The sequence below is a fragment of the Ceratotherium simum genome, chromosome 30, assembly GCF_057802395.1.
Source record: "Ceratotherium simum simum isolate JZ-2026a chromosome 30, ASM5780239v1, whole genome shotgun sequence".
NCBI classification, from domain to species: domain Eukaryota; kingdom Metazoa; phylum Chordata; class Mammalia; order Perissodactyla; family Rhinocerotidae; genus Ceratotherium; species Ceratotherium simum.
This window is the reverse complement of record NC_141929.1, coordinates 25,407,461-25,695,818: the sequence shown is the minus strand read 5'-3', so window position 1 is coordinate 25,695,818 and position 288,358 is coordinate 25,407,461. Positions and strand designations below refer to the sequence as shown.

At 36.8% G+C, this 288,358-nt stretch overlaps 1 long non-coding RNA gene and 1 pseudogene across 1 annotated transcript; both read right to left on the bottom strand.

Moving 5' to 3' along the window:
• Positions 1-63,241: 63,241 nt before the first annotated feature.
• Positions 63,242-65,317, bottom strand: LOC101400881 (AP-3 complex subunit beta-2 pseudogene; annotated as a pseudogene).
• A 97,660-nt stretch (positions 65,318-162,977) lies between these two features.
• On the bottom strand, positions 162,978-278,776 carry LOC147913123 (uncharacterized). The gene is made up of 3 exons (XR_015549161.1): positions 278,538-278,776; positions 167,418-167,629; positions 162,978-163,542 (listed from the first exon to the last, which is right to left on the bottom strand). It is a non-coding gene; the product is annotated as an uncharacterized LOC147913123 (long non-coding RNA).
• Between the last annotated feature and the right edge of the window lie 9,582 nt (positions 278,777-288,358).

The following is a 288,358-nucleotide window of genomic DNA, read 5'->3' as shown; positions in this document are numbered from 1 at the left end:
TAATGAAATTATACGAGAGGCACTTTAGTCTCCTCAGAAGGATATTAAAAGGAAAATACATATTATTAACTGATTTAGAAACAGCTAAAATGGAACTTCTTAAATAGTAATTGCTGTTTTAAAATGCTTAAAGGGCTCCAGGCATATAAAGTAAGAAAGGATGATTCTTAGTGTGTACATCTCTTCCTTACATATAGTTAGTGGCAAGGAGTCCTATTCACTGTTTCCAGTGACAATCATTGTGGACATTATTTTCAGAGACCACATGACCCAGATGGTTCCCCAGTCTACTGCCTTGCAAGCTGGCATATGGCTATTACTTCAGGGTATGTGGTGGTGTGCCAGGCAGAATGAGCAGCCATACAGTAACTATGGATGCGATTTCCTCTAGCATAAATTTTACTAGCAGATTTGAGAGAAAACTAATGTTTTTTTATATTTAAACTAACATGGCTGTATTATGAGTAGAATATAAAATTTACATGAATTTTTCAAATAAATCCAGAGACTTAAAAGAAACTTCACTCTTCTAGTTGGTTGAAGCCTCTGGAGGTTCTCATTCATTCTCCTTTGCTATTAGAATAATTCAGTGGGAAAGTTTGTGAAACACTGCAACACCAATGCTTTGACATTCTACATTAAACAAACATGAATTTCTGTCAAGATGGCAACTATGCATATTCTATAGAAACCTGTTTATTCTTCTTTCCTTGGGGCCAGCGCAAGCCCAAATTTTGGTTGAAAGAGCTTGGTATTCAGGGAACTCGTTCCATTTTCTTCCCTGCCTCAGTCCCTCCTTATTTCTTACTTCTTGTTATTTCTCCTACTCTCCCCTGACTGTCTCTTTCTCTTCTCTTGCTCTTTTTTCTTCTTTACTTCCTTCAAATATTTACTGGAGACCTCATATCTCAGGCACTGTGTTAGCCCTGTGGTTCTAAAGACGGAAGACGAGCATCACAACATTGAAGAATTCTGTCTTAAGCTCCAGGACAGAATGATCTGTATTTATTTATTCATAACTATGTCACTAGTGCCTTTATAATGTCTAGCATATATAAGATGCTTAATAAATATTTATGAATAAACAAATAGAGGAATGCATAAGTGGGTGTAATGAAGTAATAACAAATAGAGAAGTTATTAGAATACATGCGTTTTGTTTGATCCTGTCAACTGAGGCTTGAACTCACTGATAAGTGAAGAAAGAGGAAGTGCTGCTGTTGGGACTCAAGTGACAGGCTGCTGCTTCCCAGAAAATATATATAGCTTTGAATCTTTGTCTTCGTCTTGAAAGATGATTGCCAAGAGTAAAAGAAAGGAAAGGATATGTCACGCAGGGGGAAAAACACATTCAAAGGCAATAGGGCAGGAAATGGCATGGTATGTTCGACAAATGATTCAACTTAATTTCAATGCGGCTAATTGTGCAAAGGAGATGGGTGTTTGAGAGTAAACACAAGTTGGTTGGTAGAAAAAAGGGAAAATATCTCGGCAAACAGAACAAAATGACCTTGTATACCATCTCAAACACTTTTGCACGCTCCTTAAACATCTCTTGCCTGATGCTCATTTAATTCTTCCAAACGTGTTTTCACAGGGTTGTAAATGACCCAATTATCCTATTCACACACGTAAGTGTTTAATAATAGCCTAATGGGATTCTGACTCAAGTTCCACAGGGACTCTGCAGGCTACATTAATGTGTGGGTCTGCTGGGAATAATTTTTTTGAAGACGGTGGCTGATAATTTTAGTGCTCATGCGCCTGCCTAACAGGACTCAACTCCATCTGATTGTTTCCATGCAGGGGTCTGGGTAGAGTGTTGTCAGAAATTTTCATTTTTCCAAAGACACAAGATATCCATGCCTAAACATAAAATATACAGTGTTTAAATGTTGGCCAATTGTATTGGTTTTCTACTGTTGCTGTAACAAATTATCACAAATTCGGTGGCTTAAAACATATTCTTTTTTTTTTATAGTTTTCCTCATCTCAAGTTCTTAAGTTAAATCACATCTGCAAAGTCCTTTTGCAATGACAAGTAACATAGTCATAGGTTCCTGAGATTAGGACTCCAACATCTTGAAGGGTGGGGCGGGGAATTAGTCTGTCTACCACACAAATTTATGAGTTTGCATATATGCTTTTGTCATTGTACAAATCAATACCAAGGCCAAGGGAAACAAACAAACAAGCAACAACAAAATTACTCTCAGATATATAGTGTTTTTATTGCCATCCTTTATTCATCCCTACTGTAATATATCAATCATTTCGACATTTTTTTTTTTTTTTTTAAGAAAGTCCAACCCCTTGATTAAAGTTGAAGAATTCTTAAATGGAGAAATGTCTGTTATCCTCAACAGGTTGACTGGAAATTTTACTGCTTCGTATTCTGGCAGCCACATAGTTTATTTATTCATTTGTTCAGTGGATATTTATTAAGTGTCTATTGTTTTTGCTACTTTGTATTTCAGTAATTAATGAATTTAAAAAAACCTATGGATATAACTTTCTGTTTAGGGTTAACAATTCATCATTCTTGCCCTCTTTTTGTTTTCCCTACAAAAGTTTAAAATTTTCTTCCATTAAAGTACTCATTGCTCCCTGAAATTCTTTTTCCTTGTTTTCTTTCTCCTATTTCACCCTAATTAGTGCGTCCTTGACAAGTTTCACTTAGAGATCATGGTGAGCATTCTAAAGAGCAAAGAATGCACTGGTGAGGTGATGTTCTCCGTTCACCTCCCAAAGATTTCTCTGAGGAGACAGTTTGCCAACTTGTCAAATTTGTCACTTAACTTTAATTCACTGTTTGCATTTTTTTGCACATCCTGACAATATCGAGTATTGGTGCCAAATATATGTGGTTTAAAATTTTGTTTAGAAACTGACATGGCTCTCTCTGGATTACTTTAACTAAATCTATTGCATTGCTGTGTTAAAAGCAAAATTTTTAATTTTTTCTCACTTTTTAAATTTTCTGCCATTGTTTTCTTTGTGTTTGGGGATGGGAGAATAAGAAATGTCCAAAAGCATCAAACTCTTAAACACAATCTACTTCACAGGATTGTATTCTCTCATTCTCTCAATAAGCTATGTAAAGAGTATGCAAGATATCTCTATATTTTTTCAAATTTTGCATTAGTTTAAAATTATTCCAAAATAAACTGTCTTTCTCAGTTTACTGTAAGCTCCTTGCTTATAGGTCCCATGTCTCATTGACCTCTTTATGCCTAGCGTGTAACATCAGGCTTGGCATATATGGGTTTTCAGTAAATGTTGCTCATATGAATTGTTGCAGACTCAAAGAAGAAGAAGGAAGTTTGGATTTATCTGACACTTCTTTCCAACTCAACTATAAATAATCTTGTTTTCCATTTTCCTGAGACTTCTCTGACACCTTCATGAGGGAACAAGGGACAATGAAATATTATTTTATTGGTGGACAAAGGTGGTACCTGGTTCCTAAAGAAAGCCTAAACTCAAATGTGGACACTTACTAGAATTATTGGCACATATACCACATGTTAGGAAATAATGACAAATTGAAATATTTCTTTCTGTTATACCAATAAGTCAGTTTTTAAAGAAAGCTTCAGGGAATGTTTCCTTGCAACTCTCAGATACTTTCCAATCCTTCAAAGCATCCCAGCCATATTATATCTGCCCACGTTTCCCAACTGATGTTTTAGCCAACTTGTCGCTAAATTCCAGGAAATGAGTAGAGTTATCCCAGCAGCTTTTATAAATTTTTGCAATGATAGGAATGTTGTATATCTTTGCTCTCCAACATGCTAGGCATTAACCCCATGTGGCTATTGAGTACTTGAAGTGTGGCTAGGCGTGAGTGAGGAACTAATTTTTAATTTTATTTAATTTTAATTAATTAAAATTAAAATTTAAGTAGTCACATATGGCAAATGTCTACCATATTAATCAGAGCAGTGGAAATTTCTTGATTAAATATAAAGTACGTGATCATGTCAGGGCGGGTTACAATAATAATCCATTCATTATAACATCCTGTCATTAAAAATGCTATTATGAAGATATTAGTGAGAAACCATCCTCTTTTGTTTTTATTTTTGCAAGCCCTGATGTAGTAGAAAGAGTTTTGAATAATGAATTAGAAGAACTAAATTCTAGTTCTGTGTGTTCTTTACCTTAGCAAGTTTATTTTTCATTTGTATACAAGAGATGGTACTATACCTGAATCCCTCACAGGGCCCTTACAATGATAACATTTACATTTGAAAAATTATTAAGCACCTGCTAATTGTTAGATATGAGGCAAGTTATTGGGTTGCAAAGATAAATAAAATATAGTCTCTGGCCTCAAGCTTGCAGTCCAGCTTTAGATTGCCTATGAAAATTGATTTAATATTTATAACATACTATGGAAAGTAAAATATTATTATTTTTCCATTATTTAGCTATTGTAATGATTCCTGTATATACAGGTCAGACTTCCAATAATACAAGATATTGGAAAGGCTCAAAATTAGAAAATAAAAGACCAAATTGAAAAAACCAAATGTTCTAAGACCCCAAATATCTCTCACAGATTGGTGTTAGGTAGGTGACAAGAAAGCAAGGGACTTTCTCATTGATTGAAAGCAATAATAAAAATCAATATCTGACCAGTGCTTTCGATTTATGAAGTACAGTCACAATATCTAGGCCCACATTTAAGGTACCAATCTAAACTCCAGTATTGTGGAAAACAAGAAAAGATGGACAAGGAAGAAGAAAAGGAATTTGTCTGAAGAGAACTAAGCGTAGAGAAGAGATCAGGCCGTGAACAGGGAAGAAATTAATGCAAGTCAGAAGCTCGCTAAAAGCATCTTTGTTCTTTCCATAAAACAAGCAGAGTAGAGACAAAAAATCAAACACTCCACAGTGTGAGACCAACGCCCTCCTCATTTTAGCAGCCACCGATTGCAACCTTGAGACAAGTCAGAAGAACATTAGTGCCATTGTAGTTACTGCAACCATTTTAATAGATCTGAAAGCATCTCAACAACCGATTTCTCGTTGTGTTGTTGTTTTTTTAAGTATTTACTCTAGGCCAAAAAATGTTTTATGACTTTTAAATATAATAACTACTTTATACTTACCACCTTATGAATTGATAACCATTATCATGTCTGGCTTACGTATGAGGACACTGGGTCACTGAGAGATTAAGTAAACTATCCAAGGTTAAGTGACTATTAAATGATGTTAAGTCGACATCATTTTAGATGATATGTGTACTATTTTTTTAAAAAAAGATTTTCATTAAAAACAAATTCAATGACCAAACAGCTATTTACAAGCTTCAAGTTTTAGGTTTCATTTGTTGGACTACTCAGTGATCTGGTACAATTTCTTTTTTTAACTTTAGGTGTTCAATAATTGTTTGATGAAAAATACATGGCTTTCTCAGGGAACACACTTAGTTTAAGTACTGAGTTATCAGAGAGGCATAAAATGGGACCTCTGCTTTTGATGAGCTTTTAAAAATCTCTCCTTTGATACCTTCCACTGATGCCCAAAATTAAATATACCCAATCAATCCAACTGAAACTCTATTCCTCAAATTGAGATTTTTTTCCCACTACTAATTTTGAAGAGAACACCAAGGTCCTGAAACCTTCCACCTTAAAACTCAATGTTACTTGGGATCTCTTAGCTATTTATTACTACCCACCTACAACAGCTTCTACAACACTAGCCTCAGGAAGTCAACACCCTTCCCTTAATCCTCCTCCACTGAGCCCAACTGGGGTAGGCTAGTATGAAAAAAATAGGACCTTATAAACTTGCAAGGGTCAGCAAACATTTTCTGTAAAGAACCAGTTAATTTGGGGCTTTGCTTTGTGGTATCTGTCTCAACCACACAACTTTGTCTTTACCGTGAACGTAGTCATGGACAATACTTAAACGAACGGCCGTCACTGTGTTACAATAAAACTTTATTCACAAAAACTGGCTGCCTGCAGATTTCGCCTGTGGGTTGTGATAGCTGACCCCTGAATGCAACTGCAGCATAGAGAGAACTCACCTTCACCTACAATCAAAGTAATTGAATTTGGGTTCTACGTCTCTAATCCATTTTTTGGCTAGTTTTCCAAGGTATCTGAAAGTGCACTCATGCCGTGACCTGGAGGTCAATGAGATGTAGACACCCACTTTTATGGGAAATCTATAAAGACTAGGCACGTTTCGGGAGCAGAACTTGCAATGATAACATCTACTTCCTCTTCTACTGCTCAGTTTATTCTTTCTCTAAAAACTTTGAAAGATTGTGTAATTTTATTTAAATAATTGGTGGATTTTTTCATATAATTCAGCTTATTGGCCTTTAGGCACTAGTCAAAATTTCTCAGAAAAAGATAGATCTAAGAGGGTAGGAAAAATGAGGATTCAGTTCATTATACTTGCAGGAGCAAAAAAAGAAAAAAGAAAAGAGTTATGGAAAGATGCTGATACCTGGTGGCAGATAATGATATGTTACTGTATTCTGGATCAGTAAATTTCCCTGAATACTCTTTCAACTATTTATATTCTCAAGCTCTAGAGAAAATGGAGGTATAGATATGCTACCTACTGTGTTAAATGGTACTTACTTTTATTTCTTATAATCTGACCTTTATCTCGATTGACAAATGAGTATTTATGTTGCTTCAACAAGTCTCGGAATGCCGAATCTGTGTTCACTCTCTTGAATCCTCTTGTGATGTGCTAGGCTAATCATCCATCCTCTGGTCCATCATCATTCATCTGTCCATCAACAGAAGTTAAAGGTTTAATCCTCTTATGATGAATCCCAGACTTCAGGGACTCTCAAGAAATTTTCCATCTAATTTGAGAATGGAGAGAAATTGCTCTAGAATGAAAAGACATGACAACTTAGGGTACTACGAAATCAACATTCTTTTAGGGATTTTGCTGCAGGATCTAAGATCAGTCAATTACTCCATCATTACGGGGGAAAATACATTTATCAAGGCACTAGACATAATACTAAGCTCTAGGATAAAGTGTTGAATAAAATAAACATTAATACACTCTCTCAGAACTTGAGGGGGAGTGGGGAACTAAAAATAATGTAACATATGTACTTTGCTATGGACATATCTCAACCATGCCTGCTGCCTTACCTGTTTCTTTCTTTAGTTATTGCAATGAGTGATGCAGCATGTCAGAAAGACTTCCACGAGGAACAATGTTTCAGCTGAGACCTGAAGGATAAGTAGGAATCATCAGGCAAGGAAAAGGCGAAGGCATTCTAGTCAAATGTAATAGCACAGTTCATGCTTTTGAGATGTGAGAGACAGAAATAGATGGAGAGAGAGAGACTGGGGGTGGGGGAGAGGTATTATCAGAAATTAGAGGTACAGTGAGACTGGCTGAGATAGAGTCATATGGAAGATCTTAAAGATGAAAAGATGAGACCACAGAGATAAGAAGGTGGTGAAGTTCCTCCAGGATTTTGTAGCCTCTTATTATAAAGGCTAAAAAATAAATGCCATTGAAGAGTTTTGAGCAAGAGAAGGACATAAACAGAATTGTCTTTTTGAGTGATTACTCTGACTGGTGTTTAAAATAGTGGAAGAATAAAGACTGAAAGCAAGAAAAGCATCTTGAGGGCTACTGCAGTATTCCTGGTAAAAAAAGGAGATGAGCCTAGTCTATACTAAGTTTTTGGAAGTGGTGAGAGAAAGCATATGTATATTTTAGAGTTTTAGCCATGGGTTGTTGCTGGCAAAGCTGGATATTGATAACATTTTTACTCCTCTACCAGGGTGATTCTCATCCACGGAAGCATTATTTTCTAATCCTTCCTAGGGCTAGAGGAATAAGAGGAAACGTGGGATGAGAGATTTTGATGTCCCTCTCACACTACCTCCCAATTAAGAATTATTGAATATAGCAGGATCCATCAAGGATGAAAATGTATTCACCAGTAAATGGTTTGGAATTAGAACAGAGTTTTTCAAACTTGGTTGTGTAATGGATCACTTGGGTCCTAAGATAATCTGATGCCTGGGATCCACCCTCAGAGGTTCTGATTTAATTGCTTTGTGGATATAGCCTGGAGAACAAGCTTTTTTTCAAATCTCCCAGGTAATTCTCATGTTCATCCAAAGGTGGAGAATCCTAGAGCGAAGGGCAGGTGGAGAACCACTGTTCTGTCATCCCGTTTCTTTCTGTCCTCTTTCCTATTTTTCATGCTCAATTCGCTCAATCAACAAGGCTATGACAAATTCCTATTCTAAATCAACTCCCAAATGATCACTTTTTGGCTGTTTTTCTCCATGCTTAAGGCTTGAGCTCTTCCAGGTTTATTAGCATTTTTTTTATTCTAGTACACACAAAAAATGTACCATTTTAACTGTTTTTAAACTGTACAATTCAGAGGCATTGAGTACATTCAAAATATTGTGCATTCATCACCGGTACTGTTTTTAAAGGGCCTTTTGAAGCAGGGCAGCAGGAGACAGATTTTGGGAATAGCAGACCCACCCCAACATCAATGAGCATATGCAGACCATTACGTTTAGACTGCCCCTGGCCTCTGCCAGTTTGAACAAAATGAGCTAAAATATGCATGTCTGCTCTGCCATTGTTTTAGGGATGAAGACTACCACAAATATGTTTGTTATAAATATGAAATGTCTTTGTAGCACATGTAGAAATATACTCAGAAAATATCATTCTGTACCAAATGAATGCTGTATCCTCCCATACTTATATGGCACTGTCACAGATTGTTTCCTACAGAAGCAGATGCTGAGATGGAGATCAGTGTGGAAGATGTGTACTAGGAACCAAAATCTGTAAAAGAAAGAAGAAAGAGGCAAGATTGAACAAAGGGAGAAATCCAAATGTGATTTAAGCTTGGCAAAGTCTTGGCCTACTCTTATGGGGAGCTCTGGAACAAATGTTGAGTATTGCCTATCATAGCTGACCAGGGCCAAAATGACTGGGCATTTTCAAGATGTTCCTCCAAGAAGCATCGCCTTATCCTATGAGAAACTTATTCCTTCTTCTTACTGAGGTGCTATGAGGTTTTGAAGGTGTGTGACTATAAGGCATCTTAATTTTCCTCATGGTATCAACCATAGGCAAACTCATGAGACGATTCTTCCACTCCTTCATCCTGTATCCCTGTCGAAGATCATGACTGTGATCCTTTTGAGCTGTCTCATGGTTTAGTGCAGGATTCCAAACAAACAACTCTAAGTTATCTCAAGTGCAAGCAGATTAAGACACACGATTGCCTTCTCTTGCAAATACAAGTGCCCCAAAGTTGTTTATTAAAAGAATGAAAACATTGTCTTCATTATCTGTCTGCCTACTTAAGCATATGTTTTATCCTAAAATAATGTTACTCTAAGCTCTTCTAAACCTAAATAGTGAGCTCCTTCAGGGAAGACACCATGGGTTTTCTGTCTTTGTATCCCTGACACCTATCAGTGGTGGAAACTGGTCAGGTTTTAAGAACACGTGTTGAATGAAAACAGCAATAATAGTAATAAGTCTATATTTCCAGACACTATTTTTATGCACTATCTTATTTATTCTTCACAACAATTCCACAAGGTATATAGAACCATTTACAGATTAGACAGTTACAGAGAAAAATGCACTTTTATAAGATTCAGTCATAAACAAAAAAACTACAGTCAGAAAACAAAACTATTGGCTCCACAGTTCACACTTCCCGTCACTCTTGAATAGAATCCACTGCGTATGGGGTGGTTAGGAGGAAAAGAGGAAGGGAGGGCAGAAATGAGAGACAGAGATGAACAGAATAGAGAAAATATGCTCATCTTGGTAGATATGTCAGAATGAAATCTACAAGAAAAACATAACAGTTGGATGATTAATTTGGGGCAGCTTTTAAAATGATGTAAAATATGTGTTACTGCAAAAGAAAGCAAAGGTGCCCTGTAATGTCAGCACAGAGGACAGCCAATTGGAGTTTTGATTGAAACCAAAAAGTAAAAAGTAGATAAACAAAGCAGAGATCTGAGAATCGGAATGGAATGGGTCTAGGGTTTGAAATAAGGCACTGTTGTTTGAACTTGATCCATTCTAGGAAGGTAGTGAGGGCACCTCATAAGGAAGGCAGCACTCTGGTCAATGGGATGAGAGAGGATTCAGCATTTGATAACGCAAATTCTGAAATTGCTCTACTCATGTTATCATTCACTGCTGAGGACTTTGGTCTTATCTCTTCTAAAACATAAAAGAAGTCTAATTCATTTTAAAAGCAGCATTCTATTTGTCCCTCTGCAGTCCACTCGAGGAGCTAATGTACTTAGAGAGCTTTTATCATGGAGCCAGCTTGATTTCCCCCTTCCTCATACTAAGTAAATTTCAGTGAATTAAATGACAAAAAGCCATCTGCTTTCTATAAATAAGATTTTTTTAATACCTGGCAAATCTTAAAAGTCAAGCTGACAACAAATCTCTGTATGATCAATGATCCAAATTGTATAATTTGTCTTCTGTTGAACAATACTGCGCTTGTTGTGGTCAAAAAGGAAGAGGACGTGTCCATGTTTCTGACTTGAAGGTCAGCGTTTTATAGGAAATTCAATTTTTCTCTAATAATCATTACACATGCTGTTCCAACTGTCAGGGTTAGCTATCTTCTGCTACAATGTTGAAACGGCACCTACTCATCCTTAAACAGTTATCTCAAATGCATCTTCCTTATGACAGCTGCTCTAATTCATTAGTAAACCACTTATTATTTTCAAGGAAAAATAATAAACATTAGTAATATGAATTATCATTTAATTATTAAGAAATTATGTGCTAGCCACTTACATGCATTTATGTTTATTTCTCTTGAAAACTCATGGAGATGATAAATACAAATATCACCTCATTAACTATATGAGAAAAATGACACACAGAACAGTTCAATAGTTTCCCAAGGCTATATAGCTATGTAATGATGGGACAAAGTTTGTGATCAGAGCAACCTGAAATCAAAAGTATTTGTGTTAATCATGCTATCAACATGCAAGTACAGCACTTTCCTAATTGTATATTTATGTATGTATCTGTCTGCCCCAATAAAATAGGAATGCCTTGCAGGGAGAGACCAAATATCATTCATTTTCGTTTTAGCATCCCTTAAGATAATGACTGGCTCATAGTAGATAATCAATTAAACTTTTCTGAGCCTCCTTCCCATTTTACAGGTGAGAGACTGCTAATACAATTTGTTAGAGGATTCTATGAATTATCACGTTAAGATTTTTCGAATTGTTCCTGGCACATAGGAAGTTCATGATAAATATTAACTACATGAAGCAGGTTGAGACCAAGAATTAGAAGTATGTGAGATCTTTCAGATAAGATGATGACTTTGGGGTAGTTAAAAGAGAAGATTAAATGTGCTACTGCTCCTAAGAATATTTGCCCGGAAATGGGAGTGAGAACTGACAGAACCTAAGGTTTAGATGAAGTTATGTGTTGGTTAGTGGTTCAGTGAAAGAAAATTCCTAGAAAGTGGATTCCTAGAAAATCCATGTTCCATATGATAATATACACTGTAGATATCAGGAGGCAAAATAGGAGGAGTCTGGAGCTTTGCTGCCTGCGTCCTCAGAAATCATGTGTATCTATTCTGCTCTCCTCCACAGGCTTCAGTAAGTTTGTGATTGCATCTGTGGCTATGACCTGTCCCCTCTTCCCTTCTCTTCAACAAAAATTTATTGAGTTCCCATTCTGTGCAAGGAGCTACACTAGGCACTAGATATACTATGGTAGGAAACAGGAATATGCCAGCCCTCAGGAAGATTACAATCTGCTGTACCTCTCATGGACTATTTCTTTTTCTTTAATATGTTGCTTTGTTTTTGCCCTTAGTAAGGATGTAATATAAAAACAGTACATTCTAGGTGAATTTAATATAGCAACCATAAATCTAAAATTTTCTGGGAAATGCCTTGATTTCCTAACTTTAAACATTGATCATATTGATCGTAAGAATGTTCTAGAAATTCCAATGCCCTTATATTCTTTTACACATGGAAAAAGAAAAATTTGTTAGTCTATTGATTTGCAATTTGGAAAATGTGGTCTTTGTTGGGATGGGTCAGTTGCAGCGTCTATAAGATGAATGAAACTTGAAGAAGAGTAAGTGGGGCAGTTAGGTGTTGTTCTCGGATCAAGGCCTAATTCTAGGGGTCAAGAGTTGGGAATATTCAGGAAGCCAAAATAATGTCTGATGAGAGATACTGGGAGAGCATTTATAGACATGAAACTCGAGGCAGTGTGCTCAACCCTTACCATGTGCCCAAGGAGGACTCAACGTATCTGTCACTCAGTGCAAAATGTGCCACTGATATATTGTTTCTGGTCTTTCATGTATAATTCACCTCCATACTGCATGGTAAATTGCTATATATTAAGAATGTCAATCAATCAAGAAAAAAAAAAAAGAAACAAAGACAACCTGGGTTGACAGTAGGAGTAGAGAAAACCAATGAAAAAGAAGCTGTGGTTCAAACACGTAGGAAAAAAACGCCTGTTAATTTCATTGCATTTTACTCAAAAAATATTATGAATTTAGATCAACAGAATTCATTGAGTTGGCTCCTCACTATGTACCACACCAAATATGCGTGGTGTGTGTGTGTGTGTGTGTGTGTGTGTAAATACTATCTGCAGGACATGGTCCAGGACTTTGATTACTATAAACGGAATGGATGAAAAAATGAAATTCTTTTCCCAAGGAAAGAAAGAAATCTTACTGAACTCACACATTTTGTTTTCCCTTAGAATTTTTAAGAGATCTTTAGGAACCTGGAACTCTACGACATCATGGTGGGGAGTCAGAAAGGAAATTCAATTTGAGCTAAAAAAATATTCTCAGTGGAACAATTCTAACAAAGGGATAAAAGAGGACTCAGGAGATAGTATAATGAGAAATAGTAATAACGCTTCCAGCAATCATGGCTCGATGGGTGAACATAATCTGAGATTAGAAGACCCACCAGGGAGCTGCAAAGTTACAGGACTGCTTGATGAAATAATTTAATACCTACTGGCTCCAATAAACAGCATGTACAAAAAATGCTCAGTGACCTGGCAGTCTTGCTAACCCAGAGCATGCGGGAATCTACTTGAGGCAGTGATAGGTCTCATATTTCCCAAAGACTTTCCACAAGCCCCTCTTTATTCCTCTAACTTTTTGCTTAAGCTTTACGCTGTGCCCAGAGTGTTAATCACTCCCTGATGCCATTGTCTGAAACCTCAGGAATAAGATGTATTTGAGAAATAACACATGGCGATACACAAAAATAAAAACAAACTGGATACTATTATAATTCTGAACACTTTGAATTTGCAGGGCATTTCATAGATTTCACATTTCTTTATGTCTGTTGATCCTCATAACAAGCCTAGGAGGTAGTTTTTTCAAGACAAGACTTGAAAATAACAATAACAACAACAACAATAATAGTAATAATAACAACTACTAATTTGTTATAAGAGAAATGTTATAACCCTTGTTATTACGTATTTACTTTGTGCCAGACTGGTTACATATGTTCATTAACTCTTTTAATCTCACAAGAGTCATATAAGAATGAGGAACTGAAGCTTAGAAAAGAGAAGCGACATGCCCAATGTTGTACAGTTATTTCATAGTGGAACCAGTATTTGAATCCAGGCTGTCTGTCTTAGGGCCAATGCTCTTATATTTTCACTGTCTTACTTTGAGGATGGTATAATGGTTAGTGTGTGCCTCTAATTCACACATCTGTTTAACTCCAATTCCTCCCCCTACTATACCGATCTTAAATGCTAAGAGTCAGTTTTGTGAAAACTGGGCAATAGGACAGTAGGCAGCCATATCGACCTTCCCTGAATGCCTCTTGCCTAGAGCAAGTCCTTAATCCAGGAGCACAGAGCCCTCTAACATCGCCATTTCATTTGCACAGGCTTCCTTCCAGGCAAACAGGGGGCAAGACACATTATCCCCAACTTAATAAGCCAGATCTCCAGGACCCTGTGGAATGAAAGCATGAGCTGCCAGAACTAATCTTTGATTTATTTACATCAAAGCCCAAGATAGGCTCAGATAAAATTCACACCTGTCTTTCCCATCATAGGAAAGCAACCGAGTACAGTGCAGGAATGTGATTCCATTTTCAATTGTTGGATGCCTCCTTGAAATACCAGCAATTGGGCCAATTAGCTCTGGTTGTTCGGATGGTGTTAGATCCATATCTGGTAACCATCAGAGTGAAACCAATAATTCATTTCACATCGGTGCTGCAGTGCCATCAGATAGTAATGCCTTTTAGTTACTGCCAACTCGGGGCATTTTTGAAATAGTGACCTCAAGATTTAAGCTGCAAAATTCCATTATCTATCCTCAAGCCAGCCAGAGCTGAATTTTTGAAATATCCTATTAAGTTTTCTGCTCTAATAAAAATTCAGAGGCCCTTTTCATATTAATCCCCCCATGGCAAATGAAATTTGCTGACTGGTAGATTTAATTTGCTTCTATTTATGTATTACTGTATTTTGGAAAAAAAATTATAATTGCTCTCAATATCACTTTTTTGGCATTACTAGAAAAACATCATAAAAATTTAAGTCCTTTACCTCATTTATTTCATTGTTTAGACTCCACAGTAAATATCTTATTCTTCACCTTCTGATCACTTGGGCATTTTAATTAAAATATAATTACCATTCAAAGGATATTAATGCGCAAGTTTTGGTAATTGTCTATGCAGGTCATTAAGTATATGTCTTAAGAGAAGCTAAAGTAATCTAAAATATTCAGTAAAAATATACCTAAATATACATATTACCTAAGACAGTTATATCCTGGCATATTTTATTATTTCCCCAAGGCAACTTCCCCATGTTAATTATGTAATGAAATTGAGAAGGAGTATAAAAGAGAGAGAGAGAATTCTCTGTGGAAATTTTAATAATGAAATATAAATGTTTTCATTGTGGTAGATTTGTAGAAAATCTGTAAGATCTTGAAATAAAAGAAAATTGATGGCTCATATTTCTATCAAAAATGAACAACGAAAAATAAATGCCTTTTACTAATAGAAGAGAGACCAATGTTTCAAGCTCACATCCCCTGCTCCCTGTATCCTTCCCATGTACAACTTTTTTGGTGGATGATTTTGGAGCTTATGAGGATTTTATTTTTCTGTTTTGTTTTTCTGGTGGAAGTCAGTCAAGATTCTTACAGAGGGGAAGAGACGTCTGGGTCATGTTAACACAACATACAGCGCTCCACTATTAGCAGCGTCTAACAACAAAAGTTTATTTCTTCTCATTTTACAGTCCATGGTGAATTGGCTTGGAATCAGCTTCATAGCATCTCACTCTGGAAATCAGGCTGACTAAACTGCTCCCCTTCAAACATTACAGGTTGCCTTAGTGGGGACTAACACATCAACAATGAAAACCTTCAGTCCAGCAGTAAGATACGTCATTTCTTTCCACAATGCCTTGGCCAAAACAGTTCACATGGCTCCATCCACTCCTTGAGGGATCAGGAAGTGCCATCCTACTACAGGCCCCAAAGCAGAGAGCTGGACATATTTGATGAACATCACTAATGAGTACCCCAAATAGCAGTTACCACGTATTACTGTAACAATGCAGCAATTAGCAGCATTATGGTTATATTGCTTTCCACAAGACATGAGATCAGGACCTTTCTTTATTCAGTGACCAAGATGGTCTTAAAAGTCCCCTGAGCCTGACTAAACTTTAGCCAGGTTTCTTCCTGTCTATATGCCCCTGACCTCCCTTTTCTTAGATCATTTATTTATGAATTACTTTGAATTTCTATCTTAAATTCTTTCTCTGTCCCTGTGAGATATAAATCTCCTCCCAGCCTCTTGCTAGTCTTATAACCCAGGAATGTCTTCCTTTGAAATGTAGTTATCAAGGAAGGTAGTGCCCTTATCTCCCAGTCTCTGTGGGAGGGCAGGAGCCTAACATCCCCATGTGCCAATTAGCAAACACAGATGGCCTAATCACCTTGACCAACCTTTCCCCTAACGTCCCTCAGTACTTTTCTACTAGCTCCCTTCAGCGCTCACACATCCTCCTGCTTTTTGTATCAGGGGAGCTGAGTTGAGTCTCTCTCCTCTTTTGTAATAGTCTTGAATAGTGTCTTCTTTGCCTGTTTAACTCTGCCTGGTGCAATTTTCCTTTGACATCAGCAAACCTTTATTGGTATCTATGGTATGCAAGCCCCTGGCTAAGTTGGGAAATACTTAATAATAATAATAGCTAATATTATTAATCCTGGCCTAGATGCAGTGGGTACTTTACTGTATTTCTCAGTTAATCCTCAGAACAATCTGATGAGGTGTTTACAATTATACTCTCTGTGTTACAAATGTGGAAACTGAGGCACACAGGGATTTTAGTTAAGGAATTGTCTGCAGTCATCCAGTTAGAAGGTGACAAGGCCAAAACTCCCATTTATATACAATGAAAAAGAGATTACTCTTTCCCATTACAGGCTTATAGTTTATTGAGGCAGACAACACAAAACAAAACAAAAAGAAATCACTTTCATATCATGTAAACAGGGCTTTAAAGAAGACATGTATGTTCAAGATGCTGTAGAAATACCTAATCTAATGGAATCTCACTTAGGGTGTGGAGAAGGAAAAGAAAGTCCAGGAAAAGATATTCAGGAGAGGAGATACTTCATCTGGATCTTGAACACAGCTTACAATGCCCTTCCATAGTTTGAGCTGAAGGAACAGCTTAGTCAAAGACAAGGAGACATGAAAAGTCACAGTGCCTTTGGAAAACAAGAAGTAGTTCCATACAGCCAGGGTGAAGGAGTTGGAGAAGAAGCTACAAATTATTCTCTGTTGCTTTTTTGGTTACTATATTATTACTATATTATCTATTGAGTGCCTTTTCTGTGCCTGACACTTTCATGTCTTATATTCAACATTATTTAAAATGCCTAATATGCATTGCTAGAGCATATATAGATTCTGAAGATATAGAAGAAACCAAACAGACATTGCTTTTGCATTCTTGAGCTTAGAATGAGAGAAAGAGAAGACACGTATATTTAAAGAATAGAAATTTAGATAATTGCAATGGTAAGTGTAATAAAAAATTTAATAGGGTAGAAGAATAGAATGTAACAGATGGAAGATGTTTTGTTTTCTATAGAGTGGTCTGTGGGAAGCCCCTCTATGAATGGGCGTGTGAAAAGAGACATGATGACAGGAAGGATCAAATCAAAGAGAGTGGCACATGTGGAGATGCTCTGGTGGAAATAAGCACTTTTTGGCCCATCAGGAGAAGAGCAAGAAACATTGGGTATCTGGAAATAAGGGCGGTATGGTAAAGATAAAGTCAGAGAAGTGGGCAGGGGGCAGATCGTATTAGAAATGTAGGTTAGCATAAATAAGATGGATTATATTTTAACTAGAATATGAAAGAATTGGAAGGTTTTGAGTAGGATGATGACACAACTGAATTTAATGAAATGATTACTCTGGTTGTTGAGTGAGGGAGAAATTATATCTAGTATCAAGAGCTGAAATAGGAACATCAATTGGGAAGGTGTATCAGTGGACCAGGTGGGAGATAATGGTGTCTTGGATGGAGCACAGCACCAGGGAAAGTGGTCAGATTTGAAATACATTTTAAAGACAGAACTAACAGGATTTGCAGAGGGACTGGATGTAGTGTGAGATCAAAACAGAGGAATCAAGATTAAATTTTATTTTGCCTGAATTATGGTCCTATTTACTGAGATGCTAATAATTCAGGGATGAGCAAGTGATAGAAATCAAGTCTGGGTTTGGATATATTAATTTGGGAGGATATGTTAGTTTTAAGATAACTATTGAGCACCCGTGATGAGATTTCAAATGGGAAGTAGAATATTTAATCTAAAGCTCAAGGGATTCACTAGGACAGTAATGTTATTTAAGACCATGAGATTAAATGAGGCAATTTAAAAGGTTAATGTAGAGAGAGAAGAAAATAGGGTTTATTCTTGGCCCTGTTTTATATTTTATTTCCAAGTGCTATTCTAAGTACTTTGAAGTAATGATTAAATGAGATAATAAATGTGTACTTATTCAGTCATTACAAAACTGTAGATGATAAATAATGTTATTATCCATATTAGAGAAGAAAATAGTGACTCAGAGAGATTAAGTAAATTGAAGAAGGTTGCATGACCATTAGAGGCTGGAATGCAAAACCAGATCTCACAGTCCTCAAAGCCTGCTTTTTACTGTGCTACCTCAAAAAATCTTATATGACCAGGAACAGTATCACTATTCTGAGGTCAGGGCTTACATGAACGGCAATGGAGGGTCCGTCTTCACCAGATGGCACAGCACAGCTTCTGGGGAATTCCACAGTGGATAGACCCAAGATGATGCATTGCTGTTCTGTCTGTCATCATCCTGCATCTCTCAGATCCCAAGACCCACTTCTGTACCCTTTATTACAGCTCTCCTCTCAGTGTACAGATACTTACTCATTTGTGTTATTCCTTTGATTGCAATTCCCATGAAATCCCTATTGTAAGCCAAACATCTAGCACAATCTCTGCCTAGAATCGGTACTTGCTGAGTGAAAAAATGAATGTTTCCTTTTAATATGCAACTTGTCTCTTGGTTTAGTAAGTTAGAAAACTCTGCTTCCCTGTTTCTTTTTTCTATTTTAAGGTGTTTGTAGAAAATTAACCTTGATTGCTCTTAGTAGGCCAGCTCGCCACATGGAATTTGACTTTCATTGAGCACATTTGGCTCAAACAATGGAGGGAAACTATAATTCTCTCTCTAAGGCTTGGTTTCTCAAAGATAAGACGTCAAATTACCTTGCTGACTTGTTAAAATGCATATTCCTGGAGTCTACCCCCAAAAGATTTAGAATTAGGAAGTCACACTCCAGGCAACCATTAAGCACTTTAAGGTTGAAAACGTGTGCCCTATCCTAGGGGATTTGCTTTAAGGTGCCTGATAATCCCCCCTTTGTATCGACTGGGACAGCTTTGCCCTTAGCCGCTTCTCTAAAGCACAGACTTGGAGTTGACAGTGTTGGATCTCAAATTCAGCTGCTGTTCTTACTAGGGGTACAGCCTTCTGTGAATTTCTTAACCTTTCTAGGCTTATTTCTATTCCTTGGAAATGAATTACCTCTTATTCTTTCAATACTTAAAGATAGTTATTATTTTGTCCTTTAAAAAGACCCAGCAATGTGCTTAACATGTAGGGCACTCAGTAAATAGAAATTGTCTTAGATTTTTGTTTATTATCAGTAGTAATAGCTTATACGGTGTCTAAGGATCTGATCAATTAGACAGGAATGTGATATTTGAAGAGAGGCCCAGAACAATCCATCTTGTAAACAAGACTCTCTCCCTTAGGTCATTAGAATGCCTCCTGTAGGCTTTAAGTTCTAAGCAAGATTATATAACATTGCTAAAGAATAAATGAAATATAAGTTCAAATAGTATACTAAAGTGTAAGAAAGGGCCTGGCCTTAGTGATGTGATTTAAAGAATTACTTGGCTGCATGTGAATGGGGCAGACACAGCTACTAAGGCAAACACATGAAAAGATGTTCAATAATTAGGGAATTGCAAATCAAAACCATAATGAGATTTCACCTCACACACTTCAAGATGGCTATTATTAAAAAGACAGGAATAACAACTGTTGGAGAGGATGTGCAGAAAAGAGAACGCTCATACACTGCTGGTAGTAATGTAAACTGGTGCAGCCACTATGGAAAACAGTATGGAGATTCCTCAAAATATTAAAAATAGAACTACCATATCATCCAGCTATTCTACTTTAGGATGTTTATCCAAAGAACACGAAAACATTAATTCAAAAAGATATATGCACCCCCCACTATGTTCATTGCAGCATTATTCGCAATAGCCAAGACTTGAAAACACATCTAGGTGCCCATCAATGGATGAATGGATAAAGAAGATGTGGTGTGTGTGTGTGTGTATATATATATATATATATATATATATATATATATATGCAATGGAATACTACTCAGCCGTAAAAAAGACAAAATCTTGCCATTTGTGACAATATGGATGGACCTTGAGAGTATTATGCTAAGCAAAATAAGTCAGACCGAGAAAGCCAAATACCATGTGATTTCACTAATATGTGTACGATAAAAACAACAACAACAAACAAACACATAGACACAAAGATTAGATTAGTGGTTACCAGAGAGGAAGGGAGGAGGGCAAATGGGGTAGAAGAGCACACTTAGATGGTAATAGGTGACAACCAGACTTTCAGTGGTGAACATGATGTAGTCTATACAGAATCCTGAAATTTATATACTGTTAAAACCAATGTTACCTCAATTAAAAAAATTAATAAAAATTTTTTTGACTAATTAAGAATAACAACAAAGAAAAAGTCTGTACTGTTTCTATAACAACCATGGCTATATCCAAGTAGACTATAAAATAGTGGTTCTTAAGGTTTTCTCTCTAGTACAACCTGGGGAACTGGAAATGACTCTAGGTCAAATAATTATAATGACGTCTTTTGGAATCCTATGTGGAGTTAGGGTATCCATGCCAAAAAGCAAAGTGGCCAGTGATCATGGACTTACGAAACGATGAAGAAACTCTCTCTCCTCTCTGCACCCTGCAAGTGGTGCAAGTGGTAAATCCTGTCATTCTTACTCCCACCCGGGCTAATCCCCATGGCTCACTTCTCACTGGATTCTGGGAGCGGTGGAAGCTTTTGATTTACTTTTAACTAACAGTCTTTCTTCTCTAAGAGTGAATGTTTTTTGAAGAACAAGAATCTGCTAGATGTTTTGTCCTTGGAACTGGGAATTAAAACTTTAACAAGAAAAAACTTGATGTTTACCTAAAGCATTCTGAGACAGCTTAGCCAGAAAGAATTTTAAGTTATTTTCACCAATGGAGGTAAAAATGGTAGCCAGAAGTTAGGCCAAAGATCAGATGTAAGGAAAAGGATGAAAGATAAGATGACGATAGGAGAAGACGGGGCATGATATGATAAGACACTACAGATTAGTATACGTCACTTGAGATGGAAGCTATTGGAAGAACCTTATAGAAACCTGCTGCTTGCACTTAGAGATATAAATAATAGCTAACCATTTTTGAGCATCAATTGTCAACGAGGCACTCCCTTAAGTATTTTACGTATAATATATCATTTAATATAAACAGTATCTATTTGAGATATTTGGGAAACAGAGACACAGAGAGGCAAAGTCAATTGTCTGTATTCCCAAGTCTGCCTTAAAGCAGCACTGTTTAATAAAAGTATCCATAATGATGGAAATGTTTATAATTTGTTCTGTCCAATATGGTAGCTACAAGACCCATGTAGCTATTAAGCACGTGAATGTGGCTACTGTAAGTAAAGAAATAGTCACGTGTGGCTAGTGGCTCTGGTATTGGACAGCACAGCTTTAGAGACCGAGAACTTTACCATGGTGGCATACAACCAACTTTTGGCAGATAGGCCTGTGGTAGCAGGTGGTGCAACCTCCACATTTGTAATGACACCTGAAAGCTAAAAAAAGGAGCTAGCCATTAAAAGATGCCAGGGAAGAACATTCTAGCCCTACAAAACAGAAAATATACAGGGAAGGATTAGATGTATATTTTTTAGAATTCCCCTTGAGTTTAGTGGTCCTGAGAAGACTAAAATGAGATGAAGCTGGAGAAGTTAGCAGAAAACTATAAAAGCAAAAGTTTAGTGAGCTGGGAGGTAGAAGGAATGACTGCTTTCCCGAGAGTATTCTTTAACAATGGCAACTTACAACTACTTATTTATTTTAGTTTATGTATTATTTAGGATAACATTGGCTATTGTATTAAATGCCTCAAAATATATATCTGTTCAACCATGAGAAAAGTTTTTCGTTATTCACCTAAAATCAAAATGAGCAGGTAATTCATCAAGTGGTAAATTGAGCGAGATAGGCCCCTTCTTTCTTGTGGCTTTGCCACTTTCAACAAGACCAGTGTATTATCTCACATCATACTCAGGAAAGAATAAAGAACATCGAGGATCCATGGAGGTTTCTGTGAACCATGCCTGGTTGCAGTGAGCACCAGTTCCACTTATACAAGGTGGGCTTGTCGCATGACGACCAGACTAGCTGGTAAATGTAGGTTAGCAGCAGATCCAAGAAAAAGATAAGATGGGCTTGGTGCACAGCTATACTCTCAGCCACATGACAGTCGTGAACTAAACCTATGATGAAATAATATTAAGAGAGGAAGTTTGACATACACAATAGAAATATCATTTTTGGACCAAAACACAACAAAAGATAATCAATAGACTATACCTATTTTATGTCATCATTCCATCCTTCCAGAATTCCCAGGCCTCCAATTTACTCTTTTTGATATTAGAATATGAAATTTTGGAACTTGTAGGCCAAGGTCCTGAAGGCAGAAACGTAGGACAAAAAGCATGTATTTGGCATTCAATAAGCTGAACCAGACTGGGGCCTGTGAGTCATGCAGACAATGATGGGAGATGTGTGGGAAGTAACCTTGGAGCACATGAACTAGCCATACTTCTGCATACTTGCTTGACTCACCATCCTGCACTCGGAGACGTTCTTAAAAAAATAATTCCCAGTGCTTGGATAGTGCTTTCCATTTGACAAAAGTTGCTTCTTTTAACAAGAGCTTAGAGGACAAATTGCCTTATAACGCTCCTGGGACATTCAGCAGAGACTCAGCCACAGCCAAGAAGAAATGACAGATTAAAATAGAGAGTCTTAGATGCTCAGAGCAGGGGGAGAGTGGGAATCTTCTATTTAAATACATACGTACTTATATACATACATATGTACAGTAGTAGAGTACAGTTGTTAGGAGAGGAGGTTTTGCAACCAGAATTTGGTGTCACACTTTAGTACAACTGTTATTGACTAACCTTGGAAATGTTACTTAGTGTCACCGTGTCTCAGTTTTCTCATCTGTAAAGGAGCAGTACAATCTCCCACATTTTGTTACCTTGAGGATTAAATATGTTAATTTGTGTACGGCATTAAGAAGCAGATGATTATCTGCATTATACACATGTTAGTCATTATCTTTAATATCTTCAGATTACAAATGAGGGACATCATATCCCAAGAGTTTGATTGAATTATTAAGCTCAAACAGCAGGATCGTTCCAACTTTCTTTGTTGTGAAGCCTAGCACCTCCTGGGATAAAAAAGTTCAAGAATCTTGTCTATGGCATTAGACTTCTTTAGTTTGAATCCTGGCTCTTATCGGTTAACTGTGCTAGAAAAGCTTGTTTTTTTAACATCTCTAAAACATATCTCAGTTTTCTCATGTGTGAAGTGGGAAGTATAACAGCTCATTCCTAAAATTGTTTTGAGGTTGGAATGAAATTTTTTAGAGCACTGTTCTCAATGCCTGGCACAAAGCCAGCACTCAAAATAGTATTGATGATGATGAAGATGATGGTGATGATAACGACATGATAATTAGATGACGATCATTCTGCTACTTTATTCTCACCATGTAAACATTACTTCCATTAAGAGAATGATTTAAAATCACTTGAATAAGCAATTTCGTTTCATAGTAGAAAGAAGAAATGTAGTATGATAACTTTTTTACTCTATTGCGATGTTTTAGACTATCTCTAACTGTTAACAGATGATATTTTTACCAATTCAATTATATACCACTAAAAGGAAAAGTTAAAATTAAATCAGTATCAATACATGCTTTAAACAATGAAACATCCAGAAAGTCATTTCAGAACATGCTGAATTTCAATAATTAATAACTCATCGATAGAAATAGTGGCTCCTATATTATGATTAAGTCCTCACCCATATTTCAGAGACACAACTAATATTTAAATATAATATATTATACTCCTGACATTTGCGCAGACAACTCATGAACTAGAGCCTATGATTTATTCACATCTGTTATAACACATTCTGATAATTTATTTGGAAGAAAGCAATCTGCATTAATCATTTATTAATTATTAATAAAATATAAGCACTGCATTAAAGAACTGCTGTTCAAAAATAACCTTTTCTTCTGGAAGCCAAGGACCTATTTATTTTCACCTTGCATTTTGTAAAGATTAATCACCTCTTCAGATGTTGTCCTCTGATTTGACCCTGTAAAGCTTTGGGGGAACATTTTTTACATCCAGATACGCGTGTATCTGTTAAGGGTTGAATCAATCGTGTCCCCTAAGAAAGATATGTTGACGTCCTAGCTCCCAGTGTCTCAGAATGTGATCTTATTTGTAAATAGGATTAGTGCAGATATAATTATGTAAGCTAAGATGACATCATACTGGAGTAGGATGGGCCCCTATTCCAATATGACCATTGCTTTTACAAGAATTCAGCGCACGTGAGAACACAGAGACAGAGGGAGAACGCCATGTGAAGATAGAGGCAGAGGGCGGAGTGATGCATTCACAAGCCAAGGAATGCCAAGGATTGCTGGCTGTCACCACAAGTCAGGAGGTAATCACGGAAGAGATTCTACCTCAGAGCCCTCAGAAAAAAATAAACCCTGCTAACACCTTGATTTTAAACTTTTAGCCTTCAGAACTGTGAGAGAATAAATTTCTGTTGTTTTAAGCTGCTCCGTTTGTGGTATTTTATTGTAGCAGCCACAGGAAACTAATACAGTGTGATTTTCTGTCCTTGCTGCTGTGCCTGTAAAGGTTTCCAGAAGCTTCATTGGAAAAACTTTGCATGCTGTGGTTAGAGAGTAAAAATCCCCAATTCCTGACATTCACTAGCTCTGTGTTGCAGTTTGGTAAATTTATCTGAACATCTGCATCTTCATCTGTGAATTAGAGATAACACTACTACCCCTGCAGAATTATTATATAACCTTGATAGCTTACACAGATTGCTTCATTCAATTCTATGTCTGCTTTTTATAAATATTTTCTGGTGGTAAGGTTAGTGGAATGGTACCAATAGTACTAAGTCGTACTTAGTGGAATAAAGTACTAATAAGTTACTGAGGTACTAATGTTTATATTTCTAATGGCACTCACAAAGAGAGAGCAACGATGGTCATGAGAAATGTCTTTCTAACACAAGGTAGGGTTTACTCATCTTATGAATTTCATCTATGTTGCTAATCAATTTGAAGACTTTAGGTCAACGTTCCCGGTTTGTTTTGGCTTTTCCCATCTAATCAAGACATTTCCAAACTTTGAGTAATTAGAATAACTGTTCAAGCCCTTGAAGTGAATGTCAGAATCAGAAACAAGTTGAAAGGCGGGAGGGTGCTGTTGGCTTGTATGATATGAGACTTCAGGCACAGATTTGACGAAGATCACTAGACAGTGGTGAAATCATCTCATACTCACATCTAACATTAATTTCATCTTATACCTGGAAAAGGAGAGGGAGAGAGGGAAGTAAGGAGAAATCTAGGTAAAGAAAGTGGAAATGGAAGAAGAAAACGAGCAAAGAGCAATTCGAATTGTGCAGGTGTGTTCGCTCACCATTGTACTACTTAAGCTAATGTACCAGAAAGAACTTGAGATAGAAGATTCTGGATCTGTTTTCCTCTCAGGATTCCAGAGCCCTCGTAATATTTACACTTTATTCTGATGACAATGATTCAAGTGTGTAAAGATACAGTACAGCAGTCCCCCCTTATCCGCGGTTTCGCCTTCCGTGGTTTCAGTTACCTGCAGTCAACTGAGGCCCAAAAATATTAAATGGAAAATTTCAGAAATAAAAATTCCTAGGTTTTAAATCTCACTTCCGTTGTGAGTAGCGTGATGAAATAGCTTGCCAACCTGTTCTGTCCAGGCTAGGACGTGAATCATCCCTTTGCCCAGCTCGTGCACACTGTATATGCTACCCCAGCCCCGTTAGTCACTTAGTAGTCATCTTGGTTATCAGATCAACTGTCCGATGTTGCAATGCTTCTATTCAAGTAACCTTTATTTTACTTAATAATGGCCCCAAAGTGCAAGAGTAGTGACGCTGGTAATTCAAATATGCTAAAGAGAAGCTGTAAACTGCTTCCTTTAAGTGGAAAGGTGACAGTTCTCGACTTAAAAGAAAAGAAAGAAAATAGTATGCCTAGGTTTCTAAGATCTAGGATAAGAACAAATCTTCTATTTGTGAAATTGTGAAGAAGGAAAAAGAAATTCATGCTAGTTTTGCTGTCGCAACTCAGATACATTTGTATAGGAAAAAACATAGTATCTATAGGGTTCGGTGCTACCCATGGTTTCAGGCATCCCCTGGAGATCTTAGAACATATCCTCCATAAAGATAAGGAGGGACTACTGTATGTATTTTTAATGAAACCCAACACCTAAAGCCATCTTTTAGAAAAGGAGCGATTTCATTGCAGTGCTGGAGAAAAGTAACTTTGTAGGTCTTGTTGAGTAAAGTGTATCCAAATCTAATTATGGGGAAACTTAAGGAATTTTCATAGGTAGATGAAGTAGGCAGAATAATAGCTCTCAAAGATGTCCATTCCCTAAATCCTAAAACCTGTATATATATGTAAAATCTTGGTGAAAGGGACGTCTAAAATAAGATTAAGGTTATGGACTTTGTGATGGGGAGATTATTCTTGACCATCATGATGGGTCAAATTCAATCAAATGAGTAATTTAAAGTTAAGATACTTTTCTGGCTGTGATCAGAGAAATATTTGACAGGAGAAAAAGGGTCAGAGGGAAATGTGACTTGAGAAGAACTTGACCCAGTATTCTTGGCTTTGAAGATGGAGGAAAGTAGCTATGAGTCAAGAGACGCGATGGCTTCTACAAGTTGAGAACAGTCCTTAACTAAAAGCCAGGAAGAAAATATGGCCCTCAGTTACACAACTGCCAGAAATTGAAATCTGCCGATAGCCTGAATGAGCAGGAAACACATCCTCTCCTAAAACCTCCAGAAAGAACACAACCTTGGTTTTAGTCAGTGAGACCCATACTGGACTCCTACCTAACAGAACTGTAAGAAAATACATTTGTATTGCTTTAAGCCACTAATGTGTAGTAATTTGTTATAGCTACAAGTAATAAGTATTAAGTATTAAGTAATAAGTATAATTGATTATAAATGATTATCATGTTATGTGTTAATACTAGGTCTTTACTGCTGTATGATATAATCTACTTCTGTTTATTTATCAATCAATTAATTAATTCAATAAATTTTTATTGAACATATAGTATGTGCAAGGAAATGTACCAGGCACTGGAATTCAGCAGCCAGAAGAGCACATGTCCCTATAGATTAACTAAATTTTCAGAGAAAAAGTTTACTGAACTAGATGTGTATGCAGTTTTTTATCCCTATAAATAGTCAAGGAGCTAAATCTAGCCATATAAGAAGAAATTCCCATACCTCAGAAAACTAAGAACCAGATGTAATCTAAACAATGACATGTTTGGGTGTATCAGGTTTGGAGGAGTAGATTAGGTAATACCATAGAGTGAATTCCAATATGGATTCTTCAGAGAGCTCAGGGTCTCTGTATATTTAGTCATGATAAAAATCACAGGGGCTAAATGAAGTCAGCCATCTTTGTTTTTCAAGCACTTCTCAACCTCAGGGAAATGTTCCTTTTTTTAAAAGTGTTTACACTTGTTTACTATTCACCTACAAATTTTTCACTGAATTCGAGGGACTCTTTTTATTAAATATCTCTTAAAAGAGCTAACATATTCTCCATCCAAAGTGCCACTGCCCTGGTCCAAGTCTCCATGATCTCTTACATGGATTACTGCATTACCCTTATGGTGGGGCTTCCTACCAAAAATGTTGTCCCTTCCAACTTGCCCCCTTTAATATATTGTCTATATTTATAGTTACTAAAGTAGATCTATTTCTGCCACTCTCCTGCTAAAAGCCTTTGTATGTTTTTATATTTTCCTGAGGATAAACCATACATCTCCTAATACAGCTTTGAAGACTCCTATAGACTTGGCTACTGTCTATCTCTCCACTAAAATCCCATGTCACTCTCTCATTTACACTCTATATATTCTATCATTTCCTTGAAGATGCCACATATTACATTTCATGTCTTTGCACTCATTGTTACGTCTGCCAGGAATGCTCTTTCCCCATTTATTTTGTCTGCTTTTTTCATACTCATCATTTGTCAGTCAAAGTAAAGATATTTTCCTTAGCAGCCATTCCCTCATCAAACAGACTAAAATTTAATCTCCTTTGCAGTGTGTTTTCATAACTTCCCCTTTTATGTCAATCTTCACACTACATTGCACTTAATTTTCCAAATTTATAGAAGATTCTCTCTTAAATGACAAATTCAGTTGTAGGATAATCTAAAACAGCTCTATTCCACAAATATGGGCCTATGGAGATCCACATACGTGTCTTTCTTATTTTTTGGCCATTGTTTGGTCTTGCACATATTTACATGGTAAAATATTCCAGTCACCTGTCTTAATGTTGAAACTTCTCAAATTACTTATTGACTGAATTTTCTCAAATTACTTTTTGTAATCTAATCAAATTATTAGATCCATTGAGAAGGGTCCATAGAAAGAATATTCTTTGAATGTTTCTGTGTTTATGACAGTTTTCCTGTGGTTTTTATTCTTGGAGATCAGTTTGTCTGGGTATAAAATTCTTGCTTTACACTTTCATTCATTCAGTACCTTAAGTATATTATCTGATTTCTCCTGAAAAAAAAGTTTTTAAAAAAATTAGTCTGCTATAAATCTGACTCTCTCTCTTCTTGAAGTGATTTCGACTTTTTGCTTGGATAAACAGAGGGTATCCTATTCCTTCAGAGTGTAATAATTCTACTATGATGTGTCTTACAATTGACCATCTTGTGTCAATCTTTCCCAGTTTGCCCTTTCAATATGAAAGTTTACATGTTAATTTGGCAAAGTTTTCTTGGACCCTATTTAGTAACAGCATGCTTGTATGCGTGTGTGTGTCTGTGTGTTGCTATTATAACATACCTGGTTATCTTTGCTTTTCTTCTGTGTCTATTCCTTTTTTCAAATTCTTTTTATCATTTTGTTCATTTCCATTGATAATTTTCATTTTTATCCTTTCTATCCTCTATTTTTTTTATGAGAGTCTCTGCTATCCAAATATTCCTGGTCCTTCTGATTTAGATCTTATTTCTAGTTTTTTTTTTTCCTTTTATTTCTAATCTTTCCTGAGCTTTGTCAGTTCTCTCGTCATGGTCTACTATTGCCTTTTTTCTCATTTCATAATTTTTCTAATTGCAATTTATATTTATTTAGCTCATTATGAGATATAAGGCATTGCAAGAAGCCATTTTTTTTCTGATATTTCTTCAACTTGTACTGTTTTTTTTAAATTTAGATTGTTATATATTTTTTCAAGCAATATCTTGGTGTTGGGTTGAAGCACAATCCTTTCTCTGTTGTTTCTGTGAAAACTATATGTACTTCCCTTCTGAACAAGATGGAGTAATAGGAATCCAATTTACCAACTCCCCCTTAAGAAAACAGTCAAATTATACAAACCCTAAATCAAACACTAAGATAGAACAAAACAGAAATATATCTAATAAGCCAACAAAAGAGATAAAATGGAATCATATCATCATCTCAACTTGTGGAGAAAAAGCACTCGACAAACTCGAACATCTATTCCTGACAGAATACTTCAATAAACTAGGAATAATAAGGAATCGCCTGTACCAGATAAAGTACACCCTGAAAACTACCTACAGATAACATCACACTTTAATAGTGAAGGACTGAGTGATTTGCTCCTAAGATCAGCAACAAAACAAGATTGAACACTCTCACCACTTCTATTAACATTGTATTCAGATTCTAGTCAGTGTAATAAGATAAGAAAAAGAAATAAAAGTCTTTGTCAAGACTAGAAAGTAAGAAATGTAACTGTTCTTATTAACAGAGGGCATAATCTTATAAGGAAAAAATCGTAAGATATCTAAAGAAGCAAATTCTAGGACTAAGTGAATTTATCAACATTATAGTATACAAGATAAATGTACAAAAATCAATTGTACTTTCTTATACTGGTAAAGAAATGTCAGAAATTTAAGATAAAAATAACTTTTGCAATCACATCAAATATATGAAATATTCAGTGATAAAACTGACAAACCACACACAATTCCAGTACATTGAAAAAGTATAAAACATTTTTTAGAGGGAAAAATAACTCAATTAATGCAGAAGTATACTGTATTCACACATTAAAATACTCAGTGTTGATAACATGTCAATTGTCCTTAAATTCATTAGACAACACAATCTCAATCAAAATCCCAACAGTGTTTTTGAAGAAAATGAAAAGCTGATTTTAATATCCACATGGAAATGCGAAGACTCTAGAATATCCAAACCAACTTTGAATAAGAACAGCAAATTTGGGAAACTTACACTCCCTCAATTGATAACATAATATAAAGTGACAGTAGTCAGTAAAAGGTGGTATTAGCATCAAGATAGACAAAGAAGGGGCCAGGCAGATGGCGTAGTGGTTGAGTTCTCACGCTCCGCTTTAGCGGCCCAGGGTTCACAGGTTTAGATCCTGGGCACGGACCTACGCTGCTCACCAGCCATGCTGTGGCAGTGGCCCACATGCAAAATAGAGGAAGATTGGCACAGATGTTAGCTCGGGGACAATCTTTCTCACCGAAAAAAAGAAAAAAAGATAGGGTGATCAATAGCACATACTAGGGTCCACATACAGAGTCATACGTATTTGGTCAGTTAATTTTGCACAAAGGTGCAAAGGTAATTTAACAGAGAAAAAAAATTTTGTGTTCCTTCCACCATTATCCCACCCTCTAAGTATCCATTCCTACACATGTTCCCCCAATTTCTGTTTGTATAAATTAGAAAACTCAAGTAGTGTTTTTTTGAAATGTAGCATACCTATTTGTATATATATTTGGCACGTCTATCTATCTATCTATCTATCTATCTATCTATCTATCTATCTATCTATCTATCCATCTGTCTGTCTATCCATCTGTCTATCTATCATCTATCTCTATCTATCTATCATCTATCTCTATGTGTCTGTCTATCTATCTATCTATCTATCTATCTATCTGTCTATCTATCTACCTACCTATCTATTCATCTGCCTTATTTATCATGTCTAAACTTAGCAGTGCTTTCACAAATGTAGTTCAAAATATATGCTTGTCCTTCACTTCAAAAGAATCCCATTGTTCCCTTTTTGATGTGTAGTTTGCTGGCCAGGTGGAGCAGTTTGTAGTTTTAAAAAGACTATCTGTGGAAACCTACAAGTTTGTAAGCCTTTCTTTCCTCTAAAAAGTAATGAACAATTTCTGGGGGGCAAGTGAATAAGCTGTCTGTGGTGTATTGATATAAAACCGTGTTTCTCCCCCACAGTAACAGTGAGAATCCTGTAGATAACAAATTATCGCCGTCAGGAACAACAAGGAACTCAAGAATGTGGTAGACAAGATGACTTCAATAAATCCTGCGATGCCTGTTCTCAGTGAAAGTTTAGAAACATCAAACTTGTTACCGAAGCAATTCCCTGTCTCACTTGTACTGAAGGGAAAGAACAGTTAAATGTTTTTCCTAAAATAATATCAATGTGTCAGGTCAAATATATAGAAAGTTATTCTTTGCACCTATGGTCAAATTCCTATAAAAGTGCACAGGGAACTCTGGATTCAAACTTGTATATCAAACTTTAAGAGGGATAGAGGTCAAAAAAACAGAATCAGAAACAATTATAAGCAGGAGAGAACTAAACTTTCACCACCTGCTGCATACCAATCAGTGTGATGGTATATTTATTACTCCTTATTAACAAAAGGTGAAATAGCTATTATTATACTTATTTTACAGAAGACAAAACTGGGGTTAAATTTTCCAAGAACATATTGTATGCAAATGGAGCAGCTGTATTTTTCCATCCCACATCTGCCTGATTAAAAGCTAGAGACTACTAGACTAGAGGCTGGCACAAATCTACAGAAATGCTTGATGAAAAGGAGGCTACTTGAACTAGAGAATGAAATACTAGATCTAGAAATTAATTTGGAGAGCTAGAACATCAAAGAAGGATTTGACTTTCTTTATGTGGCTCCAGAGGATTGTGCTAAAAGTAATTTGAGGAAACTGTAAGACATATTTTGGCTTTCAAAGATCACTACAGATGTCCAGCAATGGAGTGGGTGGTTCCTCTGTGGTGACCTCCCTGTCTCCAAAGGAGTTCACACTAAGGCTAGAGACTAAACCTACACTCTCCAATGTGGCAGCACCAGCCACATGGGGATATTTTAATTTAATTAAAATTAAATAAAATTAAAAATTTAGTCCCTCAGTTGAACTAGCTGAATTCCAAGTGCTCAATAGGCATGTACCACCACCAAATGTAAAATATTTATTTAAAAAATATTATCAGTTAGATCCACACATTTAGTTTCATGCTTCCTTTGCAATTTCTTTTTCTTTCTTTTTTTTTTTGGTGAGGAAGATTAGCCCTGAGCTAACATCTGTTGCCAATCCTCCTCTTTTTGTTGAGGAAGATTGGCCCTAGGCTAACACCCGTGCCCATCTTCTTCTATTTTGTATGTGGGACACCGGCAAAGCATGGCTTGATAAGCAGCACATGGGTCTGCATCTGGGATCCGAAACTGTGAACCCCAGGCTGCCGAAGTGGAGCACGTGACCTTAACCACTACGCCACCAGGCTGGCCCCTGCAATTTCTTTTTTTTTAATCTGAGCAATATTTTTGTGTCTTCAGAATATTGAAGTTCTCACAGCAGTGACTGGGTGAATGAAATTCTCTGAGGGCATTGATCACAGGCACTTCCCAGCTGTCTTCTCTGTACTTTTCCTACTTAATACAAATTTCAAGGCAAAGTCATCATTAACATAAAGGGTTTCTCAGCCTTTTTTCTGAAGCATCAATGATAAAGTATCTGGGAAAGGGAGGTTTCGTCATTGACTTGCATCTGTCGTTACTCAACTACAGTTATATACAATAAATACTAATAAAAACTTTTTTTCAAGGAAATGGTGGAGAATGTTGCTATTTGACTTCAGTTACAAGTCTCATAAAAGTGTAAACATAGAGGAGGAAACTGAGATGCAGAAAGCGAAAATAACCAGCAAGCATTTGTCAGATTTCAAACTAGAATCTATATCTCCAAATACTACTATGTACACCACATTCTTTTCAAAAGCTACTCCTACTTTCTCCAGTCTCTTTAACAAAGACATTTATATTATAAAGTCACTGCCTTTTTCTTCTGCCCTGAGAATTATCCTGAAACAATAAGCACGTTATAATTTCTAGGGTTTAATATCCAATGAAATATTTTTCAAAATTCCATGAAAAATTACCATCAAATATTTATTGAACACCCATTATGTTTAAGAGATAAAGTTCCTTCATTATTATTTTAAGAAATATTATAGATTTATGCAAAATTTTTATTGTATTCAAAATTTATTTAATTAAATTCCAAGAGGATATCAAACTATACATTTAATTGCTGTGGTTATATATCTATACTTCTATTTGTATCTCTATCTTTCTATCTCTCTGCTTTCAAGGAACTTACCTTCTAGAAGCAGAGTCCAGTATTTCATTTTCCCTTCTATTATAGATGACTAGTTCTGTAAGAGCTATAATAAAGATATGCACAGAGTATATTGAATAGCAAAGGCTATTTCAAATGAGAAGGCTTCGCAATACAGTTGTCAATTCTTTTGGGACTTGAAAGCAGAATAGAATTACAAAAGGGAAATATATTTTTTGGAAAGGTGAGTGCATGCATTTTTGGAAGATAATCCTGCATCACTATATGGAGTACCCTAGAACAGTGGTTCTCATCCTTGGCTCCCATTGAAGTCACCCAGGGAGCTTTCAAAATAGATATGACTGTGTTTCTGCCCCTGAGATTACAATTTGATTGATCTCAGGAGAGGGCCGGTCATAGAGAGCGTAAGAGTTCTCCAGGTGATTTTCATAAGCAGCCAAGGTTGAGAACCATTGCCCTAAACGATAGTCAAGGGATTGTAGGTGGTACGAAATGGCTGATTTACAAGGCTGTTGTAAAAAGCTCCTACTTATAAAATAATGTTACTCATGATACTTGATAATAATTTGATATAATCCATTCTTATGTGGATAAAGGAGAAATAAAATAAATTTTATTGCTTTATATAAGATAAAGTGTCTAATCCACTGCCTGGCACATAACAGATACAGGAAATAAACTAATATTTAGTGAATAACATATAAATTCAGGACAGGGCTCGGTAATTACATATGTAATCTTAATTTATCTTCGCATCAACCCCTTTAGGCTGACATGTCTATTCCCCACATAATAATTTTACGTATATACGTGCATGCATGTATAGATATCAAAGTACAAGATTCTTAAATGTAAACCTTACCTTAATAAACATTTTTTTCCTAAGAAAATATTATGAAAATACTTTGTTTTTCAAGTGGAAAGAGCTCTGATGATGCCATAGCTACAATGTTCTGACATATCCTGGGTCAACACGAAGGATAGATCTTCAAGCATCACACAAGATTACTACCTGTCAGAACATCCTTATCACCAAATCACAGTGTTCACAACGGTAGAATGCTCGTTAGACTCCATTCACAGACACCAGTTAATCTGAGAGTAATAATAGTTAAACAGCAAAGGGCAGAATATAAAGAGGGAAAACTAAGGATCCTGAGGAAATTCTTTTAAGTTTTATCTGAATAAACCATGGTTGACCTCTACAAGACCATTTTTGATCTGGTCCCTGTTCCCTCTTCAACTTACCTTCCCTGTCACTGGCCTCCTCACTCTCTGCTTCAGAACACACCAGGCTCATCCCACTCTTTGAAAACACACCCCCCAGGCACTTGCACACTCTGTGCTCTCTCTCACATGTGACCAGCTTGGAGAAGTCATAGCCGACTGCTTTAATCTCAACAGGCCACTCCTATTTTCTTTTCATGCTCCCATTTTTTTTCTGTGAATTTATTCCAAGTTGGAATTATGTTTTTATGTCTCCCAACTATAAGCCTCATGAGGGTAGGAAGTGAATTTGTTTTGTTCGCTACAGAGTACCAAGCACCTAACACCAATTGATTCATAGTGGTCACACATAGTTGTTAAATGAATCAAATAAATGAATGAAAAAAACCCCACAATTCTGATATATGTATAATATTATAGAAAACCAATCTGGCAATTGAAATAAAGCTTTGATGAGTAGAGCTTTGGCCAGCTGTTTATAAATTATAGGAATTTGTAGAGAAAGGCAAAGTTCAGTGGCTCTTTCAGCTGTGACCAAAACATTCAATTAAAAGATAAATTATTAAAAGAACAGAAGGCAATTGAAAGATCTTGGCCAAAAATAGTTAATATTGAATGATTTTTCAAACATGAAAAATTACAGGTTCTGCTATTAGAAGATAATAGAATTCTTGTAAATCATTCAAAAGGAACAAGACAGCAACATGTGAAATTAGAGATGAAATTGGGAAATGACTAGTTTTCTATAATGGTGATATTGTTTGTTTTAAAGTGACTATCAAGCATGATGAGTAAATTAAACTGGTTTCTGGCCATAACAGCATTCTTGGGTCTTAAATAAAAATGTGATAGGATGGATTTACAACCTCCATGGTAGAATGTCATAAATAGCTGTTTCGATAACTCTGTCTCATGCCTCTGCATTTGTGATACGCGTAATTTGAACTGTAAAAGTGCGATAACAGAAGAGAGTTGTGAGGACAATGTTACATCTGTTATAAAAGAAGGATATCACACATTGTGAGGGCAGATCAAGAGGCATGATCCTCATGCTAGGTGAAAAGACATTAACTGCGGAAATGATGTTAATTACTTTCTAAATGTCATTTATTCAGTGTGTTCATGCTATATTAACAAAAGAAATACCTATTATCTCTTAACGGTTACTGGGACAAATAAATACCATGTTGCTGAAATAATTAAATCCTTTTAATAGGAACGTGTTTGGTTCTGTTGAATTTACTCTTACATATTAAAGTTTTCAATGGGTTAAAGATACAGCGGCCTGAGTAATAGGGGCAACACTAATCTGTGCTTATTAGTGCATGTCTCAGTTCAGTTATGTAAACAGTATAAAGGATAGGTCTATAAGGAAAGGAAGCCAGAGTGAATAGGCGTTACAAGTCAACACAAAAGCTGCATTTATAGGATAGCACTTTAACACACCCTTGTTTTTCATGGATTACCATTCACAATTCTGATTTGTGAGGCAAATATTTCACGACATATCAAGCATATTTTCTGATATACACCTTTAAGTCTTAGGACTTATTTAAATCATACATTTATTTAAATTATGTACATATTTAAATCTATTGTGAGGTTACTGTATAGTATTAGCAATGCCAGGAGAAGACTCTCATCTGATTTGTCATTGTAATGGTTTGGTGGCCCCACTTCTACTAATCATCAGGTATGTAAGAAACTACGTTAAGAGTTGGAAGGGGTGGCACATTTCTTAAGAATGTTATGTCTCCTGAATCATTTTATTTAATTTCTTCACTTTTTAACAGTAACTTTGTCTGAACACAGGTCTTCTGCTTTCAGAGTAATAAACGCGTATAGGTTAATTCTGATATCTGAATTCCCACACATATTCTCAAGTCTTCCTTGTATTACATTTCCCAGTAAAGAATTACATCTAAGCAATATTTTTATATTTGAACATACTTAAAGTATGGGAGGGCTTAAGACAACAAATGCCAATTCTTTACAACAGAATTTTGTGTGGAAATCTAGCTCACAAATGAGGCTTGCTAGATATCTTTTTTAACGGGGTGTTTTTTTTTTCTTTTTATCTTTTGACCCCATTTTATTACTATTATTTATTTTTTTATGTATTTATTTTGGTGAGGAAGATTAGCCCTGAGCTAACATCTGTTGCCAATCCTCCTCTTTTTGCTGAGGAAGATTGGCCCTGAGCTAACATCTGTGCCCCTCTTCCTTTACTTTACATGTGGGACACCAGCCACAGCATGGCTTGATAAGCAGTGCGTAGGTCCGTGCCTGGGATCTGAACCTGCAAACCCCGGGACCCTGAAGCGGAGCTTGTGAACTTAACCACTATGCCATGAGGCCAGCCCCATCCCATTTTATTATTTTTTAACGCTGATTTTACAATGAAAAATCAGACATGATTAGCAATTAGAACTTGGTCAACCCAAGGATAAGAATATTTATGGAGCTCTTACTATATGCAAGAATCTTTGCTGGATCCTGGGGATGGGGGAAAGTGCTATGAGAATAAGGGTGTAGCTGTTAAGGTGATGTTTAAGTTCATATCTTTAGATGAAAAAGTAAATTTTATTATCGTAAGTATAACATACTTATAGGGTATAAAAAAAATTCGGCATTTATGAAATGTTACTTTACTATTGTTTTCTAAGGTATGTTCCATGGAATACTAATTCTAGGAAATGACTTGACACATATCAAATAATTAACACGTGTTTTTTATTAAACTTTGGACTGAACGTTTTAGGAACATATTCCATTACCAACGTATATCAAATCCCCTTTTTAATGATCCAAGATGCATATATTTTTAGGACTCTCAACAACCTTTGACAGACTAACACTTATTCATTCAATGATGTTTGTCACATTTCCTCAACTTTTTAGGTGTTATGTATATTTTTCATTGTTTTAGATTAAATAACAAGCCATAAATATATATTTCATACAACTCATTTTGAAAAATACTGCTATAATTATTTAACTTCTGTTATGTTAGCACTTTTGCAATAAAATGCCAGATATACATAATATGTGCTCCACAAGCTGGTGTGAGCAGGGGAAGAGTACAAAGATTGTGTCTACTGGCCTCCGTTCCCTGAGAGCAGTTCCATTGGCCCCTTGAAGTGTGCCAAACCAGAAGCCTGCCCATCAGGCCAAAGCTTCTGAACAAGCAAATAGGCCTCTTTCTCAGAAAGACTGGGGTTGTTTCAGTCAGGTATCTACAGTGTCCTGGGAGTGGTAGTCTACCAAGAACTCTCTCTCCAATTGTTACAGGCCCACGGGACCCAGGTACACAAGCCTCCTGGCATCCAGAACCAGGTGATCAAGGTGCATCCTCTGGGCTGCAGCCACAAAAACTGAGGCACCAGACATAAAAACAGCTTCACCAGATGTGTGCAGAAGCTCACCTCCAAGAGATACTGGTGCTCGGGGGCAAGGCAGAGGAAAAGCTTGAAGATGGGATCCACCAGCTGGAATGAGGGAGAGGGGGAGTTCAAAGATGGCACCTGCTGAAAAAGGAAAGAAAAAGAAAGATGGGACCCTCTGGCTTTAGCAAGGCAGAGGGAAAACATGAAGATGGCGCCCACCAGCCTCTGTCCCAGGAGAGTATCTCAGCAGGCTCCTGCCCCTCAGTCTGATGCTTTAAAATTAGCAAATGAGCCTCTTTTACATAAAGTCTGGGTGCTTTTCAAAGGCTCCTTCTGTGGGAGGAGGTGAGTTCAGGATCTCTCTATGTCGCAGTCTTGAACTGGCTCTTAAATATTCTTACATTGGGGCTGGCCCGGCGGCATAGCAGTTATGTTCGCACGCTCTGCTGTGGTGGCCTGGGGTTCAGGATGCCGGGCGCAGACTGATGCACTGCTTGTCAAGCCGTGCTGTGGTGGTATCCCATATAAAGTAGAGGAAGATGGGCACAGATGTTAGCCCAGGGCCAATCTTCCTCAGCAAAAAGAGAATTGGCATCAGATGTTGGCTCAGGGCTAATCTTCCTCACAAAAAATATAAAATAAAATATTCTTATATGTACTAGTTTATGTTCCTGAGAAATAGACAAGACAGGAATAGACACGCAAGAGATTTATTGGGGGAGGAAGTAGGAAAAGGTGGGAAGAATCTTTAGAATAAAATGCAGATCTGACTCCTGTGAAAGGAGAGACAGAAGGAAGATTAATTGTGTCAGGAAAAATTTCAGACTGCAGCACAGTTCTAAGAAAGTGTCAGCCAGATCACAGGGGAATCCTCAAGCTAAAATCAGTCATTGAAGGAATTCATCTTTCCGGTTAATTGCTTATTAATCCCTCCATGCTCTACCATTGGCTTAGTCTTGGTGCAGACTTGGTGGAGAATACAGAAGGGTAACAGCCTGGAGTCTTCATATCCACAATAGGAGATATGAGCAGCACATTGTCATGACTGTCATATTATAAACAGGTCTTTGTTTCTTCTATTTTTGCTCTTATATGTCCAGATATCTAATGTTATTTTTTAATTACTATACAAAGGATATAGACATTTTTAAGGCCCTTCATGAATATTTCCAAATGGTACAATGTCCACGGGGCAAAGTTTGATATGTTCATAGATATGTGAATTGAATGCATCTTATTATACACTTGTCATCATCAGATGGCATCATTATTATTATTAGTTTCAATCTTTATGAGTTTGAGAATCATAAACTCTTACTCAGAGTTGATAGCAAAGCTGAGTTTTCTGACTACTTTTGACATTGCTTGGGGCATAATGGAGACAGAAACTCAGCCCTTAGGGTAGTAGGATTTGGGCCAAGGTTTCCATTCTTTATGATATAGTACTTACCTTTCCCTGTTGCCTGGCTAGGCTCAACGCCGGCTCTGTTCTTCAGTTCTGCTGGCTCCTGCCCCTCCCATTTATTTGTTCATTCCTTCGATACTGTTCTGGGACAGTGGTAGGTGAGCATATGGAGGATCTTGCCTTTGGAGGATTGGAAACAACAGCAACAGCAGGCCTGCTGGTGGGGAAGCACTGTCTTGTTTGTTAACGTCAACCCTCTTCCCACTGAATCAGCCCCAGGCGGAGGGCCCAGACAGCTGAGAATGTCAGAAAACACGGAGTGTCTCAGACCCTCACCAAGATTGACATTTCAGGCAGAAAGGCAGCCTTTGCCTACGGGATGTCACTGCCGAGTTTCATGGTTCTTAGTAATTAATCAACTGCTTCAGTGAAGGCAGCAGGCTGGATCAGATAGAGTGAATAAGAAGAGAATGTCACATGAGTATAGAGGAAACTAGAATTATTCCCAGCAAAGATGATACCACACTGCTGTATCTTCTCCAGAGGAATAGGTCCCTGCATATACAAAAAAAATCAGAGTGCCACAGCTCTGTCACTAGCTTTAGCTATAATGTTGGGCAAACCTGGGTCTAAGTTTCTTTCACTGTGAAATGAAGCAGCTAAAAATGAGATCCCTAAGAATCCTTCCAGATTTAATATTCTATGGACTCTATCAACATCTCCCATCTCCTTCAGCCTGATGCCTCTTTCTTTCTGACTCACCTGAACTTAGGGTCATTTGAATGATTTCTCCTGTATCTCTTCACCAAGTACAGTTTTGATAGGTGTATTAGTCAGCTGAAGCTGCCGTAACAAAATACTGGAGTTTGGGCAGCTTAAATAACAGAAATGTATTTCTCACAGTTCTGGAGGCTGGGAAGTCCAAGTGTCAGGTGTTGGCAATTCAGGTGTTAGTCTTAGGCCTCTTCTCTTGGCTTATGGATGGCCGCCTACTTGCAGTATCCTCACGTTGTGGAGAGAGAGGGGAGTTCTGATCTCTTTTCTTCTTCTTACGAAGACACTAATCCTGCCAGATTAGAGCCCCACTCTTATGATCTCATTTAACCTTAATTGCCTCTTAAAGACCCTATCTCCAAATACAGTCACATTAGGAGTTAGGGCTTCAATGCTTGAATCTTGAAGACACAATTCAATCCATAGCCATAGAATTGTGATAATTAAGGAGCTATCAGAAGCAACATTTAAGGTAAGTGTGTTTCACTCACTCCTCAAACACCACACTTTTTCATGCCTTTTATCTTCAGTTTGTTCCATTTCTCTATTTAAAATGCTTTCTCTAAAGTTTTCTTTTGCCTAACTTGTAAATGCCTACTTGTCTAAGTAAATCAAACAAAACTCCTCTCTGAAACTGTTCCTTAAATTCACTTTCCTTTAGCGTCCCTCACATTCTTCCTCTTATTTTCCTACATTAGTTTGCATGCATTTTACAGCAGCACTTACTCTCTTCTCTTGGGCATAATGCTATCCCCTTCTTTTCTCTTCTCTTAGATTATTTATTTTAATGTAGTTACTATGATGGTTGAGATAATGCTTCACTCGACTTTTTATGGAGCAGAGGAATTTGTGATTTTTGTTGTTTTGGGATGAATAAGCCTGGCTTTCATGACAGAGAGAGTGTCAACTCAACCACTTAATATAAATGAATTAAGCTGAACACTTTTTTGTGTATGCAAATCAACCTCCCAAAATAATTCACTATGACTAATGCTTGCATTTCTATATCTGGGTTTTCCACTGTTGCTGACAATAGTAATCCGATCAAAATAGGATAGTAGAAATTTCATATTATTTTGCTAGGATTTATTGTCTATCAAACAATTCAGGTTTAGTGTTGTTTGTTATTATTTTTCTGAGAATATTATTTTTGTCTATTACTTTTCTTTTATAATTATGGGTCTACTCAGATTTAAAAAAATGCTTGAGTCTATTCATGAAAGAAAATGAATAAAACATTTCTAGAAAAAATATACATTTTTTAAATGATTAGCAAAAGGTTGTGTTAAAAATCTTTCACGAGCAACAAAGATCCTCCATAGATTTAGAGTCCCTTTTCATTAGTAATGTTCAAGTCTGCTCTTGCTGTCTTTTATCTTTGATAAATTTAGCAGAGCCTTTTCTAATTTTTCAGTCTTATTAAAGAATCGGTTTTGGGTTTAGTTGATCATCTCTGTTGTTTGCTTTATATTTCAGTTTTACTATTTCTTTCCATTCTATAGTGTCTGGATTCACTCTGTGGTTATTTATTTTTTAATAGAATTTTCAGTCTGTGTCTTACGTCTGCTCTGGCTTTTCCACTCTCCTCCAACCGCACCACACCCCATATGTGATATAGTAGAATCTGGGGTGGGCGTGGGCATTAACTAAGAGGAAACAGGGATTTTTTAAGGCAGTGTTCTTACAGCATTCCATGAAGCCAGTAGAGAAGGAGGGCAAACTATTCAAATTTACTATTCATTTATCACCTCAGATTTCCTATGTGTTTATATCAAATTTTTGTGGGGGAGTAATTTGCACAACATCAATTTTTTTTTTTTTTCCTGAAGAAGATTATCCCTGAGCTAACATCTGTGCCAATCTTCCTCTATTTTGTATGAGGGTCACTGCCATAGCATGGCTGATGAGTAGTGTAAGTCCACTCCCGTGATCCGAACCTGTGAACCCGGGCCGCCGAAGTGGAGCATGCTGAACTTAACCACTGCGCCACAGGGCTGGCCCCAACAACATCAATTTTACAGATAGAAAAATTGAGGTTTAGACGGCTTAAGAGATATTTGTAAGTTCACACAACTAGGAAATGATGGTACTATGGTTCAAACAATGTAAAAAAGAATGTGCTGAAGATAAAAAACTGGAAGCTAGATGTGACACAATGTTTCAGGGTAAGGTGTGATAAGAATAAGAGACGAGCCATAATTCCAAGATGGAGAAATTAGCAACAGAGTGTCAGGAAACAGGTTGAGCTTGAGGGGTAATTGCCTTAAGCAAGGTTATAACGTGCAAAGCTCCATGAGGTAAGTATATGGGTCAGTATGAAGTTAGGCTTGGAGTGTTGCCTAGTCACTGTGACACTGAATCACTAAATTGTTTGTGTTTACCAAAATTGACAGTTCACTGAATTGTCTTTGTAAGCTGACTTTGACTTCAATTTTGAAATGCCCAGAGAATAATAATTGGAAAACAAACAAGGACAAATATATGTCTGTCAGATTGTACTGCTCAGATTTATTTGCCTAAATGTGAGGTTAGGGATGGTTCTTTACTTTGTGATCCTAAAATAGGCTCTTTGGAGTGGCATCACTTCTAAAATACCAGGAACACCTTCCTCAGAACTTTTTGTGGTCCTAAACATATCTAGCATATATAGAACAGAGAATAGATAGATTTCTAGACTCCACACATTGCATGCATACACACACACACACACACACACACACACACGCAAACATACACACACACTTCTGTTTCCTGGCCTGGTTCAAGAATTTATTTCCTATATGCTCTATTCTCTGGCTTTCTAATGGTTCATTTTATGATATGATATTGTTTCACACATGAATGAATTGAAAGACACAGGAAGCAATCTGCCTGCTGGGAATTTACTCCTAAATCCCTCTCCTTTCTTAATGTCCATGCATTTGAGCCTCCATAATCAAGAACTAAGATTCTTTCGCTGCTTGGCATTTACACTCTGCATTTCCTCTCTACCCCACCCTCAAAGAAAACATTTGGACTTAGTTCAGTGTTCTGAAAGAATATTTGCATTGTAGATTCCCTTTTAACATTTGCAGTGAAAATAATGAGAGACAATTCATTCCCTAATGCTTCCATTACAGAGTATTTGCGTAAAATTAATTAGAAAAGAATTAATATTGTATATGCTCCACTTATAGATCCAAATATTTTCTTGGAATTGATGTGATGTCATGTAAATGTACAAAAAGTCATGTTTTTTCAGAATATAGTCTGCACGATGCATTTATTTCATTTTCATTTATTTGTATTAAAAAATAGGCTCTTTTGTTTTGTGCATATAAATCTCTGTGCTTATCCCTATCGGAAAATCTAGGCATGATATTTCTTTATGAAGAAAAAAAAAACACATGCTCTTTATACATAAGAATCCTTGGATAGAGAAATCAGATGTGGTCCCTGGCCTCATAGAGCTTATATTCTAATATGAAGATTATTGAATAGGTAATTGTAGGTAAGAATACGCTATTCAGTTATATAACCTGCAATTTTAACTTAGTCTGTGGCAGCATTGAGAACTTCTAGAGAAAATGGCCTTAAAATTAAGACTTTACAGATGAATAGGTTCTATCTTCCCCCAAAGAAAGGATGAGCTATGCATATCAGGCAACTGTCATTGTCAGCCTTGCAGGTAAGCACACTACTTACAGGCCACTTCCCCTAAACAGCATCACTTGGGGCTGGCCCCTGGGCTAGTGGTGAAGTTTGGCATACTCCACTTTGGCGGCCTGGGTTCAGATCCCAGGCATGGACCTACACCACTCCTTGGTGGCCGTGCTGTGGTGACAATCCACATACAAAATAGAGGAAGATTGGCACAGATGTTAGCTCAGGGCAAATCTTCCTTAGCAAAAAAAAAAAAAAGAGTCATTGGTAAAAGAAGGGATCATGTGTTTCCTGGTTTCCTTAACCCAGTACAATGAGAAGACTTAAACATGCTGACTTGAGGTGGCAAGTCTACAGTGTAGATTTTCCTTTTTGCATTAGACGTAATGTTAAGAGCAAGTTACAATATTTCTTCATTCCTCAGAATGATGAAATTAATTTATCGTGAGAATGTAAGGTAAGTTAGCAGGAACTTTATTGCTTCCTTGCTACATGTACTAGTCAATAGTTTCAATTCAATTAAACAAACAGTTGCCAAACATTTTATTCAAGTAAAAAAGTGCAATAAAGTTGCATATTCCAGAATTTGGGGCAGATCCAAAGGATAATAAAAATGTCTGTGGCAGGATGGCAGGAGTGAGGGATAGAACAAGCCAGGAGAAGAGAACAGCAGGAATTGCCTTACATGTGTTTGAGAAATTTCACTGGCTGGACTGTTTTCTAACAAGCTTCCTTAACTTCTCTTCACCAAATTCCATTATCATCACTCTGCTTTGGACACAAGGTTTGTTTAGACATCTAGATACTGCTACAAATATCTAAGTGGCCTTGGAGAATGGACAAGGTATAATAAACTTGGTGAGGAAGGATTATTTAAATATTTAAAAATGAGAGGAAAGTTCATTTCACAAAGAATAAACTAGAGAGATTACTATGATTTTGTATAATTTGTATCAATATTTATTAACAGGGCATTTAAAAGATGAATGGCAAAAATTAGTACCCTTTGATTGCAGGTAACTAATATCCAACTTGACCAAACTTAAGCCAGAAGAAAATTTATAGACTACTACATCTGAGAAGAAACTGGGGAAATTCACAGACTCAAAGCATGAGCTAAAGAAAGAAGACCCCCAGGACTAAAGGGAAGTGAACATCTCAGACATTTTTATCTCCATCTATCTCTCATCACTATTTGTCTCTTTTTAGCTCCATTCTGTAGACAAGCTCTCTCCTTATGCCAAAAATAACGGCTACTGTCAGCTCTAGAGTCCCATCCTCCCAGTTTAATAATCCCAGTGAAAAAGAAAAACATATTTTCTCTCCAATAATATAAAAACCAGGAAGCACTCAGATTCCATACTTACTTGGGTCACATACCCACTTGTTGGCCCCATCACAGGTTCCAAGGAAATAGGATACAGCCAATGGGTCAGGTAGTTTTCAAAGGTTCAAAGATTGAGCTCAAAAGCATTCAAAGGGAATGCTTTTCAGGGCAAAAAAAAGCTACCATAGTGCAGTGCAGTGCATTAGGCAGTATGATGTACTTGCTGTTACTGATTTATTTTTCCTTTAAGATAACCATGTCATAGTGCTCTTTAAGGATGGACGTGCAATTCATCCTGTAGGGGGCGCTCAAGTTATCCTCTGACTCCACCTCTAATATGTGTTGAGACAATACATTAGACTTTTTACTCTACAGAGAATCCAAATGGAACTATTAGATGGAAATTATATCTAAGAAGGGCAATAGATAGGAGGAAACTAAAAATTAATGCAAAAAAAAGAACAAAATATATAAAAATTAAAAACAAAATTTTAATAGATTGTCTAAGAAATACTTCCTGTAAAACAAACTCTAGGCTTGAAATATTTGTGAAAGTTTCAAACACTCAAGTTATTATCACGTTATATAAGTTATATAAATGATTATATCTATCTATCTATAATTTACTTTGTGATATGAATATAAACAGTAGGAAAATAAAACAAAATACTCTTAGAACAATTTTAATTATAGAGCTGTAAATATTAAACACCAGAAAATTTAACACAATTATATTGTCAAAATATTAGCCTTACTTAATTAAGGGTGATAAACCCAGGAGATAAACCCACTATTTTAATATTAGGTAATTTATTAATCTACTAAAGCAAGTCAATAGTGCATTGGTTAATTAAATGAGATGATATAACTGAATAATATGAAATAATCTATAAAGTCAATGGCCATTCTTCACAAATATTAATTTTCCCCTAGATTTATTTTATAAAAGTATAAATAAGGTTAATCTTAAACCAACAGCCAAAATAATACTTGAATTAATAAAATACATCCTGGCATTTCATTGTTTGGGTGAAAATAGGTTTCCTTTGATAAACAGATTTTTTTTCAAATCCCTTCTTTTTATGAAGGGGATAAAGCAAATGCGCTCAATATATAACAACCAGGGTATTTCAGGAGGCTTATAAATCCCAGGAATTGAATGCAATATTTGAGGCACACCTGCACTAAAGAGGCATTCCTTTAAAAATAGAGAACAAGAGAAATGATGATTAGGATATCGGACATCCTTAATATTTTGGAAATTTTGTTCCTTTCAATAAGATGTAAAATTCATTCATGCATTCAATTGTTTGCTTGTTGAGTTGTTTATTTAATAATTTTGAACTTTGTCTTTTTTTTGGTGAGGAAGATTCGCCCTGAGCTAACATCTGTTGCCAATCTTCCTCTTTTTGCTTGAGGAAGACTATCCCTGAACTAACATCCATGCCTATTTCCCTCTATTTTTGTATGTGGGACGCCACTACAGCATGACTTGGTGAGCATTGAGTAGGTCTGCGCCCAGGATCCAAACCTGTGAACCCCAGGCTGCTGAAGCGGAGTGCAGGATCTTACCCACTATGCCAGCAGGCTGGCCCTGAACTTTGTCTTTGTGTAGGAATTAGGTTATGTACTGGGAAATGGGTGTGATAGATACTCAAAAAAATACTTAGATGTAACATTCTTCAAAGGAATCTTCTGTTGTTTTCCAATAAATTTTGCTTCAGTAAATTAATCAGAGATAAGTTCAACTTAAAAACTTTGTTCCTATTTTTCCCTAATAATTAGTTTATAATATAGTGAAAAATATTCAGAATATCAATGACATATAAATTATCTAAGAATAATCCTGACAAAAACTGCTCAGCAGAATATGTGCGAAAGCGTTTCAGAACTTACCAAGGAAGGTAAAAGAATACATGAATAAAGGGAAAGAACTTGGATCTGTTTGGAGGCGAAGACTCAGCATCAACATTTTATATATATATGTATTAACTTGTGGAAACTCTTCAAAATCTCAATGGCATCTTTGGAAATTAATAAAAATATTACAAAAAATAGAGTCTTTTGCACATATTAAGCGTATTGTGAGTAAAAAGACTAAAGATTCTTTTCCTATCAGCTATAAGAACTTACTATAAAGTGAAAATGATTTTAAAAATTTGAACATAACACATGAAACCAAACTGATCAATGGAACAAAACAAATATGACTTCAGCCTATTTGGAAGATACAGAAATATTTATTTTTTAAAAAAGGAAGGGGAGAACTGTCACTATCAATGAGAATATTGATAGATAATCCAGCAAATGATATTAAAAAATTCTGCAACCTAGGGGAAACATAGAGATCAAGTTATTTTTTCATATTATGTATCAACAATGCTTTACCTTATAAAAAATTTATATGTGAAAAAGATAACATCTATGAAAATATAAATACAGACAAGCACACACACATTTGGGAACAAGAACAATAATTGATAATGTTATGATGAAATTCCTAAGAAACATTATATTTGCATAGAAGGTTAAATGCTAAAAAACACTGGACTGGCCCCATGGTGTAGTGATTAAGTCCAGTGTGCTCCACGTTGGTGGCCCAGGTTGGTGCGTTCACCTCCCTGGCATGTACTTAACACCACTCATTAAGCCATGCTGTGGCAGCAACTCAAATATAAACTGGAGGAAGATTGGCACAGATGTTAGCTCAGGGCTAATCTTCCTCACACACACACACACACACACACACACACACACACACAAAAAGTCATATTAACAAGAAATCACAAAAATGCAAAAATAATGACAAAGAAATAAGTCGCTAATTTGAAGCACTATAAAATTTAGTAAAAATTTTGCCAATAGTAAAATAGGCAAAAGTTATTAATGGAAGAGTTTCTAAACGAGTAATGCAAATAGTCAATAAACTTGTGAAATACGTGACAAACTTCATACCAATGCAAATAAAAACAATATGCCATTTCTTACTTATTTAACTAGCATGTGATAAATTGCTAGAAATTTTATAGAGAAACAGCTTCACTTTTATCTTACTGGTAGACGTGTGAATTGATTCCACCTTCTTAGAAATCCCTTTGGCAATGTAAATAAGAAGACTTAAAATATTCTGATATTTGACCCAGTACATCTATGTCTGGTAATCTATCAGAGAAGTGATCATATATGTAGATAAATGCTTGACTTTAATAACAGACAGTGTTTAAAAATTGAAATAACATAAATATCTAAGAGGAAAATTGGCAAATAAATTATAATAAGCCTAATGATGGAGTATTTTAAAAAATGAGATATTAAAAATATCTCATTTCAAAGCATATAAAGTGGCAGATAGGTCAAAACAAAAGTTACATGTGCGTATATATACACAAAGGATTACAGATATATAAAACATTCTATATGTGATTTTTTGTAGTACATATTTACCAGAATGTTATCAATGGCTGTATCTGGGCTTTTTGAATATAGAGGTTTCTTCTCTACTTTTAATTTTTCTTTTTGTTATAAATTTTGTACTTTGCCCATTGGTGTTAAATTTGAGGCCCATTACTTTCTGAGTGTCTAGCACGTCCATGTATGATCTTCACTGTCTCCATTGGATCCCTTGACACCAAAATTGCATAGAAATATTTGCTCAACATATACTCTTTCCTGACACAATAGCACATTGTCTACCAGGAGAAAAGAAACTTAAAAAAAAATTTTGCCAGTCATGTTTCTCCCTTCTCTACCCATTTAAATGAGTTCTATCTTTGAGTATGATTTTGAGTGACATAGTACAGAATTTATAACATAGATGGATAATGGGCAAGAGAGGGAGAGACAAGAATAGAGAAATATGAAGAAATAGAAAGAGGTAGAAAAAGATAAGATCTCTGTAGGCTGGAAAAGTGTTTTATGGTGAATGACTGTTTAAGCCAGTGAGTGGCTTGTGCACTGCTGGGTTGAGAGATAATTTGAGTGTAAATAAAAGAGTTTATGATGAAGTGTTGCTTTGAGACATTGATTAGATTCCCCTTAATATTCTCTAAGAGGTGAAAGTAATATTTGGAGTCTTTCTACTATTACTTGTATTTGATGTGTTCTATTTTTTTAACACAATACCGTGTTGTATATGTATTAGAACACATGTGAAACTGGGATTTATTGAGGTTACAAATATTTATTTGAAGGAAAGGTCTATAGAGGTTTAATTAGACTTTCAAAAAAATCCCTGTTATTAGTTGAGAGCAACAATGCTATGTACCTCCATTGCATTTAGGATTAGAGGGAAAACACTATATAGAATAATTTTCCAGAGGCATTCCCTCAGTGATGGTCACCTCTTCCATCTTTTTTGTTTTTTAGGGTTTTATTAGCAAAGTCATAGAGTCTCAGAGTTTTCTCTTCAACTTCATCTAAGGTCTTCTATATTAATTGAATCAGGGTCTCAGCATAAAAAGGATCATACATTTGAAAGGAATAATTAAAGAGAGTTTCATGAAAGGACTATTTATAAAAGTGTCATTAAAAATTATAGGAAATGAATAAAGTGTGGTGAATCACCCTGGGATTAGAAATAACAGGAGGCACTGCCATTCCTAGGCCTGAGGTGTAAGGAGGAGAAGATACTGGAACCTAGGATGAGCTGCAATTACAGTGGAGGGAACCCAAACAAAGGTGTAGCCTTTGGAAAAGGATCATATACACTCTCCCAAACCTAGGGCCAGTGGGGTGGGGGGATGGAGAGAAAATAAATACCTTTAACTCTATCTCTTCCCACCCTCCAATCCCCAGCCATTTCCTCCCATTGGATGCACCCAGTGGGACTCCAAAGGCCAAAGAGGCCTCATAGATACAATCCATGTCTGTCTGGCCTGTGAGGCACCAGGAAGAATTATGAAGGGTAGAGAGCTCATCTGGAAGAACAAACAATGGGTATCTAGAACATTTGAAATTATTATCTATCAGGTAATTCAGTATCTCTATATACGGAGTTGACTCATAATATGCACCCCCCCAAATACATAAAGTATAAAAATATCCTGATTACAAACATAGTGATGGAGCCTTGTGTCTGCACATAATTATTAGTTTCTTCTTTTGGAGTCTGAAACTTTCAGAAGGATTGCCACCTACTCTGAATAGGAGCATTTGAGCTCTGGGGATTTAAAGGATAATCTTTGTCTTTTCATTCTTTTTCTGTTAATTTATTTTGTGTTATGTTTACTGTCCTCTCAGTTTGCTGTATTAAATGGAAAGATGTGTTTTTGGAATAATCTAGCAATATATTCAATGTCCAGGTCCACTATTACCCAAGATCTAATGACTATTTAACCAATTTAGCTTCTACAAAAAATATCTCCTCATTGTAAAGAAAGAATATTGATACCAACTTCAAAAATAATTTTTGAAGGTTAGATAAGACAATTTATAAAGGGTACATATCACTATACCTGCCACATGATACCAATAAAATGTTAATTTGTGGTTCAACAGATTCCTCTAGCAAACTTCTCCTTTTTCCAAAGTCGTGGGTTTATCTTCCATTTGAGAGAGACTAAGAATATTCTCTGGCTGTCACAGCGCAAGAGATTTAATCAAAAAAAGCTTTCGTGCACGAAAATTTTTCGTTTAAATGGAGAATGTTTACAGACGGGCACGTAGAGGTGTATTATGTAAGTCTGTATGATGAGGGGTGTGGCTGGTATGGAGGAAAGGAGACAAAGCAGCAGGATTATAAGGCTCTATTCAATGAATAGAGCAAAGATTGACGTCTAAGTGGATGAAGCTCTGACCTTTCACCACTGGGACTGTAATTCAAGTTCAAAGTGATGCCTGATTGCCATGACTGGGACTCTGGTTGAGGCAGTATCTAAGCCACCCACGAAGAATGCTTGAATTGACTGCCCATGGATAAACAGGACACATTTATTTTCTTAGCTGAGGGCCAGAAATTTGAAATTTTGTGAAACCAAACAACAAAAATCAGAAATTCTCAGGGATTCAGTCTCTGAATTAGGAGCATATTTCTGATAGAGGCCATCGTCACCAACCAGTGCATGGTTGACTTTACATCTGCCTTGACAAGTTTTCTGTCAGTTAAATTAGAGAAATTTAGGGTGCGTGCAAATATGGTTGCTTTCAATTCACTAGAAGCACTCTTGGTTGCCTAGAGGGACCTTCCAAAATGTCTGTTTATGATACACGACTCCAAGTGTAAAAAGTTTTCAAATTTTATGATAATTTTATGGTAATCATGATTATCACAAAATGCAACATAATGCCATATGATGATAATTATCTGATAAATTTTCTATACATAAAAAGAAAAACCAGTAAATTCCATTAAATTAAAAGCAAATCTCTGTGTGCAGAGTCAGAGACATTAAGTGACAGGTCTCTTATGAAGTAACTGGCTTATAACAGAGAAACAATAAATAATAGTTCCCTCTGAAATAGCCTTTCCACTGCTCATCACATCCACGTGTCCTGGAGTGATAGTACCCTTTGCTATCCTTCATTTTCTCTAACACAAAAGAAGGACAATCGTTTCTGTTCCACACTGATACCGAAGAATTTGATTAAAAAGATGTCAGGTACCTCATATAGTGTCTTGTCTGTTGTAGTATTCAATAGATTTTTTAAAAAATCTTCAATATGACATAAAGCTGACTCGTTAAATAAAATATGAGTAAGTTAATGAGCTATTGGTATAAATACATACAGAACTTGCTCCAAGTTACAATCACCTATCTGAGAATACTTGATTCTGAAAGTGTTGCTTGTCAACAATTTATTTAAGGAGCCATTAATTTCTATTAATACTAATCTAAAAGTGACAATGTTTCTATTCCTGGAAAAATAAGCCCAGCATCCTTGTGGTGATACCAACAGCATGCATTCATATTTACGTACTAGAGATAACCGAAAACTTTGCTGCTGCATTAACATTTAAAAAAATTTCTGGGGGCCGGCCCGGTGGCCCAAGCGGTTAAGTGCGCGCACTCTGCCGGAGTTCGCCGCTTAGGATCCTGGGGCACACAGACGTACTGCTTGTCAAGCCATGCTGTGGCGGCGTCCCATATAAAGTAGAGGAAAATGGGCACGGATGTTAGCCCAGGGCCAATCTTCCTCAGCAAAAAAAGAGGAGGATTGGCATCAGATGTTAGCTTAGGGCTGGTCCTCCTCACAAAAAAAAAAAAAAAGATTTCTGAAGCAGTCAGGCCCTTAGTAGCAACTGAAACATCAGCCGCTTCCAAGTGTTCTGAAAGCAGCGTTAATTAGAACTGTTCGGATCATCCACAGATCGTGTCAAACACCATCTCCTACTCACCGGCTCCTGGGATGGGTACTGATTTTGTGTAAAACAGTAATTTCTACATAAAGAACGTATTTAATGCAAAATATTGGTCACAGTATCATACAAATCACTGTTCTACACTAAAAATAGAACAATGAAAGCATGTCTTCCAATAGATTGTAGTAGGTTCTGACATTGTATTAAGTGTCCTTACAAAAATAAGTTTGCATGCATATCAAAAATGGGTATATAACGTCTTGTATTTTATAAGAAAAATCTTCTTTAAAAAAGAGAAAGGATTATAAAATAAGTCATGAAGATGTAATGTACAGCATAGCGACTATAGTTAATAATACTGTATTGCATATTTGAAAGTTGCGAAGAGAATAGATCTTAAAAGTTCTCATCAAAAGAAAAAAAAATTTTTTTTTGTAACTATGTAAGGTGACGGATGTTAACTAGACTTGTAGTGATCATTTCACAATGTATTCAAATATCGAATCTTTATGTTGTACACCTGAAACTAATATAATGTGTATTAATTATACCTCAATTTAAAAATTTAAAAAAAGAGAGAGAGAGGAGTGTGGTCCTGTGCCTGAAAATCATCTGGACAAAAATACAATATAATATAGTACAATATGATATGATGATATGATATATATAATGCTAGGTAATATAGTATATTTGTATCTCCTTGATATCTGAAATGGATCAATGTGAAAAATCAGTGGTTTCCAAACTAAATATATTTTTTAAGGAGATAAACCATCTTTAATTATGAGATTGCACATGAAATGCCATTTCTCTACCATCTTCTTCCCCACCCCACTTCTGAGGAGACTTCACAGTGCAACTAGACCTTGGTGGAGGAGTGGAATTTGAATCAAAAATGAAACCACACTGAACAAAACTAAACTAACACAAAGCGTTAGATTAGGAGATGAAAGGCATCTAAATGTAATCTTCTAAATAACGTGCTAATAAATAATAGCTCTATTGCTTTGATAATAATACCACAGACTTATCAGATCAGAACTTTTTTTAATCCTTTTGAACAGGAGGAATATCTGATAGATTTTTCACCTGTGAAAGGCTAAGGGACAAAGTTTTGCAGAGAGCTGTTTCCTTCACCACAGGTAAATCTCAGGTCTTCCACCTCGAAGGCCCAGAAACTCCATTTTTAATTTTTCTGGGATACAATATAGATCATTCTCAGGAGAGCTGATTTCAGTAGAAGAGCTCAAGAAAACCTATGTGTAAATGAAAAGGGTAAAGCAAATGACTTTAAGTATCAAGAGAAGTAACTTTCACATTTGCCCTAAGAGAAATATAATCAAGTTAGGCAGATGCCAGATTCTCAGAACTTGGCTTAAAGAGGTTTGTGACATGAGCCGAATATGTAACAGTGTCAGGGACCTTTCATATGATGCTTCTATCCCACAATGGATATTTAACTCTTAGGCCAGGCAAACTTGTCCCTCAATCTCTCCCCAGGACAGCATTTGAATGGACAGTGCCCACCTGCCCCTCTATGTTGGTTATTTTTTTCAAGGCTTACAAGAATCCTATTTGACTGATACATTGGTTGATTGCACATTGGAGACCGGTTTGGGAGTGGTCTTTTATTTAGGTATTTATGTTCTCTGTGATGTAAGCACTAAGGTCTCTGCAAAAGAGAAGGGAAAATGGTGAACTGGCGGCAAATTAGACCAAATCTCTTTCTTTAAGGAAAAGCAGTGTAGTGGAAAACTATGGACTTATGAGTCAAGCTTACCTAGATACTAACCCTTAGTCCTCATGTGTTAGCTCTGCGACCTTGAGTAATTTGTCAAACATCTCTGAGTCTCAATTCTCTCAAGTGTATTTCCCTCGCATAATAATCATGTATAGAAAGTGCCTAGAACCAAGCAGGTGTTCCCTCTACATTTATGTTTCTCATATTCTTTCCTTCTTGCCCTTAAGACACTTAAAATAAAACTGAGAAGATAAACTGACATATGTATTTTGAGAATTATCGTGCTTCTTTTGCAAAAAAAGTCCATTAAACAACACAAATATCATTGCCTCTCAAAAGTCTAAGGACACTCAAGTGATTATTTTCTCCCTCCTTAACCCTTTGCCAAATCACAACACTGGTGGACTTCCAGGTCACCAATATTTTTGGTACAGGTATCTTCCTTTTCATCACATATCCTTTTCCTCCTATATGGTTATTTTTGTCTCTTCTCTCAATTGTTTTTTTTTTTAAAGGTCTTTTAGCTTCTTTTTTTTTTTACTTTTCCCCAAAGCCCCAGTAGATAGTTGTATGTCATAGTTGCACATCCTTCTAGTTGCTGTATGTGGGACACGGCCTCAGCATGGCCGGAGAAGCAGTGCGTTGGTGTGCGCCTGGGATCTGAAGCCGGGTCGCCAGTAGTGGAGCGCGTGCACTTAACCACTAAGCCACGGAGCCGGCCCTCTTCTCTCAATTGTTATTATTCTTTCCCTGAGATAAATACGTCCAAAATTCGTTCTTCTCCAATGAAGTTTTAAAAGCTACTCCTTACATTCTGCTTGCCATAAAATTAAAGTTAAATATTACCAGAGTGCCTCATTCATTCGTTAAACTTAGAATCAGTGCCTTCATGGCTGAGCTGGTCTTTAATTTCAATTATAACTTCCATTATCTACAATCACTGCTGATGTGTGTTTTGTTTAGTCTATACCTAGTGTTTCTTATAGTTCACAGCTGACACAGCGAGGAGAGACTGCAGAAACTTCCTCGGCATTATCATAATGCTAATAAGAGGAAAAGGGGAGGAATCAAGAGGGCTTCAACCTGGGCCTGGAAATCAAATGTGTGACAACTAAAGTAGTAATACAAGTAAAGTTAGAGTAACATACACTCTAACTATTAATGATCTATTAACTGTTATCTGTTAATTTGGAGGAGACTTAGGAGGGCTGTGAGTTTTGAATATCCATTATCTACTAGGCATAGTAGCAGGCATTTTACCTAAGGAAAAGGAACTAACGTTTGCTAGGTGTCTGCTAGATACTAGAAACCAGGCTACTTTTTATATATACATTTTATTTAATCCACTAATCCTCGGAATAGAAAACCTTCTTTTTATAAATGAAGAAATAGTTTTAGAAGGTTTACAGACAAAGCAAATAAGTAGAAGAGGCAGGGATTAAACAGGTGTGAATAACTCCCCAAATTTTACCCTTTCAAAAATACCAAGTCAGTACAATCAGGAAAGCAAAAGTCCTGTTAACAACTAGGGAATCATTGAAACTATACTTCTTAGAGTTATTAAATAATTAACTTTTTTTTCCCCAAATGTAGATTCTATATTGAAGGGAATGTAATAGGCAAATTATTTTAAAGGTTTTTCCAAGTAGTTAGAAATATCAAACACATTAAGAACCATCCCAATTATTTTTGCTTTCATTCCAAAATTTCTCAGTGAACCATTTTTTTTTATATTAAGCCTAAGGCAAATTTCAGAACAATCACTATCAACATTATTTAAATCCATTAATAGGTGGAGACCAAAGTATTAAATTTTGTTGTATCATTATGGGCCAAATTAAGAGCATCATTCTTCTAGAATGTCAGTTCTCTGACATTGATTTCATAATCGCTAATACAGATCTTCTTACCTAATCCCACTACTTTACAGAGTGGCCAGAGTCTTATCCATTTCTTATCCTGCTCTTTCGAATCCCTCCCATCCCACCTCATCTCGTAGTTTTCTGTTGTTCTTATCTGATGACCATTATCATTATATACATTAGACTCTAGACATTTTTAATATCAAATTTCACTCTCCTCATAAGCTCTAAGCATATCAAGGCAAAGAACCAAATTTTATTATTATTATTATTATTTTATTTATCTATTTTTTGGTGAGGAAGATTCGCACTGGGCTAACATCCATTGCCAATCTTCTTCTTTGTTTGTTTGGGGAAGATGTAGCCTGGAGCCAACATCCACGCCAATCTTCCTCTATTTTGTATGTGGGTCACTGCCACAACATGGCTTGATGAATGGTGTAAATCTGCACCCAGCATCCAAACCCACATACCTGGGCCACTGAAGTGGAGTGCGATGGCCTTAACCACTATGCCACGGGGCTGGCCCCCAAATTTTATTATTTTTATATCACTTACTATACCCATTAACAGACAAGTACCAATAGAGATACATTATAAAGTCAAGAACTACGGAATAGATTTAAGATCTAATTTGTAGATTTGTGATCAAAGCCATTTATGTCACTTACCTAACTACATGAACTTAGGCAAGTTAATTACTTCTCTGAGTTTTAGTGTCCTCATCTATAAAATGGAAACCCAAGAACCTTACAGGTTGTTTCATGAACCTTTCCAAAGCTGTCTCACCACCACTGTGTTCAAAGAATAGCCAAGGTTTATTGGAAACATACCAGTTGTGTACATTGAATAAGTTACTTAACCTTGATAAGGCTCAGTTTCTTCATCTCCAAACTGGATATGAAAATAACTGCTATCTTGTAGGATTATAGTGCATATTAAATAAGGTAATATAACTAAATTTCTTAGCAAAGTGTTTCAATAAATGTTCAACTATTTCAACAATTTCACCATATACCCCAAAATGACAAATGACATTCCATCCTGTTCACCTCCTTTCTACTTTCTCAATACCTGTGTGTTTTACTTATCCTGGAAGAAGTCTAGAACTCCAAGTAAAAGAAAAGTGACAGATGTAGCCTGCTAGAATGAGAACATAGAGCTAAAACACAGTGGAGGATGGAGAATCAGAGAGTTGCATAAAAGCCCTTATGTTGTTAAATGGTAAGAAATAGTCATGTGAAATCACCTTTTCAAACACAGGAAACAAATAATAAAAGGAACCTTATAACTCCTTTGAAGTGCAGCAAAAGAAGCCGTGGTTAAAATTTTCACAAGTTAGAGTCATTAGCTAAACAAATCCTGACAGCTTCGCAGTTACATAGACACCTAACAAAGGCTAGATTTGTGAGACACCTTTAAGAGGTCCCTCTGCATTTTCCTCAAACATTCCATTTTGTTCTTTTACTGTGGATCCTAAAATGTCATTCCCTATTCTCTCTGCTAGCCGCATGTGTTTAAAAAGTACAGCTAACACTTCCCTTCATCAATGATCAGAAAAGAGATTCTTTTCTGCACCTCACTGTATTGATCCTCTCAAAAAAGAGGGACACTGTTGGGGAAAACAAATCAATTCATCCCTTTAAGCTTCCAAAATGGAAACTGTCTTTCTTAGGTTCTTAGGTTTCACCTTCTCTCAAATGCTAGAACAGCATATGGTTCTTACTGCCCCAACTCTAAGTAAGACTGAAAAATTATGGATTATGCTATACATAATTTATAATACTTAAGAGAAAGCCAACCTGACAGAAATACATTTTAATGAACATCTACCAAATGCGAGGCATTATGCTATTTAATTTACATATAATTCTCTTGTAATCCTCACAAAGATGCAATGAGATAGGAAATATTAACCTTATTTTTCACTCAAGGAATCTAAGGTCAGAAGGATGAAAATAAAAATTCCTTGTGGAAAAAATACCTGTAGGATAGGAGCTTGAGAGAGAAATGGAATGAGAAATGCATTCATATATTCACTTTCTAGAAGGGAAAAACATTATTATTATTAATAGTTCATGTTATATTCATAGTTCAAATTTATTTTGAGTCTTATATTTTTATTTTATTTCATTTTAGTAGGAACTGAAAAATAGAACTTTTAAGTGTAATTTTCTTGTTGAATTACTTCAATTCCTCCACCCCTCCAGAAGCACATCTCAAATTTTACATAGCAATTGGCTAAGAAAATCATATTTTTTTGATAGAGAAATGCACTTTATATAGAACTGGCCAAGAGTAAATCCCCCTTTACGTTTGCTGGGTATGAATATGTGCATTAATTCATAACCGAATATCTCTTATTTTAGATATTTTTATTAATGGGCAGTCATCTTAGTCAGTAGCAGAAACAGTAAAACTAATATCTTTGAAATCACTGTAGAAAATTATCACAATAAAGAGTTGATGCAGAAAGAGAGGAAGAGTGTGCAAAACTGATTTCATTGAATTTTCAGTGTTCTGCCTTATAAAGAAAATAAATATATTTGGTTTATTCATTTACATATATATTTTTTTTTTCTCAGATGAGCTCACTGTGAAGCTCAAATATTTCGCTAACCAGAGGTTACATATGTGAGCTGTTTTTATCACCCCTTAAGCTGTTTTTCTCCTCCCAGAGAATCAAACCAACTTCTCTAATCTCAGCACCTTTCTAAAGGAAATCTGAATCTCTGGATAGTGCCAATATATTATTCTCTTGCCACTGGTGTGTTTAGTGATGCAGAGAGAAGAATGAGGATGGGGAGCCCACAAGATATTTCCTCTCTGTTCAATGCCTCAAAGTCAACCTGCACACTCATGGAAGGGGGTCCAGGGTCCACCCTTCTTAATGCTGCGTGAAACAGGCTGTGTAGGTTTCTTAAGGGGGAAAGAAGTATGAGAGGAGAGATGGGAGGGTGAGTGTGTGTGTGTGTGTGTGTGTGTGTGTGTGTGTGTTAGGGTGAGTTCCTACTATTGCTTAATTTGAGATAATTTTACTGAATTTTTGTGGGTGGCATAACTACAGAAGAGTGAGTTTTCATGCACATTTTTATTAAAAATCTATCCACAATCCAATCATATCCACTAAAAATAAGGGATTGACAACATGGTTTTCATGTGTTAAAAAAATTTTGAATAGACAATTTACAAGAGAAGAAATACTAATTGAAAAGTACATATGGAAATATTCTACCCCTCAGCAATGAAATAAATATAAATCCAGCTTCAGTTTTAGAGGTAAATAAGCAAACATAAAAATTAGAACATTTAATATGAGAAGGTTTATAGTCAATGCAGTTTTACTCTAGTGGTGAGGTGAAAATTGGGATAACCTTATCAGAAAATGTCACAAAATATATCAAACTCTTAAATATTTTCATAACCCTTAATACTTAATCTTACTTCTGGAAATAAATCTTGAGAGGTCAACAAACAAAAAAATCAAAAACAATAAAAAGTTGAAATATCCACATTAATATACATATTGTTTAGCCTTATTCAGAATACTCTACACTTGGAAATGGCACTTATGATTGACAGGAGAGGAATGGACAGATAATTATGGCATGCTTTATATGAAGAAAGACCACACAAGGATTAAATTCATCTTTGCAAAATATTGTAATGTCATGGAAACACGTTTGCTTCATATTACGTGAAAATATATATACTTTATATATACATTATTTAGTATGATCTCAAAATTATGTACAGGTTAAAACATAAATCGTGAGAGAAGTATACTGAAAATGTTAATTTTTATCAGTGACTATATCTGATATTATGGGTACTCTTTTTTTCCTGTTTTTCTATTTTCTATATCCTGAATATTTTCTCATGAGTATATATTAATTTTTAAAAGGAATAAAAATAAATCTCATTAAAATTATTTTTAAGATGAGCCTTAGAGTTTGGAAGGCTTTCTGAGTGGGATTTATCATTTTATTAAAACCTAAAATAATCCAATCACTACCATCCCCCAAAACGTTAAAAGATGTCATCTGAGTAGCATGGACTACCCCTCCACAAAACCAGATCACATTCCTGCTTCATTATTATTTTAGAAAACTCACCTTTCAACCGTCTAAACATGGGCCATCATTCATATCAAACTTAATTAGAAAACAGTTTGGAAGTGGAAGGAATTCCTAATTTAAATCAATTAAAGGGAAAGTTGTCAGGTTCGCTTTTGGTTTGCTTATCTCTACTCTCACGGCAGGACTGAAGGGATCTGTCTTCTCCAATCTCCTTGTCTTCCTCCAGGATTATGTCATAGCCTTCAGTGTGTAAATCTAGAAACTCATGGTGGCAATTAGCATCTGAGGCTCCCGCCAGAGCTGGGAGAAGGAGCCTGGGTGACAAATGAAGGTATCCCAGGATTCCTCGCTGAAAATTCTTTGATGGGTGCTTTCGTTCACAAATGACATCTCTCTCAGTGGTGGGGCAAGGCAACCTTGTACTCTAGCCCTATTTGCCTTCTGTGTTGAGAGCTCTTCCTTCTCTAACATCATGCCCTCAATCCTATTGTGTCACAGTTAATCTAGTAATCAAATGGAAAAAGCGTGTCAGATAGTGACTATTTAAGGAGCACGTCTCTTTCCCTGAGTAGATCATTACAGGTCCGTTACTTCTCCATTGCTAAAATAAGATTCCTTGCCTTATCTGTCACCTACTCATATCTCTGCTGATTCAAAATGTGTGCTCCATCTCCACGCAACTTATATAGAACTACTTTCTGTGTAGTAATTTTATCTTTTCATGCATTCTAAAATCATCATTATCTGCCAAGCAAAGGGGACAAGATATATTCTACATAGTGATTGTAGATATATATTTTTCCCCAAAATTGGGGCACATGATCATTTATATATCTGCCTTATCCCTTAGGCTGTGGTCTGTGAGAACAGGGATCAAGTTTTAACCATCTTTAGCATCCCAGGATACAGATTACTCTCAGTCTATGACTTTGAATGAATGAATGAATGAATGAATGAAAAAATAACAGTTGTCTTGTAATACTTTTGAGTACTAAAGCAGTAGAAGATTTCAAAGTGATGGAATTGCTGAAATCTTTTTTTTCATTTATTATAAATTTTAATTGATGTTACATTGGTTTATGTCATTATACAATTTTAAGGTGTACATCATTATATTTCAACTTCTGTATAAATTGTATCCTGTTCACCACCAAAAGTCTAGTTGCCATCCATCACCATACACATGTGCCCCTTTACCCCTTTTGTCCTCCCCACGCCCCCTTCCCCTCTGATAACCACCAATCTGTTCTCCATATCTGTGTGTTTGTTTATCTTCCACATATGAGTGAAGTTGTCAAGTAATTGTCTTTCTCCGTGGGACTTATTTTGCTTAGCATAATACCGTCAAAGTCCATCTAGGTTGTCACAAATGGCACTATTTTGTCTTTTTTTAAATGGCTGAGTGGTATTGCATCATATATTTTATATATATATATATATGTGTGTGTATATACACCATATCTGCTTTATCCATTCATCCTTTGATGGGCACTTAGGTTGTTTTCAAGTTTTGACTATTGTGAATAATGCTACAATGAACATAGGGGTGCATATATGTTTCTGAATTAGTGTTTTTGTGTTCTTTAGGTAAACACCCAGAAGTGGAATAGCTGGATCATATGGTATTTCTATTTTTAATTTTTTGAGAAATCTCCATACTGTTTTCAATAGTGGCTGCAAATATTTTAATAATTTGAGAAAATAATCCAGGATATTTGAAACTAGGCATACCTCGAAATTCAAGAATAGAGTATGTTTATACATAGAGTAAATCAAAAGAAATTTCTAGATGACAGACTAGAAAATCTAGACTATATTATGGTTATGCATTTAGGTTATTTAATGGAAAATCCTAGATGAGAGGTTAGAAGATTCTATTCAGAGTTTCTATCTCTATAGTCAAAGCAGATGTAAAAGTCAAGACAATTACACAAGTAATTAGAGTGATTAGGTTTTCTTTTCTCCTCACATAACTTCCATTTGTGACTCTGTCTCCTATTAGATTGTAAAGCCCTTAAGGTCAGAAATTCCTCTCTTCTTTGAGTTTCCAGAATTGTCTCTCCCCGACTGTACTGTGTCTTAGTAGGTACTCGTTTGGACGATTGTTGTCAACTAGCCTCTGCAGAATGAGCAGGCTCTGGAGATCTCAGTTCTTTTGCTTTTGGTCCTTTCTTCTGGCACCTCAGCCCCAGTTTACCAAGGTCCTTCCTGAAGGACTGGTCCAATGAGGAAGAGCCCAGGCGAAGAGGGGGCACTGCTGAAAGAACAGATGTCTAAAGCATACCTTAACTGTTTTTAACTTTACTATGCTTTAAAATCATCACTTCTGATGATTTTTTTGATGATTTGAACACTTTTTAAATGAAGATTTCTAGGCTTACCCCCGGGAATTCTGATTCAATGTTCCTGGACTGGAGTCCAGAAATACACATTTTAATCAATTAATTAATTAATTTAATTGAGTTATAATTGACATACAACATTATTTTAGTTTCAGGTGTACAATGTAATGATCCGATATTTGTATATATTGCAAAATGATCACCACCATAACTCTAGTTAACATCTGTCATATGTAAAATATATATGTATATGTAATATTTATTATAATACATATGTGAAGGAGAAGGCATTTTATTGAGATTTTGCTACATAGTTACAGAAACCTGGGAGGACTGAAGGGAGCAGCTGGCGTCTCCCTCTGCACGGGTCGCTAAGGAACATTTGGGGAGCGGAATTGCGGGGGAGCCTGGTAATGACCTGAGGGAGACAGGACCCCCAGGATGCTATCTGGCATGAGGAGTCTGATACGATAGAGAGAGAGAAAGAAAGAAGAGAAAGGGGCTAACTGTCCAAATGTCATAAGGGAGGGGCAGGTGGGGGCCAAAGATGTCACAGTGCTTGGGAGTCACTGGGTCAGACCCAGAACTGTGTCCTTCACCAGCATGGTGGTGATGACCATCTTCTCACTGCTGACTGTCAGCTGGGAAGCCCCAGAGGGCAGGGCGTCCAGGGTCAGCAGGACCAGGCTCCTGCTGGTCAGCATGCTTTCTGTAAATCTGTACTCATTAGATGTCCTGCAAGGGACATGACCGAGGCTGGCAGCGGCAGTCACTTTCTGAACCACAATGTGGTCACTCTGACAGGTGTCTAGCAACTTGAGCTTCTCTGTGATCTCATTCATGCCTGTCAACTTTCCCTGTTCCTTCTTGAACTCATTCTCACTCATGAACACAAAGACCATCAGCTCCCCAGTGGGTGGCTGAATGGAGCCATAGAACTGTCAGGGTTGGGTGCACAGCTGGAAGTTAGCCACCTAGGCTAAGTCCCAGAAATTAATGTCCATTACAGCAGTGGCAGATTCTCCAGGTGCCAGGGACTCAATTTCAGGATGCTGATGCCAGTGGGCAGTTTAAGGGTGCCCACATGCAGGCCCTTATTAGGGGTGTCAGAGCTGTTGGAGAAGCGGTTGTGCACAGTGGGGGTCCCAGGAGAAAGGCTGGCAGCTGGAGGTGTAGTCCACAAACAGCCCCTCGCCAGGTATGAGGTGCAGCAGCTCCTGCCTTCCAACACCTGACACTGGACTCAGCAGTGAGGGCACCAGGGGGCAGTCTGTGAGGGTCAGGCCCTCCAGGTCAGCAGCCAGACTGGTGGACACAACCATGAGGGAAGACACAGGCTGGACTCTTGATTGTCTAGATCAAGGAGTGAGATCTCCTTGGTTGCAGGGGCACTTTTGCCACCGGAAGGTCTTTTTTTCCCACCTTCTCCTCCTCGGACTCTTATGTCACTTTGGACTCGGATGAGCTACTGCTGGAATTGCCGCCCTCATCTGAGGCTGAGCCTTCTCCTTGTTCCTCCGGCACCTTCTTCCTCTTCTCACCTTCATCTTCACTCTGTTCACTCTCACTGCTCCTCCCTTTCTCCTCATCCTCATCCCAGACTTCATTACCAGACTCACAGCTGGACTCCCCAGAGCTGCTCTCACTGTTGCTCCTACTGTCCATTCCCTCTTGTCCTTGGGGTCACTGCAGACTCTGTGGGGCCTAACTCCCCCTCAGAGTCCAAGTAGAAGGGTTTCTCCTTCTTCCTCTTGTCCTGATTTGAGCACTTGGTCGGTTCAGATACCTCCATCTGCATGCAGATGGGTCTGAGTCTTCCTCTGGCCAGTCTGGGCGCTCCTGGTAGTCTATGGAGCAGGTGGAACAGCGAGCCCAGATCCCATTGTGGTCCCATTCTTTAAAAGATGACTCCAAGTTAGGGCTGCTTTGAGCGCCAGGAAGAGCTTCTTGGCATGGCAGCTGAGGGCCCTACCCTGCTCCTAAGGGGTGATAAGCCGCTGGATGAAGTGCACCGAGTCAGGGATTGACCAGACCCAGCACATAGTAGGTCACTAGCTTGGTCTGCTTGGAGTTGGTCAGGTAGAGCCTGGCCGCCAGGTTGGTGACCTGCAGCATGACGATATCGTCCTCTGCTGTGAAGGACTTGGCCGTTTTTCTCAGGACTTCAGGTGCAATACTGGAGACACACTCACAGTGCTCGCTGAGGAGCCATAGGATGCTGGCTTGGGCCACGGGCACCTGGATGTTGTCTGTGAGCTTTTGCCAAGTGTTTGATGATCTCCTCGTGCTGTGCTGGCTGCGTCTGCTACAGCTTCTTGATGACAACCACTGACTCTGCAACCACGAGCTCATCACGGTGGGACAGTAGCTGCATCAGGCTGCTGGAGCAGGTGTCGAAGACTCAGCCTATATTAGTTGCACAGCGTCCAACGGCCTGGATCGTGGCTGCCACAAAGTCCTGTCCATGCTGCGAATGTAGGTCTGGAATTCCCGTAGGATAGTAAGGATGTTAGTTTCATTCACCAGGTTGATCAGCATTTCCAGCTTCAGGATCTTGATCTGGATGGAGTTGGTGGACCCGATGTAGAAGCTCTTCAGGTGGGGCTCAAACATACCCCAATGCTTGTGGACATAGTGGCCATGTTCTACACCTCACGGTGGAGAAGACAGTTCAGAGGTACCTGGGCCCCTCGCCTGGGGAAAGGGGCAGCAGGTGGAGGAGAGGGAGGTGGGCCAACTAGGAGAGAGAAGAGGACGAGTGGGAGGACAGCACCAGCAGGAGGAGGGCATCAGTGGGAGGAGGGCAGGACTGATGTCAATGCAAGAACAGGTGGGCTGGGGTGGGGACAGTGGAGGGGCTGTGACGTGCCCAGGGTCCCAGATAAGGCTTTTTTATCTTATTTTTTGAGAGCCCAAAATATTTTATTTAACAATTTGCAGTGTAACAATTTGCATTTAGGAAAAATAGCAGCTCCCTCCTTGGAGGAAGCTTCTTGAATCAAAATTCCCTGGCAGTGGACACAGAGAATAATGGGCAGGGCTGGACTGGAGGAAGGCAAAAGAGCCAGGAAGGTCTCAGGTCCCAGGAATCACACCCAGCGCAGACCAAGGAACAGAACAGACCGCCCCGTTAACAAGGCCCCACCTTTCTCAAAGTAACGAGAACAAATGGATCCAGTCATACAAGTCTGTGAAATATTCTGGACAACATTCTGTGGGTCTTTCCTACATGATCAAGTGAATCAGGAAAATGGGAAGGACCCAGGCTAATTCCACATTTACACAATTTCTACACTTAGATTTAAAATACCAAGTAAACTATGTTCCCCCAGCAGAACCTACAGAAATTGTTTCCTAATGATTTTTATAAATTTTTAAATCTTTTCTTCAATCTCTTGAGACTTAACAAGAATATGAATAGTTTTAAGAACAGTCGATGAAGCCTTAAAGCTTCGAGTCCAATAAGAGGAAGTCTTCCCTTGCAGTTTAATTTGGCTGATAGTCAACATATTGGCTACTGAAGATCTTGATGGGGAAAAAAATCCACACATATACATGATGGATGCTGGCTGTGCAAGGGGCAGGGGGAGCCTGGAGTTAAAAAATAAAAAAGATCTTGCTCATGGGCTGGAGCCAGGCAGACAGAGAGCTCGAAGATGGTGCCTACCAGCGAGCAGGCCCCTAGATCTATGTTAAATTAGATGCCTGCCTCTCGGGAGGCGCTTTAAGATTAGCAAACGAAGCTCATTCACATAAAGTCTGGGCCTCTCCATTGGCTGCCTCTGCGCTGAGCCCTGGGGCAGGTGAGTCTGGCGTGAGCCCTTTAAGAGTCTTCTCTGGGTTCTTATATAGCCTGTGGGTCTCCTGGATTGAGCCTCCCTCGTTTTCAAAGCCAGATGTTTTGGGAGCAGCGTCTCTCACGTGCAGGTCTTAAAAGTTGTGGTGCTCAACGTGGGGTTCAAACTCTTCCCTCCTTGGGGAGAAGCTCCGGGCTTTGAATTCCCTCCTGACTGTGGGTTGCTGCACCAGGATCTTATGGTGAGATTATATCCCAGCCTCTCCTACCCAGCTTCCTTATGGACCTTCTCTCCTTCGTGGGAGGTGTAGGAGTTGCTCAGTTATTAGGTTTTTTTCCAGAGGCAGTTGTTCTATATGTAGATGCAGATTTGGTGTGTCCACGGGAGGAGGTGAGTTCAGCATTCTCCTTTGTAGCCATTGTGAACCCAGGACAGTTCTGGAGGCTGGAAGTGTGAGATCAGGGTGCCGGCATGGAGGGGTGAGGGCCCTACACATTTTACACAAGCATCAACCGTTTTTTATGTATAAGTGGTTCATGGACCACAGAGCTAGAAATTGGCACTCATTTGTGTTGCTGCGGTGAGGAATATCACTCCTTTCACCCCTCTTGCCCCCACTTAACAGCTCAGGTCTTCATCCTTCCCCTCTAGAGTAATATAGAGAGGGCAGAGTGTAATCTGGCTCAGGCAATCACGGAAAACAACAAAATGGGACTATCAACGTGATGTTTTAGTTCTAGCTTCAAAGAACTTTCGCTGAAGTTCTTTCCCCATCTCCTCACAAGTGACCTGCCCTCCCATCACCCCAACAATCTATATCCCATTAAAAATATCCCAGCATTACCCAAAAAAGTAAAGTGGTGACAAAATTTACTGTTTCTCTTTGGTGTCCCAGGTCAAGCTATGCTCCTCTTTGTGGGCTCTTGGCATGTTTTAATGCTCCAACAATGAGCTCTGTAAGGGTCCATGGGCAGAGGGCCTCTTAGCATCTTGGCTAGAGTGATAGAAATCACATGTAGCAAATGAGGAAGAGTTAAAAATAAAAAACAAAAAACCATGTTCCAAATACTCACAGCAACTATATGTTTGTATGTATTTGTAAATGCATAGTAAGATTTTTTTGAAAAACATACCCTGAACTTTCCTAGGCAATCCCCAGGGAAGGGGCATGGGATTGTGGGTAGTCAAGAGGCTTTTATTATGATGATAGTATTCTGTTAGTGTCATTATTTCAAAATTTCTTTTAAATTGCTTTTGTTTTGTTTTACAATTGCCACATTTTCAAGTGCATCTTGAGTATATATTTTTGAAGTTGGCAATAATATTAATACATTTTAAAATATTTTACCTACATATATGAATATATCCTAATAATAACAGAAGATTATAACAAGAAATGTCCTCATCATAAAAACTTTTTTTAATAGAAAAACTGAGAGGATACAGGAAGACAGCTGATTTCAATGAAAGCTTATCTGCACATTAAGGTGGTATTAGGCAGAATTCCTCCAGTTATAACGAGGCATCCACATTTAAGCCTCTGGCAAGAATTTGTCTACAGAAATTTCCTGGGAGCATTTTGGGAAGAGGCCTTTGTTTTTCATATCTCATCTGAAAGGAGCTGGAGCAACTCTTGTCTGAAGTACAGCATCTCTGAGTTACCCAGAGTTAGGTACAAATATATGGATAGATGGATGTATGGGGTCAATGGATGTATTAGTAAATTGTTAGAGAATGAAACACCTTGACAGAGATAATGCCACATACATACATACAAACATGTCATATCACGGTATCTATGATTCTTCACAGTAGGGCACTCTTTATTGGCTGGGATTTACCTAGGAAATGGCAATTGGCACCAGAGAAGTAGAATATAAACATTATGATCACTGTAGCACGACAGACAGAAAGGAAATGCTGAGCATGGCATTCAGGTTAAAGCAGTAGGTCTGAACCTTGGCTGCACATTATAATTGCTCAGGGAGCTTTTAAACAGACATAGTGGAGCCCCACCTTCATAGATTCTGATTTAATGGTCTGAGGTGGGGCTCAGGCAATATTAGTTTTAAAAGCTCCCCAGTTGATTCTAATGTGCAAGTACGGGTGAAAATCACTAGGTAAGAAAAAAAGAATCCATAGTAGTGGGTGGCAAAGTATATTGGTAGAGTAAACTTGGGTAGCAATCAATTGATAAACATTTCCAACTTGAAGAATATTTTGATCAACTGTAAGATCAGACAGAAGAAATGCTAGCAAGGATTCTGAAACATGAAAGAAACCAGTTGTAGGGTAGACCAGGGCAGCACAAAACTTTGGGACACATTAAAAAGAAGAAGAAAGGCCAGAAATAGAGACAATTTATTCATTCTAGGATCTAGACACTACTTTCTCAACTACATTGGCTAACGGTTCTTCTCAGTTTCTTATTGAGAAAAAACTAGACAATCATTGTGGAACCTGCTATATACCACATGAGGTGTATTATCTATATTTATAGTTAGGTTAACATAGAGAAAAACACTCATCGTTCTCATTACACGTTTGGGCATATTTGATCTCAACAAATCTTTTCAGTTATATTTGGGAAAGGTTCCTTTGTAATAAAACCTGTCCTAAATTCTAGGTGATATCATTCAATAAACATTTAATGGTGACCTAATAGGAGTTGAGTATAGAGCATCTATTCAATAAAATCATAAAAATCTCTGCTCTCAAAGATATCACATTCTAGGTTCAGCAGAGTCATGCAGAAGAGCTCTTGGACTGGGAGTGGTGCTGGGGTCTCTAGACAGGGTGGTGAGAGAACATGTGTGAAATGAGGCCTGACTGACTCCCATAGAAATCTTTGAGAAAGTATATTTCAGAGCATATAGCAAATATAAAAGCTCTGGACAGAACAGGAGTTGCTAACATCAGCCAGGTCAAACAATTCACCTGAGAAATAGTTCAGTGGCCAAATAAATGCTCACCCCTAATAATCTTTGGTATACTACACAGATGCAGTGCTGTTCTTGGGAACTTTCTGTTTTGTTTGATGAAGAACTACCCAAATTTAGATGTCCTACCTAACTCCTCACCCTAGACCGGGTACATACGTACATGTATACATGCATGAATGCCTGCAAGCATGCATACATACAAAAAGTTCCATGTTCAAATATTTATTCCACAAGCCTAACAATACTCGGTGGGATGCTAATTTGGTAATCACGCCTACGAATAGTTGATCTGGCCGAGTCCATCTTCATTATGGAAAGCACAGTCTTAGGACTATATTAAGCAAATATTGCCTTTCTACAATTCTGTGTTTAACGTACATTTCCCACCTGTTCTGCCCTGGCCTTCCTGGGTCCATCTGTCTCCTCCCTTCCCCCTTGCACTGTTTTGTTAGCTGAGAAGGTTAGAGTGGGGCTTCACTCTCTTCGTATATCAAATTTTATGCATGCATATCATAATCATAATGGTCATCTTGTTGATTGAGTTCTCTAAATGCATGAAGCTTTTAGAAATTTATGCTACTATTAACAAAATAAACAAATAAATAAAGGATTTGCTAGGCCCAGAAGCTAGCATACTATTCACAATTTGGATGATTTTCTATATTATTAAGTAAGGGGCAAGTACATTTTAAAATTTTTATTTTTCATCTTTTTAATATATCTTCATTTATTCTCTGGAGTTTGGTGTTTAAATATTTATTATTATTATTATTTAGCTTTAATCCTTTTTGAAATCATCCTGGAGTCCAGCACGAAGCTTTTGGATTAGTTGTTTTTTGATTGTCGTTATCTTTAATTTTATAATTAAAAGTTAAAATATTGATAACATATTTACTAGATAATAACCAAATAAATCAAATAATACTTTCGACTTAGAAAGGCTTATATTTTTAGGAGCAAAGTGAGTTTTATCCGAAGGTCAATGATGATTTTATCTGGAAAAATTCAATATTTTTCTTCTAGGATTTTATTGACTATTGTGACTAAGTTAACTGTCTTCTTCATTCAGTCTGTTAAAAAAAAAACTTTAAAACATTGAGAGTGTAGATATATGTGTGTGTTTGTTGGGGGAGGAGGAATTAAATGATTTTATAGTCAAAAAACGAACTAAAGAAAATATAAATGTTCGTCTTTTTATCTGTTATATAGTTACAGAGTTGTTTTGTGACAGCCACCTATAATAAATTTTAAACTTGAAAATTCTCAGCCTCTTCGTTCAGACCACAGTATGTCTTTATCCTCTGCAGTTCCATTTTAAAATATACCTAGGGAGAAAACCGGGTAATTTCTTTTCCTAAGGGAATAAAGATTACTACAAATCTTTTCTAAGGATCTCATTGAGTTTTCCTATTATCTGAAGATAATTTTCAAAGTTATGTCTAATAGCTGTCTGTAAATAAAATCCAGAACCTATACTTATTAAAACCTCTATCAGATGTCATTCCAAATTATTTTAGTAATACTATTATTAAGTATTAGTCTCAATACCTACATTATACTTGAGCAATTTTTTATAGAGAGAAGAAAAATATTCCATATTTAATTCAGGCAATAAAATGGCACAGTACTCTATCTGATTTCCTGTGAATTATGAGCTTTTTCTTTTTCTGGTTTCATGATACTTTCCCCGCCCTCGAGTAGTTTCTCTCACACTTGTGTTTATCAGCAATGAGACAAAGACCTGAGGAAGATCTGCAGATCTCCATTGCTTTCTTTCTGTGCAGGTCACTACTTTCCAGTACTTTGGCCAGAAAACCTTTCCCGTCGTGGCCTACCTCTTTGAATCACTTCCTATTCACCCTGTTGATGAGGAAGGGATTGCCACCCTAGAGTTATGGGGATAACCAAACACGTGTTACCCAACACTGGACAAATGAGATTGACTGTAATCACATATATTGTTAGTCATGTATATTCGCAGTCTAGGGGACGAGGACACAGCACACCACACAGGGTCTCATGGAGATGGCACTTGGGCACAGAGTGGATAACTGGAGGCTATGGGAGGCAAACTTTGTAGTATTAAGAGATTGTGGTGACTCTGTTTCCTGCAGGAGGCTGTGATTGGCTTGTTTAATAATTCCATGGACTCTCAGGGAACCAAAAACCACTACTCAAAAATAAGCAGGAACTGTGCCTGGTCTCCTTGATAAGGAAGGCTCTTTGGCTAGGTTGTAACCAATTCATCCACAAGAACAGAATTGGGAGAGGACCTTGTGGTTGTATCATTTGAGGTCCTCTTGGATTCACCAGATATAAAGGCGGCACATAATATTGGATTTTAATTTTAGATCTTACACCACACTCTCCAGACTCCCGGCGCCATCCCTTCAGCTCAGTGGGGTTGCTGGGCTCCGATGGGGCCTCCATCTCAGTGCTGCAGTCTGGAAACCCTCACTAGGCCATAACCTGGGGCAATCACAGAGTTCACCTATCTCAGGTATCAGTGTCCTGTGCTACCAAATGTTATTTCATAGATTTTGTCTGTTAGTTGTTATTTTTAGTGAAATGATAAATCTGGCACCTTTATTCCATCTTGGCCTTAGGTTACAGTTTTGAGAACTTTGGCAGAATACACATGATAAATTGAGATTTAATGGAAAGTTTGTCATTATTAAGCAAATGGTAAGCTAGAGGAGGATTTCACCACAATTACCTTTAAAAGGCTTCCTATTCCTCAGAATCCTAAAAACAGTATGATTGTAGTATAATTAGGGGAGGAGGTGCATTAGGAAAAAAAAATCTACTGAGTACTTGAAAAAAGGAAGGAAAGAGTAAATCACATCCTAGTAAACAATTATCTTGATAACAATTCTTATTTTTAGCAATGTTCTTACCTGACTTATTCCTATATGTGAATCTGGAGACTCATGATTTTCAAAACGAAGAGACATTAGGCATTTGATTTTTGAATAAGTATTTAAATTTCTTCAACATCAATGCCTCTATCTAAAAGAAGAAAAGAAAAGAAAAATTTAAAAATGTGCGGATAACATCCATATCAATGATTTGTTGCAAAGACATGGTATGCAACTTATATAGGCCCTTTATACAAGGTTTGGCATACAATAGGTGCTCAATAAATATCATTTCCTTAAGCCACTTTGATGAATTCTTAAGTAGTTTCCTTTCTCAAATTTTCCCTATCTCCTTTTGTACAAACTAAAGTTATTTTACCAACTAGCTGGTTTAGATTTTGTTTTTGCCATTTTCCTTTTCCATTTCCTCACTCTGGGAGGCTATAAACCATGCTGTGTCCATAGCTAAATAAAAGAAGTCCTCAGCTCCCCAACAAAGAATATTTTCTGGCAAACACACAGCACTTACACGAAGTGTCAGAATTTCAAAGCCTCCCCGAGGAGTCCAGCACACATATCTAAGGAGAGGTAATGCAGTGATTATGAGTCCTTTTCAAGGCAGCAAGACCATTCTTCAGAGTGTCAGGCTGTGTAAAGAGTCACTTGCTTATCCTACAAGACCTTTAGCAGCAGAAAAAAAACACGTGCAAAGAGTAAGTTATTGTTATCTTAAAAAAGGGGAGTTCACTTGAGAGCTGTGAATTATTTTTAAAACTTTGTTGTAAGAATATAGGAAAACTGTAATCCTTCTGATTATGTTTAATCCATGTCATAGTCAATTGTGTTAACAAGTACGTATTGAGAAAATTAAATCATTTTCAACATATTGTACTTTAATGTTTGGAGGTAAAGGTGCTGTAAACTATATGGATAAGGACTTGTTAGCATTAACATTCCGATTTTTCAATTACTAGATCTGTAACCTTGAGCCAATTATCTAATATCTCTGAATCTCAGTTTCCATCTCTGTTAATTATGGACATTTCATAGGGTTTTTCTGAGGGTTAAATAAACCAGCACAAATAAACATTCAATCATGGTCCATAATTCATAAAAGACCCCTAATGAATGATTGCGGCTACTACTACCACTATCAGTAAACCATTAAGTATTACTACATTTATCATTAAATGTTTGTTTTCAAACAAAGGACATTTTTAGATGCTTCCAGTGCTTGCCAAAATCAGAGCTCCTAAAATCAAAACAAGGAAACAGGGAAAAATGAAATGTTATAGGCATGATGATGGAAACTCAAAAATAAAAACTATCATGTAAGAAAACATGACATTTATAATATAAACAATTATTGCTCATATAAAAGAGAGGAAAAGAGGGAGAATACAATAGCATTCTACCATTGAGAATACAATAGCATTCTACCATTGTAACCATCTTTTCCTTGTTTGTTCATTCGTTCCTTCAACAAATACTTATTAAACACATATAATGTTTCAGCCATTATTCTAAGCATTGTGAATAGAGAAGTTAACAAAATAGATACAAATTCAGCCTTAATGGAGATTAAATTTTAGTAAGGAGAGATAGAGAATAAATATCATATTATGTCCTATGCTATCCTATCCTATTCCTCAGAGGTATATTATATACAAATGTAAACGTATATATATATATATAATGGAGACAAGTAAAACCAAGAAGAGGAATAAAGTACATGTGTATGGGTAGAAAGAATTGCAATTTTAAATAAAGTGCCAAGGGAGAGGCTCAGTGAGAAAGTGTGAACAAAAACTTAAAGGTATAATTTGGACTTTACTGAATAAGTGAGGAGAGGGATTTCAAGACAGAGCAAACAACCAGTGCATAGGCTCTGAAGTAGGAGAGTGCTTGGATTGTTGATGGAACATGGAGGAGTGTAGTTAGAGTGGAGAGAGCAAGGGATTAGTCTTATGATTTGAGGCTAGAGAGTTTATGAGCGAGAGGCTTCCGATGATGGAGGGCCTTATAGATTATTCTAAGGGCTTTGGCTTTTTCTTTCAAAGTGATGAGAGATTCATTCTGGCTCTGTGTTGAGAATAGATTAAAGAGAAAGACTATAGAGATAAGTGAGGAAGTGGGGAGTGATGGGATTCTTCATATATTTTAATGGTAGCGTTGACCAAATTTTCTGAGTAATTAGATGTGGGGTGTAAGAAAAAGAGAGAAGTCGAAGGTAACTCCAAGGTTTTGGCCTGAGCAACTGGTGAGATGGAGTTTCCAGGTAGACAGATAGAAAGAGACGATGCAAGAGTAGATGGTAAGGGTTGGAAGACGGTGAGATCAGGAGTTCAATTTTAAAAATATTAATTTTGAGATGATTATCAGACATTCAAGCTTAGGTGTCATGGAAACACTAGCATACAAGTCTGGATTTCAGGGTAGAGATTCAGGCTAGAGATATAAATTGGAATCATCAGCATATAGATATTTTTCCATATTCCTGTCACTCCTTATCCGTAGACATATAGAATTTATATATCATCTTTTCAGCATTACATTAAAATGTCTATTATTGCCACATAGCAACATTTAGTATTATTTTAAGGGCAATGGAAGATATCTGGCAGATCAGGGTATAAATGGCCAATTTTACTAGGTAATATTTTGACACTTTCAAGCTTTGACATGCTATTTTATCCTGTGACTCTCAGGTTCCTGATCTGCAAGTAAGAGATAATAATCCCTACCTTATAAGATTTTGGGAAGGATCACATATTGTAATACCATTCTTCATAATTTTAGTTTCTAATTATTAAGTGATATGACATATGCAATGTATTAAATGCTTCATATCCATATTCTAGTTTAATTCTAAGAAAATAGAGGTAGGTGGAATTATCCTAATAGGAATACCAAGCCTCAGCAAGATTGAATAATGTGCTCATGTTAACCTAGCTAGCAAGTAGCAAAATCAGACATATCTACTAACTCATTGCTTTTGTTTTGCTTTGTTTTTTTTTTGCTTCTGCATGTATTCATATGTAAAATAAGCCTAAAGTCCCAGGAATAGAGTAGGCACAGAATAATTCCTCACTATTTTCATTTTTACACAAGTGTGAAGGCTGAGCATCAACATTTAAGCAGTATCTAAATAATTTTCTCTGAGGATCAAACAAAATTATCGCTTGAGTGAATAATGTATGCATGTTTGTTCTAGTAGCGAATATTTTCAAATGTGATATCTTAGTTAAGTTAAGCAACACTTACAAATGTATATCTGTAGGTGCATTTCAATCGCTCAATCTATGAGATAGTACAAGATGCCCAGCCGCTTACTCAATGAATTTCTCTAAGATCAATGCAAAGTGGATCCATGGAGCCTCTCTTATTCACGCAAAGTATCCACTTCTCCAGTGTTCTATGAAAGACACTCTGGTACTCTTTATTACTCGTTTCCAGTGCCTTCCATTAAGGAGGATCTATCCCAGACATCTAAATGTAACCTCAAGTTCATTTGCTGGATGTGACTAGCCCGTTAACTGGCAAATACAGCCGAATAGATACAAATGGTGAAATCTTCACTCAGCTATCTCTATTACAGCCAAGCCAAACTGAAATAACTCTCATTTCTGGAAATTAACTTGAATAGTGTCTGTTTCTAGTTTGCTTTTTTCTCTTATTATTTATCATACATGTTTCACTTTACTGACATAATAAAGAATTTTTCTTATTATATAAATTTTATCATAACATACATTATTACATTTATTATATAAATGCCAAAAGATCTGTGCCAGGGTAGTCAAGCATGTGACAGGAGCACAAATGTTGGGCACGGATTGTTCTTTTGACATCCCACTTATGTGAATCTGACTTATGTGGGTTATTTCTCATAGAATTAAGTGTTCTCGCTTATAAATTGGAAAGGGAGATCCTGGTCTTTCAGAGTTTATATTGTAACTAAATCACATGCTTCGCGAGGTATAAATAGCTTATCATTAGTAATAATATCTATGACAATAACATCAAAACCCAATATTTGTTGAGTACATATAGACTAATCAGGTGCTCAAAATATTTACATGAACTAGCTAAAATAATCCTTACAATGACCCTTAAGGGTAATATTATAATTATAATCATTTTACAGATAGAGAAATTAGAAACTGAGGTATAGAGAGGTTAAGTATCCTGCCCAATGAGGCATAGCTGGAGTTTGCATCTCTGATTTAACTACTCTTAAACGTAGTTCTTTAGAGCAAGACTGTCCAGTAAAACTTTCCGCAATGCAGAAAATATTCTTTATCTGCCCTGTCCAATATGGGAACCAGTAGCCCATGTGGCTATTGAGCATTTGAAATGTGGTGAGAGAGAGAGAGGAACTGAATTTTTAGTTTTATTTAATTTTAATTACAATTTAAATTAAGTAGCCGTAGCTAGTGGCTGGCATATTGTACAGTGCAGCTCTAGAGTAAAATCTGTTAGACTGCGAGACCCTACGGGGCTTGTGCTGTGTCTCACTTGGCTTTGTGTCAGGGGCTAGTACAGAGCTTGGAGCATAGGTGTGTAGCCAATGTTTGCAGCAGCCAGTAGAGAAGAGATTTATTGATGGGTTCTACCTTCAATTTGTAGGTCTAGTTTCTGGCCTGTGGATGTCCCATCACAGCTGTCCTATTCCACACCTTCATTGTATTTTAAGGCCTTGCCTTGGCTTCTTTCCATGTTCTTCTGCTGGATTTAGACACCAAAAGTGTCATCATTTCCCAGGGAGGGAGTATATATAATGGTTGAGAGTGTGGGCTGTAGAATAAGGCTGCTTTGCTTCACATCCAGTCCCACATCTTCTGAGCTGACTGTGTCTTCTTAGGCAACTTCTTTAACCTCTATGCATCTCAGTTTCCTGATCTATAAGATGTGTATAATAAAAGTTCTCATCACATGAGGTTTTTGGGAGGGTAATGGAGTAGTTCTTGAAAAAGACTTTGAAGAATATCTGGCAGGTAAATTACAGTCAACAAATATTATCTATTTTTATTATTTTTCTTTAATATTTCTCACCCCTGCTTTTCTTTCAAACCTCCGACACATAACAAATGTACATTTAAGGAGAACGTTTTACAGAAAATATTTCGAGACATTTATTAAGACTGTGTCTATAGGATGCTGATTTCTACCCTTAATTTAGACAATGGTTTTTTTGAGCTGCAGTAACTTGCCAGGCTCTTAAGGTGATACGAGAAATTTAAGGACAAGTAAGACACATCTACTGCCTCGAAGAAGTTCACAGTCTGGTAGGAAAGATAGCTAACAGATTACAAAGCAGTGTGACCAGTATAGAGGACAGAGGTCTGAGGCAATGATCATTATTACTGGACAGGTAGAAACTGTCAGGGAGATCTTCATGGGAGAGGTCAGGTCTGACTGGGTTGTAAAGAGCTTTTGCTGGGTGCATATGAAATGGAATCCTTGTTCATCAGTCTATCTTTTGCTATCAGGAATTTAATGAATAAATCATGAAAAGTAGTTCCTTTGTTTTTTTGTTTTTTCTCTTTGTGCAGGTTGAGTTAAAAAAAAATATCTGGAAAGTAAAAGTTGATCTTGTATTCAGATCATGCTCCCTCTACAAAAAATATCTTTTCTCTTCAAAGTGTTAAAATGGATAGTAGGAAGAAAGAAACAACAATAATTTGTATGTGATTGTGCTTGAGATCTCAAACTAGAGCAGAAGCCATATTAAAGCCTTTCAAAAATATCCAGACAAAAGGAGTATCACAAAAACTACAATTCTTTAAAGTATTAAAAAAAGTATGTCAGATAATCGCCACAGCTGGTAAGTGATTACTGGCATATCTGGAGGAGAGAGCATGGAAGCTCTGAAGAGCAGTTTAAGCCTCACATCTCTGTAATTATGTATCAGTCCCAGACAATCTCCACAGCCTTGTCCTGCCAAGACCCCTCATATAACTATGCGCAACCCATGCCACAGACAAGACACATTGCACAAGAAATTACACATTTTAAATTAGATGCTTGAAAGAAGCTCTCTAGCTGCAAAGTGGAGGCAGCTGCAGGAAGATGTGTGGCCATCTCTATTTTCCATGGTTTAGCTCAGTGTATTGAGAAGGAGCAGCATGTTTTAGGTCTCTGTCACCAAAGCACTAGGGCATGGTGATTGAGAGTTCTGGAGATGGCTTTTATTCAAATATTCAAATCCTATCTCTGTTCAGTCCTGTCTGTGTGACCTTGGGTAAGCTATTTAGTCTATCTATTTAATCCGCAGTTTTTGCAGCTGTAAATTAGGACTAATAATACTATCTCCCTTATAGCATTGTTCTAATAATTAACTCAGGAGACAGATGAAGTGTTTAGCCAGTGGCTACCGTAATTAATGGCCAATAAAAGTTAGGTGTTGCCTCTCCTATTCTTCTGTCAGTTTAGACTGCATCTTCTTCATGCATCGTGGTCTTCCAACTCATTTAGCCTTCAATAAACAGTTGCTCAGTTAAGGAATAAGTAAATGAGAGCCTTATGTCTACAGAGGCTTTTGTAATCATTCCAATAAACAATTTTTTGTGATTCCAACATTGCAATATTAGTATATTTTATTCCATAATTTGAAGAAGTGATGCTTTTAATAGTAAAATTATACTGTTAAATGTCTGTAATTCTCCACTCTTGGGGGCAAAGGATGGTGTGTTGGTTATTTTTAGGAATTATTTCAATGTTCCCATTGATAGTCGCTCATTGCTTGTTTATTCATCTTGTCATTGGTTAGTGATCATTTGCAAAAAAATGTTTGCCAATTCATATACATATGTACATATATATATATAAACTTTACAGATTACCATTAAGTAATGTTAAAGATGGAAGACTTAAGAAAATCATGGAAAGCCACTTTTTCACAGGGACAGTCATTGAGAACTACCGCACAGTTACCCTGACAGCAAGGGCATAGAACTTTCTTCCTGTATTTATTCCACAACAGACAGTATAGTCTCAGGGTGGAGTTAGGAATCAGAAACCACTAGAATGTGGTATTCAGATTGTGAAAGACACTCTTCCCCTATTAACTATAACCAGGCACATATAGTGAAGGTATAATCTCCAGAGAAGTTCTATAAAATGTAAAGAAAAAGAAACAGCATTTCTTTTAATTAATATATTGGGCAGCATAATAAAGGAAGTGCATTATTTCATATGCCTTAAGTGTTAACTAAATCAATCATTCTGTTGTAACCGGTCAGGAATGTTTCACAATACTTGAATTGTTCTTTTGTTATAACCCAACACATATTTCCAGCAGCTGTGTCAAAATGATGAGTTGTGCTAAAATTCATGGGGCAGTGCATTTTCACTTTCATTTCACTGGGAGGAGACATTTTTCCCAAACTCACCTGTTCTCTTGCTCCATGCTTGCATCTCACCCTTTATGGAAGTATAAGAATTCTCCTTGTTAAGTTTATCATTTGAATGGGCCTATTTTCCTACACTTTTTTTTTTTTTTTGGTGAGGAAGATTGGCCCTGAGCTAACATCTCTGCCAATCTTCCTCTATTTTGTATGTGAGACACCACCAAATCATGGCTTGATGAGTGGTGTGTAGGTCTGCGCCTGGGATCCAGGCCTGTGAACCCCAGGCTGCTGAAGCAGAGTGCACAAACGTAACTGCTACGCCACTAGGCCGGCCCCCTTTGCTACACTTTTTCCTTCAGTACTTCCTAGCACGGTTAAGCGGGAGCCTGTGGACCTGTAGCTTTTGTCTTTTTTGCAGATTTCCCTCAGGTGAGGCAGAGGGTGAACAGGCCTGTTTGTAACTTTTATTGTAGCATATTAAATATCAGCTTTATTTTATTTTATTTTTTTAAATATGTTCTTTTTTTTTTTTTTATGAGGAAGATCAGCCCTGAGCTAACATCCATGCTAATCCTCCTCTTTTTGCTGAGGAAGACGGGCTCTGCGCTAACGTCTATTGCCAATCCTCCTCCTTTTTTTCCCCCAAAGCCCTAGTATATAGCTGTATGTCATAGCTGCACATCCTTCTAGTTGCTGTATGTGGGACGCGGCCTCAGCATGGCCAGAGAAGTGGTGCGTCCGTGCGCGCCCGGGATCCGAACCCGGGCCGCCAGTAGCGGAGTGGGCGCACTTAACCACTAAGCCACGGGGTCGGCCCCATATCAGCTTTATTATTCACTGAACACATCCTTATTTCCTGAGGCTCTCTCTCACTTTTTTTCTAATTTGGGAGGGTTTGTTTCGACTCACCCCCTTCCACCCCCAACTCGCCAGCCAACCCCTGTTGTTTTCTCAGAGAACAGAAGTGTCCGTGAGACTTCTTTTCTCCCCCAGATTAACAGCTGCATCCTTCACATTGTTCCTAAGTAGAGAGTGGTCATACAAGGATGTTTCTGAAGGTCTTATGTTAAAATGTAAGATGTAGTGGAGGGAAAAAAAAAAAGAGAGAGAGTTGTCAGTAACAATGTTTTATCTTAATGTCGTCAAGTGACTTCTGGAGTTATCGCCAGCACGTTTGTGAGTATTTGCCTCAACAACGGGGTCTGCTTTACAAAATCATTTTGTGCCAGAAGAGACTATTTAAAATTGTGCTCATGGTGCTGCCTTCAGGCGGGAATCTGCTATTAGCGGTGGTGATAAGGAGGGCTGCAGATGTGTCATGACATTTGTTACCCCCAGCATAAGAGTAGATCAAGGCTTTCTGAGGAAAGGGCAGAAGGGGAGAATTATTCCTCGTCACTGCCAGACTGTGTGGCTACCAGCAAAGGATCATTTTAAGCTGCTTCCGACTCAGGAAACTGGCAAAATTGCAGTTCCTACACCAAAGATTGCTCCCCTCTGTCTGCCCTCTTCAGGGCTGTTGTTTGCTGGGACTTCACTCAGGTTCATGGTCATGGCAGAATTTTTCCTGAAAATAACTGAAGAACTATTTCATCTGTGAGTACAGAGGCCTCAGGGTCAGATGTAGTGAGTTGAAGTATTAGTAACACTGTTTCTACACTTCCCTACACACACACATACCCAAAATCACACATGTTTGACAATATTGGCTATGAAATGGATGTTTAAGTGACTATTATGTGTCCAAGAGGGGGAAAAAGTTATTTTCCATTAATCAGAAAAGCTTTTTAAAACCCCCTAAAATAGAGTTGACTTGAAATGAAAAGACTTATGTACTCATAAATTTGAAACAAATAAATATTTATTAATCAATTTCTCCCATCCCTGAAATGAAGCACATGAAATGACTGAGAAATTTTGTGTCACATCAGTACAATTATGTCATTCACTCATATTTAGGGCTATTATGAAACAAAACAAATAGCAATAAAAAAACCAGGAAAGAGTGAATGAACTCTAGGAATATGCTTATTTTAGCCTGAAGACTAAGCATTATTGGATATGAAACTTGCAAATCTTTCATTATATTCCCTTCTAGTCAAAGATCAAAATGTTTTTTATACACTAGAGAAGAAAATGCTGGGTACATTTGCATTCAGTAGATATCACCAACTCCTTTTTCAAGTGTTCTGACTTTGGCAGAAGCCAAGAAGCCGTTTGCAAAGCACTTTTCCTTAATATTTAAATTCCCTTTGAGGTTTAAGAGAAATTTAATCCACATGTTTCTAATTCATTTGCACTCAACTCATAAAAAGATGTTCTTCAATTTGATCTCATTGTGGTCCAGGGGCATTAAAAAGCTTTCAAATGAGCCTTCCTCCTTGAATTGAAATCCAGATGTTGTGTTTTGTCAGCTCTAAGCAAATTTGAAACTCAAAAAAGTCTTGGTCATAAATGAGAAGGCACAGATGGTTTTGGAACTTAGGGAGGAAAAAAATCCATAGATAATAAAAACTCTCTTAAAATATGAGGAACTATGATTTGTAAGGATTTTATTCAACCGGCGAGTAACATTATACTCATCTAAAGATGGCAGTCTCCACAGCTAAGAGAAATTGAATGATCAGGGCCAAACTGTGAGCGAGAATATAGCCAGGAATAGACTCTTAGAGCCCTTCTTTTTACTAATCATGAGTAGTGATTAAAATAAATAAATAGTAGGAGGGTGAAAAGGATGGAACCAAATGCTAAAGCCATATGGTAACACCATCAGCGATAGAAAAAAAACGTTATTTTTCACATTTCAAATATTCCCTTACATTAGCCACAAAAAAGACGGGGTGGGGAGGAGGGACTGAGCACTGTGTGATATGAGGCAACAACAGTCAAATTCGGAATAATATGCATTTCTCAGAGTTGAGCTTCTAAATGTTCAAATCTTCAATCTCAATTGACTGCATTTTGAAGCGAAGTGTGATTCCATGCCCCTTAAATATGACTTTTGTTTGAAAGATGCTTAAATTTTTTCAACATCTTTAAACCAATATGTCGATTTGCACAAACATAAACACATCAGTAACCGCTAACTAGCAATCTTTTTCACCTTACCATATAGATTATTAACTTTTCTGCCTTACTTATAAATTTCTTCTTAAGCAGGGCGAATTTATCAAAATCATATGCATTTTTTTTACAGGTGAATTCCACCTGAGAACTTTCCTATGGTTTTGGAAACCATATATCTGAAAGATGCTTTAATATAAACGCCTTAGCTAAACATTATTTCTATACTTAGTTTAGTAGGAGATGGATATTAGTGGGATTTTCCCTTAGAAATTGCTTTAGAGCCAACCACATCTAGGTTCACATTCTAGCTCCACACTTACTAGCTGGGTTGTTTCGGGTCTTTATACTTCTCTGATCATCTGTTTTCTCACCTCCAAAATGATGACAAAAAAGATAACATCTGGCAAGTTTCTTGTGAGGGCTGAGAGTGTGATGTGCAATACCCATTTCTTCGTTTTCCCTCCACCTTTCCCTCCCCAGTACAAGTTATATATGGGGGTAGCTCATCTAGACCTCATGACAACCTCATGAAAGCAAACAGAACTTCGCAGAAGATTTTTCTTTAATTCTTTAAGCCCTCTAACTCTTGTTTTAACCCTGTACTTTATAAGACAGGGCTATGCAGTTTCTCTTGCATGTAGGTGCTCCATAAACCTTGATTCTTGGTCTAGATTAAGTATCCTTCAATTCTAACTCCAAAATTCCTCTTTCTCTAGAGGATATCTGTGTCTCCCCAGCAATCATTTACCCAAAGTCTCATAGGGGCATTTCAATTTCCATGTTGAACCCCCTTTTCCTCCTCATTCCAAATGGGGTTGATACCAGGCCAAGCTCATGAAGGCACTGGCTTAGTGTTAGGTAGGCAAATTACCCACAGAATCACAATCAGGACCGTTGGAACTCAATTGCAGCACTTTTGGTTAAAAGAATTAGAGAAAGATGCTCCCTTTGGGGCTCTCTGAGAAGATTGGTTTGATATCTGGAACTGCTTGCAGTTTCTGCCAGCATGAGGGGAAAAGCTTGTATGTGGATGGAGCCCCTGTGAAATTTAAGAGAGCAAAAACATCTGAGTTCTGATGGCATTGGCTGTGTGCCTGGAATCAGCCATACCTGAAGCCTTTCAATTACAGAAAAACCCCACATTCTTTCTTTAGTACAAGCCACTTTGAGTGGAAGTGTTTTATTTAGTACTGATATGAAAAGAACGCATAGATAAATGCATTTTTCAATGCATAAAAAGATGGCTTTCATAAAACTAGTGACTAATGGCAATTATCTTCCTTCTTTTTCTTACTGTTGTTGTTATTACTAGGATTATTACTTGTGGCTGAAAATAGCAATAAAAGGTAGTTTCCTTTTCTCATCTTGAACAGGCTTTAAATGGTTTTTTTTTTTTTTTTCCCTTCATTCCCAGCCCCCAGCCCCTATGGTGCTTGCAGACATAGGCAACTACTTTGTTCAAAGAAAAAAATCATTCCTCTTCTTAGATATGCCCAGCATATCTAAGTTTAATAGACCAGCAGGTCTGTTAAACTACTGTGATTTCTCAGCCATTCACAGTTACTGCATGTTGCTTACAACTGTATTTCAACAGATCCTTCACACTTTTTATTTCTTTTTTTATTCCCTCTCTGCAGACTGGCTCACTATTTAATACCTCTTTGGGTACCTTGATACTATTGATTCTAAATGAGTCCCACTGCCTCTGGTTGTTGACTAACTGATATTGACATTTTCTTTTGAGAATGAATTCTAATTTATATCCTAATTTATATTAGTAAAGTTGATCAAGGAGCCGGAGAAAGGTCTATGGATGATGATTTTGCTAAGAAGTAGGAAAAAGAAGGAAATGGTTGTTATAGAAAAATAGCAAATAGATGGTGGGGATAAATGTCAGGAAACACTTTTCTTCCTTGTGGATGAAGGCCAAGGAAAGTAAGCACCCTGGGAGAAGGAGCCCTTTTTGAATGCTTTCTTTTGTACCCGAGCTGCTAGCGTGGAAGAGGCATTGTCACAGGTTCTCATCTCCATTTGTTTAAGGGCTGGAGTACTACTGGTGGCCAGGACCTCAGCAAAACAGATGGTGGAAATGGGTTTTAATGTTTAGCCTTGTTCTGATGAGTTTCCACGTGCAATTATTAGAGATTACATACAGTGTCTCTAATCCTGTTTTAGGGAGGCTTTTGGAAAAGTTTATTTGGGTGAAGGCAGAGTTTCCCTTCAGCTATGGTGTCCTAGGTAGATAAATAAGGTTGTCTAAATTCTTCCCTATTACAAATATCTAAACATCTTTCCTGGGAAACGAAGAGATCAGGAAGGAAAACTCAGTTACGTTATTTTAGGACTTGGTTCAGTGGCTGGGGAGAAAGTCAGACGGCAGCTCTGCAGACTCTTGGTTAGGTGTAGAGGATAGTAGTGAACAAGCACAGTCCGGCTTCTTTGAGTTGAAGGCCCTTTTGTGATGACCAGTGCATCCCTGAAACATTCTGTTGGTGAGAATGGCATGCACAAATAGCATCCAGGTCTGTATTTTGGACCACTTCCTCCTCCAAGTCCACTAATGCTCTGATATAGGTTTTATTGCTACACATTGCCATGTGATTCTTACATTGCTCAAGAAGATCATTAGTTCTTAGCACAACATAACATTTACCTGCTGTTTTTCAGGAATGGTGATAAATGATCTCTAGCTGACCTTGCCTGCCCATTCTATCAGTGTCTTTTCAAGGGCAGAGATATCAGCTGCATGGTGTGCTACAAAGGGAATTCGTCTTGGAGTCAGTATATATGATATATAGTGTGAAAAATTATACGTGTGTGTGTGTGTGAATGCACACATATGCATTTTTTTTTAACCTCAGCTTACCTATGTTACTAGGTCAAATCACTTACCTTCTCAGAGATATTCTGCCACCCCTGCCATTGGTAAAACCGGAAGGCTTAATTGAATAATCAGTGGTGCTCTAAAGAGATGAGACTTGGTGGCTCAAGCAGAGAATAAAGGGATCATACCAACAGTTGTGCTGGAAGGGAATATACCACACTCAGCCCCTGCAAGGTTCTGATGTTTTCAGCTTTCCACTGAATTGTTCGTTTCAAACTACCTGCTCTTTCCATTGAAACCACTATACAACCCTTTCTTATTTAGGGAGCTACAGATATTTGCACACCAGCTTATTCAGCTTAAATTCTTTAATGTTTCCATTTTTGTCTAAAAATAGTGCTTGAAAAATTACCTAAATATTTAGGGTGATATGCTTTTTTTAACCTTATAATATGAAGGAAAAAAATTAAAATTTAAAAAATCTTATAACAGAGAAGGAAACTATTTTATGTGCTGAAAGCAGCGACCCCCTTTAGATTAAGTCATTTAACTTTGTGTTTATTCTGTGAAGCCAAATAATAAAATTAAATAACAAGACTTACACGCTTCAAAAAAAATCTTTAGAAATTATAGTTAAAATGTGTGTTTTAATTAAGGAATTTAAAAGCACATTTTAGCTATCTAGGAATGGAATTGCTCTTAAAACATGAGACTTTTACCATGGATCTAGGATGGCATTGTGTTGTGAAATAAAAGACTATATAGGTTTCTTCCTTAGAAATAACAGTGACAAACTTTTATCTAAAGTTCACTGCTATTATCTCTTTATCTTTTGAGTACTTTCTGAGTCTTAATCACTTTTATAACTGAAGGGAGTTGATGGCAATCCTAGAATGCATCACTCCAAACAAATGGCAAAGAACATTCTACCAATCGTTAAGAAAGAAAATATTTTATTTCTACAGAATATCAAATTTAACTGTATAACTAACTGTATTTCCATCATCTGGTTTGTTTTACCCTTAAAATTCTAAACAACCACTTCGCTGAATTTTTTAACAATGACGGTCCATTTTGAGCCTTACAAACATCTCTGTCATCTTCTGTCAAGTTTCCATGTAATCGCCATAGCCATATCTGTTTTGTAGCTATGCTTGGGATCCTCTTGTGGAATAACACATTTATCCAAATTTAGGATGATTGCAGAGATGAGTGAGTTCTTATCTCATATGACTTAGTGGAACTGTTCCATAACAACTATGTTAAATTACATTCATTCCGGTTATTTGACATAGAGACTATCATTCATTTATCCCATCCGTTCACACATATCAAACATCTGCTGCTTGAACGGTACTATGTAAGGAGCTGGGTAGCGAGCCAGGAGGAGAGTCGGCATGAATAAGGGGCCGTTGTGGCGGTGGAAAACAGGAACGCACATCATTACTCTCCATTGTGGTTATAGAGTGGGACTCGGAAGTATGTGCTAAGGAGGAGAGAGAAGTTAGTCTGTCTACGTGAGATTATGATGTCTTTGCAGAGATTATAACACTAATTTTATCTCTTATTTATTATCATTCATCTTGGAGGGTTTCTTTAATGTTTTGGATGTCAGTATGTCTTTTAGGCTTCTGAGATTGCTCAAAGGATATTCACATACTTATCCATTTGGAAAAATGAATGCACACATGTCCCAAACAATCCATTCCTCTCCATCTCCACTGCCACCATACACTTCCAATAAACCTCTGTAGTGATTCCTCTCCTTCATCCTTCCCAACTTCAGTGCATTCTCTATCCACAGAAGAAGTGTAAGTCAATCTGTCATTCTCTTGTGATTGTCTCTCCAAAGTTTCAATTTAATGGCCCACAAGATTTAGGAAGGTCTGGCCTTATCTTGATTAGCACCACACCCTCTTGCTAAGTACCTTCAAGTCTTCAAAGTCTTCTGACAAAAGCTGTCTTCCTTCTACTCTTTACTTGGCTGATTCCCCATTCTTTAGAGTCTCAAATTAAATATTACTTCCTCAGAGAAGCCTTTCCTCATACTCAGTTATATGATTTCATGGCATCCTGCACTTACCCATTGTAATCTGCTTCATCCTTTGTAATTTGCATGTTAATTATCTATTTTCCACACTAGATTATAAACCTGATAAGGGAAGAGACAGTTGTAGACATTATCCCTATGACAGTGTCTACCAGGTATGGAAAATTCAAGAAAACTATTTTTTGAATGAATTAATGTCATAACAGTTGCATCTAAGCTAAATATTCCATCAATATGTTTATAATGTATATTGACCTTTGTGTACTGTGAATTTAACTTCCTAAAGATTGAGAGTAAAAAAAAAAAAACAGCAACAAGGGTCTTAGGCATAGAATTAATTGGAAAACATATTGCATATTGGAATATTCTTCCTTTTCTATTCTGTGCAACTTGAGCCTAAATTCAGTATGTTCATACTGTATGCTAGGTTTACTAAAATCAAAATACATTCCGCTATGGATAACCTGTCTTTGAACATTACTGTAGGCTGCACTGTATCAGAGGAGCAGGCAACGAGCTGTGAGACTAAACTTTTGTCATCATATCTATAAATCAAAATGAAAGCTACAGACTTCCTCCTGTGGACCTCACCCTGTCTTTTGAAAAAAAGAAAGGTCAAATATTTCGATTGAAAAAAAGGAAATATGAAAACAATTGTTTGTCATTAATAGAATACCATTAACTATCTCATTTCCTTAAAAAATCTGGATGGCAGAGAAATCCCAAAATATTACAAAACATAATTGCAGATACCTGGAAGGGCATGACCAATATTTTTTTTTTTTATATAATTTTTTATTTATTTATTTATTTTCCCCCAAAGCCCCAGTAGATAGTTGTATGTCATAGCTGCACATCCTTCTAGTTGCTGTATGTGGGACACGGCCTCAACATGGCCGGACAAGCGGTGCGTCGGTGCGCGCCTGGGATCCAAACCCGGGCCGCCAGCAGCAGAGCGTGCGCACTTAACCGCTAAGCCACGGGGCCGGCCCTGGCATGACCAATATTTAATATCTAAGTTTATGATGCCATCTCCAATAAATTCCCTCAAAATATTTTTTAATTGAAGTATAAGTGACATCAACATTATATTAGTCTCAGGTGTACAACATAATGATTCGATATGTGTGTATATTGTGAAATGATCACCACAATAAGTCTAGTTAACATCCGTCCCCATACCTAGTTACAAACATTTTTTTTCTTGTGATGAGGACTTTTAACATCAACTTCCTTAGCAACTTTCAAATATGCAGTACAGTATTATTAATATATACAAAAAACTTTATTATAGGTTTAGATATATTCACTTTTTCTTGAACACAAATAGAAACTAACTCTAAGCCATTTAAAAAGCTATAGTTTCCACTTTGCTTGCCTTTTTTTTTTTTTTAAGTATATTATCAACAAAAGCCCTGGCAGAATAAAGTAGTCTTTAATTTGGACTTGGAAAAATGAAAATAAATTAAATGCAATACAAACTGACACATGTATCAGGCTCCATATCAAACACAGAACACATATATCCTGATATCTAAGGCACACTAAGAAGCCTAGATATCCTTTTTACATTAGGCCATTAAAGAATAGCTTAATATTAACTTGCCTATAAGTAGTAGATAAATCAAATGTACACATTTTGTACTGTTTATTACATTTAATAAGTACGCATTAAAAATAAAGGTACAGTTTTCTAATAATTATCCTTTATAAGAACAAGTGGTTATTTTTAGTAGCAGAGGGAATGTTTTTTATTGAACTTAATAACATATTGATAGCAGGCTGCAGTTATTTCAACTCTAAAATGAAAATTAGAGCTACATTTCATACTACCCACCTTTGTGCACACTACTCTAAATGCTATTTAAGTGTAGCTCACATGCTCTTCATTTTAGTATTAGAATGACGGAAAACAGACTTAATTGTGACAAATGTATTCAGCTTCTACATAATAACAACGTTCTCAGTGTTACTGCCTTGCTTCTGAAGGTTTCCAAATACTTCCACATATTCCGCCTTATTTCCTCCTCTCTTTATCTTGTGAAGTCAAATGGAAAAATCAAGTTTTGCTAGAAACCGGGGAATTGACTTTTAATTTTATTTTCATCCTGCCTTCTGATGGACTGACTGGGTTTTTGCAGTAAATCATTCACTCGTAATTGGTCAGTGCCTCGATTTCTCCAACTAGCAGATGGAGAGTTATTCTTTGCTTTTCTTCCCTTTTGCACTATCAAATGAAACATGAAATTAAATATCTGTGTCTTTACAGCACATGGTGCCACATAAACTCAAATAATACTGATTTATATTTTCTAGTTGACAAACTAATTTACTTCCTGAATCAGTTACTGAAAGTGATTCAACCTTGATACCCTGAACTTTCTGGAACCTTTGATAGTGGGAGGCAGAAATTCCTTAGTTAGCCCTGACCAGAGAGAACATTCGATGCTTTGCTAATATGTGACTTCAAAGGAAACAGCATTGAATGTTGACTTATTTTGATAGTTGAAAAATGAATCCTTGTGTGAAGCTTGAAACTAAAATGTAGAAGGTAGAGAGGAATGTAAATTCTATCGTGCAACAAATCTGCATCCAGCATTGTGTTAGTAGGTGCTCTATTTACTTCTCTAGTACGGTTGCCAGATAAAATACAGGACCTCAGTTAAATTTGAACTTCAGATAGACAACAAATAATTTTTAATATAAGCATGTCCCATGCAATATTTGGAACATATTTATACTAAAAAAAAATTTGTGGTTTATCTGAAATTCAAATTTAACTAGGAGCTTTGTAATTTTATTTGCTAAATCTGGCAACCCTATTCTCATGATAACTCTGCAAGGTAGGCTAATAGTGCCCCGTATTACAATTGGGAAAACTAAGGTTCTCAGTACTTTCATTACATATCTTAAATCACACAGCTAGCAAGTGGCAGAGAAGGAGAATACACCCAGGCCGGTCTGCCCCCAATTCCAGTGCTCATTCCAATATGCCCTCCTGCCTACATAACACACCAACACATTTGGTTACAAAACCAACAACGATGCTTTCCACCAACACATACATTTCTCCCTAGCTAAACAGATCAAGAGAAAGGGAAATATTTTCCTTCATTCCACCTCCTCCTTAGGCAAAACCTCCCCACTCCACAAGTTCTGTCAGAGGAGAAAAGAGCACTCTCATTTACTGCAAGCACATAATGCCACTGCAACCACATTCTCTCAAGGTGAGAAACCCACTGCACATTCAGAGAACTGAGGGATGTATTTACAGTCTTCTAAGATCCTCTCCATGCTCCTTTACCACTATTTATCATTTTTGTGGTGAGACATATTTTGGCAAGCACTGTGGTAATTCCTTCAAAGCAACGTTCCAGAACTCCATACAGCCCTAGGAGGCCATCCGTGGTCTGTAGATTCTGAAGGATGAAAGAAAAACTGAGTTTATTCGCAGTTAAAGTGATGAAAGTGACAGCTATTACAGCTATTAGTTACTATTTTCTGTTCTGAAAGCAAAGGAGAGAGGATATTAACACTAGGGGCAAAGGAAGATGTATTACTGAGCTTCAAGCTTCAGAAGCCTTGCCCTGCAATCTGTGTCTCTGCTCCCATACAGTTTGGCAGGGGACACATAGCGAATAGTCTTCTATTTTTAATTTTAAACTTCTAAGCAGAAGGCCATCAAGAATAATCTGCTCAATAAACATTTGTTCTCGAGTCTTAGCATTTCTCTTCGTTCGGCAAACAGTATCACAAACGTTAAATGTTAGAGAAGAACCAATGGCGTGTGTGTTTTATCAAATGAATCCTTTGCCAAGAATATCTCTGGATTTCTTTTTTCTGATGCATTTTGGGTAAGAAGTGATAAACATAGCTGGAAGTCAGTGGATGTAGGTATGAAACCTTTTAGCCAGGCAGGCAAGCCTTCAAGTGCCACCTTCAAAGCTTACCTGCTGTGTGACCTTACACATGTTACTTACATTTCCTATACCCGTTTCCTCTGAGAGTGGGATTGATAGCAATACCTACTTAATAGTAACATTGCAAAGATGAAAAAAGATTTTATACATGAAATGCAAAACAGTACCATGGACATAATAGACACCTCAAAACACTTATCAATTCCCTTTACTTCTATGTAGTCTTTAAATTTTGGATATACAATTTATTGACCGAGAAGAGAACTGTATTAAGCAAAATAAAATGGTAGACTTAAAGGCATCATATTCTTTTATTTGAAATTGTATCATATATTATTAATTCTCTAGTCATATAAACATGCTATACATCCAAAGGCAATAGTATTGGCTTATATAATCTTTTTAATACTTCTTTAATTCCTATAGTCGATCTTGAATGGGTTCAGTGGGTGGAAGCCACAAGGACCGTTATCGTTCTTTAGTATAAGAAATTCTCAGATATGTGTCATTGTAAGTCGTTGGAATTAAGTCATCCACATAGCAATGAATTTTCTTTCCAGAGAGATTCAACTAGCATCACAATAACTACACATGAAGAACAGAGCAGCGAAGATTCATTTTCAGGGAAAATAGCTAGATCAGAAGGCTTTTAAGCCAAGATTATTTTCCAACTTCCACATTTCCAAGCACAAATTCTATAACTGATTTATTGAATGATTTAATTAATCTGTTCATTTAATCATTCATTAAATATACATTTATTGTGCTCCTACTATGTGTTTGATACTGCTGTAAACCCTTAATTAACTAACATGGTGCAGAAATCATAGAGAAACTATATTGAAATGTAGTGAAGAGAGAAAAAATTTGTCAACCAATAGTTTCTTGTTACTGTACATTGAGCAATCTATTTTATCCCATTGTGTTTTATTTGTGTCACTTTCATTCTGCTCTCAGTAGGAACAGACGAGGCTAATATTGTTTCTGGTGAAGTCTTGACAGCTATTCTCTTGATTTGTTTGGCATTACATTTGAGCTGCACTCACGCGGCCCAGACTGCTGAAGGATGGCTTAGCTGAAAAGAACAGGCAGTATGCCCTAGAAAGAAGGGGCAGTGTTTCAGAAAAGAGAGAAATTTAGAACTAATACTTATGCATATATGCACTGCTAAAGGCTCTGAAAATTCCTGCATAGGGTTTAGGTAGCTAAAAGAGAAATGACCTTTACCTTCTATAACAGAGCAGGAGCCACATAGGTGGATTTTAGATTGGTGGTTACTAGAGGGGAAGGGGGTAGGGGGAGGGCGAAATGGGTGAAGGAGCACATATGTATGGTGAAGAATGGAAACTAGATTTTTGGTCGTGAACACAATGCAGCCTATACACAAACTGAAATATAGTGATGTGCACCTGAAATTTTACATAATGTTATAAACTAATACGACCTCAATAAAATAAAAAAAAGAATATGAGTTTATGAGCTTTGATGTCACATGATCCAATCCCTGCTTCTTGGTTATAATGAGCCCTGTAGGTTGCCTTCTCAGCAACCTTTTCCACAAAAAGTACCCTGATTTGAGAAAATCTATTCTCCCCCAATTTATGTTAGCCAAATGATTTGGATAGGATTGGCCCTGCCCTCTGCCAGAGGTGTAGGCCATTTTGTACATTTGCAAATATGGGCAGCTATCCTGATTTGGGTAAGCAGAGATATTTTCTAGGGCCTTCTAGACAATTTTCTTCCTTGTTATACCGTAAATAATAAGAAGCTGTTCTAACAGTTAATCCATTTAGCTCTGGACGATGTGGGATGCAGATGTGAGGTCTGAACATCTGCAACTCTTTGCTCTCATGAGGCAGCCATCGTGATGAGGAAGGCTTCACATAGAGAAAGACACAGTGAAGATGTTTGCAGAGAGATGATCCCCAGCCCATATCATGAAATTTTGTATCAAATTGTCCCCCAAGACTGACCTCTGAACTTTTAGTCATGTGAGACAATAAATTTCTTTTACCAGGTAAGATAATTTAAATTGGATTATCTGATAACCTCAAAGAGAAGTATTCAAAATGACAAATTCATCTCCTAGATGTGTGACCATGGGTAAACTGCTGCTCCTCACTGAGGTTTTTGAATGTGATTCTTAGCTTTCTTGCTACTAAGTTACGTGACTTTATTTTCTTTTCTGTAAAATGAAAATCATAATGGTTTTGGATATATCTTTTGAGTAATTCACAGCACAAGATATTTAAGCACCTAGCACATTTTAGTTCTTCAATACAATCTAGTTATCATCATCAAGTTAGTCTGTGCATATGCATTCATGTTTTTACAAATATATGCTGATCTTCTAATAGTGCACAATTCAGTGCTATGTGTGGTAGAGCTTAAACATGATGATCAAGAGGTTACTCTAATTTTCTCTCTCACAGGGAATGAAAGAAAAATATGTCAAAAATGATTATAATACACAGGAGTATGTGATAAATTACATTTAAAGAAAAGGGCATGAGTAAAGTGCAGTGGGTGTCAGACTGGAGAAAAACTTCTTCTGAGTAGAAGGATCAGGGAACACCTCATGGAGGAGAAGACAGAATAATTGGTTGCACCTAAACAGGTAGACTTTGGTAATTGAAGGAGTCCTCTCATATCTCGCCCAGCTCTTTGTTCAAAGTAGAGATGACTATAGGAGGAAAGGGTGAATGGGGAGGGAAGCAAGGAGTGAGAGAATTGACAAAATGTTGAGATTTCCCCTAGAGTTTGAGGCTCTTCTCTAAGCTTCTTGTGCTCAAGGATTATAGCATCTTTTGTTATAAGTCTTGTGTGTAAGATGATGTCTATTAAATAAAGGTGCCAGCATGTGTGTGCTGATTGGAGGCTTTTCAAAAAATTACTTAACTTGTCAAATCTAATGTATATTTTTATTGTTTACTTCTCGTTTTCTCCTCCAGCCCCTCACCAAGCTCAAAGGAATCAAAAGTGAAAAGTGTATGTGTGAGTATACAACAAAGGTAATAACGAACTAAGAATATTGTCAAGTGCCTACGATGTGCCAGTCAATCTAAATGCTCACTCTCTCTCCATCTCTGTCTGGTTTCATTCATCCTTGGATTAATCCTTTGATATAGGCATCACTATCCATATTTTACAAAGAGAAAGAGATTCAGAGAGTTTAAATCGTCTGTGTCTATTGCAACTAACTAGTGAAGTCAAAGAAAATGTACATAATCGCTGTACTTATAGTTTCATATAATAGAGGGCAATGGCATAGGCAAAGCATCATCCTGCTTCATAATGCCCTTTCAAAAAATGTGTAGCTTTAGAACCTCTATTTTTGTTGTATCGTTGTTTATTTTCCTTTTGTTTTTGCCCTCTTATACCATGATCAACCTGTTACTGGTAATGCCAATAGTTGCCTTGATCCGCTACCATGAGCTAACTTTTCTCTATTTCCTACTCCCAGGGTCATTGGGATAGGGATACTTCATCTGTATTGAGAAACTATTTTACACCTAGGATTATGACAAATGATACAATTAACTTTTTTCTTGATCTGAATTTCAAATAGTATGAGGTAGGTCCAATTATACCAATTTTCTTTTTTTTTTTTTTTTTTTTTGGTGAGGAGGATTGGCCTTGAGCTAACATCTACGCCACTATTCCTCTATTTTGTATGTGGGATGCTGCCACAGCATGGTTTGATGAGCAGTGTATAGGTCTGCACCTGGGATCCGAACCCGTGAACCCTGGGCCGCTGAAGCGGAGCACGCGAACCTACCACTACGCCACCAGGCCGGCCCCTATCCCCATTTTATATCTAAGAAAGCCAAAATTAGGCAGTTTATTTAATCTCTGAGCCTCAAACATATAGTAATGGGGAGACATATTTAAAATATGGGCCAATTAGACTAAAAAAATGTAGCAGAAAGAAGTGTGCTACAGTGGAGAGAACTAAGAGAATATATACAGAGCCATTAAGATGCTCTTGGCTGCAAGTAAAAGAATAACAATGACTTAAGGAATAAAGACAATTGGTGATCTCACTTAATTAGCCTGGAGGAAGGTAATGGAGCCTGCAATGACTGAACACAGACCATGTCAGTGAGCTAACATTTCATGCTCGAGCTTGCCACTGCATGGTCACAAGATGGCTCTGCTATATAACTCCCAGCACTATATATCACCTAACAGCCTCCACACAGGAAGAGAGGGTAGAGGCTCGCTTCCCTGCTCATCTGTTGGTCGAAAAGGAAAGTCCTCTCTCAGAAGCTCCCAACAGATATTCTTTCACATCTCACTGCCCAATATTGGGTCAGATGGCCACCTCAACCTAAGGAAGTCTGCAAAAATAAAACAAGTGTCTGACTTTAGGTTTCTAACGTTGCTCACTCTATAGAAAGAAAAAGAAAAGGAAAGACTGTCAAGTAGCAACCAATGATTTAAACCATAATGGTTTTTCTTCCTTTTCTTACAAAGAGTATCAAAATAAAAAAAGAATGGGGAGGACTGGTAAAACATCATGTAGAACGTATTCAGAGGACCATTATATTTTAAAGATGGAAGGTGTATAATAGATGCCTATGTTTATATCCATCATTTTACAGGAGGAAAGCAAGACCCAAGGAGGTAAGATTTCCTGTCCACAGTCCCATATGTAATAGGGCACATGCCAGCACAGCTCATCATCTCTGGGTTCCATGCTGTCTGCTACTTGGCTACCAGTCTTTGCATCTGCTGCGTCCTTCCCTTGGGCTGGTCCTAATAAATTTATGGTCACTTACTTTTCACTGAGATACTTCCAACTAGTGTAATATTTTGTTTCCAAAATCAGTTTTACAGCCTAGGAAATTGAATATACATTAGAAGAAACTGAAGTTTCTCTAAAAACATTTACATTTGTAATTAAAATAAAATTTATAATTAAATATAGAGAAAGAATATAACAAACATCTATGCTTGTCAGAATCTTAATATTTGGTAACGTTAGCTTCAGAACATTTAAAAATTAATGCACAAAAATTGGATGGAAAAAAGTTAGTTTCCTTTTAAATATTCCTCAATCACATTTCCACATAGGCAAATGCTAGTTTAAATATGGTCTATATCTTGCCCATCCATTTTCAATAGATATTTTACAACATATATTCATACATAGGCAAAATACATTGATTGTTAATTTATATAAATTATGTCATTGTGTACATAACATTTTACAACTTGAATTTTCACTTAACATTGTTTTTGAGATCTATTCATGTTGATGCATACAGACTTTATTTATCTATCTAACTATCTATCTATCTACTTATCTATCTATCTATCTACTTATCTATCTATCTATCGATCTACATTTACCTGTGTATAGCATTCCATCATATGAATATATTGGTGGTTATTTATATTATTTCCTGTATTTTAAAATTAATGTATATGATTACTTGTGGGCGTATATGAGAGTTTCTAAAGAGTGATTACCTAGAAGTGACCTCTGTGTCAGACAAAAACATACACATTCTCAGTTGTACCAGATATTGCTGAATTTATCTTCATTTTCCCACTCCCCCAAATTATAACATATCTATAGCTATATGAATTAAACTAACGATAATGATAGGGCTTTGTTTATTGAATTGGATCCATTTAAGAAGGTCAAAATGATTCCACTTCTAACTTCATATTCTCCCATGAGAGTCGATTACTGACTAGCTGGAACTGATCAATAAATGCTTCAACCTTCCTTTATCCTGATCCTTGGTAAAGGCTCAGGTTAAAGGGAATGGATTTTTTTGTGAATGATATAGCCAGAGTCTAACTCCCAGGTACTCCAACTATTAAGAAACCAGAGAATGAGGTAGGAACAAAGAATCAGATATTTTTAAAAATATCTGATAGATGAGTCAAATGTTTTCTTCTTTCTGAAAAACCACCAGTTGTTAGTCTTCTGCTTTTGAAAGCAGGGAATCTTACTGCATGTTTGAGATAATGTCTTAGACAACTAGCCATGGAGACCACTTTAGCTGAATCCAATAATGACATCCACTCAAAATCATTTATCGAGTGCTTCTTTTGTGCCTGGAAACACACGTGGCTGGTGATACAGATATGCTTCTCTTCTGAAAGACTACAGTCATCTATAAGGGAGGCAAAAGTGTGAGCAAATAATTGTGATCGGTTATCACAAGTGTTGTCACAGAATTATTTGTAGAATTGGAAGAGCATTTCAAGGAAGGACAGACCAGTACTACTGATGGGAGTGTGCTTTAGAAAGGATTTGCCTTAAATTTTATCTTAAAAAATATTCGTAAGGCCGCAATAAGAAAACAAATTACCCGGTATAAAAATGGGCCAAGATCTGAACAGACACTTGAGGAAAGAAAATATACAGATGGCAAATAGGCATATGAAAGAAGCTCAAGATTGTATGTCATTAGGGAATTGACAATTAAAACAATAATGAGAGACCACTACACACTTATTAGAATGGCTAAAATCAAAAACTGACATCAAATGCTGATGAGTACGTGGAGAATAGAAATTCCTAGTGATTGCTAATGGGAATAAAAAGTGGTAAACTACTTTGGAAGACAATTTGGCAGTTTTTTGCAAAGTTAAACATAGTCTTAACGTACTAGCAATCACACTCCTAGATATTTATCCAAGTGAGTTGAAAACTTACGTTCGCACAAAAACCTTCACACGAATGTTTATAGTGGCATCATTCATAATTGCCAAAACTCAGAAGCAACCAAGATGCTCTTCAATAGATGAATACATAACCCAGGTACATTAATACAATGGAATATTATTCAGTGGGGAAAAAAATGCTATCAAGCCATGAAAAGACAAGGAAGAAACTTAATACATATTACTAAGTGAAAGCTGGCAATTGAAAAGAGTATATACTATGTGATTCAAACTATGTGACAGTCTGGAAAAGGCAAAAGTGTAGAGATAGCAAAAAGCTCAATGGTTGCCAAAGTTTTGGGGGGACAGAAGGAGGGATGACTAGGTGGAGAACAGGAAATTTTTAGGGCACTGAAACTATTCTGGTTTATATTATAATGATGAAGATGTGATATTATACATTTATCAAACCTATAGAACTGTGCCACCCAAGGTGCAAATCCTATTATGAACAATGGACTTTAGTTAATAATAATGTATCAATATTGGTCCATCAATTGTAAACAATGTACCTCACTAATGCAAGATGTTAATAATAGGGGAAACTGTGTGCCAGTGTTGGGGAGAGTATACGAGAACTTTCTGTACTTTCTGCTCAGTTTTTCTGTAAACCTAAAAGTCTATTAATTTTCAAAAAATGATTGTACGTCTCTACTAGGAAAAACAGGAGGGACCAAGGATTAGAAAAAATGATGGCATTTCCCACCAAACTGGGAGCAAGGAATGGGTGGGTATTACAAAGCCTGGAGTAGAGTCTCAAAAGAGACTGGTTAGGAAGTTGTTGACTCTGTTTGGGAGACCTGTGGTGTGGGTTTTAGCTCAAGTTGAATTGTGGAGATGAATAAGATCCGGCAAAGTGTAGAGAAAGTGGAGGGAAGAGGTGGAATGTAAAATATATTAATTCTGAAACAGACCAATGCAAATGCAAAGTCAAAGAGAATTTGCGCTTCTGCTTTTTTCTCCCCTGCTCTGTGGATTAAAACAGCAACACACAAAAATCCTGGGTTTCTATATATTTTAAAACCCAATTTGTTATTAATTGAAATTTAAGCATTTATAAATTATGGAGAATATAGTAATTACACAAAATGTAATTAGTCAATAATTGAAATATTAAATCCTTTTATTGGAATAATTAAAACAATTTTAGAAAGAAAAAAGTAATGATTAGTGTGTTTCTATAAAATACACATCTCCTTTCTGACATACTCGTGTAAAAGTAAAAAACAAATTTGATAATGTCTGTATTTTCAGTGGTTTATGAAAGGAGTTATGGTGTAAATGGGATAGAAAAAGGCATTAAAATTTTCAGATTATATACATATTTTAAAATCAGACATTTACCTTACTATCCTGAAGTTTGGAAATCGCAGAGTATATTTTTGGATGGAAAGTGAGAGATGTTTCAGAAGAGGTGTTGTGGTTTTAGAAATACCATAAATGTTGACGAGCTTGGCTACAAAGTAGTTGGAATGAGAAGTTTTCCAGAGGTGGATGATAAGTGATTGGAAGACTGGGAAGGATAATGATTATAATTTAGATTCTGATAAAATCAGGATCCAAAAATATCTTGGCAGTGTGCTAAAAGAATGACTCAGAAATTAGCAATAAAATTTGATAGGGTAAAACATAGGTCTGCTAAAATCATCTGGTAGTTTCAAGGTGGGAGAGATGAATGCATATCAAAAGGAAATAATGAAAAGTGGTAAGATTCCAGTTGATGGCAATTTTATCAAAACCCAACATTGATGGACTACTGGACTGCCCTAAAATAGATCTGGAACTTTGGTACCCAGAGAATATTTGGCACAACTTTTCCATGTTGGAGAGGCCACACTACTGCCAGGTTTGGGTAAGGGTCATTAACAAAGACACAGAAAGACTGAATTTGTTCAAAGATTACCATTTAGACAATTCAAGATTAAAGTTTATAAAACATAGTTGAAAGAAATAAAATTTTTTCTATGATATACTCTCCGGGAGTAAGCAAGAGCTACCTTCGAATAGTTGAAAGCGTCTATTCAGGAATCAAACAGGCTTGCCTTTCTTGGACCCAAAAGATAGGATTAGAACTATAGGAAGGAACCTTCTTGAAGTAGAAAACAACTGAACAGAGGAAAACTTTATAAGGACTAATAACGAAAAGGATACCTTAGGAGGTAGCAAATTTCCTACCACTTGGCTTTATGAGAAGGGCAGCCATTTTGGGAGAGTAATTCATATATTGAATAAGGAATCCTTTCTAACTCTGGTTGTTCATTGGAAAGCTAAAATAAATTACATGGACGAGAAGGAGAAAGGCAAAATCCAAGGCTGACGTAGGACTTAAAATTATAAACTGTGAGTTGTTACAACTGGAAAGTTGGGCCAAATTCAGTGATAGGTTTAGTTCCACTTAAGTGGCTGTCATGTGGTGATTACATGTTAGAATATATTGAATTGATCTTAAGGGTATCATTACGTGTCCTATCCAGGCCATAAGATATGATCTCAGGAACAATGATATCAGCAGAGCAGGGTCACCAGACAGAGAATCCCAAGAAAGAGGCAGTAACAATGCCATGAAGATGCAAAGTTTCAGTACGATTAAGGAAAGAAATACAGAACGGTGCGGTGGACTTTATTATTTAGTTGAATTGTATACAATTAAAATAAAATCATCTATTGAGCTTCTATTCTAAATCAGCTCAATCATATTTAGTAAAGCTGAGGAAAACAAAGCCAAAACAGAATTATCCTCCCTGTTCTCAAGAAACCCATGGTTTCTTGGCAGAGACAGTTGGGCAAAAATATAAACGTGATACTCCTGCTTTTGAGAATATACCATTTGACAGACACTATGTGTGGTAAATGTTTAATTCATCCGATCATGGCTAATCCTCTCAATTTTGAGTTATGTATCTTTATTAGCTCCATTTCTCAAAATTGGAAACTGAGGCCCAGAGAGATTATGTAAGATGTTTCAGGCTCATGGCTGGAAAATGGCAAAGCTGGAGTTACACCTACAGCTGACAAATTCCAAATCCCATATACTGATAAATACTACGCTGAAAAGATAACTCTAGTGCCAAAATAATAGATGGGGTAGTCAGGAAGATTCTAGATGCAGGAGACATATTTCAACATCTAGCCAAGAGAAAATGCATGGAAAGCTCTAGATCCTGGGAAAAGCAATGGTAATAGACGAGAGGGTCTGTGTGGAAATTCAAGCAATGTAACCATCCCTGTAGTTAAGAATGCAGTGAGATTACAGCTACTGAAAGATCTTAAACCATGAATAAATCAAATCTCAGAAACACTCACAGATTATATGACTATTTCAAAAATTATTAGATTATTCTATTACTACCTTTCATAAAAAGAAGAGAAGTAACAGGACCTTATATAGGGAGCAAGACAGTTATGCATGAATTTATTTACCTACAAGCTTAAAGGTAGAAAAATCATGAAAAAGAGCTGTGAGCCAAGTTTTATAGACCATTTGATCATGTGATATAGATTTAAAGCTGAAAAAGAAACTGATTAAAAACAAAAGTTGCTCAGTGTTGAGGTTTAATTTCCAAACCAACCACTAAAGTCAAAATTAAACTTTAGAGAAATTCTATTAAATTCTCTGTGCTTAATGTTTTTAAGAGAAATAGTCTCATAATTTTGAAGATATGAATCCATGTAATATACCTTGATATGTAAAAAAGACTTGTAGACAGATGTTTAAAAATGAGTCCACTATTTTACAACATAAAAGAAAGGTTACCTTCATTAGTTTAAGGAAAAAAATTCTCAATAACCATAATGATGGATCATTTTTCTCTGAGAGATAGAAAATAATTTTTTTAAAGTAGCTGCTATAATTTTACAGGAAAATAAGAGATCTTTTTAAATGATAATTCCAGCTTATTACCATTTGAACAGTCTTTCTGTGAGGCAAAGGAAAATGTATCTTATCTTTTATTTCATAAATCTGCGGTTGCCAACACCATGCCCATACATTTTGATGGAATGCAATTTTATAAATCTTAATTTGTCTTGAATAACGAAAGCCTGTGACTTCAGCACAAAATATCTCCAGAAACTGAAAATAGATTGTTGCTCGTCTTTTTAATCTGTCCCTCAAATTGTCATCTCCATGTTTTGTTTACTGACATGGAAAACCAATTTGAGAATAAATGTTAGAGAATACTGTGGGATGTGAATAAGAGATAAAAGGCTTCTTGAAGCCTGGATTCACACAGGGGTAGAAATCTATAAAATGGCACAATTCCAGCAAAGGAAATTAAAGGCCAAGTAGTTGGGTACCATAAAAAAGCCGTAAAATCTGTAGTGCAGGAAAAAAGTAGAGAGAAGTTCAATAGTAGAATTTTACATGTTGGTGATGAATAAAACTGAAAAACAACCACGGAAGTTAGTAAAAGAGACTAACTCTAAATCAGCAAATATGGTTGAAGCTACAATGCATGAAGACTGGTAAAATCCACTACAGGGAAAAGTGTTGAGGGAAAGAACATGCAGGTCTTGTTTACGTATCAGTTTGCAAAGTCCAATATTTAATGTTTTCAACTAAGCTATTCTGTCTTCATGAAACCTGAAGGAAAATATAACCTTTTTAATGTCCTCCAGTGAATCCTCCTTGTTCTTAAAATAGAATGCAAATACATTGCTATGACCAACAAGGGCGCTACAAACTAGTGAAAAACCTTGAAATTTTAGGTATTCGGATTTGAATGGAGACTGTAGTTTGGATTTGTGATATAAAGATGACCTTGGGTTTATAATATTATAAGAGAGAAGCCCACCATATAATTCCGTGATTCTCTGTTACCCCTTTCAGAGATGTGGGTGTTCTCTGGGAAAAACTAATTATTCAGATTACATGGTCATACATGACCTTAGGTGATGCAAACCATTGACTCTTCTTCTACTGTTCTCTAGATGTTTTCTGGGACATTACATCTTTAGCTATGCTCCATGCTTTATCCAATTCAGGATTCTCATAAATTCACACCAGTGTCCACAAATTTGAATTTGTTCTACTTGGTTTTGGCTGCTTGACCACTATAACCTCCACCCAATATCCATCTAATCCTTTTAATAAAAACTTGCATTAGCATTTCTCAGTTCTAGTAACTCACACTCCATCCGTAAAAGGTATATGACAAACTCAGAGGAAATATTTAAAGATAACTGAATAGAAAATGGAAAAAACCATACACCCACAAGAAGACTAAAATTAAAATTGCTGACAATAACCAGAGTTGGTGAGGACGTGGACCAATGAGAACTCTAAAACCGTGCGGGTAGGAGTTGAGATTGGTATAACCACATTGGACAACTGTTTGGCAATCTCTAGTAAAGCTGCACTTATGTATATACTCTGGACTGTATATATTTGCATACTTTTAAAAGCAGCTGCCTCGTGGCCAGTGGGGCTTCCAATCATGGCTCCCACAGGACTGTAACCAACAGAGAAAGAGCTGCAAAAGTCAGGGCACCAGGTGTGTGTAAAGGCTCCCTTCCAAGAGACACTGGTGCCTTGGAGCACAGCAAAGGGAGAGCACAGAGATGGCACCCCTCAATCTCCATCCCCAGCGAGTGCTGCAGCAGGCTCCTAGATGTGTGTGTTGAATTAGACACCTGCCCCCGAGGCAGACGCTTTAATATAAGCAGGTTAGCTTGCTTTACATTAAGTCTGGGTGTGATCAGCTGCCTCTAAGCTGGGCCCTAGGGCAGGCGAGTCCAAGCCCAGTTGCCCTTTAAGCGGTGTTTGTCACATTGCTACCATCTTGTGGGTCTCAGGACACAAGCCCCATTGACTTTCAAAATTAGATGTTTTGGGGGATCATCTCTCAAGTACATGTCTTAAAAGCTAGGGTGCCCAGTGTGGAGTTTGAGTCCTTCGCTCCTCAGGGAGAAGCTCTGAGTTTTGAGTTGCCTCCTGGTTGCCGGTCGCTGAGTCAAGGGTGGGGTTTATGGTAAGATTGTCTCCTAGCCTCTCCTACTGGTTTCGATGTAGTTTTCTTCTGTTTTTCTGAGGTGTAGTCAGCCACACAGCCAGGCTTTAGGTTTTTTAAGAGGAAATTGCTCCATATACAGCTGTAGACTCAGTGTGTCCATGGGAGGAGGTGAGTTGAGGATTCTCCTACATCAGCATCTTGAACTGGAACTTGAGCAACATTTCTGTTACTAGGTATAAACCCAAGAAAACCACACCAATGTGCACTAGAAGATATCCGCAGAAAATGCTATGGTAGCACTGATTTTTAAGATCCACAAACATGAACCAACCCCCATGTCAATCCAAATCCAATGGATATATTTTTTTAAAAAGTGGTTAATTTGTACCACAAAATACTATACAGCAATGAAAGTGAGTAAACTACTGCTGCATGCCACAACTGGTAAGAATTTCACAAATGTAATATCAAGCAAAATAAACCAGATTTAAAATAAAAAGGGAAGACTATGTAATTCATGGTTCCATTTATAGAAATTTCAAAAACAGAAAATTTATCTATGATGATAGAGTCAGATTAATGATCATCTTTGAGAAAGAGGAGGACTAGTGATGGGGGAGGGGCATGAGGGAGGCTTCTTGAGTTCTATTTAATAATATGGATTGTGGCTACCTGGAAGTTACTGCTGTGTGAAAATTCCCCCAAGCTGTATGTGTATGTTTTCTCTATCTATAGCTAGCTATCTATCTTTCTTTCTATAACTTATATAATATATGTTGTGTTTTATACATACATAATATATATTAATTAAAAACATACATTAATATATATTAATTAAAAGACTGACACTTTTTAAAAAGAGAGACTTAAATATTCAGGATGCCAGGCAAAAGGATGACAATGTGGATAATAGTGGTAGTGCTGTTGATGATGGTGGTGATGGTGATAATGTGAAAACTCTCTGTTCTACAAGAATATATCATACACATATGATGAGCAGTTTGGATGTAAGAGGCACCCTACACATAACAGTTATGAACTTGAAACTCTGGTTTTAGGTAGGCGTGGATTTAAGTATAACTTCCACCACTTATCAGTTACGTGATATTAAATTCCTAAAAATAATATGTAATGTTAGCTCTTTCCTCATTTGTAAAATTGAGCTATGAGCATTATTTGCCTAATAGTATTATGGTGAGGATTAAATTGGATAATCCACCTAAATCTCCTTTATTGATATTAGCATTTATTGCTATCATTGTCATCATTGTCTTGTCATCTTGGTTACCAACACTACTACTTCTGTAGCAGCAGGCTAAATGTTAGGTGAATGATAGCCTTGGTAAATCTCACCCTTAGGAATAAGAACTGACTCATGGTAAATGGGGTTTCAAGTATCTATATAACGAGATAAATAAAATTTGAAATTAGTTTTTTAATCCTTTTATTGACAGTACAGTTTAAAACTATGTCATGAAAAATGTACATAAGAGTTGAAATTGCAAAAGTTGGGCAGTAAACATGTTGTACCATCTCAGAGAACTAAAATAATTATAAAAATCCTAATTAAGTCTTTTCATTTTGACACTTTGTCTCTTTAAGGTAAATGAATATACGATGGGCATTGAATTCGCCATCATCTTAGGCATGCTTTAAGTTTTTATCATTTTTACATCAACTGCTGCGATGTCCATAAGATCTAACACATTTTTTTATTTCTGGTGTCATAATTGGTCCTATTTCTCGCTCTATTTTCTAAAGCAGTGAGGTTAAGATGTAGTAAACTGTTTATTTATTACACAATGAAATTCTGTTGAACTGGTAAAAATACGGTAGGCTAAACCAAACTGTTTAGCAGCACTCTCAGGTGATAAACTAAAATGCTCGTTCACCTGTTGCTCTGCAAAAGTTTTAATGTGATATATTCAGAGCAGTTTACTGTATTAAACACAAAGTACAAAAGACATCTGAAGTGTGTCACTATAATAAATAGAATGTAGCAAACACTCAAGTCAAACTGAAAAAAATTTAGGACCACCTGAATGAATTTCAAGTCTGCCATTTCTCTGTTTTTTGGTTACTTCCTGTCTCAATGTCTATAGTGAATTATATTAAAACCTAGAATGGGGCCAATACAAGTGTGGTAGGTTGCTTTCTGGTATAGCAAGTCAGCAGAGTGTGTATAGGAAGGAAAGGAAATTTTGTCCCAGTCCACAACAGATTTTGGGCAAAGAAAGTTAGAGGATAAAGCTATCAAGTATGAAAATAGAAGAGAAAATTCTGTGAAGATGCCATGCAAGGAAAGAAGAGATAAAGATTTAATCTGAGCTATGGAAGGAGGTCTGTTCTCTTATAATTATAAGGCTTAAAGATATTTTTCTGACAATTTTACTAGGTAATTAGCATATTTCTGACTTAATTGCATTTTTTTTCCATGTGTTCTCTGTATTAATAATGTAAACTGCTACATTGGTATGTCTCCATACTTTGTATACAGCAAATATTTATGGAAGCCCACCTCAAATTTAAGACTGCAAATTGAAAATGACACTTGGATTTGCTGTAAAACATGCTTGGTTTTTTCATTTGTTTGTTTTGAGAGGAGACAAGAGTGGGAAGACTGTGGTCAATATTGTTAACATCCTTTAAAATTAAACTTTGGGGTGTAATTTTCCTTACAAATCAGGGGTGAAAGTTCAAAATTTTCTAAAAATAAAAATTGAAATTTCATTTTCAGCACATGAAATTGTTTATTGTGTTAAACAATTACTTACTTTCCTAATGCACAGTTTTTACTGTTTGTCTAACACTGGCAAGCCTCTTAGCTCCCTTGAGCCTCACTATGCTTATCTCAAAAATGTGTACAATAATAGGCACATGACAAGTGCCTGAGAATAGACATTTCTCCAAAGAAAACATACACTTGGCCAACACATATATGAAAAGATGCTCAACATTACTAATCATCAGGGAAATGCAAATCAAAACCACAATAAGATATCAACTCATACTTTTTAGGATGGCTATTATCAACAAAAAACACAAGATAACAAGTAATTAGTAAGGTTGTAGAGAAACTGGAATCCTTTTACACTCTTGGTGGGGATGTAAAATGGTGTGGTCACTATGGGAAACAGTATGGAAGTTCCTCCAAAAATTAAAAATAGAACTACCATATGATCTGACAATCCCACATCTGCATATAAATCCAAAGGAATTGAAATCAGGATTGTGAAGAAATATTTGCACTGCCATATTCATTGAACCATTATCACAATAGCCAAGATGTGGAAACAATAAAAATGTCCATCAACAGATGAGTGGATAAGGAAAATGTGGTGTATACATACAATGGAATATTATCCAGCCTTGAAAAATAAGGAAATCCTACCACGTGTGACAACATGAATGAACCTGGAAGACATTATGAGAAGTCAAATAAGTCAGTGACAGAGGGACGAATGATTCTGCATGATTCCTTTTTTATGAGGCATCTAAAATAGTCAAATGTATAGAAGTTGACAATAGAGTGGGGACTATTAGGGGATGGGGGAGAAAGATATGGATGTAAACTTGACAGTTGTACAAGATGAATAAGGTCCAGAGATCTGCTTACAACGTAGTGTTTCTAGTGATTGTTAGGTATTTTCACTTAAAAATTTGTTAAGAGGGTAAATCTCATGTTAGGTGGCGTAGCGGTTAAGTTGCACGCTGCGCTTCAGTGGCCCAGGGTTTGCAGGTTCTGATCCCGGGCGTGGACCGACACACTGCTTGTCAAGCCATGCTGTGGTGGTGTCCCATATAAAGTAGTGGAAGATGGGCACGGATGTTAGCTAAGTGCTAAAAAAAAAAAAAAGGACACAGGGAAACTTGGAGATGATGACCATGTTTGTTACCTTGGTTGTGGTGATGGTAACATGAGTGTATATATATGTCCAAGCTACATTAGTGTACATTAATTAGGTGCAGTTTTTTGTATATCAATACCTCAATAAAGCTGAGGGAAAAAAAGGAAGAGAACTAAGAAAAAAAACTAAGTTGCTAAGGAGGTAAAAAAGGAAAACATATATTAAATCATTTAGCATAGTGCTTATCAAATATATAATAGAATTCATTTATATTTTATGTCCTCCTCTTTTTTTCTTCTTTATTCCCTTCCATTCTTCCTATGTCCCTTCTACTTCTCTTCTTTCTGCCCACATTGGGAAAGAGGAAAAAAATACATCATAATTTTCAACATCAACTGTTTACAGCATTTGATAGCTTAAAAAGAAAATCCAAAAAAGATCTTTTGGAAAGTTTGCAGATAACGGAAAGGTAGTATTTAAGTGACAAAGTTCACTTATGGTCTGTCAAATATAGTCCTTATAATATATTCAGTGCAAGAAAATAAATGACATGTGACATAAGGAATAGAGACACACTTACCCCTGGAACACAGGGAAGAAGCAGATTTGTGAGGAGGCTGCTAATGACTGCAGTCAGTTGCCTGCAAATCATAATGGCCGAGGTCAGCAGTGAAATAACGATCAAAGTACTAACCTGGAGAGACTTCAAGTATGAAAGAGCAAGGTTGAAGTACACTTATCACCGTGGTGGTGCCCATCAAAAGGGAATGTTCTCAGCATGTGACCTGAGCACCCCCACTGGCCAAAACCAGATTTTTACTAGTATGAAACAATAATAATCAAAGATCATTTTGTATTTCACCCTAATGTTCTCTCATTCTCAAAAGTATATTAGTTATTCACAACGTTATGATTAAAGAAATTTTTTGTTAAATTTCCCTCTACCCCAAACCCTCTCCTGCAAAGGCAGTGAGCACATGATGAATTTAAATTAGCCTTTATTAAAGCATTATGTCTGGACTCTGGGGGCTTTCATTTTGCATAAAAGGCCAAAAATGACATATATTCCTTCTTAAAAGAATAAGCTCTAAAGTCTGTTAACCTTAACTTCAATTTTAGTGCAGTATTTTACAACATAAAACACGACTCGAAGAAAATGTCATGCTGTTGCGAAACATACACCCCGAAAATAAAATGACCCTTCCAGACTTTGGATGGCATTTTTAGGAAATGTTTAATTTGGTTTATAAGTCAGCTTTCTGAGTTGAAGTGAAGCTTCAAGGTTTCTAGAGTTGCCTCTCAATTCTCAAAAATAGTATATTAATGATGGTGTATGTGAAGCCAAACTTAATATTGGCTCAAGCTGAAGCAACTAACATTTTATCTTAGTGAGAATTATTCTAATCTAAATTAATGTTATCTTTTATGCCATAGTGGTAGACTCTTACTATCTAAAAAGTATATAAACAAAGGTATTTTACTGTTCTAGAATGAAGAATTCCAACCATTCTACCCAATGTTTGAATATTCTCTGTTATAGCACTAAATTGTGGTTGCCCACTCTCTGTTTGAATATCTCCAATGGCAGGGGAGGCTAAGACATTCTCTACTTTGGTGGTATAAATTTACTGTTAAAAAAAAATTCTTTCTCACCTTGGGATCTCTGTAATTCCCATGTAAGATGGTAGTTAAGGGCACAATCTTTGGATTAGTGGTGGCCCAATAAATAATGAACAACCCTAACTGACTCTTGGAGAAGGGCTGATTTGCAGCATTTGTGGTGTAAATACTTCCCTCATGGATAATTTTAGGCTACAGGCATGATGTTGCTGAGTGCAGAATTGGGAAGATGCGGATACAATCAGTTCTTGGGAGCCATTAGGAGTTGTCTCCAGCACATCACTGGTTAAATCTCAACTCTACTATCCAGAAACTGTTATTTGCATTAATTAGTTTAATATTTTTGTGCTTTACTTTTCTCAAACATAAAGTGATATAAAAGAACACCTATATCACATGTTGAGAATTAAATGCTCTGAATCACCCAGCACAGAGTAGATGATATATACATACTCATCATCATCATTAATATTTTACTCGTCTGCTGATGCTTAAAACAGAATACTTCAGATCCTCCTTCTACTTCATGGTCATGCAAATATTTGAACCCAGATATTATCCTCCCTGTAGGTCATTCCGTCTGAAACATACATCTTATTTAGTTATTTTTAGTTTTCCTAATGTATATTTCTATGTACGCTTCACATTCCTTAAATTGGCCACTCAACGATTCTACGTTACAGCCTTCCCCGACTCCCCTTAGATGACAAATTTTAATGATAATACAATCTCTTGCTTCTCCTGATGAAATTGGAGATTGCTCTTTTATTTTTATTTTTTTGATGAAGAAGATTAGCCCTGAGCTAACATCTGTTGCCAATTCTCCTTTTTTGCCAAGGAAGATTGACCTTGGCTTAACATTCATGCCCATCTTCCTCTACTTTATATGTGGGACACCAGCCACAGCATGGCTTTATAAACAGTGCGTAGGTCCATGCCTGGGATCCCAACCTATGAACCCCGGGCTGCCAAAGCAGAGTGTGCGAATTTAACCACTACACCACCAGGCTGGCCCCTGGAGGTTGCTCTTTTAACATAGGGTATGAACACAATCTCCACCACTCTCTGTTTCATCTACAATGTTGGCCATGTCACTGATTGCCTTTTTCTGCTTCGCTTTCACAAATAGATTTGAATTTGCATGATCTGAATTTAGTCCATGTTTGTCTTAATATGAGGCACCTGGAAACAAATATAGCATTCCAGGTGTGATATAAGGAGGTCAAAGTAAATCAAGACCATCATTGCCTTTGTACTGGACACTGAATTTGTGATGGCAGAACCTAAATTTGCTCATGTTTTACTTTTGAATGAGGACTTCTGAAAAAAGAAATTTCTCTCCCAGAAGTAATTCTCCTTTTTACCTGAACAATTATTTTTCATATGGATTTTTTTCAATATTCTCCAAGTTTAGTATAAGATGCTTGAAAATAGAGAATGTTTTTTCTTAACCCAAATTCCTTAAAACACACAAATATCAAAACTAACACAAGAAGAAAAGCTGTGTATGTATTAAAGAAATTCTATTTGCAACCAAAAACCATCCCAGGAAGACAGAATTAAAACTTGGATGACTTCATAGGTGAATTCTCTCAGATATTTAAGGAAGAAACAAAAGCAGTCCTGCCCAATTCTACTTTAAAAAATAGAGGAGAAGCAAACTGTTCCCAACTTTTTTTTATAAGCACAGCACAACAACCCAGATAGTAAAATTTGAAAAGGACATTATAAGAAAAATAAGATGATAGACTAAAATCGCTCAGGAACATAGATGCAATAATCCTCAATAAATTATCAGTAAATAAATCTAGGAATGTATTAAAAATGAGTTTATTTCAGGAATTTAAGACTGGTTCCAGATTAGAAAAATCAAATAATCTGTCACAAAATCAACAGAATAAAGAAAAATTGTATGATCATCTCAATACAGAAAAAACATTTGACAAAATTCAACATCTCCATTCATGATAACAACTCTCGGCAACTCCGTACAGAAGGAAAATTCCTCAGTTTGAAAGGGCGTGAGGAAAAACCTACAATTAACATCACACTTAATGATGAAATACAATCTCTGAACTATTGGGAAAAAATGCTGGTACAAATAATTCAAAGTATCTTTCTGAGGCTGGACAAAAAATAAACATGCAGATTTAAAGAAATTAAACAATTAGTTTAAAAGAATTAATGCGTACCTAGACAAATGCTTTCAATATTTATTATAAGGAAAAAGACAATGTCCTACACTTATTTTGGCAAAATAAGAAAACTACAGCCAGCCTCACACTTCTCCTCTGAAACAGTTAAATCCATAAGATAGTAAAGCTACTACCTAAAGAATTTTGTCAGATCAGTTGTATTGGTTTTTTTTTTTCAATTTTTTTTTTTATTTTTTATTTTTTGTGAGGAAGATCAGCCCTGTGCTAACATCTGCGAATCCTCCCCTTGTTTTGCTGAGGAAGACTGGCCCTGGGCTAACATCTGTGCCCATCTTCCTTCACATTATATGGGACACCGCCACAGCATGGCTTGCCAAGCTGTGCATTGGTGCACGCCTGGGATCCGAACCGGCAAACCATGGGCCGCTGCAGCGGAGCGTGCGCACTTAACCGCTTGCACCACCGGGCTGGTCCCTGTACTGGCTTTAAATAAGGCATTCTTTCTGTTAAAGTTAAGAGAAAAGAGAAGGTTCTTTGAAATATACAGAATTGCTTTAGAAAAGGACGATAGAGCAATTTAATATAGAAAGGATATCTTGCTTTGATTTTTGGCTTGAGTTTTCATTAGAAAATATTTACTTATAACCAAATCTGGATAGGAGTGTCATTTATATAGAATTACCATATTTGCAAGCATAAAGGTCAATTTTGCATAATAACTACACTTAAGCTTTAGAATCAGACGCTTGTCATTTAGATACGGCTCCTATGTGGATTTGCTGACTTATTTCCATCTTTTGACTTGGGCATTGAAAATAAGCATATCAGCCAGGAGTGGTTTTGATGAGGAGCTGTATTCTCAGCAAGCATACGTATGCATTTCTCCCAAAAAATGATTCATTCATTGTTTTGTATCAATAATAATTTGTTTACTTGATGAGACTCAAGGTTCTTCTTCTAATTATTTAAGCTCACAACACTATATCTAACTAGTTTCTCCCTACTGGTCTCCTTTTCTCTAACATCCCTCACATACATCACCTTCAGAAGCCCTCTATGACTCTTTATCTGTCATTTGGGTAATATATATTTTTTATATTATACACAAAATACAAATTCTTTGAAGAAAATTTATATAATATCAAAAATGTAGAAAGAAGAACAAAGTAAATATATATATCCTGGCATCCAGAAATGTACAAAATAAATCAAAATAAAACTTTAAAATTTATAGCGTGTTCATGCCATATATTTTTTTCTCATTGATTATGGAATTACATGAAACTACTATTCTTTTTTTTTTTTTTTTTTTGGCTAAGGAAGATTCGCCCTGAGCTAACATCTGCGCCAATCTTCCTCTATTTGGTATGTGGGTCGCTGCCACAACGTGGCTGCCAATGAGTGGTGTAGGTCTGCGTCCGGGAACCAAACCCTGGCCACAAAAGCAGAGCACACTGAACTTAACCACTAGGCCATGGGGCCAACCCCTGAAACTACTATTCTTAACACATATAGCAATATTTCCAAATATTTCTCCAGCTTAATACTTCTTGTTCCACCTAGCTCTTCCCTACACTCCACCTACACATTTCCCTAAATATGTAAGTTATTTCTTATCACCAAATCTTTGCATATGATATTACCCCTATGTACTCTATTCCTCATTTGCCCACTGAGCACGGCATAAATTTCATTAGGATCACCTTGCCTATCTTATTAAACTTTTGTGTAATCATTTTCAGTTAACTTATCTTGTTTCTCCAACTGTAATTCAAGCATCTGAAGAATAGAGGCTATCAACCTTCCTAAACAATACCCAAGACAGAGGCTTGGCACATGGAAGATACGCTAATCAACTTGCATTAAAAGATAAGTGAAGAGGATTTGACTCAAATATAGGAAATAAAACCTATCACACTAAGTCTGACAAAAATAAATAAAACCTATACACAAGTTTAAATCTGTCCACCAAAGCCCTATTCCCATTACATTTTATATCCTGGCTTATGAGAAGCTTTTGCATATTTCTGTGAGAGCTGGCATCACATCACGGACTGTGATCCCCATGAGATGGAAGATTGAGAATAATTCATTTTTTTTTCAAATAGGGTGCTGTCAGAGAATGCCCATCTGAGCATCAGACGATTGAGATGAGTTTCTTATTTAGTATTTGTCTTACGTATCTCTTCCTCCCTCTCATCTATATTGGATATCCAATTTTGAAGAAGGTGTAGAATCCTACAGCCCCTTCTACCACGAATAGGTATCACAAATTCTGTAAGAAACTTCATCTAGAGAATAGAGCTCTAAGAGGCCAAAAACAGTAAAGAAGATTCTATTTGAAATTACATAGACACGGTCTTTCACGCCTCTGGGCCTTGCTGAGGGTGACTCTGTTATGCTATTTTTTACTGGGTATACAGTTTTGCATTAGACCTTTGCTAATTGCCTCCTTCTATCACCCAACCCTCAACTCACATGAATAGGTGAATCCTCTTCCCTATGTTCCCAAAGCATCACTTGTGGGCTTTTGCCAAACCACTCGTCACATGGTACTGCAGTTGTCATTTCTGTTTCCTTGTCGGTCTGCCTCTGTGAATTCTTTATGAAGATGGATGTGCCTTGCTCAGCTCTCTATCTCTAGCATCTCACGCTGTGTCTGGAGCATAGTGGACACTCCAGTCCCCATATCTCCTTTTTTACTTATTCCCTCAGCAAACATTTTCTGACTGGACTTCTTCCAGGGAAGAGTGAAATCTAATCACAGTTCATTTAAGTCAAAGTTACCAGACCTACCGCTGTGGCGGGAAGGCCCTGACACAGCTGAGTAAGTTGACAGAAAGACCTTGTGACTTCGTCAGCTCACCCTTCTGCCTGCCATTTCCCATTTCAAGAGGAGTTAGATGGTTGATATTCTATCTTGATGCTGGGATTTAAAGAAAACCCATCCATATGATGAAGGATTTTTCTCCTGGAAGGAAAATCAGTATTACAAAAACCCTCATTAAATCAAGCTAACCAATTCTGTTACTAACCAACTATATGCTTTGAGCTAGGCCACTTTCCACTGGGTCTCAGTTTTCTCATTTGCGAAAGAAAGGTTTGAACTAAGCATCTTCTCATCCCCTTTCAGCACTAATTTCCTATGACACAGGGCAAGTAAATTGCTTACACAGTATATACATGATTACTTCTTTCAAAGTTAGAGATACATATTGTAATAAATAATATCTTGACTTAGTGTTATAGTTTCTCCCCACCCTCTTTTTAAAATTCTCTTGAGTTTTCAAATATAATTAGAGCTACATTTTCTCTTTACCATCACAAAATCACTACAAAGTAGAAAAGAGACTTTTTCATTCATGCGTGTTTTCATTTTCATTTACTCAGCAATTACTCATTGATCACCTACTATGTACCAGGAACTGTGTTAGACACCAAAAATATAAAAACAATGGAAAGTCAAGTCAGTGAGCTCCATTTAATAAATGCTGAAATCAAATGATTAGCCAGGACTAGAGCCTCGGAGTACCAAACCTGATCTCCTTCTGTAAGTCAACCAACAAGTGCAACCATTATTATTCCATAAAACTTTGAAGTTCCTCTCATCTCTGGGTTCTGCTTTGGAAGTCAAAATTAAAGAAAAAAAAAATCTAGGTATTTTTAAAGATGATGCTTAGCCAGAAATATATGTACTCATCTGAAAATTTGGCCTGAGAACAGATTCCACTTGGAAAATGGTTCTGCTCCCCCATTGCCAAAAGAGCCTCATAGCAGGAACGTGACCCCAGCAAGAGAGATACTGAGTATGTGTGAGTGAAATCACTAGGGGGTTGGTGTGAAACAGCTGTGTGATTAAGGAGCCAAACTTTTAAGTAAAAAATAGAATTAATGGGAGAGTTAGCCTAGTTGAAAAGAAATTGAAAATGAAATATGTAACAGTCTTGATTTTCTTTTGTAAATGCTGGAAAGTGAACATATTCCACCTGGTGTGAGGGCAAAATACCAGTGTTGTTAGCAGTGGCATGGATTCTGCTTGTGTTTTGCTCCAGGGAGAAACAGAAGATAGAATTTTGCCTTATCCTTTCTTTCTTACCTCTTCTTATTCTTTCCTGCCTTTTCATCTCCTTCCATCCTGTTGCATCTCTTCTCTTCTATTCATGTTTCATTTCAAGAAATGAGCATTGAGAACCTGTTATTTCCAGACCTCATGTTAGGCATATAGAATAGATGTATAATAGTGAATCAGAAGAAGACCCTGTTCTGAAGAATATTATGATCCTTAGGGGAGATAAGACATTCATATACGTGTGACCTGGATATAACTACGGTTCCTCACGGCCCAGTTTTTGTTGACTATATGCAGTTGACCCTTGGAATTCGTAGGGGATTGGTTCCAGGAACCCCCGCAGATAGCAAAATCACAGATGCTCAAGTCCCTTATGCAAAATGGTGTAGCACGATAAATACAGTTGGTCCTTCGTACCTACAGATGCAAAACTTGTGGATATGGAGGGCTGGCTGTATGCAAAAAAAAAAAAAATCTTGAGATCTAAAAACTGCAAGTCAGTACAAATATTTTAAATAATTTTAATATCCAAAAAGTTATTAGAATTAGTACAAAGATTTACTATGGACAGTCTTAAAAACTAGTGTGAGTATATGCATTGGGATGGAGTGAGATCTATGCTCAGAACCCACAAAAAGTCTTTTGTATAATTTTCTAGTAAATCTAGCTCTCTCTTTCTCCAATCCTTTCTGCTCCCTTCCTTAGTGCTATGCTCATCAATTTCTTCCTTTCTCCTTCCATTCTGGTTGTGGCCACTAGGAATTCTTTCCCCACTCACTAGCCATATCAAATTGTTTTAGGATCATCAAACATCTTAACACTCCAGATTCTCAAGGAGAAAATGATCTTAGACAATCCATTATTTTCTCTCTCATTGCTTTTTCTGTGAGAATTTGCATTAATTTCCATTGACTAAAATTCTCCATTTGATCAGCACACATTTGGTCCTGTCCAAAACGTCCATAAGATATTTGGTCTGTGCCAAAAGGTCCTTGTTATATGATTCTGTCTAAAACATGTATTAAACATTTGGTCCATAAGACATGTGGTCCTGTTCAAAACGTCCATCAGATATTGGGTCCACACCAAAATGTCCTTGATATTTGGTCCTGCCCAAAATCATTCAACATGGACCAAATATTCCCATGGATGTTTTGAACAGGACCAAATGTCAAGGACCTTTTGGCATGGAGCAAATGTCTTATGGATGTTTTGGATAGGATCAAATGTCCTGCAAGTCTCCACTTTCTTATTTCTTGATATCTTTTATTATATTTATATTTCAATGTGTTAGAGAAGGAAGAGATCATGAATGGCAGTGGTCGCTAATGGTTTGCACGTGTAGATGACCTTGGAGATTGGAGGAGACCCTGAAAAGGGCAAGGAGAAGACAGCAAAGGAGAATTTGTCAATGCTTAACTTTTTATTTTATGGAAACCTTATTGAATTCTATAGTGAACTACTATTGGATAATATGACCTTGAGTGTTATTTTCTGGCAATAACCTTCACCACTTCAGAGAATCAGACATGTGAAGTACATATGGAGAGAGAGAGATAAAAAGAGAATCTTGACGGTACCTAAGCCCTCATTACACATACCTCAAAGGCCCAGCCATTCATGCTGTGGAACAAATTCATTTCACCACAAAAATGTTCCCCTTTTTGTTTAAGAGGATACAATATAAATTTCTGTTACTTTCAGTTCAAAAGCTTTGAACTATTTGAAAATCTTATAGAAAGCCTGATAGGATGGCATTTTCATCCTAATTTTACGGGTGGTGAAATTGAGGCTGAGAGAAATCGAAAATTAAAAATACTTTGGGGGGCTGGCCCAGTGGCATAGTGGTTAAGTTCACACACTCTGCTTTGGCGGCCTGGGGTTAGGGGGTTTGGATTCCGGGCACAGACCTACACACCGCTCATCAAGCCATGCTGTGGCAGTGTCCCACATACCAAAGAGAGGAAGATTGGCACAGATGTTAGCTCAGGGACAATCTTCCTCAGCAAAAAAAAAATGGTTTGGAAATATGCATTCTGAGGATGTTGTTGTATGCATAAATGATAGGTGCAGAATTTGTTCAAGGAAAATACATCTTCCTGCAGTCTAGAGTGTGTCTCTGTGTCTGTGTGTGTGTAAGTGTGTATGTGTTTGTGCATTTCTATGTGATTGCATCTCTATGCCCCTTTGTGTGTGTGTGCGCATGTGTGATGAAAAGATGAGAACGAAAAATGAGAAGGGGAGGGGATGATGGACAATTTGGAGCAGAGGAAATAAAAGCTTCGTGTGAATAATGCAAATCTTGGGCTTGACAAAAAGAAAAAAACAAAAGAAATCTGTAAGTCATTGTAAAGGTGTTAGTGATGTCCTTATTTTCCAAATCACTTGATCTTCGTGTTACTTCTTTTTACCCATCTTTCAAGTACCCCGTAACCTGAAAAAATAGACGATAGACTCACTTCTCTCTGTCCCTTCTGACAAATGAAGACAGCTCTCAACAAGATAGTAATGGCAGCTCCTCCAAATTATTCTAAAAATACTGCCAGTGTATCAGCCTTTCCCTGAACTGCCTTGTTATCCTAATGCAATTATGTAACTTTCTAATCTTTCTGTCAGTGCAGTAGTCAGGAGGCAGGAGAAAAAAAATACTGCGAACCAGAAGGACTGAACATCTAAAGTGGAGGTGACTGATTAACTGCTGTTTCCGCTTTAATATCCATTTATTAGCTGCTGGCATCTGGACCAATAACTTCTTAAGGTTCCCAAGCTGGTCAACAATTTTATATTCAACAAATTCGCTTTAATGCCCACAAATGTTATAGCCATCCTAAGCCAGTTTTCTCCCCGCTTATTCCCTGCTCTAATCATCCTAAGTGTAGCCAGGGGCAGGCGATGCAGCCACATGTTCAGTGGACACTAAAATGAAGTCTGTCCAGGAAATGAGGAACGGATAGGATGTCATGGGACCTGCATAGAGTCACTTTGCCGGCTTAGTGTCATCCCTGGGCAGGAGGAACCGGACTGTTCATGGAAATCTGCCTATCTTTCTGTGTGGCTACCTTTTTTTTTTTTCCATTAAGGGAACTAAAAATTGTAAGCAAAATCACTTGAGGTATAAAATCATAGGATTTTAAAGCTGTAAGGCCCCGAAGAAATGCTATTGCTTTTGCTTCAGTTTTTGAGATAGAAGAAATGAGGATTTCAGTAGTTAAGTGAGGGAGAGTGGTGTACTGAAAATAACCTGGAGGATACAGACCCAGGAGGCTATCTCTAAGGGGTGGATTCAAAATCAACTTGACTTTACTTTTTATCTGCATTTCTTAAATGAGCATGTATCATTCTCTAAATAAGTGTTATTATTTAAATAACATAAAGTTTGGGGACAGCCAGATCTGAATGTGAGTCTTAACTCTGCCATTAGATGCTGGGTGACATTGGCAGGTTATTTAACCTCTCTGATGCTTGGTATTATCTCCATTTTATAAATAAAAACGCTTGTATCCATTTGCAAAAGCTGTATGAGGATTTGACAGAATAAAATACCAAGATAAATAGCCCATGATTAACCCCCGCTTCCCTAACTACCTTCAACAAGACACACTCTTAAACGCCCCCAGTGCTCGCTCTCCCTCTCTAAAGACAGTGCAAGTGTCTATTTAGGTTAAATGACACACAGTACAGTTTTCATTTCCTGTTTGGACTTCCAATCCCCTCTTACAACCAGGGGGCATGTTCCAAGTTCCCTGGATGACACAAGTTCAGGCAGTGCCTGTGAATGATGCTGTTTCTATCATGACGACAGAAATCCTCGAGTAAATTGGGCTTGGTAATGGCAGCCCATTGAAGGCCAACAGATTCCTTTTGCTATTAAGAACTGTATCTTCTCCTGCACAGATGTGGCTCTTGGGGCCCAATGCATAGGTCCTCTGAGACAGTCAGTGTGACATAAGTAATAATAAGGATGATAATAAAACTAGGTAATGCTTACTGAGCACTTCTATGTGTTAGGCCCTGTGCTAAGTACTTTAATAATATCAGTGCGTTTAATCCTCCCAATAAGTCTCAAAGCAGTTATTATAATCTTTGATAAACTAAGGCTTAGGGAGATAAAGTGAACAAATCAAGGCCACATGACTATTAAGTGGCAGATCTGGGAATGGGCCCTGAGATGTCAGACTTCAGGTACTGTGCTCTTAACCATGCTGTGCAACCTTAACCTTGTTCACTATGATTGGAAGGTTTGGGGGCAGAAATAGAGACTTGATTCCCATAACATGACAAAAGAGAAAAAAGAATTTGGCTAATTAAAGAGTGCAATGTTAATATTTAGGAAACTATCAGCAGAGGAATTCAGTTCTCATCATTCATTCATTTATTCATTTTTCTCACTTTGTAGCTATTTATTGAGTGCCTACTAATCACCAGTTCAACATTTAAGAATTGGAGCTATTATGGTAAATAAGATATGGCCTATAACAAGAGCTTACCCAGTATCAAGGCCTTAATATTTACTTGGAGGTTTCAGAAGAGAAATGCCTAATATATTTTAACTAAATACAAATACTGTTTTATTTAATTCTCACAAGGACCAAATTAAGTAGAGGATGTTGTCCTCATCTTATAGATGAAACTCTAAGGTGTTAAAAAACTTGCCGGTTGACTAGGCTGCAACTTTAAGAGCTGTGTTCTCAACTCCTCATCTGTGCTGCCTCCTGGACAATGTTAGAATGAGAACACCTAGGTCTATCCACCGGTTCCATTACTGTCTGTCTAGCAATGCTGGGGCTGCACTCTCTCTCACTCTGTCCTATCCTATATAGTGGAGAATTAATGCCCTACACCACACACTTACACAGCGGGCATCTCATTGTATCCTCACAATAGCCCTCCTAAATTAACACTTGTACATTTCACCGTCTTGAGAACACTTGAGGTGTGTTTATCTTCATTGTCTCCTAGATGAGAAAACTGAAGCTCAGAGAGCTTAAATGGGCTGCCGGCCCATTTGACAAGGTCACAAAGTCAGTGAGCAGCAGAGCCTGAATTCAAACTCACCCTCTGCTTTGCATCTGCTGTCTCCAACATTTTCTAACCCTTTTGACCAATGCAAGAGCCCTGACATTTTTAACTAAAAAGAAACAAAGTGTGATTACTGGGTTGTTGTTCCTATACCAAAGCCATATGTAAATAAGGAAAAAGTGTGTCTGTGTGCTCACAGAGCCAAAATGTAGAGGCCAACTTGGATGGAAATGCATTTTAAAATTAAGGATTAGTTAGATCATGTAATGGGCTGTGTATAGGTTAGTGAGCAAGTATACTCTGGGCTCCCTGCTCAAGAACCGTGTATCTTTTCCTTTACATCTACCTCCCTAGCACAATGTGCCTCACTCCTTGGTAACTCTTAGACAAGTCACAGCAATGTGCTTGAAAAACGCTCCTTGGTAACTCATTTTTCTCAATATAGATTCACTGAAAGATACTCACCATAAATAATGCAAACCAAAAAAATTAGAGAGCATAAAGAAATAAATAAAGGTTATCCTAAACTCCAGCACCAGAGCCACCACCCATGAGTGTGTTAGTGGCCATCCCTGGGTATTTTTCTCTGCCAGGATGCATGTGTAGATAGGATGATGTACAGGTAGCTTTACAGAAACAAGATGCATATAGCTTAAGGACATTCTGGGGTTTGACTTGAGCATCAGTAGATCTGGATTCCAGTCCTAGTTCTGGTTCTGATATTAATTGGCTGTTAATTGTAAGAAAATCAATTAGTTTCTGGTCATGAGTTTCATGGGGTGTTAAAGGAGAGGCTCATGCTTTTGTCCAGAAACTATAGTTTCTCATGTAATCTGGAGGGAGGGATGGGGAGTGTGGGGAGGGCTTGTATAATATCAGATCCTGAAATGGAGGAGAAATAATTGACTAACAACTTCCAGCTCTAAAGTTCTGTGCATCTGTGCCTTCATATTAATAAATTTATTGTCAAATAATTTATTATTTTCATTATGTATCCTTTCCATTGCGATGTGTTGATACCCCAAATGAGGTAGTAATTTCAGAGGTAAGAATAGAAAGAATAATTCAGGGGCAAAAAAGAAAGGCAAATTGCAACATAATTTTGCATTGCTGTGACTTTGGGTTCATCTAAGTCTATGTATATAGTATCTGAACTTATAGAAATGTGAAGGATAATGATCTAGAAAAAAGGTTGCCAAACTCTTCCGTAAAGGGCTGGAGAGTAAATTGGAAGACACCATGTAGGCATTTATTTAACCTTTTAAAATCCAAACATTTGAAAATGTAAAACATTCTTAGTCCCCAGGCTATACAAAAACAGGCAAGGGAGGGATTTTGCCTTGGGTCATAGTTTGCAGACCCTTGATCCCAAAGATTAAGATTTAGTCCAGGAAACTTTGCAGAAAGGTTTTTGGCAGAAAAAGTAAATAATATGTAGGGAGAATTTAAAAGTAGTTCAAATAACAATAAAATATTTTTAGAAATTCATAGCAAAAGGATTGGGAAAATATGTTTATAAAAAAATAATTTCAAATATATGTTTTCTTCAATCCTTTTTGTCAATTCATGTGGTCAAATGAGGTTGTTCAGCCTTCCCTGTGTAGAAGTTGTTCCTGCTGACTGAGAATGGAGAAAGTATGTGTGCAGCACTATATCCCTAGCCCTAACCCTAACCCTAACCCAAGTGAAGCTAGACAGCTGAAGCCTGAGACTAGAGGTGATAAACTCCTTTCTTGACATGGCATTTCGTAGAGCACCCCCTCTCCACACTCCATGCCATATGCATCCATTCCACATGTAGTTTCCTCTTTAACTTTCAAGTTTTGTTATTAGAAGTCTCATGAATACATTATTTAAAAGTCCTTAGATTTTTAGCAGCCTCCTGATAATCTATCACCTGGGGAAAAAGAAAAAAAAAAATGGATGACAGTTTATTCTGTGAAAACTCCAAGGACAGATGAGAGATTTGCCTTTTATTTTTCCCTTTCCACAAATTGAATTGCTGCATTTAGGATACAGCGATTTCTTCCTTGAAAACCTTTTGGGAAAGTGTATGTGATTTGAAAGTCCTATGAATAAGAAAACAGAAGCTTCACTTAACTATTGCAATTTTTTTTTCCTATGAGATGCAGAGTTAATGGATTAAGATTGATGTTGAAAAACACATAGATCTCATTGCTCAAGATTCTGTAGTCAACTAGAGAGTTCTCTGTATTGACTCAACTGGACTTATCTATATCACCTCAACTGAACTACTGTAAAATACAGCCTCGTGTCTGAAAATAATACAAATGTCATCTTTTGCTGATTCTATTCATATATACTTGTTGCCATCTTCAAAGATTTGCTGATCCTCAGTTGGCTCTGACATTACTCTTTCAAAACCATCAGCAGTCTCCTAAGCCCAATGACCCACTCAGTCAATCCACACCGTGTTAGAACTGTCCATCAAACAAGCTGCTAGAATTCTCTTTCCCCATTCAGTCAAGGTGGCCACTTCCATTCCAACACTGAGAAACACAGACCAGCTCAACCTAACCAATATGCTCCATTGGGTAAGGGATTTGACAGGGGTAAAGTTACCAGCAAATAGGATCCAATTTTGCTTATTCTTTTCATAAGATTTTTTTTTTCTCTCTTTGTGTCTAAGACTATAAGCTAAGTCAAATTTCAATAATTGTTGAGCCGAAGACCCAGAATCTTGGTATGGACAATATTGTTAAGATGATAAGGAATGAAAGTCTTTGTCTCTTCAGTGATGACCTTACAACTAGCTGCCAGGTAGGGAATCTCTGTACATTCTGTGGTGTGAGGTGTGGGTGTACCTGGTACATATAACATTATTATTATCTCTTATAAAACCCAGAAAATACCAAATGCCTTTCTACTTGCTATATTCTGAGTTTCACTGCTTAGCATGAGTTATGGTACCAAACAATTCTCTCTTTCTCTCTCAACACACACACACACACACACCCTAGTAGGAATATCATCCTGCTTTGATCTCTAGGACATTTTGCTCCTTTTCTCGCTCATTCTTGCAATCTCTTACTCCATTCAAAGATTTACTCAGTGCCTTCTATGTCCTAGGGAAACCATGGTGAAAGAAAGATGCCCACCTACCTTCCTGGAATGAGAAGTTCTTCTTCTTCCTGTATCCTCTTTGAGCACCTACTAGATAGCCCTCTTTCCCTGGCCTCTCTTATATCATTTCTCTCCACCTCTTCATCTTGTGAAATTTCCTGCCCCGAGCAGGCTGCCGTGCCTAAGTATCATACATCTCTGAACGTTCCTGTTGATAAGTTTTTCTTTTTTTAAGCATAGTGTTTTCATCTGCTCTGGTTATATTCTGTGAAATGCACATACATTTTTGAAGGAATGGAGATAATTGGAAGAAAAAGTGAAGGGCAATTGAAGGCTCTGCCATTCAAAAATGGGAACATTCTGTTCAAAACTATTATTATTGTTTGAAAACATGAGGTCAAATAACTAAAATTCCTGACTCCTCCCCCGACTCTCACCTCTAGTCCTGAGGGGTGAAAATGGCATAATGTAACATGTTCCTAGACTTCTAACAACATATACTCCAAATGGATTTAAATGTACAAATAAAAAGTAGATACCATGAAAAATGTTGCATTCTTGGTACTAAATAAAGTCATGGGTCAGAATCAAAGACTTCCTAGAAGTAAATTTTGTAGATCATCTTGTAGTTAAATTGGATTTTAACAAAAAAGCAACTGGTCACTGTATGAAAGACAGTAATAAAAGGTACAAGGCTAGAAACAAAGTTGACAAAAGAGTTTAACAGACCAAAAATATAAGAAATTCCTAAACCTCTCTGTCCCTGAAGCCTTGTTCTTTGATGTGTATCTAAGTCATTTTTTTAGGAACAACTAAATCACTCTTTGGTCACAGACCAGAAAACCAGCCCTGGGAAGTATTCATCAGGGAGACACAAAATAATGTGGTTTGGGAACAGCATTTTTCCTTATTTTTGAAAAAAAGAACTCTCTGAAACTATCCATCTGGGGCACAAAAAAATCTGTCAAGCATTATCAAAATGATTTACTTAAGAGCCATTTAATGAGATTCATTAATTTAAAGAGATTAAAAACAGTCTGTATTAAAGGACATTTCGACAGAAAAAAATAGGTTATAATAAAAGCTGAAAATCAGCAGTGTCTCTTTTTATCAAGACGATGCAGAACTCTCAGCAAAGTCTTCTTCATTCAAAGTGAAATTCAAGATCTGATTCAATTAATAGCAGACTTTAAACAGAAAATAAAGAAAGTTTGCAGTAGGTCAGAGTACTAAATGTACTACTGACAAGAGCACAGAATGTTCAGTATTTTCCTAGGGAGACATCTAGAATGAGATGGAAAGGACAAAAATGGAGGGGTAAAGCCACACACATTTAACAATGGAAGACACACCGTGGCCTAGAAACAAAGCTAACTTTTTTTTTTTTTTTTTTTGGTGAGGGAGATTGGCCCCGAGCTAACATCTGTGTCAGTATTCCTCTGTTTTGTATGTGAGATGCCACCACAGCATGGTTTGATGAGTGGTGCCTATGTCCATGCCCGGGATCTGAACCCACGAACCCTGGGCCACCAAAGCAAAGCACGTGAACCCAACTACTAGGCCACCAGGCCAATCCCAACAAAGCTAACTTTCAACAAACTGAAACCAATTTTCCTCTTCCTAGTTAACTTTAGGCAGCATTTATTTACAAAATTAGTGAGAGCATCATTTTCTTTCTGAGACATGTATCTTGAGAGTGTATTAATGAAATGCATTCACCTCCTTAAAACAATAACATTTACTCTTTCTCTTACAGTACATTACAAGCGTATGTACTAAGTATACCAGAATGATTGCCTTTGTGGGGGACAGTGATTTTGGAATAGGTATGCACAGGAATAAATACACGAAATTTAAAAAGGAAATATGTGGAAATATGTTGCTGTGTACTCACCCAAAATGCATGCATATATATGAACGTGCAAGCATGCATTTGTACATACAACTGGAGAGTTGAGGTGTGTGGATCCCTAGGAATCCAGGTGAATAAATTTGACCACAGAAGAAATGAAGTTAGAAGGTACTGGGTTAGCTACGTCCTCTGGGAAGCAGGTGCTGAGTTGGAGCGATGAACGCAAAAAGTTTTTTGAAGGATAATGCTTTCAAAAGATAAAAGAGGGTGGAAGTGAGATTGAGCAGGGACAGCTCCAAACCCTAATTCAGATCCTTTCTTGTGAGAAGGAAGAGGAAGGGAAGCAGGTTTGGACAGGGAGAACCTCAGACTGCAGTGTAGATTTGGAAATTTCTTGGGGAACCCAAAGGGGAGATCCAAAGCAAAGTCTTCCCGCTAGATGAACCCAAGGTTGGACAGAAATAGCGAAGTCCCAGCACCTCTGCTGGGTTCGATCATTGTGGGGGCTGCCTAGGAAGAGCAGGGCCTTGACACGAAAGCTGAGGTGGATCCTAAAGACAGCAGCAGTTGGGGGAACAAAAGGGTCTTGACGGGAGCTCTGAGCAGAGCTTTTCCATAGCTGCCACTGCAAACTTTCTCCCCTCAATGTCCATGGTACTTTACTCATTTGACTTTGAAGAACATTTTAGAGGGGGAAGGTACTCTAACCCTGTGCTCTGTTTTCTTGTTAAAAAATTGACTCTCAGACGAAATGACTTTCACAGGATCTCACATCATTCATTACAAAACTCAGGACTGGATTCTTTAAGCCATTTTAAGGTCATTTTCCGCTTAATCACACTTCCTTCTTTCTCAGAAAAACACAATGTCTGTGATGCTGAGACTATTCCTTTATGTACTGAGTTTTAACTATGCCTACTGTCCTAATTCTCTTAGCTTTTCCTTTATTTATTGTATCTTTACACCAAACAACTTGCTAGGAACTTTACTAGTATTAACATTTTTTCGATGTTAAAATTGCTGTTATAATATTAAATATCTGCAAGGGGAAATTAATATTCAAACAGTGAAGAAAGAATTAAATGAGAATGCTCCTTGACTGACATCAACTCCATTCTTTTCCCCAGAGATTACTAATTTTGACCATTTCTGCTTTTAATTCTTCTGGTGAATTCTAAAATAATGGTCTTTTCCTTTATTTCTTATTGTTATATTTGACTATAAACTATGAAAGATGTTGGATTTATCTTTGTTTAAAATATATATCACCCTCATTTTCGTTTGAAATTTACAAACAATATTTAAGTGATAAAATGTTACTATTTCCTTATCTCTCGACTATAGACAATACATCTTGTCTCCCTACTATGTAATCTTCAAACCCCCTCTTCATTTCACCTTTTTTCTCCCTAATTCTGTCAGTTACACCATCATTCTTTAATATTATGTTTTATGACATTTACATTCTCTGTGGTAATCTAGAACAGTTGTCACCTTTTCTCTGATTTTTGAAAACCAACATACCAAGCAAGAAGGTTATACAAGCTTATGTTTCTAAATCTGTGATGCTCAAATGAGAAGGTTTAGAATGTCAAGGTTAAATAATTCTCTTCTTTTATTACTCACCAGGTGAAAAATTGTGCAACATTTTACTTCGATTTATATAAGCATTTTACTTTGATTTATATAAACATTTTATACATAATCACAGATTACTTATATAGATTTTTCTTTTCCACAGTTCTATTTTCCCCCCTGTGGACAGAAATATATAAATATAGATGTAGAAACATTTATTCAAGTAATACATAATAATATGTACTACCATCTTCAAAAAGATCACTCAGTTTATGTATGTATGTGTGTCTTTAATAAAATAATTTGGTTTATTCATTATTACTGTTTCATAAATACTTTTAAATATGGTCTGATTTATTTCAAGGGCTGTTTTAAGTCTCAGATCACTTTTTATTGTGCTTCCATTTTTTATTTACCTTTTGTGAAGATTTGTTTACCTTTTTTCCAGGCGTACTTACTGAAATAATATTTTAAAAAGTTGTAAGTAGAAGGTAAATTTTCTGTGGCAATTTCTGTCTGAAAACATATAATTTGGCTGTGGACAGTGTTCTAATTTGAAAACCATTTTACTTTTTGTTTTTCTAAACAATACTAAACAATAGCCCTTTTCTAAAATTAAACTTTTTAAAAATTTTGAGATAATTGTAGATTCACGTGCATAGCACTAAGAAGTAATTCACAGAGCTCCTGTATACCTTTTACCAAATTTCCCCAATGGTAGCATCTTGCAAAACTATGTCATATCACAACCAGGATATTGACATTGCTACACACATTCAAGATGCAACATTGTCCATCAGCAAGGATAGCTTGTCTTGTCCTTTTATAGCCACGCTCACCTCTCTTCCATGCCCACTGTTGCCAAATCACGACAACAACAAATCTCTTCTCTATTTCTACAATTTTACCATTTTAAGAAAGTTTTGTTAATGGAATAATATCCCATGTAACAATTTGAGGTTACTGTTTTCACTAAGTATAATTTCTTTGAGATTCATCCAAGTTTTTACATTTATCAATTTTTTTCCTGAGTAGTATTCCATGGTGTGAGTGTACCATAGTTTGCTTAACCATTCATCCACTGAAGGGCATCTGGGTTGTTTCTAGTTATTGGTTATTACAAATAAAGCTACTATGACGATTATTGCACAGAAGTGTTAAGTTTTCATTTCTCTAGAATAAATGTGCAAGAGTGCAGTTGCTGCTTTGTATGATATTTGCATATTTAGATATACAAGAAACTGCCAAAATATTTTACAGGTAGCTGTAGCATTTTACATTCTCACCATCAGTGTATAAGTGATCTATTTTCTCCATGTTCTTGTATCTTGTTTTCTCATTTTTTTTCCTGAGGAAGATTGGCCCTGCACTAACATCTGTTGCCAAGCTTCTCCTTTTTCTTTTTTCTCCCCAAAGCCCCAGTACATAGTTGTGTATCATAGTTGTAGAGTTGTAGCTCTTCTATATGGGACTCCACCCTAGCATGGCTTGATGAGCAGTGAGTAGGTCCGTGCCCAGGATCCGAACTGGGGTACCCCAGGCAGCCAAAGCAGAATGCACGAACTTAACCGCTATGCCATGGAGCTGGCCCTCTCTCTCTCTCTCTCTCTTTTTTTTTTGGTGAGCAAGATTAGCCCTGAGCTAACATCTGCCACCAATCCTCCTCTTTTTACTGAGGAAAACTGGCTCTGGGCTAACACCCAGGCCCATCTTCCTCCACTTTATATGGGATGCCGCCACAGCATGGCTTGACAAGTGGTGCGTCTATCTGCGCTGGTGATGCAAGCCCGAGAACCCTGGGCTGCCAAAGCAGAGCAGATGAACCTGACCACTATGCCACCGAGCCAATGCCCCCTCGCATTTTTTATTTAGCTATTCTGATAGATGTGTAGTGGATCTCATTGTGGTTTTAATTTGCATTTCTCTGGTGGCTAATGAAGTTGAACATCACTTTTGTTTGTTTATTTGCCAGCCATGTACCCTCCTTAGTGAATATTTGTCCATGTGTTTTCTCCATGTTCTAATTCGAGTGTGTGTGTGTTGGGGGGGGTGATTAACGTTGAGTTTTAAGAGTTATTTATATATACTAGAACTAATCTTTTGTTAGATAATGTGGTTTGTAAATATCTTCTCTCCAACTGTAGCTTGCCTTTTCATCCTCTTAACAAGGTCTTTTGCAAAGCAAACTTTTTAATACTGATGAGATCCAGTTTATTGTTTTTCCTTTTTTCTATGGTGCTTTTGCCTGGGCTTAGATTTTGAGAGTTTTTCCTCCTAAGTTTTTTACTTCCTGGGAGAGTTACAATTTTACATTTACAATTTTTCAGTTAAGCCCATGATCCATTTCAAGTTCACTTTTGTCGAAGATGTGAGGTTAGGTTGAAGTTCATTTTCTTTACCTTTGGATGTCCAGTTACCCCAGGACCATTTTTTGAACTGTTTTGCACCTTTGTCAAAAATCAAATGAGCGTATATGTGAGGATCAAGCCACTTTTAAAGAAGGCAGGAGCATCTACGTTTTAAATGTTAGAAAAAAGTGTGGGAGATGTTCATGTTCCTGTAGCTAATCACTGCAACATCACTTTCAAACCCAGCTCATCTAAGCCAAAGGACTTTTCTTTCTCAGCTTTTATGAGCTACATCTAATGCTTCTTTCAAGTTACTACAGTGATTTGCATACAATAGATATTCAAAAATGGGGAAAAACATGTGCCTCAATTTGTGGTTAGTTAAAAGACTACTTAGAGTACATTGGATATTTTAACTGGTGGGAAGTTCTAGAGGAGATTTGACGTCTATATCTGGGTCTATGCATTACAACTTAACTATCTGCAAAGGGTGTCTCATTTCAGAAATTTTCCTTCCCCTTACTTGTATGATTTGGGTTACTTTACAGTGTAGCAGTTTTTTAGAAATGTGACAGCACTTCTCCATCTTGAAGACAGACTATTAGAATAAAGATGAAACCTGCCAATTCCGCAAAAGTGAGATTTCTACAATCACTAATTTAATGAATAAATTATCTCATATTGTGAGACCAGACTTGAATCATATTTTCTTTTGATTATCGATCCATACAGACCTCTATTTTCAGGTAAATATTGAGATTGGAGGAGTATTTTGTACCTATGAATTTCACTAGACCATTTACCTAAGAATTCCTGGATTGTTGATAAAAATGAAGATTCAGTGGTTCTATCAAGACTATGTAATCTAAATATTTTGGTGTCAGGCCCTGAAATCTTCATGAATATATTACTCAGGCGATTTTTTGCATGACAGCATTTGAGAAACATAATCACACAGAAATGTTCCAGGAAAAACAATTCTTTAAGATTAAGGCATCGGGGCCAGCCTGGTGGTGTGGGTAAGTTTGCGCACTCTGCTTCAGTGTCCAGGGTTTGCAGATTTGAATCCCAGGAGTGGATCTACACACCGCTCATCAAACTATGCTGTGGCGGCGTCCCACATACAAAATAGAGGAAGACTGGCACAGATGTTAGCTCAGTGACAATCTTCCTCACTAAAAGAAAAAAAAAAGATTAAGGCATCTAGATTAGTTGCTGATGTAAATTCCTTAAATAACTGGATAAAGATAGGAAACTGCATATCATGTGGTATCCATTGTTCCAGAACCATCAGCTATGTGATATACATTTAGTGTTGAGGGCAATGCTGCATATGTAAAGAGCAAAGAAGATAAATTAAAAAGATCACATAAATTATCATTTTTCTGTAGTAACTGAGCCTATTTAATCAGATAGGCAGGCTGAGTGGCATTTTCCACAGAAATACAAAAAAAAAATTCCTAAAATTTGTATGGAACTGCAAAAGACCCTGAATCGCTAAAGCAATCTTGAGCAAAAACAACAAAGATGGCAGCATCACACTTCCTGACTTTGAAATATATTACAAAGCTATAGTAATCAAAACAGTATCGTTCTGGCATAAAAACAGACAAATAAACCAATGGAACAGAATAGAGAGTCCAGAATCAAATCCATGCACATACAATCAACTAATTTTCAACAGAGGTGACAAATTATATACTGGAGAAAGGATGGTCTCTTCAATAGACATTGCTGAGAAAACTGGATATTCACATGCAAAAGAATAAAACTGGATCCTTATCTTATACCATATGCAAAAATCATCTCAAATGGACTAAATTACACATAAGATCTGAAACTATAAAACTCCTAGAAGAAAACATAGAGGAAAAATTCCTTGACATGCGTCTCAGCAATGGTTTTTTGGATTCCATACCAAAAGCACAGGCAACAAAAGGAAAAATAAACAAATGGGACTACATCAGAATAAAAAGCTTCTACACAGCAAAGGAAACCATCAACAAAATGAAAAGGCAACCTACAGAATGGGAGAAAATATTTGCAAATCATGTATCAGGTAGGAGATTAAGACACAAAATATATAAGGAATTCATACAACCCAATAGCAAAAAAACCAACAATCTGATTTAAAAATGGGCGGATGAACTAAATAAACATTTTTTTCCAATGTCAATATGGTGAATACTCTGACCTCTAAGTAGACTAAGTAGTCTGAATCAACACCCTTCCTTAAGTTGAATCTCTTTCTATAGCTTCCTCTTGAATAGTAAGATAAGAGGATGAACGTATAGTAAGTGTCAATTATGTTCCAACATTTTGTCTCTATTATCATACTAATCTTCAAAATAATTTTCAAGTGGGTATTATCTCTGTTTATAAATAAAGATGCTGAGACTTAGCAAGGTTAAATAATTCATCAAAGGTCACAGAGCTTGTAAAAGAGGAAGATGGGTATTCAATCTTGTCTGACTCTGATTCATGTTTCTTTCTACTGCATAATTCTGCTTCTCAGTCATTCTGTGAAGTGGTCTTCTAAGAAAATCACCTTTGACAAAATCACCCCCTCTGTTTATTCAGAGCAGTCTCCTGCGAGTTATAGTTTAATAGAGAAAGTCCACACTTGTGCCACTTTGCCTGAATCAAGTTTATTAAAGTTCTTGAACTGAAGCTTGGGGGATGCCCTACTACTTTATACTGTCAAAGGGTCAGGAGCATTTAGAAACAAAATAAACAAAGGTTATGTACAAAATCAACCATTTAATATTTCTAAGCAGATATCTTATAAGAGAAAAAGACCTCTGATCTATGAAGGTGACTCAGCTTGTCCCCAGGTTAGAGACCTGCATTTCATAATTTCATACTTTTTTTTCTTTCTTGGGTCTTTTTATTTTTGGTTATCTTTGACAAAATAATCCCACCATTTTATTTTTAATGAAAATCTGTTGATAAAATAAGTAAGCTTTTAAAAGTGATTAAGAGGTTTGGCAGTGTTACCTTAGCAAAATTTATAGAAAGTGTGCCAAATTTTTACTACTACTAACATAATAATAATAATAATAATAATAAATGATATAATGTTAATCATGAGTGAAAGACAGAAATAAGAACTTCCAAAAAATCTTCAGTGATTCTATGAGAGAAATAAATCCACAAAGTGGTATATCTGACAAATTAACATTATACAGTGAAGATTAGTAAATTTAAGTACGAATGTTTCTACATTGTCATAACCACATTAGTAGCAATTCTGAATTCTGCAGGCCTAGGTCAAGGAAAGGTAAATATATTAATAACAAATGTATACATTTTACATGACAGAAACAGGGGTTATATTCAAAATAGTGAACTATCAGTATCACGTGCACACTGACCACTCAGAAATGCTATAGACCATAAGCATCAAGATTCTGGTTGAATATCAGAGGCATTTTCTTACATGAATTTATGAATTCCTGTATGAGTTCCTCTATGAATTTTTTTTATCAGCATTTAAAGTGTCTACTATGTATCAGACTCTACCAATTTTGAGAAATACAGTAATGCATACGAGTCTGTCCCTCAAATTGACATGGTCATAATCACCGATGAATATGAATTGCAGCACTTACAGATATAAGTGTATATTCCAGTTAGGCCTGAAAAGGCAGGAAAACCTCTATAGGAAAGATGACTATTAAGCTGACTTTTGAAAGATTACGAGTTTACCAAGCGGGACATGATGGAGGCAGGACCATCCTGTGGCAGAGGGATGCAGTGGTAACACCACTCCAGTGAGAGAGCTCTGTTGTCCCTGGATGACCCTGGACGGAAGCTGGTGCCATTCACTATTGGGGCCCAGGAATTAACTCTGAGGTTTCATTAGTTGGATATTAGCTTGGTTGATCCTTCACTCTTACAACTTAGAAACATAAGAGGCAGGATATCACAGATATAAAGCTCAGGGCAGGGGTATTAGACTTGATGATCTCTTGGTTCTGCCTTCAGAGATTCTGATATGTGTGTCTGGACTGGGGCGGGTGACTCATTTTTAAAAAGCTCCTAAGGTCATAATGATGGATTTTATCAAGGGACCGTATTTTGAAAAACTCTGCAAACACCATGGGATAAGAGCTTATAAATTATTTTGAGTTTTTTTTAAAGTACTCCACACACACCTTAACACAATCAGCCACACTAAGTAGATAAAAGCACAGTATTTCCGCTAGAGTATTTCAACACCACTTACCCCAGGTGGTTAAAAAGCTGATTTATTTATTTATTTATTTTTTTTGGTGAGGAAGATCAGCCCTGAGCTAACATGCATGCTAATCCTCCTCTTTTTGCTGAGGAAGACCAGCTCTGAGCTAACATCTATTGTCAATCCTCCTCCTTTTTTTTTCTTCCCCAAAGCCCCAGTAGATAGTTGTATGTCATAGCTGCACATCCCTCTAGTTGCTGTATGTGGGACGCCGCCTCAGCATGGCCGGAGAAGCGGTGTGTTCCTGCATGCTCGGGATCGAACCCAGGCCGCCGGTAGCGGAGCGCGCGCTCTTAATTGCTAAGCCACCGGGCAGCGCAAACAGCTGATTTTTATTTGTTTACTTTTACTCGATGTCTATGCATCTTGGAGCAAAGAGTGTGTTTTATTTCTCTCTGCTTTCTCCACAGCCCCAAAGGCTTAACATATCACCATGTGTAATACATATGTAATGAAGGAATGTTATGTTTTACGTCTGGCCTGTTGCTCCATCAAAACGGACAGAGAGCTAAGCTGGTAGCCTGAACCAATCAGCATGCGCTGCAAGTGGGTAGCAGTCATCCATTGGCTGTGGTACAGATCAGTCAAGTCTTCTCAGCTGATGTGCTGAGACAAAGGCAAGCCCAAGAACGGGGCGGGGGGAGGTGGGGAGCTGGCTCCGTGGCAGAGATGTTACAAGGAAGTCTCAGCATTTACTTCCCGTTTGTCAGGACTAAAGATTGCAGATCATCAGAAGGTAGGTAGGATCAGGGGACCTGAAAAGCAACTGGAAATAATAGGTTTAAATGGTAGCTAAGAGCAGAAGGGTGTCAGATTTGCTGTGGGCAAATACTTGGGAGGGAAGATAGTCACGGAAATGACGCAGAAGAGAGCCATTTGAAGGCAAGAAAGGATATCTTTATATAGAGGGAACCGGCCTTTCTCCAGGGCCCAGGGATTGGGATTAGTATCCAAGGAGGAGCATAGGATGTGGTGGAGTGCAACCATAAAGCTAGAAGCCTGCAGTAAGAGTCTGTGGCTCGATTTGGTCTCCTAGTCAGACGTGGTCTAAACTACACTCAGGGCCGGCCCCGTGGCTTGGTGGTTAAGTGAGCGCGCTCCACTGCTGGCGACCTGGGTTCGGATCCCGGGCTCGCACCGACGCGCTGCTTCTCTGGCCATGCTGAGGCCGCGTCCCACATACAGCAACTAGAAGGATGTGCAGCTGTGACACACAACTATCTACTGGGGCTTTGGGGGGAAAAAATAAATAAATAAAATCTTTAAACTACACTCAGAGCTGGAATAGTATTGACAAGTCTGAGAGTAGGCCGCGCTGAAGATGAGGTCATTCAAAATCTACTCTCTAAGTCTTCTCCCACTAAGTCTCTCCTACTCCCTCCCTGCGTGTAGTAACACTACATACTTTAAAATTTTTCTTTTTTTACTTAGGATTTTCTAGTAAAGGCATCTCTTGCTCTAAAGTAATTCATCCCTCTGGAGAGATTGGAAGGAAAAGGGAGAAGATTCGTAGCACAGGTCTTAACTCAAACAATCTTGTGTAAATGCAGTGAGTCAGAAGTCTGTGGCTCCCAATGATTTCTGGAAATTCACTGTATTTTTTGCGGGGAGTAGGGGGGCTATTTATTTCAGCATTACTGTTTAAACAATCTTTTTTCACACAAAATAAATCATCATGAGGAATTGCTAATTAGTTAATGAAGGATATTCATCATTAAATTTTTCAACTTGAAATTAATCAGAAAGTGATCCACACTGGAAAACAGGTCCCTGCAATCTGCTGTTTCAGATTTGGGGACATAGACAATGGGGTGTAGGGGGAAGACACCGTGGTTAAGTTTGCAGGACTAGGTTTGAATCCAGGCTTCAACCACTTACGAGCTGTGTGAATGAGCTAGTTGCCCAACTTTGTGTACCTGTACTTAATGTGAATGTTATTTATTAATTAGGATAATAACTCCTAGCTTGTGAGACCTAAAGTAGTTAATCTGCATAGAGCATTTGGATTGATGCCTAGCACAGAGTAAGTGTACACAATGAATTCCCAGTAAGGGTAGCTCTAATTATTACTTTAAGAAATTAATGGCTTAGTTCTTTCCAGGCACTGGTCTTTTTCAAGCATGGCTATGACTGCATTCTACTTCTGCCTAGTCACCAGTCAGTACGGTCAAAAATGTTACATGGTGCTAGAAGTTCCAAGCACCAGGAATAGAGAAAACAGAGGCAATATAATTTAGCTGAATAAATTAGCTTCTCTGGCCTGCTAAAGGGCAAGTCCCTCCTCTACCATTTGCTTTATTCTCCACATCATAAAATGAGGATCATAATAGCCCTTCTTCATTACGGATTTGTAGGGATGATTAAATGAGATAATGAATGTTGGTGCTTACTGCTGGATTACGTACTTTGCATTCATTCTGTCATTTAATCACCAACTACCTGAGCTAGGCATTGCTTGTATCCCCATTTTAAAGATGTAAATGCTGTGGCTCAAAGTGATTTTGCAAGTTCCTCAGTGCCACACATCTAATAAACAGCAGGATTCCAACAAAAGCCTGCCTTAGTCCAAATAAATCCCGTGCTCGTAACAATGACCTTGAATTACATCCAAATGTTAGGGCACTCAAAGCCTCTGGGGGGAGAATCAGCTGGTCTAATCCCCTTTTGTTACAGATCTGGAAACAGGTTCAGACTGACACTAGGTCATGCAATAAAGTGGGTAGCTGTCTCATCATAGCAGATCAAGTGCTAGGTCTAGGTTGGCTTGTCCTTTGATCTGAAAAGGTGGATGATAACCTTATTGAGAGGATGGATCCATCTTTCCCAGTAGGGCCATCCAAGAGAAGTTCAGGATCCTCAGTCCTTAAAAACACAGCTCGCCATGAAGTTCTGAGAGAATCATTCACATGGCAGGTGCTCCAGGCCACTCATTTCATGAGTGCTTATTAGAACTGTGCATTTTTAAACACTTGATTCAAGTATCAGCATCTTAACATAGGCACTCTAAAAGGAGAGGTGCTTATTTTTGTAATAGTCAACACTAGAGGACTATTGCTAGGTGCAAGTACAACTAGACAGTCCTTAAAGAAAGGAGGAGTGATTTTTTTTTTACATGGACAGGGGTTGTGTAATTCTCCTGTTTGATATCCCTAACAGTTTAGCCACATAGAGACCCAGAAACTCTTGCTTGCTCTATCATATTTGGGTCTTGGTTATTTAGCAAAGTTTAATGATTATTAATGTCGGATGTAGAACCATGTTGTTAGCCTTAAGTCTCAGATTCCTCAGTTTAGAACTGTGTCAACTTGGGCAAGATGTTGAACTTTTTGGTGCCTCCACATCCTCATCTGGTAAATGGACCAGTTATTGGTACCAACACCATAGGACTATGTGAGGATCACATGAATGATTATCCACAAAATGCTCACAACAGCGCCTGACATGTAGCAAGTACTCAATTAATGTTCACTTTTATTATTAAGTCTCAGCAACCCTAGAATGTCTTAATTTCATATAATGCTGATGTACAAACATTAAGATGTAAATATAAAAATATACAAACACTTTTGTTTTTAGATGCTAGGCATATTGAAAAAAAGAGATTGCCTTCCAATCGTTTACATTTGAGCAAGAAAGGCAGATAAATAAACAAATAATTACATCACCACATACATCCCCTGAGAGAGATTCAACAGAATGTTATTTGGAATGAAGGAGCAAAAGCGGTCTCTTTGAGGGAGTTTGGAAAGGATTCCTGGAGGGTGTAACATATGAGCTATGTGTGCTGGAAAAGTGGAACAAATAGAAAGGCAGTTTAAGAAAATCAAAGGCAAAAAGACATCAAAAAATGTCTGGTGTGTTTGTTGAATGTATATTTGATATAATTAGAGGGTGGGAGGAGGGCTTGAGAGTGTGAACATGGGCTGCAGAAGTAGCCTGGGACCAGTGAGGAGACCTGGGCCTCACCATAGATATACACTGTCTCTCATGAAGTTTCTCTGAGGTACATAGTAGGAGTTCTCGTGACAGCACTCTATTGCTTCTCCATTGAGCTAGATAAGCTTGTTCTTGAATTCTTGTTCTGTCACTTCCCAACTATGGGCAAATTACACACTCTTTCTGCCTCAACACTCATCTGCAAAATGAGGATGGTGAAAAATAGTACCTAATTCAAAGGGTTTTGTGAGAATTTAATGAAATAAAAATTCATGTAAATCCAGGGGACATAGTGCTCTTATGTATTAGTGATTTTGAATATAACTCCAGTTTTCCCAGTGACAAAACCAAGGACATGTAACTCAGAAGTGTTAAAGTCAAGATGGAACCAAGAACCAACGCCCAAATCCATGATATTATTTTGCCACAAGCTGCCCTTTTAAAAAAAAAAAAAATGTGCTCTGTGTGTGTGTGTGTGTGTATGTGTTTTTCAAATGAAGAGACATTAACCTTTCCCCAGAGTCTGGCTAGGAATCTGATTATTTTTCCTCTGGAGCAATTTCTAGTGTTATCATGACCCATTCAGTGAATAGCATTTGGCCACTTCAGAAGCATTTTCCCACTTCCATGTAAATGATATGATTAGATGTGAAAGGTAATCTTGAGTGCTGCCATGTTATGACATTAAAATAGTAATTCAATTGTTAGCAACCCCTCACAAATAACTATTCAATTCACTTGTGTTTAATACCTGGGTGTCCTTCTAGGCCTTTCCTTTTTGAAACACAAAGCAGTATTGATTTCTCTTCATAACTAACTAAAAAGTGCTTTGAGCACTTTTATCATTTCATTATCCAGCAGTAAATAAGGTAAATAACCTGCAAAAATGAAAAAGAAGTCGATGGCTTACTTTTATCCTTTTCCCCGCAAAACTCAAATGCAGACATGAGTGACTTTTTGATGGATTTGATTGTCTTTATATTTGAAGACTTCTTGGCAATCTTCATGAAAGGCAGCTTGGTGTGGTGAAAAGCTGTGAGCATAGAAATGTAAGCCCCAGTATACTAGTCAGCTTGGACTGCCTTAACAGATTACCACAGACTGGGTGGCTTAAACAATAGAAATTTATTTTCTCATAGTTCTGGAGACTGGAAGTCCGAAATCAATGCACAAACAGGCTTGGTTTCTGGGGAGGTACTTCTTGCTGGCTTCAGATGGCCGCCTTCTCATGGTGTCCTCATATGGTCTTTTCTTTGTGTGCAAGATTCCTGGTTGTCTCCCTCTTCTTGTAAGGACACCAGTCCTATTGGATTAGGACTTCCCCCTTATGACCACGTTTGACTTTCTTTTAAGGCCCTGTCTTCAAATACAGTCACCTTAGGGGTTAGGGCTTCCATATGTTGATTTTGGGGTGGGAGGGAACAAACTTCAGTCTATAACACCCAGTTTGAGAACCAACTCTGCCACTTACTGGCCGTGTAACCTTCAGGAAGGTATTGGTCTCCCTCTTTGCACCTCTGATTTCTCAAATATAAAGGAGCCAGCCTACAGCTGTAAACAGAGAAGCATTTCCTCCTGAAATGAGTTTGGAAGAGGTCTGGAAACTAGCTTCTTACCCTCCTTTTCCCTCCAGGGAGCCAGGATTCTGTGAAACAGAGTTGACAACTTTTGGATATGATCTGAGAAGCTTCTGCCGTTCTTGCCTTCATGGATTGCGGGAAGAACTTCATTTGTCCATTATGACATAAATGAAAAACTCAGCTTTTTGGTTTCATCTTAGCCTTGTGCGCTTGCCTTAACCTGCTTTCTCTGACTGGAGTTCCCTCATACACCTGACTGTCAAAGACCTGCATGATTTTCTGATGCCCAGAACAGTCTTCCTCACAATACACTTGCCAGAGACCTCCACTCAGAATCCTTCTCTCTCCCTCTGTGCCACTGCACTAGCACTTTTCGTCACCTGCTTTGTGATAAAGATATACAAATGGAATGTTCTTGTGCACTGATTTGAAGCTAGTGGAGGGCAAAGAGTCCACATTCAGCTCTGAATCCAAAATGCATACCTCAGCTTGCTGACACACAGTGTGCCTGGGAGTATGAGTTGGAGTGGGGTGTGGAAAGGGGACTCCAGCCACCCAGAAGCCCTTTCCTTCTCCTGTTGTACGAGAAAGAAGTCACACTGACTGTTACTAGCTCTTTCTCAAAAAATGTCCCGTTAGTGTTTGGCGATATCTTGGACTATGCTTTTTTATTTTTTGGTGAGGAAGATGGTCCCTGAGCTAATATCTGTGCCAATCTTCCTCTACTTTGTGTATGGGATGCCGCCACAGCATGGCTTGATGAGCAGTGCTTAGGTCCGTGCCCGGGATCCCAACCTGTGAACACCAGGGCCACAAGCAGAGTGTGTGAACTTAACCACTACATCACCAGGCCAGCCCCTTGGACTATGCTTTTAAGACCACAGGAAATACTCTGGCATGCTGCTTCCGTGATTTTCCCCTTCTTGCATACTAAGAAGTGAACCTGCCACAGTTGCGTAAATGCTAGCAGAAGACACAAGGCTCCTGGATCAGAGTCCAAGATCTTTATTACAGTAGTCCCCCCTTACCTCATTCGGAGCCCCTCCAGTGGATGCCTGAAACCACAGGTAGTCCCGAACCCTATATTTACCATGTCTTTTCCTATACATACATACTTATGATAAAGTTTAATTTATAAATTAGGCACAGCAAGAGATTAATAACAGTAACTAATAATAAAATAGAACAACTATAACAATATACTGTAATAAAAGTGACCGTAGATCTTAGCAACTGCAGCAGACAATGTTTTTCTTTCCTTATTAGATCAAGAACTTTCACGTTTTCCTTTAAAGGAAGCACTTTACAACTTCGCTTTGGCATGTTCCAGTGGCCAGCATCACTACTCTTCTACTCTGGGGCCATTATTAAGTAAAATAAGGGTTACTTGAACACAAGCCCTGAGATACTGCAACAGTTGATCTGATAACTGAGAGGGCTAGTAAGTGACTAACCAGTGGGTAGCATATACAACTTGAGTATGAAGGACAAAGGGATGATTCACATCCCACAGAGCGGGACAATTTGCGATTTCATAACGCCACTCAGAATGGCATGCAATTTAAAACTTATGAATTGTTTATTTCTAGAATTTTCCATTTAATATTTTTGGACTGCAGTTCACCGCAGAACTGAAACCGTGGATGCAGGGGACTACTGCACTCACAGCACAGCAGGCTGCGTGAGCTTCATGTTTGCATCACTTCCCCTTGTCCCACAAGTCTTGTGGGGGTTACATTGAGGGGCGTAGGTGGATGTTGCACATACAGTGGGCTTATGTCCCACCTGAGGAAACCCAAGCTTAAGAAACTCCCAGTCTCATAAGGGGGCTACTGGTAAACCTGCCCAACTTTTGCCCTAGAGGGAGACATTATCTTTATTATCCCGGTCAGGAAACAAGTCTTCTCTCTGCTCTGGTATTACCTTCATTTTTCAAGATTGTTTGCTCTACAAATATCATGGAAAAGATAGTTGAAGACAAAAACTGTCCCAGCATATGTAGAAACATCACTTAGGATCATCCTTTGCCTCCCAACTGTTTCTCCAATCTACTCTTGCTCAATTTTTCAGACAAACCCTATGTTACTGTTCCTTTCTGATGTCTTACTAGTGTCCCTTTGTGTCTGCAGAGCAATGATCAGTTGGAATCAACTGTGTGGCTGTTTCTTTTCTTTCTTCTCTTTTAAATGTTTTCCTTCTCCCTCAGATAATCTCAGATGGCACATTGTCCTATATCCCAGTGCTGGTCTGACCTAGGTTCCTGAGACATTTCCCCAAGCGAGAGTTGTTCTAAGAATCTACTTTTTTAGAAAAGTAGAAATCAGACAGATCACTAAACATTTGCCTGCAACCACTCTGAAGGGAAGAAAAGTCTTTGGCCAAACCCAGTCAATCAGATTAATTTATTAAAATAAATATGCGTAGCAACCAGAGAAGCCTCATGTGTTTCCTTATACTTACGAAATATATGAGGAGTTAATGAGACATATTCTACTCCTTGTATAGAATAAGACTAAGGAGACTCATTATCCTTTTGACTTCTGTAAACCTCTGCTTCCTAAACATGGAAAATGGAGCTATTTCCTAATCCTTACTGATTACTAGATTGTTGTGGATACAAAACGAACAGACTTAAACCAAAAACCCTCTTTAAATGTAAATTTTAGTACTAGCTAAGCATCCCCTGTAGGCTAAGCATTTAATTATGTCATTGTTCAGTATATCTGCATTTATATCCTAGGGCAATTGCCTATATTCTTGCCTTAAATTTTTAGGTGAAGTAAACGAAGGAGGGTCATACACCCCATTTCAGAGGTCCAAACTTTAATACCATAAGTGACTAGGTAGAAAATGTAAACGAGTAAGTTGGCTGGCAGTGGCAGAGAATCTGGAAAACTTGAAAATGGAAGCCTCCTTGAAAAGGGCAGAACCTACTCATCTCCAACTGAGAACTGCAGGTAGGAATGTTGGCTCAGTGTTGACTGATCTTCTGACCTCTCACATAACTGGATATCGGGATTTTTAAGTGAAATACAAATTTGTTTGGCAGCTAATTAAATTTCTGAAAACCTTGGAACACCAAAGAATGTGTCTGTCCTAGTTATTATGCCTTCGTAGCAAACCAACCCCAAATTTAGTAGTTTCAACGATGTTACTTTTGCTCATGAAACAGTAATTCAGGTAAGGATCAGTGAGGTCAGCTCCTTTTATTCTACTTTAGCTTTAACTGAGGTGGCCAGAAAGCTGGGGATTAGAATCATTTGAAGATGTGTCTGCTCACATCTAGTGTGTGAGCTGGGAAGATTCAAACAGCCAGAGGCTCTCACAACATGGACTTCCTGAGGCGTCTCTGTCTATCTCTATGTGGTCTCTTGACATGGTCTCACAAGCAAGTTGGCTCCCAAGCAACCAGCCTTCTTATGTATCAGCCTAGGACAACTCAAGGCAGATATCTCAACAGAGCTAGCAGAAGCCATATCATCTTTTATGAACTAGCCTTGGAAATCATTCAGCATCTCTTCTGCCACATTCTATTGATTAAGGCAGTTACAACAGTCTAGGCAGTTTAAGGACAAAGAATATTACTACCATCTCTCAATGGAGGAATCTCAATATTACACTGTAAGAAGAGTATATAGAATGTGACATGTATTGATATGTACATTTTTGGAAAATATAATTTGCTACAACATATGTACACTACATTCTGTTAATTGGCCACTAGTTGGCACCAGCTCGTGCTCAAGAAGTCTTGGTGTGATCCAGGATTTGAGGAAGTAGTGCGGAGACTCCTCCAGTGGTATCTGAAAATTTCCTTTCCCTTCTACAGCCTATTTTTCAGAAAAGCCTGGTTCAACCTGAGTGTATTCAGCAACGTGACTCCTTCCTTGAAGAGGTGTGGACAGTTGTAGTAGTGACCTAAAAGTCTAGACAGATGCTGTAATTGGTCTTGATGGCTGAGCTGGAGAAGATCAGGAAGTTGTTTCAGACAGTTAGAAGTAGATGGATAACTAGGACAGTTACTAAAATATTCCTCAAAGTGAAATAGGTCAAACTGGAAAAGGTAATTATATTCTTAGCTCCAAATGAATGAGGCAGGTTCTGGGATAGGAGTAGGAGATGAAGCCAAAATATCTAGAGACAAGTTGGCCATGACAACAGTTACATAATGGAATACTTAATGCACCGGGCATTGTGTAGAAGCAAATAGAGAGCAAAAGGGCAAGATGAGGTCTCTCGTGGGAACTTTACAAGAAAGTTGAGAATTCTCCTTGAGCTCAACCCTGGGGTATCCAACTCTACATCTACTGTAGCCTAGCTATATGCTGTGTGTGGTTGAATCAGTCTGAGCAAACAACACTACAGGTATTCTTGCTCGTGAAAGCAGACAGCATTCAGGTGGATTTTTTGAGGCGCCTGAAATACAAAAGCTGCAAATCAGAGTCAAATGTTAATGCAGCTCATGTGCCCACATTACAAAAGAACTACAATAGGTTCCTGATGCAATAGATGCACCCTACAGAAGTACGATTCTGATTCTGAATATCTGTTGCTCTCCCTGCACAATATCTCTATATAGATATACATAGACAGTCTTTCTTCATAAATATTTATCTAGATCTCAAAGGCAATGTAACTAGTCACTACACTTTCCTTTAAATTAAAAAAAAAATCAAGGCTTAGAAGAGAGAGAGATCATATAAGAATCTCAGAGGAAAATCTTTATGAAATACTCATGTAAATTGCCTTATCTTGTTGTAGTGTTATTACTTTTCTGTGGGTATGTTTGATGTTAACATTTTTATTCACGATCCATTTCTTTGTTGTGCTTTGCTATGGAAGGAGAGCTTGCTTTATTATATCTTGTTCTGGCTCAGAAGAAATCCCCCAAATAGTGTCATTAACAAAAAGATATAGCAGAAATAGTTCACTTTGAACTTGCATCTTATTGAAAACCAAAAGGGATGCTTATTTTTACACCCAGCCTTTGTCTATAGGATGACAAAGCCAAGTTAAGATTTTTTCTTGATTGCCTCTACCTTTGTTTATGAAATGTATCAATATGGGGTAAAGTAAGCAATAATCCAGGAACCAGAAATCTTTGCTTCTGAGCTCTCTCTATGCTGCTTACTAGCGGCATAAAATTAGAAGAGTTTTAAAGCTTTTTAGTCTCAATTTCCTAAATTGTAAAGTGAAATAGATGGACTGGGATGGTCTCTAAAATCTATTATTTTCTAATAGGCCATATTATATAATATATCATCAAACGAGAAGGTGCTAGAGTTTCTTACCATCATAAAAATTATTGACTTTCTGGACATTCTCATTTAATCCTCTGAATTTAGTTCCCAGGAAAGGTCGAGTGAAAAGCAAGATTTGATATGAGCGGAAGGGGGAAAAAAAGACCAAAGATGATACTAGATGGTGCCAAGGTGAGTTAGCTCCCTTAATTGCAAGCAGGAGCACACAAACTCCCTTGTCTTTGCCACTATGAAGCAGCTTTCTCCTCAGGGTTGGGCCACTTCTGTCTGTTTAACTCCAGAAAAACGTCTCTTCAGAGCTCTACACTGACAAACACTATTTGTGCCAAATGCCCTCAAGATTTGTGACAAATCTGTTTCTGCAATGAAATTCAAGGATTAATTAGGACCCTCTGAACCAAAAGAAGCATCACTGTGAGGACCCCCTCCCTTCTACCCACTTTTCTGACAAAATATCAATGCACAGTGATAAGGTGTGAGCATTTACACTTGCATGATTACACAGAAAATTCCACAGTATCAAAAGACATCTTTTAGAATGCCAAACCCAGAGCTGCTACATTACTTTAATTTTGAGCCTCCACATTGAAGAAGTCCTGGAATGACAAGATGACAACTGGGAATACGGAAGGAGCAGGAGAGTCTTACCAGAAAGGGGAGTGATGGGGAGGAGGGGGAGCAGGCAATCAGGGATGACTGTTTTTGCTCTTGAAGTGACAAGAAAGAGGAACTTAACGAAATAAAGGGGAAAAGCATTTTGAAATACGTTAAGATATCAACTCTCTCAGAGTATCGGTGGTGTTTCAGTGGGTTGACTAGGGTGGAAATGTTCCAGAAGTGATGCGACCCATTTTCAGACACTCAGAGACTCTCTTTAAGAAAAACAATAGAAACCAGAAGAACCAGAGTAGAGTAGTCCCCCCTTCTCCATGAGGGATATGTTCTAAGACCCCCAGTGGATGCCTGAAACTGTGGCTAGTACTGAACCCTATATATATTATGTTTTTTCCCATACATACATACCTATGACAAAGTTTAATTTATAAATTGGCACAGTAAGAGATGAATAACAATGACTAATAATAATATAGAACAATTATAACAATATACTATAATAAAAGTTATGTGAATGGGATCTTTCTCTCTCTCACAATATCTTATTGTACTGCACTCACCTTTCTTCTTGTGATGATGTGAGATGATAAAATGCATATGTGATGAGATGAAGTGAGGGGAATGATGTACTGTTGGGCTGCTATTGACCTTCTGACAATATGACAGAAGGAGGATCATTTGCTCCCAGACCACTATCCAGCGAGGGTAACTGAAACTACAGAAAAGCGAAATTGCAAATGAGGGAGGATTACTGTCAATGTAATTTCAGTAAAGCGAAAAATAGAAGCAAAGAAAGGAAAGGGAGGACGCCTCTCCCTCACTCCCACATTGGGCTCTTTCTCCTGTCACTCTCCAAATTAATTTCAAAAGTGAATGACTTTTTCACCTTACGTATTTTGCATATTGAAGATCTCCCAGTGCCAGTTATAACATACTTTATGCTATTACATTGACTTTTCCTGATAAATTAAATTCTTAAGTTATACCTTTATTTTATTCAACAGTAGGTGTCAACATATTGGTGGCTAGTTTCACAGAGATGCCAAGAATCTGGAAGGTAAGGAAATGTTTGCAAATTAATCTAAAGGGCTTAACTACATTGCGGATGTCTCAGTGGGCAATTAGGTTCAGGATGTGGAGTAAACAATCAAAACAAATTACCGAAGGCTCAACACTAAAATCCAAATCTTGATATAGCAAGACTGAGTAATGCACCAGAGTTGGACGTACCCCAAAAAGGTCATTAGGAGAATGAGTTCTTTTTTTTTCTCATGTGCACAACTTACTCGTGGGGAAGTTTGCATTTCCTAAGGATAACCAGAGGATTTAGATAACATTTAGCTGGTTCTTAATCATAATTTGGAACAAAAGCCAAAGTTAGATGCTTAAACATATGATTCTTAATACTGGAAGAGATCTTAGAGATAAACTGGGAAGAACCTTTTTTTAGGAAATGAGCCTGTTCAATGAGAAGAAGAGAATACTTTGTGGTTACATAGCTGTGGTCTTCAGATATTTTGAAAAGCTGTCAGTGGAAAAAGCAATACATCTATTTCTCTGCCTTAACAAGACAAGAGAAATCATTAATCAGAAATCTCAGAAGAGAAGATTCTGGGGACAGGAGCTTACCACCTTTGAAGGTGGGGCGTTAAAAAACAAACAACAAATTAAAAATTGAGCAGCTTTAACAGTTAGGAAAGTGGGTTTATGGGAGAGACAGAGAGAGTAGGCTTCGTTACCAGTTACAGGAATCTGAGACCCTGAGTGGAAGCTGAAATCTTGTAGGCCCGTCTGAAGGTGCTGGAGCCAAAAGCAGACATGTCTACATCCAGAAATGCTATGTGTGTCATCTCTTTCCTTTGCCTTCCAATCCTGTCGGGACCCTCCATTACCCAAACCCATTGGGAAGCCAGCTGACCTGGGTGTTGGGAAAACGAGCCATCAAAACTATACCTCCCCGTGACACATAGCAGGGCAGGGCAAGGACAGGACAGGCTTCTCATGGCAAACATGCCAAGAATTGGCATGGTGACCCAGAGAATTTATATTTTCCTTCAGTTTGGGTTGCATTCCTGAAACTTAGAGGTGACATTTGAGCTGAGATACTAAAGATAACAAACTAGACTTGTGAAGACGTTTCACAGAGCAGTCGAGGTTGAAGAAACAGCCAGCACAAACTCCTGGTTAAAGAAAAAGGCTAGATGCATGTGAGGAGTAGAGCGGCATCCAGGGTGGCTGGAGCAGCTTGTAGGGGTGTAAGGGTATGTGTTTAGGGAGAGGCTGTAGACAGACTGGAACCAGATTATTATGGCCATGATGGGGTGTCCAGACTTGCCCTAAGAGAAACATGTCTTCATTGAAAAGGATTTACCAAGAGAATAACAAATTCTGATAATTGTTTTGAAAATATCACCCCAGATGCATGGTAAAAAAAGACCGAAGACACACAAAATAGGAATAATTGTAGGTCATATGCAATTTTTCATTACTATTTATTAACATACTTTATGTCAAGTTAATTTATTCAAAAATATAATTGAGGTAGTAATGTAGTTATATTTATAAGTTAAAATGTGAATGAAAAAGTATAACATTTCTTGGGGCCAGCCCAGTGGCATAATGGTTGAGTTCACAAACTCTACTTCGGTGGCCTGGGGTTCGCAGGTTCGGATCCCCAGTGCGGACATACGCACTGCTTATGGAGCCATGCTGTGCAGGCGTCCCATGTATAAAGTAGAGGAAGATGGGCACGCGTGTTAGCCCAGGGCCAATATTCTTCAGCAAAAACAGAAGGATTGGCAAGAGATGTTAGCTCAGGGCTAATCTTCCTCACCAAATAAAAAGTATAACATTTTTGTGATTTGGAAGCATTTTACAATTTTTATTTATGTGTAATGTAGTCGTGTTTCCTTTTTTCTTCTATAGTTAATAATTTGGTGCAACATACAATTGTTATTATGATTTATTTTTAAATCAGATTATATTTTGCACATGCCATAATATGAGGTAACATCAGTCCATGATTTCAGCAGATCAATAGAATCTATTTGATCCCAAGATCGAATGGATAATTGATATATTTTAAGAATCACATTTGAAAATACATACATATATTTTTTGATCTGTAATTCTTATTACAGAAAAGATAAAAACAAAGGCTTATTTGGATGCGTATTTGGTGGTAACTTCTTAATTTTTGAGTTTTTTTCTACCACATTTCTCTTTAACATGCAGTATTTTTATGCTAGAAAACTTCATTTTGACCATGTTAAAAAGGTATGCAGAGCTGAACATATGGAAATGTAGAAATCTGTGGGTAGAGCTTTGGATTTAATTTTCAAATCAGCATTTTACAGTTTTAGGGCAAAGGATGTCATGTTTTTCTTAGAGGTGTCTGTTTAAATATTGATCAGCATATATTCACCAGAAGGAAGCAGATATCAAGATCTTCTTATCTTCCTGCTCAACTATAAACCAATATTTATTGAGATTCTTTTAGATCTTATTAGTCATTCTGATGCAGGTGAGCTACCTCTAAGTCTTATCTTAAATAAACACAGCAACTGTGAAAAGAGCTTATTTCCCTATTTACTTTCTGTATGGGGGGTGGTTAGAACGTCAAGAGATAAAATTTTTGTTTAACTCTTGACATCTACTAGATTTGTGGCTTAGGGTAAGACACTATTCTCCGAGGCTCAGTTTCTCCATCTGGAGACAGAAGAGATTATCTCAATTAATAACCCAGAATTATATGAAAAAACTAAGAAAAAAGATATATGGGGAATGGCTGTATAAACTACAAAGTATACACCAAATGTAATATCTCCCTCCCCCCAGTGGATTGGAATCCTTACTTTGCAAATTTGATCTTCATTCCACAGTTGAGCATGTTTTGATGGTTTTCCCTTGCCCTAAGATGAAGTAAAAATCCTTTAATGTGGTCTCCTGCTAGATGAATCCTCAATCTCTTCTCTTGTGGTGTTTCCCTCTTTCCTTCTGTACCCAGCCACACTAACCCACATTTGACCCTCAAATTTGAATAGAGTTTTTGAGCTCACATTATGTTCCTGTTTCTCTAATGGAGACACAGTGGTGAAAAGATTACTAAATATCCCACTTGCATGGCAGTCATACTAGAGCAGTAGTTACCAATGCACTTGCCCAGGCAAGTTCATAAAATGAATGTACAATGGAGTGTATGGATTGTGGCAAGAGGGAGAGAGAATAACCCATCTAAAAAGACTGATACTGTTCAGCTAATCTGGGCCACGCAGGGATGTGGCTCTAGTATTGCTCCTTCATCTTATTTTCCTACTGAAGGCAGATATGCAGAGTTTTCTGTGTTGTCTCCTAGCATTTAATATTGGCTGATAGCTAACAGAGAAAAAGCAACAAAATACAGTGCTGTAAAAACAAAATGTGTTTGCCTGCTGGATGTGGTCTTCAGTATCTGGTCTACTATCTCCCTTTTCTAGAGGCATCTAGTGTCTGTCACAGGACCTTTGCTCATGATGTTTCTCTCACTAAACACATCATTTGTGCCAACAACAGCATTTTCCACTTCACTTAGGTAATGTCCTCTCATCTTCTAGACCAGCTATTGTTGCATGTCATAATTTTTTGTTTTACCTTTATAAGGATAATATATATATATATATTGTGTGTGTGTGAGGAAGATCAGCCCTGAGCTAACATCTGCTAATCCTCCTGTTTTGTTGAGGAAGACTGGCCCTGGACTAACATCCATGTCCATCTTCCTCCACTTTATATGGGACACCACCACAGCATGGCTTGACAAGCGGTGCGTTGGTGCGCGCCCCAGATCTGAACCAGCGAACCCGGCGCCGCAGCAGCGGAGTGCACGCACTTAACCGCTTGCGCCGCTGGGCTGGGCCCCAGGATAATATTTTCTTGTTGGTAATTATTGTCAGTCTTTGTGCCTAGTTCTGTAAGTCCTTCGAGAATGGATTTATGTCTGTCCTGATCACCAACTCTAATGTCTTCCTCTAAGCAAGATTTCAATAAAAATTTGGGTGCTTGGCATTAAGGAACATCTGTTCCCAAGGAGAAAACATTCTCCTTTCTAGAATTTATCAAATGAGTCCATGATCAAGCTAGGGATATAATTTTTGATCCCAAATTAGGCCACTGAGGGGGTCAGTTCACTGCTGTGTGACTCAAAAAGTGAGTTGAGTAAAAAGTTAAAAGGACTGCTTTACTGTGAAGATGATTGTCAGTGAAACCTTTCGCTTTTATGCAACATCAAGGCATTGGTAATAGAGCATTTATTCAGGGGCCCACCAAAATCCAACTTGTCTTTGTCAATTTCTGGAAAGTTTCCATGTATTTGTAACAACTTGGACTTCAACAGCCAGGCATAAGGCTTATAACATCTCAAACCTTACTCAAAAGAATAAGGGTTATTTTTGCGTAAGGGTGGTGTGGTCTGTAGTTTTCAAACCGGGTTACGACACCTCTATAGTGATATTTTGTTGCATGCCAGGGGTATGAGAGCCACAAGGGGAGCCTGGAAAACGGGCTCACCTTCTTGGAGAATCAGTTTTAACCTAAGATATGAGAAGAATGGACTTTTATATTGATTAGATGAGAAAACTGTTGTTCTGAGATATAGAAATATTTAGGTAAAGTGTTTGGTTAAAAGATTTTCAGAGGAAAATATATAATCATGCAGTTCTGTGTGTTTGGAAATACTTTGCATTACATTAGTGCAAGTGAAATGTACTAAATCAGTAGAATTAGGCGAACATGACTCAGTCAGCAAGCTGTGCATGTCTAGGTCAGCAAGAAATTTAGAAATATAAGGATGATAGGGGAAGACTATGATTTTGATTTTCTTGGCACCACGTGAAAGTTAGAGGAACTGAGTTGGATTTTGGCAGGAGCTTGTACTGAGAACATAACTGAGGTTTAATAAGAAAGTTTGAAGGGTAGATCTACAGGATAAACTGGAGCGTGAGTTCAGAAACTTCTGGGGCACCATTTCTGCCTGTTAGTCCTCCCACTGGCATGGGCACTGCAAGTCAGGGGAAACCAAACATTGTGAAAGGATTGTGTCTCATCTGCCTTGCCTGGCTGGCATTGGTATTTGGAAGAAACTTTAGATTGGTCAACTGTGGGCTTAATTCCCTCAGTGACTTTTATAAGTTGGCTGGATTAATTAACAATTGTAACAACAGACCTGCTATCTATCTATCTACCTATCTATCTATCTACCTATCTATCTATCATCTATCAATTGACATATCTGTATCATCTATCAATCTCTATCTATCAAAATAGGAACATTTATTAGCAATCAAATAGTAATTAAGGGCTTACAATGCAAAGCAGTTACCTTATCTTACTTCTCATCCTCAGAGGATAAACCATTTTAATACTTGTTTGTTGATTTCTTATCTACAAATATGTCTTAATTTAGACTTCCACCAGAAGCAGATGCTGAGACAAAGAGTGAAATACAAGTAGTTTATTTGAAAAGTGCAGGGTATGAGGAAGAGACACAGGGAAGGAAAGTCAGCTAACACAGAGTGTACTGTTAAATCAGTTCACCATGATGAATGAGTGGGGATTAATCCTATAGGAAAAATCTAGGAAAAAGTATACAACAGATACCACGGAAATATATCACTTGCTGGGGAAAGAGCTGGGATGTTTGTCCACCTTCCATCAGGCCGTGGTTGAGTTCTGCTCCAGGTGATTGTTAATTCCTTCGCACTTCTGACCTGCCCCAGCAGTGGGCACAGCGGTCTTTTAGTCAAAGTCCTGAGGCACAATGATGCAGGTGGCAGTTATCTGGAGAACATGGAAATAGTCGAGTCCAAAGAGATATAGGCAAGGTGCTGACAAGGTCCCCTCCAATATACTTATACTAAATATCTTGATATTCAATTTTTTTCATAGTTGATTGATTATTCTGCCCTCAAAGTAAGGATTGAACTCACACCATAGCCTCCAAATATTTTTTTGCCCACTAAAATTCACTATAATTTTTGTTCCAGTGTCACTTAGCCTTGTATCATTGAAATAATATTTATCCTATTCATCTTCTCTAGCCAGTATTTTTTTTTGTGGTGAGGAAGATTGGCCCCGAGCTAACATCTGTTGCCAGTCTTCCTCTTTTTGCTTGAGGAAGATTGGCCCTGAGCTAACATTTGTGCCAATCTTCCTCTATTTAGTATGTGGGACACCACCACAGCATGGCTTGATCAGCAGTGCATAGGTCCACGCCTGGTATCCGAACCTGCAAATCCTGGGCCACTGAAGCAGAGTGCACGAACTTATCCACTAAGCAACTGGGCCGGCCCGATATAGCCAGTATGTTTTGATATCTCTCTTTATAAGTTGAAGATATTAGGACCCGCCTACCATCTCCCATCATTCTTCTCTGTTCACATTCCAGCTCCTGTCTTTGGTAGTCTACTTTTATCATTTAATTTACTTCCTATACGTAACATTACATGTTATATTTATACACTCTTCTGTAGCATATTTAAGCCCTGAACAGTTTGCCTGTAAGTTAAGTCTGTAGCTGAAAATTAACAAGTAATACCACCAAATGTGCACAATCTCATTCCAAATACCATCCAATATAGATTGTTCTTGAATCTCTACAACCTTCTGTTTTGTGCTGGCTTGGTAACTCTCTATGCCTGCCCTACAGCCTTCATCATGGGAGTTTCTTTCATGACTTTTTGTGGTTAGAACTATAATTTCCTAGATGTCATATATTCTTTTTCTCTTCTTTATTTTATTAGAGCATATTCTCAAATTATTTCCTAAGGAATGATTTATTAGTGGAGGTGTCTAAGTGCATAAGTCCTCATATATAAGGAAATTAATTTTTTTCTTAACTTATATGTTTCATAGTTTAAATAAGTATACAATTCTAAGTCGAGCATCATTTAATCCTTAAAATATTCAACACCCTTTCCAACTCTGTTCTAACATTCTAGTTTATTTTTAAGTGGCCTATGACTGTTCCGCTCCCCACTGACCTACACCTTAGAATAACTTAGAATATTCACTTTATTCCCTATGATTCAGAAATTATGCAATGATATCTAGGCATGAACCATTTCAATTACTAGGCAGGCCTTTTAATTGTGATGACTGATCTTCTGGGAAAATCACCATCTCTTTTTTTTTTTTAATTCTTGAATCCAATTTTTTTTCCCTTGTTCTCTCCTTTTCGGATGGTTATTTGTAAGATATTGTATATCCTAGATTGTCCCTCTGTTTTCTATTCTCAAAAATTTTATCTTCATGATGAAATCACAAAGATTTTCTTGGCTTTGTCTTCCAACTTTAATTAATTAATGTCTTTTTATCTTAATTTTAGCAGCTTTAATTTTCAACAATTCTTTCTTGTTTTGTTACTTTTCATAACATTTTATTCTTGCTTTATGGATGCATTATATTAAAGACTCTTGCACAGATAATACAGAAACCAAAATAGGGAGAAAAAAACATTTTGAAGCTACTCCATAGAGATTCAGTTGTTTATAGATCTTGTCTTTTTTTTTTTTTTTTTTTTTTAATATTGTTAGTCTTCTTTTAAATGTCTGGCAAACCATGGAAGTCTTTTCACGTTTATGGGTGTGGACATAGCACATGTTGTTTGAGACAAGTTAGTCAACAGAGAGATATTCCATTAGGCTAAGGATGCAAAAAACCATCCAGTATGTCTTTAGGACCTACTCTACCTTGTTCTTTTTATTTTAATAATTAGGCCATTATACACTATTCTTTTATCATTATTCTATTAGTATTTCAGGTAAGTTAAATCTGTGTCCTCAATCTACTCTTTGGTCTAGCAGTACATATTTAAAGGGTAATCTTTAATTTTATACCTGAGCAGGGCATTCAGAGTTCACTCTTCATAACTTCTTGGGACGTGTTTCTCACCTCTTTCTGGTAGGGATCCTTAACAGAAATAAATATCAAGAAGCACTATAGAGGAAAGTAGGCTGGGAGTTGACTGATATGATTTCAAGTCCTCTTTTTAAGATTTACTCACTTTAGAATCTTGGATTCATCAGTTTTCTTTTCTGAGATCGAATTTCTTAATTTGACAAAAGAAAATAACAATGTTTGCCTACCTTATAGAGATTTTCTCTAAGTATCAAATAAAAAAGTACATGAAATTATTTGGAAAACTTTTAATATTGTGCACTATACTAGGGATATAAAGGTAAATAAGATGTAGTCCCTGTGAGAAAGCATGTCCCAGCCAATCTTAGAAGACCATCAATGGTGTCAGAATAGAGAGCAATAAATGCTATTAGAAAGAAATATTATTTCAAGCAATTATCACTGATAAAAAGTTTATAGTTTGCAGCTACTAAATGAAGAGCAACTTATCTGTTTTTTTAATAACTTTCCTTTGGGTAGACATCACATTTTACCTATAAGAAGGTAAGTATAGTCTCCGAAAAGTAAAAAGATTTGCTCAAAAGAGAACACCACCAAATAAGAGATAGATCTGGTACTTAAAAATAATTCTCACTAAATCCCTCATTCCTGTTCCCTCACCAAAGATTTACAAAAGTATATTATATTTCAAAAGAAAATGTACAAGATTTAGAAAAAGTGTTATAAAGTAGACAGGAAAGAATAGGCTTTAAAGGGGCCGGCCCTGTGGCATAGTGGTTGAGTGCACGCGCTCCGCTTCAATGGCCTGAAGGTTCAGAGGTTCGGATCCCGGGAGTGCATCGATGCACCACTTGTCAAGCCATGCTGTGGCGGCGTCCCATATAAAGTAGAGGAAGGTGGGCAGAGATGTTATCCCAGGGCCAATCTTCCTCAGCAAAAAGAGGAGGATTGGCTTTGGATGTTAGCTCAGGGCTGATCTTCCTCACCAAAAAAAAAAGAACAGGCTTTAAAGAGCAAATGCTTGTCCTAAAATGAAATGAAATTAATAGTAAAAAATAGCAGTTGATTAGCAAGCTTCTTTAAGATAATGTCAAATAGAGATCTCAGGTGAATTTCTTCAGTGATGACCATAACTTTTCAAGCTAGCAAAGTAAACTTTGAAACTCAGGCTTTTCAACTAGGACAATGCAAAAATTCAGACTACAAGAAAAATAGTGAGAATAGCATTAGCTAAAAGCAGAAAGCCACTGTCCATCTGGTTCTTAAATATGAATCCTGTCATTAGTGACTAGATAGGATCATGTGTATGGATATCAAAATGGTAATAATTTACTAAGACAGGTGCTTTGTCCCAAAGATTCGACTTGTATTCTCCAGAAGTGGTATCTGAGAAATCATCATGAGCAAAAGTCCCAGAAAATAAGAATTATAGCAATCCAGGCTTGAAAAATCAGAAGCATTTACCTGCATAACACAAGTCTTCATGCTGATATGTACCCACAGCCTGGCTAGGTTTATTTTAGCATAGACAATATAAAGAAATAGTAGTTTCAACCGATACAAATAATCCTGGAGAAGATTAAAAATGAGATGTTTAGTTGAATGTGGTCTCACTAATGTTTTGCTAACTGCACTGAAAGTGGACTATTATAAAAGCAAGGGTTTAGATTACTAGATTCTAATTGCTAGTGGGAGATAACTCATTATTTAGTAGTTTAATAGCAGTGACTCCTCCAATCACTGGCACATTATGGTATGGTTTGAGATAGAATGAGTTTCTAATTATTAGACTGCTAACTCATTTCTGTATTGAAATCCTCCAGGCAAAAGGAAGAGGGATCAGGTATTTTGGAGTTGTACTCTGCAACCCAGAGTGACATGAAGTGACCTTCTCCCTTGTACAATTCTTTGAATGGTTTGAGGTTGACAATCAAGCAATGTGCATTGTAGGGCAAAGAGAATATGTCTGGATTAAGGAGAATCTGAATTTTAATGTCAACTCTGTTCTTTACTTAGGTCATTGGTTTTGGTCTGATCATAACTGTTTCCTTATTTCTATGATGAGGCGATTGAACTACTTCTCCCCTAAGGTTCCTTTAGGCGATGGCATTCTATGACCACCTCTACTAATCTAATTGTCAGTATGATTGGTTGTAGATCCTTCCAGCAGTTACTGCCTATAAATCATGACATCAGGTCACTAAAATCTTGTATATTCCCCCTCACATTCACTCTGGGCTTGGCCACGTTACTGTCTTTGGCCAATGGAATGCCAGCAAACATGTTGCAAGCAGAGGGTTAAACGATACTTTGCACTGTGTCTTTCCTTCTTGGGAAACTGGCTTGGAGCTGCCACATTAGAAATCCAGTCCAGCTTACTGGAGGACAAGAGATTTATGTGGAAGGAACCAAGGCACCCCAACTGATAGCCAGGACAAACTGCCAGACGTTTGACTGGGGCCATCTTGGACCTTCCAGCCACATGAGTGCAGCTACAGAAGCAAGCCCAGGCCAAACCAGCAGAAGAACCACCAAGCCAACTGAGAATATCATGAGCAATAATCAATAACTGTTGTTTGAAGACACTAAGTTTTAGGATGGTTTGTTACAGGGCCATAGATAACTGACACACAATTTGAAAAGGGCTTCACGTAAATAGAATACTGAGCTGTAGTTAAAATTAGATGAGACAATTTTTGCTTGATTATTGGAATGTAAGCACTAAAAGAAAAGAGATCTTATCTATCTTGCTTATCACTATGTTGCTAGCACTTAATACAATGTCAACACTGTATTAGTTATGTATTATTGAATGACATATTACCCCCAAACTTGGTGGTTTTTATACAACTGACATTTATTATCTTACAGTTGTTTTAGGAATTCTAGCATAGCTTATCTGGGTCCTCTGTTTCAGAGTCTCACAAAGCTGCAATCAACGTATTAAGGAGAGTTGTGGTTTTGTCTGAAGGCTCAACTCAGGAAGATCTAGATCCAAGCACACTCACGTGGTTATGGGCAGGCTTCAGTTCCTTACAGACTGCTGGCCATGTGGCCAACCGTTCTTTGCCATATGGGTCTATCCAACACCGCACCTTGCTTCATCAAAGCCAGAAAGAAAGAGAGGGTGCCAACAAGGTGGAAGTCTCTGTATTGTGTAACCTAATCATGGAAGAGACATCTCATTACTTGTGCTGTATTCTATTTGTTACTATCTAGGTATAGTTCTCACTCATAGGCAAGGAATAACACAAAGGCATACATTCCAAGAGGTGGGGATTATTGGGGGTCATTTTAGAAGTCTTCCTGTTAAGGTCCGTAATAAATGTTGAATATATTTTTGAAAAGATAAATAAGTGAACAAGCAAGTATGTATTGATCAACAAATATGTGTCAGGCATGGTGCTATGTGCTAGGGATGTTTAGGAGGTAATGACACAGTCCCTGCTTTTTAGAGCATTTAGTAAAGTAAAGGATACAGAGTTGTAAAAATTAAAGCCATACAATAAAAAGTACTAACCTGTGGTTCTTGTGGAATGCATAAGGCACAGATGGAATTCAGATAGAACATGATTAATTTTGTTGGATAAGTCAGGATGAAATTTCTTATGAGTATGGTAACTGAGCTAGGGTTTTAAGGATGATTCATCATTTTCCATCTCTGGAGTTGGGAATAATGAAGAGAAAGACATTTCACATATAGGGAATAACATATTCTAAGGTATGTGTGTGTGTGTGTGTATGAAGCAGACAGTGAAGGACAGAGAGATATTTGCACTGGCAGGGATTTTTCTCCCAAACAAAATGTCCTTTCTTATAAAGTTTGTTGGAGAGCCATCTGTCCCATAGTCTTTAGGTGACCCAATGAAGGTCTATAAGGGAAGGCAGATAGCCTAGTAGGTGGAAAGACAAGAGTACAGATGCAAAGAGGATCCCAGGTGTAATTGATTGCACAGTGGCCCCTATCTCCAGAATTGTTCAAGTTAATTGCACATTGAAGAAAATTGACTAAGTTAGTAGTTTTGAATGAAACTGTTCTAAAACCGATCATTTCAGATGGGAAAGAGGAGGTCCTTTGACACCAGGGCATTTCTGAGGATGTCTTGTGGAGGAGAATCTAATGATCTGTAAACTTTCACATCTGTTGACAGTTGCTTTCCGCTGTTATGATAGCAAAATGAGAGGAAAGTATGATTTTTAAAATAACTGTACTGAAAGATTTATTAAAATTGCACATAGAAGTGAAATACATAAAACTATGGAAGTATCACCTGGGAAGGACTCTCTTACCATGTTTTACATTGGATAAATGAGGTTGGTAAAAGTGGATTTAAAATATTCAAGAGCATGATTCAGATTGATAACTAAATTCAAATCCTGGCTCTATTACTTACTAGCTATGGGTCCTTGGGTAAGTCCCTTAACATCTATGAGCTTAAGAATCCCCATCTATAAAATTGGAATATAACTACTCACTGATTTGTGTTGAGAAGTCAATGAGAATGACTATAAAAATGCCCTAACTTAATAAATATTTGTTTCTTTCTTTTTTTGTTATGTGCCCCAAGGTTTGGGGAAACATACCTTAGAATGCCTCCTATTTTGACCTCCACTACCCCCTCCTCACATACTTCATAATTAGACAGCGTTGTCTTTGACAGTGTTGCCACTTGACCAAAAATCTGTTGTTGAGAACATTCCCCAAAAGGTAAGTTGGCTCCAAGTCAAGTCAGCAAAGGTGATTGTCTCCCAAGATCCTTAATACTAGTTAAGTCTTGAACTGTATCATTGAGAGGGTGAGGCAAAGAGAAGACCAATTTAATCCAAAGAGAGACCTGTTGAGCATCCAATTATGAGTGGCCATAATTGCAATTTTCCAAGGCCAGATACACATTAAGGGCTTATTTGTCTAGATCAAAGACTCTGAAATCCTTATGGGAGATGGCTTTGCTTCTGGTGCTTATTAGGAAAGGTTATCTGTTCATTCTCTGAGTTCCAGAACTGTGCTTCATGCCATCTCAAATGGCATATATTCTAGCTAAGAGCAAAATGCAGCATAAACAGATAGAATGTGCCCAGGTTCAGTATTTGGGGTAGGGCAAGCATAGAATTGGACATGTTAGATACACCTGGAAATTTTTGACCAGAACCTAATATTACATCTGATTTCTGAAGGCAAAGGTAAGAGACAAGTGGCAAGAATTAAATCAATCAAGCAGTGTTAGAAAATGTGTATGTGTGATGGCTATAGTTTAAAATGAATGAACGAGATGTACTAGTGGATTGCAAACTAGAGGGAAGAAGAAATTTTCTTCTAATCCCTCCAAATGATTGTCCAGTCTCATACTCAACATTTTTAGGCAGAAAAATTGGCAATTAAAACAAAATGAAAGAAAATCCATAAATGTTAATAAGAAGCTCTTACTGGTAGATAGAAACTACCTTCATGGACCATGAGCCCAGCATTCCTGGTTCTTTCTTCCTCTTCCATTTGACAGCTTTTTAGAGACCCTACTGCATTCCCTCCCCCATCACCACCATCACTACCACCCTACACTCATAATCCTCTCTCACCCAGGCTTCTTACCTCAAATTCGCTTAACCACTACACATATTATGACTTTAAGGTGTTTCCTCATTCTGGTCATATGCCTGTCTTTCTCCAGAAAAAGGATAGGCATGAAGTACTTGACTCTGCTACTTCTGGATATGGTTTCCTTAATTTTGCTGATTTTCAGTTCCATAAGAATAAACAATGCAGCAATTGCCTAACTTGGATATGAAAGTTGTTGGAGGGGATGATATGAGAGCCTGTGTATAAGGAGACTATAGAATATCTAAGATACAGCAAGAATGAAATAATTGCTGGTTATTACTGTTACTGCTGGTGTTATTAGTAGCACAATATTAGTATCATTGTGTGACTATGACTGCTTCCCTTTTTAAACTGCAAGCTTCTTGGGGATGGAGCTTTGGTTTTCTTTATGCATGTCTTCCTCAGTACCTAATATAGGGTCTCAATATATAAGATGACCAAAAATTTTGGCAGCTTGGATGATAGTTAGAAAAGAAAGGCTAAATATGAGTTGACAATATAGAAAAAAAGGATGTTGGAAAGCTTCTCCAAGAAAATCTTGGGAGAGCAGTTAAGAAGGATAATGCCCCATTCTCAGCACAAACCCATCATTTAATTTTAATGTATAGTACATCAAGGTAAAGTAGACTTCATGGATTCTGGGACTGAAGCCACTGATTTAATGTTAGCACTCTGAGTTGTTATGTGGAACCAAGTTTAAATACTCCTGATTGGCTGTCCACCCTATATTCAGATTCACTGAGCATCTACACAGACTTCTCTTTTTTTGGAAGGAAAGCCCTGGCTGGAGGATGCAGGAAAAGTTATACATTGCCTATTGGGCAGCTGAGGAAAGTGTTACAATTTATAGTCACCCACAGGTCCCTTGAGCTGTTTAGGCAGAGACAGAAACCACACATAAGCAACTCTCCAAGCCAACACGCGGTGGTCCTTTTTATTGATAATTATCTCTTACATATCTGAATAAGCTTGGGCCCTTGAAGGTGTAGAAAATGCCCCGGAGGTATAGCTAGCAAAAATTAACACTCCGCTGCACATCCTAATTAGGATTTAATTAGGGAATTAAAAAAAATGCCAAGCACATGTTTTTAGCAAGTACATAATCACTGACTTATTGCTTGTAGGTTTTCTACATATTTTTCATTGTAAATATCCAATTATAATTGTCATTTAGGTCAGACTTGAAGAATTCAAAGTCTTATTCAAAATAATGAGAATTTGTTTCCTTAAGCATAATGTCTTCCAGTATAGTTTTTACGTCTTTTAATTTACTATGTAGTCTACACAGTTCCCTCTCCTAGCATAGAATCTAGGTGGTGTTTTCCTCAAGACGTGATGTATTACTCTTGCACAAAGCCCCGCATCTTGTATTTACAACCAGTGCATAAGAAAAAAAACGTGACAACTGCATCTGTGTCCTCGTTCCTGAGAGATTTGTAACAAAGCATGACTGTAAAACAGGTCTCCTTTCCATAGTGAATGCTCTGTGTATGCCTCCAACTCTGACCAAACTTTTAGAGTGATTTATAGCAGATCTGTTTTGACCTGCTCCTGATAATATTCAAATTGAAGTCACAGTTAGAAAAGAAAGTGATATGTGCCATGTGAGTTCCACTAAAGCTAAAGAAACTGTTCCAAGTTTGATTTGTGACCACTGTCATCAGCTTTTAAAAGCCACAGCTGATGGAGAATAATGCTTGATGTTGATTTCTTAATCACACTACCATTATGGAAATAATAGGTTGCCACAGTAATAATCATTACCCCCTTTCTGATGGTATTTCAGTGCCTTTTACAGCCACTTCTAATGACCATTGAACTGTTTGGTCTAATGAGTGAGAAAACTCCAACATCTTCATTCAAAGTCACTAATGATAATTGTCACCTATCACCCCATTCTCCAGGGCTCAGAAAGAATGTCCACTGAATCCCATTATCATCACTGCAGGTTCACATCCCAATCTTACCAGACTCAAGTAATTAGGCTTAATTTATACCTGATCCCATGATGGCTGCAGTCATTTCTCTCAAATTCATGTTGTCTGTTGCGTCTGAATATCACTCAATCTAGAAACATTTTTAAAGCTTATATTCAAAAAGTCATACATATGATTAGTGACAACTTTAATGTCAGTAACCAGTGAAAAATTTATAACTACATTAATTTTTACAGTATGGAGTACTGGTTAAGAGGAAGGCATCTGAAATATAATAGACCTAGATTTGCAATCCTTGTATATCTCTTAATAGTTCTTATAACTCCAGGCAAGTAAGCTTCTCTAAGGCCCAGTGTTCTGCCTCTAAAATGGGAATAAGAATAATGCTTCCTTGATATGGTGGTTGTATTAAACCTAAAAATGGTAGCTATTATTATATCATCATCATCATTATTACCATTATTATTCCCACCTCATATGCGTCTCCTTTTTATAGACAACAAAAAGCCCCATACAGTTATCAGAATAAGTACATAATTTGGATTCTTTTGATGTGAAACCAATAATCCAGCCATGAACATGGAGTGGATTGTTTGGATCATTGCTGTGGGTCTATCTGTGAGCAGCAACTGAATCTTTAAGCTTCTATTCTAAACATACCCGGCCTGAGTTAGAAGAGCTGACAAGTGTTTGAAAAACATGAATAAAAGGGGTAAAGGAGGAAAGCAGCTAATAAATAGAATACACACTAGGTATAAGGCACAGAGCTATGAATTTTCATTTACTCTTTCTTATTTATTTTCACGAAAAAATCATATGAAGGAGATAGCAATATTTCTATTTCAAAACTAAATAAACTAAACTTATAGAGGTAAAGTAAGTCGAATTTCAAAGAGCTAATAAGCAGTAGAAATGGTGTGGCTCATTCCAAGCCTTGATTTAAAGATACATGAGCTGTATGACCTTTTGAAGAATTCATGAAGTGCAATCTGGTTAAAGCATACACTTAGAGAATGAATCCACAGAATGTATGGAGGGAAGCAACAATAACATGTGCAGCATAAATTTACTGGTGTTGGAGACATCAGACACCAGGACGTTTCTTTGTGTACTTGTAAAGAGAAAAATACAGTAATGTAAACACGGCATACAAAAGTAGGAAATTAATCTTTTGACCATATGGATATTGATCAGATTAGAATTTAAAACACTTGCCCATTTTTTTCATATACATAACATAAAAAAGAAAAGGTGAATATTTTGGAAAATGGAATATGAAGACATAATGATGTGATAGGAGCTATGTCATGTTAGAGATTATCATGGCAAAATCTAGAAAGGAGACTGTTTAATTTTCATAATAGAAGGTTATTTCAGAGGGGCATAGATCTATCCTCAATACTCTGAAGTTAGAAACGCAAACACATTTTCAAATCACCTTCATAATTAAGATGATTTATTGTAAAATGTAATTCTCTCTTATTAAAAATATCAAGACTTGGCTAGGAAAAAATGATATGGTTTCCACCTCCACTCTGACAGTAATTCAACATTAATGTTGTTAATTATCATTTTATAGTTATAGATGATTGCAAAAATGGCCACAATATTTTACCTTCTCCTGTCAAGAGATGACCCTATTTCGCCACCCCTTAAATATGGCTGACCTTGTGATATCCTAATCATGTGAGAATTCTAAGCCCAGGCCTCAAGAGACCTTGAGGTCTCTTGAGCATCCACTCGAGCTTCATTTGGACTCTTCTGACTTCCATGTGAACAAGCCAAGGCAAGCCTGCAAGGAGATGAGAGATCAAATGGAGAGAGCATCCTGTTCCAGGTATATCATAAGACCATCCAGCCCCAGGCCACCCACCAAGTGACCACAAATGCAAAAACCTTAGCTAGTATCAGCTAAGCCAGGCTCAAACCTGAAGAAATTCTCAGCCTAAATTGGTGATCCACAAATCATAAGCTAAATAAATATTGTTATTTTAACTTACTATGTTTTGGGGTGGTTTGTTATGCAGCAAATGCTAACTGATAAAAATTAGTTCAAACTATTCCAATGTGCTGGTGTTATGAAATGCTTCCAAAAATACAATAATATTTTAATATTTTGAGACACTTTAGGAACTCTTTACAACTTTCCTACAGAAATATTTTTGTTTAATTTTTGAGTAGGAAATGCATACATATGATTCAAAATTCAAAGTTACAAAAGTATATAAAATAAAATTCTCCTTCTTCTGTCTATTCCCCATATATTCAGTTTTCTTACTCAATAGAAATTATATTATTGGCTTCTAAGTATACTTCCAAGGATATTTTAAACTTATAAAACATATGTGTTCTTTGTGATACACATCTTCTGCATCCATCTTCTTATAGATATCTTCTAAGCTAACTCCCTCATCATTTTCAAGTCATGTCTCATATATTACTTTCTTTTTAATTTATACTTTATCTTCTTAGAGCAGTTTTAGGTTTATGGCAAAATCAAGAGGAAGAAACAGAAATTTCCCAAATACTCCCTGTCACCACACATTTGTAGCCTTCCACATTGTCAACATCCCTCATGAGAGGGGCACATTTGTTACAATTGATGAACCTACACTTACACATTATAATCATCCAAAGTCCATAGTTTATATTATGCTTCACTCGGTGTTGTGCATTCTATGAGTTTGGACAAATGTGTAATGACATATATCCATCATCGTCGTATCATACAGAGTATTTTCACTGCCTTAAAGATTCTCTGTGCTCTACCTATTCATCCCTCCCCTACTCCCCAACCTTTTGCAACCACTCATCTTTTTACCATCTTCATAATTTTGCCTTTTCCAGAATGTCATAATGTTGGAATAATACAGTATATAGCCTTTTCAGATTGGTTTCTTTCACTTAGTAACATGCATTTAATGTTCCTCCGTGGCTTTCATGGCTCAATAGCTAACTTATTTTATTTATTTATTTATTTATTTATTTATTTATTTATTTATTTATTTATTTATTTATTTATTTATTTATTTTATGAGGAAAATCAGCCTTGAGCTAACATCCATGCTAATCTTCCTCTTTTTGCTGAGGAAGACCAGCCCTGAGCTAACATCTATTACCAATCTTCCTCCTTTTTCCCCCCAAAGCCCCAGTAGATAGTTGTATGTCATAGTTGCACATCCTTCTAGTTGCTGTATGTGGGACGCCGCCTCAGCATGGCAGGAAAAGCGGTATGTCGGTGTGCGCCTAGGATCCGAACCCGGGCTGCCAGCAGTGGGGCACGCACACTTAACCACTAAGCCTTGGGGCCGGCCCAATAGCTAACTTATTTTTGGCATTGCCTAATATTCCATTGTCTGGGTGTACCATAGTTTATTTATCCACTCATGTACTGAACAACACCTTGGTTGCTTCCAAATTTTGGCAGTTAGGAATAAAGCTATTATGAACATCCATGTGCAAGTTTTTGTGTGGACATAAGTTTTCAACAATTTTGGATAAATACCAAGGAGCAAAATTGCTGGATCGTATGGTAAAAGTATGTTTAGTTTTGTAAAAAATAAAAACCGTCAGATTGTCTTGCAAAGTGACTGTATTGTTTTGCATTCCCACAATGTATGAAAGTTTCTGTTGCTCCACATCCTTGCCAGCATTTGGTGTTAGTGTTCTGGATTTTGGCTATTCTAACAAGTGGATGGTATCTCATTGTTGTTTTAATTTGCATTTCTCTAATGACATAGCATGTGAAGTATCTTTTCACATGCTTATTTGCCAGTTGTATAGCTTCTTTGGTGAGGTGTCTTTCAAGGTCTTTGACCTATTTTTTACTCAATTTGTATTCTTATTGTTGAATTTTAAGAGTTATTTGTATATTTTGGATAACAGTACTTTTTCAGATATGTCTTTTGCAAATATTTTCTCCCAGTCTGTGGCTTCTCTTCTCATCTCCTGACATTATTTTTCACAGAACAGAAAATTTTAATTTTAATAAAGTCTAGCTTATCAATTATTTCTTTCATGGGTCATGCTTTGTTACTGTATCTTAAAAATCACCACCATACTCAAGGTCATCTAGGTTTCCTCCCATGTTATCTTCTAGGAGTTTTATAGTTTTGTATTTTACATGTAAATCTGTGATACATTTGAGTTAATTTTTGTAAAGAGTGTAAGATCTGTGTCTAGATTCATTTTTTGCATGTGATTGTCTAGTTGGTCCAGTGCTATTTGTTGAAGAGACTATCTTTGCTCCATTGTATTGCTTTTGCTCCTTTGTCAAAGATCAGTTGGCTCTATTTATGTGGGTCTATTTCTGGGCTCTCTATTCTGTTCCATTGATCTCTTTGTCTATTCTTTCACCAATATTGCACTATCTTGACTATTGTTGCTTTATTGTATGTCTTGAGGTTGGGTAGTGTCAGTGTACAACTTTGTTCTTCTATAAATATGTGTTGACTATTCTGGATCTTTTACCACTCCATATAAACTTTAGAATCAGTTTGTCAGTATCCACAAAATAACTTGCTTGGATTTGATTGAGATTGCATTAAATCTATAGATCTAGTTGAGAAGAACTGACATCTTGACAATATTGGGTCTTCCTATCCATGAACATGGAATATCTCCGCATTTATTTAGGTCTTCTTTGATTTTTTTCATAATATTTACTGAATGTAAGGTAATGTTTCTTGGTGTTATGAGGAATAAAATTATTAAACAGACATTGTCTTTGCTCTCAAATTGACTAAAGACTGATGGAGGTGATAGAGAGGTATATCATAAAATGCTTCCACATACTAGATTATTGATTAATTGTTGAAACAAAGCTGCTAAAAAGGATTTACACTAACTTAATGAATTAGAATATTAGTTGCATAAATGAATGAAAGCCTACGCACTTACTCTGAACCTGATACCAAGGGATAATTTTGTTTTTTTTTAATGAAGTTTTCCTTAAGAGATTTTTCTCAACTTCAAGATGTGGTCATTCATTTAACAAACACTGATTGAGCACCTACTATGTGCAAGAAATATACAAGGTGCTTGAAGTATACCTAAATAAGGCACGAAATTACCCCTTTCCTCATGGAACTTATGAGGACAGAGGCAAATATTAACTATGATAAATAAATAATACACATAGTAAATTAGAAAGTGATATGTGCTATAAAAAAATTAAAGCTACTAAGGAGGATCAGGTTGTTCTGGGAGTTAGGTTGCAAATTAAATAGGGAGATTAGGATAGACTTCATTGAAAATGTAATATCTATAGCCAGGCTAACTAAGAAAAAAGACAGAGGACATAAATCACTAATATCAGAAACGGAAGAGGTGGCATCACTACCAAACCTATGGACATTAGAAGGACAATAAAGGAATAATATAAACAACTCTTTGCCCAAAGATTTAATAAACTAGATGAAATAGGCTTATAAATATTAAAGAAATTGTATCAATTATTAATAAGCCCCCCAAAACAGAAAGCACCAGACTCAGATGGATTCACCGATGAATTATACTAAACATTTAAGGAAGAAATTATACCAATTCTCTACAATCTCTTTCAGAGGATAGAAGCAAAATGAATACTTCTTAACTCATTCTATGAAGTCAGCATTACTGTAATACCAAAACAAGACAAAGACATTATAAGAAAAGAAAACTACATACCAATATCTCTCATGAACATAGATGTAAAAATCTTGAATAGAGGGCCAGCCCAGTGGCATAGTAGTTAAGTTCACGCACTCTGCTTCAGCAGCCCAGGGTTCACTGTTTCGGATCCCAGGTGTGGACATACACACTGCTCATCAAGCTACGCTGCGCAGCATCCCACATACCAAGTAGAGGAAGACTGGCACAGATGTTAGCTCGGGGACCATCTTCCTCACCAAAAAAAAAAAAAAAAATCCTCAATAAAATATTAGCAAATCGAATCCAACAATGTATAAAAAGAATTATATATTATGACCAAGTGGGATTTATCCCAGGTGTGCAAGGCTTATTCAACATTCAAAACTCAATTAATCTAATCCATCACATCAACAGGTTAAAAAAATCACATGATCATATCAATAGACGCAAAAAAGCATTTGATAAAATCTGTTCATGATAAAACCTCTCAGTAACCTAGTGATAGAGGGGAACTTCCTCAACTTGATAAAAAAATAACCACAGAAAAACCTTACAGCTAACAACATACTTAATGTGAGAAACTTGAAGCTTTCCCTCTAAGATCAAATACAAGGCAAAGATATCCTCTTTCATCACTCCTTTTCCAGATTATACTGGAAGTTCTAGCTAAGGCAACAGGGAAGAAAAGAAAATACATGTTATTGTTATTAGAAAGGAAGAAATAAAACTATCTTTATAGATGATGTGATTGTCTACTTAGAAAATAAAAATGAATGAATGAATTAAAGAATTAGAAAAAGGTAAGTATCGTTAAGAGTGGCATAGACAAATTGCTCATGATTTAGTAGAAAGAATAATTACTTTCTATTGGAATAACAGGGAAGATTTCCTAGAAGAGAGGGTACTTGATTTGTGCTTTGAAGGATCTATACAACCTAGGTTAAGAGGCAGATAAGCTAGCTGTTGAGCAAAGAAACTGTGGTCATAAAGAACAAGGCACATACAAAGAGGAAGCTGCTAAAGGTGGACCATAGATGGCCCTGAAAACTAATTTAATATGTCAATCTGATGAATGTTTTTCCACGTGTGCTTTTTGTGAGGTACAGTGCTCAGCAAGACACTTAGAGTATGGCTAATTAACATTTCATTGTGTTGATGAAAGTGATCTTCATTGCTTTACGGATATATTTTCACCCCACGATGGTATATCTTTTGTTTTTAAGGTCTTCCTTTATTGGAGAAATGTAATATATAAATACATATTATATGATACTGATTTTTTTGAAGTGAGTATTATTAATATGAGTGACATAGTTTGATTTCAGAAAACAAAGATTTGTAAAGCTGACCAGTGGGAGTGCATTTGTGATATAAATAGACTCCAAAATATTATTCTCTGAGTGAAAAGAGTTATTTTTGCCCAGTGGTAAAGTGTAGATTCCATTTTTTTGGATCCTGTTGGTAACCACATACAATGTTTTCAGTCCTGCTTCTAAAGGAAGAAAGTTGTTATTTTCCTACATTCAGAGAACATGCTGATCAAGCTGATGTTCAAGTACAACCCTCTTTATATTTGTGGTTGTAAGCTGGAGCGCTGGTTTCCAAGGATGTGTGCAATACTTGCGAATGAAAGAAAGCAAATAAAATGAGGTCATAAAAAAGGATGAAAACTTTATCTCCAAAGGGTCTTGTTTCAAAGTTGGGATGGTTTTTCCACTAAGAGACATGATAGATTCTTCTAACACTCTAGTCTTTATTAGACAATTAGAACTGGAGGGGTCATTGGAAAATCACTGGTTGAGCATTCTTCATATGGAATAAAAGAAAAGAACAGTTCAAAAAAAATGACACATCGGGGGCCGGTCGATGGCGTAGCAAAGTGGACGCGCTCTGCCTCGCCGGCCCGAGGTTCGGACCCCGGGCAGGCACTGATGCACGACTAGTCAAGCCATGCTATGGTGGCGTCCCATATAAAGTAGAGGAAGATGGGCACAGATGTTAGCCCATTGCCAATCTTCCTCAGCAAAAAAAAAAGAAAGAAGAGGATTGGCATTGGATGTTAGCTCAGGGCTAATCTTCCTCACCAAAAAACAAACAAACAAAAAGATGACACCTCAGAGAATATGTTAGTATTAGAGCTGGAAAAAGAAATAATAGAACATTATCTTTGAAGAATGAAGCAATTAACAGGAAATGAGAAGAAGGTACTTGTTCCATGGATGCCAGGCAAAAAGAATCTTGAGAAATTCTGAGGCTAAGTGTTTCAGGATTAAGATCATGAAAAGAATTTGGGTGCCAAATATTTTAGGGGCAAACCAAATGTAATTTTTTTAAAGCTTTATAAAAGTATACTTACATGCATCAAAATTCACCGATTATAGGTGTATAGTTTGATGAGTTCTGGTCAGTGAATAGAGCCATGCAACCACTAACAAAATCAGGTTTTAGAACACTTCCATCATTCCCTAAAATTGCCTCATGCCACTTTTCAATCGATCCTTGGTTCAAGAGAACCACATATTTTCTTCTGTGCTTTAGTTTTGCCTTTGTAGAACTTTCATATAAATAGAATCAAAGAATATATAGTCTTTTGTGTCTGGTGTCTTTCACATCATATTTTTGAGATTTATCCACATTATTAAATTACCAAGAGTTTGTACATTTTTATTACTGAGTCGTATCCCATTGTATGAACATACCACATTTTATTTATCCATTTTCCAGTTGATAACTATTAGCTTCTTTACATTTTTTGGCAATTATAAATAATGCTGCTATAAACATTTGCATACATGTCTTTGTGTGGAGGTGTTTTTATTTCTCTATAGTGTAGATACTTAGGCTGGAAATTGTTGGCTTTCATACTAGGAAGTTTTAAGAATGAAACCAAACTAATTTCCTAAGTGGCAGTACCATTTTGAATGCCCACACTCATTATAATGAAGGCATCAGTTCTACATTCTCACCAACACTTAAATTGTCAGTCCTTTTAATTCTGTTTATTCTAACAGTTCTATAGTGATATTACATTTTCTATTTAATGTACATTTCCCTCATGACCAACAATATTGAACATCTTTTCCTGTTCTTGTTGGCTTTATTCTTGGTGAAATATCTTTTATCCATCTTTATTTATTTCTCAAATTGGATTATTCTCTTATTATTGAGTTGTAAGAGTTCTTTATATATTCTACATTCAAGTCCTCTGTCAGATATATTTTTTTCTCAGTCGATGGGTTACCTTTACCTTTCTTTTTTAATTGTGTGTTTACATCAGCAAAAGCTTTAACTTTGATGAAGTCTGAATTTTTCTCTTAAGATTTGTACTTTTTGTTTCCAATTCAAGAAATGCTAGGTTAACCCAAAATCACTAATATTTTCTCCTAAAAATTTTACATTTTTTTGCTCTTCTATTTACAGCTATATCCCATTTTGAATTAATTTTTGTATATGGCTTGATTAAAGTGTCAAAATTTATCTCCATATGGACATTCAGTTATTTCAAGACCATTTATTGAAAAGACTATCACTTATCCATTTATTATTTTGACATTTTTGTGTGAGACTGTTTCTGGACTCACAATTCTGTTCCATTGATCTACCTGCTGTCATTGTGCCAATACAATAATGTTTTGATTACCGTAGCTTTATAGTAAAACTTCAAATCAGGAATGGTAGTCTTCCAACATTGTTCTTCTTTTTATTTAAATTATTTTGACTATTCTAGGTCCTTTGAATTTTCATGTCAATTTTAGAATCAGATTCTCAATTTGATTTTAAAATCCTGCTGGCATTTTGATTGTGATTGCTTTGACTTTATAGATTCAAAAGAAGAGTTGTCCTTTTAACACTGTTAAATCTTTCCTTCTAGGAACATGGTATATCACTCCATTAATTTAGGTCTTCTTTAATTTCTCTCATTCCTATATTTGTAGTTTCAGTATACAAGTTTGGCATACCTTTATTAAATTTATTACTAAATATTTTATTTACATTTTTGATTTGTAGTTGTGCTTTTATTGATTGATGTGATTGTGTGCTTTTATTGATTGTGATTGTGTTTTATAACTTTATTTTAACTTTCATTTTCAGATTGCTTACTAATTAGTTTTTGAACATTGATATTGTATGCTGTGGGTATGTGTATATGCAAATGTCATATGTGTATTTACACACACACTTTTTCTTAAGGTGACTCCAATTAATTACCCCAATTTGTGATCACTGATAGAAAGTCTTGGGCAAATAATTGACTGAATGCAAGCATTATGTTATTTGAGGTGACTATTATAACATGAAGTACTATTAAAACTATAAAGAATGCATTACAAAATAGAGACACGTACTTTTTTTAGTTTTTGTTAAATACATAAAACTCTAGTAATTCTTTAACATTTTGTTTTTGGTTTTTTTTTTTTTTTTTTTTAGTGAGAACACAAGTTCTACTATCTTGGCAAATTTCAATTATACAATACAGTCTGATCAACTATGGTCACCATGTTATTATTAGATAAACAGATCTTATTCATCTTTTTTTTTTTTTCCAGAAGATTTTCCCTGAGCTAACATCTGTTGCCAATCCTCCTGCATTTTGTATGTGAGCCACTGTCACAGCATGGCCACTGATAGATGAGTGATGTAGGTCCACACCCAGGAACTGAACCCAGGCCACCAAAGTGGAGCATGGCAAACTTAACCACTAGGCCACTGGGGCTGCCCCATTATTCATCTCTTTTTAATAACAAAATGTTTATTTTGCAAAGAATCTAACAAAGTCAACATGCAATTTTAGATCTGGAATATATTCATAAGGCAGATGAAAGACAAAAGTATAAGATAAAGGAATAAGACCTATCTCGGATGACTATGGAATGTCCAGAAATTATTTTTGAGTGAAAAAAGCAGCATAATGTAAATAGCACAATGCTACTGTCGTAAAACTGAAAAATGTAAAATTGAAAAACTTCATGTATATATGGGTTTATGTGATATAAACCTCTACAGAGTTTTATGTCAATGAGGAAAATATGTACTAAAATATGTACTAAATGATACATGGGGAAACAAGGCAGGAGCACAACTAGGAGAAAATAAGAAAAAAAAGGAACTTAAAATAGGTAAGTTAATAAAATTGTGTATTTATGTAATACAAGCATGCTTTTCTACATAAATTAAAATACAAGAAATGCTTATAATGATGGCCACTATTTATATATTCTTCATTATTTCCTGGGAGCATGCTTCCAAATTCCATTCAATCCTTACCCAGGTTCCAGGACATGCTGTCATTATCCTCATTTAACAAATGAGGAAATGAAGGTTAAGAGCACTTCATTCACTTGTCAAAGTTCACACAGCTGGAAAGTGGTCGAGTTGAGAGTTATACCCAAGCAGCCTGACTATGGCTTATTTTCTTTCCCAATGTTATACCAATATTTCTTTTTTTTTTTCCCCAGCTTTATTGAAGTTTATTTGACAAACAAATTTGTAAGATATTTCAATCATACAAAGTGATGATTTGATACGTAAACATTGTGAAAAGATTCCCATCTTCGAGCTAAAACATGCATCACCTCCCATTTTTATCTTTTGTGTGTATGTGAGAACATTTAAGTTCTACTCTTAGCAAATTTTAATTACACAACACAGTATTATTAACTATAGTCACCTTGCTATATATTAGACCCTCAGAAATTATTCAGCCTACAACTGAAAGTTTTGACCCGTTACCAACCTCTCCCCATTTCCACCACACCCCATCCCCTGGCAGACACATATCTACCCTCTGTTTCTATGAATCCAACTTCTTAATTTTAGATTCCAAATATGTGATACCATGCACTATTTATCTTTGTCTCTTTGCCTTATTTCACATAGCATAATACCCTCCAGATACATCCACGTTGTTGCAAACAACAGGAATTCCTTATTTTCTAAGACTGAATAATATTCCATTGTGTGTGTGTGTGTGTATGTATATATGTATTTTCTTGATTGGTTCTTCCATTGATGGACACTAAGCTTGTTTCCAAACCTTGGCTATTTTGAATAATGCTTCAATAAACATAGGAGTACAGATATCTCTACGAGATAATGGTTTTGTTTCCTATGGGAGAATATCCAGAAGTGCCATTATTTTCCATATACTGTTCTCCATAGTGGCTATATGATTTTACATTCCCACCAACAGTATCCAAGTGTTCTCTTTTTCACAATTTGCCAGCATTTATTACCTCTTTTCTTTTTTGCCATAGACGTCCTAACAGGTGTGAAGTGATATCTCACTGGGGTTTTGATTTGCATTTCCCTGATTAGTAATGTTGAGCACTTTTCATGTTCCTGTTGGCCATTTGTATGTTTTCTTTGGAAAAATGTCTATTCAGGTCCTTTGCCCATTTTTAAATTGATTTATTTGTTTGTTTTTGCTATTGAGTTGTATGAGTTTCTTATATATTGATATGCTAAAATTCATATTTTAGAAAGAAGTTTTTATTGAGCAGGTAGATAGTGGAATATCATAGGTTAGAAATAAGGGCTAGTATGGATAGTTAGATTAATACAATTCCAGAAGAAATAGAGAAATATAAAGTATCACCTGAAGAACTGATACTAAAGAGAAAAATAAAATACGATTTTAAGAGATATTAAGATGGGAGTGACGTCAGCATTGTGGCAGAGTGAGCTTCCCCCATTGAACTCTCCCCCTCTAAGACACAACAAAAAGGACATTCATATTCCAACAGAAGCTATTCACACAACACAGGGGACGTCTGAGGCACCCTGGCAGCCATACACCAGAGGACTGAGGTGCTGGAATCCCCAGAGTAAGTGGAAGGAGGTAAGAGGAGCTCCATTCCTTCCCCAAGGACTGCGACCCAGAGACTGAGACCACGTGGCTCTCAGAGGAGGGAGGGGGTGGCTCGCCACATGAAAACCAGTGCTCTCCAAGACCCCTCACAGCCCAAGGAGATCCCCCTATGGAGGGAGCAGAACTGTTGAGAGGGTAATTTCAACAAGCTAGCCCCTCAGGTGACCAGAGAGCAACAGCAAGGCGAGAAACCTCTGAGATAGGGGAGGCAAAAGTAAGTGTCCATCCCCGAACTGGCACTTCAGCACAGTGGCACTTCAGCTCAGCCCCATCTCCAGAGGCAGTGGCCCCCAGGCACCAGGGTCCCACCAGCAGGGGCAGCGTGACCATGCCCCACCCCCACAGGCATCAGCCCCCAGGTGCCCAGACCCAACCAGCAGCGGGACGAGCCTGCACCCCCGCACCAGAGGCAGTAGCATCTCAGTACCCACCACACCACAGCCATGGCCCCAGCTACCCCACAGTCCAGCCAGCTGGACCAAGCCATGGCCCCAGCTTCCCCGGCTCCTTCCGCTGGACCGTGCCCCACCCCCAGCTCCTTCGGCTTGACTGCCCCCTCCTTCTTGGGCTCCAGCTGCTTTGGCTTGGCCTGTGCTCAGGCTCCAGCTGACTTGGCACCAGCAACTTCCGTCCACTGCACTCTAGTTCCAGCTTCTTCAGCCCAGCGGTGCTCCAGCTCCTTTTTCTTCAGCCCAGCACACTCCAGTTCCAGCTTCTTTGGCCCAACGGCCCTTCAGCTGCAGCTGCTTCAACCCACCTGCACCCAAGAACCAGCTGCTTCAGCCTAGCTGCGCTCCAGCTGTTCCCATGCTTCTGCCCCAGCAGCCTCCACTCAGCCACAGCACAGATGAGCCAGGGGCTGATGAGAGTGCCCGCGGATTGAGGTGGTCCAGAATACACAGGCCTTGACCCCTACTCAGCGGCAGCAAGAGGAAACTGTGACCATATATTTTCACTATGAGGAAAAGTAAGCCAACACAGACAGGCACCATACAAAAATATATTAGATCTCCAGACCAAAAGGAAAATGACAAGCACCCAGAAGTCTACCCGGAAAGCACAGAAATGTATATTCTTAATGACAGAGAATTTAAAATAGCCATCATAAAAAAGCTTAATGAAATACAAGAAAACACAGACAGAGATTTCAATGAAATCAGGAGTTTCTTCACAAAAGAGATTGAAACTATTAAAAAAAAAATCAGAAATCTTGGAGACAAAAAACACAATAGAGGAGATAAAGACAAATCTGGAGTCCTTAAGCATCAGAGCTGACAATATGGAGGAAAGAATTAGCAATATTGAGGACAGCAATGCAGAAATGCTCCAGATGGAGGAGGAAAGAGAACTAAGACTAAAAAGAAATGAAGAAACTCTGCGAGAAATATCCGACTCAATTAGGAAATCCAACATAAGAATTATAGGTATTCCAGAGGGAGAAGAGAGGGAAAAAGGAACAGAGAACTTGTTCAAAGAAACAATATCTGAGAACTTCCCAAACCTGGGGAAAGAACTGGAAATACCAGTGAATGAAATCAATAGATCTCCTAAATATATCACTATGAAGAGACCCTCTCCAAGGCATATAGTAGTAAAGCTGGCAAAAGTCAATGACAAAGAAAAAATATTAAGGGCAGCTAGACAAAAAAAAAATAACATACAAAGGATTTCCTATCAGGCTTGCAGCCAATTTCTCTACAGAAACTTTACAGGCTAGGAGAGAGTGGAACAATATATTCAAAATTCTGGAGGACAAAAGCTTTCTGCCAAGAATACTCTATCCAGCAAAAATATCCTTCATATATGATGGAGAAATGATAACTATCCCAGATAAAAAAAAGCTAAGGGAGTTCTTTGCCACAAGACACCCATTATAAGAAGTGCTCAAGAAGGCCCTCATCCCTGAGGAAAAAAAGTGAAAGGGGATTCAAAGTTTTGAACAAGGAGGAAAATAGGTAGACAAAACCAGAAAAATTGCAGTCCTCTATCAAAACAGATTAGCAAACACTTAATTATAAAACCAAAGATCAAGGGAAGGTAAGCACCAAGAATAAATATAACCTCATCATGTTAAACACGAACTCACAACACAAGAAGGAATAAGATGTGACAACAATAATGTAGAAGGGAAAGAGGAAGGGGATTGAATTGACTTAGTCTAAGAGAATAAGAGGCCATCAAAAAATAGACTATCACATCCACGAGATTTTTCGTATAAACCTCATGGTAACCACTAACCAAATAATCATAACAGAATGACACATGATAAAGAAAGAGAAAACTAAGACAACCCCCATACAGAACTACCAAACTAAATTTGCAGTCTGAAACACATGGGATGAGAAAGAAAAGCAATGCAAAAGAACTGGAAAAAGAGCGATAAAATAACAACAACAAGCCCCCATACATCAATACTTACCCTAAATGTAAATGGACTGAACTCTCCAATCAAAAGACACAGAGTGGTGGGATGGATTAAAAAACAAGACCCAACAATATGCTGCCTCCAGGAAACACATCTCAGCTCTAAAGCCAAGCACAGGCTCAGAGTGAAAGGATGGAAGACAACACTCCAAGCCAATGGCAAACAAAGGAAAGCAGGTGTTGCCATACTTATGTCAGACAAAGTAGACTTCAAGATAAAACAGGTAATGAGAGACAAAAAGGGGCAATATATAATGATAAAAGGGACACTGCACCAAGAGGATATATCACTTTTAAATATATATGTACCCAATAGAGGAGGATCAAGGTACAAAAAACGACTATTAACAAACCTAGAAGGAGATATTAACAACAACACAATAATAGTAGGGGATCTTAACACCCCACTCTCAACAATGGACAGATCATCCAGACAGAAAATAAATAAGGAAATAATGGACCTAAATGAAAAACTAGATGAGATGGACTTAATAGACATACACAGAGCACTCTATCCAAGCACAGCAGATTACACATTCTTCTCAAGTGCACATGGAACATTCTCAAGAATAGACCATATGTTGGGAAACAAGGCATGTTTATATAAATTTAAGAAGATTGAAATCATAACAAGCATCTTTTCAGACCATAATGCCATGAAGTTAGAAATAAACTACAAGGAAAAAGCGGGAAAGTGACAAAGCTGTGGAGACTCAACAACATGCTACTAAACAACCAATGGATCATTGAGGAAATTAAAGGAGAAATCAAAGCATATCTGGAGACAAATGAAAATGAAAATACGCTGTACCAACTCACATGGGATACAGCAAAAGCAGTTCTGAGAGGGAAACTCATAGCAATACAGGCCCACCTTAACAAACAAGAAAAACCCCAAATAAGCAACGTCCAACTATGCCTAACAGAATTAGAAAAGGAACAAACAAAGCCTAAAGTCAGCAAAAGAAGAGAAATAATAAAAATCAGAGCAGAAATAAGTGAAATTGAAATTTAAAAAACAGTAGAAAGGATCAATGAAACAAAGAGCTGGTTCTTGGAGAAGATAAACAAAGTTGACAAACCCTTAGCCAAACTCACCAAGAAAAAAAGAGAGAAGTCTCAAATAAATAAAATTAGAAATGAAAAGAGAGAAATTACAACAGATAACACAGAAATACAAAATATTATAAGAGAATACTATGAAAAACTGTATGCCAACAAATTGGACAATCTAGAAGAAATGGATAAATTCTTGAACTCACACAACCTCCCAAAACTGAATCAAGAAGAAATAGAGTACCTGAATAGACCAATCACAAGTAAAGAGATTGAAACAGCAATCAAAATCCTTCCCAAAAATACAAGTCCAGGACCAGATGGCTTCTCTGGTGAATTTTACCAAACATTCAAAGAAGACTTAATACCTATCCTTCTCAAACTATTCCAAACAATAGAGAAAGATGGAACACTTCCCAATGCATTCTACGAGGCCAACATCACTCTGATACCAAAACCAGGCAAAGACAATACTAAGATGGAAAACTACAGACCAATATCCTTGATGAACATAGATGCAAAAATCCTCAAAAAAATATTGGCAAACCGAATACAGCAATACATTAAAAAGATCATACACCATGATCAAGTGGGATTTATACCAGGGACACAGGGATGGTTCAACATCCAAAAATCAATCAATGTGATACACCACATTAATGATACGAGGAATAAAAATCATATGATCATCTCAATAGATGCAGAGAAGGCTTTTGACAAGATCCAACATCCATTTATGATAAAAAACTCTCAAGAAAATGGATATAGAAGGAAAGTACCTCAACATAATAAAGGCCATATATGACAAATCCACAGCCAACATCATACTCAATGGGGAAAAACTGAAAACCATTCCTCTGAAAACAGGGACAAGACAAGGGTGCCCACTCTTGCCACTCTTATTCAACACAGTACTGGATGTTCTGGCCAGAGCAATTAGGCAAGGAAAAGGAATAAAAGGAATCCAAATAGGCAACGAAGAAGTGAAACTCTTGCTGTTTGCAGATGACATGATCTTATATATAGAAAAGCCTAAAGAATCCATTGGTGGGCCGGCCCTGTGGCTTGGTGGTTAAGTGCGCGCGCTGCGATGCTGGCGGCCCGGGTTCGGGTCCCGGGTGCGCATCGAGGCACCACTTCTCTGTCCATCCTGAGGCTGAGTCCCACATGCAGCAACTGGAAGGGTGTGCAGCTGTGACATACAACTATCTACTGGGGCTTTGGGGGCAAAAAATAAATAAAAAAAAAATCTTTAAAAAAAAGAATCCATTGGAAAACTATAAGAAATAATCAACAACTACAGCCAAGCGGTAGGGTACAAAATCAACTTACAGAAATAAGTTGCATTTCTATATACCAACAACGAACTAACAGAAAGAGAACTCAAGAAGACAATCCCATTTACAATTGCAATAAAAAGAATAAAGTATCTAGGAGTAAATTTAACCAAGGAAGTGAAAGACCTATACAATGAAAACTATAAGATATTATTGAACAAAATCAATGATGACATAAAGAAATGGAAAAAGATTCCATGCACTTGGATTGGAAGAATAAACATAGTTAAATGTCCATACTACCTAAAACAATCTACAGATTCAATATAATGCCAATCAGAATCCCAAAGACTTTCTTCACAGAAATAGAACAAAGAACACTAACATTCATATGGGGCAAAAAAAGACCCCATATGGCTAAAGCAATCCTGAAAAAGAAGAACAAGGCTGGAGGCATCACAATCCCTGACTTCAAAACATACTACAAAGCGATAGTAATTAAAACAGCATGGTACTGGTACAAAAACAGACACAGAGATGAATGGAACAGAATTGAAAGTCCAGAAATAAAATCTCATATTTATGGGCAGCTAATATTTGACAAAGGAGCTAAGGACATACAGTGGAGAAAGGAAAGTCTCTTCAATAAATGGTGCTGGGAATACTGGAGAGCCACTTGCAAAAGAATGGAAATAGACCACCTTCTTTCACCATACACAAAAATTAATTCAAAATGGATCAAAGACCTGAAGGTGAGACCTGAAACTATAAAACTACTGGAGGAAAATATAGGTAGTACACTACTTGCCATCAGCCATAAAGAGATCTTTCTGAATTCCATGTTTACTCAGACAAGGGAAACAAAAGAAAAAATAAGCAAGTGGGACTTCATCAGATTAAAGAGCTTCTAGAAGGCAAATGAAACCAGGATCAAAATGAATAGGGAACCCACCAGCTGGAAAAAAAATATTTGCAAACCATATATCTGACAAGGGATTAATTTCCATCATATATAAAGAACTCGCCAACTGAATAACAAAAAAACAAAAACTTAATCAAAAAATGGGCAGAGAAAATGAACAGAGACTTCTCCAAAGAAGATATACAGATGGCCAATAGGCACATGAAAAGATGCTCAACATCACTAGTCATCATGGAAATGTAAATCAAAACCACACTAAGATATTATCTTACACCCATTAGAATGGCTATAATCACCAAGACAAAAAGCAACAAATGGTGGAGAGGCTGTGGAGAGATGGGAACCCTAATCCACTGCTGGTGGGAAGGCAAACTGGTCCAGCCTCTATGGAAAACAGCATGGAGAGTCCTCAAAAAATTAAAAATAGAAATACCTTATGATCCAACTATCCCACTACTGGGAATCTACCCAACGAACCTGAAATCAACAATCCAAAGAGGCTTATGCACCCTTATGTTCATCGCAGCATTATTCACTATAGCCAAGACATGGAAGTAATCCAAGTGTCCCTCGACTGCTGACTGGATATAGAAGACGTGGTATATATATACCATGGAATACTACTCAGCCATAAAAAAGACAAAATCATTCCATTTGCAACAACATGGATGGGCATAGACGGTATTATGTTAAGTGAAATAAGCCAGAAAGAGAAAGACAAACAGTGCATGATTTCACTCATATGTGGAAGATAAAGCAATACATGGACAGATAAAACTGTTTGGTGGTCACCAGGGCCTAGGGGGATGGGGGATGGGCACAAGGGGTGGAGGGATACACTTATATGGTGACTGATAAACAATAAGGTACAACAAAAATTTCACAATAAAATAAATAAATAAAAACCAAAAAATAAATAAATTAACGAAGAGATATTATGATGTAATAATTGATTTGGAAGTAGGAGAGAGATGTTAAGGATGACTTTTAGGATTCTAATTTGAATAACTGATTGTATTGAAATATCAAAACATGATATAGAGAAAATCTGGGAGGAGGAAAAACTTTGGAAACTATTTTGGTGGGGTGGGTAGAGGGTGTTTAGTGAATTCAGTTTTGTCTTGTCAAATTCGAGCTGCCAATGGGATATGTGTTTGATGATATCCACTGCACAGTTGAAGGTAAGTTCCTGAGGCATCAGATAGATTGTGGTGTCAATTTCCAGGTCATCAGCATAGAGAAAGCAGTTAAAAGCATAGGCAGGGATATACGCTGAACAAATAGCAAGGTCAAAAACCTAGAAAACACTACCAAACGTTAGACCTGGGGGAAAACTCAATGAAGACATAGAAGACCGTGTCTAAATGTTAGGAGGAGAACAGAGAGATACTTTTACCACAAGAACAGATGAAGAGTTTTAAGATGAGGAATAATTAAGTCTAGTCACTATGGTCAACTCAGCTGACTTCAGATATCTCTTTTATGCAACAAATCTGCAGTTATACTAGATAAAATGCATTTTTAAAATACCCAATCAATCTTGAAAGCAAGAAAACTTGTCTCCAGGGGACTAGAACTTAGAAGAAACTAAAATTTAAGATGTAAGGAAATTTGGAACAAAGAAAAATTACTGAATGTCTTCAAAAGAAAACTACACATTGTTTAAACACACTCTTCTATGCAGTCTGATCCTAACCTTTCATTGCCTTTGAGCTATTTTACAATTCTGTAAATTGTAGAAAACTTAAAGCAATGCAAAATAACTTTTGTCAATAGACTTGCAAGTATATTCTTTCAGTGGAGTCAAATTGACTTCCCTCATCTCATGGAAAAAGCTAGTTTTGCATTCCCATGCAAATTCATGCCAATATTTCTGTTAAAAAACAAAATTCAACTGAGTATATTTGAAGATTTGACTGACTTTATTGAACGATTCATGAATTGCGCAGCATTCCATCTAGCAAGTAGAGAGGAGCTCCAAAGTGCTATAGAAAGGGAAAAGTTTTAAAAGGCAGGACAAGGAAGTTATAAAAAGAAAAAAAAAGATTATTTCAGACTAGATCATTTTCCTTTGGGGAGTAGAATGGGCCCATGTGACAGGTTACCTCATTGGTGCTGACCAGAAAATTCCTGACTGACTGGTTAAGACTACATTTCTGGGGGAGGTAGAAACTGCAGCTAGGTTAGGTATTAAGCCAAGGTTTGTTTGCATGGCCTAGCCTAAGTGACTCCATTTTGGGCCTGTGGTTTTCTTTTTAACATTTCTTTATTCTACATAAGTGTTTTCTTCTTTAACTTCTCCTTTGAACCTGTTGTAACATCTGCCAGGTTCACTCATTAAACAATGAGTTAAATAAAATATTTCACACGTTATTTTATATCTGTATGAAAATTGTAATTTTACCTTTTTTTAATAAAATAATTATCCTTTTACAAAGGTGATAGAGAATGCAATAGGAACAGCCAAAATGTTATGGAGCTACATACTCTTTAGGGACTGGGGTATTAATTTCTCTTCAAGGATAGGAGAGCAGATTCAGATCCATATATGACAGGAGAGGAGGAACCTCAGAAGTTTCTTCCATCCATACAAAGAGACTCTGAAGAACTCAAACACTGGTCGTGCTTGTGGCAAAAAAACTAGATAATAGCTGGTGCTGTGGGTGGAAAAAGAGATCAGTGTTTAGGAAAAAGAATCTAAGTTTGCTCCGTAAAAGGTCGTGGATTTTTCATGCCCATTTACTATGTGGTGTTAGGGATCTCAGTGGAGATTAACATAAAATCTCTTTCAAAATGTGAAAACTCTTGCAATGACAAACGTGAAACCACTGTATGGGAATGTATCCATGCCCCCAGGGAAGAGTTCCTCTGAAACCTTATAGACAAAAATTACTAGCTACTGCAACAATCATTGAACTTCACACCCCAAAATTAATGATGATGCAGCAACCTCAAAGAGATTTTATTTCTTTGAATATTTCAAAAATATTTTTTTTTTCTGAAAAGAAGCAGAACTCTTAAGGCAAGAACAAATTTCTGTGAGGGATAAAATGGATTTCTAAATGTAGAAATGTCTTTAGAAATGAAAATGGTTACTGGAAAAAATCAATAGCAATATTAAATACTAGGTTAAAGATGAATAAAGAGAGAATTAATGAATTGAAGAAATCACTCAAAAGAAGGAAAGAAAGAAATGTGGAAACATGAAAGAGAAATTGGGAAGTGGAAAAGAGAATGAGATAATTGAAGGAGAGCAGAATTTGCCATCCCAAAATATGCCTCTTTGGCATAAGGATTATTTTAGGCTGGTTTTTTTTTTTTATTTATTTGTTTTTCTGAAGAAGATTTGCCCTGAGCTAACATCTGTGCCAAGCTTCCTCTATTTTGTATGTGGGTTGCCACCACAGCATGGCCCCCAACAAGTGGTGTAGGCCCGCTCCTGGGAACCGTGCCTGGGTAGGCAAAGCAGAGGGCACAGAACTTAACCACTAGGTCACCGGGCCACCCCTAGGCTGGTTATTTTAGAAGCAGCAAACACAGGAGAAGATCTGAAAAGCCATAGAAGTTACCAGTTTGTAAGAGACATTTACATTTATAAGAGAAATCTCCATTTGGAAGAGTGTCTCCCTCTCTGTACCAGGAAGAGGAGGATGACTAAATTCTAGAAACTCTTATCAATGGAGAAGGCAGTGACTTAATTCTGCATAACAATATTACCTTTGTTCACTGTCCTTTTCCTGGTAATCTCTCATATTTGGCTCCCTCTCATCAATATCTTCTTTTGTCGTTAGGTGAAGATGGTATTTAAGGTGGTGGCTTGGGCAATTTAGGGGAGTTACGGAATTTTCCTGAGTATCTTCCGTGTATACAAGAAGTACATATGTTACTAAACTTTGGTTTGTTTTTCTCCTGTTAATCTGCCTTTTATTACAAGTCTATCAGCCAAGAACCTAGATGAGTAGAGGAAAAATTATTTTTCCTCCCCTACATAATCTTAAATTTTCTTGGAGGATTTCATATACAGCGCAAAGGCAATAACAGAAAAGAAAAGAGAAGAATTTTACAACATTTTAAGGACAGAAATATAACCTTAGATTGAAGAAACATACCAGATTCCACGTAACATAAATAAAAATAAACACATACCTGGACATTGCATGAGCCCCACAGCAAAATCTCAAAGACAAAGAGCTAAGTCTTAAACTTAAACTCCTATCCTTAAAATAAGGGCTTACAAGTATCTATTTGATTGAAAGTATAAAATAATATATAGAATTCAGGCTAATTTTTACAAAGTTTACCTTATTTTTCTTGGCCTATTTTAAATTGAAGGAAAATACTTATTGCCTTTGCTTTTCAAAGGGTTTGAGAGTTTATAGTTGATAATTAAGAGAATATGAACCAAAATTGTGCGGCCTCTGAGTAATAATAATACATAGAGAGTTGAAAAGAAAAATAATTATGAAAATAGGAGACGAGGGAAAGAGTTAAGATGGCAGGTTAAATAATAATTAGAAACTGGATATCTGTTATAACTAAACTAAAGATTGAATCTTGATGTTTTTCATTTTCTATTAAAAATGAAGTTTATGAGTTCATCAGGAAAGAGTAACAATATAGTCCAGAAGAAGAATTTGTCCTGAAGAAGTTCATGTAAGAATCAACGAACAGTGTAATCATTGATATGCTAGACTATAATATTTGCCAAATGTATAAAGATCCTTTTCTTATATTCTCTTGTGGTCACCCAGAACATAATATCAAACCAAAATTTTGAGTGACAATTCATGGGATAGCAGATAGGGGGAGAACGGAAGGGGTAGATGAATTCAGGTATGGCCTTCTCTGGTTATCTTTTTTAATGAAGAGATAAAGTTGAGGTCTCTTGAAGAGTGGAGGATATTTAAAAATTGATAATATTCCCTAGGCTGGCTAATTCTCCACTCAGAAAATATTTGAATTATAAGGGGGGGAAAAAACCTTAAAAATAGTTGTTTTCTTAAAAAATGCAAAAATTTGTGTCCTTGTATTTTTAATGTATTTCTATCAAAGCATATTTGAAATTATGTACCACCATCTACAAACATTTCTTGCAAGTAGTTGTAATATTTTATATCACAAATTGCTAGGTGCATTTTTCAGTTTGAGATGGGGAAGCTTGGTTTCAATGCCTTTTAATTTTCTGCAGATTCATACAACATTGTTCCCCATTTCATTGAATAGTGTCAAAAACAGAGTAAGAAGAGACCCAAGTTATTTTCTTAATACATGAAAGAAATTTCTAGGCTCAGGGATTTGGGAGACATTTGGAGATAATTACTAGGTCGCCTGAGTCAAGAAGCAAACTCTTCTAAGTGAAATGTATTGCTCTATTAAAAAATCTACACGCTCTGCCTGACAAGTGAAGTGAGCTGTTGGATGTAGAGAGAAAAGGTATGCTAATTTAATTATCTTGAGCACTAAATACCCAGTGGCAAAACTATCACATCTTGATTTTAAAATTAACCTATTTTAAACCAGGAGGCATTATGATGGCTTGAGAGTGAGATTTGGGGTAAGAAAAACCTGGATTTTAATCCCGGCTCCACCAGACACATTGGATCAAGTTATTTTATCAATAAAATAAGGATAAAAGACTTACCATGAAGTGTTACTAGAGTTAAATGAAATAGAAAATTAAAAGAGCCTCCGACTTTTTGTGGGCCCATTGTTACTGTATTTTTTAGAAACATCGTTTATGTTTATGTTCCCGTCTACCTTAAATGAACATCTTCAGCTCCATCCTGCTTTGTAAATTCTCTCAAACTGTTCCTCTTCCTTTCCTCTCTGGTGCTACTGTAATTTTTTTAAGCTTTCCTTTTCACTCCCTAGGAGTATTCCAATGCCCTCCTAAATTACTAGCCTTACTCTGGATTTCTTCTCTCTCTTCTCATTTCCTCATTCCAGGATTGAATTAATCTTTCTAAATTTACACCACTATAATAAAGGGTTCCGCATATTTATAACTCTTCACTGTTGCCTGCTCTTCACTGTTTGCCTTATTGTGGCCGATTCTTCTCATTCTAGCTCCTAACACTCTCCTCACAGCTTTAGTAAAATCACCAGCCATTTTTAAAAACATCATATGCTCTTTTATAACTTACCAACTTTGTGCATTCCTGAGCCACTGTCTTTCTCCAACAGTAAACTCATTATCTAAAGCTGGGTTTAATTGTAACATTCTCCTTGAATCATCCTCAGGTATTCACACTCACATACAACTCAGTATGTCTGACAACCTTATGCAGCAGATATATATAATTTATGATGGCACTTAGCACATGTATAGTCCTCTACCTATTGGAATGAAACCCTTGATGTCAGGAAATGTAACTATTCATGTTTCTGTCCTAGGATTTGGAATATAGTACACAATCATTAAATGTCTGCTGTGTGTAGGGGAGGAAGAAATTTTCCTCTGCCCTTGTAGTTTCTTCCAGCTGGTTTAAGAATTAAATTGACATGCAAGAAAATAACAGGAGGAAATCCAACAAGTTTAATAACATGTTTACATGGGAGAAACCCAAGAAAACTGAATAACTTGCCAAAATGGCCAAAGCCACCACCTTAAATATCATCGTCAGCTAAAGACAAAAGAAGATTTTGAGGGTAGTGGTTTGGGACATCAAAAGGAAGGAAGTCAATTCACACGGAGATGGAAAAGCAAATGTTTAGTGAACAAATATTTGCCATGCCTTGCAGAGACACGATGGGACAGGGAGAGGACTTTGATCAAATGGGCCTTGCTAGATTCCTCCCTGTCTACCACACCTAGTTCATATTATACTACGGTGATAGCTCCTTCCTGGAACAGGCCTTCTGTCTTAAATTCTTTTAAGCAGTTACAGGGAAGGTCAATGTTTCTTCCTGTGTCTTTTGTTCTTAAAACTAATCAAGCCAGGGGCCGGCCCGGTGGTGCAAGCGGTTAAGTGAGCGCACTCTGCTACAAAGGTCCAGGGTTCGCCTGTTTGGATCCCGGGCGCTCACTGACACACCGCTTGGCAAAGCCATGCTGTGGCGGCATCCCATATAAAGTGGAGGAAGATGGGCATGGATGTTAGCCCAGGGCCAGTCTTCCTCAGCAAAAAAAGAGGAGGATTGGCAGAAGTTAGCTCAGGGCCGATCTTCCTCACCAAAAACAAAATAAATAATCAAGGCAAAGAGACACATTTTGGGGTAGTAAATTCTGCTCCCCTAAATGTGCAAGGGATGAACTGAAAGCCAGTTAAGACAATATATACTTTTACTTGACTGTGATATTGCTAGTTTAGGGGAAATATATATTTACAAAGTTCTCTGTAAACGAAGAGTAAAAATTGGGCAATTGGTTCTGTTCTTAGTATTGCTTTCCCAAAGTCTACTGAGTGTAATGTTTGAGGAGTTATCCCAGCCCTCTAGGTCTGGGCTGCAATGACACTGCCACTCAAGGAAAAATTCCTTAGAAAGGGGAACTGTGTGAAACAGACTCCACGGGAGAGTCAGCCTGCTTTGTAGATGACCCCAAAGTCCCATAATAATTTCAGCTCACCTGGAAGCTCAGAGTTCAAAACTGAATGAATGTTTTGCCAAAGGTCAGGAAGTCTTCAGAATCAGCTTCTAAAATCTAAATCTCAGCTGTCTAGAAAAAACTGAATAAAGATTCATTTTAATTAGGTGGCAGTATTTCCATTCCACAGAGGTCTATGGCATTAATTAAAGCCATGACTGTAGGTTTCTCTCTCAGCTTTGAAATTTTAACAGTTTGACTGGGTTTGACTTGGACTGAAATGAAACTTTCCGAAGGGCCTTTTTTTTTTTTTTTTTTTTTTTTTTTTTTTATTGCAGTAACATTGGTTTATAACATTGCAAAAATTTCAGGTGTACATCATTGTACTTCTATTTCTGCATGGACTACATCATGTTCACCACCAAAATACTAATTACAACCCATCACCCCACACATGTACCGAATTATCCCTTTCACCCTCCTACCTCCCCCCTTCCCCTCTGGTAACCACCAATCCAACCTCTGTCCCTATGTGTTTGTTTATTGTTGTTATTATCTACTACTTAATGAAGGAAATCATACGGTATTTGACCTTCTCCCTCTGACTTATTTCACTTTGCATTATACCCTCAATGTCCATCCATGTTGTCACAAATGGCTGGATTTCGTCGTTTCTTATGGCTGAGTAGTATTCCATTGTGTATATATACCACAGCTTCTTTATCCATTCGTCCCTTGATGGGCACTTAGGTTGCTTCCAAGTCTTGGCTATTGTGAATAAGGCTGCAATGAACACAGGGGTGCATGTACCTTTGCAAATTGGTGTTTTCAAGTTCTTTGGATAAATACCCAACAGTGGAATAGGTGGATCATATGGTAGTTCTATCGTTGATTTTTTGAGGAATCTCCGTACTGTTTTCCATAGTGGCTGCACCAGTTTGCACTCCCACCAGCAGTGTATGAGAGTTCCCCGAAGGGCCTTTTTTAATCTCCATAATTCCAAATTTCAGTCCTACAAAATCTGTAACATGAAGACATAACATTTATTTTGAACTTTGAATAGCATTTTATACCGATCTCACATGTACAAATACCTTAATGGGCTTTGCAAGTTTGGAGCTAGATAACCATCACTTTTTCTGACAAGTCTACTTTTATCTGGTTGGTTATTTTGATGTCAGTAGTTCTGTGATCCTATAGCATTTGGTGCTCACTCTCTCTTCTCTATACTAAAGCTCTTAATTGTTCCAGAAAGTCAGCTTTTTTAGCTCAAAATTGGTTGCTAATATGTTAACCCATGAACATTTAGTTAAACATACAGAGTACAGATTTACTTCCTGATTTCTTATTGATTTAAGTCAATTTCTTTCCCATTTGGTAGTGCTTCGAGTCAGGGCTGGCCAGAGGCAAAATTTTGAAGTAGGTTAAGTTGCTTTTAGCTACATCCAGCTTTCTCTAAGCGTCTATGTAGGAGGTGAATCTTTCGAACTGGAAATGATCCTGTATAAAAAGAAGGCCCTTTCTTTCCTGTCTAGAGGAAATGGAAGGGAAATGGCCACCAATGTCAGATGCATCCTACGGATTCTGTTACATATTTTAACAATGCCTGCAAGAGTTCTTTATTGAGAAATGTTTGGATGTAGAAATATTAGGGAAGCAAAACTCAAGCTGCATATTTTGCATGCTTGGATGATTGCCTCTGTGATGAGATGGTACTAAAGCAGGGCATTCACAATCAATAGGAAATTCTCAGTGCCCAACAGGAGACGACAATCTAGTGAGCCAGATAGGTTCAGAAACTTGTAAATGGCCTTGCAATGCATCAAATGCAATTGTAACGGTGCGAACAGAATGCCATGGGAACATAGAACACAAAGTGCTTCTACACCACTGTGAGGAACTTGGAGATAAGTTTTGAAGAAATTCTCAAAGTTTCCAGGAAAGGCAAAGAGAGGGGATAGAACTCTCCATGAAGAGAAGGAACGGCAGTAAATCCTATAAGTTCCTGGTGTGTACAAGGCATAGTTAGTCTGTCTGTGTGACAGGAGAAGTATTCAGGGAAGGTGAAGCCAGCAGTACTGGTTCAGGGTCAGATTAGAAATGATGAATGTCTTGTGCTAGGCATAATTAAGTTTGACTTTATAGGCAATAGGGAGTTAAAAGTGGTTCTGAGCAGACAAGTGACATCATAAACTCTGTTTTATTGAAGTTAACCAACAGGAGATATGACGCATAATAGAGGATATAGAGATGAAGTGAGACTTTTTAAGAGTTAATTCTGAGATTGAATTGTGTGGACTTGATAAAGTGTGTGTGTGTGTGTGTATATGTATGTGTGTGTATGGGGGAAGGTAGCACAAAGAGAGAATTAAAACTTAGTTTGGGATCCCCAGAGGCTGACTCAGATACAAAACATCAAGTGCAAGTAGTTTATTTGGGAGGTAATTCCAGGAAAACACTGAATGGGGATTGGGAAATGACAGAAGGAAGCAAAGGCAACTAATATAGGTTTCCTTATCAAGCTAGCTAACATGGCAGGTGACTGAAACTTACTCCTGTTGGGAGACTCTGGGAAACTATATCAATAACATAAGTCAGTTACCTTAACTGGGAGGTGAGGGAGATGAAATACTTATATAGGAACTCATTTCTGTCATTGTCCACCATTGGGGAGTGTTAATTTAGCAGTCTTTTTGCACTTCTACATGCCATGATTTGGAGTCTTCCAGCAAAGAGAGATAGGTATTAACAGTTGGAAAGTGGCTGGAGGACATTTTAGTGGTGAGGTCCCAGGTGTATAGCTAGGGCACCAAAAATATCTACAAAACCTAAGATGGTTAAACTAGTATCTTCCAGTTTTGATGTGGATCTTTCTTTTTTTTTTATCCTTGTCTCTAGCTCAGCAGTGTCATCAATATGTATTTCCATTTCATGCTAATCCTCTGTGCTCTTATACCTGTTGCTTCTTTGTACAAGGATTTTTTTTTCATTGAAATCACAATATTTTTTCAATTAAAGTTCAGTCATTTAAATTAGTCTTCATTAACTGTATTCCTATAGTTCTAACTCTATGTAGATTTCATCTTCTGTGACAACTCTGATTGGTAGCTGCTTCTTGGAACATCACGATAAGAAGGATTCTGACGCTGCATCTGGACTTGGAGAAAAGAGAGCCATGGGTAGAGATGGAGTGGGGTGAAACACAAGACAAGTATTTGCTATGTTACATTAGCAATCTATGTTTCCTTACAAAATTTTTTCTGCCCAGGCTTGAGATCAAGAATAAGATCTTACAATTCTCTATGTATCCAGTGGCTAGGACATAGCAAGAAACTAATAAATATCTGGTCACACTCTTCTAATAATGCATTCTGAAAAAATGCATCCTGTATACTGTCCATTATAGTTGACTATTGCTCTAGATTTTTCTGTATATATCAATGTACCAGGAATATTTAGCTTCTCATTACACAAAAAAATGTCTTCCTAATTTCTCTGATTTCCTTGAATTTTTAATTATATTAGCATTCATGAATAAAACACCTTCCCCATCCCCACCCCTAAACACACAATACAAACATAGTACCCTCGCAGGCTGGAAGCAGGATCGATAAAGTTAGAATCAAATTGTTGTACATGGTTACTAAGAGTTTTCCGACCCAAGAATGAAGGCTAAAGAATAATTGAGGATAGAAACAGCAGGGTATAGCAAATTATTAGGAAAAGAATGGACCAGAAGCCAAGTAGGATTACAAGTTGGAGATCAGGACAGAAGAGCCGTTCAGAAACATCAGCATGCTCTGATGCCTCCTGTCACATCACGTTCTGTGTGGTCCTGAAGAATACACAGAGCCTCATCAGAGACATGATGATCATTTCCCAACTAAGACCATCCTGCTACTTTATCTTTGCTTTTATCCTTGATTTTACTTGACAAGAAATGTTCTCAATATAGCAGAGTGGTTTAAAAACATGGACTTTGAGTGAGAAATACATGAAGTCAAACCTTTACTCCAAATCTTTTGTCTTTGTTGATTGTTTGACGGTAAGTTTTCATTTTTCTGGCCCTCCCTCCATTTCTTCAATTGACAAATGGGGCAATATATACTTCTTATATTTTTTCCTTTGCTTGCTTGTTTTGAAAAAGATCAAATGAAAGAAAACTTTAAAGAACTTAGCAGAAAACATTGCAGAGATGGTTTTGTTTGCTTATAATGAAAATGTTGTGTGTCTTTTACCACTAAAGACAGAGAGAAAAAGAGTTAGAGCACACTGCTCAGTCTAATAGAATGAACACCAAAAAGTTGTAATGTCAGGCAGCAAGATCAGACAGCTAATACTCCCTCTTTATAATGCTAGCTTATTACCAATTATGACAGAACACTTTGTGCAATATAGCAGAACTAACTTCTATTGTTAAATCCAGACATGCAACCAAGGAGTCTTATTTTAACTGAGATTAGCTGGGAGAATGGTAAGAAAAATAAGATGATAGCAGGTGCTTTCATAGAACTACATCCCCCTGTCTGGGGCTTTGTTTTCTGAGTAACATACTAAGACCTGTAAAAAATACTATTCAGGTTGTGTGAGCTACGTAGGTGATATGAAAAGGATGCATAGGATTTTCGTGACATTCATGGAATATTTATTGTGTATGTTCAGTGTGTGAGGCGTGATTGTAGAAGGTTATAGAATTTAGAACACATGTTTCCTTCTATTGGAAAATTATAATTGTATCATCTATTAAGTTCCCTTTCTTGCCTGGACACAAAGGCTTTGAAAGCTAAATTTAGTTCTGTCACAGTAAGTTGTCTCTTGATATTAATGTTTTTGCTTCCCTTTTCTTTTCAGAACCTAGACTTTTAAATTTCATTTCTTCATTCAATTAGTATTGTTAAGTACATATCCTGTTTCTGGTACTGCGTATAAGTGAGAAGAAGGCAAATATGATTGCTAACCTCATGGAACTTTCACTCCATTGTATCTATGACTAAAACCGTTTGTGGAGGTTGGTGGCATAGAAAGGGCAAATATAACAAGCAGAGAAAGGGAATCTCCGACCAGAACAGCATTATCTTATATTTTTTAAAAGTGATGGAGATTCACATGTACACACACAGACACGCACACACAGACCCCATCATGGTTTTGCCTTCTTAGTTGATCGGAATTTGCCCCCATTTTTCTATATGAACAAAATAGCCATATTTTGTCCACAAGTGTGAATGATGTCAAGGAGGACCATGGCCTTGGCGTAGCCATCTAGTAAAGAGTTATTTTCTAAATTGATTGATTCAGGAAAATCTCTAAATGATCAAATCTGTTACCCTTCAAGTCTTTTATTTTCACATTTACTTTTTGCTCTCCCAGTGTATATTTACTACTTTACTTTGTTGTGTAGACCTTGGCCTTCTGTAAAGGTCCTTGTAATAGGTAGAGAAACAGTATTGGCATTATATATGTGTGTGTGTGTGTGTATGTATGTACACATATATACGTATGTGTATATAAATCCGTATATATAAAATCCATCCACCTACCTTCAAAGGAAGTGGTTAGAAGCAGAGTCAGCTCCCTCCTTCTGCTAACATTAATTTCATACCTATTCTGTTATGACCATTTGTATCCACTATTTAATCTTCACAACAACAGTGGAAATATTGGTTAGAATTGTGGTCTTGCTGTATCATCTCTTGATTTTCTTGCTTAATTTGACCAATCTGGCTTGTAAATGGGACTCTCTTTCTTCCTTATAACAATCTTTGTAGCACATGGCATCAGTCAGATTTTATAGGGAAGACAACTGAGATGCAGAGAGGTAGTAACTCACCTAATGTTATACAGCTGGGAAAGGACATTAACTAGTATTTATACCACTCAGATCCTACTTATTCTCATTCTTTGCACTTCATTTATGCATTCAAGAAATATTTATTGGGCTCTTAAGATATGCCATACATTTTTCTAGATTGTGAGGATATAGTAGTGAACAAAAACACAGAAATACATTTTTCATAGAGTTTATATTCTGATGAGGAGAGGTAAGCAATTAGAATAAGAAAAAAATATAATATGCCATATGGTTATAGGTGTTATGGATAAATAGAACACGGAGGGAGAATAGAAACCACCATGGTCACATTAAGAAAAAAGTATATGACTAAATACTTGAAGAAGATGAGGCAACAAAAAGACCCAAAGATTATCTGGCACCCAGAGCACTGAACACATACTTTGTATTTTGACCATCAAATTGTGGATCTCAAAACTTACTGGGCAAGTTTGGATCAGTCACATCTCTTCTCATTTGTCAGTTTTTCATCTAGCAAATCGAAACGTGTCCCCAATTGCCTCCAATATTCATTCACCTCATGACTCCTCTTTTTTTTTTTTTTTTTTTTGGTGAGGAAGATTGGCCCTGAGCTAACATCTGTGCCAATCTTCCTCTATTTTGTATTGGGACGCCACCACAGCATGGCTTGATGAGCGGTGTGTAGGGCTGTGCCTGGGATCTGAACCTGCAAACCCCAGGCTGCCAAAGCAGAGAGTGCAAACTTAACCATTATGCTACTGGGCCGGCTCATCATGACTCATCTTCACCTCTGTCCTCTAGCCTGGATGATTCTCTCTCTCTCCTCTCAGATCTCTTTCTTAGTTTACTTTCTTTCTAATATCTATCCACTTTTGCTAATTTCCCTGAAACAGAAGTTCTTTCTACCCATGCACAAACATGTACCTATAACCACGTGACTTATGTGAGTCACACATTCAAATTGTGGTGAAAACCTGGCAAAAATAAAGAGGGCGAACATTTCTAAAATTGTTTTATTAAAAGGCTGATGCCTGATTACTTTTCAAACTTTCTCACTGGCCTTATTTCTTTTAGATGCTGAAAATATGCTAATTTCCATGGCAGATATACTGTGCATGTTTGCAAAAAAAGTAGCAGTCTGCTCAGCTGAGATGGGAGGAAATATTTTGATAGATACCAGCTTTCTCAACCTAATTACACAGACATAACTAATTTTACCCACCAGCCATGCATAAGTTCATTGCTATTTCTAACTTTCCTAAACTTAATCTGAAAGTATTTTTGACATACATCCCTTCCCCAATCATGCATTAATATTTTCTCTATTAAAAATAATAAGTACGAAAGTTTTTTCAGCTAGTTGTTTTAACATTCTACAGACCATTTTTCTAGCTACCAATGTGGAATACCTACTATGTGCTAAGAACTATCATAGGCATTTCGTGTACCTTATTTCATGTCATTTTTTTTTACAAACCTTAAGAGTATATATAAACTCTATCAAATTCAGAGGTGAAGAAATTGAAATGCACTGTGTTAAAGCATTTACCTGAACTTCTCAAGACTGCTTAATTTACATCTAGTCATCTTGGGATTTGCAGAAAAACAAATAGATTTGACCTACAAAAAGACTAGCCAACCAATTTAGTTGATCCATTCTTTTAAGAAATGACTGTTTATGGAATTACATTAATTAAGCATTCAATTTTGTTTTGTGATTGAATTTGGGAAATGAGAGTAACAAAGAAACTCAGGGAAAGATGGGAAGATGGAAATGGGAAAAACTTAGAGATACATAGAATTTTAGAATCATAATGATTCTAACTACATCTGGTAACGTCTATCGGTAGGAAATATTTGTAAACTGGGCAATACACAGGATTGGGTCAGTGTTATTTTTGTATATCCACCTCTCAAACATTTCCTACATTGTGTTCTGAAAATAAGTTATTAAATGAGAGGCTAATAACTGTTCTACAAAATAATACTATTACTAATAATAAAATAAGAAAGTGTTGTGGGCTCAAACAGGTTTGAGAAATGCTGTATCTTACATTCCTGACTCCCATTTGTTGATTCATGATACATATTAACTGACTTTAGTAAGTCTTGCAAACGAAGAAGGCTGTTTTATGAGATTTCTTATTCCTCACAAGATTTTCCAAATATTTTTGAGTATGGAACACAATTCCCCTTACGAAACAAGTAAACACCTAACGTCTTATAAAATATAAGCATTTGATAGAACGACATGGTTTGAGAATTGTGTAAGGCCAAATTCTTTAGCTTCACCTAGAGGCCCCTTACAGTTTGGCTTTCTATACACTTACTGTTCTTCAGTAGATTGTTATTTCATAAAATAGTTTAAAAAGTATTTTGATTGTGTTTAATAAAGCTGGTTCATTTACGTAAGCCCAATAATTACCTCTCAGGGAAGAAAATAAAGTCCTATGACTTTCATAATTTGTTTACTTTAATGTTTGTGTAGAAAAGACAAGTTTTTAAACAATGATGTTTCCCCAGTCAAGAGTGAGCATAATGAAATTGATTTTAATGATTAAATTTTAACTATATACCATTTCAATGTTTTGTGTAATTACCAGTAAATTGTCATAGCATCTAAAATTATATATTTTATTACTTAAAATGACTAAGTCTTACGGGAAAATATCATTCACTATTGTGTCTACTGTATTTTTGAGCAGTTTGAGCTAAAATAAATCAAATTAAATCCTTTAGTGCTTAACTAGCCTCCAGAAAATAATTTCTGTCTATTTCACCAGGTCTGCACTGTTCTTTTAATGATGAAATATGGCAGCATGCTTCTAAAACTCTAAGAGTACCATTTTCAAGGTTTTTCACAGTGGGTTGCAACATCAGATATCTATTTCTAGAACTCTACTTCAGCTGGCCTCCCACACACTAGGTTGTGGAGATTATTAAAAATTTAAGCAATGGAAAAAAATTTATATTTAAAATCAACAAAATATTTTAGGAATCTTTCTCTCAAAAAAAAAAGCTGCCTTTAAAAATTAAAATATAACGGGTTCTCAGGTTGGGATGGATTCTTTGGCTGTCTAATCCTTGCTATGTACAAATCTTCTCATATGCATTTGACCCACATTTCCTTGAATATCCTCAGTATCTGAACTGAGTCTCTAGAAGCTGCCTTCTCTTTGCTGGACAGCTCAACTAGGACATGTTTCCTTGGTTTGAGCAGAAATATCTCCATTTAGAACCTTTCACACTGATTTTAGTTCTCCAAAACTTCTCAAAGCATACTGTAGTCTTACATATTCCATAGAAAATATATGTTTCTGAAAAACTACATGTTTCCCTGAATTGAAGGGTAGCACACAATTCTTATGTTTGCGTGAAGAACAGGCGTCGCTGGTTCACACATCTGTGCTTTTCCCCCTGCTGTTTGCCGAGACTGAAACATCTTCTTTATGTTTTACCACTCCCGCTCCGTGAACTCATTTCAAATTCGTACTCATCCTTCAAGAATTTGCTGAAATGTTCCACTTCTCTGCCATTTTCCTTAATCTACTCATGAAAGTTTTCTTTTTATCACTCCTTTCCTGGAACACAGACAACTATCTTATTTGCCATTGAATACCTCAATGGGTTTTGTGACAAAACGGATATCCCTTAATTGTCTGTTTGGGTGCGTAAAACTTAAAATTTCCAAATATCAACAAGGAAGTTGAAGTTAAAACATGACAGGTACACTTTTGTGCTTAAACCATCTCATGCTACCACATTCACCACCCTCAGCTTGTAGTCCTTGCAAGTTATGGTTCAATCTAGGAAAGCGACAGTAACAAAAACAACTTCACTGATTTAGCAATATTTAAGCTTAGATACAACAACTTGCTGTGACTTCAAACGGAGGGAAGATTTGTTTTTTTTAATTCTGAGATGGAAATCTTGAGAAAAGTATCATTGTGTCAACTTGTGTCAACGAGTCACATGTTAGACAATATTACTGCCTTGCTATGTAATGGCCAAAGCTCTGCATTGGTTGACTTATATGAAATCATGTATTTAAAGCATGTAGCAGAGTTCCTGACACTTAATAAAGGTACATAAATGTAGCAATTCTTTAAGAACTTTTTTTTTTTAAATAGGAGAATGTTAAAGGGGAAATCTACCGTCTGTGCCTCATAAAGGGGCTTAGTCCCCATTTGGGAGGAAAGAGAAAACTGACTGCCTGTTAAATTCTTGAGACTTCTCCATTATAGTAACACGATATACCTTCCTTTCCAAATCACACAACATTCAAAGGGAGCAGAAGACCCCTTTTTACAGGTCAATTCAGGCCACCCCAGTACTTTGTCTTCTTCAAGGCTGTATCACCAGTTCTCAGCATCATGTCTCACATTCCAGTATTTGCTACACAAGGTGAATAAATGAATGAATGGATGAACTCTTGCCTCAGCCGTATAATGATATGCATTTAATTAATTTTTAATGAAAGTCCTTTTTTTAGGACAGATCATCAAATCCATAGGTACTTCAGATACCAAAAAAAAAAAAAAGAAAGGAAAAGGAAAAAGGAAAGAAGAAAAGAAAAAGAATACTTTAATATATTTATTGGTGTTATAATAAAGTTAAAAATATTAATATTTTCCAAGGCCCTCCATGTACGGTCTCACATCCTCCTCACTCTCCAGCTTTCATTTCACATCGGTTTCCACTTTTCTTTGTTTTGTTTCCTCTTGTGAGGAAGATCAGCCCTGAGCTAACATCTGTGCTAATCCTCCTCTTTTTGCTGAGGAAGACCAGCTCTGAGCTAACATCTATTGCCAGTCCTCCTCCTTTTTTTTCCCCCAAAGCCCCAGTAGATAGTTGTATGTCATAGTTGCACATCCTTCTAGTTGCTGTATGTGGCACCGGCCCCAGCATGGCCGGAGAAGCGGTGCGTGGGTGCGCACCCAGGATCCCAACCGGGGCCGCCAGTAGTGGAGCGCACGCACTTAACTGCTAAGCCACGGGGCCGGCACCCACTTTTCTTACATTGTTCTTCTCTCAGATTTTTAAATACCTTCAACCCAAGACTGTTACTCAGACCTCTCGCTTCTGCTTGGAATTACTTCTCTCTTATCTCTATTATCCTTTTCTCTCTTGCCTAGCTAATTCCTATGTATTCATTACTCATGTCTGCTCAAACGTCAATTCTCTGGGGAAATTTTTCTAGCCTCTTTATTCTTGGTCGGATTTCATTGGTATAAACTCTTCTTAAAATGCATTATTTTCCCTTCAAAACACTTATCTCAATTTGTAATTATTTGTGTAATCATTTGAAATCTTTTTTGTGTAGTAATTTGTGTAATAATTTTAAAGTTTATTTTCGATCTAGATTCCAAATTCCATAAGAATAAAGTTTATGTCTCTACCCCGACTATTGTAAATCCATTGCCTAGTATGATATGTAGTTGATAAGAAAAAAGACTTAGTAACCAAGTATTAACGAAAAAAGTGAAAAACAAAACAAAAACCTCCCAGCTACCGGGTGGCTGCCTATAAGACATATAGGAAACCTCTAGGTGGTTTTAAAAACCTCTGTGTTCCATGCTGGCAGTTCCCTCTAGAGGAACTGCACCCCCATAAGCAATGCTTAATTAAAAAAAATTATTTAAATATATTAGTAATGAAAAAATTTTTCATTACTTAGTAATTTGTTGAAGAAAGATTTGAGATAGGCATTGAATTCAAATTTTGAGAATCATGTTTCATTACTAATTTTCTCAGTTTTCATTTATTTGCCTGCTTAGCCCATTTTGGCAGATGACATAATAGCCATAGCATTTATCATTCTGAGGTAATCATAGATTCTCTCTTAAAAAAATAAAAGGTCCACTTTTTGCAAAGGCAGTACAGTGTTCTTATGTAGCTTTCATCCAATATCCCCTAAAGTCATCATTTCACAAATTTTAGTAAATGTCCTCTCAAAGACCAAAGCCATTTTAAAACAGAAAACTTGCAGTTGGCCTGATAGGGAGGTGCATGGAGAATAATTATTACTGAAGATTATCATCAGGTCCCCAACTTTTTCCAGTCTTAATCCAATATGGGGTTCACAGAGAAAAGCCACCACTGTGAAGGCAGGCAACAAGAACCACTCTGAACATACCTCTGGTTGTGTGCTGTGGAAACACTGCAGAAATGGGGCATCGTGACAAGGCTGTTTACAAGATTTTATACATGCAAAACCACTCATCCTCAGAGAAACAAAAATGCCTTATTGACTCTGGCTGCCTTATGTGCATGTAAAAACGTAATTACCAAATCCTGGGATTTTAAAGTTAATACATGAAGAAAGGACTGACTTACTCCTAAAACACACCCACACACGCACACACACAAACACCCACACACAGTAAGTTTAGAGCTACACTTTCCAATATGGTAGTCCCTGTCTTTGCTTCTCTTTTGTGGGAATTCTGCTGAATCTTAGCCCGTGTTCAGGGAAGCAGATCAAGGTGAATGTATTTATATCACGTGATTTCCACCCTTCTCTGTACAGTTGGCTGGCTAATACTAAGAACCAGTTTGCAGTGGGCAGTGGATCTCTGATATATCTTTTGGACACCAGAATTCTTTTTGGACTGTCAAAACAGGAGAAGCCAGGAGAAAGTAACAGTGAAAGAAAGAGCAAGAGAAGGGAGAAAAGAGAGGTGAGCAAGAGTGAGAGAAGAGGAGAGAGCATGCAGTTCATTTGAGATACTCAGGCTAGCTTTAGCAATCAGTTCTCAACTCCAGTGTGCAGAATTTTAACCACTCTTAAATGTGCATGTCTGAGAGAACACATCAACTACCTCCATCACTTCAGCTACAAGGAACAAAAACCACTCAGACTACTCCCAGGAAACATCTTTGACTAAAACACTTCAATACAGACTATTCACTTACATGATCCAAATAATATATGTTTAAAGTATGCTGACTTAATACAACCCTTTTAAAATGCAAACTGTACAGTGAAAATCTAGAAGAAAGAGTGTTTCCATATAAATAAAATTGTGCAAAAAAAAAAAAATCGGTCTTTATTTTACTCTTGCCCCTAAATTGGCTCACTGAACATACTCATTGGTTTTTATCTTTAGTGATATTTGACTCTAAACAAATGAACAGTGACTCTCTGAATAGCTCTCTGAATCAGACTCTCCCATATTATATTATACTTGCATGGTAAATAGTTTAATCAGTAGTCATACATGTAATTATGGTAATATGGCAAATACTCAGATTTGGGGGGTTTCTATGAAACATCATCTACGACAAATCACATTGCATTTTTCTTTTCATTAAGGGTTATAGAATGTGTAAGAGGGGAACTGCAGGGGAGTAAAGCTGATTTTTTTTCTATGAATCTTTTAATCTTCTTTGAAAGTATCTAGCAAGCCACCATACAGTATCCTTTTTTTCTCCCGTCAATATACTAACATAGATCTGTACAAGTGTTAGAAGTAATATCTGACAGTTCAAACAGGTCAGTGAACATATTTATTCTTCCCAAATAAATGATTGTAAAGATTTGTCAACCCCAAAAGGGAAGGTGCACATGAGATGTGGGTAGGGTCACCAGAAAGGTGAAATGCACAAATGACTCAAATAGATCAAAAGATCCTGCTTGCTTCAAAATGGCATTCCCCTCAGTATGCTTAGAGTAGAATGAAGAGTCATTCAAACGTAATTGATGGAGCCAAGTGAGAGAGAATTTTACAAAGAGATCTGGATACACATCAGGCTCAGCTCCAAAGAGAGGTGAAGAATGGAAGGTAGTAGGGAGAGAAGTTGAGGGCATTTGGGCTTAATTAGTGAGATAAAGTGTGACCAGATCATCTAACCTCTTGACCTTTGAAAAGAAAGGGTGAGCTTGGAAATTTTATACATCTTGACCTTGAAGAATTAAATGCTTTTTAAAAAATCTCTTTAGGTTATAGTTCTCACAGAGTAGTGAATAACATTCTATGATTTGGGGCCACTTTCAACACAAGAGGGGTTTATCATGGTTATGTTGTCATTGTGCTGAACTATATCTTCTGAGATGTCTTTCATAGAAGGAAAGTATTGGAAGATAATTTAAAAACAATAAATCTTGCCTAAGGGTCCCAACGTCTTTCTTTTTCTCATTGGCAGGGAAAAACTAAAGAGTTATATGATAAACTGGGCATTTTTAGAATTTCATAACTTGGTAGACTAAAAATACTAGCAAAAACTGATTGCATGTTAAATGCTAAATTATCAGCGACCTTATTTTGAGACACTTTGGTTACTATATCTCTCAGGACCCTGTACAGCACTGTAATAGGTATGGCTGTTAGTGAGAGAGAGAGAGAGAGAGAGAGAGAGAGACAATGAGAGGGAGGGAAGAGGGGGTTAGTTAGTTCAGGTAAAGTGGTGAAAATTTAATTATCTGAGGACAGAATGAACAAGATGGGCCCATTCTCATTTAACTCAGGCCACATTAAAGTTAAGCTTAGGGACTTAGAGGAATAGATGTAAAACACTCTAAGTGCCATGGCAAGTGGCTAACTCTAATGATTCTACATTTAACTGATCTCACACATACATAACCTCTTTCAATTAGTTCCACCATATACAATATAAATCACTTGGTGGGATGAGGCAAAGATGGTTTACTAGACTTACAAAACATTAATATAGTGCTTTAGTATAAACTTGTTATCATTGTTATAACAAAGCATGCCCTCTATTCAGCAATTTCCAGTGTATAATTCCCAAAGAAAGGATATACAAGTGTGGGAATGTAAATAGATGCAGGATTCATAGTGGAAATAGGCAAATACAAAATTCAAGGATCTACCTGCAAAGACATGAATCTCCAGCTTTGGCAGGAACCACTGTAGGATGAAGTCACATACCACCCTTTTTTTCTTATCAAGCATAAGGTTCCTCCCTAGTCGTGATGTAGCTAAAGAGTAGCTGATACAGGATTTGAATAGTTCTTGTGTCTGGTTCCCTTCCTATTATTACTTTCTCAGGTTGTGTAGTGGTTACGAATGTGGGTTCTGAAATCAGAAACCTATAAGTGAATACCATTCCTGTAGCTTAATGGATATGTGGCCTTGGACAAGCATTATTGAGACAGTTTCTCTCTAGCTCTTTTCTTTTTTTTTTTATAAAATAAGAATAATGCATTGGTCCAGGTCTTCTGAGAAGCATCACCCAAGACTGGATAAAACAGGCAAGGGTTCTGTTACAGAAAATGCCTTTGCAAGGAGAAATAGGGAAGAAGGCAGAAAAGACAGGAGACTGTAGGATGGGATACTGCCACGAAAGAACGAGTGCATTCAGATTGGGTGGAAGTGTTATAGATGGCTGTGCAGTCTAAGGAAGATTCAGCAGGGCCGTGAAGGAGTCCTCAAGCTAAAGTTGGCTGTCATAGGAGCCCTGTGTCTCCCAGGAATAGGTCCTCCTTAGTTTTCCTAATTCACTCAGTCATTGACAGGGAGCAGCCCATAGCAGGAGTGGCCCATACAAAGCCCATACAAGGGTGATGGTGAATTTCAAAGGGCAGCACCTAGAGCTTCCTGCAGATGGAAGTCTGCAAGACACGTTCTTTTGGCCACTGCAAGGGGACAGTTCCCTTCATAGAGCACGAAATACGTGAATGCATGGAAAATCACAGTGTAAGCATTTAATACATGTCATCCATCACTACTTCTCTTACTACTACTACTATACTCCCATTACTACTGTTACTACTACTACCACCACTATGATTACTGTTTACTACTAACTGATCTGTCCCATCTATTAGTCATATATAAGTTTGGCACTATCACTCCTAAATAACTTTGATGTTTTTTTGAGGGTAGGAATAAACTATTCATCCCTTTTGTGAGTACATAGCACAGAGTTCTGATATATTCTTGCTGTTAGTGTCTTGAGAGGTACAGAACAGAAAAACAGGGAGGCTGCTTATATATTGATGGGGAATGGGCATGAGGAAATAAGACCTTCCTAACTGGAACAGGAATGCTTTTTGGTCAAGCTTGCAATCAGTGGAGACAGGCTCAACCATGGTTGTGTCCGCAGCACACCCACAGTGGCAGTGTCCATCAGAGGAAGGGAATCAATACTCTACAAAGACATGTGGACCTTCAATAAATTGTTGGACAAATTGTCTGAGATTAATGTTTTTAAGCTTGGTTAAGGAAGAGAAATTGTTCTCTTCAATTTGTTGCCAATATCAACTTACTTTTCTATCCTTTGTTTCACTGCAAAAGGAAAAACACACTTTGCCAGATCTCTTATCTGAGAACTAAAAATCTCTCGATATCAGTAAGAATTATTGAAATTTTAGTACATTAAATGCAAAAAGACAAATGTTAGGTCTCTGCCTAACAATTGCCTATTTCTTTCTTTAAGGGGAAAAGTGGGTGAGGTGGAGAAAGAGTGTAACAGAGCCGTGGAGACGTGCCTGCTCTGTGGACTGCTGACCTTGAGGCCAAATACAGAACCTCTGCATTGAACTTTGGGAGCTTTCAATGACTTTAAAAATGAATTTGATTCTTATTTTTGATACCATCTCTTCACCACTGAGACTAGAACTGTCAAGTTATTACATAGTGGTCACCTTAGAAGTTCAAGTTCTGCCCCCTTCCTGAGTACTTTGATCATTTCCCAGGGAGACACACAGATTGATTCCACTTGGCTCATCTCACTCTGTCCAGGTACCACACTGTCAGTGCATTGGATCCGATGTGTCATAGAAGAGATGCACAAAGGCTTTGGAATTTATTGAAGCTTGACTAGATACCTGTCTCCATAAAACTATGTGTTCTGAGGTAAGTTATTTCACATCTATGTGCCTCAGTTTCTTCAACTGAAAAATCAGAAAATGGCTTACAGCTAAGAGATGATGAAGCATATTAATGGTCTACACAGAATGCCAAATGCACAGTGGCTGCTAAATAAATAAATAGCTGCTATTCTCATTTTCCCAGAAGATAAGCACATTATCTTTCTTTTTCAACCTTTACAACTTAACACCAACCCTGTCAATCAGCCAAAGAAATCATTGAATATAAGTTGTTCTTATTCAGCAAATCTTTCTTAGTGCTGCAGACGACAGACATTTCTTCATCTCTGGATTTAATCATTAATGTCTACATTCATTCATTCATTCATTCATAAATAAAAGCAGCATAGTATTGGGCTAAGAACACAATTTCTCTGGGTTTATGTATCAGCCCTGCCACCTAGCAGCTGTGTAACTTGGGAAAAATCACTTAACCTCTCTGCATTTTGGTTCCCTCAGCTGTAGAAGGAGTATAATAATCATATCTATCCACTGCCTGTCTAAGTGCTCAATACACTGTCACTACTAATCCAACATAATTGAGCACATACAATGGGATAATATTTGTGCCAGTCATGGTTGATTGTTGTTTTATGTGTATGTGTAAGGATACCTTCTCCACAAAATGGTTCTGGAGGCCTTTCTCAATATGTTTCTAAGATTTATATAGTTTTGTCAAAGCAAAAATAATCACAATGGTGTTTGCTTCTTTGTCCATCCTTTTCTGTCCCTCTACTCTCTCTTAATCCCCTGACATTCCGTCCCCTCTTGAAAAATGACCTATATAAGCTACTTCAAAACCTCTGTACTTTTAGAATCGTGTTTGCCCTCACTGTCAATTACAGTGCCTGGAAGCACTAGGGAAAAGAAGGTCTACACATTTATTCCCAGGTAAAGTCGTGGCAAGCTTCGCAGGCTCAGCCACCATGTTATCCCATAATGTTATTCCATTAACCCTGGGCAAACTCTCTTGAGGACAGGAATGGAATGCATCATAAACTCTTCTCCTGTTAGAGCCCTGCTGCTTGGTTGTAATGACCATGATTTCTGTTACATGAATAAGAGATTCCTATATTTTATTTGTCTTTTCTCTATTTTTTAAAATTTATTTATTTATTTATTTTTTGCTGGCTGCTTGGAGTTTATTTTCTCCTTGATGCAAGACGAACAGTTACAGGGGGTCAGGAAAGCTCACCTGTGGCTTGGAGAATAGGGAGTGAGATTCTCTCAACTTCCTTTTCGGTATTTTGCTGTTTTGATGTAAAAGAACCCAAACTATAATTTATTTTTCCTTAGGCATTTGGGTTCATTCCTCAGTTCTATGTTTAAAAACAAATGGAATAAAATTAGAGAAAAAATACAATCAGACCCCAGGATCTCTAACTTGAACACACGTTTGAAAATCATGTGACAGGTATTAGATACATTGCTGCTCATTCATTTACATTTACTGCAAGTACTGTGATCTTGCTTTAAAGATAGCTAAGAGTCTGGCATTAGTATCACTAACATGCATATTTGGCGATAATATTAATTTAAACAATAATGACCATTTAAAGTTTTTTTATTTTCTGAAAGTAATTTGTATTATAGGCCCTGGAAACTGGATTCTGGTATAAACACTTCATGATCTGAACCTAGAGTGATAGTAACCTGGGTTCTAAATTTGTTAAAGAGTAAACTGATACTTTTCTGGTTTAATACATTTAGGATCTGATCTAATTCCCACCTTAACCTGCCTGTGCACCAATATAACGAAGCTGGTGTGAATGAAATATAAGATGGGGGTTGATCAAGGTTATGTCTATTACAGCCAGAGAACAGTGTCACCTTAGAATTTATTCAATAACCCTACTGGATAACAAATTAACTTATACCCGCTACAATCTAGAAATCCCCAGTATTTTGAAAAGCTAGTGTTAAGATAGTGTCACACTAAGTATGTTTACATGTTTTAACTTCCTTAATATAAAATTAAAAAAAAATATGAGTGCATTTTCATCATTACATTTGATGTTCAATGCGTATTCCAATTAATGTTTTAAATTTCCTTCCTAACATGTTTAATGAACTGGCTATGTATATGAATATTTTTATTTTAGTCTCATTAATAGTTATAGTCTAATGTCACATCACTCAAAGGAGTGAATACATTTTTCTTTTTCTTCTTATCATCTTAAGATGGTATCAGGGTTTACTAATCATTTCAAGTTTTAAAACAATGTGCCTAAAATATTTGTTTCTGGAAGAATGTTTGCAACTTAAATTAATCAGAATTGTGCTAATTAGCCTCTGTTCGTTCCTTCAGATCCACTCTGTATCTTCTCCACAAGGGCTCTCTTGGAGTCTGTTTTCCGGTTGGGCTTAGCCAAAGGGGGCACTAGCTGGAGACAGGAAGGAGGGAGCAGAGTGAGGTCAAGTATTCACTTCTCTTGCTCCCTCCTTTTAGTGTCCCCTCGCGTCTGCTGCTTCCCAAGACCAAGTCTATAGCTTATAGTTATGTAGTCCTGTCCAGTCAGCTGTCTCATTCTGGGTTGTGGGATGGCTCCCATCTCCCGCCTTTAATGATAATGGACTGAATGATAATGGACCTTTTCCCCACTTCCTAATCCCCGTGGCTCCCTAGCACTATCCCTTTTGGTGTCCCTACATCCTGCCCTAAGCTTTGCAATAGACCTTTCATGAAACTCTTTTCAAATTACCAAATTGGAATGTGCCTTCTGTTTTATGCCTGTGTGCTGACTGATCAAGTATCAATAAACAGTAATTCTTTATTGCAAATGCAAGTCAAACATATTTGTGTTGCATGCCTATTTGAAAAATTGAAAATGTTCGTTTCTTATTGGTATTGCATAAAAACAGTCATTAAAATTGTCTGATAACAACACCTTATTAAATCCAAACATTGTACCTGTAAGTTGCAAGTTTTCTTCATACTGACTGATGTGTCAAAACTATGACCCAGTTATATCTCACATGTGGAACCAAATCGTATCCATGATATAAATTTAATAAAGTCGTGTGTGTGTGTGTGTGTGTGTGTGTGTGTGTGAAATCAGTATGGAGAAGAGATCCAGGAAATGTCTCCTGTGAAAAACCTTTCTTCACATTATTATGATTTTTTTTCCTAATTCCTAAGATACGATGGATCAGAGTGGGCTTGCCTGAGGAGTATGTGGGTGTGGCGCAAAAGGAGAACAAAGATTTCCAGCATTGATAAAGGATCAGGAATTAAGGAAGCCTTAAAATATATTGGGTAAGGAAGAAAGGCCAGGGCCGGCCCCGTGGCTTAGCGGTTAAGTGCGCGCGCTCCGCTGCTGGCGGCCCGGGTTCGGATCCTGGGCGCGCACCGATGCATCGCTTCTCTGGCCATGCTGAGGCCGCGTCCCACATACAGCAACTAGAAGGATGTGCAGCTATGACATACAACTATCTACTGGGGCTTTGGGGGGAAAAATAATAAATAAATAAAATCTTTAAAAAAAAAAAAAAAAGGAAGAAAGGCCAAAGTGGAGTTTGATACTTAGAGTCTGCAACAGGGGACGCTCCGAAAGGAAAGGCACACTTGAAAAAAGAATGACACTAATAATGGTATTATATTTTTATGCTTATATTGAGGCCTCACTACGTGCCAGCCACTTAGAGCATGACGGCCCTTATTCTCATTTTACATTTGAAGAAAGTGAAATAGACAAAATTCTCTAGTAAAGCAGAGAATTTTACACCCAGTTCTCACTGATCACATGCCTAAGCATGGTATGCCAATTTATGCTACTCAAACTCTTTAAATGAAAATGCAGTAGTGTGGACAGGGGACACCTTCTGTCTGTGAAGAGTCAAACAGATGGTCGGTCTATCTTTCATGGTGTGTCAAGATCATAAAGTAAAACAGAATGAAAGTTCTGTTCAGATACTAGAATGGTCTCCGTGACTGACAAAACCAGCACATACTGGATGGATCCAGGAACCAGAGCTAAGTCGTATAAGAAGGAGTTGGAGAATCTGAGACTTTAGTTCCTAGAGGAGTTCATGGAGAGTCTTAAAGCCTCTTTCATGTGAGGGTAGAAGGGGGAAGATTTAATCATCAGGCTCGTGTTTAGACTAGAAGGTCATCCACATTCTCTTCCTGCTTGTGTATAAATCTACTCTCGACAGCTGGGTGCTTATTTTGTTCCATAAGAAGAAACTCATTTTGATTAAACAAATACAAGTGAATAATGCTTTTCCTTAATAGAAATATGTCTAAAACCATCTTATCATCTGATATTTGCTAAGACATGTAGGCTTACTTTATTTTTTTATTTTTTTGCTGAGGAAGATTGTTCCTGAGTTAACGTCTGCACCAATCTTCCTCTATTTTGTATGTGGGACACCACCACAGCATGGCCTGATGAGCAGCATGGATGTCCATGCCTAGGATCTGAACCCACGAACCACGGGCCGCTGAAGCAGAGTGCGCGAACTTAACCATTACGCCACCAGGCCGGCACACCCTATAGGCTTACTTTCAATCAGATGCTGTGAAAACAACATGAAGACAATTCTGTGCTTAGATACATTTTCTCGCTTTGTACTTCTGACTATAAACTTCATCTGCAAAGACTGAAGTTAAAACCATTTTACTTGCTGGATGATCATAAAGAAAATCTTAAAAGAAAAACAAAAACAGAAATGCACTAACTAAGATTAGTGAAAATATATGCGTGTCTGTGTGTTTTATTTTCCAGTAAAAAACATATTTCAAGATGGAATGTGGATGAATACTTAAAAATACTTTGAGAAAAATAAACTTGCAAAAATTAATTCTTTGAAAACAGTGTTTTTCAAAGTTGATCAAAGAATGCAATATTACTGCAGATATTCACTGAATACTGTTCACTTTAATAAATCTAAATTGTTAGTCATTCTAAGATACACACATCTTGCTACTTGGGTTTCTAACTTGATCTATTTATTTTCTGAGCAAAACCTGAACTGACCCAAGATATACACTCAGTTTCTCCTGGCTGTCTGTTACCAAAGCAATTTCTTTCTTTGTTTTTTTTCCTTTCCTTCCTTCCTAATTTCTTCGATATTTTGTCATTGGATATCTTGTCACTTTGTAAAATCTAGTCATTGAGAAGCCCCTCTATGACTTTGTGCCTCCAAAACTTTTTGGCCATATGGGTGTCAGAATAAAATATTTTAATGATTAAGTGTTGTTCAGAGGTGATATGTGAAATACACCACTTATGAAAAAGTGAGACTAGTGAATATGAATCACAATTTTCAATTTCGTTCCAATGGTTATCCTAAGGAAAAATACTCTGATCTCTCTCTTTTCTAACTTTCTTGAATACCGAGTGTAGCATCAATGTTTAAGCACATAATGTTTGTTTGATTTTCGAGGACTACATACATTCTAAACTAATGCCAAGGGGATATCTTTACTCCTTAAAATCTCAGATTTGAAATGTAATGAAACGGCTTTCACAACAACAAAATAATCTGACCTTTTTTCAGCCCTTTTCTAATTTTGTATGTAATTATATATACATGCACATACATAAATTTCCACTAAACAATGACGCTGGATATCTTTTGAAAGAATAAACTTATTAATTAAAAGAGGGTAAATTTAGAAAGGAAACTTTCACTAGCAGTAAATACTTGCACGAATTTATGACTTAGTTCTTTCAAAATTTTCTGGACCATGATTCTCTATAATTTTAGGAAGTGGAACCACCTTTCCAAAAGGAAAATGTATCTACTATAGCAAAGGTCACCTATTAGGGCAGACATCAATAATCCTTACATTCAGGATAGTGAGTGTTTTTTCTCTCTGTTGACAGGCTTGGGGAATATTACATATTATTAATATGGCTGACTAATTCCTAATTAGAACTCATTAGTAGCTCCACAACTGTAGAGTTTGATGGATTTGCAGCCAATCTTGAAAAAGTTCATAATAAATGACCTCTGCCCCAAGACTTTCTCATCTGTCCATCATTTAATACCATTTTTGTTTTTATGCTGGAAGATGTTATCCTTCTGACTCCCCTTGAGAAAGTGCACAAGGCCCATTTCTCTTATAAGATTATTATATTTAATTATATATTGACACTAATAAATACATTGTTGGCTTTTGATTTTCTAATAGGAAGTTTCCATTCTCTATATCCTGTATTTGAATTAGCCATTCTTCCTGTTAGAAAACGTTGTTTAAGGGCAAGTATGTATGTGTCAACTTGTGAGATATGCGTGTTAATTCAGAACATTAAGATAAACAAAAAGAAAATGACATTTTAGTGATTCCCATAGCAACTGTAGAATTGTACAACACCGCTCATTTATTACGCTAAAGGGAACATTTTTACTTTAACAAAAGATATATTATTAAAACAAATGTTTTAATTATTGTCATCCTTAAAAGCTGGAGGAGGAACGCTACTTCTTAGAATGAAATATGGACCCCAACTCTAAAAAACAAATCATTTTAATTTAAAATTGAACAAAATTGCACTTAAAATTTCAAACCATGTTAAACTCAGTCATATTAAAAAATATAGATTGTAGTTTTCTTTTTCCTTTTTCTTTCTTGTTTTCTATTTCTGTTAGATTCATATTTATATAATTCAGAAAGAACATGAAATTCAAAGGGGAAAATTTTGGAAACTTGAGTTCCCCCATAATGTCCAGAAAATTTTCCAGTGGGTGTAATGAGATGTTTGTTCTACTTGTGGAGAAAAAGTAGAGAATGATAAACAGATAGTTTTATTTTAACTTTTTCAAGCTTTCTGCGTATAAGAGCCAAGAAGTCCCATGCAAAGCAACAAAGGGAAGAAGTATGTGGTTGCAAGAGATGGAAAGTTGTTGTGCCCTCTTCCAATCCCTTAATTTTAAAAATTATGACGTTTGAGACCCAGAACTGGAGAATCACATTACCAAGGTCTTTTTTTTTCTCTGTTTGTTTTTGTTTTTTACTTCCAAAATAGAGCTCGGCTTTCATGCCTGATGGAGTCTTCCAGGTAAACCACAATAAATTCCAGTTCTTATTTATTATCAAAGATATATTGAGTCCCTATTAAGTGCTAGGCTCTGATAGGACTAAGCATAGAGAAATTATAAGCAAATGTTATAATTGTCCTATGGAGTTAATCTGACACAGAGGACAGACAGGAAATAAAGAAATTATAATAGTGGATAATGGAGATTGAGATGCAAAAGAACAGAGTGCTATGGGAGAGTATTCAGGAGAACATAAACAAGTGTATGGGGCTCAGAAAAGCCTTCATCAATGAAGTGAAGTTTAAGCTGATATACTTTATTTAGACTAACTTCATAGGTTAATTTTAAACATATAGATTGGGAGAAAAAAAAATCAGCAGTCTTCCAGTCTGTAAAAAGTCAGAGGATACATTGGTATTAGGCAGGTTGCAAACCTTTGCTTTTGATGGCTTATTTGAAAACTTATTTTGTTCAGTTCATGTCTATATCTATGTCTATTTTTTGACCCTCGAAAAGGAGCAATGATATTTTTTAAGTGAGAAATAGTGGACACAAACAGATTCAATTAACTTCACATGTTTTATGGGCTCTTTTCCAACATAAATTGAGGAGTAGAAGTTAAATTAGGTATATTTTTGTTAAAGGTCTAATTAAAAATGGAAATAAACAGAAAAGGACTTTATGACAGCCGCTATTGTCTGGTCTCATGATCGCTCAGGCTCAAGGGAATAAGAGAGTGAAAAAAGAGCTCTGAGCTGCCCAGCAATTGAATGCACGACCTGGTGACTGAATGAACGACTGTTACTGCAGTGGTTACACAAAAGCAGGAGTTCTTTAGAGATTAAATAAAACTGAAAAGAGATGAGAAAGCCTCCCAGATGACAGGCTTCAACCAGGCTGACTTTTCCCTCTAGGTCTCAGGGAGCCACTGACAGGTAATGAGTAGCAGTGGGATGGAGACCATGGGCCAGTCATATAGGATAAGGTAGAATACTTGGATAAAAGAAAATATAGCTAGTAAAGGACCAGAAATCAACTAGTTGATGTGGGAAAATATTCAGCCAAGGAAAAGTGGCATATTGGAATGAAGGCTGTCTGGTATCTCACTATTTAAATCCTGTGCTTGCAATATAAGATATTGTTCCTAAATTGTTTAACCCGTGTTCATCTTATCTCAACAAAGGGTGAAAAAGTGCCTTGTGGACAAAGTCCACACCTCATCATTATTTAGCAGCCCCAGGTTTATTTGAACAGTAATGATTTGAGAGCAGATGTTCGGAAAATACTCTTTCACCAATCCAGTAAAATTCAGTTATTAAGATGCTGCACTCATGGCCCTGAATTGACTGACGTCTCTTGTCTCTAACTTGAGATTATATAGACACTGAATCTGATCAGCAGTCACTCAGGATGTTCAGTCAATGCAGACGTTGGCAGCATTTAAATTAAATGAATAGTTCCGAAGCTGTGGTCAAAATTATCCTACTCATCTGGTAGAGCTTATTGAAAATGTCATTTTGTCTAGGAAACTTTCTAAGACCAGGTCGTGACACTCCATTCTTTTATCATGTAGTCTTTCTCTTTTGCAGAATTTAATTAAATATAATTAAATCATTAACCATTAAGATACTTGTTCAAAGTTCCCTTTTCTTACCAAAAAATAAGCACTACAAGTAGCAGAACCATGTCAGTCTAATTCACCAGTCTTGTTTCCAGCACCCTCTCATAATATTTTGTTCTTAACAAGCACTCGTAACAAGCCATGCTGTTATCTAGTAACGGGACGCTTTCCAAGGTAAGCACTTTGATATTCATTTTCTCTCTTAGGCATGTCACCAAGTTTGTTGTGATGTTCAAATGAGATAGTGAGTGCTAACCTGATCTCTAATCACTACATGTCTATAAACTAGTTTGGGGAGGTTAGGTAACTTTTGTTACTCTCTTTTTTTACATCTGTGAAATGAAAATGTTGAAAAATCCGTCGTATAGCATAGGGCATTGTGACAGCCAATGAGGAGGCAGTATAATTAATTGCTACCAGCTACAACCAGAGGGCTGATATTTGACACCTGGCTTCACCCTTTACTTGTATTTGATTTGGGCAAGTGTTCTCTTCAGGCTGCAGTTTTCACACCTGTCAAGCAGGCTATAGTAAGAATTAAATAAATTAAAACACATCAAGCATTTAGCACATTTCTGGGTGTTAAATAAGTGCTCAAATGTAACATGATAAAATTCAGAAAAATCACTTTAGATCCAATATGGTGAAAACATTACAGGAAGACAAGATTTTGGAAGGTAGATGAGTTTGGAGTCTAGTTTAGGTATCCAGGTGATAAATGATGCTGGTGCACATCAGAATAGTGGCAGAAAAGGTGGAGAGACATGGAGATAGTCAGGAGTTTTCCAGAGGACATAATCAACAGAAGATTGTAAGTTATTAGATTTAGGGGATGAGGACAGAGAGAATTGTGATATACAGGTTCTCGGTTGATCAATTGGATGTATGTTGGTGCCACTCACTGAGATTAAACGACAGCAGGGACAGATGGGTTCTGTTTTGGATCTCTTGAGTTAGAACTGTCTGTAGGACATTCAAAGAGAGCTGTCCGGTAGAGAGTTTCATATATGTGTCTGAAATCAAAGCAGAGATCTGGAATGAAGAATGAGCTGTAAATGAAAGAGGAAGCAGGATAATAGTGGAAGGAAGGATGTGTCATGGGTGGAAAGTAGTTGAAATGGAAGAGTTTTCAGTATGTTCATATGCAGATGAGACAGCCAGGGCTCAGGAACAGTTTGGAAGAGCAAATCAGGATTTCTGAGAAAGAAAGAGGAGGTGGAATTCAAAGCAAATCCAGTGGCAAAAATAATAACTTTGCCATTAACATAAAAAAAGGTGCAAAGAAAAAAGTATATGTATTTGGATGAGATAAATTTTTTCCATTCTGAGGGTGTATCAGTTTTTATTGCTGCATAACAAATTTCCACAAACTTAGTGGCTTACACCAACACCCATTTATCATATTGCATTTCTGTGGGTCAGATGTCTGAGTGGGCTCAGCCGAGTTCTCTGAGGGTCTCAGAAGGCAGAAATCAAGGTGTCCACCAGGCTGAACTCTTACCTGCAGGCCCTGGGAAAGAATCTATTTCCAAACTCATTCAGGCTGTTGACAGAATCTGTTTGCTTGCAGTTGAAGGTCTCAGATCCCTGTTTCCTTGTAGACTACAAGTCAGGACCCACTCTCTGCTACTAGAGATTCCCACATTCCTTCTCCCATGAACACCACCATCTTCAAACCAGTAGGGGTATATCAAATCCTCCTTATTGCTTCCTCTTCCCTCACATCTCCCTGACTTCTTCTTCTGCCTCTGCTTTTAAGGCTCATGGGATTACATTTAGAAAATCCAGGATTATTTCTTTAAGGTCAACTGATTAACAACCTTAATTACATCTGCAGAGTCTCTGCCATATAAGGTAACATATTCACAGATGTTATAGCTCATCATACTCACTGTCCCAGAAACTAGGGCATGAAATATTCTTGGGGGACATAATTCTACCTACCAGAAATGGCTTTTTCCCCCCTTGTGGAGTAAGAGGAAAAGACAAGTGTAATATGGAGGGAAGAAGAGCTGACATGACAGAAGATTATAGCTACAGAGATATTTTTTTTTCAAAAGTGACATTTAAGTGTGTTCATTTTATTTAAAAACTACAAAGTAAAAGTCTCTCTTTCTCACAGCTCCAAACATCATTTTTTTCCCCCAAATTAATCAGTATTGGTTTGGTGTTTGAAATAAATATGCATATATTCAGAAATATGTTTTGTTTTTTCATAAATTATATAATCAAGAATGTATTGTTTTGCAATATGTGTTTTCTTTTTTCTTAATATCTCCTGGATACCACTTCATATAAACATATATTAATTAACTTCATGTTTTATTCTACCCTGTGAATGTAAATTTAAATGTAATATAAATATAAATAAATTTACCTATTGCCCCAGCAAGGACATCTAGGCTTATTTCTAATTTTTTATTGCTAGGCTAATGCTTCAGTTAGCCTTCTTTTATATGTTTCTTAGTGCATATATGCAAATATGTTCTTAAAATATGCTCCTAGAAGAAGAATTTCTAAATAAGATGGTATACATATTTAATCCTATTCCCCAATATCTCTCCAAATATCAGTACCAGTTTGCATTCCTACTAAGAGTGTGAGACTATCCATTTCCTTCTAACACTCTATTATTATCCATTGTGATGTCTACTAGTTTTATGAGTGAAAAACAGTCTTATTTATTTTTCATTGAAATATTTTTATATGTATTAGCAATATGAATATCTTAAAATCCTTTGCAATTTTTTTCTAATAGGTTATCTGTTTCTTAAGAATTTGTGGAAGATTGTTTTAATAGTTTTGGTTCTGGTGCCTTCTGTTGTTTAGTTTGCAAAAGTGTGTATCTGTTTATATATCCATAATCATTCTGTCTTTTTACTTAATATGTTTTCTCCTTTTGGTGTTCACTTATGTCTTGTTTAATAAGGCCTTCAGTAATACAAAATTATAACCAGATTATACTATATTTTTTTCTTTCTCTATAGATATATATAGATATATCTCCAAAAAATATATATTCATAAATTGTATGTATATGTTATATATATATACACACACAAATACAAGGGACAAATGGAAACACATTGAATACTTATATATAATTATGTATGGTATATAGTATATTATTAATTATGTTTATATAATTATTCGATGTGCTTACATCTGTCCCTTATTTTTGTGTATATTAGATATATTACATATAATATATTTTGTGTATATTATATATACAATTAATAATATATTTAACATATATAATTATATATATAATTATTCAATGTGTTTCCATTTATACTTTATTTTTAGAGTTTTTGAGTTATAGGAGATAAAGGTCTATTTTTATTATTTTATAAACGCAGTATCAATTATTTTAGCACCACTTATTTTTCATTGCATTTTGCCTCCATTCATTTGAAATGCCATATTTGTTTATTGTCTACTTCTCTAACTATACAATTCAAGTTCTGATATACTTGCCATTACAGTACTATAGTATTTTAATTACTATAGCCAAAAAAAATGACTTATTATCTGGAAGGGTATGTTCACCTTTTTGTAGTGTTTTTTTCAAAATTTCTTCACAATTTTTGTAAACTAATATTTCCCTATTAATTATGAAATCACAACATCAATTTCCTTGAGAAATCTTGACGAAATTTTGATTGGGATTGTATTAAATTCATTGATTAATTTGAGTAAACTTGGAATAAGTATCATATTGAGGTTTTTCACCCATGAGCGTATCCCTTCAGTTATTCAAGACGTTTACTATGGACTTCAGATAGTTTTATCATTATCACTACAAAGATCCTGCTTATATGTAAACATACATATATATATATATACATACATTTTTTTTTTCTTGGCTTTTCCTATGATATTCTACTGTATCTACTTGTGCATGTTATTTGAGGTTAAAGTTTAGGCCAAGACACCATAATTGGTTCTCGTCTGCATCTTCAGTAAGTCTTAAGCAGAGTAAATCGTCTGAATCTAAGTGCGTCTATAGCTCTGAGTTGACAGCTACCGTATTTAGTTCCCATCCCTAAAACCTGTGCCTCATGCTATTTGTCCTACTGGTCTAATCACCTGAGGACACACAGTCCTATCCCTAACATCTGGCCCGAAAGTGGGTCACCATGCTCTGCTCAAGCCACTTACCAAACAGTGCCCCTCAACTAAACATCATGTTTGCTTGTTGTTTGCCTGCTTGCTTTTTCTTGAGTAGCCACTCTATCCACCCATGAACTGTTTTTGGTGACGCTCCCCGTGTTTGCAGCATTACACTGCAATAATTTGGGCTACTTCTGTCTTCTTTCCATCTCTAAGCTATTTCTTATAGTTTCCAGTCCTCCAATGTTTCCATCTTTTCATATCTTTAATGATTGGGACTTATACGTGCTTTTACATACTTGACATCATTTTACTGAATTTGTAGTAGGTGGGAGAAATTATGGCATTAAGTCTACATCCTGAAAGGGAATTAGAATAGTGTAAAAATGAGCAGCATCCCAATGACTTCAAGCATAAGTGAAAAGTAAAAGCTTAAATATTTGTATTAATTTAGAAATATTTTCACTTTATTATCTATAACATGATATGGAAATATAATCTTATTACTTGTCAAGCATTTTAAATTACGCGTAATAGTTTCAGTTGCTAATAAGTTTTTTCTTAAATGGTATTTTAAATCCATTAAACTATTTGAGCTGATCCAACTTGCAAATAGGGATTAGTATTTTCTATCTTTATTAAAACTATTAATGGAATGAATTTGAATCACTATATGAAGCAATATTAAGTGGGAAAGAGAATTAAAAATAAGTTAAAACTAATTTGACAGTTTATTTATAGAATGAGATAGCAAAAGTTACTATAATAAATTTAGATGGGGGGGGTGATGAGGAAAATTGGCCCTGAGCCAACATCTGTGCCAATCTTCCTCTATTTTGTATGTGGGACACCACTACAGCGTGGCTTGATGAGCAGTGTGTAGGTCCATGACCAGCATCCAAACCTGGGAACCCAGGGCTGCCGAACAGAGCATGCCAACTTAACCACTATGCCACCAGGCCGGCTCCAATAAATTTTAATTTTTGAAATTCAGTTCATTTGAAAATTATGATTACATAATAACTTTTAATCACATAAAACTCTATTAAACTCTCACCATTATATTCATGTTGTATCTGTATCATACGTAATAATTTTTACCTTGCTGGGTTTTTTTTGCATTCTGAGTTTTAACAGTTGTCCAACCATTCTTTTTGGAAAGAAGAGACATGCTGTCTTTCCCTTTCTGCAAGATCTAATATGCAAACAAAAACCAACTTTATCTTTTGAAAAACTAACTACTTTTCTAATATTCTCTATTATATTGGTTGATAGTGCCAGATATAGAAGGAGAAAATATGACACTTCCCTCTGTGGGAGTTTGGTTACGATTATTTGTTTCCCTTTTCTTCCCTCTTGTTCATTACCATCTCATGGGACAAAGATGTGAGAACACATGAAGAAAATAATAATGTATCCAGGAAAAATATTAAGTTAAGAATTTATTTCATTTTCAGATGCACCATTTTTTCTAATGTCTGAAGTATGGATGAACATTGTAATCAATGTGTACGTTTAATTATACTTTTCTGAAAATATTATATTAAGTCAATTATGTTTCTCATACTTCATGCCATCTTAGAATTGAAATAAAAAATCAGTGAAGTCTGTGGAGCCAGCCCTGTGGCCTAGTAGTTGAGTTCAGTGTGCTCCAGTTCATCTGTCTGGGTTCGGTTCCTGGGCGTGGACCTACACCAATCTCTGGAAGCCATACTGTGGCAGTGACCCACATAGAAAATAGAGGAAGACTGACACAGATGTTAGCTCAGGGTAAATCTGCCTTGGCAAAAAAAAAAAAAAAAAAAAAAAGTCAGTGAAGTCAGACAATCAAGTTTTTTAAAGTGTATATATGTAAACTACTAATTACAAATTATTGTTAAATTTTCTTTAGGTTTCCTAAGACCAAATTAAAAAAGGTGACGTGATCATTGGGTAATTCTCGTTATCAGACATATGGTTTCAAACTATAACTAAAGCAAAGAGTTTTCTCATTCTGATTTTTAAAATAATATGTCCTCTTGAGATTTTATGTAGGGGAAACAGTTATGAGGAGGATCATATTGCAACATTCTCGTATCAGGTACAATAATGAATAGCTGATCATTGCTTTGCTTTTCAACCAACCAGGTGACTTAGGACAGGTAGAACAGCATAGGGTTTAAGACCACTGACTGCTTGGATTTAAAACATAACTCTGTCACTTATATCTCTGACTTGGGCAAATTTTGTAACCTCTTTGTGTTTCAGTCCTCATCTGCAAAAAGGGAGTATGAAGTCCCTAACTCATTTAGTTATTATGACGATTATGACATTTTCAAATGTCATGTGTTATAATATTTCATTATAAGTTATAATATTGGAAAAGCACTTAAGACAATTCATGGCATATAGAAATGCAAGCCAATGTTTGTTAAATAAATAAATTTGAATGTAATAGTTTGAAGAGTTAGAATAATATGGTCCAACAACTAGAACCCTCTTAAAGTTCATGGCTTCAGTTTCCTTCCATAAATGTAGGTGTGAGGAAAACAAAATATAGTTTAACGGCTGTCAATAGGATTCCTAGAAAACACAACTACCTCTTTTTAAGAACAAACTCTGAGTATCTACTTTGGGGATTACGAAATCTAGAGGATACTGACTGGCTGGAGACATATCCTAAAATATATCCAAACAGCTGTTATAAAATATTCTAAAAAATGTGAGAGTCAGAGAGGTAGCAAAGAGAATGTAAAAGAAAAGTGCTAAAATATACAGAAGGAAAACCTTTCATCAATTTATATTTCACTATTCAGATTCGTTTGTCATTGCATTTATTATCACGTGAAATAATATGATATAATTGCCTATTTGGTTTGTTTTCTTTTTCTTCACAATATAACTTCCATTGGAGTAGAGACTGCATCTATTTTGTTCAACAATGTATCTCAAACTCTAGCATAGCATACTGTACGGAGTAGGTATTCAATATTATTTTAGAAAAATTTCATGAGACTAGAGCCCATGGAGAAAGATTGCCAGTAAGATCATTCCAATGATGAGTTGACTTGAGGTCTTTTAAGAGTAAGAATATTTACGATTTAATTTTAAATTGTTCCCATTAGCGAGATAAAATACAATCCTTTTTCACAGTCACACAAACTCAGATGATCTTTGATGTTATTTTGCAGAGGAAAGGGGATTTGGTGGTGGTGAGCTAGGTGACTCAAAATGGGAAATGGGACAACATGTGCATAGTGAACAGCATGGATTCAGCAGAAACGGTGACTCTGAGGAGGTAGTTTTATTAACCAAGAAGTCCCCACGATTCACAAAAAAATTTGAAAGTTTAGACTTCTCACAGAACATTAAGAAGTTTTAGCCAATATGACTCCCAAGAACAAGTGTAAGGTGAATCCAGTTGTCATCTGCACATAAAAGGACATGTTGACAATGAGTACTTTATCATACTGTTAAAAGGATAAATTGTTGGCTGTACTACAGAATAAAAAGTCCTGTAGAATAAAATATTGTCCTATCATAATTATTCAAACAAAATTACCACAACTTGGGCTGTTGAGAGCAGGTGAGATATTTTCATTTCCAATGAGAAATTGAAAGTATGAAATGAATTCAATCAGTGGATATTTAATTCATCAAGAATAGTCATTTAGGCTCTATTCTAGGTCTAAGACAAACTCCTCAGGGACCTCTGCCAGGACTTATAGTAGATTTACTTTCCCAAGGTCCAAGCTAGGGTGGGAGAGAAACACACACAGAACCACTGTCATCAGAATGAGTACCTGATTCTTAGAGGACATGGGAAGTCAACAGTCCCAGGTAACAGGCTGGATAGAAAGAAGGGGCTATGAGTAGACAATAAGTGTAGGTGTCTGCAGATGATAAGATGATAAATAGATAATGTAGCAAAGTGCACACATATCAGGGCAAGAGGTTCTGAACAGAATTGGTCAGTAATCTAAGATTATGAGAAGCTGGTGTCTTTGTAGTAGAGAGTTCTTCATCTTTATTATGCCAGGTCATGGAAAGACATCGGCTCTGTGGAGAGAGACTGAATTGTGCTTGTTCTTGAAGACAGAATATGTTACTGATGAACATAGAGAAGTGAAGAGAAGTAACATAATCAAATTCCAAAAAATAAAGACTAGGAAGTCTTTGTACTTATAGTCAAATCCAATCTCTAGTAGCATATTAGCTTCCTACAAGATAATGGAGAATAAACACATAAAGGATTAATTTTAAAAAATAAATTATTAATTATTGAGAAGTGAATATTTTGCTGTATATTTTTTCAAGAATGAATAGCTTATGATTTTTACATTCACTCTATAACATGCAGAAAGCTCACGATTTCTGATAAAATTATGTGAGCTCTCCCTTAAAATATGAATTTTCAGTTGGGTTTATGCATTCAAACTTCTAAGAATATCCAAAGAAAGCAACAGAACTTTGTTTTGTCCTTTGTAGTTTTGTTTTTGTTTTTGTTTTTTTCGGTAGTTTGCTTTGATTTGATTTCTTCTGATATGCAGTGCTATTTAAATCATTGAAATAATAGACCTGCATCTGGTGATATAAATTTCTGAGAGATTCAGGAAGTCAAACAGCACTGTATTAACTAAATCACAGATTTTGTTTGTAGCTGTTGCTTCTTCCTCATTGTATTAACCAGAAGACTTTATTCCCTCTAGAACTGTAAATCAGAGAATCTCCGGCTCTTCATAGGAGCGTTAAGAATACTTTGGCTGTCCTGAGCAGTAACTCAGTTTTGTGAAATTATATCCACCGAGATCTATGGGGTGCTTGAGACAGCTTTATTTTTTGAATTTATTACATTCCTTCACAGCTTCTCTTAAAGGTTTCATAAACTCGCAATGAAAAGTGGTCACTTAAAATCAAACTCCAAACATAGCAGAGGTAATCAGGCCTGCCTTTTTCTGTGTCCTACATGAAGAGTACAGGCATTAACTAATGATAAAGGCACCTGTCGACCAGGGAGCGGCAAGCCCCCGGTAGTTCTCTTCGGCCTTAAGATCATGTCTAGGGGATTTTTCTGGGTCATTTAACAAGCCAACTCTCTGTCACCACTAAGCTTAATTTTTATAGAAGGGCAGTTTTTTGAATTTCAGAAGAATTCACAGGGCATTTTCAAACTCTTTCCTATTTGACCTATTTGCAGGTTACTGAAGAAAACTGTATATTTTTTTACGACAGAAGCAGTAGATATGCTTTTATATCAGAGAACAGTGATTCAGATGTTTATTATTTTATGGTCTTACTGATCACTTTGTTTTGTGACTTGGGAACCAAGATGTCGTTTTGTTTATTTGTATGGTTTTGTTGACTTCATTTGACTGAAAACCCTACAATGAGCTGGATTCAATAGTTAAAAAAAAAAAATGACAAGTACAGCCAGCACTCCATGTCCATGGGCTCCACATCCTCGGATCCCACAAATCACAGATGGAAAGGCCTAAGATGGTTGTGTCTGTCCTGAACATGTACAGACTTTTTTTCTTGTCATTATTTCCTAAACAATACAGTATAACAACTATTTACATAGCATTTACATTATAAGTAATCTAGAGATGATTTAAAGTATAGGGGAGGATATGCATAGGTTATATGCAAATACTCTACCATTTTATATATAAGGGACTCGAGCATCTGCGGATTTTGGTATGGGGCAGGGGCGTCCTGGAACCAATACCCCTTGATACAGAGGGAAGACTGTACATGGTGTAGTGTTTAGCAAATTAGTGTGTTTTGCTCTAAACAAACTGTAAATGATAAAAAAAAATATGAAATAAACACTTGGTGCAATTGCAAACCAAAAGTTCCAATTTGAGTCCAGTGGATATTAATATATTAATACTTAAAAATAACATATTTTCTAACCATCGCTTGATCGATTTCAAAAGTGAATTTACAATACTTTTATCTAACAATAAAGCAAATGTGGTAAATATTAATACTAGGAAATCTTATAAAGGGTATATGATCATCAGTCCAAAATTGTGAACCGAGGTAACCCAAGTACCACCAGATCTTTTACATTTTCAAAAGAAACAGAAAAACTTGACATCTTGCTGACACTGTATGCAATACTAGCTTAAGATAATTCTCTGCTTCAACATGAAATCAAGTTACATTCCTTTGATGACTTTATTTTTAACAATTCAGATTTTCCATCATTGTGATTAATGACACCACCAATAAAAACAAAGTGTCAAAAATCTGTGTGAAACAGTTAATGAGGTTGGTGATGTCTAATCTGGTTTCAAGATTTGAGAAGTTATGTGGGGCCTTTCAGGCATACATATATCATCAGTAACTGTGGTTTTTAAAAGTGAAGTAAAGATATTTTGTTTCCAATTTATGTTTATTATTTTTTTCAAATGACTATTAAATTTTTAGAATATACTTATTATGTAGTTTAGACTTTAGTACTTTATAAATGGACCTGTTAAGTATTTGTTTGGGCCTGGAGTGAGGGAAAAAATACTAAAACTCTAAGGGTGCTAGGAAACTAGAAAGTTTCACAACCCTTTGTATATGGAAAGTCTTTGTACAATTTTTGCAAATTTTATCAACTTTTTAAAAATAAAACATTTTTTAAATAAAATATATTAGCTGAGCTTTTAAAGAATTAGATTAGGGATAGTTCTTTCTAATCCTGCTTTGCAATGAGTTTTTATAATACATAGATATTGACTTAGAAGATGATTTTGTTTCGTTTCATTTCTGTTTTATTTTTTTTTTTTCTTACTCGCCCCATCCCTTTAAATAGACTTTATTTTCAGAAGCAGTTTTAGGTTCGCAACAAAATTCAGCAGAATGGACAAAGTGCCCATATAAGCCCTGGCCCCACACTTGCACAGCCTCACCTACTATCTACATCCCAGAGAGATAAGTTTGCTACAATCGATGAGTCTACATTGACACATCATTATCATCCAAAGTCCATAGTTTCCATTGGGGTTCACTCTTGGTGTTGTACATTCTACGGTTTTGACAAATGTACAATGACATGTATACACTTTTATAGTATCATACAGAATTTTTTCACTGCCCTAAAAGTCCTATGGGCTCCACCTATTATGAATAGGTGGGAACTATTTATAATAGGGTCTATTTATAACAGATCCCTCATCCCTGATAACCATTGATCTCTTTCTTATTTCCAGTTTTGACTTTTCCAAAATTTCGTATATTTGGAATCATACAGTATGTAACCTTTACAAATTGGCTTCTTTCACTTAATGATATGCATTTAAGTTTCCTCCAAGTCTTTTCATGACTTGGTAGCTCATTTCTTTTTAGGGCTAAATAATATTCCATTGTCTAAATATACCACAGTTTATCCATTCACCTACTCAAGGACATCTTGATTGCTTTCAAGACTGGGCAATTATGAATAAAGCTGTTATAAACATCCATGTGTAGGTTTATGTGTGGACACAAGTTTTCAATTCATTCGGGTAAATACCACAAGCATGACTACTGGAACTTACGGTATAAGAATGCTTAATTTCACAAGAAACTGCAAAATTGTTTTCCAAAATAGTTGTACCATTTTGCATTCCTACCACCCATAAATGAGAGTTCCCAACACTCCAAATCGTCACCAGGAGTTGTGGTGTTAGCATTTTGGATTTTGGCCATTCTAATAAATGCATAGTGGTATCTCCTTGTTCTAATTTGTGTTTCCCTAATGATACATGACGTGGAAGATTTTTTCATATGCTTATTTGCCATCTCTATATCTTCCTTGTTGAAGTGTCTTTTCAGGTCTCTTGCCCATTTTTTATTCAGTTTTTTTTTTTTCTTATTGTTGAGTTTTAAGAGTACTTTTCATGTTTTGGATAACAGTCTTAGTCAGATGTGTCTTTTACAAATATTTCCTCCCAGTCTGTGGCTTGTCCTCTCATTCTCTTGACAGTGTCTTTTGCAGAGCAGAAGCTTTTAATTTTAATGAGGTCTAGCTTATCAATTATTTATTTCATGGATGACACCTTTAGTGTTGAATCTAAAAAGTCTTGCCCAAGGTCACCTAGATTTTCCCTTGTGTTATCTTCTAGGGGTCTTATGGTTTTACCTTTTATATTTAGGTTTGTGTTCCATTTCATTTAATTTTTGAGAAAGGTGTAAGGTGTATATCTAGATACATTATTTTGTACGTGGATATCCATTCCTTCCAGCACCATTTGTTGAAAAGACTATCTTTTCTTCATTGTATTGCCTATGTTCCTTTGTGAGGATCAGTTGACCATATTTATGTAGATCTATTTCTTGGCTCTCTATTCTGTTCCATTGTTCTATTTGTCTATTCTTTCACAAATATCACACTGTCTTGATTACTGTAACTTTATAAAAAGTCTTGAAGTCAGATACGGTCAATCCTTTGACTTTGTTCTTCTGTAATATGTGTGGCTATTTTGAGTCTTTTTGCCCCTCCATACAAACTTTAGAATCAGTTTGTTGATATCCACAATAACTTGCTGGGCTTTAAATTGGGATTTTGTTGACTCTAAAGATCAAGCTGGAAAGAAGTGGCATCCTGACAATATTGAGTCTTCTTATCCATGAACAGGGGATATCCTTCCATTTATTTAGTTCTTCTTTGATATCTTTTATCAGAATTTGTAGTTTTCCTCATTTAGATCTTATACATATATATATATAATTGTATTTATATTTAAGTATTTTATTTTTGTGGAGCTAATGTATATGGTACTGTGTTTTTGGTTTCTAATTCACTTTTTCCTTGCTGGTATATAAAAAAATGATTGACTTCTTTATATCAATCTTGTATCCTGCAATTTTGCTGTAATCACTTATGAATTCTGGGAGTCTTTTTTGTTGATTTTTTTAAACTTATCCACATAGACAATCATGTCATCTGCAAAGATAGTTTTATTTCTTCTTTCTTAATTTGTATACCTCTTATTTCTTCTTCTCTTACTGCATTAGCTAAGACTTTCAGCGTGATGTTGAAAAAGAATAGTAAGAGGGGACATAATTGCCTTGTTCTTGGTAGCAAGTAATTTTTTAAATAAAATATTTCTGTTTTATTCTTTTAAGGTGGTGAATTACATTTGTTAATTTTCAAATATATGAATATATATATATATATATATATATATATATATATATATATATATCCAGAATGTCCCAAACAACAGAACACAGAGCATATTTAAGAGGTGAATGCCAACAGAACACAGAGCATATTTAAGAGGTGGATGCTTTATAGTAAGGTTCCACTTGGACTTAATTAATTCGCTGTTCTGAGTTTTGCGTTTAGAATTCAGATGTTTATACATTTGTACTTTAATAAAAATTGTATCTCACAGACTCAATCTGTCTTAACATGAACCAAGTCTCAGTCTGCAGTTTATCAGATATATCATCCAATCCTAAGTGAGACTACGTGAATAATGACTGGTTTGTACAGATTTTTTACACCTAAAATCTTAGGTGAGTTTAGACTTCCATTGTTCAAAGACTGAAGATTCCAGGTGGCTAGAGATTAAAAGGTTTAGATTTTGAAATTTGAAGTTAGAACATCATATATTGGCAATCTAGCAGCATTGCATGTGAATTGCTCAACTGGAAAACAAAAAAGAATTTTTTTTGCTCTAATTAATTCTCTAAAAATTTTCAAATGATACATCATACCAATCCTATTGGTTGGGACTAGAAAACAATACACATTACTCATTTTTAAGAAAGAGGAGTCAGATTCCTCTCATCCTTTTCATCTCTTTTTTCATTGTAACTGAAGTCTAATTTATAGAAATCTATGGTGTTTAGTTTTGTGTTTGATAACCTGCTGGGTTGAAAACTTTAAAATATGTGCTATGCGTACAGATGATAATCTACTCCAAGATTTTATTGTGTTTTTCAGTCACCTTGAGATACTGTTTTGGGGAAAGTTCTAGGAAGATTCACTAATCTTCCCACTTCATTAATTATGTAGCAGGAATTTCAATGAGATATAGTAGATTTTGGCTGTATAAAGTGAAATTTAAGTTATTTACAAACATGGTTTCACTAGTTTACAATCAGAACAAAATCATTAATCTGGGAGGAGCAATAAAATGTCATCCTCACTAATGGGGACACTAGACCCTCTGTTCTATCCACTATATCTGGCTGTCACTCTTTTGACAACAGATGCTTCAGATGTCTATTTGTTTGGACTTAAAATATACAGAACCCCTAATCTCATCCTAATGTTGACAGAGCCTCTACTACTTTTGGACTATTGGTGCAATTGGTGTAATTGTAATCAAATTTGCACTGAAGAAGATGAAATGTCTATTTCATTAAGCACTTATTCATGGAGTTTTCACTGCTTTGGCATAAATTACAAAATAACTTTTTTTTCAAATTCGAAGTGACCTACATCTCAACATTTCGTTTAAATTGCAAAATGTGACATATATGCAGAAAGAGAGATTATTGTAAAAGGTGGAAGAAATTATATACATATTGTCAAATGTTCCTGGATAGAAATTGAATCAAATTGCTTTCTTGCCAGCAGTACGTGGAAGTGCCAATGCATTAAAAATTTGCATACTGCTTGACACAAATTTCACTTCTAGGAATTTATCCTTGGGAAATGAGCATAGGAGTGTTCTGTTTTAGGATGTTCCTTGCTGTATTTTATATAGAGATAAAAAATTAGAATTAGCCCAACTGTCCAAATGTATGGCATTATTTAAATAAATTCTGAGACAGCCATGAAATCTGATATTATGTAGCTAATCAAAATAATATTCCCAAAGGCTTTTTTCTCATTTTAATTCTGACATTGAAGGTACTCAATCAATACTATTCAAATTAACATAAAGTAAATATATTCCCCATTTGTGTTTTCATTGCTTCTTTCCTCAAACCTTACTCAATGCTATTTGAGTAAATTCAGGATCATTAAGGCAGAAGCTATAAAAGAGGAAAGATATGAGTGAGTTTTGCAGGACAATTATAATTTAAAACCCAATGATATGATGGTGTAAGTGCCTTACTGCAGATTGATGGCAGACACAGGTCTAGAACCTATTTATGTCCTTACGATTTTAGCAAAATCGTATCTCTTTTCAACCCCAAAATTAAAGAGAAAAGGATCCTTTCAACTCTAGCAAAATGACATACCACCAAATTAGAGGCTATCCATATGTAAACAATGGTCTCATCCCTCTCGGCACTGAGCTGATGGAAAAGATTTTGCTTCGTCCATAATTTGTTTAGTATTCTTGAGCCCACTGTTTTTCTATTCCAATTGAGGGGGAGAAGATAATTCCTACTTTGCACATCTTTATTAATCAAGCAAAACTGGGGAACAGATGTGAGATTTCTTTAGCCATTATGGAGATAGACAGAAGGAGAGCCATAATTTTTGGGCTTGTCGCTTTAAATGATGCCCATGAGACATAGCATCAGAGACAGAGCCATTGAGATGTAGAATCCAAATGGTAACAGTATATTTTAAAGGAAAAGTAAATAAGTTGTACTTTTTTGCTGATGTGTATTCATTATGTAGCAATGTATGTACATACTGCTGTTGGTGGTTGACTAGAAACAAAGGAATCATACTTGTTTATAAGTTCTTCAGGTTTTCTGTTCTAACAGAGGGTATAATAAACACATACTTTAGCTGAAGAAAACCATCCTGTTAGATATTTAAACAACTAGTATTTTTCACATATGGATCTAGACTTTGGAGGATCAGGACTAATTGGCCTCCAGAGCACATTTAAGTATATGGTACACTGATTCTTCAATTATCAAATTTTGCTTTGTTTTATAATAATAACTTTTAAACCAATTGCCTTATAAGAATAATTGTAGTTAACATAGCAACCTCAGCTTTCAATACTTAATCTTTCGAATATTAAACTGTTTAACTTTATGGAAGCACCTCGAAAAATTCTTATTATTCCCAATAAATACATTTAGGCTAATAAAACTGTACTCATAAGAAATACTTCAGTCATGTCTATTACTGAATGCAGCATATATTTTATATACAAGAGAGGAAAAAATCAAATAGTATATTTCATTTAAGATTTCTGCTTTTATAGAATTTGGAATATTTTCTTTAAACAAAATTGTTAACTTCCTTTTTATTAAATGTAGATTCCTGCCCTCAGTATGTTTAGGTATGTCACATCCCAATCCTAAATCAGGATATAATGAATACTCATAAATTAACAATATTTTAAATGATACTTTCTTTGGAAATCTGTATTAAAACTTTCATTTCTATCACTAAAATTCTTTTCATTAATTCTCATTATATTTCTAAAGAGTCTTTTTAGCTATATTATTAAACTATTTGCTTTGACTTTGTTATTCCAAAACTACCATTAATGGAAATCAGAAATAGTTACCAACATAATATAAAAGCCCTACTATGTGACTCACACAATGCCGGAGTCCTGGGATCTGATGGAATTAAGACAATTTTCCTGTTCTCTAAGGTTTTTGATCTAGTCATTTATGCCTGCAAAAAAAATTATACTTCAAGGGAATTCTGAAGGGATTTTGTTTTTTTTCTTCTTCTGCTAAGTGTAAACCCACATTCTGCAAATTTGAGCACACAGGTTAATGACCTCTTGATGTTCTTACACTCCCACATGAAATATCCAGGGATTTCACTTTCTCTCCAGAATAGCAATAGTTCTAATGGATTTAAAAGTAGTAAGAAGTGTTCTTTACATTTTGGGGGGGAATTAAAATAAAAATTAAATTTTTTATTTGGAAGCATTAGTCAAATCTAATAGGATTTTTGACTTCAATAAATCACAACAACAAAAACATCAATAACTGTGCCAGGTTTTTCTTATGTGATGGCCATATATGTTTTCAATTTATATTTGCCCTAAAACTTTTGGAAAAATATGTAACTGGCAAATATATTTTAAAATATATTTATATATCACTACATAAATATATGTGCTATCTGATACAATAAATAAAATATATGATAGAAAAATTGAAAGACAAATAACAGAAGAAAAAATGAAATTATCTTTTAATTCCTCTACGTACACAAAGCTGCTATTAACACTTGGGTAACTTAAAGGATTTTCCCTGTAATTACTTATTTTAATATATTGTATAGTATATGTACGTGAATATGCTTTTTTTCTTTTTTTTTTTTTGTGAGGAAGCCCGGCGCTGAGCTAATGTCTGCCAATCCTCCTCTTTTGGCTGAGGAAGACTGGCCCTGTGCTAACATCCATGCTGATCTTCCTCCACTTTATATGGGACGCCGCCACAGCATGGCTTGCCAAGTGGTGCGTGGGTGCACGCCCAGGATCTGAACCGGCGAACCCTGGGCCGCTGCAGCAGATAGCGCGCACTTAACTGCTTGCACCACTGGGCCGGCCCTGTGAATATGCTTTTTTAATATATAATATTATGATATTCTTTCATTTAACCATCTTATAATGATGACTATAAACCAGTAAAAACAAAGCAAAGCTATTTCAAGAGTTTCATGTGCTATAAGTTATTTCGTATTACAATTTTTGTGAACATTACTGTTAACGTCACCATTTTATCATAGTTGAAACTAAAACACAGAGAAATAAAGGAACACAGAACTTTAGAATTAAAGAAACAAAGATTTAAATATATTGAGTATTTCTAAAATGTGTGTGAAGTTGGGGCTGGTGACAATGTGCTTGTGTGACGTTTGATTACGTGTAAGTTTATTTCACTAGAAGTATTGTTTGTCACATATAAAATATTCTTGGGGTGGGAGAGCCGGAGAGCACCTTAAAAAGAAAGCAGTGCTTCTTTTAAAGAACAGAAACTAAATTCAAGAGTCCTTTATGAATGCTGATCATAGAGAGAAGCACCATAATCATGAAGCCTCCAGAGAAAGGAAAAAGAAGGGCAGATCCTCAAAATATTGCTCCTGGTGATGATCTAGCTGTTTTTCACAGGAGCAACTGTATATAGAATAATCTAACCCAGTAGGAGAACCTTTCATTTAATATGCTTACTATGTGCTTATAGTAACAGTAACAGTAATGATAGCTAATATTTGAGTATTATGTATGATATAGCCCACATTTCCATGAGTTAGCTCATTTAACACTTATAAGAACCTTACGAGACAGAAAATTTTTTCTTCATTTGCATAATAATGTGTGTATGTATGTGTAACTATGGAAGTAATCACTCTGATTTCCAAGCTAGTGCTTACATTATTTCAACTTTATACCATTCACAACTTTGTAAATATTCTGTTATTTGCTTACTCTGTCTTGAATTTCCTTCCCATGTTCATATGTCTACACAATCAGTCACTAGTTGCCAGATTATTTTCATTCTCTATCTTTCTCTTTTTCCCTCCCTCCACCAGGTTTTTTGTTACTTTAAATTTAATTTTAAATAGGGAAAATACACACACCATACAAAAATCAAAAGATTCAAGGGGTGTACAGTGAAATAATGTAAGCCTTCATCTCACATGTACCTTCCAACCACATTTACCCTTCTCAGGGACTCCCACAATTGCCAATTCTTTTTCAAACGCTGATCTATAGTTATTAAGTGCAGGAAGGGAAACTATTTGGCTCAGAGTTTATAGCAGTCATTGACAAGAATTCGAAGCAAGTCTAAGATCACACAGAGAGGAAGTGAAAGACCCACTATCTATATTTCTTTATACCATAAATATAGGTACATTATTGGAAATTAGAAAAAGAAGTGACCAAAAAAAGGCAGAGGGATAAAATCACCGGAATTCTTTCACCCAGAGATAACCACTGTAAACATTTTGATGTTTTGTATTATTTATATGCATATATTTTACATATTGACATACAGGTCTTGCATATTTATAGGTAAATTTATGAAAATATGCTGTTTTAACTTTGTAGTGTGTAGTTATTCACATGTCAATTTATTTTAAAGATATTTTCCAGTCACTAACTATAGATCTTCATATTTATTTTAATGACTATTCTAATCTACTATATGAGTTACACGTAAATATAAACATCTAAATTTGTTATTTAGTTTGGCCTGGAGTTTTTCTTTGAAATGATGCCCTTTTCTGATCTTGTGTTCAAAGATATATTAGCTTCGTACAAGGAAGGATTGAATGAGTAATGTTTTCTCTTTACCTCCTTGAAGAATTTTTATGGGATTTGCATATCTTTTACTTAAATGTTTTAATGATTTTTTTCTATTAAAATGTCTAACCCTTTTGGTGCTAGGCAAAGTGAAGTAAGCTCATTACACCCTATTTCTCCCACTCATTACAATTAGAATTTCTGGACAAAACAAATACTTGAGAGTTCTGAAGCAGATATATTTAGGAGGAAATTCAAAATCTGGAGAAGGAAACATACAGAGAAAATTTCCCATTCATTTTTTTATGCATTTCTCTCAACCTTTGACCAGAGGTTATGCAACAGGCACAGTGCTATTAGGCAACATGGGCATCAATAATTCTGAGGGAAATCTACATATTTCTTGCTAGAGGATCAAGAAAGTGGGCCCTTGAAAGATGGAGAATGTGAAGGAAATCTCCATTTTTCTTTCTCTCTCTCTTTTTTTTTTTCTTTTGGTGAGGGAGATCAGCCCTGAGCTAACATCCGTGCTAATCTTCCTCTTTTTGCTGAGGAAGACGGGCTCTGAGCTAACATCTATTGCCAAACCTCCTCCTTTTTTTTCTGCCCAAAGCCCCAGTAGATACGTGTATGTCATAGTTGCACATCCTTCTAGTTGCTGTATGTGGGACGCGGCCTCAGCATGGCCAGAGAAGCAGTGTGTCGGTGTGCACCCTGGATCTGAACCCAGGCCGCCAGTAGTGGAGTGCGTGCGCTTAACCGCTAAGCCACTAGGCCGGCCCTTACTTTCTCTCTTTTTATCCCTCTGTTATCTCTCCTACCTGTGCCCTGCAGACAGATCCCAGCCCTAGTGCTGTGGCAGAGGCAGCAGGCACTCAAACTCCTAGAGAAAACCCATCTTTCTGGCCAGAAGAACTGGCAAAAAGCCTCCTGTGCACTGAAGTATGTCAAAAGAATCCCTGTTATTTCCTCTCTCTTTGGTCTCATAGAAACGATACAAGTGTGGGCCCTATTTGACAAGTTACAAATGTAGCAGCAGCACATAGTATAAGAAGTCCTAGACAATTCAAAAAAATAATAAAAGTCATAGAGATTGGAAAGTAAAAATTAAAACTCTCAATGCATAGATGACATGATTTTTTTGTATGTATGTGTGAGAAAGAGTGGCCCTGAGCTAACATCTGTTTCCAATCTTCCTCTTTTTGCTGAGGAAGATTGGCCCTAAGCTAACATCCGTGCCCATCTTCCTCTATTTTGTATATGGGACACTGCCACAGCATGGCTTGATGAGCAGTGCGTAGGTCCACACCCAGGATCCAAACCTGGGAAACCTGGGCTGCCAGAGCAGAGGCACGAATTTAACCGCTATGCTACCAGGCCGGCCCCAACATGATTTTTTACATAGGAAACCTCAAGGAATCTGTGAAAAAATTCTTACAAATAGTGAGTGAGGTTTGCAAAGTTGTAGATACTATGTCAATATACACAAATCAATGTTATTTCTGTATACTAGCACAGAACACTGGGAGATAATTTTTGTATCAAGTAACATTTACAGTAGGACCAGAGATATATGAAATACTTATGTATGAATCTAACAAAATATGTGCATGATCTATGCTAAAAATTATAAAACAGTGAGAAGTAGGGAATGATTTATCAAGGAAATGATCACAACTTCCTGAGAAGTTCCTGCTAAATAGAATTCATATTTCTTTTTGTTGCTGTTTTTCTTTTCTCTTTACATCTGTAGCAGCAGTTCAAAATAATGAGGGTGCTTCAAAACTCCTAATTTCATTCTCACTGATGTGAGCCAACGTGAAAATCTTAACACTTAATATCCATGCCTAAAAATACTGACTGTTCAATCCTGTTGTAGTTCCGAAAAACTGCATTGTTGTAACTGCATATCTGCCTGATCTTGTTTCCAACCATTTCTATCTTGGCTGTGTAGGTTTTCTGGGGCCTGTTGGCCAAGCCATTCTATTATCTCTAAGGCAGTCTCTATTTTTATGTACCTTGAATTATAAATTGGTTAGCACTGATCAGCTTTCTAATAAATTTTTACCCATTATATTTATTTCTTCCAGAACAATATTTTGCACACCAACACACCCTTTTTCATTTCATGTGATTATTTCTGGGTTTCCATTTTATTTCTATAGATCTGTGTTCATATCGTTCAAGAGAAATTGCACCAAACGCTTGTTAAACATAGCAAGGAAGACTTTGTTCTATACTATTGCGATTGAAGGGAGAGATTGAACTCAACTTTGCTGCGACAAAAGGCAGGAGAATTTTTAAACGCTGGGGTGAGCTAATGGAAAATTACTGGAGGATGTTAGGGAGGAGGTTGGTTGATATGATTAGGCAGGTGTGTTTGCTAATTGATGCTTATTGAAGTTAGGCTCCCATCCGTCCACAGAGACGCTATATTTCTTGATGATTACATTTCAAAGGGACGGCTCCTGTGTCCTTGAGAAAGACTTTTCTGGGTTGTAAAAGATTTACATTTCAAAAGGGCAGAGAAAGAACTTATAATTGCAAGTTTTCTAAAGTAAATGGTCTAAGAAAAATGAGGTCAGAGGACATAATCAGGAGAAACCTGTCTAAAGTTTAGTCAAGTTGAGGGGAGCATGAACGCCGTTTGGGTCTATATTAAAGCTAAACGAATATACATAAGTAATCGTCTTGAGACAATAGTCCACACACATGTAGTTAAGTATGCAGATGATGCATACTGCAAAATCTTTGTGCTGTAGCTTTCTCTTTTTGTCTGATCTTAACTTAGCCAAAAATGGAAGCAAGGAAAAACATTGTACTTCTTAAGAAACTTATCTTTCTCCTCTTTCAATTAATTTATTGGAATGCAGTTTACTTTTTTGTTTTTGTGAGGAAGATCAGCCCTGAGCTAACATCCATGTCAGTCTTCTTCTTTTTGCTGAGGAAGACTGGCTCTGAGCTAACATGCATGTCGATCTTCCTGCACTTTATATGGGACGCCGCCACAGCATGGCCTGACAAGCAGTGCGTCTGTGCGTGCCCGGGATCTGAACCCAGGCCGTCAGCAGCAGAGCGTGCGCACTTAACCGCTATGCCACAGGGCCAGCCCCTAGTTTACTTTTTATATAAAGTGCTTCAATTAAAAAATCAGAAGGGTCTTCAGTTTGTGATATTTAGGAAGTTGGTCCTTTTGCTTTTCTCTGATAAAATGTCGTATATTCGCTTTAAGAGCATTTCTCTTAGCTCCTCAGTTAAGTAATCAGATATGTAAAGAGCATTGTACCTAAAATCATATGTCCTACCTCCTGTCAAAGATCTGCCCCCTTTATCTGGTTTTTCTGCACGTACTCTTAGGCATTTACTTAGATGTAGAATTGCTGGATCATATGGTAAATCTTTGTTTTTGAGAAACTGGCAAATTGTTTTCCAAAGCAGTTTCACCATTTTCCATTCTAACCAGTCGTGTTTGAGGATTCCAGTTTCTCCACATCCTCACCAACATTTGTTTTTGTTTCAGTCTTTAGTTATAGATATCTAGTGGGTGTGATGTGGTATCACGTTTGGTTTTGATTTGCATCGATCTAATGACTAATAATGTTGGACATTTTTTTATGTGCTTCTCACCTTTTGTATATCTTCTTTGAAGAAATGCCTGTTCATATTATTTGCCCATTGTTTAATTTGGGTAAATTGTTATTTTATGTTTGAGTTGTACAAGTTCTTTATATAGTCTGGATACTAGATCTTATCAGATATATAATTTTGCAAATATTTTCTCCCACTCTATGGGTTGTCTTTTAATTTTCTTGCCAGTGTTATTTAAAGAACAAAAGTTTTAATTTGATGAAGTACGAGTCATCTATTCTTTTCTTTGGTTGCTTGTACTTTTGGTGTCATATCTAAGAATTCAGTGCCTCATCCAAATTTATGAAGATTTATGCCTATGTTTTTTCCTAAAAGTTTTATAATTTTAGTTATTCCATTTAGGTCTGTGATCAATTTAAGTGAATTTTTTATATGTGTGAGGTAGTTACCCAATTTTATTCTTTTGCATATGGATATAGTTACCCTGGAATCATTTGTTGAAATAACTATTCATTCCTCATTGAATGGTTTTGGCACCTTTGTCAAACATCAATTGATCATAAATATGAGTTTATTTCTGGACCCTAAACTATATTCCATAGATCTATATGTCTATTCTTATGGCAGTTTCACATGGTATTTATTACCATAACTTTTTAGTAAATTTTGAAATTGGAAAGTCTACATTCTCCAACTTTGTAATTCTTTTTAAGGACGGTTTTAGCTATTCTGGGATTCTTGTAATTCCATATGAACTTTATGATTTGTCAATTTTTACAAAAAAATCAGCTAGAATTTCGATAGGATTTACATTGAATATGTAGATCAATTTGGGGAATATTTTCTTCTTAACAGCATTATAAGTTGTAATTCATGAATATGGGATACCTTTTCTTTTATTTAGCTCTTCTTTAATTTTTTTCAATGATGTTTTGTAGTTTTAAGTATACATATCTTGCATCTCTTCTGTTAACCTTATTCCAAAGTATTTTTTGATGTTGTTATAAATGGAATTGTTTACTTAATTTTATTTTGGGATTCTTCATTGCTAGCGAATAGAAATGAAATTGATTTCTGTATCTTGATAACGTATCCTGCAACCTTGATGAACTTATTTATCAACTCTAATAGATTTGTGTGTATGCGTGTTTGTGTTTATGTGTTTGTATATGTGTGTGTTCGTAAGATTTTCAATATACAAGATAATGTCATCTGCAAAAAGAAATATTTTTGTTTCTTCATTTCAGTCTGGATACCGTTTTTTTTATTTTACTTGTCTAGTTTCCATGGCTAGAACCTCCAGTACACTGTTGAATAAAGTGGCAGTTATGAACATCCTTGTCTTGCTCTTGACCTTAGGGGAAAGCTTTCAGTTGTCCAACTTGAAGTGTGATTTTACCTGTGGGTGTTTTGTAGATGCCTTATCATGTTGAGGAATTTTTTCCTAGTTTGTGGATTGTTTTTTATCATGAAATGTTGTTAGATTTTGTCAAATGCTTTTTCTGCATCTATTTCAATGACCATGTGTTTTTACTTTTTATTCTATTAATGTGGTGTATTACACTGGTTGATTTCTGTATGTAGAACAAGCCTGGTATTCTTCGGATAAAACCCATTTGCTCATGGTGTATGCTCCTTTTTATATATTGCTGGATTCAATTTGCTTATATTTTCTTGAGGATATTTGTGTTTATATTCATAAGGAATGTTGATCTGTTATTTTCTTGTTTGTGATGTCTTTGTCTGGTTTTAGTACTGGGGTAATACTGGCCTCATAGAATGAGTGAGAAGTGCTCCTTCTTCTAAATTTTGGAAGGATTTCTGAAGCATAGGTGTTAATTCTTCTTTACACAGTTAGTAGATTTCACCAGGAAACCATCTTGTCCTTGGCTTTTCTTTGTGGGAAGTCTTTTGGTTACTAATTCAGCTCTCTACCTGTTATCAGTCTATTCAGATTTTCTATTTTTTATTGAATCATTTCAGTAGTATATGTCTTTGTAGAAATTTGTCCACTTCATCTAAGTTATCTAATTTATTGATATACACTTAATCATAGTATTCTCTCTATATATTTATTTATAATTTATATGTATATAATTTATGTAAGGTCATTAATAATGTCTTTCTTTCATTTCTAATTTTAGTGATTTGAGTCTTCTCTCTTTTCTCATTCATGTTCACTAACGGTTTGTCAATTTTGTTGTTCTTTTCAGGAACCAACATTGAATTTGTTGAATTTCTGTATTGTTATCCTATTCTGTATTTAACTTATTTTTGATCTAATATTTATAATTCCTTTTTACTGCTTGCTCTGGCATTAGTAGGTGATTTTTTTTTTTTTTTTTTGAGCAAGGTTGGCCCTGAGCTAACATCTGTTGCCAATCTTCCTCTTTTTTTTTTTTTTTAATTTTTTTCTCCCCAAAACCCCAGTACATAGTTGTGTATCCTAGTTGTAGGTCTTTCTAGTTCCTCTATGTGGGACACCGCCTCAGCATGGCTTGATGAGCGATGAGTAAGTCCGGCCCAGGATCCGAACCGGCGAACCCTGGGCCGCCAAATCAGAATGCACAAAACCACCTGCTACATCCCCGGGCTGGCCCTTGGTAGATGATTTTTTTAAGGTAGATGATTAGGTTATTAACTTGACATGTTCTTTTTTATTATGGGCATTTACAGCTGCAAATTTCTGTATACACACTGCTTAGCTGCATCCCCTAAGTTTTGATGTTTTCTGTATATTTTCATTCATTTTAAAGTACTTTTCTTTCTGTTTCTCAGACTAGATAATCTAAATTGGTTTATCTTAAGTTCACTGATTCATTCTTCTCCTGCTCCAGATTTGTTATTGAGCCCCTCTAGTAATTTTTTTCATTACAGTTATTGTACATTTCAACTTCAGAATTTCCACTTGGTCATTTTTTACAATTTCATTCTCTATATTTATAGTCTCTATTTGGTAATACATCATTCGTCTATTCTCCTTTACTTCATTGATCACATTTAAAACAGCTGATTTAAAATGTTTGTCTAGTATGTTCATCATCTACGTTTTCTTAAGGAGAATTTTTATTGACTGCTTTTTTCCCTGTAAGTGGACCATACTTTCCTGGTTTTTAAATTTATCTCAATTCGTTTTTAAAAACTGGATATTTTATATGTGAAAAGATATCAACTTTTGAAATTAGATTCTCTGACTTCCCCACAGTTTTATGTTGTTGATGTTTGTTGTGGTTATTAGTTATTTTTTTACTATCTTTTCAGAACTAATTCTGCAAAGTCTGTATTCTTTGTCATATATGACCAGCGAAGTCTCTACTCACTTAAATTAGTGGTCAGATAGTGATTAGACAAAGGTTTCCTTAGAAGTATGAAACGAAAATGTCTTCCAGGCTTTGCCAAGGGGGTCTGTGTGCATATTGGGGCACGCCCTCAATATTAAGCCAGGGAGATTACAACTCAATCTTAGCTTCACTTATGGCTTACAGAGAGCCTCAAGTGGCTGCCTGGCTGGTGATTGTCATCCAAGTTGCAGGATTTTGGTTTTCATGACTACTCAGTTGTTGGGAGGGGGACATAAAATAGGGCTAGTTAAAAGGCCACAAAGCTCACTGTTCTTACTGAGATTTAGTCTTTTTGTTGTTTTAATAAATGCTCAATGGATTGCTTCAAGCCTCTAGTTAACTTACTGAATTCTGAAAAGGTTGATTCTGACCATTTTTATCCCAGTTCTCATTGTTTTAATGAAGGAGAAGAGTTTCGGAGGTCTTTACATTACCATTTTCATTGATGTCAGTATTCCTTTTATTATCATATTTATCAGGTTTATTTTTCTGTTTCTCTATTTTATTATCTGTATAGTGGAAATTCCAAGAGTTACATCCTGAGTGGTTGTGAGAATGAATTGAGAACACATTTTTTTTCCTAAGATCACTTTTATCTCCAATAGACAATAAATGTAACTCTCTTCATTTTGAAGTTTTATTTTTTTACTTTTTGCTTTATTTTACTTTTTTAGTGACAGTATGCACATCTGAAGAGTGTATATTGTGTATGATTGTTTTCTTATTGAGTAATCCACAAAAGAACTGAATTAAAATGTGTGCTATACAGTTGCTAATATATTCTATCATTTTACTCCAAAGTCAGATATAAAAATCCATGTAGGTGTTTTTAGAATATTAGTCTAAGATTATATTAGACCCTGAAAGATCTTCATCTTTTGTCCCTAGATTTCTTTTCTACAAATAGCCATAAATGGCTTGTGGTCCTAAATAGCAATGAGATAACCTGCCTGATTATGATGTATGCAAGCATCTCAGAAGTAGCATATAAATAATTTATTGAAAAACAGACTCCTTCCAATGGAATTTTTAAGTTTCCCTTCCAATCTCTTGCACATCACTATCCACAGATAATTATTGTTTTTCCCAGAAACCATACACATGTTCATCATGTCCCTGGGTAAATATCAAATACTCAGTACGATCGACAAAGGTGTATATACAGATTTGTTGTGCCTCCTATTTCAATTTATGGTATATTTAACAAATGATACTGGCCTTGAGATCTTCTATTAGTTGAATCTCCCAGAGAAAATAATTCCCGGCAGAAAATTGTGGTTTAACCACTAAAAAGAAATAAATGATTGTCAAGGAAATCATTACTCTGGATTCTTTTCTTCTTTTTCCTTTTCTAGTGCTCCTGAATAGTAGAAAGTTTTAAAGCTGATATTTATAGCTTTAACTCTGGAGTATACTAACATGGTATTCACTTCCTCTCATTTATTCTTTAAACATTTGGCTCTAGTATTTGGTTTTAATTAGAGATGGAAATATGCTTTATGACAGTAGGACTTGAGTGTGTATGTGTGTGTTTGTGTGTGTGTTTGCATATATGTCCCATTTAGACTTCCCTATTTAATGATTACTTTTAACAAAAATACACTCCATTTACCACACTCGATAAGCCAAATATGATTTGTGCCATTAGAATATGGGTGCCCATACAGTTAATGCAGTTTTGCTGTTATTAAAGAAGAGACTACCATTCAACACTTGAACAAAAAATTGAACTCATCCAATATAAAGGGATGTTGAACTCATAAGGAATAATCTCCCTGAAATATCAAACTGATAATCTCCTATTGGGTTAGGGGATTACAGGACTTCAGAGTAGCAGTTTTTAGTGACTTATTGACCTGTAACAACAGAATTGATTACTACATTGTAGCTATCAGTGGCTGACTTTCAATAAAGTGGGGCTGTGTGCAACTGACTGGCTTTCAGGAGCTGGTGTTCTGATGAGAAGTTGACATTAATCAATTCTGATGGGTTTATAATCAGTTCTGGTCACACATTCCTAGGACCAAAGAACAATGGTATTTTCGTTTCTTGAATTTGGAGTATAAAAACTGTGTAGAGTTTGGAGGATAGAAACAGTTTAGATTCTCAGAGTCAATTGATAGAATCAGAAAATGGCCTGATGCTTTGATTTGGCATTTGTGTATTAGGAAATTGAGAAATAGGTAGTTTAAAATATTACAAATTTATCAACTGGAAGGAATCTTTAAAAAATAGTTATTTCATTATTATGTAGCTACGTACTCTGGACAATTTTTCACTCAGTTCTGTCAAGTTCTGTTCTCTTCACTTAACGAATCACACTGAACATGGGATGTGTCCAGTATTGGGAGAGCAGATTCTCTGCTCAAAAATGTCTTCCCTGCCACTTATTAGCCTGCCTCAAACTTTAAAAAATACCTAAGAATGTTAAAGTCCGCTGAATTACAATTATTGTCCATTTAAAGTTGTGAATTATTATGTTGGCTGAGCAAGCCAAGAGCATGGGAAGAGAGGAAAAAAGGATTTTTGAGCACTTTTTCTTTTAAGGTATCTCCGTATAGCTATCTAAAGAAAATATATATAGAAAGGGGGCTAAAATCCGCATCTTGAATGTTCTTAGAGTTGCAATTTGGTATAGTTGTGTCCAATAAAGGCAATTATTACCAATATAAGCAGGCATTAACTTTAAAATATTTGCATATTATAAGAATTTATTTTTATAAATATGTATATTTTTTTAATTTATAGTTCATTGTTTCATAAAAATTATGGGTGGATTAGTCTTGGGGATTGCAGACAACAACCAAAACCTTATTTAAACTCCAATATGCTTGAAGTGCTATAGCAATAGCATTATTTCAGTTATTTCTAACCACTATTTGAAAATGGTTTCTGTTTGCAACTGCATTTTGAGTTACATATCAAGAAGCCAGAAGCATTGCACAATACTTAGAATTTAATAACAAGGAAAGCACTCCACATCAAAATTTGTGTGATACAGCTAACATAGTACTTGGGAAAATGTGAAACTTCGAATACAATTGTCAGAAAACAAGAATGAGTGAAAACAAGTGAACTCTCACAACCACATGTGGGAGGTTGGAGCATGAATAATGTATAATTCCCCCTTTTTTTTGTAGTGACCAGAGAGAGTGGGAAGGGCCCCAATAAGCTAAGGAACTAGTTATAGCATAGTCCAAATTTTCTTTTTCAAATTTCTATCCCAGTGGACCTCAATCTTTGATGAGTATGTAAGTCACCTAAAGAGATGATTAAAATGTAGATTTCTCATCTCTAATCTCTGGAGATACTGAATCTGTTGGTTTAGGTTTGGTCTGTAATACTGCATTTTAGCAAGCAACCTAGATGATTTGGACTCAAATTTTAAGAAATTATATCTCTACTTATATGATAATATATATCTATTGAATATCATTTCTACAATGCTCTGAATGAAGAAAAAAATGGAAGTTGAGATAGTTGGTAAGGTTTTACATCACAAAGCAAGATACACATTTTGATCTAGTCCTAAATTGGGTATAATTTAGGTAGAAACTACTTATTGTTGAGTTTTCTATGTCTGTGTTTTTGACTTTCCAGGACTTAAGTGAAGCAGATTTAGTAGATTTTTCAGAATTAGTGTGCCATTTTGTACCTTATCCAGACAACCTAATAATGAAAAAGTATTAGGATAACAGACATTTTTACCACTCCCTTTCTCAACAATTGTTAACATAAAGGTTTAACAGAAGAGAAACTCTGCCTTTGATCTTATATCTAAATTTCATCCAAATTCATATCTATTGACTTACCAAGTAATATTTCTCAAAGTTAGAGGTGCAATCATTTTGAATTTCTATCTCAAGGATAATGTGAGTAGAAAGGATGAACATATCCTCATTAAGTCAGAATACAAAGTGAGTTGTTTATTTTGAATGTAAAAAGTTTCAGACATTTGTTTTAGAAAAAAAATAATAAAGTTTTTGGAAAGGTTTGATTTTATCTCTGAAGCCCAAAGGACAAATAGTTGGGCTCAATTCTAAAGGGCTTTCATTCCATATAAACAACTAACATTATCAGAGGTTGAAAAATTTATCCTTAAAGTAGCATTATACAATAAGACTCTCTCTCTCAAGCTAGAGGCGTGTAATTAAACATTAGATCTAAAATTATTAATAGCTTACCATTTATCTGGAAAGCCCCAAATTCTTTTCTTTAACGTTACTTCTGTAAGAAGTTTTCATAGAACAATGTAAATAGAAAGCTGTTTCTTGGAACATAAATGAAAATGTCTTCCTTGTGGTCTAGTTTTTGCTTAAAAACTTATGGTGTAATAGACTTTTGGAACTATTCCATTTGAAGGTGCGTAATGTTTAGGAGATTATGAATTCGTAATACAGACTGAAGTTGGGGAATTTTTTTTGCTGATGTATCTGATGAGTAGAACATGGCACTTCAGAGCTTGAATATGAAAGAAAGGTCTTGGATTACTTTTCCATCTTGGAAAGACAGTTATAAAGGAGTTTGACATGATACCCCAGAGTATTTATAGATTCACACAGGATTTTTCTATACTAACTCCTACTACTTTCCCCAACCAGTAAGTGCCAATTCAACCTTGTATTTATCAGGCTTGGCCTCCTCTGTTTTCCAAATAGTCTCAAATCAAATGGATTTCTTACAATGAAGATTTGCATAGTTTTGATGAGATAATGTTGACCACTGGAAATAATTTTTGGAATTCGTTGTACACCATTTTTTCTCATTTATGACCAGGTTTTCTTGTCAGTAGAACACTCAGATCCCGTTAGTTGCAAATGATCTCTTGTGTGATTATTTCTCCAGTCAAAGATAATTTGATTGTAGTTACTAGACTCAAGCTAATGGTGTTTACTAATCTGTTTGCTGCAAGTGATAAACCAGAGGAAATAATGCTGACAGAAAGATATCAGCACAAATTATGAGAAGCCAATGTACCGTGCAGCCCAGCCTTAGCTGTTTTTCTTTTCTCTTAATAGAAGAGGGAAATGCGCTAATACACAGAAAGCCACAGTTGATCTTTGAACATATTACAGAGCTTTAGTTCACCACACATCAGGCACATTATATTGGATAACATTCATTGCCGCTTCTTGAGGGGGATCAGTATTTACACATGAATTAACAATTAGAATTGGAGGGAAAGAAATTGAGTCTGAGACTAGCTTTCTGTGGGCTGCTTAACAGATAAGCTTTGCTGCACCTTTCTTAGTCATCCAGAAATATTGAACAATAACAAGCATAGCATCTAAAGCTCTCTTCCTATCCAATTCAAGTTTTGGCCCTTTTAGATCCGACTCATAAAAAAAAAAAAAAGGTTCAAATTGGCCTTATGCATTTTACATTGGTTATCTTATCATATAAAACCTGATACATGTGCTGTCAACCACAAGGGGAAATGCAAGTCTCAGAAGTTAAATAAACATTAATTTATATGTCATTAGTTTCTAAAAATAAATAAATAAGAATAAAGCATCACGAATTGCATTACTAGAGAAAGAAATGGGAAATAATTTAGCCCACTGCCAACCACGAAAACTGCTTTCCAGATATAAGCTTTGGAATTTAATTTATTCTTCCATGTGTGGAATGGTAGAGGTATCTAAGATTATGAAGACTTCAGATTATATTTGAGGAAGTAGAAGTATACATAGTCATGCATGAACATTAGATTTATTTCTTTTCCTTGTCCTCCTCCAAACCGGGGGCCTGGTTTTAGAGAAGAGATATTCCCAAAAAAAGACGTAGACTCATAGACTTAGATTTAAAATGTGGCTCTGCTAACCCATCGTGTGACCTGTGGCAAATAGCATATGGATTTTTAAAACCTCATGCTTAGATGCCTGATTCCTCATCTTTCTCATGGCAAATTAAGGGCAATATCAAGTTTCAAGTCATGTTTCCTATCCAGATATATCTAATTTGTAAGTGCGTAACATAATGCCTAATATAGAGAATATAATTTCTTCCATATTCCTCTGTCTTGCATTCTCTATTCCAATTTAACCTTCCAAAATAGGTAAAAATATGTCCTTAGACTTGATTCAATTTATGGCATCTTTAAATTAAAATATTTTTCTGTTTCCCTAATAGTCAATGCCACCTTTCCCCCAAATAGTATCTATCTATAAGCTGCTGAATGGGTTAATAATCTATACTTTTTGTCATTTAAACAATTATAGAATGTCATACTATTATATGAAAACAAAGTTTTCCATTCAATAATGTAAGAACAATCATATATTCACAAGGGTTTTTATTTTCCTGAATCTTAAGATCATAAGAAGACTCCTACATCTAGCTACAGATGGATGGTAAAAATGATTTATTAATATTTGAGAGAAAATTCTGTGTTTATGGAGACTTAATAATGTATAATATGAGGATTAATAAATAGCGTATCATATATTGATACAAAATGTATTTATAATAACACTGATATGAATGTTATGGAGCTTATGATGAGAATATAATCAATAATTACATTGACTCAATGTCTCTAATGTGAGACACTCTGCTAGATTCTCAAAATATCTTATTTGATTCTCACAACCATCCTGTTAGGCATCACATCAATTTTAAAGATGAGGAATCAGTTTCTGATTTATGTTACAACTATAATAGGTAGAAGAGTTCAGGGATAAAAAGCAGGTGTGTCTAATTCCACTGGATGTGCTCTTTCCACCCAGCCATATGACCTTCTATCGATAGAAGGATCTTGTTTTACTTAACTCTGTAAAAGAAGGGGGCTATGTCTTACTACTGTTATATTCCCAGAACCTAGCATAGTTTCAGGCATATATTAGATGCCTTCACTATTTTGTTGTTGCTGTTGAATGAATGAGTAACTGAATGTACTATTTTATCTCTTGCATCTAGCATAAGATCTTATATGTCTTAAATGATCAATAACTATGCTCTGAAATTTTAATCAAAATGGAAATAAGGTCTTACTTCCGAACATCAATTGTTAAGATACGAGTAGAAGTCTTATGATACTACTCATGAAAAAGCCTACTAGTCAAATGCTGGTCTAGTGTCCTTCCAGTTTTACACATGTCCCTCCACCATCTATCAGTTTCAAGCAGAACCAGGAATCACAATGACGAGGAGTATGCTACTTTCTGATTCAGAAGTTAATGGTTTCCTTCTGTTTGGAATATTTCTGTGACATATATCTCAGTAATTAATAATCGTAATGTCTCCTGTGGACTTATGAAAAATCCCATTTTCTTCTATGGAGAATGTTATGCAATAATTATGTTTATGTTTTCCATTTATCGTATATTTCATAACTATGTACCAATAAAAGCTTAAGTGCAGCTCATAGTGAAATACTTTCCTCTCAATAACTGGCTTGGCATATTTTACATTTTTAATAATGTCATGTGTAGTAAAAATGTGCCAAAGGACCTAAATTAATTTGAGTAGAATTGATCTGCAGGCAACTACCGACTTAGAAGCACAGCAAGTGTTTCTACCATCCCTCCTTCTCAGGTTTGGAAGATCATTACTTAGGGCAAATACTTATAATAAAAATTAATTTTGAATCATATGCCATAAAATGGAGATTATTTTTCAGCATACCATTTTGTGGAACAGTTGTCAACTCTAAATCATCATAAAATGGATTTGAGGGATAATGAGAATACATGATTTTTTAAAGTTCGTCTATGTTATGGATAATTCACAAGACATGGCATATTTATTTAAATGTTTCAAACTTTAATATTTCAACTTCTATTGGGTTCTATCTGTGTTACAGAAACTGCTAAATGATAAAAATTTGAGCAGACACAAAATAAAGTTCCTGCTTTCAAGAATCTCAGTCTATGTTGGCAAACACATATAAGTACATTACAAGAGTATCTGGAAAGGGTTAGATTAGAGGATATATGTAGGAAGACTGACTTATCTGCCCTGCCATAAAATCTTGAAATTTGTTAATAATAACATTATTAGCATTAAGATTATTTAGAAATTTAATGAAGTGTCTTATGCGCCTTCTTCATTTTTCTCTTTGCTTCATTTGTAGCCTCTATTTTGTCTCTGTTGTATATTCTCTCTCTCATGTCCTCCATAGCCATTATCTCTCCATCAATCTCTCTTCCCTTTATTGAGTCTACTATATTTCTTATCCTACTTTAGCACTTTCATTCTTGCTCTAACTTGTTTCTTTAATTTGCAAGAAAATCATTGCTTCTATAAAATTGCTATAGTTATATAAAAGGATAATCTTTACAGAACATGGAACAAAATAGTAAAAATACAACGAAGATTAAGGGACTTGTTATGTATCAGACGTTTGCTAAATGCTTTACATGCATTATCTCATTTCAACCTCACTTAGACAGAAGTAGAGATTATTGCTGTCCACATTTTTCAGATGACACTGAAGCACAGACTGCCACGTGTAACCTGTCAGACTGTGCTCTAGGGAATGCCACTCACATAGACTATGATGTACAATAATACGGCTCTGGCTACTCTCCAGGTCTCCTTCCCGGGCAGATATGATCATCAAGCACAATGTATGAAACAGAGTGAGGTGTTTTGGAGCAGTCTGTGAGGTGAAGTTTGCCCAGATTCAGATCCTGGCTCCCTCGCTTCCTTAAAGAGTGGGCCCTAGGCATTGAGAGGTTAAATGATTAGTCCTTGGTTCCTCATCTGGAAAATGATGTAATAATAACAGCTACCTCCACAGGCTTGTTGGGGATTCAACTAAAGCATTTAATATGAGTTAAGCACTTCCAACAGTGTCTGTCACACAATAAACACTTTACAGTGGTATGTTAGTAAATGTTTAACAACTGGCTGTCGGGGGGAAGGTGGGGAGAGGCCTTGATTTGTAGTGTTTGCTGGTTTCTAGGATATAAATAATCCCGCCATGGCCAATTTCAAGCTCCAGTGTGGCATCACCAAATGTATTGGAAAGAATTACAGAGTAGCATTTGGGACACAGATTTCCACTATACAGATACAATGATGCAAATAACGTCAACAGCACAGACATTATTAAAATGTAGTAAAATAATGAGGATGAAATAAATGTTGGTATTTTCTTTGTTTTTAATATAACTTAATTGTACATTTATATTATTTAATTTTTTTAATAATATTGATGTTCGATAACCAATTCATACAATTCCTAATTATATGACAATTGGCTCTTGCAAGTCTATACTGCTTGCAAGTCAGCTCTGACATACCACTGGTACTATATGAGTTTTTCTTTAAAAAAATAGATAAATAAATAAACTCAAGTGTAGATTCAGAAAGCTTTTCAATAGAGCACCCCCTATTACCAGTGGATTATGATTTTCAAATGAGATGAAAAAGTGGTTTTCATCCTCGGTCTATGGAGATATTGGTGACGTATAAGCTATTTAACTTAAACTAATTAACCATATGAGGAAAGATTAAAATGTAATAACAATAGAAATTTAGTAAATATCACAGAGCTAGTTAGTAGGAGACTCTATATTTGAACCCAAGTTTCCCTTATTTCAAGGGCTATGATTTTTTTTTTTTTAATATCCCACACTACGTCAAGAAACAAGAACAAGGATAGGAATACGTACTTAGATGCAGGAGCTATTTTCCAAAACACAAAGTTAACTGCGGCACAGTTAACTGTAAAAGTATGACACAGTCAGATGTGAAATAACCTTTTGCCTTTCTAAGATCTGGGAAGCCACAAGCCCAATCTAAACTCTTCAGGGGTTTTAAAATAAAGGTAATTTAGGTTGACCTATTACTTTTTGGAAAACATACTACACCATTTTGGGAAGTAGCTGGACAATTAAGGGGAGGGAGAAGCTACTCGTCTATCTTTGTTCTCTCCCCTCAATATAATTTAAAAGAATAAACAGCTTTCCACTTTAGCAACCTATTGTGTTCCCTTTCTTGCCTACAATGGTTCATATTTTTGAAGAACATTGTCTTGCTTAAAGTCAAGCTGAATAAGCAAATTTACTTAACATCTTTGCCAAATATCTTTTTTTCCAGTCCCCGTGAGGATGCACATTGGCTTCTCAGGGAAGCTAGCTCTGAGATGGAATTGAGTAGGCACACTGTTTATATTAAGGAATATCTTGGGATCAACAGCTGTGGAAGGGAGGAGGAGGGGGCAGGAGTGGATAGAAGGAGAGATCAAGCTGTGATGTACTTGTAACAGCAGCTGTGGCCAACCCCACAGCGAGCTCCACAGCTAGAATGGCCCTATAGAGTTGTCCTAAATTGGGCCATGATGTTCAGCCCTCTGTATTCCCGCATTGATCTTTTATGGTATGTGTGACTTTGATCAAGGTGGCTCTCTGCAGCAGAGGAAATCCCTTAAAGGGCTAAGAGCTGAAAGATGCCTGCAGACAGAATCCCCAGCAACAGGACCAACACGTCCTTTAGTGAGGGGGGATTTGGGTTGCCCATCAGAGTATCCACTGTCTATCATCATAGTCCAGAAGACTCACACTGGCTTACAATTGTCCTTTCATGGCCAAACATGTTTCCTACTCTTCTTCCAACGGAGCCCTCTCTCCACCCTGCTGCTCTCCTTTCCACTGTCTCCCTGTTTCTCCAACCGTTTTTCTTCCTCCTGACTTTTTCTCATCTTGTTTCCTGACCAAATACTAGTCTCAAGACGTGTTCCTGATTATCTCGCCCATTTTGACTTCTGAATCATCAGTGCAAAACTGCGTTCTATATTTTCAAAGACAGTCTCAATTGCAAGTAATTGTAATGAAAAAGCATTTTATTAAATATATAACAATGAAATTTAAATTGCATTTTCTTATAAAAACTTTTTATGTGTATCAAATCACAAACAATAGAAAGAATATTTTTAAGGCTATTTCATTGACTTTACAACTTTGAGATATGGCCATGATAGCTCGTACAATATTAACAATAAATAACTACTCGTATTCAGTGCTAAGATGAATTACACAACTATTGTCAGGTAAGTTTGGACTATAAACCATTCTCAGGAAAAATAAGACGTTGTCTTATACCTTCTTTGTATCATAAATAACTCCTAGAACAGAGCTAGATATATAGGAATAATTAAAGCAATCTCCTGTTAAATTTATTGAGTTTCTATTAGGACTATGAGGAGACATACAACTGAGATTCTGTATCTTCACATGAATGGACTCCCAAGTGGCAGAACATCTAGGGGTGATTTTCTGATTGCTTTCTTAATAGTCAGTGCAAATCAGGAAAGATACCCTGCTGGGCACCTTCTGAGTATTTTAGTATTTAGAGTATTTCTCAAGGAGAGAGTGTCAGGATGTATTTCATATGTATTAGTAGAAAATCTTTTGAGACGAAATAGACTTGTATTCTGGGGAAGGCTGCATTGACAGCATTTGCTCAAAATGCTAGCAAGGGATTAAATGTCACTTTCCCCTGGGAAGTGTCCTTGGTGTATTTCAATATGCAGCACATCCCCGACCAGGGAGGTTTTGGAAGATAACAGTGCTCTATAGCGCACACACTCTCCTGCTCTCTTTTAACACAGAACAAATTCTGACAAAAGGTGAAGAAAAAAGGAAAAGTCCTAGCAGTTTGTTCAGTTTCAGAGCTGAAAGTATTTGCTACCTCCATTATTTTCCTGACAAACCTGGGATACAGACGGTGATGAAGTCATTCAATGTGATGAAAATGCACCAAAAGTGGCCTGTCTTCTTAAAATGGAATATTAAGAAAATGTAAAATAACCATTTCTGATGGAAAATGTAATATTTAAAAATAATTCCCATTATGTCCATATTTTAAAAACAAGAATCCCCTGCACTTTAAAATATTTTAGTATTTGCCAGTCCATACCTCCTTTGTATGATTTCTTTGCTTAAGGAACACATGTTTATCTTGTAACCAAAGAATCTTCAATATTCTTCATGAGGTTGAAGCTAAGTAAATACACAAGCTGAACTTTTGAGTGACTGCAACTCTTTCTTTTTTAAAGTATTTAAAAGTTGGTTTGTGCTGACAAAATTGTGAAAAGAACTGAAAGCCCTTTTCTTTGGGTCTTCTTTCTGTGTCGTAAAATGTACTCTATAGATGCCACTGGAAATGGAATATTTCATGACAAAGAACAAAAAAAGGTAAAAAGATGAAAATTAAAATACTTCTCAAAGTCCAATGTCATAATTTCAAATGCAATTTAATATGATAAGCATGCATCTACATTGCAACATCTTTCTCCTCTCTATAGAATCTTAAATTAGTATCTTTGAGAAACCTTGGTTGAGAATAACACATTTTTGTTTAAATATATTATGCCTAATACATTTTGCTAGTCATCTGCATGCAAAAGGAATTGTTCTGTTGTAGGATAAATTGTAATTCAGATGATACATTTTTGGATTTCTTGTTGTTATTGCACCTACATTATGCATATTTTTGTCAATAAAATCCATCACATAGTGATATGTAAGAAATAATGTTTCAATATATAGCAAAAAAGATCATGTATTCTGTCCAATTTGATTATACAGGGGACTTAACGCTTCTTGGAGGAACATTTTTCACTGTAAACTTGATAGTTTACCATTTAGTACTGAATTTGAAAGAAACTTTTATAGAAATTATGAAATAAATATTTTTGCGGGCTTTTTTTAACCCTAATTCAATAGAGGGGTGATCAAGTTTCTTTAAAATGTACGGGCAAAATTTAGAGAAAGTCAGGATTATTAAAATGGAGGGAAGATTCATTTTCTCAAGGTAAACATAGCAAATATATATGAGGAATATGAAGAATAAGCAAGCCTAATTTGATTATGAATTCTGCCCTTTGAAGGAGAACTGCAAGGGCTTGTTAAAAGGAAATGTATATTTCTTTTTGTTGTTGTTGATTGGGTATTAGCCACAAATTAATGATTTGAAAGATTCTTTTGAGTCACTGAAGTACATTCAATTTTAGAATTCCATTCCTTTCCTAGCTCAGAGATTTTAGAAACCAGAAATCTGGAGAACTGTGAAAGATAGGTTGGAGGTATTTAAGAGTTTTGATTTGTTTGAGGAAAGCATGAGCAACCCAGATTTTTCCAGGCATTTCCATCAACTACTTTGAAACCCAGAGGTCCTATATTATATACTCAGTGATTAATCTGTTGAGACTCTGCCATATATTAAGCACTATTGTTGGATACTGAATTGTGTTGGGTTTTGGTTACAAAAAGCAGACCCTACTCTATTTTAAGAGCAAAATATATTATCAAAGGATGTTAAATAACTTGCAGAACTTCTAGAAGACCTCAAAAGTCAGACTTGGAAGCTATAAAGTCAAAACAATGAATATACCACAAGCAAGGAAATCTGGCAAGGAATTCAATGATGAGGCTCAAGTGAAACTTAACCACTCTAGACAAGTTGGTGACACTTTTGGTTATGACTACTGTTCCAATATAACGTAGAAGGATGGAGCTCTATTTGCAGAAAAACTGAAGTTTGAATAGACATAAATTCCAAGCGCAAGTCATGTATATTTTGATGTCAGATACATGTCTGTGTATTGGATTCCTGAGGTTAGATATATGATTCTTTCTTCAAATAGAAATAGAAATACTGGGGCCGGCCCCGTGGCTTAGCAGTTAGGTGCGCAGGCACCGCTACTGGCGGCCCGGGTTCGGATCCTGGGCGCACACCAACGCACCACTTCTCCAGCCATGCTGAGGCCGTGTCCCACATACAGCAACTGGAAGGATGTGCAACTATGGCATACAACTGTCTACTGGGGCTTTGGGGAAAAAAAAGAGGAGAATTGGCAATAGATGTTAGTTCAGAGCCGGTCTCCCTCAGCAAAAAGAGGAGGATTAGCACGGATGTTAGCTCAGGGCTGATCTTCCTCACAAAAAAAAAAAAAAAGAAGAAGAAATAGAAATACATACGATTTGACAAGTCTCATGAATTTCCAAAATATACTTCTCTAATAATAATTATTGTAGTAATAGTAGTAGCGGAAGCTACCGTTTATTGACCACTTACTATGTACCATTTGTTCTTGGTTGATTTGTGGGTCAATAATTAGTATTAGGTAAGAATATAATGTGAGAAAGGTGACTTGAGCTTAAAAACATAACATTTCCTATCTCACAGAATACACAACAGCTTATTTCAAACAGTTCTGGCTTTAGTGCCAAATATTAGCTCCAACATTTATTAGCTGTGAAACCAAGTAAATCTTAGTTATTGTACTGGGCCTCCATTTTCACAACTAATAATGGAAACAATACCTTCCTTGTAGGAATTTTGTGATTTTATGGAATTTAATATAAGTGCTCAAATGAATTTAACACAATGTTAGTGATGTGCATCATTAGCGTTATTCCTGAAGGACCAATGATTATAGCAGGAGAAAGTGTCCAATATTAAGCCAGTCAAACTTAGACTTGTTTCCCTGTCTGAGTTATGGTGGTGGAATTAATACGCATGTCTAGGCTCTGATTTTTGAGATAATCTTTCTACCTAGAACAGTAGGGAAAGTACAAAATAAATAAAAGGCATATGCTGTGTAAACTTATGTCCAGATAGATTGGTATGTAGTTAATATTTTAATAAGGATGGCATGACTGGGAAAGCTGTAGGATATAAACTACCTAGTGTTTTCTGAGTTAGAATGAGAATAAAGTGAGAAGGAAAGATTATCATTAGTGTACAGATAGATGAAGATATTGAAGTTTAGGAGATATTAATTGACTTTGCCAAAGTCATAAACTAATACATGGAAGAACTTTGGCTAGAACTTCAGTCCATATAATTTCAGCATCCAAAGTCCTAACCATTAAATCACTGAAGAGGTTTTCAAACTGTGTTGGTCAAAGAGCCTAAGGATATGCTCTAGGGAATAAAGGTATGGCCCCAGTTAGCAACATATTCAATGCACATCAGTGTTATATATCAGCTCTGTCTTAGGTTGGTGTCCCCCAGCATCAGATTGTGGGACAAGAATGTAAATTTAAATAGTTTATTTGCAAGGTGTTCCCAGGAAGCACCCATACGGAAATAGAGAAGTCAGGGAAATGAAGAAAGCCAATGGAGTATGTGTTAGCAAGTGGATTACCACTGTGGACACCTGGGGCTCCATCCAGTTGGGGACTCTGCAAGACAGTATGAAACATACCTTACACTTGAATCACTCAAGGACTGAGAGGTATCTGGTATAGCTTCGATGTAAGACTTGTTCTTCATTTGATAAAGATTAAAAGACATTTCCAAAAATATACCTTGAAAACTACCGAAATAACTATGATTAGCACAGGATGCTCATACACTGGACACTTAATGTTGGCCAAATGAATGAGTTTACCAGCATTATAATCAAAAGGAATCTAGAAACCAGGCTGTCCTGTGGGTCAGCCGATGTTCTGTTGTGCTGAGATTGGTGCTGACCTTGGTTCTGGCTTCTGGGCTTGGTCTCGATCTTCACTGGACCAGCTCTTGGTTCTGACTTTTGGCTCTGCCCCATCCTAATACTCACTACAACAAATATGCAGGGCGACACTGGGCTGACTAGGAAGGTGTGAATTGGCTGGATTAGAGAGGGAGATAGTTGGCAGAGTCCTCAAATCCATGATATCTTAAGACAGGAATGTCCTCAAGCTGGACTATAAACTCAAAGGGAGTGTGTTGGAACAGCTGGTGGAGTGTGTGTGTGTGTGTGTGTATGTGTGTGTATGTGTGATATCTAAAAGCCCTTCCTTTAATATGTTTATCCTCTCCTCTCTATGCACCAAATCTCTCAACATTTTCTCAGTTATCATATTCCCCAAGGAGTAAGAGGCAAAAATTAGGTAATTAATCCTTCAGAAAACAGGAGAATTGTTGCATGGCCAGGGGAAGAAAATTGTGGAGGAAGGTTGATTTGAGAAAAATGCATCTTCCTACCATTTCTTACCACTTTCCTGAATTTTAATACATGAATGATTGAGGGACAGAATTAATTTAAAATATTCTTCTCTTTGATATTTTAGAGCTAAGAATACTATGAATCCTGATACTTCCTAGCTGTTTTAACTTGGACAAGTTACTTAATACCTCTGGATTCATTTTTGGTATTTATTAATATGAGGCAATAATATCTAGCTTGAAAATTTATCCAAATTTTTGTCATTCTTTTTTTCCCTGTTGTCCCAGTTCCTGTTACTATAATCAGTTGCCTAAACTATGCATAGACATTTAAGTGATCATCCTGCCTCCCCCCTAACACACATTATACCTGCCAGAGTCATTTTTAAAAAATATAAATGAGATTGTATGACTTTTCTTCTTGTCCCCCTACTGCCTTCCCAGCTCATTCAGAATGAAATCCAGGCTCCTTACCATGTCTTATATGGCCCTACCCGTTCTGGTGAAGGGCTGCCATTCTGACCTCATCTCCATCAGGCTATGTGCTTGCTGAGTTGCCCCAATCACATTAACTTCCTTTTTTTCCCCAGATTTATTGAGATGTAATGTACATATAACATTGTGCAAGTTTAAAGTGACAATGTGATGATTTAATACATGTATATATTGCAAAATATTTACCACATTAAGGTTAGTTAACACCTCCATCAGCTCACACAATTACCATTTTTTTGGTGTGTGAGAACATTTAAGATCCACTCTCTTAGCAACTTTCAAGTATATAATACAGGATTGTTAACTATACTTACCATGCTATACATTAGATCCAGAACTTATTCATCTTTTTTTTTGGTGAGGAAGATCAGCCCTGAGCTAACATCCATGCTAATCCTCCTCTTTTGGCTGAGGAAGACTGGCTCTGAGCTAACATCTATTGCCAATCCTCCTCCTTTTTTTCTTCCCCAAAGCCCCAGTAGATAGTTGTATGTCATAGTTGCATGTCCTTCTAGTTGCTGTATGTGGGATGCAGCCTCAGCATGGCCAGAGAAGTGGTGCGTCAGTGCACACCCAGGATCCGAACCCGGGCCGCCAGTAGCAGAGCGCACACACTTAACCACTAAGACACGGGGCCAGCCCAAGAACTTATTCATCTTATAACTAGAAGATTGTACCCTTTCATCAACATTGCCCCATTTCTCGAGCCTCCAGCCCCTGGTAACCACCATTCTATTCTCTGTTTCTATGAGTTCAGCAGTCTTAGATCCACATATAAATGATATCATACAGTATTTGTCTTTCTCTGACTTACTTCACTTAGCATCATGCCCCATAGTCCATCCATGTTGTCATAAATAGCAGGATTTCATTTTTTATAGCCAAATAATATTCCGCTATATGTGTATGTACCCATTTTTTTAATCTACTCTTGCCAGTCCCCTAGGCTGATGCGTTACCTCTGGAATCAGAGTTGTGTTGGTTTTCATTGGGTTATCAGACTGTCACTGGGTCTGCAGTGGGATCCACAGTTGGCAGGCTTGTTACCAGAGGCTCAGGTGGATGTGGATCCTGCCTGGTCCTTGGGTGGTTGGGATGCCTCTAGTACCTGGTTCAGTAGGATGGCACTGGAAAAAGGGTCTGCTTCAGGGCCCATAGTTGGGTCGTCAGACAGTGGGCCTATTACTTGGTGCACGGACAGTTGTGGTTCTTGCCAAGTCCCTGGGAGGGCTCCTGCTGGGTCATTTTGTGGGTCCCTGGGTGGGCAGGACTTGCTCTGGAATATGGCTGAGAGGGGCTGAAACCCAGTCCCCAGGGCTGTTACAGGGTCCACAGCCAAGACTAAGGTCGCTAACCTGGCTCTACAGGCATAGACAGGTATGCCTCCTACCAGGTCCCCGAGCAAGCTGGACTGCTGTGGACTGCAGCTGGGGAGGTACAGAGCTGGAGCTGAGTATAGGGCCCTTTCAGGACTGCCGGGGGTCTAGGAATGTGTCCTACCAGGTCCCTGTGCTGGCAGGACTCCTCAATGACTGTAGATGGGAGGGACTGGAGCTCGGTTACAGAGTCCTTTCAGAATCTACAGTAGGACTGAGTTTGGCAGGCTTACCTCCAGGGGCTATAGGACCACAGCTGAGAGGGGCTGGAACTGGTTCATAGGCCACTTCAGGGTTCACAGCTGGGACTGAGTTCTATGTGCCTATTTTACCTGAGGCACGCGTGGGCTTGACTCTTGACTCTTCCCCTTGTTGTATGTTGCTAGTGACAGGACCAAAGTCCATGGGGCTGTAGCCTAGTCTTCAGGGATATGAAACTGTCTCTGAGTCTGTACCTGGAACCAGGGTCAGCAAGTCAGCCTCTGAGTGGGAGCCTGCTTTCTCAAGTGGCTTCTCTAAGTGGCTCTCCTTGGTCTTGGATTGCATTGAGGTTTCACAGTCTCCTACTTGTATCCTAAAACTCCCACAATGCACTTTTGTTTGTGGACAAGTGACAAATTATTGTTGTTGAGGGGAGATCTGAGCAGGGAACTTATTCGGCCATCTTGCTGATGTCAGTCCTCTCACAGTAACTTCCTGATTGTTCCTTTAACAGGCTAAGTGCACTCCCATCTCAAGTTTTCTCACTTTCTCTTTCTTCTTCATGAAATAGTCCTCTCAAGATATTTGTTAGGAGCTTGTCCTCACTTCATTCAGGTCTCTGCTCAGAAGTTACCTTGTCAGAGAACTTCAAGACTAACCTATTTAAAAGAGTACTCTGTCACTTTCTATGCCTTTACTCTGTTTTTTCTTCATACAATTTTCTTGTTTTATATTGATTTGTTGGATTTCTTCCTACCCCAAAATTTAAAACCTATAAAAATGTGGAATTTTGGTCTTGTTTTCTGCTGCATTCTGCACATTGAATGAATGGAATTTTTGTGTGTGAGGATTAAACAGAATAATCATGTAAAAATGTTACCATGGTGCCGGTTGCTCAATTCAAATGGTATCTGTTTTTTTTAATTTAAAACAGGGATCAGCCTTATAGCTCTTGGGCAAAATATGGCTCCCTACCTGTTCTTTGTAAATAAAATTACTGTAACACAACCACACCTATTTATGTACTGTCTATGGCTGCTTTCCTGTCATAATTGCACAATTGAATCATTGTGACAGAGACTACGTAGGCTGCAGAGACTAAGATGTTTATTATCTGCCCCTTTACAGAAAAAGTTGGCTTTTTATCTAGCAGAAATGAAACACATGAGTGGACTGAATGAATAAAAATAGTAAAAAGGAATAAATGAATGAATGAAGGAGTGAAGGAATGAATGAACCTCAGGCCTACATAGATAATGATGATAGCAATCAGTGTAAATCCCCATTTGACTCTTTGGTATTGAGTTCTAAGTGAGCAAAATTCTCAGTTTTAACAAAACATGAAGTGTTATCCCTTGCACATTTAAAAATAAGTTGCTTGAACTAGTTGAACTCTGAGATCCAGAAGGTGAGGATTTGCCAAAGGTCACAGAGCAGGTCAGGTGCAGAACTGAGGCAAGGTCCAAGGAGTGCATATTTAGCCTGTGTCTTTCTCAAATATATATATGGGTATCACTGAGAAAAAATAAGCTATTTCAGCACTTTTCTTAAAAGTTGATTAAAGCCTGCGATGCTATTATTGTCAAAATGTTGTTGGCAATTCTCTTCTCAATTAGTAAAATGGATATTTTAAAGAGAAGCTTAATTTTTAAATGCTTTCTTTGATGAGGTAAACGTGCTTTCATGGCTGAGTTCTAGTAAATGAGCGTGATATTTTTGTGTCTTGAAATATCGTACACTCTGGAAAGAATTACCCACCCCTCTCTCTGGGTAGACTGATGTTTGTGTAATTTTTGTGTCTCCTAGGCAAAAGAATGCAGATTTTTTGCCCATCTACCCAACTGGGGAAAAATCAGTGTCATTATATAAAAGAAATAAGTTTTTATTTAAAAAGGAGCATTAAGAGAAGAGTTAGGAAGCTGGATTCCATTCCTGGATCATTTTTGGTAATCTTAAACAACTGTCAAACATTTTCTTTTTTAAATTACATATTTGTTTTTATTTTCAACCTGACATCCAGCATAATCCCTGGTTCATAGTGGATATTCATAAATACTTGTTGAGAGAATAAATGAATGAATAAATAGAAAACATGGAGTTTATGGTTAAAAAAGAAAAATGGGGAAAATTGCACATACAAGATAGAAACCTATTTTACATGAGAGCCTTTTGTGACAAGAAAAGCTGAGTATTTGTAGAATTAAGAGGACTTTAATAAGCCTTACAACCAAGTCTAATGTGTTTTGTTGTTGTGTTTTGAGGTCATAAAGACATTTGGGGGAGCTAAAGCTATGTACCTTTGCTTATTGGGAAAAGGGTCAGGGAACATCTTTGGGAACATCTGAAAATTTCTCTACTATTTAAACCACAGTAAAGAAGAGACTAAATATTATGCAGAACATACAATATAAAAATTATCCAAGTTACCGTACATCTAAAAAGCCACTACTATACCCTCTGAAGTGGTGAATGAGGCCAGAGTTATTCTGTAGAGTGAAAGGAAGGAGAGTTATGTTAGTCATGATTCTTCTGGTTGAGGGGCTGGCCCCGTGGGGTAGTAGTTAAGTTCAGCATGCTCCACTGTGGCAGTCCAGGTTCACAGGTTCGGATCCCAGGTGCAGACCTACACCACTTGTTGCCCACACTATGGTGGCGACCCACTTGCAAAATGGAGGAAGACTGGCATAGACGTTAGCTCAGGGCCAAACTTCCTCCAGCAAAAAGAGGAAGATTGGCAACAGATGTTAGCTCAGGGCAAATCTTCCTCAACAACAACAACATCAAAAAGATTCTTCTGATTGCTAGTGAAAGAAACCCAACTCAAAATAGATTAAGGTGAAAGAAATGGAGGTGAATGGGAGTTTGCTGGCTAATGGAACTGAAAAATGTAGATTTGTTCTTATCTCACAACTGGATGAGCCCAGGTGCTCAAATAACTTGTCCAGGAAACTCTGTTCCTTCCATTGCTCAGCCCCTCTTTACTCTGGGTTGACTTTATGCTCATGCAGTTCTTTCTATGAGGTGGTACCAGGCTAATAACCTTAAAGCTCATTTAATCAAGGAAAACATGTGACACTCTCCTGCCCAATCGTTCTTCCAGATGTGAGTGTCTAGCCTAGGCAGGGGTAGAGAGGACACATCTATTTTCTTTGGGAATGGAAAGACAGCCTCCTCTTGGGAAACTAACCCTCTTAGTTAATGTAATGATTCCTCTGGATATGTGGAATAAATATTGATGGAAATTTTCAGGACTTCCAGTTTCTGGTATGGCGTGTAAGAGGCTTGGAAGTCGCCACTCTGTTCTAACATCAAGTAAAAAACTGTAGGAACTGAAAAATCAACGATTATTCTTAGATCCATAAGAGAGGTGAGGTCACAGTGTGTCCTAGTCTGTTAGGGATTCTATAACAAACTGGTAGAGACTGGGTGGCTTATAAACAACAGAAATTTATTTCTCACAGTTTTGGAGGCTGAAATCCAACATCAGTTTGCCAGCGTGGTTGGCTTCTTGTGAGAACCCTTTTCCAGGTTTGTGGATGGCTTCTCGTTGTACGCTGATTTGGCAGCGAGCAGAGAGAGGAACTAAGCTCTCTCCTGATATTTATAAGGGCTCTAATCTCATTCATGCGGGCTCCACTCTCATGACCTCATTTAATCCTAATTCCCTCCCAAAAGCTCCTCACAATACCATCACATGGGAAGACACAAACATTCAGTCTCTAACACAGGGAAAATCACTGCTCCCAAAAGTAGAGCCAGACGGGCACATACAGAGAATCTCAACTTACTGGAGTAGAAACAGACAAGCAGAAACCTCCAGGGGAACCAGTGCCGGGGTAAGAAAACCTGAGACCTAATTGGCAAGTTGCTGGAGACTCTGTACAGGTTCGAGAGATAAAAACTACAAGGGGACCCAGTCATTAGAGGGCCACCACAGTTGTGTGTGTTTTACCTCCTGGAGCTCTATCAGGTTCTTACAGTGAATATGAGAGAAAAATCCTGTTGTGCTTCTGACAGGGAGAGGGGAAAAAGGAGCCATTTTGAAATATGCCAGATAATTGTTTTCTTATTAACAAGGTCTTCCCTCTATTTAACCAGAGACAAATCTACTGGGGTTTTATCAGTGCCTAACTGATTTAGGGGAATGGGAATACCCAGCTCTAGGCCTATCTACTGTTCCATGAGGGAAAAAGGAAATACTGACCTACAGCTTGGTTCATCATGTCTGCCTCTCAAGAAAAAACTACCAGACAAAAGACACAGTTTGAAGAGACAGAAAAAACATCAGAACCAGACTCAGAAATGGCAGGAATGTTGAAATTATTAGACCAGGAATTTAAAATGACTAATATGCTAAGGGCTCAATGTATAAAGTAGACAGAATGCAAGAATGGATGGGAAATGTAAACAGAGACCAAAATCTTCATCAAGAACCAAAAAGAAATGCCAGAGATCAGAAACACTGTAACAGAAGTGAGGAAAATCTGTGATGGGCTTATTAGTAGACTGGACATGGAGAGTACAGAACCTCTGATATTGAGGATATTTAAATACAACTCTCCAAAACTGAAACCAAAGAGAAAAAAGACTGTAAAAAGAAGAATAGAATATCTAAGAGTGGTGGGAAAACTATAAAAGGTGTAACACACAATAATGGGGATACCAAAAGGAAAGAAAAAAGAAAGAAAGAGAAGAAGTACTTTAAACAATAAAGACTGTGGATTTCAAATTAATGTCACACATCAAAACACTTGGAAGCAACCAAGACGTCTTTCAGTAAGTGAATGGAAAAATAAACTGTGTAGAGTGTGAAACACCAAGAGTGTCCGCTAATGTAAACCATAGCATTTTGGTAATAATGATGTGTTAATGTAGGTTCAATTGTAACATATGATGGGGGATGCTGATAATGACGGAGGCCCCTCATGTGTAGGGGGGTAAGCGATATGTGGGAAAACTTGTATCTTCTTAATTTTGCTGTGAATATAAACCTGCTCTAAAAATAAAAGTCTATTAAAATTTTTAGTAAAATACGTAAATTTTAATGGGTTATTTAATGAAATAAACTCTCCCTGTGACTCTCATCTGGTTTGAGTCATGTGCCTATTCCTGGAATATTCGCTGTATTTAGTAGCATGAGGCTCTCTAACCTGCCTAAACATAGGCAAGGAAGCAGAGTCTCATATCTGATAGCCCAAAATATACGGAGAGTGAGATAAGAAAATTCTCAGAAGGAGCAGATGTTAGGCAGATAAAAAGCAACAAGAAATCCAGTTCTGTGCTGAGGAAGTAATCTAACATTCACCTACATTAATGGGAAGGAAGAGCCTATGAAGGAGATTTTTAAAAAATTATTTAATAAAAAAAAATTCAGAGAGTGGTCCCCTCTAAGTCTACAGAATCTCCAGAATGCAAAGTAGATGTATTGATGATCATGATGTAGATTTAAATGGCTTTTTGGCTTGATTTCCTCTTTGGGCAAACATAGAGTAGGTTTTACAAAGAAAAAGTATATGCAGAGTTTAGAGATTATCTTCCACAAACATTTAATGTTATCTTTAAAGGGACTAGGGGCACTCAGAGAGTTAACATGTTTTTTCGAAACACCCAACAATCTGCTCAAGACCTGAGCCCTATGCTCAGGTCTGTAAGGTGTGTGTGTGTGTGTGTGTGTGTGTGTGTGTGTGTTTGCACCTTCTCCTTTTGATTTTATTATCTCTTTATAGTCTCAATATACAGGTCCTCTACATTGTAACTGCATAATTATAAAGGCATTATTATGCATTCAGAAAATTCAAATAGAAGAGAAGGAACTAATATTTATTCTATGCCCATGATAATCTGACCTATGTGCTTGGATCATTTAATCAATCACATAGAGACAGAGACTGAATTGGTGGTTACCAGAGGGGACGGGAGGAGGGAGGAGGGTGGAAGGGATGATAAGTCACATGTGTGTGGTGACGGATTGTAATTAGTCTTTGGGTGGTGAACATGATGTAATCTATACAGAAATCGAAATATAATGATGTACACCCGAAATTTATATAATGTTATAAACCAATGTTACTGCAATAAGAAAAAAGAAAAAAGAGATAATAATGATTGATGATGACTAAAAAAGACCAAAATTAAGATTATTAAGCATCTATTATATGCTGACACTGAGGACAAAAAGTGTAAGAGACAGGCAAGTCCCTTCTCTTATAGAGTTTATAATCTAGAAATTTTGGTAATCACTCTGAAAAAAAATAAGCAGGCAATAAACAAGGAAAAGGATGATGGAGCAGGAATCGCTAATTTATGTTGTAGATTGGAAGATGTCTCTGAAGAGGTGAGCAGAAATGCAAATCATAGTAAGAGGTCAGTCATACATAAATCTCCAGAAAGAAGGTTCCAAGCAGTGGGAAACACTAGTACAGATGTGCCAGAAAGAATCGAACGTAGAAAAGCGTGAGAGACTCAGAAAGAACAGTTTGGCTGAATCGTGGTGAAAGTGGGGCCAGATCATGTGCTATTTAATAAGCCTTGCTGAGGGGTTTGGATTGCACTGAGTGGAACCATTAGAGGATTTGAAACATGATATTTAAAAAAATTATTTCTTTACATTTCAAATATCAAATAAAATATCACAAGAACCATATGTTTCAGATATTGTCATGCCCATTTTATGGAAGGGAAAAATTGAAGCTCAGAAGTGCCTACAATGATAGCTCAGTGCCTAAAGATTCAAGATAAGGCCCATATGATTAAAATGTCCTTTTCATTAGACTAGTGTGCCTCTCAACATAGCCACCAACTCAATTCTTTCCCGCAAAACTACAACCATTTGATCTAGATTAAAAAAAAAAGACAAGACAGTAGAGAATAAATGAGCCTTCTTTCCATGGGATATTAAAAAATGCATATATTTCCCCAATCTGCATTCGCACACATACTTTTTTCTGTATGTGTGAGGAAGATCAGCCCTGAGCTAACATCTGATGTCAGTCCTCCTCTTTTTGCTGAGGAAGGTTGGCCCTGAGCTAACATCCGTGCCCATCTTCCTCTACTTTATATGCAACACCGCCACAGCGTGGCTCGACAAGCAGTGCGTCGGATCCGAACCAGCGAACCCCGGGCCGCCAGCTCGACAAGCAGTGCGTCGGATCCGAACCAGCGAACCCTGGGCCACCACAGCGGAATGCACACACTTAACCGCTTGCGCCACCAGGCAGGCCCCTCACACACATTCTTAATGCCTTCTTCATTTCATTGTAATGTTTTTTAACTCTTTTTCAAAGCTGGATATGCAAGTTCTTTTATCTTTTTAATTTGTTGTTTTGGAAAACCAAGATTCTTTAACATATTTCTTGTACTAAACTGAACAATCTGAATAAAATTCAGCACACATGAAAAAATTATCCTAAATCTAAGGATTGAGAATTAAAAATAATGACTGTTTTTTATCACATTCGTTAATTATCAGTATGTTGAGCAACATTTTTCAACTGTTGCCTCTTTAGTCATTGTTCTTAAAGTAGTATGATCTGTAATTAAGGAGATTGGCCTGAATGAATATTTTTAAACCTTTCACTAACATCACTCAGGGATAAGTAGCGTAAATGTGGTATGATTTCTCTCTCAATCTCTTGCTTTCCTTCTGTTTTGAAATTGCTTTAATTTTCTGTTTACATACTGCGTTAGTAGATATGAGTTAATTCCGTTGTTTTTTTCCTTGTCAGTCACACAGTATGTATCCAAGATCGCTGATATTATTCCACAGGATAGAAAGAAAGCAGTGGATTGCAATTCCAATTTCACAAAACGCACACGCAGACACACACACACTAATTCCACGTGAAATGGAAAGTAGCCTGTGGATCTGACAGGCTGTGTTATTGGTCTTGACATGTTTAGCATATTTGCAGATAACTTGCATAATGCCATAGTATAAGGTGATCACAGTTTCAGGTGACCAGGAAATGAGAGAAGTAACGAGGTGAATAATAGAAATAGGATTCAAATGCTTCATTATAATTTGGAATGACGTGCCATATCCATATGAATTCCATTTACATTTCAACTATTTAAGGCAGTGGCAATAAGCCCAGAAAAACAAAAGCAAATATAGAGGATGGGGGAGATATCGTTTAAGAGGTGAACATTTGAAGAAGAAGAGCTGATTATATATCAGTAATTTGATGTGGCTATCAGGGAAACTGCGAGTGTCTCGGGTTGCCATTTTTAGATATTTTGGCTCGGATTAGTATGGAATATATCTGACATACTGTATGTAGCTCCAGGAATATTCCTTCTTCTTCTTCTTTTTTTATTTTTTTGGTGAGGAAGATTCGCCCTGAGCTAACGTGTGTGCCAACCTTCCTGTATTTTGTATGTATGTCGCCACCACAACATGGCCTATAATCCGAACCCGCGAACCTGGGCCACCAAAGTGGAGCATGTCAAACTTAACCACTTGGCCATGGGGCCGGCCCCCTCCAGGAATATTACTTAAATGATAATCTGATAAAGTGAAACACTAGCAAAGGATGATGTGGACTAGTGAAGGACTCAGTAATAACTTTCTTCGGTTTTAAAAGTTTTTTTAGAAAGAGGGCTCAGCAATCTGCCTGAGTTCAAGTCCCAGATCAATCTCTTGGGGATCTTAGTTTAGTGAATAGAGCAGAATATATAAGCATCTTGGTGCTTCAGGTAACCTACATAGTTAATTTTCCTCATCTGTGAAATGGGAAGGTTACATTCCCCAGAGAGTGTTGGATGAAACAAGACAATGCATTGCACATACAATGAGCACATTACTTAACAAATTTGAAATGGTCAGTGATGGTTAACTCCTATTGTTTTCTTTTTCTTTTCATTATAATACTTACTGAAGGAAGTTAGGGACAATACTACTCAAAAATAGAATAATCCTCAGAAAGATGGCTGGGCCCGGATCCTCACCCCCCAAAAAATCATTCAGCCCTTGAGATTGCCCACAATGGCTAATAGCAGCTACAGCAGCTCTCTCTTTAACCTAATATGCCATACTCATATCATTTATTCATGTATACTTTGACGTGAAAAAAGGTTGGACACATTTTGTAGACAAGAGAAATGGTAAAGTAAGTTGTTTTGAAATAACACTGTTGCAGTTGTGTAAGGAATGGTTTGGTTGGGATAGTAGGAAGAATATCGGTTAGGAAAGTGAGTTCTTAGCACTATTTCATGTCTGTATTATTGGCCACGAAAACTGTGAATATCAGTGGATCATTGTCTGATACAGCACTGGAAGGTGAGGGGATGGTGCAAAAAGACCCAGCAGGGATCCGCTCTGCTGTACACGGGTCGCTAGGAGTCGGAATTGACTCGATGGCGCTAACAGCAAATTATTGCAACACCCAAAGTAGTGGTAAAGGGGATGGGTATGACAGGTTTGAGAACCCATTGATGGTGTTTGCATTATTCCACCATAGCTTTTAGAAAGTGGTCTTTACTGATGGAAACTAGGCTTTTGGTAGTGAACACAATGCAGTCTATACAGAAGTCAAAATATAATGATGTACACCTGAAATTTATATAATGTTATAAAGCAATGTGACCTCAATAAAATAAAAAATATATAAATAAATAAAAAGTGTGGTCTTTAGGTCATCCCAAACAGGTAAAAAAAAAAAAAAAAAAAACCCATATAATTCAAGATTAGGCATTTCAGCAATTTCTTAACTCTCCAAAACAGTTATCTAAGGAATATTCCAATGTAGAAAATACCTGTAATAGATAGAATCTGTTTCTGATTTGTCAGCATTAAGTGAGTTCACTTATCCCACCCCCCTTTTGCCCAGATATTCTGTGACCTTGTGATCACTACATCCAGCACGCCACCCATATAAATTTAGGCAATTGAATGGAAAGGAGGAATGTAACATTTTGACATCCCACTTTGGTGAATGGCTCAGTACTAGGTGCTTTAGATGTGTGATTTGATTCAATAATCAACTGAGGAATCAGACCTATAGTGTTACTTACTCAACGATCCCTCAGTGAGTGGAGGAAGGATGTAAAAAGGGCTGTCTGATCCCAAAGTCCACAGTCTTCCCTTTATATCATGCTGCAACCTGTGTCCAGTAAAACTTTGCAATTTTAGACTTTGTCACCCACTGTGTAATATCATAATTTTCCTGTGGGAAACAAATTTATACTGTGGTTGAATAGCTAAGAAGCATGTGCTGCAGAGTCCTATTACAGCCATCCTCCAGATGGGGGTTGTGTTTGTGCTTGTGTGTGCCTGTGAATGTGAGTTTGTGTGTGGTTACGTGTGTGAGTTTCCCATGTTCAGTGTGTTGTGGATCTGATAGAATGGAGGGTTCAGTGAATTTCTTGAAATTATGTCTCCAAAGCACCTCTTACAAGGGCAGCATCAGAGAACTACCTGCAGAGAATACCAATTAGCACTTTCTAAAATAGTCTAATTAGTGCAAAAACCTATTTCACTAGCAACCAAAATAGGATTTTAACTCATTAGTAGTCCCATTTTATGAACACAATCACTCAGCATGGTTTCAAACCAAGGTGGAAATCAAAAAATCAAAATATTCATCATTCATTGAAACAGCTTCAGATGTTTAACCTTTCTAAAAGTTACTTCTAACATTCACCACCCAGCAACTGCAGCTGAGTGATAAGAAACCAAGGTAGAGACCTGGGAAAAAGAGATTATCAAGTGTGAACAGTTAATTTGAGTACTTCTCTCAATCCCAGCAGGCAACATGGGTTTGAGTTTACAGTCTTATACCTAAATGTCAAAAGAAAAATTTTTGGATAGAGGTATAGCAATTTCAAATTATCCTTTAATTCTGTGATTCAAATTATATTTTCCTGAAAGTATACTGTTTTACTTGTTTACGTTTACCTAAAATTAGGAGAATCTAAGCTAGAAACACCCTGGTGCTTTTTGATGGGACTTAAAGGTTACTGTCCCCTTGGTCTCAGATATCAGGGTACCGGAGACTGCCAGCCCCTCACCACACTCTGCTGACTGCAGGAGGCTCTCCATGCTGCTCTTCTCCGTGGCTTTGGCCATGAGGTCTTCTTCAGTATCGCATTCAGTTCAGCAGGCTTTGAAGAGCCAATCCTGCTGGGTCTAAATTATCACGATCTGAGACTTCAGTTTGTGTGGCAGGGAGTGCTCTGAGCTTCTTTAGGCAAGAGTCAATTTTCCTAGATCTCGTATTGGTAGAATTTGGGAAAACTGTGCAATTGCGTGGGCTTTGAAGTTCTAATCCTGTTGGGGCTCTTACTTGAAGACGTTGAACTAGCTGTAAATAGGCTCCTCCCAAATTTTTGAGATAACCTAGACTCCTTTGCAGTAGGACTGAGGCTAGTGTTTTTGTCGGGGAAGAGCTGTGTCCTCTGTCCGTTGGGCTGTTCTGGCTTTTTTCCTTTGTCTCACTGCTAATGGACATAGAAAGCTAAGAACAAGCAGAAGGATGATGTTAGGGTCAACTTGTCCTCCCCAGTCACATGGTGACAGGAATATCTTTCGGGAGTTCTGACTTTATTCTTTCTTTTTCTTTGGGATCCAGCATTGAGTTGGGAGACCTTCTGGCTTCCATCCTGTTCACTCCTATAAACTTCACATGCAAGATTGAGACAAGGTGTCCCACTACAGGACGTTTAGCTATTTCTACAACAGGCTTGCCAGTTGTGTCATCTCAGGCAGTCACCACACACACGCTGCCCACTGGAGAGAGACCAGAGATTCCTGTTGACATACTGGAAGGATCCTCTGAGGACAAGAGTGTGTTTGCAGCACTTGCATGATAAAACATAATAAGACTTTCTGAGAATGTGTCAGAAGTGCCTAGCATGGCCGTGCTGGCTCTGCTTTCTCCTGGATCCACGAAGGCTGATCCAGCCAGTGCTATGTTTATCTGTCCTGAGTCTGCATATTAGATTCCTTTCCCCCTGGCATTACCAGAAAAGACGGACCCAAACACCTCAGGAACCATGTGAAAGCTCCTGATACTGACCTGATCTTGATCTTCTCCATGAAGTTCTATGGCCTGGGCAGAGAGGGAGGGAAAACAAGTGAAACAGAGAACCAAGTGAGACCAGAAAGGGCTGCTCCTCTCCCTTCTGTGACAGAACAACTCACAAGCTTGTAATTAGAAGAAGCTTTGAGGTTATCAAGTGCAGTCTCCCATTTGATGCAGGAATTCCTTCTAGAGAAACACTCTCCTAGACACACACACGTGCATGCACATGCGCAAAATGGTCATTCCAATTTTCCCAGAACAGTTCCAGTTCACCAGCAAACATCCTCATATACTTTTATTTTATACAGTCGTGTTAGTATTACTTCAGAATAGATTCCTGTAAGTGACACTGCTGGTGAAATGGAATGCACAATTTTGAGAGTGACTGAAAAATTGTACACATGTGCATAGGCATGTTCATTGCCATTGATGTATTCAGAAATTTGTACACAGTAGTCATGAGAGACAGCTTATGGATCAAAGGAAGGACTTTATAACAGTTTAAAATGTCCCACAACAGATCAGACTGCCTAGATTTGGGTACTAAGTATTCAAGAATGCATTGGATGGTCAGGTTGCTGTCTAGAGCATTACAACAGTGGGTATGAGATTAGAGGAACTGACATCTAAGGAATCTCTGGAATTTAGCTGTAAGGAACACTTTGGAGAAGTACAAGGAGCCTCTCCAATGGGGCAAGGCTTCCACATAGTGGCTTACATGGCTCTGAACTCTTCCAAATGCAGTTCATTTTCCAGGTGAGCCTAAGAGAACACCAGAGCCTTTGCAGAACCAGATTTCAGCTGCTCTCCCAAAGCTTCTTGGCCTTGTCTTCTAGAGTCTCTGCGAAGACTTACCACTAGGATCTTGGCCTCTGTCTTAAACACAGGCTTGTCCATTGTGTCTGCAGCTGGGATAGCCTGAGTGTGGCTGTAACCCTCCACTGAGGGTATCAGAGGTAAATGAGGTGGCTATCCCAATAAAGAAAGCAATCTTTTGCATCTGAAGGGGGCACTGCTGAAAGGTACAAAGAACAGCCAGTGTCAAACTTCAGGCAGAACTGCTGCTTTTCAATATTATGGTCAAATATTGTACCAACTTCAGTGGAAGCAACCTGATTAGCTCTAAGTTCTTATTAGTCTTATGGCCTCTTGCCTGGATGTCACAGCCACATCTGGCATAGTCTTCATAGCTCGCACCGAGTCCAACCAGCAGCATGACATTAGGTAGTGCAAGGCTAGGGCTCAACACAACAGTTTGTCGATGCCCACAGTGACCATTAGGACATGGCTGTGAACATCATTCACATCTCTTTTGCTAATCTGGTTAAATTTGTTCTCAAACATCAGTATGCACTTGAACAGAGTGTATTCTCTTGTGCAGTTGTTGCTACACTTTCCCTGGAGGTATGAAACACGCCCACTGCATGGCTGCATCGGACGCGTGATATGGTAACATGGATCTACTGCTCAGGGCTATCTTTATGAAGACAGTTCCTCGTGGCTCCTTCACAACTTCCTTATCACGTTCCCTGCTTCTCTGGCAAGATGGAGAGCAGCATCCTCCTCTGTGTCTTTCAGCCTCGGAGCCCCGGGAGGGAGGGAGGCCCCTGAGCCACTGAGGATTGTGTGAAGCTTTTCTTGCCTGGTCCAGATGGTGCTGCCTAGGGCTAGGAGATATGGGCACACTCAGGAGGGGCTTCTCCCTGGGTCTGACACACCATTCTCCACCACTTCTGCTTTTGATCTCTCCAAGTGAGCCGCCAACCAGAATTCTGCAACTTCCCATCTCCCTCAGGAGCCTTCAACTGGCCTTAAACCAGCCCATGGGGCCCCTTTTATCCTCCCGTACTCATTGGGACCTGTCACCACAAATCCCTTTGTCCCTGTACTCCAGGAGCTGCCCCTTTAGGTCAGTGGCTCTACACAGCCAACTGGGACACCCCACCAGATGGGGATAGGGAGGTAAGTGGGTGGCTAAATTGGCCTTTATGAGGACAGCAGTGTGCCACACAGGGGAGATACTAACCAAGTGGATAATGGAGGGTAATCCTTTACCCCAAACTTTCCTTTTGAGGTAAAAATAAAAAGTAGTAGTGGGTCAGGTCCTATATTAATTAGTGATAGAAGACTGACTTCTACTCTCTATTTTATCTAGTTTTACATATTCTATTAAAATAATAAATAGCATTATAATTTTATCTTCAACAATGATCATTTGCATAGCAGTGGGTGAAAGAGAAACATTTCTTTACAAATAGTCTCTGAAATTTGAAGGAAGCAAGCAGAAAATTTTGTGGAACATTTACTCAACATATTGAGTAAATGTGGAAATGGAGACACTGAGCACATCAGATGGCTAGACGTTCAGTATCCAAGTGACTTGCAGCTCATCAGCTCTGTCAAGGACCTTAAAGTTGTCCTCAAATAGCAGTGGGGCTTCTCATTTTACATTATTTGGAGTGTTCAGAAATATCTACCAAGGGGTGAGTACATTCCTTTCTGTTATCTTGATGGCTATTCTGTAAGACATTTATTTTCTTTCTTCTATATGAAATATATATATATTTATATATGTATATATATATACAATTTTAGGATCATTAAGTCATTTAACACTATCCTTAAAAATTGATGTTAACTAACCTATTTAAATATAGGTACTCTTCCTCGTGCAGTCCACCACTGTGTGCTCCAATATAAAAGTAATGCCTTTCTTTCATTTGATGCTGGTTTTTACATTTTACCTCATCTGCTCCTTTCAGGTGGATGATTTTGAGGAAATGATTGCCAGTCAGAAGAACCACATGTCAAAGCAGACAAACAATGCATCTGGTGCCTTCCTTGCACTTGGATCAGCACAATAACATTGCAGAGTTATCAGAGCCAGGCTTCTGATACAGCCTGTATCCAAACTCCTGTTCTGTCCCACCTAGCTATGGGACAGTAGGCAAGTTTTTTGAACTCTCAGAGCTATATTTTCTTACTTGTAATGTTGGCATAATGACATCTACTTTGTAGACGTGAAGTGGAAATTTAATAAGCTACTACAGAGAAAGCTCTTAGTTTAGGAATTGATGTTTAATAACGTATTCACTCAGTAAATGGTAGCTGCTCTTAACGAATGACTTTCAAGTATATCTTTCACATGTCCATCAATGTAGATAAAAATTTCTAATTGATCAGCTCTTTTAACCTGTTTCAGGCATTTAATGTTCTCATTACTTTCCCTGTATACACAGATAAGTATACAGAGGCATCACCAACAAACTCCATTCTGTGGTGGGGCAGATATCCTGGGACATAAGTAGCGTATTCTAGAGCACAGTACAAGTGTTTCACTGATCGATGTGGCAGGTGAGCCATTGCTTCACTCTCACCATTTCTACCCATGTTTGGCTGAGGAGAGGATAAAACACAGCAGGCATTTTTATAAAGACCTCTGGAAGACGCATTGGAAGGAGGAAAAACAGTTAGTGAACTGGACACTGAAGAATCAAAGCAGAGAGCAAATTTCCAACTGATCTTTCAGTTACATGCTCAGGAGTGAGTCAAGAATTAGAGATAAGGGAATGAGAAGAAACTCTTGATGAGGTGTTAGGACTTTTGTAGCTTTGCCATGTTGTATTTTTCTTATCTCATCACATTAGCATTTGTCGAATATATACCTACCATGTGTTAAGTTAGGTCTTGCAAAATGAGAATAGAAAAGTAAAGTAAAAATTACGAAATGGTTTCTGCCCTCAAGGTATTCACGAGGGTTGGGTTGGATAAGTAAATAACTAGATTACAATATGGTGGCAGATAAATTATCTGACAGTGATATGCACTAATTTATACAGAAGTACAGCAAAGAGACAAGCTGGAAAGCCACTCAGGGTAGGAGAAAATTGTAAGTTAAAGATAGCATAGGAATAACTCAGGCAAAAGTGGGGCAATATGGTCATTTGAGACGGAGGGAGTAGTTTGTGCAAAGGTCAAAGGCAAGCCTGACCATTCAGAGAATAGTCAGTAGTTCATGTTAGATTAGCATAGAGTAAGTACTAACACTTGTAAGAAGTAAGGCTGGAGAGGAAAGCAGGATGGAGAGGACTGAAGACCTTGAAGGCCTTGTTAAGGAGTTTGAATTTATCCTGAGTACCATGAGCTGTTGAAAGGAGATGAATAACTCAATCTGAGTGTGCTTTAGAAAGTTAACTCTGACTTCAGGGAGGACAATGGACTGGAAGGAGATAAGGGCTAAAGAGAAAGAAAGATTTTTGTGTCTTCAGAAGGTCTGGAAAACTGTTAAAATCATAGGCATTAACCAGAGTCTGAAGAAAGTAAAGGTATGCATGGATTTATGAAAGATGAGAGTAATGATCACAATAACTGTGAAATTTGATCCTCTTTTTCTACGACTACATCCTGAGATCTTGAGTTTTGAAAACAAAAACTAATCTAGTCTGTCCTTCATTCATTTGGTCATTTAGTCCTCCATTGAACCAACATTTAGTAAACACTTTATGTTATAGGACCTGTGTTAAAGATGGCAGATATGGAGACAGGGCCAAAGAACATGACTTGAAACATCTCATTGTATTTTTAGTATTGGAAATAGACATATCGTATTACAATGTGCTGTATCCAGGGCTATAGTATAGATGTGCTCAAAAGATGTCATTATGCATTGTTGGTTTTCTCTTGAACAATGCCAGTGGAACTCGATGGTCCCATTCTATTACTAAAAAGAATGTAAACATGTACTTGCAAGCACAAAACAGATGACTTATTTCTGAATTTTTAAGCTTTGAAGATTGGGCTGGAACCAGAAGATCTAGGCTGGAACCTTTCCTCTTCTTCAAGTTTTGGGACAGTAAGGCCTAAATTCAGATCCTAGCTATGGCATCTGCTGTTTACTGACCTGGAATATATTTATTAACCCTTGTAAAACTTCACTATTCTTTTTTTTATTACTGAGATCACATTGGTTTATAACATTATATATATTTCAGTTGTACATCATTATATTTTGACTTCTGTATAAACTCTATCAGGTTTACCACCAAAAGTCTAGTTGCCATCATCACCTTACATGTGTCCCTATACCCCTTTCACCCCCAACCCTCTTCCCCTCTGCTAACCACCAATCTGTTCTCCATATCTATGTGTTTGTTTGTTTGTCTGTTTATCTTCCGCATATGAGTGAAGTCACAAGATAATTGTCTTTCTCCATTTGACTTATTTTGCTTAGCATGGTACCCTCAAGGTCCATCCATGTTGTCGTAAATGGCATGATTTCATCATTTTTTGGCTGAGTAGCATTCCATTGTATGTATGTATCACATCTTCTTTATCTATTCATCCATTGATGGGCACTTGGGTTGTTTCCAAGTCTTGGCTATTACAAATAATGCTGCAATGAACATAAGGGTGCATATACCTTTTCAAATGAGTGTTTTCATGTTCTTTGGATAAATATCTAGAAGTGGAATGGCTGGATCATATGGTAGTTCTATTTTATTTTTTGAGGACTCTCCATACTGTTTTCCATAGTGTCTGCACCAATTTACATTCCCACCAGTAGTGTACGAACGTTCCTTTTTCTCCATATCATTGCCAACATTTGTTATTTCTTGTCTTTTTAATAATAGCCTTTCTGACAGGCATAAGGTGATAGCTCATTGTAGTTTTGATTTGCATTTCTCTAATAATTAGTGATATTGAACATCTTTTCATGTGCCTGTTGACCATCTGTATATCTTCTTTGGAAAAATGTCTGTTCATATCCTCTGCCCATTTATTTGGTTAGGATGTTTGGTTTTTGTTGTTGAGTTGTATGAGTTCTTTATATATTTTGGATATTAACCTCTTATCAGATATACGATTTGCAAATATCTCTTCCCAAATGGTAGGTTGTCTTTTTGTTTTGTTGATGGTTTCCTTTGCCATCCGGGAGCTTTTTAGTTTGATGTAGTCCCATTTGTTTATTTTTTTCTTTTGTTTCCCTCGCCTGAGTAGACACGGTATTTGAAATGATACTGCTAAGACTGCTGTCAAAGAGTGTACTGCCTGTGTTTTCTTTTAGGATTTTTATGGTTTCAGGTCTTACATTCAAGTCTTTAATCCATTTTGAGTTAATTTTTGTGTATGGTGTAAGATAACGGTCTACTTTCATTCTTTTGCACGTGGCTGTCCAGTTTTCCCAGCACCATTTATTGTAGAGACTTTCCTTTCTATATTGTATGTTCTTGGCTCCTTTGTTGAAAATTAGCTATCCATAGATGTGTAAAGCTTCACTATTCTTATCAGCAAGGTTGGGAGTATAACTCCCATGTTTGCATGCTTGCAAACATTTAGGAGAAACACACTCAAACTTAAATTTAGACTAGACAAATAATATATGTATCACAATTTGCACACTTCTAGAATGAATGAGGGACAGAGTCTCAGAGGAATAGTAGCTTAGGAACTGGAAATCAGGATTAAGATGAGAATTGAGAAAAGCTCTATGGTGCAGGCCCTGTTGCCTAGTGGTTAAGTTCAGCGTGCTCTGCTTTGGTGGCCTGGATTTGGTTACTAGGAGTGGACCTACACCACTGGTCAGTGGCCATGCTGTGGTGGCAACCCACATACAAAATAGAGGAGAATTGGCACGGTTATTAGCTCAGGGAGAATCTTCCTCAGCAAAAAAAAAAAAAAAAAAAAGAGCTCTAAACTAGAAATGATGAACTGAATACAGAATTAGCAAAGAACTATGTATAAGGTAGAATTTAAAGGAAAGAAATGAAATGGAGGTTGGAGATTGGGCAAACCAAGTGTGAAAACTCACAGGAAATGTGGCTAATTCTTTAACAAACACAGACCAAAAAACAAACAACAAAAAACAACATCAAAATGAAACATGGAGGGGCCATCCTCATAGCTTAGCGGTTAAGTTTGCACGCTCTGCTAATGGCGGCCCGTGTTTGGATCCCAGGCGCGCACTGATGCACCACTTCTCCGGCCGTGCTGAGGCGGCATCCCACATACAGCAACTGGAAGGATGTGCAACTATGGCATGCAACTATCTACTGGGGCTTCGGGGAAAAAAGGAGGAGGATTGGCAATAGATCTTAGCTCAGAGCCAGTCTTCCTCAGCAAAAAGAGGAGGATTAGCATCGATGTTAGCTCAGGGCTGATCTTCCTCACACACAAAAAAACAGAAACATGGAAAAACAAAGGGGTAGCCTAAATGACAATAAGAGCTAAGGAAGATTCTTCTCCTGAGTGCTTCACTCCATTCCTTTTGTTTTCTTTTCTTTTCTCTCTTTTTATTTTCATTTGTTTATTTTTTTCTTTTTCTCTCCTATATATGTTAAAGGTCCTCAGAATTTTCTGACAAGTTTATAACAAATCTCTCAAAAACTGTTTCTTATTTATGTATAAGAGTATCTTATCACCTCAATGATTTGTGGATAACTTTGCATGAGATGTGGGTCAAGTTACATAGGCTTTAGCTCTAAGGAAGCAGTCACAAATTAATCTTAAAAAATTTCATTGGTTTGTTAACACTATTATAATTTCTATGCATCAATGATATAAAACAGTACAGTTAATATCCAGTTTCTTATTGGCTAGAATCTTAATCCATCTCTGTTAAAAACAAGTCAACAGGCCCAAAATGGAGTCACTTATGCTAAGCCCCATGTCACCAACCTAAGACTTATTTACAGTTTCTGCTCTCTCAGAAGTGGAACCTTAAACTAGTCAAGCAGGAATCACCAGATCTGCACTATTTAGGAAACCTGCCTGACAAACCCCTGCCATTCCCCAAAGGAAAGTAACCTTGCAATAACCAACCTGCTTTTTTCACCTAATATAACATTGTTCTCTCTCCCTTCAGCTATAAAAGTATTTCATTTTGTACAGATACTCAGATCTCCTTTCTATCTGCTAGGTTGCATGCTCCCCAATTGGAATCTATTTTTGCTCAAAAAAACTTAAAATTTTTATTATGCCTCAGTTTATCTTTTAACAGTCCCTCTGGATATTTTAATGGGAAAATATTGGTCACTTTTTCTGACCCATCCAAAAAAGTAATGGAGATATAATTATAGTTAGGTTGCATGCCATTGGAAATAGCTTTTCAAAATAGAACAAAACAAATGCTTGATTCCCATCTCTGACATCCACTATTTTGAGTATACTCGTGATCTTGGGTACTTTGCTTGACATTTCTGAGCTTTAAATCCCTTCCTTCTAAAGAAAAAGGTGGATTGATAACTCACAAGATTATAATGAAAATTGAACATATTAACGTTTGTATACTACAAAGCATAATCTCTGACCTATAATAATTGTGCAATATATGGTAGTTACCATTATTTAATTATCTAGGCTGATTTTTTGCTGGAAGTCTTATCTGATGAAATGATTATAGTCTATAAAACAGATTTCTAGAAGATCTAAGAAAATTATTCCCCTTCCCACAAATAATTTTAGTGAAAACATCTTTGAAGTTTTACAAATTTACCTGTTATACTATCTGTAGATTAATGCCAGTGAACAGAGAAGAAAATAATGACTTGAGGTTTGTGAAGCTCCCTAGCGACATAAAATCAATCAGTTAGTTTGTTGTCCATTGTCTTTCTCCTGCTCATTATACATACCGGTGGAGTAAGACAGCTATTAAAATCTGTTAACCCTATATTCCCCTTTAAACTGAAAGATGTGTCCAGAATGAAGGCTAAAGAATAGTTAAGAAAAAACTCAGTAGAGTTCCATTGGTCAGTTTCCTCAGGTTTACTGTTTCGCATTGGAAGAATTGCCTTCTTTGACATGTTAAGCAGTGCCTCCAGGAGGGAAATGAATTAATTGCAACTTCCTCTGCAAATGGCAAAGCTCTGAGTCTGAAACTCCTCAGTGTGGTTTAAACATTCCTTAGGGCGATGTCCTCCAATTAAAATAAGTTGCTTAGAGAGTTCATCTGGGAAAAAAAAAAAAAAATTACCCAGTAGCAAGGCCCTTCTGGGATTCTCAGATTGAATTTGAAGAAGGGGATTTTAAGAAAGGGCTTATTACTGGTGAGCTGTGCTCTAATATCGCTTGGTTAAATTTGTAGATTTTGCCCATTTCCATTACCAACTGCCATATTCTTCTTAGCCTCGGCATAAGTGTGATTTTATGATAGATCGTAATACAACAGATTTGTTTTGTATGATGCCTGTACTTCAAACTTAATTCAGAATTGTTCTGTGATGTCAGGCAATGAAGTCGTTGTGATAAATAATAAAGAATAGAGTGGGAGAGGGATTGAGAAAGATAATCAAGGGAATAAAAATATGTTTTCATTTGGAAATTGACGGAGCTTGAGGTGTTAAAACACATACAGAGAGAGAAAGGCGTTCCTGGTAACAGGAGCAATAGAGAATAAAACTTTATGTTCATTGTGACAAAATAGCAGAGAGGATGGAGAGAAATAAACTTCTCAGAGTGCTTAGAAGAAGTACAGAAGGTAGCCTGCAGAAGTCTGTCCACATTTTCAATTAGTCCCCCAAACTATGTATGTATTTGGATCAAGTATGCATTTGGATCAAAATAATTTTACTGCTCAGCAATAAAAGAAAAAGAGAAAAAAAAAAACTAATATACACAACATGAACAAATTTCACAGACATTAAGCTTAGTAAAAAAAAAAAATCATACATGTAAGACAAAACTCATTGATGATGATGCAAGTCAGAATATTAGGTACTTACCTTTGTAGGGGGAGGTGCAGAGTACCCAGTGGAAAGACGTGGAATGGAGCCTTTTGGGATGGTGGGATTTTTTTTTAAATCTTGATCTGTTAGTAGATAAATGGTTGTAGACATATGTAGCAACCCATAGAGATGTGCATAGAGCTGCCCACTTTACTCTATGTAACCGTGGGAGATCAAAGCTGGCGACCCTGGTTTATATCTTTTTCCCTCGATTATTTCCTCTGAAAGAAACTGTAACCTTCCCCCAAACTTACACCTAAAAGTGACAGACTGGGAGGGTTCTTGCTGAGCCCATTCTTTTCAAAGTTCTGTTTACCAAAACATTTACATTTGTAAAGGTATCTCCCTCTGTGTACTGGGAAGAGGAGGGGATGACCTTATCTCTGGAAATTCTTATCTGGACGGAAGAAGAGGACTTAAATCCACATACCCTTGATTGTTGTGCTTTCTGTTGATCCCCCATAGCTGTCTCCTCCCCCACCCCCAACAACCTCTTTTGTCTTTAGCTGAAGATAGTATTTAAGATGAAAATCTCTGCCGTTTTGTTGAGAAACTCAGTTTTCCTGGTTTCTCCCATGTATACATGTTATTAAACTTGGTATTATTTTCTCCTGCTAATCTGTCTTTTAATTATTTGACCAGCCATAAGAACATTAAGGGAAAGGGCGGAAGGGGATTCTCCCTCTTCCCCAATATAAGTTATATCCCATTTTTTTAAAAAAGGAAAATCTTGCTCTTTTAGTAGATAAATGGTTGTAGACATATGTAGAAATCCATAGAGATGTACATAGAGCTTCCCACTTTATTCTATGTAAGTTATATCCCATTTTTTTGAAAAAAGGATGAAATTATAGATTTATTAAATCAACTTCCATATTTTGATATACATTTTCTGCTTTGAGTATTCTCAGTTCTCATATAGTTTTTCACTTTGGTGCTTACAACAAAGTATGTGAATGTTTTATGACAGTATAAAACCACACGTGTGTGTGTGTGCGTACATGTGTGTGTGTATGTGTGTCTGTTTGTCATTTGTGGTGTTAAAGGAGAAAAACAAATGAGCATCTATGTATTGCCAAGCAATTTATATTTATTATCTCACTTAATCAGCATAGCTACCCTGTAAAGTTTCTGAGAAATTAAATAGACTGTCCAGAACCCATGAGATTAAAACCAAAGCTAGAAAAATAATACAAAACAATCTGAGTCCAAACCCCACAGTTCCTTCCACTAATGCCTCTCCAGATAGGTGATGCTAGCCAAATAGTTTAATAATATTCTCAGTCTATGCATGGAGAGAGATCACTTAATTTTATTTTTGTCACAGATGGAAATATTATTGGATTTTAAAAGTTGACATGTTTACTTATTATTTGTTTACTTCATTTTCAAAAAAGGATTTGAAGCAAGCAGGGATTTCAAAAGAGTTGGCTTGGGATGGTTAGCCCTGTGGTAGTAGGGAGTTGGTAAGAATATTCACTTTTTTGTCAATATTATTAACTTCTCTCATTAGACGCATTTAACTTCTTGCTAAAACTCTTAAATAATTTTTAAGCCCGGTGGGCATATAAGCTCAAAGACATGAAAGCCTGTGTTCATTTCTAGGGAAGACTACCAAAATTTCAACATATACTTACTCTATTTTGGTTCGTTCAGAGGAAAAAAGGGGAAAGAATTTTATTCAAATATTCAATAGAAGCTTTGATTAAAGTGTAAGACAGACTAGGGGGTGAAAAGCAAGTCAGATGGAATAAAAATGGTTCCTCTGATAGAAATCTCTTCCCTTTTGAACCTAAAATGTTTTAACTTCACTTTGTAATTTCTACCTAATGGGCCTCATTGCACTTTCTGAAGTCACCCAAAACAAGCCATATTAATACTCCTCAAGAGCTTTTTATTTTTCCCTGAAGCCATGGAAAACAAGGTGGCCTGTATCATCAGGGTGAATGATGCCAAATACTCATTCACCAGTAGTTTGAGAGCAGTGGCTAAGGAACCCTTCTGTTCCAGTAGAGGTTGAAACAATTTGTGTAATTTGGATTAAAAAAGCTCGCACATGTTGCCTTCTAAGATCTTTTATGGGATATAGAAAGAAGACAAAAAATTTTATATTTTAGTATTCCAATCCTTTCTGCAAGAATGTTCCTTGCGTAAAAATGGTGCTCCCTAGGTAAAAAATATATAGCATAACAGCAATTCATTCATGCATTTACAGCTTTAGTCATACATATCCATACGTATCTTAAGAATAGGTTTGACCTATTCCCATCATCCCTCATTGATGCAACAAGACACCAAAATTAAAGTTCTTTTCAGTTTCTTCTACAATTGCCCATGATTCAGCAATACCGCAATTAACCTCGTAACATCGTATGCGCACTGTCCTATTACATAGAACATCCTTGAAATAATGAGCACTATTTATCTTTGCTTCTCACTTCTCCCTTCATATGTAACATTTTATGCAAAATTATGTTTATTTGATTTGTACTTGGTAGATACATGGAAGAAAAGGGCTATGTGATAGACTTGGTGCCAATATGTCATGATAAATGTTACAAGAACATTCATTAAATGAAGATAAAAGATATCACAAAATAAATGCATTGATTAAAAATGAGGATGGCTGTGATAAACTGAAGATTTCCCCCCACAATGCCTTGGACTACTATGGATATGGGGATGGGAGTTCCTGATAGTGGAAAGCTCATTAAAATATGGCAATATCTAAGACTATTTTCTCTTTGTTATATTAGCCTTCTTCATAACAGACACTTTCTAGATAGGTTTGGGACATCCATATAGAATTTCCTGTGAGATATAGACAATATGGCATCAATAAAACCTCCTAAAATTTTGCAAGCCACATTACCCTAAGACTACAAGGTTTTGTATAGAGAGAAAGGAGATGCTGGTATTAACAACAAAATGGAAATTGATTTAGATTTCTAACAATGACATATGAGAACATTATCTAAAAGCAATATATGTCAAGTGTAAGCATAAAGTACAAAAAAACAGATGGCATTAATAATAGCAATAATAATATCTTTTCATACTTGGTGTTAGATGATCATTGATATTGTCATAATTAGTTATATTTCGGAAAGTTACATTTGCTTGGCAAAAGAATAAAATAAGTCACATGTGCATTCAATTAATTGCAAACATTCTCCCTCCCTCTTATAAACAAGGTGATATGCTATCAAAGGAAAAAAAAATGGCTTGACATCACTGAGCTCCCACAGCTACAGCTGCTCATTGAAAAGACAAATTATTTTATGCTGAATAGTCTCACGGTTTGTATGCGTGTGTTGGTATCTCTAGCACAAGGTATCAACAAACACTGACCTTATTTACTTGCTGTCAAAATTCAGAATCTGTATGCTGTCACATGAAGTGTAAACATTGTTAACACACACAGTGTTATTCCAAAAAAAAAAACCAACGATATTTCAGCGAGATCAACAAAAGAAGCTTCTTTTGCATTTGAAAATGATTCTGGGGACTGAGTAATCGAGAAAGGGACACTGGGTAGCTTGGGTGTGGGCTATGCATTGTGTGCTGTCCTGGGTCCTGATGCAGGCGGGTTCTCTGCCTCTTGTGAGAGTCTCCTCTTCAGCCAGACTACAGACCAGTCTTCTTCACCAGGTTTCTTTGCCCTAGAGATAGAGTAGTTTGGAAAAAAGACTCCTTTAAACCACCTACAGGATCCTAGAAAACATTGAGTAAGCTTTCAGTGGGACTCAGAGCTATTGCCTAATATCTGCTCCATCACTGCACACTATCCAGGATTGAGTTCTAGTAAGGAAAAGAATGGTATCTGAAAGACTTTCTATTTATCACCTTTGACTTCTTAACTGTAAACTTAACATGAAAAACATAGTTGATTATAAATAGAAAAATTGAAAAAATTTTAGTGAAGGAGAGAGTGCAGTATGTTTACTATTTCTTTTATTCCAATGGATTTCTTTTGAAAATATTTAATTGGAAGCATTAATGTTTGCATATGCAATATGTAACTACCATAAGCAGGCTGTGGCATTGGCAACGGCAGGGCCCATGGTCTTTTTTATTAGCACGGATGGTCCTCTCAAAGCTTTTCTCTCAGGGTGCTTTGGGATCTGTGCTGCCCATTTCCTTGATACTTTCCTGGACTGAGATCTGGTTCACGGGTTTCAAAGTCTTGACGCAAGAAACAGAAGAGGAAAACAGATCCCTGATACTTCAGGATGCTTCAGAGAGAGCAACACTTATGCAACCTGGTGGTCTTCAGGTCTTTATTCTTCACCTGATCCTAAAGGAGGCTTTAAAGAAGAAATTGGAAGAAAACAGAACTCAGAATTATGAATGTTACTTTTGTTCAATGTGAAAACCCTACTTTGAGGGTCGTTAAAAAAAATAAAAAGGTCTGGGGAAGGTATCTCCTTACTGAAAGGTGATAAATTTTAAAAAATGATAATAAAAATGTTTCCTGGGACATATATCTGAAGGAATAAGTCTGTGTTCCCTCAATGACTTAATTGTAACACTGTCTACCACAAAGGCAAGCACACTTTTTTAGTAATGAGTCACTTAGTAGATATTTTAACCTGTAGTAACTACTCAACACTGATGTGACAGCACAAAAGCAACCACAGATGATATGCGAATAAATGGGTGTGGTTGTATTCCAACAAAACTTATTTATGAAAACAGAATTTAAATTTCATATAGTTTTCACATATGAAATAATCTTATTTTTAGTTTTTTTTTCAGCTAGTTAAAAATGTAAAAAACATTCTTAGCTTATGGGCTAAGATAGATGATAAGCCACATTTGTCCCATGAGCCATAGTTCACTCATCCTTGGTCTACAATAACAGTTTGAAAATAATATCAAGAAGTAAAAGATGTAAAATAAAATTGAAAATAAGGAGTAATTTTCAACCTAAGTTTACGCAATCCTCAATTAGATGGTGTTGTCTTGAGAATTTCACTTAAGTTCTTTGAAACAATATTTGACACCTTCAAAGTATTAACTTTTCTGGGTTTGACAAAGACTTGCTTGATGTGTTTTCAGTATTTACACTTCTCTGTGTTAAAGCCAGTATATTTACAACCCAATCAATTGAATACTTAATATATGCCAGGCATTGTGCTTGGAGTGGCCATAGAGAAACAAGGACATTCTTCCTGTCTTAAAAGAGCTTCTACAAAGTGCTGTTTGGTATATTGTATCCCTATTTATAATTATTCAATGGCTTCCAACTGTCCCAAGTCTAAAGTGCTAATATGACTTACATTCCTCTCCTAGACCTGGCCCCTGCCCTTCTCTTCAGACAAAACTTAGGCTGCTGCCCATGTCTCAGTCTTCTTTCAGGAGGCTGCTTTCAGTTTATTAAACATGATATTCACATTTTTTTTTTGAGAAAAATTGGCCCTGAGCTAACATCTGTCTCCAATCTTACTCTTTTTTTTTTTTTTCCTCCCCAAGGCCCCAGTACATAGTTGTATATCCTAGTCATAGGTCCTTCTAATTCTTCTATGTGGGATGCTGCCTCAGCATGGCTTGATGAGTGGTGAGTAGGTCTGTGCCCAGGATCCGAACTGGCGAACCCCGGGCCGCCAAAGCAGAACGTGTGAACTTAACCGCTATGCCACTGGGCAGGCCCAATAGTCTCATTTTCTACTAGGAATCTGTCAGTGTGCTTCCTTCTAACTGCAATGTTCTTTGTCTATTCATCTGGCTAACGATGATTAATCCTTAAGTCACAGTTTAGGTATTCAAGAAGCCTTCTGTAACCTCTAGATGAGATTAAATCTCTTTTCTGTATATTTTTATAGCACCCTATCCATTTCCTTTCAATTCTCATTTGTAATTAATGATTTAATATATGTCTTCTCAACCTCTCTCTTAGCCCAACACTGCAGGACAAGAACCCTGTCTGTCTCACTCACCGTTCATCTTTGAAGCAGGGCCCAACATAGGACAGGGAATGTGAGAGGTGCTCAAAGGTATTTGTTGAATTGAATTCAATTAAAGACAACCTCTCAGTTAAAAGGTACAGACCAATAAATAAAGAAAACTTAATCTTAGAAACAAGATATTAGCTATGTATCCCAGAACAGTCTACAGTATTGGAATTAATACAGGCTCAATGCAAGGTGGATATAAGGGAAGCCATTGTAGAAAAGAAACCATATTGTAACTTTGAATGACCTCTAACTAACCCAGCTGGATATGCACCCTCTAGGAGATCTACCTGCTCTGTAGATTTTATGACCCCAGCTTTTGTATGTACCTCTCAGCTGCAATAAGATGATAATTTTGTTCTTTTGAGTTTCTTAGGAATGTGATGACCCCCAGACAGACAGTCTATACTAATAGCCATCATCAATGACAGCTGAAAGAGCTGGTGTGGCGACTCCCAGTCTGTAACACCAGATGGTCAACATTCCTAACCCACTGGCCTATATAACTGCTTCAAGATTCTGTGCCCCCTTAAGATGGCTCTTTAGGGCACTAATCCCCCCATTTTCTAATTTGCTAGCTTATCGCTTAATAAAATACCCTTTCTCTGCCACCATCTTGCCTCTTGCCGATTGGCTTTTGTCTCACGGCAAGCAGATGGTGCCCTTTGTGCAGTAACAGAACCAGTCTGTAAATCATCGTGATGCGGTAATATTCGTGGAGTTGATGAGGCTTGGTCAAGAATGAAAGTTACTTACTGATACTGAATTAAATAATGTTGTCTTAAGAGTAATCCTTTAAAATTATAAAATATTTTAAAATTCTGAATTTTGTAAATTATAGAGGTGTACTCTTACTTTCTTCTGCCCAACATTTCAGATATCACTACCAAATTATATCCATTGTGAGCTTTTGTTATGTATCATTGCAGACAATTTCTCATGCATTTATGAAACTATTTTTAATGGCAATATTAAAGGTTGATAAGATCAATTACTCTTTTTTTCTAAAGATAACGTCCTTTTTAAGATAGAGAAAGTTTTACCACATTAACCATTTTCCATTTCATTTTAATATTTAACTCAAGATAGTTCTAGCCTGATGATCCACTAGCCTGAAGAAACTCAGAACTGTGCAAAAGGATTACATTTACATGAAATGCAAAATTGGGAGGAAAGGACTAAAATGGCATACTTGTTTTGTTTCAGATATGGCTAGCTTTTAAAAATCTAAAATCACTCTTTTGGAAACTTCTTTAGAGAGAGTAGCATCTGAATATATTTACAGTGTCTCTGAATAGTGTTCTATAGATTTCAAGTTGTTTTCTTCATATATGTAGGTTAAGAAAATGATTAGTGTAGTTGCCGTGCCTTGCTGTAGTTCAATAATATTAAAAAATAAACTAATCATTTTGATGTTATTTAGATTTTATTCATTTTAAGCCATTTACTTGACTCTTCAACTTGTGAGCCTTTGTGGGGTTTTTTGCTTGTTTGGTTTTATTATTTACTCTTTTATCCAAAAAAAAATCCAAACTAATATCTTTAAATAAACATAAGTGCATATAAACCCATATACTCAGAGATGCCATGTATAGACAAGTGCAGTTTGGATAATTAAAATATATTTTTTAAATTATCAAATGAAATTATTGTTATTTAACATAGGATGATTTTAAATTGAAAAAACTTGTATCTGTGTGCTCTCATTAAGAGTACTTAGTAGTTACAAAGATAGTGAGGAAATTAAAATCATTTTATTTACTTATAAAACCTCTAAAGTAGAAAGACTAATAAAATGCAACCTCAGAAACCTCCTCAAGACAACTTTCCTGGTAACTAATAATAATAAATAGGATCCTATTTGTTTTCTCTGATAAAGGATTAAATAGATGTGAATTTCTTACCCATTTAAGAATATTTTAATTTCATAGTTCTCATTAATGTCCTGTAACAGTAGTCTATTAAACTATTAAACTTTGCAAAACTAATATTTACAGGTTTGATGATTTTCAAAAAATATAATAGTAGCAAATTTGCTAACATATGGATATAAATCACAATGAAGGGGGAAGGTAAGTATTCCAGAGGAAGGGGCTTAGCTAAGGAGCAATTCTCACTGAATGTCCAGACTTCGCGTTTCAATACGCTTTGTTTTCTGTTTATGATTGTAAACACTTTATGTGAAGGAAACTACATTATGCTGATATTTCAGGACTTGATGAGCCCCAAATATCACTAAATATAGTACACTTCTGATATTCATTTTAAAAAATTATTTTAACCATTTCCCCGATGACAATCCTGAAGCACCATGTGTTAGTAATTTCCCCGAGGATAACAAGTGGATGTAGTGATCTGTGGTAGCTAAGCCGTTTTGGCTTTCTAGAAAAGCTTCCTAGCCTCTTCCCAGTATCAGACCCCTATCTTTGGGCACAAGTTTAGGCATGTGACACAGTCCTGGGTAATCATAATATGCCTTATACTGGCAACAGTGATTGGTCCAAAGGGTGGGCACATCGTCCAAGCATGGATAATGAGGGTTCTTCCTTAGGGTCAATATAGGGATACTAGGAGAGAGTTTTCCATATTGCTTGGATTTATAAATTGCAACTCCTGTGTCCCATTCTTCACCATCAGGAGAAACTTTATGAAAGAGAAGAATGAGACCATGATTCAAAGAGAAACAGCAAAAAACATGGAGAAGAAACATCAGATGAAAGAGATTATTTTTACTTGGATGTTTGAGTCCTCAGATTACTGTCTCTGAGACTTAGATTCCTACGTGTTTTTCTTTAATTTGTGTAAACTATCACTATGGCATGACTGGTGAATTGAGCCAGAGAATTCCTAAATTCAAATGAGGTCTGAAATGTACATTGTCCCAGTTCTTAAAGTTATGCTCTTTTTAAGTTTTTTTTTTTTTTTTTGTGAGGAAGATTAGTCCTGAACCAACATCTGATGCCAATCCTCCTTTTTTGCTGAGGAAGATTGACCCTGGGCTAACATCCGTGCCCATCCTCCTGTACTTTATATGGGATGCCACCACAGCATGGCCCTAGAAGTGGTGCATCCGTGCACCCAGGATCTGAACCCATGAACCCCAGGCCACTGAAGCGGAGCACGCACACCCAACTGCTACGCCACTGGGCTGGCCCTTTTTAAATTTTTTTTAAAGACCTTATTTTTTAGAACAGTTTTAGATTGAGAACAAAATTGAGCAGCAGGTACAGAGATTTCCCAAATATCTCCTGCTCTCACCTACACACAGCCTCCCCAACTATCAATACTTATTCTTTTTTTATACCTTATAATGATGCTAAGTTTTTTATTTTAAAAATTACTAAGTTTTTTCAACCATAAGCATAAACCAATTTACTTCAGATTGGCCTTGTTCCTTTTCAGGTATTTTCCTCCATGTGATACTTCCATCTCAATTTTAGGAAACAAAGAGAAGTTTGAATGCATCACATATTTCTTTAAAGCTTTGTGTAGATATCAGAGCAGGGTAAATAGTCTGATATTGGAAAATAAGAGACCAAAAGCTGAAGACATTCTTGAGATTCCTTTGTAGCCAAGATGTGGATGATTAAATTATAAAAGAGACTTAAAAGAAAGGCTTGAAAAATTAATGGATGTATAAGTGATCAAGCTAGCTGTGATCTGATGTGGAACTACTTAATTCTGACCAGATCAGAGGAGCTGACACCATTTATATCACCAAAAAGTGCTTGGCAATAGTTTTTTATGGTAACACCACTTCAAAACACCATTGTTTATAGCATGTTTTCCAACTGTACGTAAGTGCATAAACATATACACAGATACATTTTTAAAAAATAAGTTACCAGCTCACTAATTGATTAA